Source organism: Sitophilus oryzae, unplaced genomic scaffold (assembly GCF_002938485.1).
Source record: "Sitophilus oryzae breed Bouriz unplaced genomic scaffold, Soryzae_2.0 scaffold_469_pilon_pilon, whole genome shotgun sequence".
Lineage (NCBI taxonomy): Eukaryota > Metazoa > Arthropoda > Insecta > Coleoptera > Curculionidae > Sitophilus > Sitophilus oryzae.
The window spans coordinates 1,285,288-1,573,645 of record NW_022147050.1 but is presented as its reverse complement, the minus strand read 5'-3'; the positions used below and the strand labels follow the sequence as shown (position 1 = coordinate 1,573,645).

The 288,358-nt window shown below is 34.1% G+C and overlaps 1 protein-coding gene and 2 long non-coding RNA genes across 8 annotated transcripts; 1 reads left to right on the top strand and 2 right to left on the bottom strand.

Annotated features, from left to right (window-relative positions):
- Positions 1 to 14,557: 14,557 nt before the first annotated feature.
- Positions 14,558 to 15,596, bottom strand: LOC115886159. Its single transcript, XR_004050847.1, has 3 exons — positions 15,418 to 15,596; positions 15,015 to 15,151; positions 14,558 to 14,662 (listed from the first exon to the last, which is right to left on the bottom strand). It is a non-coding gene; the product is annotated as an uncharacterized LOC115886159 (long non-coding RNA).
- A 107,294-nt stretch (positions 15,597 to 122,890) lies between these two features.
- On the bottom strand, positions 122,891 to 126,422 carry LOC115886149. 3 transcript variants are annotated; one of them, XR_004050844.1, is made up of 5 exons: positions 126,333 to 126,422; positions 124,054 to 124,187; positions 123,883 to 123,985; positions 123,595 to 123,758; positions 122,891 to 123,507 (listed from the first exon to the last, which is right to left on the bottom strand). It is a non-coding gene; the product is annotated as an uncharacterized LOC115886149 (long non-coding RNA). The 3 variants fall into 3 exon arrangements; XR_004050843.1 differs by having other exon boundaries at positions 126,321 to 126,420; XR_004050842.1 differs by lacking the exon at positions 126,333 to 126,422 and having other exon boundaries at positions 124,054 to 124,509.
- A 317-nt stretch (positions 126,423 to 126,739) lies between these two features.
- Positions 126,740 to 278,238, top strand: LOC115886142 (hepatocyte nuclear factor 4-gamma). 4 transcript variants are annotated; one of them, XM_030905216.1, is made up of 10 exons: positions 126,740 to 126,858; positions 179,608 to 179,854; positions 217,038 to 217,132; positions 223,682 to 223,815; positions 230,506 to 230,661; positions 246,408 to 246,528; positions 253,366 to 253,509; positions 263,423 to 263,659; positions 272,267 to 272,461; positions 276,202 to 278,238. In XM_030905216.1, the coding sequence occupies exons 1-10, from the start codon at positions 126,813 to 126,815 to the stop codon at positions 276,303 to 276,305; spliced, it is 1,479 nt and encodes a 492-aa protein (XP_030761076.1). In that variant the 5' UTR covers positions 126,740 to 126,812; the 3' UTR covers positions 276,306 to 278,238. The 4 variants fall into 4 exon arrangements, with proteins under 4 accessions (XP_030761076.1, XP_030761077.1, XP_030761075.1 ...); XM_030905217.1 differs by lacking the exon at positions 126,740 to 126,858 and adding an exon at positions 129,143 to 129,619; XM_030905215.1 differs by lacking the exon at positions 126,740 to 126,858 and adding an exon at positions 145,487 to 145,779 and having other exon boundaries at positions 253,369 to 253,509.
- Positions 278,239 to 288,358: the final 10,120 nt, after the last annotated feature.

The following is a 288,358-nucleotide window of genomic DNA, read 5'->3' as shown; positions in this document are numbered from 1 at the left end:
TTGGTCCCAGTATAATACCTCCCCAGAACATTACAGTTCCTCCTTTATATCTTGATACAGATTTGGCAGCCTGAAGTCTCGCTCATCTTCCTGGGGCTCTGAGAACCCGAATTTGATGGTTACCTGATCTTAGGCCAATTCTGGTTGCATTCGAAAAAAGAACATTTTGCAAATTCTCATTTGTCCAGTTTTGATGTTGAAGGCATCAATTTAGCCGGTCAATTTTATTTTGCCGAGATAACTGTGAGATCCGTAACTCTCTCCTACTGTAAAACCCTCGAGCACAAAGCCTTTTTCTTATGGTTTCAACTGAAACGTTCACACTTGTAGCTGCCACAAGTTGTCTCTGTAGCTCTGGATGAGAAACACTGGGATTTATTCTAACAATTTGGCTCACAAGGCAGTCTTGTTGTTCAGTTGTGACTCTTTGACGACTTTTTATGGGCCTATCCTTGTGTGTTCCTAATTCCAAGTATCTTGCATATCGTCAGTGAAACGTGATAACCTGCTAACTCCATTTTTTTATGTTAATACGTTTTTTATACCACTAGAAAGAGAAAAAAATACTCTATAAGTAGGGAAAGCAAATACATTTTATCCCATTAAAGAAAATTTGCTATTTTAACTCAATAATATCTGCTAACTCCCAGTGATCTATAATAGCCACCGAAATGCTGCTATCACCGTAATTTCCATTACGATCACGCTACAGTAAACACACGGATTCTTACTCGTATGTTTCTTTAGGACAGTGCGTCGATCCAGGGTCGCACTAGGCCAAAGGGGCCCGTGGCAATGTAAGGAGGGGCCCGTGTGGATTTTTTTGCGTATTTTTTCGCCTTACGTTTTGGTCAATTTTTTCCTATTATATACAGGGTGAGTCTTAAATAAGTACAAATATTTTTAGGATATTTTGACCCAAGAAACACGATTATGAGGTTTTTTGCGCAATTTTTTTTTTTGAAAATTTGTATTTTTTTAAAAAAAAAATTGGAGATTATTTTAATTTTTAGTTTAAAAGCATACTTTGTTTGTAATTGCCAACAGGTTAATATTCCTTGTATAATTTACAAGAAAGAGAATCGAGTGATTCTCAAAATTTTAGCAAAAAATTGGAAATTTTAAAAGTGAAATAACTCGGTTGTTTTGCATTTATTTGAAAAAACCGGTAAAGAGAAAATATTATGTTTCTTTTATCGAGATTTACCAGCCTTGAAAATATTTGCACTTATATAAGACTCACCCTGTATAGAAATCAAGGAACTATCCTAATGCAAGGTAAACCAATGCAATGCAAAAGCAAATATTGTTAAGAATAAATAATGAACAATGAAGTTACTCTAATAGTTATATACAGGGTTGTTCACCACATACGACAAGGAGTATTGTAGTTAAACGATGAGATTTTTACAAATTGTAAGTTTTGGGTTCGATGAAGGACTATTAGAGGTACAATTTAAAAATAATTTTACAAGATACAGAGTGTCCCAAATAAGTAAAAAATATCAAAGTTGTATTTTTTCAATGGAACACCCTGTATATTATTACATTTTTAGTTTCTACGATTAAAATAAAGGTAAATTTGATTAAGATTTATTATACTTACCGTTTTTGAAATATTTTCAATTTTGTGAAATTGCAGTAAAAATTTTAAGGCTTCATTTCTCCAAGGGTATCAAAATTTTTGATACTAAATATTTACTGAAGTTTATTTAGTGATCAGTTATTGTGTAGTAATAATAAAAATAATACTACCTTATACAGAGTGTCTAAAAATTTATTTTAAATAATTATTAGCTTCAAACGGCAATAACTTGTTTAATTTAAATGGAACACCCTGTATATTTTACTAGAATCAGATGCACAATTTAATTGTCTATCAAATTATATTAAACCATTTTTTACCTATCTCTTTAAGTTTCCGTAGAAAATGCATTTTCTTGTAATTTAGAACTTATTTATCAATATACCCATGGACTATTGACATTTTAGGTCATTTTTAAAGATGTACCAAATTTTTAAAGAGTACAGATACTAATATTGTCGATATAATTCGTTTATTTCATTAAAAAATAAAAAAAAAACTGTTTAAATATTTGTTAAAGAGGACCAATTAATATGATGCCGTATTCAAACTACATTAACTGACTGTTTGCGTTGATTAATAATAATTGCTCCAAATACTAAAAAACTGAATTTTGTATGGGCATTAGATAGTGTGATAAAAAGTAACACCTTAAAAATGATATTTCATTTTTTAATAAATGCTTATTTATAACAACAAAGACTTTAATTTGATAACTTATTATTATATTGATTTCTGACTCAAAAATCCACATTTATTTATAATAATTTATTAACGAACACAATTAAGTATGTCATTAATTAGTATATGGGCGGAAATAATGGTGTTATATTTAATTAATGGTATAGTCTTTTATAAAGATTTAAATAGTTTTCTTTTTGCATACAAATGGGCTAGTAATATTATCGCTTTACTAAAAACGATAATATTACTAGTCTGTACATTTTGTACATTTGTTGCTTTAAAAACATCTAAAATGTCAGTATTCCATGGGTATATTGATAAATGATGTCTAAATTATAAGAAAATGCATTTTCTACGAAAACTTGAAGGGATAGGTAAAAAATATAGGTATAATACAACTTGATAGACAATTTGATTGTGCATCTGATTCTCGTAAAATATACAGGGCATTCCATTTAAATTAAAGAAGTTATTGCCGTTTGAAGCTAATAATTATTTAAGATAAATTTTTAGGCACTCTGTATAAAGTAGTATTATTTTTATTATTGCAACACAATAACTGATCAATAAATAAACTTCATTAAATATTTAGTATTAAAAACATTGATACCCTTGGAGAAATGAAGCTTTAAAAATTTTACTGCAATTTCACAAAATTGAAAATATTTCAAAAACGGTAAGGTTTAAGTATAATAAAACTTAATCAAATTTACCTTTATTTTAATCGTAGAAATTAAAAATGTAATAATATACAGGGTGTTCCATTTACATTAATTAAAACATTTAAACATTTAAAAAAATACAACTTTGATATTTTTTATTTATTTGGGACACTCTGTATCTTGTAAAAATATTTTTAAATTGTAGCTCTAATAGTCCTTCAACGAACCCCAAACTTACAATTTGTAAAAATCTCATCGTTTAGCTACAATACTCCGTGTCGTATGTGGTGAACAACCCTGTATATAATATGGGGCAAGGGAAAAAATGAAATTCTCTATATATGAGCAATTCATCGGCGTGCCATAAATAGTTTAAATAACCATTACTTACTAGTACAAGAATTTCCATAATTCCTAATCAGTTTAATTTTTTTCAACGTTTTTCCACGTAAATGATACATAATCTTTATAAAAATTAAAAAAATAAGGAGAAAACTAAAAAAAAAAAGATTAAATATTTCTGCCTGAAGGATGCTGGATGCTGGGGTAGGTGCCTATTGGTTGGGAGTATTTAATTTTCGGCCCAAATACTCCTATCCCGGTCCCTACTTTGGTTTTGGAGGAATCCGAAACGTTTCTCTCTTCCATTCCTTTTTATTGCTCAATATTACAGTGATTTTTCTATCAAAGTTGTACATTCTTGGTCTGTCATCTACTGGGAGTTGGAAGCCAACATGCTTGCACCCCACTTTCCTGAAAATCTCTTCTCCAGCTTAGCGATGTCTTCATCGACCCGTTCTTCGTGTTCATCTGAGACTGTTCCTAATTTTTATCAATAATGACTTGTGTTGACTATTTCCATTCTAAATATCTTGAGAACGGTTGCTCGTAGCGATTTTCACTAAGAGACATTTTTTAGATAAAAAGTCACGGAAATGTGCATTTTTCCACACGGTAGTTTTATGCTGGTACGGACGAAATGTTATTACTTTACAAAATAGTTAAAACACATGAAGGTGGCGCACCCTACAATTAGGAGTCACATTGACATCAAAAGCAAATTTCTCATGTCAAACAACTCCCAGATACCAATTTTCATGCAAATATTGACTTTACTTCAGAAATTACTTGGAAAAAATCGAAATATAAATTAAACTTCTACACCCTGTATCTTCAAAACTAAGCATTTTAGAACATACATTTATACAAACTTTTTTTCTTATTTTTATCTGCAGAATATGCAGCCGAAGTTTCCGGAATACAGTTCGGTCCACCCTGTATAAATATCCTAGAAATTATTAAAGGAATTAAACGGTTATTTGTGTTACGTTTACCAGTAACTGTTCCAAATATTTAAGTTAATAAGTAGTAAGTCAGTAATAAATATTATTAGTAATAATAATTCCAGAAAACTAAAGACGCACTTGGTAGAATTTTAGAATTTAGAATGAGTGGAAGGGGGGTTAATCACTTCGACCTTACAGATCCATTGTGTCCCCCTTTCTTGAATCATAACTCATCATACAGTAGAGATGAGCAAAACTGCGATTTTCCAATCGCAGTTGAAACTGCGATTGTGATTTATAAATCGCTGCGACTGTAACCTGCGATTGCGATTTTGATATTTTTAAATTGATACGCTGTAATCTGGGAAGCTCAATCCCAAATTTTCTAATAAAAAACAGAATAAATAGCGGAATAATTTTTTTTTAATAAAAAATTACAAAGAAACTGTTGGGTGTTTCGATGCCATGTACCTTTTAAAATTTGTAGTGCGTGTTTTTTAAGATATTTTTGCTGCACACATATTGCACTTAAAATTTTCATCAATTACCTACCAAAAAAAAAATCCACAAATAACTTAGTTTCCTTTTTTTAAACATTTTTGATTAGAACAGACCGAATAAATTTAAAAGGGAAATTAAAAATACATAAAATGTTCAAAATATTCGAATGTGCTTTTAGACAGTAGGTATACTAACGAAAAATTTATTATAAAAAGGTTGCCGCCAACCTTAATTCAGATATCTTTTTAATTTTCAAATTTTTATTATTAGGTATATTTAATTGTTTTGGCAAACATGGAAACTTTAAGTTGCAAGTGTAGTTTTAAAACAATTGCCATGATAAATGCAATATACTGCTTGTAAAAACAATTTTGTAATTTAATTTTGGTTCGATAAAAACATTTTCGTTATTTTTTATCTGGCTGGTAAATTCACGTCCGAAAAAAATAAAACCCGATCAACATACAAACGAAAATAAAAATAGAACAATTAAATAAAATTACAGTAGGTGTTAAACGAGTTCAATTTTCCGAATAAAAATCTAGTTGTTTATAAAAAAAAAGTTCTATAAAACGTGTGCGCGTTTTTAAAAACAATGCTGTTTATTTAAAAAAATATATAAAAATGCTGATTTTTTTCTCTGTAAATTCAAAACCTCGTTAAAACGTATCTAATTCTCTATTACTTGAAATAATGAACAAAACATCCCTTTATTTAGGGGTGGCATGAAGAATTCTCAGATAACGGTATTGTCGGTAACGAGGGGTTAAATAATCTTTCTTTTTTATATCCGGGGGAGTTTTTTCGTTTAATCAGCAAAATTCATTTATGGGCACCAAGTTCCTGAATTCTGGTGACGTGGAATTCCTCCTACTACTACTACTACTACTACTACTACTACTACTACTACTGCCATTACTCGCTGACGAGTATTTGACACGCATCAGAAGATGGTCACCCAAACGCAAGGCGTTTTCTTTCATGAGCTTTTCGGTGACTGAAAAGCCCGATACGTGCTGCTATCTGTCTACCGCACTCCGGACATTCAAAAATCTCATTGCTTTGTTGCCTCTTTAAATTTTGGTTGTCGCTGTTAACTGAGTTTACAATCCTTCTCCATTCCGTTCTATTGTGAGATACTTCTTCCCACTCATTCGGCTTGTTAATCCCCTTTAAGTTCCTTTAAGTTTTCGTGGTAAATATCTTTGCACCTTTTGCAAGTTCCAACTGTAGCACGGAATGGCTATGGCACAGTGAGGACTGCGACGAAGGTTCCCTTGTGCTACGTTCTTGGCCGACTAGGAGTAGTTTATTACTTCTCTTCCCTAGAAAGGTGGTAGATCTGTGGGTTGTATAAGGATATACCGCCTATACTCGGACGTCAGAGCCTCGTTTGTTTAAACAGGGTGCACCACGTTAAGGTGAGGTTGACTTTTGGGTAAGGTAGGCTATATGTATCGCTTCAATACCCCTTGCACCCCCTATACTAACAATTATGATATATTAAATACAAAAAGAAAGCAAACAAAAACATTTTAAATTTTATGGATATTATAGAACATATTTTTCACATAATTCAGAAAATAATCAAGTGAGCATTATTGTTGGCATTATTATATCCATTGCACAAATCATCTAAAAAACTAACCATATAGCATAAAGAACAGAAAATGTAATTTCCATGGTTCGGACACACAAGTTTGTGCTCTTCTAGGAAGTGGACTTTTCTAGGCCATTTTTGACAATAAACAGAAACGGACTAGAGAAAATTAGTGTGCAATTTGGTGAAGAACACACACCCAGTCTTATATTTACAATATACCTCAGTTATAAAAATACTACTTCTTCTTCTTTTACTTATTTAAAATCTAGTCGATTTGTTAATTTTAAGGTTGCCTCTGTAGGAGTTCTTGGGAGATGACTGCCAACTGTCTTTCCATCTTTTTGGAGGTCTTCCCGCCTATCCCTACCGATGGGTTTCCCTTCAAGACCTATGCGTAGTAGCCTGTTTTTCCATGCGTTTTACGTGTCTTTGTCAACCATTATCTTTTTTTTTGCCTATCCCATCTCAATACGTCCTATATTCCACATTGTTGTCTGACATTTGTGTTTATAATTCTGTCTCTTCTAGTCTTCCCCAGTATGGTTCTTAGGTTCTTCATTTCAGCGACTCTTAACATGCTTTCTATACCATATGTTATTATTAGTATGATATAGGATTTATAAATTTTAATTTCGCTGTCTGTTCGCATGAACAGTTTATCCACACTATTTGTCTCAGACATTCTGACATGGCCATTGCTCTGTTTATCTGGCTTCTCAGATCTTGGATCATTGTAGCATGGCATATAAAAATACTGCTATGGTTCAAAAAAGATAGAAAATGCGAGATGTTTTCATTTCCAAAGAACCTTATTAGCAACCCATCTAACAATTTGTATAAAAAATATTAATATTAATATAATTGTGACAAAAATATAAATCATAAATTTCTGAAATGGATATTTACCGAAATTACTAAAAATTTAATATGAGAAAATACGGACAGGAAACCGGAAAACCACATTTGTAAATTATAATCCTTATTTTACTTAAAACCACTCGGGTATATTTTATTTAGGAAAGCACAACCTCTCGTAGATCAAAATATTGCCTTAACAAGGGGTTAAACTAATAAGATTTCTAAGATACCTGGAGCAAACTTAATATAATTTCATCGGCGGTAGATGTCTTTAATATGGCCAGACAAGATTCTGAGTTGTGCAGGAAAAAAGAACAAACACTAATCTATTGTACTGTAGCGTTTTTTTATAACAACTACCACTGCGAACGGCAGCTTTTCATCGGAGAGCAGTCGTGGATAAGGTATTTCACTGGAAAGAAAACTAATTAATAACAATAAACAAAAGAAATAGATATTGGGCGCCAGGCATGTACAGAGAAAGAAAACACAGTTGTATATTACTTAAAACTAATGGCTATATTTATTCATGATGAATTCTGATGGTAAATAGCATTGTACAATTTTAATAATTATTATAGTGGTTAAATACTATTACAAGGCGTAATCTAATGAAACCTAAAATCTAAATCATATTGTAACTACTAAATCGATATAAATGTTCTTAATAATCTAACCACTAAATATAGTCTGTACGATATTATTTAAAATGTACGTTATTAAGTTAAGACTGAAAACCTGAACCTAAATCTACACTTAGCTGTTCTTGAGGCAATCCTGTTTCGAAGAGTAGCAACGTGAGGTAGGCTCATATCTCTGTACTGTTTCTCGGCTATCCTGTTGGCCAAAACAACAAAAGGGGCCAGAATGAGGACACCATGAATCAATACAGCCGTAGCTACTGACTAGGCGTAGAAATGGGAGCGAAGCAGCATGGGGCTTACGCTGTATCCATACTGGGGCAATATGGGGACACTACCCGTACCTTGGAACACTACTAGGACCTTGGATAATGTCCGTAACTTGGACCATAACCTTGGACCATAACCTTAGACACAGTCCGTCCATAAGATAACGGTACAGGGGAACACTACCCGTACCTTGGATACTACTAGGACCTTGGATAATGCCCGTACCTTGTAAATAGTCCGTACCTTGGATACTCGAATTACTTCCGAGGGCTCACTAAATAATAAAGAACATGTCCTTTCTTCCATGTGACATTCTGGAGGACAAAAGAAAAGGGACGCCAACGTGCCAGCAAAATACAGATACAAGTTAAGTTGGGACATCCAAAACTCTACCCTGTAACTTCGAAATAGCAGCTGATTCAAATTATACAGCAAGATTTTTATAATTGCAGTTTCTCGAAGCAAGGATTTTTTTGACGGTCACAGTCGGACGGTCAAAGCCAAGTGAAATTAAGCACGGAGAGAGTTGACAGAAGCGATGTTGACAGCGCCTCCACAGAACAGTGAAACGATAGCAGGGTTGCCGACTAGAGAACGTAAAAATTACGCGTCAAATAAACTATCCGGCCTGAACGAGAGGGAATCCGGTGATGATAGGCCAGACATCATATATTATATATAAAAAAGACATGTAACGAACTAAAAACGTTACAGTACTTATCGTCCTATTAGTCTAAGAGCTTCTACATGGCTAATTTTTCTTGTGAAGTATCTTTTTGTGTAGCCATTATGAAATAGTCATGTCTGCCAGCGCGATTCCGAGGCGTAAAGCGGGGGCGGCCAATCGAAACGGTGAAATTCTAACACTAAAAATATTATAAGGTACACGAGTTATAATTGCGAAAATAGCTTTTATTTATTAATAAGAAACGGGGAAAATTGTTGGCAGACATTTTTCTCGTCACTAAAATGCCGGCAGACAACGCGAAAGAGGCATAAAATTTTGAAAAAATAATCATGGCATACATGCATGCCGATTGGTGGAATGTCATTTATTTATTTTAAAAGCCATATACAAAAGGGCAGACAAAAAGATCGTGGCTAAATCAGTATAGACAAATCATGTATACCATTATATTATAAATATATTTTTTATGATTTCAATAACAGATACCATACATTTACTAGTTTTTCCGTCTCACTATTCGTATCTGACTCGTCGTACTGCAGATACTCGCTCTCGCAAACGAGTCTTCCACTGAGATTTCATGTATCATGTTTGAATTGATAACGCTTATACAGGGTACGTTTTAAATAAGTGCCAATACTTCTAGGGGTAATATATTTCTATCCAGGAACACGTCTATGAGGTTTTTTTTTCCAAAAAAAAATGTTAAAAATCGTGCATTTTTTTTAATTTTCCTGTTGTTTTTAAATGTTTCCAGATATTTTAGAAAACTTTATAGAACTACCTATTCACCGCAAATTTACCTACGGTATAATTATTTGTTAACATACCATGCTTACGGCTTTATATGTCTATGGTTACGACACTAAAAACATGGATGCAAATACAAAAAAAAAACAGGTGGTTCTCAAAATTATTTAAAAATAAATCAATTTCTTTTTAAATTTTCAAACTTAAATAACTTGGTTATTTTGGACTTGTTTGGAAACTTATGTTTCTTAAAAAATATGTCTCTTTTTCCGAGATCTACCAGCTCTGAAAATATTTGCAGTTATTCAATACTCACCCTGTAGAGTAATATCGGGCTTTTGATAACCGTGTATCGCTGATTGAGCCACGATTTTTTTGTCTTCCCTTTTGCATACGGCTTTTTAAATAAATAAACATGACATTCCACCAATCGGCACGCATGATTTTTTTTGTCAAAATTTCATGCCTGTTTCACGGTGTCTGCCGGCATTTTAGCCACGAGAAAAATGTCTGCTAACAATTTTCTACGTTTCTTAACATTAAATAAAAGCTATTTGGCAACTATAACGCGTGTACCTTATAATATTTTTGGTGTCAAAATTTCACCCTTTTGATTGGCCGCCCCCGTTTTAAGCCACGGGATCGCGCTGGCCGACATGACTATTTCATAATGGCTACACAAAAGAATACTTCACAAGAAAAATTAGCCATGGAAAGATGAGATATTTCCTCTTAAAAAAATGTTCATTAGCAGTTTATGTAAAAACTTAAATATAATATTAATTAAGTGATTCGCTAACTTGACTTCGACAAAAATATGAAACACAAAATTTCGGATATAGGTATATTCATTTCCCGGAATTACCTAAAAATATATATAAGAAAAAACAGAACGGAAACCTCATTATCAAGTTCTAATCCCTTTTTTCCTCAAAACAACGACTGGAGCATCCCTTATTTAGGGAAGGCAGGACGAGCCTCCTGCAGATCAGAATATTGCTGGTAACGAGGGGTTGTTATGATTAACTTTTGGGCGTACCTGGGGTGAACTTAATAGAATGTCAACAGCGACTTTAATGGATGCTTATTGTGACCGGATTAGATTGTTTTCGAACTGGATTATTAAATATTTTGAGAGGGTGTTTTGTTAGATACTAGTTAACAGATGTCGTCCCGTACAAATTTGTTTGACGTCCTATTTTTTCAATTTCTAAAATCTATTGTAAATATGCCAAAAATAATACATACATATTCATTCTATAAAAAGGTTTATTTCTTGAATATTTTTCATAATATTAGAAACAAAGAAACACAATGCAACTGGAAGTTACATCATAAACCACTACTAACTTAATTAACTATAGTCTGATATGAACCGAAACGGATCTGAAGCAACACGATACCAATAAGTGTTCTAAAAACATGGTCGAAATTATTCTGAAAATATATTTTTTATTTTAAGTAAATCTACATTTGCTTCAGTGATTTGCTAAAAAATATAGTAATATTTGTTAGAAAGTGTGTAATTGTAGTAGGCACAAATAAAGTCAAGGTGGAAACTTCAGGAACGCGCCACTGGATATTAAAATATTAGAAGCATAAAATTGGTTGTAGTACTGGCCAATATACTGTTATACGCATGCTCTTAAAAATTTTAATTTTAAAAAAATATAACAGGTATTAGACTTATTTAAAGGTTATTCAGAGAATACAACGGCTATAAACCTATAATAATGTGACAAAAATTAGCTAGATGAAATCTAATGCCCAAAATGCTTCCTTTCCTGTTAACTGAATAGAATGATCGTCTTTTCAAAAGGATCTTTTCATTTTAAAAGGCCATATGTGGAATTCTGCCTCGAAAAGCAGCTAAAATAATTTCTCTCATGTTGTTGACAATAGTTGGTCGAGTTTTGTAAACACTGTCTTTCATATCATATCATATGCATATCACCATAAAAAATCCAGACTAGATAAAATCAGGAACATTGAAGTATTCTATTAATTGGTGAATGCACACTGCATTCACCAACTAAGAGAATCATATCAATTCTTTCTGTTGTAGGATAAGTTTGCGTTTTCGGTAAATTTCTAAGAAATTTTTTTGTTTTAACTGACACAAAATGATAACTAGTTGTTAAAGTTGGACTAATTTGACAGCTATGCTGAAGTAACGTGAGACATAATCACAGCCACCTAGATTTTATCAAATAATAAAGATCTACTTAGATCAAATCATGTAAATGAAAATATCTAGGAAAATCTTTGTTTGAGGGATAGCAACCTTAATTATACGATAAAACGAACTTACCTGAAGTGAAGTTCGATCGTAATTATATGAGGCGTCCAGTCCGAATGTATTATCTTGATTTTTCTATACGTAGTACCGTCCCTGCGTGCACAATTTTAAAGCTATAAGCTAAATTCCCTCCCGATACCAGTCTAGGTGGTCGCGCCGGCCGGCCCTGGCGCGGCGGTCGGTATTCATTTTTCAAAGATTTATTCATTAATTCAAGGGACCATGGGGCAAAACGGGAGGGGTGGGAAGATAATACATTCGGACTGGACGCCTCATATAATTACGATCGAACTTCACTTCAGGTAAGTTCGTTTGATCGTATAATTATATTCGCGTCCAGTCCGAATGTATTATCTTGATTTTTCTATACGTAGATGTTTAAAGAACTGATGGTTGCAAATTAATGAATGTGGTGCAGAAAGCATTTTTTTTTTGAGACAAAAATAGCTGAAATTATAAATATGTTTATTGAATGCAACCAAGATGAAACCAATTTAACGGCCATCAATACATGGATTTATTAAATTGTGACAATTTAACCTATACATATATGCATACTAAGCAGAGACAGAAACCCATAAGATGGCACTTCCATAAAGGATTCTGCCAAAATTGTTCAATTATACTTTATAAACCAGTTAACTCATCGTGTCGATAGAAATCCCTGTCTCAATGTAGAACTGCGTGGATAACTCGACTATAGTGAGGTTTAACCGATATATATATATATATATATATATATATATATATATATATATATATATATATATATATATATATATATATATATATATATATATATATATATATATATATTTTTAAGGTGTTTATAACCCATTGCTTAATATTTAAAAGGCCTTACTTTTTAAGCCTTTAGTAAGAAATTAAGATTCTCAATAATTTATTTTCCAAAATGCTTTAATTACGTCGATGAATTAAACCAGAGTCATCATATATATTAGGTTTCGATCCATACATTGGTATGGATATTGTGGACATTGATATAAAGTAGACACAGATATTGATCTGTGTCAATTTTATATACCAGAAGTTTTATTATTATTTGTATTATTTTTTTGTTGATAATTTTCAGTAACTATGATATGCATATATAATTATATACTGACTAAAAACAAAATGACATCTGTCTCTGATATCTAAGGTTAAACGTGAAACCAATATATGATTTATTATTTTTCATTGCAGTTCACGGCAAGAATTATATAATCTATTTATATACGTAAAACTGCAAGAAAACTATTTCTACTTTATGATTTAATTGATATGTCTATTCTTTCCGAAATTTCTAGATAAGAAAGTAGAACTATTAGGGAACATTTATGGTAAAATTTTAATGCAGTAAACCTTAGACACATCATATCTTACAAAAACCTCTTTCAACGGGAAACCATCCAGATATATTTAAGAAAAAATTCAAAGTCTGCGAAAGTTTACATTAATGTTATTATAATCATCTCTTTCGAAAGTGTATTGTAGAGGAGAAAATATATATTATATACTGTAAGCTGTAAGAAAAAACTTTTTGTTTCGATAATTTGCACAAAGTCTGTCACTTTGTCAAAATGTATAAAGTATTGGCCAAAACACAACACTGCTTTTATAGACCGAAATGGGTAAATATAAACTCTAAATGTAGATGGTGAGTATTCCAACATATCAAAGTCAAAGATTTACATAAACAAATTAGCATTTAACAGCCGTTATCATAAGGACCTCCTTTTGAAATGAGACACAGTTACGTGTTTTTAAGATTTAGAATAAAACTTACATTTCCATTAGAATAGCTTTAGCCAAAAGAGAGAAATTTCTTTAGCCAAAATAGAGAAAAATAGGAGACGTTCTTTTTTTCTCTTTAAATATATATATATTTTTTTTTTTTTTTTATATATACACACACACACTACATATTAGCTATGAAAATCTAGGATATTAGCTATTTTATTATTATATACATATTTGAGTTATTATATTATTAGCTGGTCAGCTAAGTTGATTACCTTTAATGACTTGGAGGTCAACGTTAAGTTGGTTGTCGCCTATTTTATGGTAGGAGGCTGGCAAGGCAGCAAACTGAAGGGTACCTAATGAATTGGCCGCTCGTGCCTCATGTATCACCCCCCCCCTTCTTTTTCAAAGAAGGAAGGTAAAGACATATTCGAATATCTGTCACAAATATCTTCCGAATCCAAAAAACATTCCGTTGTTTGTATGTTTTCCTCTAAGCAAGGTTCAAACGCAAATTTATCCAGAGGTCCTTCTTCCTCATGATTTTCATTTGAAAATCCTTCAGAGGGAAAAATAGTTGATACCTTTCGTACAAGATACCGTCAACCACATTAGGACTATGCGTCCGGTATCTATAACAACCGTCCATATTTGTTCCATGATTATTTATGAATATTTTTCTCTTCCTTTAAAAGAATATTAAGTCTACGACGACTATTGTTAAATTTTATAACCCAGATTTTTTTTTTTTTGATTTCGAGAGAGTTTGATTTCGAAAATATGCTGGACTTCATCTTAACAATTATGACACAGGAGAGGATAGGCGACATGCCATGACTCCTTGGTAAATTAGGGAGCTAAAATATTTTCTCAGATATAAAAGTTGGACCTTGTTCTGTGCTAAAGCCAGATCATTGGCTAAGACTGAATTCGTCTCCCGAAGAAGAATGTATCATGTCGAATGGTCGAAGAGTTCGTCGAAGAGTCGAATGTTCTGTAGTCTCTTTGGATTGCCCTTCCCCCAGCAAACTGCACAAATCGCTAGATTTGGTTATTTTCCTCTTCCTAGTTGCTGACCTTGTGTTCGATCTGTTATGAGATAGTGACACTTAAATAACGACTGTCCTGCTTTTTGAATGTACAGCCTTATAAATATAATGTGTGGGGGAGTTTTCCTGTTGAAATATATTGTTTTTTTTTTTTAGATTTATCACTTGAAATTCTTTTGTGAAATCTACTTCTACGATAACGAGACCGAGAACGTCATTTATAAAGGAATCCCTTTCACACGGAGAAGGGCATTCACTAAAATTAAAAAATTTTGTATCATTGAGACAACAACACTTCGGTTATTATAATATTATCTCGATAGCGAGCTCTGGAATATCTTAAAAAAGGAATCCCTCACACACGGAGTAGAGGATTATCTAAAAGTACTAACCTTTGTCTCGCTATGAAAAGAACACTGGGAGAAGAACAGCCCGTGTTTATACAATATTCCTCATCCCTTTGTTTTCTCCTTTCCTCTAATCCCCACATTTCGGGATGTACTTCTATTTATTTCCATCCAATATTCGTCTAAAAATAAATATTCTAAAAGACTTACATGTAATACGTGTAATTAATTTTTCGATAAGGCTATCGATAACGTATAAATGAAATCCCTCCCACACGGAGATGGGCATTCTCTAAAAGTACGAAATTTTGTCTCACTGGGAGATACAAATATTTGGCACCTAAATATATAAATAATATTCCCTTGAGAGTGAGATCTAAAATCTCATAAAAAAAGAAATCCATTCAGAGATAGGCATTTTCTAAAAGTACAAAATTTTGTTTCATACCTTATTTCATTGCTGGGAGATAAAACACTTCGGCATTTATAGTACTCTGTTGATTGCCAGATCTAGAATCTCATATAATAGGAATCCCTCTCACGAAGAGAAGGGCATTCTCTGTAAGTACGAAACTTTGTCTCACGGAGAGGACAACAGTTCGATATATATATGTTATTCTCATTTTTTCTTTTGTCTAATTCCATTGTTTCCTCCTTGCCTCTAATTTCCATATTTCGAAATTTGCTTTTACTTTAATTATTTCCATTCATTATTTAATTTCCTAAAAATAAGTATTATAAGATACTCACCGGTAATACGTGTAATTAATATCTCGATAGGAGATATCAACAATGACTTATAAAAGGAATCCCTCACACGGAGACGGCCATTCTCGAAAAATGAGAAATTTGACTCCCTGGGTGATACAACACTTCGGCACAACTTCGGTATTTATAATATTCTCTTGATAGAGAGATTTAGAACCTCATACAATAGGAATCCCCCTCAGGAGGAGAAGGGCGTTCTCTATAAATAGGAAACTTTGCGTCACTGGGAAAACAACAGTTCGATATTTATAATATTATTTGATAGCCAGATTTCTAACCTCATATAATAGGAATCCCTTTCACGAGGAGAAGGGCATTCTCTAAATAGGAAACTTTGTCTCACTGGGAGCACAATAGTTCGATATATACGATATTCTTATTGCTTTCTCCATTTGTCTACTTCCATTGTCTCCTCCTTGCCTCTAATTTCTACATTTAGAGATTTGCTTCCACTTCAATTATTTCCGTCCATTATTTAATTACCTGAAAATAAATATTATAAGATACTTACCTGTGATACCTGTAATTTATCTCTCGATAGTGGGATATCAATATTGACTTATAAAAGGAATCTCTCTCATATGGCCATCCTCTAAAAGTACGAAATTTGACTCACTCGGAGATGCAACACTTTGGCATTTATAATATTCTCTTGACTGCGAGATATAGAACCTTATATAAATGAGAATTCCTCTTACAAGGAGAAGGACATTCTTTACACGTACGAACTTTGTCTCACTGAGAGTACAACAGTCCGATATATATAATATTCTTATTGTTTTCTTCTTTTATCTAATTCTAATATTCCGTTATTTACGTCCACTTCGTTTTTCTCTAAAAATAAATATTATACAATACTTATTATTGTTCCTTGTGTTCTACCTAGCTGTAGAACACCGTATATTACATAGTAATATCCAAAATGAGTAGAGAATAAACAAAATGGCTTCATCGATCTACGACGAAGAAATCGGAGAGCTACGATCCGCACTGCACCGTGCACGAAAGACGAATGAATACCGACCGCCGCGCCAGGGCCGGCGCGACTACCTAGACTGGTAGCGGGAGGGAATTTAGCTTATAGCTTTAAAATTGTGCACGCAGGGACGGTACTACGTATAGAAAAATCAAGATAATACATTCGGACTGGACGCGAATATAATAGTAATTTGAAGAGACATTAATTCTCCATTGAATAATGGAGGATTAATATACTGGGTGTTCCATTTAAAATAAAAGAGTATCATGCTTTTAAAGGCGACCAATGTTCAATGTTAATTTTGTCTCACACTGTATAACATTATGGATCAAGTTTTAATTTGATTTAAAGTACAATAGTTAATATAACGACATATTAGACTATATCGGGTAAATTGCAATTTAGCCTTTGTTGTAATTTAAAAATTGTTCTTTATTTCTAGAAAATGTTAAGTACATCAAAAACCTTACATTTTAGTCATATACGTTTCATATAAAACTCACCTTTATTTTTCTCCCAGAATCCGAAAATCAATTAATATATACAGGGTTGTTCACCACATACGACACGGAGTATTGTAGCTAAACGATGAGATTTTTACAAATTGTAAGTTTGGTGTTCGTTGAAGGACTATTAGAGCTACAATTTAAAAATATTTTTACAAGATACAGTGTGTCCCAAATAAATAAAAAATATCAAAGTTGTATTTTTTTAAATGGAACACCCTGTATATTATTACATTTTTAGTTTCTACGATTAAAATAAAGGTAAATTTTATTAAGGTTTATTATACTTTAACCTTACCGTTTTTGAAATATTTTCAATTTCGTGAAATTGCAGTAAAAATTTTAAAGCTTCATTTCTCCAAGGGTATCAATGTTTTTAATACTAAATATTTAATGAAGTTTATTTATTGATCAGTTATTGTGTTGCAATAATAAAAATAATACTACCTTATACAGAGTGTCTAAAAAATTATTTTAAATAATTATTAGCTTTAAACGGCAATAACTTCTATAATTTAAATAGAATGCCCTGTATATTTTAGGAGAATCAGATGCACAATTAAATTGTCTATCAAATTGTATTATACCATTTTTTACCTATCCCTTCAAGTTTTCGTATAAAATGCATTTTCTTATAATTTAGACCTCATTTATCAATATATCAATGGAATATTGACATTTTAGATTGTTTTTAAAGCAACAAATGTACAAAATGTACAGACTAGTAATATTATCGTTTTTAGCAAAACGATAATATTACTAGCCCATTTGTATGCAAAAAGAAAACTATTTAAATCTTTATAAAAGAGTATACCATTAATTAAATATAACACCATTATTTGCGCCCATATACTAATTAATTACATACTTAATTGTGTTCGTTATTAAATTATTATAAATAAATGTGGATTTGAGTCAGAAATCAATATAATAATAAGTTATCAAATTAAAGTCTCTGTAGTTATAAATAAGCATTTATTAAAAAATGAAATATCATTTTTAAGGTGTTACTTTTTATCACACTGTCTAATGCCCATACAAAATTCAGTTTTTTAGTATTTGGAGCAATTATTATTAATCAAAGCAAACAGTCAGTTAATGTAGTTTGAATACTAGAATCATATTAATTGATCCTCTTTAACAAATATTTAAACAGTTTTTTTTTTATTTTTTAATGAAATAAACGAATTATATCGACAATATTAGTATCTGCACTCTTTAAAAATTTGGTACATCTTTAAAAATAATCTAAAATGTCAATAGTCCATGGGTATATTGATAAATAAGTTCTAAATTACAAGAAAATGCATTTTCTATGGAAACTTAAAGAGATAGGTAAAAATGGCATAATATAATTTGATAGACAATTAAATTGTGCATCTGATTTTCGCAAAATATACAGGATGTTCCATTTAAATTAAACAAGTTATTGCCGTTTGAAGCTAATAATTATTTAAAATAAATTTTTAGATACTCTGTATAAGGTAGTGTTATTTTTATTATTGCAACACAATAACTGATCAGTAAATAAACTTCAGTAAATATTTAGTATTAAAAACTTTGATACCCTTGGAGAAATGAAGCCTTAAAATTTTTACTGCAATTTCACAAAATTGAAAATATTTCAAAAACGGTAAGATTTAAGTATAATAAATCTTAATCAAATTTACCTTTATTTTAATCGTAGAAACTAAAAATTTAATAATATACAGGGTGTTCCATTTAAAAAAATACAACATTTTTTACTTTTATACAATATTTTTTACTTATTTGGGACACTCTGTATCTTGTAAAATTATTTTTAAATTGTACCTCTAATAGTCCTTCATCGAACCCAAAACTTACAATTTGTAAAAATCTCATCGTTTAGCTACAATACTCCGTGTCGTATGTGGTGAACAACCCTGTATATAGTGTTCCATTACAAAAAACAAAACTTTGATGTGTAACTTTTTTTGGGGACACCCTATAGAACTCTCTATATTTTTAAAAAGTGCTCTGAATTAACCTACATATGCTCACAAAATTTCATTTCAATACAAACTTTCTATTCTCGTTGGAGCCTTCGCGGCGTATAAGAGGCGCCACCCTGTATATATTGTTTTCACTTTTGCAACTAAATATGTAGTCGGTGGACTAAAAATTGCATGTCAGCGCGTAGGCTTATTGTTTCAAATATTTCCCTTTACAGTATTCAAACTGTTTAGAACCGTAAGTCAGAGAATTCAAAGTGTCTTGTTTTTCAAATAAATATTTTTGTTTAGAAAATATGCGATAATTGTTTTAAGTAGTTTTATATATTTTTTAATAGAAAATAAAAAAAATATATCCAATTGATTTTTGGAAAGTTCAATTTTTTTGGCGAATAATCCTCATAGACGTGTCCCTAGGATCGAAACCCCTAAAAATATTTGCACTTATTGAATTACTCACCCTGCATAACTTGGCAGATGATAATAATTATAAGAGGGCTATGATAAAGCTGACAAGAGGGGATATTATAAGGCTATAAGATGATATTTTTGAAATAATTTTCCTTCTAATTAACACAAGCTTAACACCAACTGTTTGAGCTTAAGATGTGTATTTTAAGTAATTATTGTATCAGATTAGATTTTCGAAGAAAATAAATTATTCTAAAAGTTTGCAGTAAAGCTTTTAGTAAAGCAGGTTTATAACGTTAAAACAGGATTATAACATTAAAATTTTAAAGTTTCCTTTAAAACTTTTAAATTTAATTTTAATAAAGGATGTAGAAGGATTTTCTTTCAGACATTGTTTTGGTGTATAAATAAATAACTTACTACTAATTAACCTAAATCTTCAAAAATCCAATTGACCTTGAATGAATCCTCCTTTAAATATATATATAAAAAAATATAATCAAATCTTAATAAAATCTCTACAAGATATTTGTTCATTAACTTATATTTTTTGTTGCTATAATATAAAAATTCTTATTAAACATTATACTTCTTTACATATACCAGTACGTTACCTATAGAAAGTAATGAGCATTAAATTCTGATATTTACAATAATCTTTGATTAGCAGACACCTAAAAAAAACTTATCTGTATTGTAGACGATGGTTTTTCGCATACATTAGTTACGCCCCGGAATACAGATTTCCTTGTAATAGGGACAGAATTGAAATATTGCACTTTATTATTATGTAGTTTAGTGATGTAAAAATTCTAAGTAATCGTTACAAAGTAACAGTTACTTTACGAGGACTCGAAGTAACGCTTACCATTTGAATTTAGGACTCGTTATTCGTTACTAAGCTAATTAGTTACTTTTGCGCCGGCATTAATCGTAATCCCTGGAAATGCACGAACCGAGGACTCGAAACTCGATACTGAACTATTCCTTACTTCGACTCGCTTCGACGTAGGTCTAGTTGTTATCAATATGTTTATGTTTAAAGTGTTGAGTTGACACCGGCCGGTGTTTTGGATGGCAAATGAGATATATATTAATAGTACATAGTTTTATTTAACGTATCATTATAAAAATATTATACATATTATTAAAAACATATTATTCAGTACTTGAATACCGAGTATTGAAATTATCCTATTAGACCCTTACACTAGAAGAAAGTAGATAAATCCTTATAGGTTAAACCGATCACGCAACAAAGATCGCCACGCACAATAAGTAACGAAGTTCCACGTCAAGCCCAAGTCTTCCAACCTGTACACAAAACAACGATTATAAAGTAACGATACTAAGTACCAAAGTAACGAGTAACTAAAGTAACGAGTCCAAAGTAACGAGTCCTATTTATTATAGTCCTATTTTATTCCTACCAAATATAAGTAGTAGTTACAAGTCCATATAAGTAACTAAAGTTTACATCACTAATGTAGGTACCTTACCGGTCCAACTCTTGACTACAACGCACCTACAACGTCCTGTTTCCGAATAGGGGCGAATGCTAATACGAGAATTCGTCCCCATTCGTACAGGATTTGGCGCAGGAATTTATTGCAGTAGTCCAAAGACTGAGATTTAGAATGTAGAATGAGTAAGAGGGGGGGACCCTAACCAAACCAAATCACTGCGACCTTAAAGATCTATTGTGTCCCCCTAACTTGAGTCATCATATAATCTATAACCCATCATATCCCTGTTGTAGAGGGGACAGGGTATTTCCCATCCTCCTCTGCCAACAGTTCTTCCTCCGAGGGTACACACCCTTCCACTGTTGGAGTTTGGCCCTCCGTGCCGCTCTTCACAGTCGAGGAGCTTGCTTCGGGCTGAGGAACCCGTGAGGTGGAGGCTGGAGGATCTGTCTCCATCTTCTCCACCTCTTTAACTTGGTCTCTCCTTAGACCTGATACCGGTGTTGTTCCGTATCTATAATAGAGGATATGTCCCTCTTCCTCTATTGCCTCCTTCGATTTGAGGTCAATTCCTATTGTGAGGACCTGACCATGACCCTCCTCCCTCGAGTTGATGACTCACCAACTCGATGTCCTTACATTGAAGTTATGACCTTGGATAAGGCTCAGCATGTAGGTGGTGGATAAGGCTCGGCAGAAAGACCGTTATGTCCGCCCCTTTAGGGATGTTTTCTCCCTTCACTGCAACCAGTTCCGGCCCCCATCAATTTTTAAGCTTAGGTTCGATTTCCACCAACCAATTCGCCGATTCTTGAGATACACAATCTATGAGGATCATGCCCACCCGAAAGTGTATCTCCGCAAAACGCAGCTGAGCCACATTGTGTAGATCATTGTGTTGCGATCAGATCGTCACTACTTTATCTAGTATAGCCTCTTCTAGAGACGTTTGCTGGTCGGTGGTTAGAGCAATCTCCGGGAAATCCTTTGGCAGCACCGCCATTTTCACTTGTCCAGCAATAGCGGCAAAGCTGGTGATACGTCCTTCCTTGCCTCCCGGTGTTGGGCGGCTTTCCATCCTGGCTTTTTTCTCACCCTGCCGGAGGTGAAAGGTTCTCGCTCCCTCTCTTGTCCTTTGATGGAGATGAGTTAGGTTGTTTCTTGGTTTCTTTGCTCTCCCCTTTTCGGAGGAGTGTTTTCGCTTTTGCTTCCTCTGGAGCAAGTCCTTCGTGGAGCAGTCGGAGGTATCTCCATGCTTCTGCTCCCGCTAAGACCTACTCTCAGAGGATCGACTAGCCCGCCTGATGGTTGACCCAGGCCGGGTAGACGAAACGGTAGCTTATGTCGCTTATTGGGTCTAGAGGTATAGGCTCCCGACCCTTGCTGGAGAAGGTGGTAGCTTGTGTGCCACTTGTGGAGGATGATCCCAAGCAAGTTTCAGCCGCCCCTCCTGTAATTTCCTTTGAATTTGGTTCCTGGAACTTTCATTTGTAATGTTCCCAGTGTCGCTAGGGGCTTCCCCACAGCTTCACCGGTGGTGTTTTTAATACTAGATCTTATAGTGTTCCCACGAGTCGCTAGGGATAGTCGGTCTACTTCTACAGAGCATGCAGAAGTAAGGAGTAAATACAATGAGGAGTCCTCTATCTAGCCAAGCATCCCTTTGACCTGGTCCCGCCATCGTAGGATTTAGGTTTTTGGTGAGGTTGTCTCCTCTTGGTCCAGGCGTTTAAGCCACACCCTCTACCCGCGAAACATGATCACAGTCAGTAGAGGGTGCCTGGTATGACGGACAGGGGTAGCCCCGTCCGGCATCTTTATATGTCTTGGTGTAATTTACTGGGCACGACACTACAGCCAAGGTCAAGACAATGAGATGCTTCTTAGACGAAGCCAAAATGCAAGAGAAGATTCCTCCAGCACCTGACAAGGAGCTTCCCCACCAACGACAAGGTCTTGCATCTCTTGGGGGGGGGAAGAAGACTGAGATCTACCACAGTCTTGGAAAATACATCACAGTTTTCTAAGCTGAGCTATATGCTATTGCTAGCTATATATTGTGCTACATTACCTGTTTGCAACTGCTGGTAGAACAGTAATACACCCGGAAAACAATAAGAATATTTTCTGATAGTCAAGCCGCGTTGAAAGCACTTGAGGCAACGAAAAGCACGTTTATGACGATTCTTCTTTGTAAGAAGCTACTCAGTATATTAAGGCAAAATGTCGCTAATATGGATACCGGAACATGTCGGCCTAGAGGAAAACGAATGAAACGAATGCTGATTTCCTCGCCAAAATTGGTGCGTGTTCGCCATTCGTGGGCTCAGAACCTACACTTAGCGTTTCAAAAAATCTCGCAAAAGACAGACTCTGTGGATGGGTTAGAGGTGTGACGTTTCGGGACTGAAATGACAGTCCCAGAATGGAAATCCTAGCAGGGCCATCCAAACGTACAACAGAAGAACTCTTAAAGGCTGGTAAGAACGGAGCGCGTACGTTCACTGCAGTATACAAGGAGCCACTGCCGGCTGAGATTACAGCTACAGAGGATAGGACTGGTGGAAGACTTTTTTTTGTCTGATCATCAACTTACGGAAATCGCAAACCGAAATTATTAAATTAAACAGGTTGACTCGTAACTGGACATTAGCCGCCATATTGCGCGTCATCGTGTTGTACCCAACAGCCAGTAGATCTAAGCTTGTTTACTAATAATTTTTTATTGTTTTCCATGTAATAAGTGCATTATAGGACAGTTTTAGTGGACATACTATATTTATTTTAGTTTCAGTGTACTTAATGTATTAATTAACGAACTAGATATTTTTTTTTAAATTTATCAAATTTCTCTTAGAAATAGAGATCATTCCTACCCATAATAGCCTATAATGTTCAGTATTGTTTTTGCGTAGTGATGTTAATAAATTATTTCGACTAGATTTCGATATTTTAACATGGTAAAAAGCTAAATAAAATTTTTTCGAATACAACTATTGCTTAAAAATGTAAAATTTCTGCAAAATTAGAGAAAAATAAATAAAGATTGTATAGAAGAACAATTTAACTTGTATAATTGTTATTACTATTAAACGTTTTGTTAATAGTTATTTTAATCATCCACCTAGCTGACGTAATCGCGCGAACTACCTAATATTATTATTGGTCCAAAGTTACGAGGCAACCTGTTTAATATAATAACCTTGCCCCTATATAGACAGTGATGATAACATTTCAGATGAGGAAATTGTTATGAATCCCTACTCCAAAAGTGAATGACTTTCTTATAACGGGCGGCGCAAAATGGAGCCGAGCGGGCCACATTATTCCACTAAGAATTACGGGAACGAATAATGGAAGCTAAACGCCTGAAATCACGAGAAAAAAAAATACTGAACGACCATTATGAAATAAAATCTGACTAAAACAAGATTTATTTCCCTGCAAGTAACTTAATTTATATTTTGAACAATAGACTATCTCGAACACAACAATCCATTCTCTACATCCTCTTGTATCACAATATCAAGTCGTGTTTTAAAACTTAATTGCCACTGGCTTATATCTTTTATGTGGAATTTACGGGCTGTACATATTTCAAGTACTAGGCAATATTATGTCTATAATGTATGAGCTTACGAGCTGTTCGGTGGAACTGCTGATCTTTTAATGGCAATAGGAAATTTATTTGCTTTTTATGTTCAAGTAAATATATGCTTTACGATAGTATCTTTAATAGTTTTTAGAGATGGGTGGCAGGATTTTAACAAGACAATCCTTAGCAGGTGAAGAAAAGCGTGCCTTTTACAGGAGAATATATGGACAGATCTTTAAGGACATTGTTACCAAATTATAGGTTATAAAAAGAAAAAATGTTTATGTATTACTATATTTAGCAATGCTGTAACAGTCAAATTTCCTCGCAACGACCTCTGTGTGCTAGCTCATAAATTATCGCAAATAACTATTATTTTTGCATCATGTTTACTATAATTTTATTGTTAAATATTATTTTATTTAGTATTTTACCATTATGCAACCGAATATACACCGCGATATTATACTGGCTTCAGCTCCACATTGTCACTGGACCAGCAGTAGGCTTTTTGTCCATCTCTCTATATCTTTGATCATCACTTTTGTCCGTCACTTGCCACTGTCAGATCAAATCAGATGTTTTTGGATTTATTTATCCTTTGTTTTGGTTATTGAAATTTTATAATTATCAGATAAAATTTCGTAGTTAAATTGGTTATTTTTGATGTGGATCGCAGTGTGCAATTCGTTCTTTTAATTGTGGAATTTCTGAGTTTAGTTCGTTCATTGACCGGATATCGAAGATGGCTGTGAAAATAATCTAGAACATCGTTTTTTATTTATGCCTTTTTGTGAGTTTGACTAGTCAAGATATATAGTTCTCTATCTATATCCTGGAGCGAGATTTCCGGTTGAAATCTGATTTTGTGAAGGAAATCGAATCCTTGCATCACTTCTTGTGTACTCCCAGTGTCGTCGTGAAGAACTGGCTGCCGTTTCATGAAGCATTCTCTGTTGGTGAATAGCAGGTCTTCGTAAAGAAGGATTAAAGCTTCCGAAACATATTTGGTCAGAGCCGTGGTTGGATTTTGTTGAATGTGTATGGACCACCGACCAAATTTCCGTCAAGGGATTAAATAGCCGAATTTTCCGACCGATATTCCGATTCCACGTGCCCAAGAAGACCCCGAACAGTTCCAAGGTATGCTATAATTCTTCTGCCTATTCTAAGTCAATGCTCAACTGATTTTTATTCGTATTGTTGACTGCTTTTCGACTTTTCCACGCCCACGTGGTGTAGAAAGATTAGTTGAGTGTTATCTTTTTTAAATCTTATTTGGTTGTTCGTAATTCTAGAGCAAGAAGACCGATCCAGACCGTAAAGCACAGAACAGTCCAGAATTCCATCCATCCTGTTGCCCGTGTAGAGGTACCCGTTGGACATCATAAACCCTCGTTGAGGTAAAGTTCAGATTTGATTAGTCCTTCTTTAATACCTTTATTAACTCCTACACGTTGTGCTAGTCCTTGTTCTATAATTGAGGCACTTTTCTAAGACAACCAATGTTATTTAGGGTTTTTTATGTTCACCTTTTGAAGTCCTACACCTGGCCGGCATCCGTACGTCTGCTGACATCCGTGGGCTCCAGTGACAGCTCCAGCTACACCGAGCTGCTGTGCACCGCCGTAGCCACCCTGTAGCTATACACCGTAGCTCAGCCGGAGGAACTTCCGAGTTGTTTCAAGATTGTACATCCATTAGAGTAAGACTGTTTAGATTTAGATTTGCTATTTATAAACCACCCTGTCTGTATCTCGTATAAGTTAGCTAAGGGGGTTTGACGTCATAGGTTTAGTTCTTATTGATTTACATACTGATTTAACTTACATTTTCAGTCATTTACATTCATTTTTCATTTTCTATTCGTTTTTTTTTATATATCCTATTTAACTTTTAATATTTTAATAAATTGCTTAAATATTTTTAGTAGTATTATTTACAGTCTAGTCTCATAGTTAAGTTAGAGTCACTTAAGTTCAAATAATTATAGGAAGATTTGAAGTTCATGATAGTTGCACTCAACAGTTCGAGGTTAGTGTTGAAGTCTACTTAATAGTAACATCTTTTATGCCGAGTTCACAGAGTATAATCTCGTGGCGCCCTTTTATTAATATCTTTGAACCCCGACCACCCGGCTGTTAAAATTAAAAAGCTAGTGGCCTCTATGCCACTCATTCAGATTAGGTAAACTTTGTGTTTTATTGAACTTCAAATTAGAAAGAGCGTGGCAATGCAAAGAGGCCATCGGTGTAGCATGACATTGGACGTTGCATCAAGGAGCATGCTACTTATAATAGAACCCTAAATTTGTTATGTTACAAGGTGGCGCTTATACAAGAAACGTGGCCCCACTTCAAGTATAATTATAAATAGTGTGAGACTTAAGCACTATAGAGCCTTAAGGCTGATTCATGGTACACCGGGCCGTACCCGAGCCGGGCACGTTCCGTGCAGTAGACACCGGGCCACGTCCGGGCCTTCAATATATGCTACACCGAGTGGACAACGGGGATCATGTCCGTGCCGATTATATTCTAGAAAACAGTGTTGCCGCAGTGGTACATTTGTACCAAATTTGATACTTTTAATTCTATTTGGTACAGTGGTACTACATTTTCAAATCCAGGATAATTTGGTACAATAATGATTTCCCACGCGCACCGAAAATGAATAGATATTTAATAATTATTGTCGTTGATATTGCATTAAACGCGCTTACCGATACCATTCGGAGATAATCCGCATTAATTAACGACGTATTATAAACGTTGTAATGTCCATAGCGTTGCCTATATTAAATAACCCAAAGAAAAAACTTGAAAATTTACTTTTTCTAACATGCTTCTATATTTGCGTTTTTTTTTAATAAAATTTAAGTTTTCCAAGTATTGTGTGTAGTATTAGAATTACTTAGATTTCTTCAACCTATACATACTTATAATTGGATTTTCTGAATTTCTATTTCATGTTTTTCGTCTCGATTTGTGTCTTTCTCCAGGAAGTTTTTTTATGTAGGAATTTATGAAGAAATTCACAGCGACCAAAACGGTTAAAGTCATTTGCAGATGTATTTTGTTGTGCTTTAAAAAATTGTACCAAAGTGGTACATTTTTAGTTTATAATGTGGTACGCGCTAAAAGTTGGGTGCGGCAACACTGCTAGAAAGCAGTCGCTATAGGCCCGTAGACGAACGAAGTATTTAGTAGAGGTGGGCCAGTCTGCGATTTTTGTGGAGCTGCTACGCTCTGCGACTGCTCCAATAAAAGCACTGTGACAAGTAGCAGCGATTTTTCGGAGCAATTAACCTATAAATTAAAAATGTAGTTTTATAGGTTAATTGCTTCGAAAAATCGCACTCGGTGTTCGGCACCGTTCGTTGCATTTACTAAGAAAGTACAGGACTATAGGTGTGATTATGATAGGCAACATCATCGTCTAGTTTTTATTTATTTATATCGTATGATCGAAAAAACGGCGTAGCGATAGCTATGAAATGAAGATTGCTGGCATTTTATATGTAAAATTTATGGGGAATGTTATCGATTGTCATTTCCAAGCCAACTGGACGCCGTTTTTTATTTCGATCAGTAGTGGCGATTTTAACGTCTGTGCAATCGGGGTAAGTCACCGACGGGCCCCAAGCCTCCCGGGCCCTTGCGAACAAGATTCGAACTTTTCCGAACTACGGGCCCCTAGAGCTCTTAAAATCGCGGCTGTACGGTACTATACTGATGTCTTAGTTTGATAGATGTTGCTATATTTTTTTAGTCTATTCAGAAGAATTTGAGTGTTTCTAAGTACCAAGCACTTTGCTATAAATATCTTAAAGAGTCTGTTCATTTTCACAGAGTGGTGGCCCATGGTAAAAACTTAATGTTATATTCAATTCAAAGTCGAAACTGTCAAAAAAATCTTTATTAGTGACCGGTTTCGGCTATTTAGCCATCATCAGACCTTAAAAATAGATATAAATAATAAAACTTATATGAATGTATAAGATCAAATAAAAGATTTAGGATATACAACAAAACACAGATACAAAATTAACTAACAAATAAACATACTAACAAGTTAAAAATTACCTTTGTCAAAAACATCTGTTTGTGATTAATATATAATACATAAATATCTTATTTAGATTCATGAAAGAAAAAGCGAACGCTGCTACGTTTCCCGTTCCCAAACTCCCAACAGCTCCAGTACACAGAATATACTCAATATACTATGCTCCAGTCGACTGCGACCTGCGACGACTGTGACTGGAACAGTCTGACCGGGCGACGGGGCTAGGAGCATTTTCAGAATTTACACTATTGCCTGCTATTGCTCCTATTGCTACTCACGAGCGCAGATGTCCTAAACTTGTAAACTGCTCCGAAATGTCACTGCGATTTTCTTGGAACTGGAGCAGTCACATACTGCGACGTTGGTGGAGCTGTGACAAAGTAGCGGACTGCGATTTCACAACCCACCTCTAGTATTTAGCCCGGGCGACTCATTTATGTTTGCCGCAACGGGGCCGGACCGTAGCGGATCCGAGGAAAAATGTACATCGACATTTCTCGGACGGGGCACGGACGGGTTCCGGCGAAGCTCGGCTTAGCATGAATGCATAGGTATAAATAACACTTGACAATGTTTGGCCGTGCCTTCACAGTCGCACGGCCCCGGCCCGTCACGGTGTACCATGAATCAGCCTTTAACTCGGAAGCGAAACCTGGGTGCCGTACCGCCGGCACACGAGCGCATTAAACAAGTTGCAACAAAGACACTGTGCGGTAATCTTACCGCTACACAATTTATGAGAGTGTTGTTGTGGACTGTATTTTTTGGGTTTACTGGCACCTGTCAACAGCTCGATTATGTCTATTTTCAGCTTGTTTCGATTCTCGTAAATAAATTTATACTGACCACTAATATGAATTTTAGAACTTTTATTAAACAAACAACTTCAACCGGTGACAACAACTTTACACTTAACTTATTATCTAAATAGAGATTAAGAGATAATAGAAATCAATTCCAGCTCAATCGAGTATTAAATTTTAGCTCTTTTGGTGTTTTTGATAAACCGACCCGAAAGGCATAAGAGAGAGAGTAAACGAGAATTATGTTTTTGGGCATCTGCACCTTGCGAGCTAGTCGTGAGAACTGTGTTTTTAGGAAATGTTTAAAGCATAGGGCATTGTGAAGTGGGTACCCTCTTATGACCACCATCTGGAGCGATAAGATGGCATACAACACCCTAAACGCATTTTGTTAAGAAATATTGTATTTTCTGTTTCAAAGATATTTTGGAACAGACACCTTAAACAATTATTTAGAATTAAATGGTACCACCATGTCTCAAACGCATCAGTCCTTGAAAAAGCAGGCTGCGAGAGCGCTGAAGTCATGATTACTAAATCTCGCTTAAGATGGGCTGGCCACGTATGCAGGGTGCAAGAAAACCGCCTACCGAAATCTCTTCTTTACGGTGAACTTGTAGAGGGTAAGAGTAAACCGGGTGGACAACTCAAAAGATACAAGGATGTTTTTCATGAAAACTTAAAGGGGATAAGTATGCAGCATCAGTGTGAGGAAGAAGCGCACAATAGAACGCAATGGAGGAGAATTGTAAACTCAGTTAACAACGGCAACCAAAAATTAAAGAGGCAACAAAGTAATGAGATTTTTGAATGTCCGGAGTGCGGAAGAGAGATAACATCACGTATCGGGCTTTTCAGTCACAGAAAAACTCATGAAAGAAAACGCCTTGCGTAACCATCTTCTGATGCGTGTCAAATACTCGTCAGCGAGTAATGGCAGTAAGTAAGTAATAGAGCCTTACTTTGCATATTACTATAGTGGGTCTACTGGCAGGGCCGGCGGAAGGGAAATATTGAGACCGGGCGAATACACTATCTGGCGCCCCCCCTTTACTAATAGTTATTATAATACTCTCTTTCCGTCAATACTATACTTTAACTACAACTAAGCATATTTATGCTACTTTAACAATAAAGTTTCACTTAAAGATACTTCAAAATTCTTCTGTTCGTTCAGTCTTAGTCTACGGTTGTTGTTTTTTGTTTTTTCTATACCGGGTACGGTCTTGAAATTGACTCACCCCTATAAGTTTTTTTATTTTTTTAATATAATAAAAAACGAAATTTGGTATAAACGTAATAATAAACGTAATATGGTATGTTAATATATGACATAAATTAGGATTGATTGACGTATGGTCACTTCCTGTTTTACCGGAAATTACTACAACTTTTGATTTTCAAATGGCATCCCCGGTATATTTCTAGTACGATAGAAAATGACACTCTGAGTAGAATGACATATCATATATCAAATCGTATTTTAAATATCAATCTCGAGTGCTATGGCTGTGTTAAAACCACTAATTTTTAAACAAGGAGCCTTGGAAAAATGGATTTGATCGTCTAATGTTTTTCGTGTCTTGTCCTGGCCGGTGAATAGATGTCCAAATCGTATTTTTAATCATATGCCAATCAAAATTTCAAATGAAAGAAGGGTGGCTCATTAGCATATTTGGAAAAAACATTTTTTACGAATAAATCTGTACTACAAACTTGGTATTTCGAGTCAAATTGTCGTTATGAACCGCATATTATAATATCAAATAAACCATATGCGAAAATGTCAAAAGTTGACATATGATATGCTATTCTATTCAGAGTGTTATTTTCTATCGTAGTAGAAATATACCGAGGATGTACCGAGGAATTTTTGGTACCCTTATATAAATTTAAGAAAGTAATAAAATCTTTCAATAAAGTCTATTTCTCTACCTTTAAACTCAGCACAAGAATTAATTCTGAAAAGTAATGTATAGAGTGTTGATAATCTATTCTATTATAGCATGCAAATTTAAATATCTTTAAATATCTCAAAAACCAAAGATTTTTAACATATTTAACCCTTATAGTAAATGCCTTTCATCAAAAAATGAAATAAAATACCGGGTGTGCCATAAGAAAAAATGTAACTTTGGTATGGATCTCAGTTCTGAAACAAGCTGTAGATTTCAAAATAATATTAAACTGTGCACATTGCCTCCCCACATACAGAGTGAGTTTCCTACGATGTTCTCTATGGGAAAGAATTGCAGTTTTATGAGGTCATAAATAAGCGCCTTTCAGATTTTTGAAAAAGTTCATGGCTTACTAGATATTTCGAAAAAAACAAATTTTGGCTATTTTAAAAATTGTCCCTAATTCCATTATAATCTATTTTAGACAAAAAGTGTTTAATGAGTTTGTGTTCTCCGATTTTTTCTAAAGCCTGTCATTTTTGACATATGACACAAACATATGTCTTTTTAAATGGAAACCATAGATGGCCATGACTTCATAAAAAGCGCCATTTTTTAAGCTTTTCAGCGATATAAGCTATAATATGTTTCTTTCATAAAATTACTGAGTTATAGCCAATTCTTATCATTCTTGACTAATATCACTTAGTTAGCCATGGAAACAAGTTCAATCGCCGTTGCTCTCAGAAATATGAAATTATCATATTCAATCTTTGCGAATTAAAATAAACAAAAATTGTAAATAAGAGTTTTTCAAATTAAGAAAAGCGTGTAGGATTATTGGTTCAACTTTTCTTGACCATACAGTTTCGAGGATACGTTGACCGGTGAACGTTACTTACGTTTTGTAGAGAAAAGTTTTCAAGACATGTTAGAAAAGTTAAATTTATTAATACTCGCCCGTTAATAGAGTGGTTCCAACATGACTTTCATTATGACACACCAACCCCAATCCCCCCCCCTCCACAAACACACAATGAAAGAAATGTTAAAAATTATTTATATCATAATTATCTAGACTCAGGGATAGAAAGAGGTGGACCAAATTGCATGGGTCTCCTCGGTCACTTGACCTATCCATTTTAGATTTTTTTGTGCGGTATGGTTAACGACAAGGTTCACAGAAGAACTTATGAATTAAGAGAGGCACTCGAAGAGGCGGAACAGGAGAAGTTTAATTAAGTCGACCGGTCGTTCTGTGAGAATAGCTAGAAATTCAGTTTTAAAAAGATGCATTTATGTACTCAAAACAATTGCGGATTTTTTGAAAATTTTCTAAAATAACTTTATAATATAGATTAATAATATATTTTGTCTTTTTATAAGTAATAAATCATAACAAAATTAGAACACCATTGAAAACCGTTCTCTAAAAAAACGTAAATAACTTTCACTGGTCAACGTATCCTCGAAACTGTATAGCCAAAAAAAGTTGAACCAATAATGCTACACGCTTTCTTCATTTGAAAAACTCTTATTTACAATTTTTGTTTATTTTAATTCAAAAAGATTGAATGTGACAATTTCATATTTCTGAGAGCAACGACGATTGAACTTGTTTCCATGGCTAACTAAGTGAAATTAGTCAAGAAAGATAAAAATTGGCTATAACTCAGTAATTTTGTGAAAGAAACATATTATAGCTTATATCGCTGAAAAGCTTAAGAAATGGCGCTTTTTATGAAGTCATGGCCATCTATGGTTTCCATTTAAAAAGACATATGTTTGTGTCATATGTCAAAAATGACAGGCTTTAGAAAAAATCGGAGAGCACAAACTCATTAAACACTTTTTGTCTAAAATAGATTATAATGGAATTAGGGACAATTTTTAAAATAGCAAAAATTTGTTATTTTCGAAATATCTAGTAAGCCATGAACTTTTTCAAAAATCTGAAAGGCGCATATTTATGACCCCACAAAACTGCAATTCTTTCCCCATTTAACCGACTCTCTATCTCCAGTAGTTTCCGAGTTGCCCATAGAGAACATCGTAGGAAACTCACCCTGTATATCCATAAAATGTTTTGTTTCTACATCTTTCCGTTTTCGTATAATGAACCGAGGCGAATGAGGTGCGCCACCCCGTAAAGGTGCGTATTCATTATCCGCACGAACGAACGAACGAACGAACGAACGTACGCTAGTGGTATGGACGGGGACCGCACGATAGGACCGCACGAGAAGACCGCACGCATTTCTTCATTCGCGCGCCAGTTCAAATCGTCAAGATATTGTTATAAACCTGTTTTTTTTTTTGTTTATATACCGTCATTGAATTATCGCTAAGCAAGTTACTATGGAGCAGTGCATAAGAGAGTCGGGCTAGGAATCGAGAGACCGGAGTTCGAATCTCGGCCGGAACATCACTTTTTATTTTTTTAAATACTGTTGTATTCTATAGTTTATTTTTGTAGTATAAGAAAAAGAACTATTTATTCTGTTATTTTTTAATCTCCGTTATTAATATAAATTGATTGTTAGTACAATACCTCATTTAATATAAAATAATATTCTACTTTTTGAAATGTATCGGGCCCTAATTGTACCTAAAAGTAATATATTTATAGTGATTTATATATTATATTTTTAGTGATATACCATATTGTAAACTATTTAATATTTCAGTCGCTTAAAAGTTAATTTGCATTGAATAATTGCCTACCATTAAAGGAAATTTGAGCTATATAACCCTTGATGGGCATATTCTGGGTATGCAAATACTTCCTTTAAATTTTTGGGTGGTTCAACCGATTTATTCTCAAAACCAGAAACATCTACATATAAAAAGAAGCACAGGTCACTAATTATAATAAACTTCACCCTTGGTATTACTTCCACTAATTATAATAAACTTCACCCTTGGAATTACTTCTATCACAATTACAATACGTTCATCTGCATTGGCATTTTCTACTTTTCGATGGGAAACAATAAACTTCCCAACATTTTTTAAATGATGTAACAATTCCTCTTGTGGTTACTTTTCCATAGATATCCTCATCTCTGTCCTCATGTGAATTCAGAGGCAATAAAAATGAAATTATTTACCATAAACATCGCAAACTAAAAACCTAATAAACAATATTATACCGAATATAGAAATAAATTTAGTATTTTTACCTATTATCGTCCAAATCCATGTTAATAGATAATTATTATTTTTAAATATATTTTTGGAACTGCTGGTTTTAGTAATTATTAAATTAAACGAACTAAAAAGTCTTAAAAATAAACAATTCTTAACCATAACCTCAAAAATGCAGATCTCCTGTCAACTTTCTTTATTTTTTATTTATTCCTCATTTTCCTAGTGACGTCACAGGTGGTATGCGCGAACTGAACGAAATTGGAGCCGCTATCGATCATACCGTGTATTCTTTGTACCATGACGTCTAAACGCCTTTGATGTACCGACTCGAAGCGGATGGTCGAGCGCACGAACGAACGAACGGCCGCATGCGTTCGGTCCCCGTCTAAATATACCGCACTTTCATTCGTTCGTTCGTTCGTTCGTTCGTTCGGATAATGAATACGCACCTTAAATCTGAAAGCGCACGCAGGCGAACGCCTTTGATGTACGGACTCGAAGCGGATGGTCGAGCGCACGACCGAACGAACGGCCGCATGCGTTCGGTCCCCGTCTAAATATACCGCACTTTCATTCGTTCGTTCGTTCGTTCGTTCGTTCGTTCGTTCGGATAATGAATACGCACCTTAAATCTGAAAGCGCACGCAGGCGAACGCCTTTGATGTACGGACTCGAAGCGGATGGTCGAGCGCACGAACGAACGAACGGCCGCATGCGTTCGGTCCCCGTCTAAATATACCGCACTTTCATTCGTTCGTTCGTTCGTTCGTTCGTTCGTTCGTTCGGATAATGAATACGCACCTTAAATCTGAAAGCGCACGCAGGCGAACGCCTTTGATGTACGGACTCGAAGCGGATGGTCGAGCGCACGAACGAACGAACGGCCGCATGCGTTCGGTCCCCGTCTAAATATACCGCACTTTCATTCGTTCGTTCGTTCGTTCGTTCGTTCGTTCGTTCGTTCGTTCGTAATGAATACGCACCTTAAATCTGAAAGCGCACGCAGGCGAACGCCTTTGATGTACGGACTCGAAGCGGATGGTCGAGCGCACGACCGAACGAACGGCCGCATGCGTTCGGTCCCCGTCTAAATATACCGCACTTTCATTCGTTCGTTCGTTCGTTCGTTCGTTCGTGCGGATAATGAATACACACCTTAATAAAGTAATTAGAAAATATGTTATAACTTATATTTTATTATACAAATGGTAATCTGTTTCACTTTTATTAAACCGTTATTCGTATATTAATGAAAATTTTATTTGATATTTACATACTTATTTAATATCGGATATAGACAAAAGACTTTATAATATAACGTCTGTAGTAAAATTTCGTTAACTTGTTTACCCGAAATATAAATATCAGATCTTGGAAAGAATCTTTTATAGTGAGCTTAAACTTTAATATTACAAAGCTGTAATAGCAAATAAAAAGGCAAAAAGTCTTTCCTAAAGTGAATTCGAGCTTATATACATTTTATAAATATTGTTTGTAATAGAGCATATTTTGCTCTGGAGAACATAAACTTCCAAATCTTTATAACATATAAAATTTTATTCGTATAAATAAAATGGGTAATTGAATTTCAGCTACTATATTTATAGTTCATTAAAAACCACGAAAAAATAATTATCCATAAAATATGTGCCGCGGCCCCTCATTTCTCAATCTATAATAATTTTTTAACATGTCGCGTTGTTCTTTTAAACAACCAACGCCGTCTATTGAAATTTTTTTTTACAAACTATGACGTTTAAATCTCACTATGCATAACTTGAACAACATTAGAATCACAATGAATTTATCTATTTAGATGTGTTGTGATCAAATTGCATATTTTGGCAGATATTTGCGAAAAACTGATTTTTCGGCCATTTGGGGCCATTTTTCGGCCAAAGCTGGCTGAGCTCGGTGTTGTAATTTTCCCCCTAAAACTACTCCCAAAAAGGTACACAATCCGCCTAAAAAGTCAAGGGCGACGAATTACGCCGAGACTTGGGTTCTTTGTATCTCTATTTATTGGGTCCCTATAAACCAAAACGACTTCGTGTCCCTATAGACCAAACTAAACAATATACTATTAGTCAAAAAGGATTAAAAAAATAAAAGTAGTTGTCTGGGCATTTAATAGTTTATTATCTGAATGTTTGTTTTACTTTGTACAGCAACCAACAGTGAACAAAATATTTTGCATTTTTGAAGTGAAACTTCGTCACGCGCGTTGGGTTAAAAATTCAAGGCCGTGACCCAGGGCCTTGAATGACGGCCATAAGACGTTCGTGACGCATGCGAACTTTTCCTCTCGCTAGTTTCCATTCGGGATAGATCTACCCCTTTTAAAACAATTTAACCCCGTTATCTGGTGATAATCTACCCCGATGAAAAATAAGCTTGTGGCAACACTGGCCCATACAGCACGTCCAAATGAAATTACGTTTCTACAAGGGAGACACATGAGAAACAAAATATGTTAAATTGAACCTAAGTGTTCATCTAGTTCTAACATATACATATGAGATACACGCAGGTTTATATTGATAGAATTGTATGATACAGTGTTTACTAGTTGTATACCGTATGCACTCAAGATTCTAAAAAGTTTTCTGTAACGGAACAAATAATTATTAGAATGATGAAATCTGACGTCGGTATATGAGACATACAATGTATAAGTCATATGTATGTGTGATACTTCGTATCATAGTTGTGCCTATAGTACACACCTTGTAAAAATGTGACGTATACACATAATATAAATATCTATATAGACACTTTGTAATAGTCTACTGTTGTGTCTACATTCTAGCATGAAATGAAGGTGTGCGCACGCGCGGATAGCCTCAGCGTAGATACACCGACCAAGTGTATCTTATGTGTCCTCTCTCCTTCCTCCTTTCTAGGAGTGGTATGTGTTAGCAGCCATTATTGTTTTATCATTCGGAAGCTCTATATAAATGTTCTGTTTGTGTGTAGTTTAAAAGAGATTTGAAGGTAAGCACAAGTTTTTAATTACCTTGTTACACCTTCCTAAGAGTATTATTAATATTAAAGCAGCGACTCTTCCCTTACTCGATACCTAATTTACCAAATTTTGACACCAATGAATGAAAACTCCAAATATTATCGTATAATGATAAAGAGGTTAGCTCTGCAATATAATTGTTTTTAATGGAAAAAATAAAAATCTAAGTGGACCAGAGAAAGAAAGATTTAAACACTTCAAAGAACTTCTTACACTGATATTCGGTAAGTTATTGATGGATCAATATACAAATATGTTTAATATTCAATAATCAGTTTCATATAAAATTTAAGGGTGAGATTGTTAATCTGGAAATAAAATACAACAAAGTCCAACAGAGTGCTCGTTGAATGAGTATGCTAACAAACCAACTGCTTGGAGGGAAAAGAGGAGAAAAAAATGACTAAACGAGGTTCACCAAATCGTGGCGATATACCAGTGTTTACCATTTTAGTATGTTGTTATACTAGGTACTTATATTTTTAATACATTTTGATACAAATTCTGTTCTTTTACAGTGTTTTCTTAGTTCTGGTTTCTGCAGTGTAAATAATTATTATTATTGTGTTATTTGCGCTATTGCGTTTCATGATATAAAGAAATACAAGAATTTTAATTTTTAACCACTTAATCCATTTTATGCAAGAAAAATGGTACATTTAATACAAAACAAAAATGGAACAATTTTAAGGCTACTTCTCTTGAACTTACGATCGAGATACTTTTGGAAAATACAAAGTTTCGCCTTCCTAATTTTCGTTTTAAAAAGATATAATTGGTATCATTGAAAAAATATTTCTTAAAAAGAACGAAAAGTTAGGCATCAAAACTTGTATTATTTCCTAAATTCGTTCATAAGTAGTTTTATCTAGCACAAGATGTATATACGAAGCAAAATACATACGTATACACGCGGTACAAACAGAGTTTAAACGTAATACACAAGCACTGTACCCTTACTTTGTGTAAACGTAAATGCTATACTGTGGCTACATTGTGTGAGGCGGACGTTTAACCTTTGTGCATACGTGTTGAACTACAATGTGTAAACGTAGCATATTTACATCGGGGGAATTGTGTTACCCTGTATCTACATCTAATAATGTAAACACATCGTAAATGTGATTTCATGTGCTGTATGGGGGGTAACGATCTGCACCCAAGAAAATCACTATAATAAACTTGAAACTGTATCAACCTTGATTACATGCATATGTTTATCGAAGAGTTTGTAGCTTCTGAATAACGGTCTAGGTTAAGCATCTAGCTTAAGCTTTTCGCTCATTTAGGCGGCGCGGCGCGTTGTTTTGAGTTAGCACGCTCACTTAAGCAGCGCAGCGAGACTTTTCAGTAGGTATCGAAACGGCAAAATGTCAAGTAGTAGTTCCTCCGATGAAGATTTTTTCATTTTCTTTGCATTGTTACATGCAGAAGAACTCCCCGTGGGGAGTGCGGGGAAGAATACACCCTCGGCATGTTCTGCCTGTCGTAAAAGGCGACTAATAGAACAATAGCAGCGTCTGACCCGGAGCGGGCGGCTACAAATGGGCAGACCGAGCTCATAAAGCCATGGTGAAGGCAACCGGTCTAGGGATGGGACCCAAAAAATCCCAAAATCGAAGGTATGAAATGTCGGAACCTAAAACTAAAATACCCTAGGAGGGTACGGAAAGTAGCCGAGAATCCCTCTCTACCATTTTGGTAGGCTGCCCCACGGATTCTGGGGGGAGGGACAAAATCTATTAGTGGAGCTAAGGGAGGAAAAAAGCAGGATTCTTTACTTCCTGAAGTGTTTCGAAAAGCTCAAAGAAGTTTATCGTTGGGCGTGACGCCTACAGGTAAAAGACGAAGAGAGTCAATGGGGTACGATGAGATGCAAAAATCCCCAAAAAATACAACACATACAACAGGAAAGAATCAACTGAAGTAGCAGTGATAAAAGAGGCTATTGATTGTATCACTAATATTAATAAGGATTTACAAGAAAAGATGGATAAAAACACCAGAAAGGAAATCAAGAACTAGTAAAAAACCTATGTAAATATACGAAGCAGCTAAATAGCAACATTGTGAAGAATTTGCTGGATAGCCTAAGGTACGAGCAAACAGAGAAGTTGGTGTACGACGTTGATGTACAAACGTCGCCCAACAAGAACAGAATTGAAAATCAGATAAATAACCCGCCAAAGAAAACTTGTACCATCAGCACGCCAACAGAACTTGATATGCAAACATTGTTCAATAAGAAAATAATTGAGAAGAATATAAATGGTCCGCCAAAGGAGACTTGCACTATCGGCACGCAAACCGTTGAATCACTAATTAAAATCGAAAAATCAGAGAACTACGCAGAATTTGTTAGTGTACGATATTTAGGGATTTGTATAATATCAGCGTACCTGAGCCCAAACATAACTTTTGACAGCTTTTGCGCATTAATGCTTGAACTGCAAGAGGCCACCTTAGAGCTGAAACAGAAACATCCTCGTACAAAATTACTGATCACTGGAGACTTTAACGCGAAACATGAAGTTTGGGGAGGAAATCGCACTGAAAGAAGAGGCAGGGAAGTACTGGAATGGTGCGAGATCAATATCCTAACCGTACTAAATGACGGAATTTACCCAACCTTGGTCAGAACATCTGGCACATCGTATATTGATATGTCAATAGTATGCGATGGATTATGAATATGCGGGCAAGTCACCAACTATGTCAGCTTACAAAATGGCAAAAATAATTCGCGCAGCATACCATAAAAGTACTCCGACTGTCCGTTGTGACGAAAACTTCCAGATTCCGTACTGGTGGAACGAAGATATCCAAACAAACATTTTAGAAGTAAAAAAAAGAGAAGAAGGTTTCAACGAGAAACAAGAAACGATAATCTTCGCGAGCTCTATAAACGTACCTACAAAGAAGCAAAGCAGGATCTGTCTCAAAAGATCAGAATTGCAAAAATAAGTTCATGGAAAAAACTGTGCGATGACTTACAAGAAAATGTTTACGGTCAAGCATACAAGATAATAAGATCCCAGCTAAAAAAAATGCCACCCAGAGTTCAAATGGACCCAGAAGAAAAAATCAAACAGTTTAAGGCTCTATTTGTATATGAGAGACAAACCTGGACTCAACCAAATAATATACAAACTGTGATAAGAGAATGTAATATTTTTGTGATTCAGATATAATAAATGCTGCCAAAGATATAAAAAAATTAACAAATCTCCGGGCTGTGATAATTTGCCACCAAATGTGATAAAAACGCTAATATTGGACAATGTAGAATATTTTAGAACATTTTTCAATAACTTTCTTCAGAGAAATGAATTCCCTAAAGAATGGAAGAGATCCAAATTAACCCTAATAGAGAAACCCCGGAAGCACCTAAATGATCCACCAAAATATCGTCCGATTTGCCTCTCATTGATGTAATCGGGAAAGTCTATGAGAAACTCATCAATACGCGACTCTTGGAAGAAATTAGGAAGAAACGAAATGGTATGCATCCAAACCAGTATGGATTTGTAAAGGGGAAATCTACCACACATGCAATGAAAAAAATATCGGATATCGTGAAAAGAAAAGCCACTTGGCATAATGCTTTGATTTTAGTCGACGTTAAAAATGCATTTAATTGCGCGTCATGGAAAATAATTATTAAAGAACTTAGAAGATGGGGCATAAGTGGATATTTGGTGAACATAATAAGAAGCTACCTTGATAATACATTTATAGTTCTCAATAGAGAAGATGAAAGAGAGGTATTCGGTGGCGTCCCACAGGGCTCGGTGCTGGGGCCAACTCTGTGGAACATATTCTACGACAGTGTCATGGAGCTTACTGTACCAGGTGGGACAGAGTTGATCTGTTACGTCGATGATCTTGCTGTGATAATAACAAAAAAAACCAAAAGAAACAAAAAAAATAAACGACCTCGACCTAATGCAGACTGTCGATGATACACTAAAAATCATAGCCAGATGGATGCGTGAGCACAGACTCGAAATAGCTGTGGAAAAAACAGAGGCGATTTTACTGAGCCGCAAGAGAAAAGTTGACCATATAAGGCTTAATTTTAAGGATATAATAATAAATCCAGTAAAGCAAGTCAACTATCTTGGATTCCACATAGACCGTGCACTCACGATGGGCCTGCACATCAAGGAGTTGTGTGTCTGAAATCACAACGAACTGCTAAAGCGTTGTCCGCAATACTGCCAAACGTTTGGGGCCCAACACCAGCAAAGAGAAGAGTGTTAGCATATGCGTGCCAGAATATTATTATGTATGGAGCACCTGTGTGGAACGAAGCAACCAATATGCACGTAAATAAAAAAAGACTTGAAGGTGCACAGAGAGTCATGGCTTTGAGGGTCTGCTCGGCGTATCGGACAACTTCAACTGAGGCAGCCTTGGTGATATCGGGTCTGGTGCCCTTACATCTTCTCTCAAGAGAAAGAGAACGACTCTTTCTCAAGGGTGAAGTACAAACCAGGGCAAGCAGAGAGATGGAAAGAAACCGCACAGTGCAGCAGTGGCAGGCAGAATGGGAAGTATCACAAAAAGGAAGATGGACATATAAGCTCATCCCAAATATAAATATGTGGATTAAAAGAAAGCATGGAGAGGTAAACTTCTATCTTACTCAAATATTGAGTGGCCAAGGAAATTTTGGGGATTACCCGTGTAAAATTGGAAAGAGGGAAGTCGCGGAATGCCGATACTGTGCTGAACCCAATGATACTCCAGAACACACAATGTTTGCTTGTCCAAGATGGGAACAGGAAAGATGTGAGGTACGCATGACGATTGGTGGCAACACCTCCGCAGATACCTTCTTAAAATCGGTAACAGAAAGAAGAGAGAACTTTGAAGCCATCTCAAAACTGGCCTAAAATATACTAGAGGCAAAATACAGAGAAAGGCAGGGGTAATGACAACAAAGGAACAGTCCGGCGCTACTTGAAGAGATGCGTCCAGCGGGTCCAGGTAGACGTGGCAGGAGCGAGGGGGTGACGTTAAGTGGGTAGTGTCCTCCAGGCAGCTTAAGGAGAGATTGAGTTCCACACTCCGTACGTAAAGGTATTTTACACCTCCAAAAAAAAAAAAAAGAAAGTTCCTCCGACGAAGATTTTTTCGTTAGATGCATAGTTGCATTGTAACATGCAGAAGAGCAAGGGAAAAAATTAAAAAAGTCTTGTTGGGTACACGAAATTAATAGAAAGAGGAATCGGATTGGGGAATTTCACCATTTATTTGATGATTTAAAGCGTGACTCAAAAAAGTTTTTTAAATACTTCAGGATGTCTGAAGAAAAGTTTTATGAACTTTTAAACTTACTGAAGAATTCCATTACTCGTCAAAATACGAAATTTTGACGGACTGTTACCAGCGAAGAAAGGCAAAAGACACTTGTTCACTAGTTTGATGGAAAAGAAAAACATATGTTTTGACAGGCCAGTTTGCCGAAGTGTTCCGATATGAATTTCGCCACTTCACTGCGCCGTTTGGTTGCTCTGTAGAGGACGCGGGCGGCTACGATTCGCGCTGCTTCGCGTTGGTCAGCGGGTCCCCATTAAAATACATCCAAACTTCTCTGGAGAAAAAAATCGCCCCGCGCCGCCTAAGTGACCGAGAAACTTTATTTGCCAGCCGATAATTAGAACTTAGAGTTAGTAAATCACATTTTCATTGGAGGACACTGTCATATTTATTTCAAACCAATAATCAACTAGAATATTCGTATAATTTAATAAAATTACTGTAAATCACTATACATAATGAATTGTTTGTAATCGAGTTGTAATTTCTGTATTAATTTGGTAATAATCCAGTAAATGATGGAGATAAACAACTGTGATTGATTAAAATTTTATTTTAAGCTCAAACTTTTGTTAACAATATTCTGAGAATTCGAATAATGAACTGAATAATGACAAGACAAGTGACATCTGTCTAAAAAAGTCAGCGATTTAGAGTGACAATGTGGTTATGTAAAATTTAGAGTGACAATTTTGATTATGAATATGAAATACTGGTTGCCTAACGATTAACATTAATTTAAAAATAAATCTCCAACATGAATAACGAACAAAACATTTAAACAAAAACAGACCGGAGACCACACCAAACAAATTGTTGGTTTCATCAAACAGCAAGCGCGATTTTAGGGGAGTAAGGGTAATTAAGGGTAATGGGGGCAATTGCCCCGCCTCCAGACCAATCAAACTTCAAAGAAATAAGTTTTTAACATGTATACGTACGTACGTAGGTCAAATTGGACGCTTTTAAAGGGAAACAACCTTTTCTATAGGTGATACACGAACACTAATATCAAGCTCAATTTTTATCGAAAACATGATGATGAGAACCGCACGTCGATATCTGTTACCGTTTATGAGCTACGGGGTGTTTTTCAAAAATGTGCATTTTTAACAAATCGCTATAACTTTTTTGCTATGGAAAATTTTGTATTTTTGTGAAAATATTTCCCAAGCACCTTTTTACGTAAAATTTAATGGTTTAAGTACTTCTAATTCTTGTCTAGATTATACAGGCAATTTAAAAATAAGAACTTTTATTCTTTCGCAAAGATAAAAATCCATAGGTACTATTACTAGACTATACTAAGTCCGGCGGGCTCGACGGCCAACGGCTCAAATCATATCACCATGATCTCTGGTTAGCTAATCAATTATTCCCGAAATTGGCTGAAAATGTTAGTTGATAACTTCAGCGTTCTGAGGCGATGCCTCGTCTTGCTGAAAAAATATGTTAAAAATATGTGTAAAAAATATGAGTTCCATTAGAGGCAGATCATCAATAAGGGGTCCAAAGCCTACTATTTAAAAGTGGCAAACTTTTAAAAATTCTGTATTTCGAAGGGGATTATAATAAGATATCAAGTGTGCTATATTTTTGGAAAGGTAATTTTAAGTTTTTTTCACTTAATTAAAAATATACAGGGCGTACCAAATAAAAAATAAATTTTTCTGTTTATAACTCTTAAATTATTAATTTAAAAAAAAATACTTAAACCATTAAATTCTACGTAAAAAGGTGCTTTGGAAACGTTTTCATAAAAATAGAAAGTTTTTGAAAAACACCCCGTAACTCCGAAACGGTAATAGATATCGACGTGCGGTTTTCATCATCATGTTTTTGATAAAAATTGAGCTCCAGACAGCGATATTAGTTTTCATCTATCTCCTATAGAAAAGGGTGTTTCCCTTTAAAAGCATCCAATTTGATCCACCCTGTACAAAAAACTTTTTTGCGTGAAACAATTTTTTTACGCGTAAAAAATATATTTTTTAATTTATTACTTTTTCAACATCTTAAACTACACTTTTTCAAACATGTCCTTCAAATCATTCAATTTAATAGCTGTTAGTAAGACGTTCCGCTTTAAATATACGGACGTAGTGCACACACATTTTTGTTATTTAAAATTACCCCGCCTCCCCCTAGAATTTTTTTCTAAAACCGCCCTTGTCAAACAGTAATCTCGCTATTGCACAAACTGCACAATAAAAAACAAAAACATTAACACAGAACTCGCAGACATATATCGTAATAACGGTTTCCTACTTCGCGCCATAAAAGTCCGCATGTGCGCCATTTACCTCTTTATAACACCTTTCTGAACAGCGGCAGAGAAAGACACGCCAAATTGTTACGGCCCTCTTGCAATTCCACTGTATTACAAACCACTACTGAAACAATATCGCTAACTACGTAAAAAAGCACAACCGAGTAATTCCCAGAGAGCCCATACGGTTGTGCGGTGAACAGGATAGGGTTGATGCTCGTACAAATTTTATTAAATCCTAGAAATTAATTTTAAATCTTTTTAAAAATAACAGTTTTTTTAACAATGTTGTTTTTATTAATTTCCTGATAGATTAGATACTAAAAGATCTGCGGTAGAAGCAATTCTGGACTTGCAATCAATCGACTGGCTCGTGAAGGATCTGGCCGCTGAGGGTGCCCTAAGATTAAGGAAATCCAATCTGTAGAACCACACTAACTACGGTCACTCGAGGATAATGTTAGTGATAGGGAAAATCATGGCAAACACGAGTCCACATCTGCTAGACCAGGAAATGAACTATATGCTCACCAAACATGATTCGCATCCCGACAAGAGAACAATGGGAAAGCAACTGAGTAATGAACACTCAAGAGATAGCAGTCTACACAGATGCTTCCGCAACTTTAGGAGGCACAGGTATAGGCATCTTCTCAGAGGAATTAGACATCCGACGATCTTGAAGGCTGTTGGATGGCTGTAATGTTCTACAAGCAGAGGTTTACGCTATAAAGGAAGCGGCTAGTTGTATACGAGAAAAAATTGCTGATGGACCACTAGAGGATATCGTGATATACTCTGGCAGCTTGGGCGCTTTAAAAAGCATCACCATGCAATCAGTAAGATCGAAAACTGTGATGGACTGCCGAGAAGCACTGTCCTGGCTTCTCAAGGCGGGGATACTCTGTGCTGGCTGCCAGGCCACAGCAATGTGGTGGGCAATCAAGAAGTAGAATGCTTCGCCAAAGAGAGGGCCAGGGGAGAGGCTGTGGCAAATGGCCCACAACTTGTGACGATCAACACACTGAAGGAAGCTATAGGAACTACCATCAAGGCCAAGCAGCAAGAGACGAGGCAACACCGTGAGGAAGACTATGACCAGTGGGAGATAGCAAATAGACAAAACAACTACTAGAGCACAAAAAGAACCTAGCATAATTGTAGGTGTCATCACTGGAAACTGCCCCACGGGGGTAATCCTCGTGAGATGAAAGATTTGGAATGACAATACGATATTAATTTAATTCGTTGAATTTAAAGACTTCGATTAGTTAGAAAATTACGCAGTTTTTAAATTCATTGCATTTTCATGCCTCAATTCATCGGATATATGATTTACTTCTGATTGGTGTTCTTTTATATATTCATTTACATAATAATTTCGCTGTTTTACTTATACTCTAAGAGCTAGCAACGTTTTCAAGAGATAATTTTAAGATAGCTGGTTTTGTAATATATCTTTTGCAATGCCCTCATGAACAGAGAGCCAGTATTAGGGAACGCAATCCCGCAAATGCTGGATCCCGCAAATGCGGGATCCCTCTGAGATTCCGCGGGACCAAAGTTGCGGGATTTACCGTGCGGGATCCGCGGGATTGACCCATTACTACTGTGTAACCGAATCGATCTCGATCAGGGTCAAACCGTTTCGTTCCGGGCCGATGCGTCGACGGTCGGAACCCGGGGGATTCCCCTTACGGCTTGGCCATTAAAAATAAGTGAAACAAACAGGCTAGTTGTTAGATTTCTTTCTGGCGTATGTGCGTAAGTGAAGAAAAGAGTTTAACTAGTACCTGTGGAAAATTTCGTCAAATAAACTGCTGGACATATGTAATTATCGGTACAAGCAAAATTTTAGGGTAAATTTAAAGTTGAATAGGTATCTCTTGAACTAAAAATGATTTTGGGATGCGGTTTTGACAAGCTCTTAGATGCATCTATTGTGATTAAGATGCTATGTGGTTTTCGAAAATATATTTAGCGAATTCTCGTATAAGGCTCCGCGCGCACTGCATCGGATCGGACCGACCAGCAAAAGCGACTGCGACCATCGTACATATAGACGGCGCCGGCGTCCACTAAATCATTTCGGCCTGTAGAGGCCAGATTCCTACCTCTACCTATCTAAGATAGTCGAGTCACCGCCTTCGCCGTTTCTCGCCGGACTGGTACCGATTCAGTGCGCGTACACCTTAAAGGGTCTTTTATAAGAGTGTGAAAATTTGGTTAAGAATCTTTTTTACCGCAAATTTACAATTTTTAAAAAATCTAAATTTTTACCAAGTACGACTAATCTGTATTGAAATTAGAAAAAACAATTTGATAGGTTTTTTAATTTTTTGTTTTAAGGAAAATTCGACGCTTTTTTTTAAAATATGCATTAGGCATACGTATGGTCCTAAATGGTATAAAAAGCTTTGGACATTCTGCATATGCCAAAAAATGGTTGATATAGAATGTATCTAAAAGCAAATAACCAACACAAGTTAAAAAAACAACTTCAACATCAGAATAATATTTTTATTTATAAAATAAGTAGGTAAATTATAATAAAATTTAAGTTTATTTAATATTAAATATATTTTTTGAACACCCTGTATACATCGGTCCAAATTTCTGTACAGCTAGTTTAAGATACACGCTCTATCAATATATTGTGGACCTATGCAAAATGTACAATGCCTTTTGTACCATTTAGGACCAAATAAATGTATGACTATTGTTTACAGTCCCGCAATTTTGCGGATCCGCGGGATTGACTGCTTTAATCCCGCGGGTTTGCGGGATTGAGATTTTGGTGCGGGATTGCATTCCCTAGCCGGTATACGTTGCGTTAACTACTGCGCATTCCCCCCATATCTGTATTCAACATTTGTTCACTATTTCGCATCACAAATTCGCCCTGTATTTCAGGAACTAAGGATGCTAAGACAAATCTATGTGTAGCATATTTAGATTCTAAAACACTATTTTAAAGGTGTGTTGATTAAGATTTTTTAATCTTAATCAACAAGACTTGCAGCTAAAATTGCTGTAAATCGATGTCTTTTTCAAGAGTGAATATCACCAATAAAAATAAAGCTATTATGATGAACCAAAAAACAAAATATCGAAAAGAAATACACTTTGTTGGACAATGGAAACTTATAAAATTCAGAAAGAATTGAAATATCAAATAATTCAGCTACAAATTGCTTAAAAATATATGAAAATCTGCCCTCTAGAATATTATTTTTATTGCTTATTAAATTTTAAATTAATGCACTAAAATCTTGAGGTGCTCATTTTTTGTACCGGTTAGAGTATTTAACTTTTTATAAAAAAATTATGTAGAAATAAAGTTTGCTTTGATTTGATTTCTATAATATTATGGCATCATTACACAAAATCTATAAATCAATGATAAGATGTTAATATATCAAATAAAATTTACAATTACTATTCGTAAACAAGTAAACAAGAAGACGGTTAGAATTGGAAAATATAAACCGCACGCATAAACAAGTAGCCAATGTTTTACCAGATCGACGTGCACCAGATAAGAAAGAACTAAGTTATTAGGACGATCGCAAACGAACAGTAAATTTTTACGCAAAAGTCCATTTACGTAAACGATAGGATCTGTTTAACGAATCGTCGTGAGCCGATGTGGAAAATTTATGGATGCCTTGCACACTTGTCCATCGCTGCACGAGACGACACGAACTCGGCAAAATTAATTGTAAGTTCAAAGAATCAAACAAATAAAAGCAGAATGTACGTTGACAAATAGTTTGCAGAGCTAAAGTCGCTTAAAAGGCACGACATTACGATCTAACGTCTTTTAAACTCTACTTTGGTTTGTGTTTATTGAAGTAAATGCACATCCCGTCAAAAACATAAAATCTGAAATATAGCAAGTCTTGGAACGCAGTTCTAGCACAACAAAAAGTTAAGATAGAAAAAGTGAGGTATACCAACAAACGAGTTACTTTAGTTTTAGTCAGTGTCTATGGAAGTAACTATTTAATAACTTTGTTATAATTTGTTATTATTTGTTGAAACTAAAGAAATTTCGGATTTACATTGTCTTTATTTATTTTTGACTAACACGATTCGGTCAGAAGGATTAGTGACCGTTATCAAGTGGAGACTCCGGTCATTGATCCTTCAGATCAGTGATAACGGTCAGTGATCCTTCTGACCGAAACCACAAATTACCTATAACAGATGCGAAAGAACACCGAATTACGCGTTCATAGACAATCCGCATCAATGTATAGTTTGAGTTATTATTTGTTTGGGTGAAAATATATAATCTGCACCAATATGTTATCGAGGCATATAATCTCACAGTTATTTAATAGATTGCTCGTCATATTATATCAGTTCCTAGGAGATTAGGAAAAAAAAGATATTGATAGTATAAAAAATTAATTTATTTAACAAAATTTAATTAAAGATGTGACAGAATAGTTACTTTTCTATTGGTTCTATCGGACTTTTTTTGACTATATAAATCTTTATTTTTTGTAAACTTTAATGCATAAAATATTTTCAATCTAATAAATAATTTAATGATGTAAATAAGAGGAAATTTCTCACATGGGTGGTCAAATTCTATAGTTTTCATTATATCAAACAGCCTCTGAATGTTTTCTTCAGTGCAAAACTCATCAAAATTTAATATAAATAATTTTTCCATTTCCAGTAAATAAAATGAACAAATTTTTCCACTTTCATGATCAAAGGCTTTTAGATGCGTAAATAATTTCGAGTTATCCAGAGATTCGGATTCTTTTGCAAATTTTAGACAAATATCACATTGATGTATTTGAAGACCCTTTTAATTGATGTAGTCAAACATAATTAAAGGCATTTTGAGTTGAAAACATTTCTCAGAGGCTGTTTGATATAATGAAAACTATAGAATTTGACCACCCATGTGAGAAATTTCCTCTTATTTACATCATTAAATGATTTATTAGATTGAAAATATTTGATGTATTAAAGTTTACAAATAAAGATTTATTTTTTACTATTTTGTCACATTTTTAATTAAATTTTGTTAAATAAATTAATTTTTTATACTATAAATATCGTTTTTTTCCTTATAAATAAACACATTTGTATCCCATTTTAAGTAAGATATACAAATTACCAAAACTTAGAAATAACAGTTCAAAAGTTCAACAAAAATCCTACACCCGTTTTTAAAAAGAAACATATAACCACGCACTATGTCATTCCAGCAAGTGAATACGACACAGCATAGGTTTCCGGACTAAACGACTGGTGTATTTACACCACTCAATAGGCGTGTGGGGTTTGCCGATGCAGTCGCTTTCTTTCACATCTGTTGTAGTTAATTTGTGCCAAAACGTTGTGTTAATCAAACATAAATAAAGACAATGGAAGTCCGATTTTTTTTTAGTTTAGATCAAATATATATAAATCAACACATTTAAACTATATCTATAATAATAATAGCTTCCGTATATAGCGTGTACCGCCTTGGGAGTAGCAAGGTACAGCTTGCCATACTAGAGCCGTTCGGTATACAAGGAAGGTAATGTGGCTAGCACTACGCTTCAACCGCCTATTATTACCTCAGGATTGTGAATCCCAAGTACTCATTTAAGGCTGAGTCGACCTAGGTACCCAAACTATTTTTATTTTAATAAAAATAGTCGGCTGATGAAATGCCGGGTGTGGGATTCGAACCCACTACCTTGAGATTGGTAGACGAGAGCCTGTACCTCTACGCCACCGGGCACCTTAACTATATCTAATAAAATAAATAACAAACCAAGACATGAGATTTTGCTACAGGTGTTCGACATATTGAGATATCGACCGTTTTTTGTTATGGACAGACCGGACCGTTTTTGAACATTTTTCGCGCAAGTCATGAACTACAAACATGAAGTACTTCTTTGTCTAGATTATAAGGGTAATTTAAAAATAAGAACCTTTATTCAGGGGTGGATGGGGAAGTGGAAACCGGCCGGGCCCGGGAATAACAGGCAACCGGCCCGAGTCCACAAAAACGAAATGACCATAACGAAGAAACATATTTTATTTATTAGTATACAGGGTGTCCCAGAAATAAGTGGAAGAATTTTAACTGGTAGTATATTTCGGCCTGAGAAACACGCCTATCAGTTTTTTTTTGCGAAAATTTAGAATTTTTTGAAAAAAATTTTGAAAGATTTTTTAGTTTTAAGTTAAAAAACATAATTAATTAATAAGAAAAGATCCAGTGGTTCTCAAAATTTAAGCAAAAAAACATTTTTTGTTTAAATTTTCAAAGTAAAATAACTCGGTTATTTTGGCCTTACTTGAAAAACGGTAAAGAGAAAAAATGTTTCTTTTGACCAAATCTACCCCCCTTAAAATACTTGCACTTATTTCTGGGACACCCTGGGTAAGGGTCATATCAACCCAAGTAACGGTTCAATCTCTTTTGCATCCGATTTTTTTAAAATATTGAAATTGTCTTAATCAAAATTTTTATAAAAATCAATATCGGGTAGGACATCTGAATTTTTACTAGAAAATAGCTTAGTTTCACAGGGTTCTACTGTTTTATTTCCATTATCGATAACGGTAATTTGATCTTGAATCTTGAATATGCTACAATTTTGAATCACGATTTTGAGATTCCTGATTCAGTTCAGCTGGCCCAATCCTCTGTGAAATACATTATTTTTAGTTTTTCAGGTATATACTTTCTTACAGATTGTAGAAAGAAATTCTCTCTTTTCTGGTACCGCAGCAGCCTCGTCATGTACATGTGTTTTAATTTTGGTATAATTCTCATCACGTAACTTTTTCTCGTTTCTACATTTGACATCTTGTATGATAATGCTATGAGTCAAACTAAAAAAACCTAGGCAATACCCAAACAGTGGATATAAATGTGTTCTGAGGTACCTAGATACTATGTTACGGCCTGTAATAAGAATATTTGGATTTTGGAGAAAAAATAATATTTTATTATCTAATCTAGTTTAAACCTCATTTAACTCTTCTCTGCTATCTCACTAATTTTTAGTAAAATTATTCTAGCAAATTTAAACAACAACTTAGACTTAACTTTTAATTCTCAGACTTGGCTTTTAGTCCGTCCCCAATTCAAATCAAGCATAAAGATAGCCATCTTCATGTTTTCTCTATCAACTGCAGAGTACGCGTCAAATTCGCCTACCTTTTTACTCAGAGGAGCTCGAAAAGTATCACCGAGGCCCCCAGTTGTCAAGCTACACTACCGTATTCCCAGTATAACATTTAGATCGAGACTATTTAGATGATATTCACTCTTTTCTGCTGTACGCCCGCCGGAGTCTTGATTAGTTATTAATAAAAGAATAGAGTGGTAAAACTATACAGAATGAGTCTTAAATAAGTGCAAATATTTTCAGGGTGGTATATTTCGATCCTAAGAACACGCCAATGAAGTTTTTTTTGTTGAAAATCGTTTTTTCTTTTAAATTTTCCTGCATACTTTTGAAAAATGTTTAGAACTTCCTGTTCACCGCAAATTTTCCCACGGTATAGTTTCTTAATCTTTGATATTACGACACAAAAAGAGATGCAAATACAGAAAAATTTCGGTGGCAAAATGTTTTAAAAATAAATCAGTTTATTTAAAAAAATTCAAACTTTAATAACTCGGTTATTTTAGACTTATTTCAAACACGATAAAGAGAATATATTATGTTTCTTTTATTCATATCTAAAACCAGCCCTGAAAATAATTGCACAAAGCAACACAAATAAGGTGCACTTATAGACTCACCTTGTATAATAAAACATTTCAAATGGAACAACCAAACAACAGATTATGTTTATTAAAATTGTAAGTGTCTCAGAGAAAGGCATCTCTAACAATAGTTATTTTACAAATTGGTGTTTATGGTTAAAAGCAACTGACGATTATATTGATGCAAATTGATTAGTAAGTCAGTCACTGAGAATCTTACGTAACTTTAGTTAGAAGATTAACCATTTAAATCTGTTTTTATTTAAATATTAATAACTCCGGACTGGATGATCGGAATCCAACAAGTGAGGGCTCGTTTAAAAGAGCGTTTCTTACTCTATATTGTACCATATAAACAATAATAATAAGCGTTTGGACGTAGATGCTAGGGGGCGTTGTCTTACAATTTAACAAACATCGCGCATTTCTTCAATAAAATTAAATACGATAGTATATGTAATTTTAGCTGATAGAGTAATAAAAGCTTAACAAGTCCGCGAAAACCGCATCTTGATATCTTTTTTCAACCCAAAGTTATTAGCAAAATTATAATAATACGAAAATATAAGCCCTTAATTACCTTATTTTTCTAACACGGTATTACTGGCCATTAATTAAAAATTCCATTATGTTATTTTCCATAGCAGTTACGCCCTCTAGCGGCCGTCCTACAAACTTTAAAATAATTTCTAGCAATTTCTCATGGTTTCATTAGTTATAAATATTTTTTTCCGCAAGCTCTCCGACTAATACTTTCCGAGATACAGCCGAGAGCTATTCTTAGTCGGACACCCTGTACATATACTAGTAAAAACTTAAATACTACTTCGAGAAGATGAAACATTTATTAATATTTATATTGGCACGAACGCAATGCTTTTTTGTTCAAACTAATCGTTCTGTTTGTTCCTGTACGTTTAGTTCGTTCTGTTCGTTCGGGCTAAAACGTTCAAGTCTGGACGCGCCTTTATGTGAATGTTTTAAATCTTATTTTGATACTTGAGTTCACTGATACATGAATTTACTCGCCGGTACATCTAACTTGATTACATGTTTACTACGTTAGTGAGTTTACTGGCTTAAAAGCTATCTTTCAGTGTATGTTTTTATGAGTATTTTATTCTAGGTAATTTAGAAAGTGAGTTTAATAGGTACTAAATTTCAGTATGTTTCCAGACAATTAAGGCTGTATTCCGTTGTAAAACTAGGTTAAGTAGGTTAGCAAACTATGGTAAGGATTGGTTCCCGTATATCGGCAAAATAAGGAACAACTCGATAAAGTAGAAATATGAAATACTGACGTTTTCTAAATTTGAAAATTTCATTAATCTTCTTATAGAATTTTTTTTTCTTCCCCTAGGAGATGCAGGACCTTGTCGTTGGTGGGGAAGCTCCTGGTCAGGTGCTGGGAGGAATCCCCCTAGCGCTCTACAACAGGGGTATGATGGGTTATAGACTGTGCGATGACTCAAGGAAGGGGGCACGATAGATCTTTAAGGTCGTAGTGATTAACCCCCCCCCCTCTTACTCATTCTACATTCTATAGAATTTTTATTTCATTCTTGATCAATCATTTCAACCGAGTTTAGTGATGAAAAGTACTGTGTATATGAATAAAGATATAGGTAAGTGCTGTTTAACTTGTCAGAGTTCCAAATTATTTTGCAACAAAAAAGATTGTCATATATTCGAAAAAGGGGCAAACATCAAAATAGTTATTTTTGTATCTAGTGCACGAAGTGCTATTTTGACGATGGATACTAGAATTTTTTAAAGAGGCGTAGCCGAGCCGAGTATTATTATTATGAAAAAAAATCTTCAACAGTGGCCCAGGGATACGTCGAGGATTCTATCAACAATAAAATTCCAATTTCAAATAAAATTTTAGAGTGTCAAATACCGGGATCAAGTACCTCTACATCAAAATTGGATAGTGTCTCAAGTCCTAAAACCCCCATATCTCAAGCAAAATCAGAACTATCTAGTTTGGAATTAAATATTGGTTCGTATACTGGTTATACTATTAATGTTAATATTGTAAATAATAACCGTTGTTAAGGAAACTTAATATTTTATATAAAATTATTTTCTTTTATGTAATTTCTTAGATTAAGATTAATTATTTTAATTTCTTTAAATTTTAAATTGCCGCACTTATACCTGCTTCCTGCAACATTAGTGTACGCATGCCCGAACACTAGGAAGTGTGGCACACAGTCTATTACAAACCGTCGTACGACGAAATTGGTCAGCTAACCGGTACGCGCCGAAAGTCTGAACTTAAAAGTTAAATCCCTTCAAAGACGATTCATGTTAGTGTATGTGTGAAAATTAGCGTTGAGAAGATCAAGATCGAGAAGAGGGCCCTCTGAAGCTGTCTGAGACGACCATTAAAGGTAGGAGCAGGTTTCTCATTTCTCGGTGCGGTTTCTCCTAGCTATTAACGTAATTTACATTGATAAATAAGACCAGTCAAACTAAAATTTAAAATTAATACAGTCCACAACTGCATTTCTCCACATTTTTGGTCCTTCGAGCCGGATTTTATTTTATAATTCTTTTTAATATATCAGTTTTCAATTTTGCGATTTAAAATCCATACATTCCACAGATACCAAGCCTTATAGTTTTTTGGTTCATTTTTTGTACGAGCGCGCAGCGATACAAATACGCACCAATTTACTTGGTCGGGTAAATTCTGAGCGACGTAGAATTGTACTATCGTATTGTACTGTCACAATTGTACTTAGTACATTTTTTTTTATAGTTTCACATTTGTTTATAAACAATATTTTTTACTGATATTAATTCTTGCAGTTTTATCTGAACTCAATTATTATTATTTTAGTTTTAATATTATAATTTCATTTATTCAAAATCAGATATAATATTAAAATATTTTCACTATGTCAGATAAAATTTCTAAGTATGATTTAAAACGAACAACAGCGTTTAACCGTTTAAAAGAAACTTATGACATTGGTGTTGCAATATCTAGTGACAACTCTCAAAAATCGATATTTTTAGCTAGAGTAGAGACTATTGACAAGGTGTATGAAGATTTTATGACTTATCACAATCAAATTATTTCTCTCATATCAGACGAAGATTTTAAAAAATATGATGCTTTACGTATATCAGCTGACAACGCATTCTACGGATCTAAAGCTATAAAATATCAAATTGTAGGTGACAATTCTTTGACAAATAATTCGACCAATGTTTCCACTCCTAAAATTACTGCAAAATTACCGAAAATTACTCTTCCTATATTTGAAGGCGATTTCAAAAGTTGGTCTGGATTTTTTGATCTTTTTAATACTTTAATACATGAAAATTCACAATTGTCAAATGTAGAAAAGTTCCAATATTTACTAACGTCATTGGGTAAAGAACCTCTATCTGTAATTAAAGGACTTCCAGTCACTGAAAATAATTATACAGTTGCTTATACTGCTATTAAAAATCGATATCAAAATAAAAGATTGTTGGCTACTTATCATTATAATGAAATCTGTCAAGCTGGACAGGTCAGAAAAGGAACTTGTACTGAACTTAGAAACCTTTTAAATATTTTTTCCGAAAATATTTCTGCGCTACGCGTTTTGCAATTTCCTGTTACTCATTGGGATTTTCTCTTATTTAATATGTTATTGCAAAAATTAAATGTTTCTATTAGGACTGATTTTGAAGTTCAAAATACTGTCGAAATTCCGACATATTCAGATTTAACACATTTTTTGGAAAATAAATGTAAAGCCTTAGAGTCAGTTCAGTTTACTACTTCATACAATAATGAACATTATAAGGATAAGAGCAAACAATCGTATCAATCCTCTAGTTTTTCATCTAATAAAAAATCTTCAGAAATTAAAACTGGTTATCCAGCCTTTATGACAACAAGTAATAACAATGCCACACCATATCAATCTAATAAGGGGGACAAACTGAAATGTGTACTGTGTTCATCTTCACATGCATTATACAGATGTTTTTCCTTTCTTTCAAAAACACCGCAGGACCGGTTAAACTTTGCTAAACAACACAATTTATGTACAAATTGTTTGTTATCTTCCCATTCTGTACGAAAATGCAATTCTTTTTTAAATGTAAAATTTGTGGATCTCCTCATCACACATTATTGCATCTGGATAAAGCTATAGATAGTTCTTCATCTAATACTCCAGTCAATTCAAATTTCAATCACACTGATGACCGTGCAATCCTAGAGTCAACTCCTGGCCCTTCTGTCAGTGCTATGGCGAGCACGTTATCTACTAAACAATCTACGGTTTTATTATCTACAGCCATTGTCGACATCAAAGATATTCGGGGAAACTTTCAACAAATTCGAATTCTCTTTGACTCCGCTAGCATGGCTAACTTTATTACAGAAAAATGTGTAAATCGTCTTGGATTACCACGTAAACGCTTTTCTATTCCCATTGAAGGACTTAATGGAATGTCAGCGCAAACAAATCAGGGCGTCACACATTGTACGATTAAACCATTAATGATTCTAATCCTCTATTCTCTTTTGATAGTATCATTTTACCGAAAATTTGTTCTGACCAACCTAAGATAAATATAAATCCTTTGTCTTGGACACATATCCAGAATCTTAAATTAGCTGATTATTCATTTCATAAACCAGGTCCTATTGACCTTTTAGTTGGTGCTGAATTGGTACCTCATATTCTACGTTCGGGACGGGTTTTAGGTGAACCGGGTCAACCTGTTGCTTTAGAAACAATTTTCGGATATATTCTTCAAGGTATGGCAGTTTCTGACCATGTACCGTTACATAATTCAACTTTGCTAAGCTGCCATACTTCTATTGAAAGTAACTTAGATATTCAGCTTCAAAAATTTTGGGAAGTTGAGGAAATTCCTAAAATTTCTAGCCTGTCTACTGAGGATGTCCAGTGTGAGGAAATTTATAGATCGCTAACTTATAGAGATCAGTCTGGCAGATTCTGTGTACCTCTTCCGTTTAAAATACCGAATCCATTCTTCCGTAATACATGTTATCAAGCTCGTCGACTATTTACATCACTAGAGTTCCGGCTTGCTAAAAATCCAGAGCTTCGTAAAGCTTACTGTGAGTTTATGCAGGATTATCTCAACAATGGACATATGGTATTGATCCCTCCGGAAGACTATAACTCTCCTACAGCTTACTACATACCTCATCATTCTGTTATAAAAAATGAGATATCTGGACCTAAGCTTAGGGTGGTTTTTAATGCTAGTTTTCGAGACACGAATGGAACATCTCTCAATGATTCTTTATTTATAGGACCTAAGTTACAACAGGATATTGCTTCTATTCTTTTAACTTTTAGATTTCATCTATATGTTTTTATTTGTGACATTAAGCAAATGTATAGACAAATTCTTATTCAACCACAATTTCAAAACTTTCAAAGAATCATATGGCGTTTTTCTTCAGATGAACCAATTCAAGAATACAAACTGCTCACAGTGACATACGGGGTATCGTCTGCTCCATATTTAGCTCTTCGAACACTGCAAGAACTTGCTAATCAGGGAGAGTCTCATTTTCCTTTAGCTGCAAAGGCAATAAAGAAAAATATTTATATAGATGACGCAATTTGTGGTGCAAATGATCTAAAATCTGCTCTAAGTTTGCAACACGAACTTGTTGATCTTATGCGTACTGGGGGGTTCGAATTGAGAAAATGGGCAAGTAATCAACCTGATTTGTTAAGCCATATTCCTCCTTCTGATGTACAAATGTCTTGTAGCTTTGACAAAGAAGAACCTTCGTTCATTAAAGTTTTAGGTCTAAAATGGTGTCCAAAATCTGATGAGTTTACTTATTCTTTTAATCCAGTTGATCGCCAATGTACTAAACGGAATATACTTTCCGAAATTAGTAGAATATATGACCCTATTGGTTTTATTTCCCCAGTTATTCTATTAGCAAAATGTCTTCTACAAAAACTCTGGGAATCTAATATATCTTGGGATGAAACTCCTTCTACAGAAATATTGCAGGTCTGGAATAGGTATAAATCCGAACTATCTCAACTAGCTGGAATTAGAATACCTCGACGTGTTATTTCTGATAATATTTCTTGTATCGAACTGCACGGTTTCTGTGATGCTTCCCAAACTGGTTACGCAGCCGTCATATATTTTCGGACTATCAATGATAGTGGTCAAGTCAGTACCTTTTTGGTCACTGCTAAGTGTAAAGTGGCTCCATTAAAAATTGTTTCATTGCCTCGTCTAGAGCTCTGTGCAGCTGTTTTATTGGCGGATTTGCTTACTTTTGTTACTACTACTTACGCAGATTATCTCTGTTTTAATTCCATATATGCATGGTCTGATTCGACTGTCGTTTTAGCCTGGTTAGCTGCCAGTCCTCATAAATGGAAAACTTTTGTAGCTAACAGAGTAAGTCATATCCAAGGCAAAGTTTCTAACACTTCCTGGCGTTATGTTCCGTCCAGTGACAATCCTGCAGATTGCGCATCTCGTGGTTTAACTGCATCTCAACTCTTAGAACACAAAATTTGGTGGCGCGGTCCAAACTTTCTTCAACATTGCAACCGAGATGTCTGGCCTGCTCAACCTCATTTAGAAATGTGTGAATCTGTCTACAGTGAAGAAAAACAAACATCTCTCCATGTTTCATTAGAAGAAGATATCATATGCGATCTGCTACACAAGTTTTCTTCGATACGTAAAATTCAAAGAATTTTAGCCTATGTTTTAAGATTTTTCCTTAAATCTAAAGATTCACTGCAAAGTAAAACCTCTTTTATTTCATCTTCTGAAATGCGTAAATCATTGATTTATATTATTCGACATGTTCAACGAAAGACCTTTTCAGACATTATAGATAAAATTCTATCAAATGCTTTACTTCCTAAACCTTTTCGGAAACTCGCACCTTTCTTGGACTCGGAAGGTCTTGTCAGGGTGGGTGGCAGACTTAATAATAGCAACTTCACTTACGATGTAAAACACCCTATATTATTGCCTAAATCACACAGACTTACTGATTTGATTATTGAGTGGATTCATCAAGCAAACCTTCACCCAGGTTTAAAGACATTGCACTGTTTAATCCTTCAACAATTTTGGATACTATCTCCACGAAGTTCTATATACAAAATGTTTAAATCGATGTATTCGTTGCTTTCGCTGTAAACCTAAATCATACAATCCTTATATGGCTGATTTACCATCGTTACGTATTTCACAATTGAAAGCATTTTCGTCCATTTGTATTGATTTTGCAGGTCCCTTTTCTCTAACAATGCATCGATACAGAAAAGCCAAGATCTATAAGGGATATGTTTGTGTTTTTGTATGCTCAGCTACCAAAGCAATACATCTTGAAGCTACTTCAGACCTTACTTCTGAGGCTTTTTTGGCCGCTTTTAAGCGTTTTGTTTCGCGTCGTGGCAGATGTTCTTTTACTTCTAGTGATCAAGGTACTAATTTCAAAGGTGCCAGCAACCAAATGCTTCAATTCGCCCAGGTTGCGGCTCAAGTTTTATCCATTACTTGGAAATTTAATCCACCCGGCAGTCCTCACTTTAATGGCCTGGCCGAAGCCGGTGTAAAATCTATGAAATCTCATTTATATCGAACAATCGGCTCTCAGATTTTGACATATGAAGAATTCTCCACTATTCTAACCCAAATTGAAGCAGTGCTGAATTCTCGGCCATTATCGGTTATAAGTGCCGATCCCAATGATTTACAACCATTAACTCCCGGTCACTTTCTGACCTTAGAACCTTTAACAATTGGTTTTCCAGAATCTGATCTGACCTCTATCCCTCTTAATAGATTGTCAAGATGGCAACTAATTCAACGTATGCATACTGATTTTTGGAAACGTTGGTCTCAGGAGTATGTACATTTAATGCAAGAACGGCATAAATGGACCGAACCTACTCCTGAAATAAAACTGAATTCATTAGTTCTGATCAAACATGAAACAAAATCTCCGTTATCTTGGGAATTGGGTAGAGTCATAAAGCTTCATCCCGGAAAAGACAATATTGTTCGTGTAGTTACACTTAAAACTGCACATGGGATATTACAAAGACCAGTTGTCAAAATTTGCCCTTTACCTGGCAACTAATAAGGTAAAATAATTCTTTATACATTTTTTATTCTTAACTTTGCATTATTATTTTTTTTTTTCTTTATCTTATTTTTAAAAACATATGTTTTGGTGGGTGGAATGTTAAGGAAACTTAATATTTTTTATAAAATTATTTTCTTTTATGTAATTTCTTAGATTAAGATTAATTATTTTAATTTCTTTAAATTTTAAATTGCCGCACTTATACCTGCTTCCTGCAACATTAGTGTACGCATGCCCGAACACTAGGAAGTGTGGCACACAGTCTATTACAAACCGTCGTACGACGAAATTGGTCAGCTAACCGGTACGCGCCGAAAGTCTGAACTTAAAAGTTAAATCCCTTCAAAGACGATTCATGTTAGTGTATGTGTGAAAATTAGCGTTGAGAAGATCAAGATCGAGAAGAGGGCCCTCTGAAGCTGTCTGAGACGACCATTAAAGGTAGGAGCAGGTTTCTCATTTCTCGGTGCGGTTTCTCCTAGCTATTAACGTAATTTACATTGATAAAATAAGACCAGTCAAACTAAAATTTAAAATTAATACAGTCCACAACTGCATTTCTGCACAACCGTATCATGGTAACGCAACGTAGGCAAATGAAAAAAGTGTCACTTCGCACATTGCTATCAATTCGCGAACCTTGTCATTTTTTGACGTTTGTAGGAAAAATAAACTTTTATGCTGGTTAATTTGGAATCAATAATGACAAATATTTTTCAAATACCCTGTTCTGTAATAATAAAAATTTTGGAATTTTTTGGAAATGTTTTTAGTTGAAAAATATAATTTCTTGATAATATGGCAACATACGTAGTAGATTAAATTTACAAGAAAGAATATCCAAAAAATTACAGTCGTTCTCAAAATTTAAGCAAAAAAAAATATTTTTTAAGTGAAACTTCTTTACGCGCGATGGCAGTAAAAATTCAAGGCCGTGACACACCACTACATGGCAGTAGTATAGGAAGGAGAAAAACCCATTAACCACGGAAAATTAACCACTACTTGGTTGAATGTTACTTATATTTAACTTAATAAATTTCTTGTAGGGAATAAATTGCGAGAAATCTAAAAATGAGGTCGTAAACTAGTTAATAATAACCTAAATTATGCCTTTGAAAAGTAGCAACGTTGGAGTTTAGTTTAGAGCTGGCATTGTTAAAATCTAGTTACTGATAACCTATTGAGGGCATTAAGACTACAGGGACTTAAAGTAGGTCAAATGTTACTTTATTATAACCTCAAATTTGTCTCGGGGATCAAAGGCATTGTTTGGTTTTCAAGTTAGGTTAAAATTTAGTTGCTAATAACTTTAAATGGGACCTTATTTGGAGGAGTTCAAATTAGGTTGAAAATTTAATTTATTTCGACCTCATAAGTCGCTATTGTGCTTCAAAGGTAAAGTAACTTAGATTTTCGACTTGGAAGAAAGTCAGACATACGGCAGGTTAAAAACTGCCTTTTTTATGGGGGTGATTCCCGTTTAAAATAGTTTTCGATGGATTATTACGTCATAGCACATTACCTTGTTTCTCACTGGTGGGGAATGAAAGAATATTCAATGCGTTTCTTTTTTATTACGGACATAATCTTAAACCTGTCCATTATATGCAATAAAAACAAAAAGTCCTCTATAATAACACTCACAATCATAAAAAACCCAAAACTTTTAAAAATAATAAACAAAGAAAACTAATTTGGTTTTCTAGTTAGTTAGTGTTCTAGTTTAGGCCAGTTCGGTAACTGCATCGGCCAGCAAAAGGATAAAAATTTTACATGTCACGTGACTCTCAATAAAGGTTCTCATTTTAGGACACATCATTACTGTGAAAAGATAATCGGATTGCTCGAAGATGTAATTACCGAACTTAGCATAAAATATCATTGTCAACTGTCACTCAAAGAAAATAAAAGTTTTCTGTTTTACCGGCGATACTCCAACAATGTAATCAAGACTTCGAGAAACGAGCTTCGACCTAATATAGGCCATTTTTTAACTTGCACCTCGAAGGAAAAATACCTTAAGCAAGAAATCTTGACCTTTGAGGTTATTAATTGAAAGAAATCTTAACCTCATAAAAAGAAAGCGGACTTTAAGGTTTTAAAATTATGGAAAACCTAACTTCATAGACGAATAGTTAAAATCAGCATTAGAAGCCATTTTCTTATCCAATTTGTTTTCAAAAAATATATTTTTGTGATATTGTTCTAAACTATTGAGAAAAATAAACAGACGTTTATGAATAATACTACTTACCACAAGTTAAATTAACTAATTAAGAACTTTAAAAGTGTACCAATGAAATTAGCGGAAAAAAAGTTAGGTTAGAACCTGAAAGTAAGGATTTATTCTAAAATCAATTGTTGAAAATACATAAAATTTAAATGGCACATAATTTTTTAGGGCCAATCATATTTATATCTCACAGAAAATTTATCTTGCAAATCCAGTAATCCACTTCTTACCAATAACTTATTTACATTTACTAGGAAGTGCATATATGTAGGTATTTCATCCATATTGGCTTAATGTTCAAACGGCCATGCCAGTTATTACTACACTTGTTTGTCTTCCTAGTTCATTATTGGGAACTTCATTTACATATTAAAAAGAAAAATACTTTACCTTATTCTTTCTCTTTCTTTCCCATGTTAAAATGTAGGTAGTATAAATTAGGACTATTTTTAGTAAAATTTACATCTATTTTACCATGTTATGACCTCAGGTCGGTTATTTGTGACTTCATAGCCCATATTTCATACAAGACATTATAACCTGTTAACCTGTTTTTAACTTTACCAAATTACTTTAGTTTTATTACCCACTTTGGGAATTTTAACGTCAATTCTTGGAAATTTCGACTAATTTCCAGTTGGTTAATAATAGTCTAGGTGGTTAATTTAACGTAATTTTACCTTCAAATGTTTGTTGGGTTGATACTATACCTAGGTACAAATATCGTCTGGTTGTGTGCTAGGATGTAAATTTTCATGCATATTTTCATCGATAGGTTTGTAGCTGAGTTTGTAACAGTCTAGGTAAAGCATTTAGGTCATTTGCTAGCTCAGAATTAGAATTATTAGAGTTAAGCAACTCGCATTCTCATTGGAGGACATTATCATATTTATTTCAAACCAATAATCAACTAGAATATTCGTATAATTTAACAAAATTACTCTAAACCACGATTTGTTGGTTAGGTTCAAATTTCTCTTCTTACATCAATTTAGCGTTAAAATTATTAGGCATTTGCATAAATTTGTGTATTTTGGGTGGTATTCCACAAAATTTGCAGGCAATTGAGGAAACAGAAAATGTCCAAATTACAGAAATAAATTGAAAATAATCGTAAATCAGTAAAACCAGTCATATTAAAATTTAATAGTAAATCAGTCATATTAAAACAACATTATGTGTCACTTTTTTAAACACGTCCTTTAAATCCTTCAATTTAATAGCTGTTAGCAAGAAGTATCACTTCAAATTAGTGATGGGAATACCGGTTCCACATGAGTCGCGTTGCAATAGCGATCGTTCCAGAAAAATAGCGCGATTTTGTAGCCGAGGTTCCGACCAAAGTGTCGCGGTCCTCGCTAAAAATATATCTAACTTATCTATATTTGTAGATTAATGTAACTTTTATCCGCCACTCATTTTCCAAATATCGAGTTTATAATTGTGTATAGCCAATCTATCTCATTTTTAGAAAAACGATGACATTCCTTGTTATAAAAAATGTCTATACCTATGTGGCGGATTCATCTTTCCAAAAAAATCCTTTATGGGTATTTTGCCACTGCACTGCAAAAAAATCTACAATCTACTTTTTTGTAAACACTTCTGCGTTAAACCTAAACGGACGCTGCTTGTCAGAAGTTATGTTTACAGTAATACAAATTTGCCTAACAAAGAACAAAAAATGCTTAACGTTTCGGAAAGTTATCTCTTTCCGTCGTCGGAAGCAAAAAAATACAAAGAATAAAGAAAAAAAAAACTAAACTTAACTTAACAGTAGTGTTTACAAAAAAAATAATTATTTTATTTTGTAGATTTTCTTGCAGTGCAGTGGCGAAATACCCATAAAGGATTTTTTTGGAAAGATTCCTTGTTATTTTCCATCAATTTTCGTTTAAATAAAATCAACGGCTCATATTTATATGTAATGCAATATAATATATTTAATGTTAAAATCAAGAACAAGTCCAACACTGTCAATAAACAATTTTTTTGTTTATTGGCCTAACCTAACCTTAAAAATAGATATAAACAATAAAACTTATATAAATGTATAAAAGCAAATAAAATATTTTTATTTTATTTTATTTGCTTTTGCGTTTCATCTTTCAAACAACGCTATTTTATACCATGCCTAGTACATAACAAAAATCGATATTTAGAAAGTAACGTAGCGACGGGAGCACCAACGTCAATAGTAACCTTAGTAACCGACCAAATCGCGACAGGCAAAACCGAAACCCTAGAAGCGCTCCAGCGACTGCTGGAACGAAGTACGTCGCCGCCGAGGTCGAGCGTCGATAGCCAGTTACAGCAGGGACCAGTTAGTTCTGTTCGCGACAGACGGCTCTAGGAGCGCGACGGCCGGAGCGAAGTTACTTCGCCGCCGAGGTCGAGCGTCGATAAATCAGTTTCCAGTTACTTCTGTTCGCGACAGGCGGTCAGGCGGAACTACGGCTCCAGGAGCGCGACGGCTGGAGCGAACACGCGCGACGCTACGTACAGGGTGGGTCAAATTCGACGCTTTTAAATGCAAACACCCTTTTTTATAGGAGATAGACGAAAACTAATATCGGTGTCTGGAGCTCAATTTTCATCAAAAACATGATGGTGAAAACCGCACATCAATATCTGTTACCGTTTCGGAGTTACGGGGTGTTTTTCGAAAATGTGCATTTTTAACAAATCGCTGTAACTTTTTTGCTATGGAAAATTTTGTATTTCTATAAAAACATTTCCAAAGCACCTTTTTACGTAGAATTTAATGGTTTAAGTATATTTTTTTAAAATTAATAATTTAAGAGTTATCAACAGAAAAATTGATTTTTTATTTGGGACACCCTCTATATTTTTAATTAGCTGAAAAGAATTTAAAATTACCTTTCCAAAAATATAGCACACTTGATATTTTGTTATAATCCCCTTCGAAATACAGAATTTTTAATAGTTCGCCACTTTTAACTAGTAGGCTTTGGACCCCTTATTGATGATATGCCCTTAATGGAACTCAGCCGCCTCTGAACGCTGAAGTTATCAGCAAATTTTTGCAGCCAATTTCAAGAATAATTGAATAGCTAACAAAGATCCCAGCCGTCGAGGCCGTCTGACTTAGTGCCCATGGATCTAATCCTATGGATATATTTGCGGAAGAATAAAGGTTCCTTATTCTTCCGTATAATCTAGACAAGAATTAGAAATACTTAGCAGTTATGAGAGGGTATTTTTCACCCCTACTGAGTTAATGAATTCCGCGAGAAATGTTCAAAAATTGCCCCGTCTGTCCATAACAGAAGACGGTCGTTATGTAATAGGCTTTGGACCCCTTATTGATGATATGCCCTTAATGGAACTCGAAAACATATTTTTCCAGCAAAACGACGCGACGCACCGCCTCAGAACGCTGAAGTTATCAGCAAATTTTTGCAGCCAATTTCAAGAACAATTCAATAGCTAACCAAGATCCCAGCCGTTGGCCGTTGAGGCCGCCTGACTTAGTGCCCATGGATCTAATCCTATGGATATATTTGCGGAAGAATAAAGGATTCTTATTCCTCCGTATAATCTAGACAAGAATTAGAAATACTTAGCTGTTATGAGGGGGTATCTTTCACCCCCATTGAGTTAATGAATTCCGCGAGAAATATTCAAAAATGGCCCCGTCTGTCCATAACAGAAGACGGTCGATATGTCGAACACCTGTAGCAAAATCTCATGTCTTGGTTTGCTATTTATTTTTATAGTTATTAGATATAGTTTAAATGTGTTGATGTTGGTTAAATATATTTTAAATTGTTATAAATTGTTTTTTTGTTATAAATTTTAAATTGTTTTAAATTGTTATAAAATTCTGCATCTCTCATAGCAAATATTATTTTCGTTTTAATTGATGCTCAGAGCTAGAATTTTTTGGCATTAGAGCCGGTGCCGTTCAAAGCCCACTTATTTAAAGCGGGCGAATTTCTATATACTCTATATCCCGAAGAAGAATCGAGCAAAATATCAAGTGTGTTATATTTTTGGAAAGGTAATTTCAAATTCTTTTCAATAAATTAAAGATATACAGGGTGTCCCATATAAAAAGTCAAATTTTCTGTTGATAATTCTTAAATTATTAATTTAAAAAAAAATATACTTAAACCATTAAATTCTACGTAAAAAGGTGCCTTGAAAATGTTTTCATTAAAATACAAAATGTTCCATAGCAAAAAAGTTACAGCGATTTGTTAAAAATGCATATTTTTGAAAAACACCCTGTAACTCCGAAACGGTAACAGATATCGATATGCGGTTTTAACCATTTTGTTTCTGACAAAAATTGAGCTCCAGACACCATATTAGTTTTGGTCTATCTCCTATAGAAAAGGGTGTTTCCATTTAAAAGCGTCGAATTTGACCCACACTGTACATACCAGTGCCAGATACTATTGTTGGCGACCGACGAAATCGCGACGGCTGGAGCTAAACACGTCGCTATGCGATTACTACGGTTCAAGCTAACTTCAAGAGCGATTATAAATAATTTATTTGCAAATTATAAATAATTTATAATTTTGTCGTCATTATGATCGTCGTTCTTCAGTAACAGGTTGAGGAGCGCGACACGACGTCACAAAAAAATACCGCTCCAAAATTGCGTTACTCAAATACCGACACATCACTACTTCAAATATGCGTACATAGTGCGCACACAATTTTTTTTTAATTTTCGAAGTAAAATAATCGATTAATAAGTAAAATAATCGATTTAATCGATTATTTTGGACTTATTTGAAAAACAGTAATGAGAAACATGTTTATTTTCTTCAGGTATACCGGCCCTGAAATATTTGCACTTATTTCAGACTCGCCTTGTATACAATGATTTACCTCAAAAACAAGATAAAAATAACAGTTTAAAAGTTATTTTAACTTTATGTTTGCCAAAAATTACAATAACTCTGTTTTTTTTTAATTATTTTTCAAGATGAATAAAAACTAGTTCCAAAATGACACCCAGTGTACGTCTTAAATAACATCACGTTTTATTCCAATATCCGAAAAGAATCTTCAAATTTTAATGAACTCATTAAAAAAGCAAAAAAAAAGGAAGTTTACAAAGTTGTTTTTCTCATTAAGATTTTGTGTCTGATTCAAAGTAAAGAAAGTGCAGAAGTTTTATGAAGTTTGTGTTTATTTAGAAGCCACTGTAAGTTTCATTGCATTAATTCACTCTCCAGTCGGCGAGGTTCTTTTTCTTTGTGAAACTGCAAAAAAGCCTTAATTTCCTATTGTTCGTACAAAATCATTTCCTTTCGACAAAACTTTAATTAATTTGAATAAAAGTTACTCGAAGCACAGATATAGTGTTATGTAATTACTATTTATCTTTTATTTCAATAAGACCTGGAAATGTAAGAATAGATTAAGAAAACTAAGAACACTTTTATTTGGGTTTAACTTCAAAACATAATTTAAATTATAAACTAATTAATACAGATATATTTTAAATATTTTTAATGGCAAAGTATAGTAATGCATTCAATATTTCATTCAAAAAAAAAACAAAGAGAAATAGTTCGCGCCACTTATGATTTTATTGGGAACAAAATAACATAAAGCTGGGATTAGTCTTAATCGATAGATTTTATAGTCCGATTGAACATACTAAAAGTCCCCATATCTCCCACTAGGGGAACACTGTGAAAATGACGCCGCCATTTTGGAGTTTTGACATTTTTTTCTTAATCTGGTCTTTACTCAAAAAATACTAATTCTTAGAAAAATTATGTAGAGGGAAAATTTTAATACCGATAAAAAAAAATAAATAGAGATACCTCTGACCTTCCTAAGTACGACTCTTATCAAGATATATGTCTTGAAGTACCACTGACATATCGATTTACTACAAATTTTAAAAAAATTAAACTAAAATAACTTGCATAATTTTCCGTTTTGCTCGAGAGGTAAACATTTAGTCAAAATATATCTAAACCGCCTAACAATATTTGCAGTGCTGCCTAGTACTGCCCAAAATGTGGTGTATAACTACTGCCTACAGTTGTTGATCTTTCGATTTTCCATGAAAGCTAATAAAAAATTCGAAGCTAATTAGTTTTTGATCACATTAATTTTTGATCATACACTCGTATATAGGAACAGCGAATCTATCCCGATTTTGAAATAGTCGAGGAAAGAAAACGTCAAAAGACTGGGTTCTTCTGAAGAACACCAGTTAACACGTTTATACATACAAAAAATATAACTAAAAACTAAGGTACCTACATATCTTCCTCAGGCTCGATATCATTCATCGGATTTAATTCGGGGATATTATCGCAAGAGTTTCCTTGGCAAAATCCGCATAAATTTGAGCAAAAAATGCTAGATTTTTTACAGCTGCCTTGCTTTGTGCATGAGGTTTTGCAGTTACAAAAATCATCTTTGAAATCAATTCGGGAGCTACTTCTTGCTCCATTAAAATGGGATAAAGCTCATTATTTGCATCATTCCATCCCCACTCCAATGGATCAGGAGAGTAGCCTAACCATTCTTGTATTTGGTTATAAATTCTGGAATTTTGCGGCATCTGTGGTGGGAGGAAGAGCAGCCAAATTGAAGTTTGTGCTAAGATTTTGTCTAGCGGTTATAGCATTGTATTTTTTAAATCTTAATTCATCTAGTGAAATTATTGAAATTTCTCCGTAAAGAGATACTAAAAAGCGCTCACCAGCTTTCAAGACATCATCCTTAGCAGCATTTGCATGGTAAAATTTAGAAACAGCATTTCTTAGCTCTGGATTCTTCTCTAGAAGTTGAAGAACTTTAATTTTTCCGATATTGTACAAACCACTAACTGTGTCGCAACCACCTGCAGCGTGAATAAAGAGAATGGATTTTAAGATTTTTTAAGAGCCGGCGTCTTTTAGATGGTACCTATGTGTAGTACATTTCAGGAAGATTTTCCGAAAATGGAATATTTTGCATGCTTCATTAGAAACACGGCGTGCTAATAAATAAAAATTTGCATGACACAATATAACTAGTCAAAAGTACACCGCTCGACGACACTACTTGAAGTACTGCTTTGTACTGCCTAAGCACTACCTAGTACACAAATTCCGGCCCTAGTCTGCCTAAGTACCATCAAAGTCCTGCACAAGTATTGCCTAAGTAGAAACTTCCCAGCTATCTACTGTCTAATCGACTGATCAGAAATAATATGTAAGCCACCCGACAGTATACTTGCAGTATTGCCCAAAGTACTGACCAAAAATTTTTACAGCTACTGTCCAAAATTTTTCATCCATCGATCTTGTTACTAGCCTTTTTATAAACAGCAAAATATTTACTTATTTCAGGTTAAAAAAGAAAATTCGCCAAAAATTGTTATGTTGTACCTATCTTGGTAACGGTGCAACCTAAGAACCTCGAAGGTACCTCTAATTATAGAAATTTTATCGGTCTTTTATTTATCTTCCGACATATTTTCTTTAAAAATTAAAAGTTTTTGAATAAATGGCAAATTTAGGAAAAAATGTCAAAAATTCAAGATGGCGGCGCCATTTTGACAATGTTCCCTTTATGGGAGGCATGGGGACTTTTAGTATGTTCACAAGGACCCTTAAAACTATCAATTTAAACTAATCGCAGCTTTATGTTATTTTGTTCCCAATTCGCCCTATAGGAAATTTCTAAGTACCCCGTATTAAAAAGAAAAAAAATCTATTTAAAATATCTAAATATACAGGGTTGTCCACCACATACGACACGGAGTATTGTAGCTAAACGATTAGATTTTTACAAATTGTAAGTTTTGGGTTCGTTGAAGGACTATTAGAGCTACAATTTAAAAATATTTTTACAAGATACAGAGTGTCCCAAATACATAAAAATATCAAAGTTGTATTTTTTAAACGGAACACCCTGTATATTATTACATTTTTAGTTTCTACGATTAAAATAAAGGTAAATTTGATAAAGGTTTATTACTCTTAAACTTTATCGTTTTTGAAATATTTTCAATTTTGTGAAATTGCAGTCAAAATTTTAAGGCTTCATTTCTCGAAGGGTATCAAAGTTTTTAATACTAAATATTTATTGAAGTTTATTTATTGATCAGTTATTGTGTTGCAATAATAAAAATTATACTACCTTATACAGAGTGTCTAAAATTTTATTTTACATAATTACTAGCTTTAAACGGCAATAACTTGTTAAATTTAAATCGAACACCCTGTATATTTTATGAGAATCAGATGCACAATTTAATTGTCTATCAAATTGTATTATACCATTTTTTACCTATAGCTTCAAGTTTCCGTAGAAAATGCATTTTCATGTAATTTTAAATTCATTTATCTATATACCCATGGAATACGGACATTTTAGATTATTTTTAAAGATGTACCAAATTTTTAAAGAGTACAGATACTAATATTGTCGATATAGTTTGTTTATTTCATTAAAAAATAAAAAAACTGTTTAAATATTTGTTAAAGAGGACCAATTAATATAATTCCAGTATTCAAACTACATTAATTGACTGTTTGCGTTGATTAATAATAATTGCTCCAAAAACTAAAAAACTGAATTTTTTATGTGTATTAGACAGTGTGGTAAAAAGTAACACCTTAAAAATGATATTTCCGAGGATATTTCATTTTTTGGCAAATGCTTATTTGTAACAACAGAGACATTCATTTTTATAACTTATTATTATATTGATTTCTGATTCAAATCCACATTTATTTAGAATAATTTATTCACGAATATAATTAAGTATGTAATTAATTAGTATTTGGGCGGAAATAATGGTGGTATATTTAATTAATGGTATACTCTTTTATGAAGATTTAAATGGTTTTCTTTTTGCATACAAATGGGCTAGTAATATTATCATTTTGCTAAAAACGATAATATTACTAGCCTGTACATTTTTTACATTTTTTGCTTTAAAAACAATCTAAAATGTCAATATTCCATGGGTATATTGATAAATGAGGTCTAAATTATAAGAAATTGCATTTTCTACGAAAACTTGAAGGGATAGGTAAAAAGTGGTATAATACAATTTGATAGACAATTAAATTATGCATCTGATTCTCCTAAAATATACAGGGCCTTCCATTTAAATTAAACAAGTTATTGCCGTTTAAAGCTAGTAATTATTTAAAATAAACTTTTAGACACTCCTGTATAAGGTAGTATAATTTTTATTATTGCAACACAATAACTGATCAATGAGCATAAATCCTTCAGTAAATATTTAGTATTAAAAAAAAAATAAAAAAAAATAAATACTTCAGTAAATATTTAGTATTAAAAACTTTGATACGCTTGGAGAAATGAAGCCTTAAAATTTTTACTGCAATTTCACAAAATTGAAAATATTTCAAAAACGGTAAGGTTTAAGTGTGATAAACCTTAATAAAATTTACCTTTATTTCAATCGTAGTATCTAAGAATAGAATAATATACAGGGTGTCCCATTTAACCAAAAAAATACAACTATAGCATTTTTTACTTATTTGGGACACTCTGTATCTTGTAAAATTATTTCTAAATTGTAGCTCTATTAGTCTTTCAACGAACCTAAAACTTACAATTTGTAAAAATCTAATCGTTTAGCTACAATAGTCCGTGTCAAAAACAGGGTGAACAACCCTGTATAATAATTTTTAACAACAGATAAGTCTATTTTGAATGTGGTAGACAATGATTTTGTCAAACCCAAAATCTGGCTTTGATATGTTTATAATCTGGAAAGGTATCATCAACATATCGAAGCGAAATAGTTGGATTCCTTTCTCAATAATCTTAATTCACGATGTAACTAACGGAATAACAATGAATAAAATATTATTTTTCACATCCGTCGAAGAAAAGAAAAACATTAATTCCCGTCTATTATTTGGGATACAGTAGGAAAAATCTGTGGAATGCTAAAGATTCTTCCCTTTGAAATTTTGATTGAAAAAAACATCTGGTATTATGCGTATTACAGTCATAGAAATATATAATTTATTATATACAGGGTGATGGCGCACCTCATTCGCCTCGGTTAAATATACAAAAACGGAAAGATGTAGAAACAAAATATTTTATGGGTATATGTGGGAAGGCAATAAGGGCAGGATGCATAATTTAAAATTATTTTGAAATGTACAGGGTATGTCAGCACTAAGATCCATACCAAAGTTATGTTTTTTTTCTTATGGAACACCCGGTATTTTATTTCATTTTGGGATTCTTGGACATAAAATAAGGCATTTATTATAAGGGTTTAATATGTTTAAAAAATTTGGTTTCTGAGATATTTAAAGACATTTAAATATGCATGCTATAATAAAAACGTTTGTCAACGCCTTGTACAGGGTGGGTCAAATTCGACGCTTTTAAATGGAAACACCCTTTTCTCTCTCGATATCTGTTACCTTTTCGGAGTTACGGGGTATTTTTCAAAAATATACATTTTTAACAAATCGCTGTAACTTTTTTGCTATGGAAAATTTTGTATTTTTATGAAAACATTTCCAAAGCACCTTTTTACGTAGAATTTAATGGTTTAAGTATATATTTTTTTAAACTAATAATTTAAGAATTATCAACAGAAAATTTGACTTTTTATATGGGACACCCTGTATATTTTTAATTTATTGAAAAGAATTTGAAATTACCTTTCCAAAAATATAACACACTTGATATTTTGCTCGATTCTTCTTCGGGATATAGAGTATATAAAAATTCGCCCGCTTTAAATAAGTAGGCTTTGAACGGCACCGGCTGTATTGCAAAAAAATTATAGCTGTGAGCATCAATGCTGTGAGCATCAAAAGCGAAAATAATATTTTCTATGAGAGATGCAGAATTTAGAACAATTTAAAATATATTGAACTAACATCAACACATTTAAACTATATCTAATAACAATAAAAATAAATAGCAAACCAAGATATGAGATTTTGCTACAGGTCTTCGACATATCGACCGTCTTCTGTTATGAACAGACGGGGCAGTTTTTGGATATTTCTCGCGGAATTCATTAATTCATGGGGGTGAAAGATACCCTCTCATAACTGCTAAGTGTTTCTAATTCTTGTCTAGATTATACGGAAGAATAAGGAACCTTTATTCTACAGCAAATATATCTATACTATTAGATCCATGGGCACTAAGTCAGGCGGCCTCGACGGCCTGCGGCTGGGATCTTGGTTAGCTATTCAATTATTCTTGAAATTGGCTGCAAAAATTTGCTGATAACTTCAGCGTTCACAGGCGGTGCGTCGTCTTGCTGGAAAAATATGTTTTCGAGTTCCATTAAGGGCATATCATCAATAAGGGGTCCAAAGCATACTAGTTAAAAGTGGCGAACTTTTAAAAATATATATTTTTGGAAAGGTAATTTTAAATTCTTTTCTGATAATTAAAAATATAGAGGGTGTCCCAAATAAAAAATCAATTTTTCTGTTGATAACTCTTAAAATATTAATTAAAAAAAAATTACACTTAAAACATTAAATTCTACGTAAAAAGGTGCTTTGGAAATGTTTTCATAGAAATACAAAATTTTCAATAGCAAAAAAGTTACAGCGATTTGTAAAAAATGCACATTTTTGAAAAACAACCCGTAACTCCGAAACGCTAACAGTTATTGATGTGGGGTTTTCACCATCATGTTTTTGATAAAAATTGAGCTTCAGACACCGATATTAGTTTTCGTCTATCTTCTATAGAAAAGGGTGTTTCCATTTAAAAGCATCGAATTTGACCCACCCTGTACATTAGTTTTCAGAGTTAATTCTTGTGCTGACTTTCAAGCCAGAGAAATAAAATTTACTAAAAAACTTGATTGCTTCCTTAAATGTATACAGGGGTATCAAAAATTGCTGTTCTATTTTAAATATTTATTTTACATAAAAACTTCATTGTTTCAAATGCAACACTCCTTTTGTGAGTACAATTGCTGGGGGGTTAGCCTGAAGGGTTTATGCTCAAAGATATTCAAATAGGAATTTTCTTGACAAACGTTCATTTGAAAAACTACTTTTCCTAATTCGCAGAGCTGATAGTGTAATATATGAAAAACAAATTAGGCAGGAATCTGTAGTTATGTGGTTGTTTTATAGAAAATCCAATATATCTAAAAGTCATCGTAATATAAATAAAAAAGAATTACTTTATTTTTCTTAATAAAATAATAAATACTTACTTATTAATCTATTGTAGGTAAATTAAATAAAAAGTAAGCTGTTATAAATTTAAATAGTCCATAAACTAATGTCGATTTAACTGTCACTAGCAAATTGCCATGGCGACACCAGCCATCTTGATTGCCATTTTATTGAAAAATCGCTTTTTATTCAAAATCTGAGCTAGATAGGTATACGAAACCCTAATATAGTTTGAACGAGCATTTAAATCTCCTTCGACTTATCTAAAAACTACAGAGTGTTGCATTTGAAATAATAAAGTTTTTATGTAAAATAGATATTTAAAATAGAACAGCAATTTTTGATACCCCTGTGTACATTTAAGGAAGCGGTCAAGTTTTTTAGTAAAGTACAGGGTATTGACAAACCTTATAGCATGCATATTTAAATATCTTTAAATATCTGCAATATACAAAAACCAAAGCATTTAAGCATATTAAACCCTTTATTTGGGAAAGCTAGGCTAGAACCGGAGGAACTAAGCTCCCATCCTATCAAGGACCTGCAAAGTTAGTGCAGGGCACAGGGATAGGAGAATGGGTGCAGATATAGAAAGGGGACAAACACAATAGGCCTCACAGGTCGCAGTGTTTCCGGCAGAGGACTGCCCCTTATTGTGAAAAAAAAAAATTAAACCCTTATAATAAATACCTTATTTTATGCTCAAGAATCCAAAACTGACATAGAATAACGGGTATAAGAAAAAATATAACACTTTGATATAGATCTTAGTTCTGACACACGCTGTATATTTGAAAATAATTTTAAATTATGCAGATTGCCTCTCTAATACCCATAAAAAAAATTGTTTCTACATCTTTCCGTTTTCGTATAATCAACCGAGGCGAATGAGGTGCGCTCGGAGGTGCGCGTCACCCTGTCTTCTTCTTCTTCTTTCTCAGCCTGGTCCATCCAGTGTTGGATATAGGCCTCTTCTAGGTTTTTCTATGCTTCGCGATCTCTAGCCAATCTTATCCATTGTCTTCCCGCCACTGCCCTGACGTCATCGACCCATCTCTTTTTTGGTTGGCCCACACTTCTTGTTGTTCCCCTAGGTCTCCCTAGGATTGCTTTTTGGGGCCATCGGTCTGGATCCTGTCTTGCCACATGTCCTATCCATTGCCACTTCAGACTTGCCACTCTTTTAACGACATCTATTAATTTTGTTTTTTGACGTATGTGGGTATTCTGTATTTTTTCCCTAATGGTGACTCCCAACACGATTCTTTCCATGGCTCTTTGTGCTACTCGTAGTTCTTCTGCTGTTTTTCGGGTAATTGCCATAGTCTCTAAGCCATACGTAAGCACAGGTAGAATGCAGCTGTCGTAAGCCTTTTTCTTTAGGTTCATGGGCACCTTTTTATCCTTGAAAATATCGCTCATATTTCCAAATGCTACCCATGCCAAATAGATCCTGCGTTTGATCTCCGTATTTTGGTTTTCCTTGCCCAGCCTGATTTTATGACCTAAATATATATAATGGTCTACGTTTTCAATAATAACGTTGTCAACGGTAATATTATGGATATTGTTGCTCATTATCTTGGTTTTCTTCAAGTTCATTTTAAGGCCAATTTTCTGGGATTGGTCATTTAGCTCATTTAGTATGGAGTTCAGTTCTTGAATGTCGGTGCTCAGCCAGACAATATCGTCTGCGAACCTCAGATGGCTAAGGTGTACCCCATCGATGTTTAGACCTCTATTTTCCCATTCTAATTTCTTGAAGACATTTTCCAGTGCCAGTGTAAATAACTTGGGAGAGATGGTATCTCCTTGTCTCACGCCCTCGCCGTCACCCTGTATATAAATTAAAAATATATAATTAATTAAATTCATTGATCATATGCAACTTAAAGTCTAAGCTGGGCCTATAATGTATCGATTGAAATTGTTCGATACTGTCGAACGCCATTACAAATTAAACGCGAATTACTTTTTTACTAAAAGAGTTTCCAATCTTTTTTCATTCGAACCTTTTCAACCGAAAACGGTCTAATTCGTCCGGTTTCGCATTTACGAATTTTCTACTGTACTTGCCGACCGCCCTTGTCTCAGTTACGCTTGATATATTGCCGTGCTGCCGTTGACATCTACAAAAGTGCATCTTGTTCTTCTCTTTCGTTTTGTCGCCGACCAGGACTAAAACGTAATTCTGAGGTTGCTTTTTTCATTTTTTTTTCGGTCACCTTTGAAGTGAAAAAGTGTTTCGTTCTTTTGAAGTTGGCACGTCCGTCGGTAACATTCTCCCGGTTAATTTATTTATTTTGTGTCGCTTAATAATAATAGTGAAGTATTTTTTATCAAGGAGAATTTTATTTAATAGTTGTTTTAGTCAGATTTAAAAGGGCATTTTCGTCATAAATACAGAGAATATTGGAATGTGACTACCTAACATTAATATAGGTCGGTCAAGTTTGCCCCCCGTATTAGGGGAAATTCAAAAATAAATATACCACTATTTTGCACAATTTTGCACACCATAAATGATATTTTGCACACTTACCTAAGAGAAGCCAGGGCCGAAAACGGGGGGCAAACTTGACCGATCCCCCCCCCCATTTGTTACGAAATTGACTTATTTCTATGTACATCGATTCGGCTAATTTTGCACAATTTTGCACACCTGTTTTTGAATTTTGCTCACCCTTCTGACTAAAGTTATAAGCGGTTGAAAATTTGAAATTTCCCCCCCATCTGTGACTAAATTAAATTTTGTTTATATCAAACGAATGGGCTAATTTTGCACACCTGTTTTTGAATTTTACACACCATCCTGATTAAAGTTATGAGGGTTGGAAAATTTGCAATTTCCCCCCCATCTGTCACGAAATTGAATTTTGTGTATATCAAACGAATCGGCTAATTTTGCACAGCTATTTTCGAATTTTGCACACTCTCCTGACAAAAGTTATAAGAGTTTGAATATTTGAAATTTGTCCCATTGTGTGTGAAATGCCCAATTTAAAAATACGTAAGTATGAGTCATATTTCGAAAATTATAGATCTCAGCGACGTGAAAAACTGCACGTAACTTAGATTTCACCTTTTCGATAATTTATAGCTTGCATAGAAGAACATTTATGAAACTAAAGATTCTACACACAGATTTGTCCTGGCCCTCTTTCTTCCTGAAATACCTGGCAATTTAAAAATTTTGCATTTTTCGACAACCCTCATTTCTCGGTTATCCTATAACTTATCGAAAAGGTGAAGCCAGTTCCGGACAGTTTTCCACGTCGCTGTGATCTATCATTTTCAAATATGACTCATACTTATGTTTTTTAAATGGGACAATTCACACATAATGGGACAAATTTCAAATATTCAAACCCTTATAACTTTTGTCAGGAGAGTGTGCAAAATTAGAAAATAGCTGTGCAAAATTGTGCAAAATTAGCCGATTCGTTTGATATACACAAAAGTTAATTTCGTAGCAGATGGGAGGCAAATTGCAAATGTTCACACCCTCATAACTTTCGTCGGGAAGGTGTGCAAAATTCTAATATAGGTGTGCAAAATTGTGCAAAATCAGCCGATTCGTTTGATATAAACAAAATTCAATTTCGTAGCAGATGGGAGGGAAATTGCAAATTTTCAAACCCGCATAACTTTAGTCAAGAGAATGTGCAAAATTCTAAAATAGGTGTGTAAAATTGTGCAAAATTAGCCAATTCGTTTGATATAAACAAAATTCAATTTCGTAGCAGATGGGGGGGAAATTGCAAATTTTCAAACCCGCATAACTTTAGTCAGGAGAATGTGCAAAATTCAAAAACAGGTGTGCAAAATTGTGCAAAATTAGCCGATTCGTTTGATATAAACACAATTCAATTTTGTGGCAGATGGGGGGGAAATTTCAAATTTTCAACCCCTTATAACTTTCGTCAGGAGGGTGTGCAAAATTTAAAAATAGGTGTGCAAAATTAGCCGAATCGATGTACATAGAAATAAATCAATTTCGTAACAAATGGGGGGGAACGGTCAAGTTTGCCCCCCGTTTAAAAAACGGCTCTAGTTTCTCTTAGGTAAGTGTGCAAAATATCATTTATGGTGTGCAAAATTGTGCAAAATGTATGCAAAATAGTGGTATATCTCTGTTTGAATTTCCTCTTGTACGGGGGGCAAACTTGACCGACCTCATTAATATAACGGATGGCAACAAAATCGTGAACTGTAAATTACTTTATGGGTCTTTTGTTATATCCACTCTATTTTTCTACGGTCTTTCTTGGGTATTCCCAGCACAATTTCTTTACAATGAGCGTTGTGCGACCTGCAGTTTTCTTATAATGCCCGTTTTAAGAGTCCAGGTTTCGCATGCATAGGCCATGACTAATAATACACATTGGTCGAATGTTTTCTTCTTTAGATAGGGTGGCATTCTAGATTTAAATATGATTGAGATTCTTCGGTTGATTTTTTGTAGTAGAGATCTCGAACTAAGTATTAGTTTTCCCAAACATATGTATTTTTCTACTATTTCCAGTTTGTGTCATTAGAATGTCTTTTCTCTCTACTAGTTCGTTGAACATTACTTTAGTTTTTGCTAAATTCATTTTTTTTTCACTTTATTGCTGGCTGTATTTAGTTCGTTAATTTGTGTTTGCGTTAATTTGTTGACACAGACCTAATAGCCAATAGTTCTTCAGGACTATTGGCTATTAGGATTAGGACTATGTCATCAGCGAATCTTAGGTGGTTAAGATATTCTCCGTATATTTTTAATCCTTTGTTGGTCAGTTTAGTTGACGGAAGATTTCTTCTAGTGTTGCTGTAACCAGATTTGGAGATATTGCGTCTCCTTAGGATATATCTAGTCGACACCTTTCTCAAAGTCTATAATGGCTATGACGTTGGTAGTGGAAGTTCGTATTGTTTTGTTCGGCTGACAGTTTCTTTTAGCCTATGTATGTAATCAATCGTGATGAAGTCGCTTCTAAAGCCTGCTTGTTCTCGTGGTTGTGCAGTGTCTAGCGTGTTTTGTATTCTGTTGTTTATTATTTTTGTGAATATCTTGTAAGTTACGGGTAGTAGGCCTATTGGTATATAGTTTCTGATGTCTACTTTGCTGCCTTTCTTATGAATTATAATTATGTTGGCGCTATTCCAGTCTTGCGGTATATCTTTTATCCTTAGACAGCTGGTGTATATATTTGCTAGGATTTTCCAAGTTCTCCTACCGGCGCCGACGTACTTAAGTATTTCAGCTGTTATTCCGCCTTTCCCTGCTGTGTTTTTCCATTTTTCATATCTTGAAGAGCCTTTTCATCTTCTCCCACGAGAACTTCTGGGGCGTCGTCTTGTAGTAGGGACAGTCTTTCTTGATGTATTTTCTTGATGATATTCTGTTTTTGTCTGTTATTCTGATATTGTTGTGTGTTAATGTGATTACCTCCTTCTTTCCGATCATGAAAAATTTCTTAGCGTTCTTATAACTTTTTCGTTGTGCGATTGCAGTTTGTAAAAGTTTTTCGTTGCAGTTTTTGATATATTCTGCAATCTTCTTTCTTATTGTCTTACATAATTCTGTGTATTCTATTCTGTTGTGAAGTGCTTTATATCGTTTATATCGTTCAGTGAGTCACTGTCGAAATAAAAAAAATTGACAAGCGATAATTTATAAACAATAAGGTATAATACTGGTAATAGGTATAGCAAGCTATACTATGTCTTCACGGTTAGTAAAGAATACAGTTCTTGCTTTATCCACAACGAAGTTACAGAGGTGTCAAAAGTGCCCGGAGTTCCTTAGTGAAATGATGGCACATGGCACGGCTGTGCTCGACTTGGTGGGTTAGGTTCGCATATTTAAAAAAATATATACAGGGTGGTCCGAACAGTATTTCGGAAATTTCGGCAGTATATTCTGCAGATGAAATAAATTAAAAAGCTCGTATAAATGTATGTCCTAAAACGCTTAGTTTCAGAGATACAGGGTGTAGAAATTTCATTTTTGTTTCGATTTTTTCTAAATAATTTCTGAAATAACCTCAATAGTTGGATTGAATGAAATTGGTGTCTGGGAGTTTTTTGACATGAGAAATTTGATTTTGATGTCAATATGACTCCTACTAGTAGAGGGCGCCACCTACGTGTGTTTAAACTGTTTTGAAGCGTAGTAACTTTTTGTCCGTACCTGTATAAAACTACCGAGTGAAAAAATATACATCTCTGTGATTTTTACGTAAAAAATATCTCTTCGTAAAAATAGCTACGAGCAACCGTTCTTAAGATATTTAGAATGGAAATAGTAAATACAAGCCATTATTGACGAAAAATAAACACGTTGAGTAGATAGTTATTTCACTGAAATAATAAATTTGGGAAATTTTTATTTTTTTAAATTAATCATAAATTTTTCTGCAAAAAATGATGATAAAACAGTGTCTGTTGAACATTTGGCACAAAAACATTTCAAATTTATGATTTGAGTCTAATAACTATTTAGTCAACATGTTTAATTTATGTCATGATGACACGTATTGATAATTTCTATTCCAAATATCTCGAAAACCATTACTTGTATCTGTTTTTACCAAGAGACCTTTTCACGTAAAAAATGTCGTAAATGTATATTTTTTTTACTCAGTAGTTTTATACAGATACAGACGAAAAGTTATTACTCTTCAAACCAGTTAAAAAATATGTAGGTGGCGCCCTCTACTAGTAGGAGTCATATTGACATCAAAATCAAATTTCTCATGTCAAAAATCTCCCAGACACCAATTTTCATCCAAATATTGACGTTACTTCAGAATTTATTTAGAAAAAATCGAAATAAAAATGAAACATTTTAGGACATACATTTATGCGAACTTTTTTATTTATTTTTATCTGCAGAATATGCTGTCGAAGTTTCCGGAATACAGTTCGGACCACCTTGTATTTGAAAAGCAAGAGACCTTGAATTTTCTAAATTCCGTTTTTAAATAGTTTGGATACTATAAATGGAAATTCGAAACAATAAACCTACGCGCTGACATTCAATTTTTAGTATGCCAACTATTTAGTTGCACAAGTGAAAACAATAAATTTTTATGGAGCCTATCGGCCCACTATTGATTGCATTTGAGCCCGGCTTCATAAAAACATATTGATTACAAACCTGCAACTGAATAGTCGGCCGACTAAAAATTGCCTGTCAGCGCATAGCCTAAGACTACGTAATGTAATGAAATAGTCGGCGGATCCGCTTCATAAGAATGTATTATTTTCACTTTTACAACTAAATATTCGGTCTACTGAAAATTGCATGCCAGCCCGTAGTTTATTTATCCCAGAAAATTCACAACAGAAAGGCAGAAGAATGTATGGTGGTGGTTCATTTAGAAATAATGTTATAATTAATTTCTATCAAATATGCGATAATTATTTTCTATCAAATATGCGATAATTATTTTGAGTAGTGTATTATAAGTATCGTTTAATATAATAACAGGACAGCTAGATTTTAAAATAATTATACCCATTTAGATAAAGGCATAAAAATTCAGCCTTTCTTCAAGATACATATCACACTTTATATATCACACTATTATTCATAAATACTACCTCGAACTGCATATAGTGTGACCAACGGATCTGTAGCTACGGGGTATCGGCAGGGGAATGCAGTTGTAAACAAAACACGCCCAATTTCATTCATAAAATAGGCATGGGCGTACGGTGTTATATGAAAATAATGTGTATCATAAATATAATACTCAGATTAATATTTTTTTTCAAAAAACTTTATGCTGTTTGAATCGTTACTGTTGAGTTAGCAGATAAACACTAAAAGCTTTTATTAAAAGCTCCCTTAAATATTTTGAATCATTTTATTATTGTGTTGTTAATATAATAGAAGAAATAATTACAGCTGGGGTTGGAACCTTTGGTGTTACACAGCAAAATAAAACACTAAATCAGTACAATACACCAAAACACTTTTAATTTTACACTGGACCACGTTTCGCTAACCATGTCTGCCATCAGCAGATGATCAAGACTGAGTCTTGAGGTATATTTATTTATATATCTGTACTAACTATATTTTTTTCTATAATACATAATTTTAGATATAACTATTTCCAGCAAAAAAAAATCTTGAAAATAGTTAACTTTGGAAGCGCAAACAAAACATAATTTTACTCATCAGTAGATCTGATATTGCCTATTACACCAGATATGGTATCGCTCCGCCAGCAGTTTTTAAAGGTTAGGTCATTGTCTACCCATATGTTACATCCAAATAGATAATACTTGGCTATATTTTCGAATTTCGCGTATATATATTTATATCTCTCTCTGCAATATAATGGGCCGCTCCATTAATATTTATCTGTTATTTTAACATTTACGCCAAAAAAATTCATTTGATTTTAATAACCCCCTAAGCGTTTCCCTGCAAAAGGAAAATTCGATTCTTCCTGCAATTTTTGCAAAAGCTTTCTAATTGTGGGGACGAGTTTGAATTCGAGATAAAATCTATTTATCAAATTCCTGACCACTTCGAAAAAGTCGTTGAGCTTTTCGACAGCAGTCTCACGTGGTCGTTTCTTTCCAGAGAGGATATCATTTTATCGGGGTTAGTTTTCAGCCTTTTTTTTATCTTCTGTGTGAATTTTTTTATAGCCGATACGCTAACTCCGGTATAAAGAAATATCCGCTCAAGTTTACGTTTAAGCGGCAACTCAAGCGAACTCTCTGTAGCTTCTTCATCGCAAACCCTATTATGAACACAAGGAAATACACCAAATGAGATTTCATCCACGTTATTATTAACTTACCTATATAAATTAGCTATTATTTCTCTTGTCTGACTATGTAGCGTCTTACCCTTAACAAATTTATTCGTTTTAAAACACAAATATACGATCAAACTTGATATTAATAATTAAAAACTACGAACGAAAAACATTATAACAAGATAACAAAACAATAAAACACAACTTAACTATCAAATATACTAAAAATATAGGAATAAAGTTTAGGATAACCGGTATAAAATAATGAAATAAAGTAATAATGATCAAAAAAATGACACCGCCACTGGATATTTCAATAGTATTCAATATTCCTACTCTTTTCAGAAGAGACCGTGAAGTTGGGGATAAAGCAAGCGAATAGGAAAGGCGTAAAAGCCATGGCAACCGCGTGGTAACAAATCCTGTGACGTACTCTGGCCAATCATGTTCGACGAATAGGCGGCCATGCGCGGCGATGCCGGTTTGCTAATGATATCGTTGAAAAATCTTCAACTTTCATAATAAGCAGATTATACAGAATGAAAGAAATAAGTTATTAAATAAAACATATCGAACAATATGAACTACGTTAAAATTCCTTAATAATATACGTCAGAATATATGCTAAACACATTATATATAATAAAAATATATTAAATTTATAGTTCATGTCTGGCAATTTTGCAATTTTATAGATAAACGTGGCAATATCGATTTTTTTTTCTCGCATTCCTTCCGTAGCTTCAGATCCGCTGGTCAAACAGTATATCCCGCCGCGTCTCTAATTTACACACTCACTATTTTACTGATTTATCGTCACTTCTTTAGAACACGGTAGACAATAGAGCTGCTTATTCGTTTCGCCGAAGAATAATGGAAGGGAATTTTGAAGAATAGGTCTAAAAGCGCCCACATGGTATTGTACGGTGTTGGGTTACGCGCGTTGTATATCGGAATCCTTTTTATTATTTGCCACCTGACGGGAACGGTTAACACAGATAAAAGGTACAGGCAGGGTCTTTTTCAAAGGGTAGTGTTCGGCTTTATTAAATGGTAGTGGTAAACAGATATAGGAAAATTGTAGGATCCTATCATAAACATAGAATGTAAAGGAATGCCGAGTCTCGCAAAGCAAAATAATTTTTCAATTATAAAAATTTGTTAGATTTCATGTAATTTAGTTTTTATGGTGGGAGTTATAGTTAAAAAATATACCAGTATAAATAAACAAGCATTAAGTAACAAAAAAAATATAACGCAAAATTTACACAGGGTTTCAAGAAAAAAGTTTTAATCATGTGCTGTTGATTCTAACATGGTTAACATTGCCACGCCCTCTCTAATTTGAAGTTCAATAAAACACAAAGTTTACTTAATCTGAATGAGTTGCATAGAGGCCACTAGCTTTTTAATTTTAACAGCCGGGTGGTCGGGGTTCAAAGATATTAATAAAAGGGCGCCGCGAGATTATACTCTATGAACTCGGCAATAAAGATGTAACTATTAAGTAGACTTCAACACTAACCTCGAACTGTTGAGTGCAACTATCATGAACTTCAAATATTACTATAACTCGTTAAACTTAAGTGACTCTAACTTAACTATGAGACTAGACTGCAAATAATACTACTAAAAATATTTAAGCAATTTATTAAAATATTAAAAAGTTATAAAGAAAAGAAATGAATGAAATGTAAATGATTGAAATATATTAAGTCAGAATTTAAACCAATAAAAACTAAATCTATGACGTCATCCCCTTAACTTAAACTAATATGCTCTAAGGGCGGAATACAAATATCAAACTAAATCTAACTAATATCTAAACGATCTTACTCTACAGTGTAATGTCTGAACAAGAACTTGAAAACTACTCGGAAGGTCCTCCGGCTGAGCTTCGGTGTATAGCAATGGGGTAGCTACAGCAGGCTACAGCAGATCGATGTACTGTCACTGGAGCCCGTCAGCAAACGTACAGATACCAGGCAGGTATAGGACTTCAACAGGTGACATAAAAACCCTAAATAACATTGGTTGTCTTAGAAAAGAGCCTCAATTATAGAACAAGGACTAGCACAACGTGTAGGAGTTAATAAAGGTAATAAAGAAGGACTAATCAAATCTGAACTTTACCTCAACGAGGGTTTATGATGTCCAACGGGTACCTCTACACACGGGCAACAGGAACGGATGGAATTCTGGATTGTTCTGTGCTGTACGGTCTGGATCGGTCTTCTTGCTCTACAATTACGAGCAACCAAATAAGATTTAAGAAAGATAACACTCAACTAATCTTTCTACACCACGTGGGCGTGGAAAAGTCGAAAACCAGACAACAATACGAATAAAAATCAGTTGAGCATTGACTTAGAATAGGCAGAAGAATTATAGCATACCTTGGAACTATTCGGGGACTTCTTGGGCACGTGGAATAAGAATATCGGTCGGAAAATTTGGCTATTTTAATCCCATTGCGGAAATTGGTCGGGGATCCATAAAAATCATCAAAATCCAACCACGTCTCTGACCAAATATGTTTCGGAAGCCTTAATCCTTCTTTACGAAGACCTGCTATTCACCAACAGGGAATGCTTCACGAAACGGCAGCCAGTTCTTCGCGACGACACTCTTCAGCCGGGGAGTACGCAAGAAGTGATGCAAGGATTCGATTTCCTTCACAAAATCAGATTTCAACCGGAAATCTCCCTCCAGGATATAGATAGAGAACTATATATCTTGACTAGTCCAACTCACAAAAAGGCATAAATAAAAAATGATGTTTTCTCCTTAGCCATATTCCATATCCGGTCAATGAACGAACTAAACTCAGAAATTCCACAATTAAAACACGCACACTGCGATCCACATCAAAAATAACCAATTTAACTACGAAATTTTATCTGATAATTATAAAATTTCAATAACCAAAACAAAGGATAAATAAATCCAAAAACATCTGATTTGATCTGACAGTGACAAGGGACAAGTGATGACCAAAGATATAGAGATGGACAAAAATTCTAATGCTGGGCGGTATCCAGTGACAATATTCTGTGGCTATATAATATCGCGGTGTATAACGGGTTGCATAATCGTAAAATTTAAATAAAATAATATTTAACCATAAAATTATAGTAAACATGATGCAAAAACAATAGTTATTTGCGATAATTTATGAGCTAGCACACAGAGGTCGTTGCGAGGAAATTTGACTGTTACAACATCTTAAAAAGGGCGACCATCACGGTCTTTCTACAGAGGAGCAAGGGGAAAGATACCACCTACCAGTCGAAAGATACCTACCAACTCCAATGTAAGAACATTGAGTTGGCGAGTCATCAACTCGAGGGAGGAGGGTCATGGTCAGGTCCTCACAATAAGAAGTTACCTCAAATTCAAGGGGTCAATAGAAAACAAGGGATATATCCTCTATTATAGATTCAGGACAACACCGGTATTACGTCTAAAGAGAGACCAAGTTAAAGAGGTGGAGAAAATAGAAACAGATCCTTTAGTTTCCACCTCACGGGTACCTCAGCCGGAGACAATCTCCTCTACTGTGAAGCACACGGAGGGCCAAACCCAAACTGTGGGAGAGTGAAGATTTATTTATTCTTTGGAGGGAGAACATCTGTTGTCAGAGGAGGATGGGAAATAGCCTGTCCCTCCTACAACAGAAAAATCCTCAAGAATCATGGGTTATAGCGTGTATGATGAGTTAAAACTTCAAGAAAGGGGGCACAATAGATCTCTAAGGTCGCACTCATTAACCCCTCTCCCATTCATTCTATATCTACATAGTTAGCAAAACGCGCGTCCAGGGCCCGAATTCTGTAATTTAGAAAACTCTCAATGCTAAACGCTTTTAGACGCTCAGCGTATATGACGTTAATTTTCGCTTATCGCGCACTTAACTACCGATTTGGGTATACTCATCTGACACGCTTAGCGTCTTTACTAACTGCGCTAAGCGATTCGAAAACGGCTACCTTAAAGGATCGTTTTTTGTCGAACTCTCAGTAAAAATAGAAAAAATTGTGATTTTATGTGTTCTCTTGTTCTTTAGTGAAAACTACTTCTTCTTCTATAAATTTCTCAATAAGTAATTGATAATTTACGATTTGACAGCTATAAATATTGTTCAAAACATAGAAAATACTGAGAAGCGTCTTCAACATTTCCTTAGCATAATAAGAATAATGACACATCCGTAGAAAAATAGGTTGACATAACTCAACAATAGCTTATAAAATTCACGTAACATTGATATTTTTCATTGTTTTATCCACATTTGGCTATTAGATAACTAAGAAATTGCGATGCTGCCAATATGTGCTCCATGTGTATCCAGAAAATGATTCGCAAGGCAACAATAATACCAAAATTGACTGCTTGGCATTGCGCTAATCGAATACTTTCGCTTACAGCTTTGAAAGCGTAACGCTTTTATGTCGAAGTTCCCGAATTTGAACCCAGTGCAAAAGTAAAGTGTTTTGGTGTATTGTAATAAATTAATATTTTATTTTGTTGTTGTAACACCAAAGGTTCCAATACTAGTAGTGGGAACTATCGAATAAATAGTATGGAAACATTCGATAGTTGCAATTCATTCGAATAATTCGATAGCTAGTAAGAAAACATTTGTCGAAAACTATTCGAATAAAAATTATCGAATAGATGCGTCAACTGCCTTGAAATATTGCATTCGGCAGCATAAACCATTCAATTCATTTATAAAATTCATTTATTCGTCAGGATCGATTATAATAAAATATAGTTTCCTTCCTAGAAATCCGACAGCGCCAGCGGTCGCGGTCGGTGGCAATGGTATGAAAGAAGCCGGCATCTTTGATTTTTTGCGGAGTCAGATAAGGACACATTATTTTTTTATTGAGGTACTATTTACACAGAAAATACATTATGAAGGGCGCTGTTGCCATATATTGGTATTAGCTGGTATTAGCAAAGAATATTATTCTTTGGCATTAGTTAGTTAGGGATAGTATGTCTATATATTTTGCATTTTTTTTTATTAATATTCTGTTGTTACACTGCAATAATACTTTTTATTTTGGATGTAGGAAAATTATTTTTAATGTTTTTAAGCAAAAACTGGTTTAATAAATAATAATAACAGTAATAATTTGTTATACCTATTTACATCAAAATTTAAAATTATGAAATATAAACATTTCTTTATTAACAACAACAAATTAGAAGTCAAAATTAGTTATATTAGATCCTATTTAAAAATAATATAGTCTCTAATTTTTTTGGCCACGTTGGTTTATTAAATAATAATAATTACGGAACAAATTTGTTATATTAACAACAAATTTTAAAATCATGAAATATAAACATTTATTAATTTTCTAAGCATGCAGTGTAATGGAAGAAGAAAGTATAAATAAAAAATTAGAAATCAAAATTATTTATATTACTTTTTATTACTTCATATTACTATTTAAAAATAATACCTATTTACTTTTACTGGCATTTACTTTAAAAAATAAATTAAATATTTCTTCGCAATAAACTACATGTAAGAGAATTGGCATAAACAAAATACAAATATCGTTAACTTTTTTTTTTAAATTGGCACGTGTAAAACTTTCAATTCAATTTTCTAACCCCAAAATTTGATTTCGATAACCACATTACTTAAATATGATTATTAAGTTCAACTAATTCATATTATTAAAACGTCTAAAATACAAATACGTATTTTTAAAATTAATTGTAAATTCATCTCATTTCTGTTAAAAATTGCTACGTCTCAAAATTTCCCATTAAAAAATAGACCATTTACCATATAAAAGTAAATAATTGAAAGATCGGGCTACGGAAAATTACACAAATTTTCGGAAAAATTTTGACCACCTGCATACGCACACAATCATCAATTTAAAAAAAACACTATTTTAGTACATATTTTAAATATTTTAATAAACGCAAAAATAGCAAAGTATTTAGAAGGCAAAGTTATTAAAATTTGGAAGAACTAATAATAAACCGCTGACGCACATAAAAATCAAACAAATACTAAATATTTCATTTACCAAAAGCATTCGATAGTCGCGGCTCAACGATAACCATTTAGTCGCACGGCGAGGTTGTCACATATGCTTTAGTATACAAATGAATGAATTATTTTATTGAAAAAAAAACATTCGATAGTTGGAATCATTCATTCAGTAACCATTCGATAGTCTAATTCATTCGATAGTTCCCATCGCTAGTTCCAACCCTCAACTGTAAACTTTGTGTTGTGTTGTTTGGTCCAATCATGCCCTACATTGGTGTATAGTTGTATTGGAGAAACTAAACATTTTCTAAATGGGCGACATTTGGAAAACATTAATCAATATAATTTTTATTAGATTGATGCGTAATAGGAACTAGAAAAAATCTACCGATTTCTATACCACAATAATTAAAAAAAAATGTTGGCAGCAAACACAAACAGGCAGCAAACACGACTACTACAAAATGGTTTAGCTCTAACTTGGCAAACCTTTGAGATGCACTCGACTCGATTTTGTCACACTTGTCACTTTCCAGGCGACTTGATTGAAAGGCTCGCAAATACGGTGAATAGCGTTGTCACCGTCACTAACTAGGACTGGTCTGTCGTACGTCACTTTCGTCACAAACAGACGCCCGTCCGGCTAGCGATAAGCGTAATAAATTAATCTAGTCGGCCGGGACCACGGCGAACGTAACATTTGATTTATTTATTTCTTCTTTTGTTTATTGGCGGTCGAGTAAATACATTCCGGTAAGTGGGAGATGAATTGGACGTTATAAATTTATTGGTTTTTGGAGAATAATAGAGCGGTTTATTATAAAATAAATATTATTATACTACGAAATTGTTCCTAAGTTTATATTTTTAGACGGTAAAACACATTGAGAAGCGTTTTATTGGTCAGATAATGTTTAATATGAAGTAAGTATGAATGTCAGTGAGAAATTTGTCTAATTTGTTCAGCTTCTCTAGTCATTCTTTGACCAATATCGAATTGATGGTTACTGAGTTGATCACTTTTAATACATACATACCACATACAAACTGCCATTACTCGCTGACGATTATTTGACACGCATCAGAAGATGGTCGTTTTCTTTCTTGAGCTTTTCTGTGACTGAAAAGCCCGATACGTAATGATATCTGTCTACCGCACTCCGGATCTTCAAAAATCTCATTACTTTGTTGCCTCTTTTCTTTTTGGTTGTCGCTGTTAACTGAGTTTACAATTCTTCTCCATTCCGTTCTATTGTGAGCTGCTTCTTCCCACTCATTCTGCATGTTAACCCCTTTAAGTTTTTGTGGAAAATATTCTTGTACATTTTGACTTGTCCTCCAGGTTCTGCATACGTGATCAGCCCTTCTTAAGCGGGATTTTGTAATCATGCCTTCAATACTGTCGCAGTTAGCTCTTTCTAAGACCGATACGTTTGTGACATGATCGAACCATTTTATTCTTAAGAGTGGTCTAAGATGTCTCTGTTGCTACTTGTTTAATGCGTTCATGTGTCGGCTGTACGGCACCCAGGTTTCGCTTCCATATAACATGGTGGGAATTATTATTGCTCGGCAAACTGCAAGTTTCGTTTTTGTGCTCAAGTCATGATTGTAGAAAACCCTGTCTTTTAATTTCCAGAATGCTCTTGAGGCGCTGCTAATCCTGTGCTGAATTTCAGAGTCGATATTGGCCTTTTCCGAAATCAAACTGCCGAGGTAATTGAATTCCGCTACATATTCCAATAGTTCTCCGATTTTTATAGCAATGTTGTGATCTTCCGGGGGAGTACACATGATTTTAGTTTTATCGATGTTCAAGCTTAAGTCCCAAAGTCTCACTTTTAATGCTGCTTGACTTATCCGATAGTCAAGCAGCATACAGGGTGGCCCATCGAAAACGTTCCGCAAGGCATAACGGCCAGGGTATTTTTTTTTCAAAAAATCCAAAAACACGTCAATTTTGTTTGTGAGGGGGACAACTTTTGTCCCAAAAATGATTGCAAAATCTTCAACCCTCTAAGCGGGGGTGTCATCCCACAACTTTTTTCAAATGGGAAGGGGGTCAAGTGGCGCCGCAATGGAAAGAGCTTTCTATTCTCTATATTTCCCCGCTTCGTTTTTGAAAATCGGTCCAGTCATTTAGAAAATATGAAGGATTGAAATTTGAAAAGTTTATTTAAACATTTATCAGAGTAAATTATAAAGATAAATTCCTTCGACCAATTTGCTGTTTTTTCTTATTATTTTTAGATGTTTACGCATTTTTTCACTTGCCACAAGGTTGATGATCAGGTGCGGTGGATGCTAGATAGCTGTTCTGTGACTTGTGCGTTGAAGTTCTTCTCAATATCGTTAAACTGACTAACTAACCTAACCTAACCTAACCCACAATAGAATTTCCAAAAATACCAGCCCACACGTTCAATTTCTGAGGGTTTTGTGTGTGCACTTCGTGAAAAACCCTGAGGTTGTCCTCAGCCCAGTACCGACAGTTGTGCCGATTAACTACACCGTTCAAAAAGAAAGTACACTAATCCGAAAAAGAGAATCATTAAATAGGAAATTATTATCATTCGCCACTCGTTTCAGTCATAGTTTCACAAAATTGCAAGTGACTATCAAAATCGTCTGCGTTGAGTTCTTGTACCAACTGAATTTTGTACGGGTGGAAGTTGTGTTTTTTTTAATATCCTTTGGACACTTGTACGATTCACGCCGGTCTCATTGGCTAATTTTCTTGTACTCAGCGTACTATCCATGGCAACTTGGCCCAATACGAATACCTCCATAGCTTCATTTACTACAGGCTCTTCGTGAGGTTACAGGTTTAGCGAAATTTTGCTACTAACTCGCGAACAATTTTGCCATAAAGGTGTTTGTCAGGATAGCGTTCGTTGAATATGTGCGCAACCCGATACATTCATTTTTATTAAAACAAAGTTCGATTATTTCCACTTTTTCTGCAAGTGAGTACACCATAATTGTTAAGAAGTTTAACGATATTGAGAAGAACTTCAACGCACAAGTCACAGAACAGCTATCTAGCAAATACCGCACCTGATCGTTCAACCTTGCGGCAAGTGAAAAAATGCGTAATCATCTAGAAATAATAAGAAAAAACCTCAAATTGGTCGAAATAATTTATCCTTATCATTTACTCTGATAAATGCTTAAATAAACTTTTCAAATTTCAATCCTTCATATTTTCTCAATGACTCGACCGATTTTCAAAAGCGAAGCGGGAAAGTATAGAGAATAGAAAGCCCTTTTCATTGCGGTACCACTTGAGCCCCCTTCCCATTTGATTTGGTTTGGTTTGGTTTGGTGATATACAAAGTTGTATATTTTTAATATGGCATACATGGTATGGAGGGGAGGAATTTTTCTTTTGAGGGTATTCCAAGCTCCTGAGCTGACAATTCTCCCAGTACTTTTACACCTCGGCTAACTGATCGGAATCTCATTAAAACTTTAGTTTTTTCAAGTGCATTTTTTCGACCTTCCATAAAGCTTCACTACTTAACAGCCATTTTATCCTATTTTTGGATTAAAACCTTGTCCGCTACTGTCCCGTTGGAATGTCCCTCGAAACTGCTTCCATTCTTGCAGAGGAATAGTGTGTGTTTGTTTAGTTTGTCTCTCCAAAACTTCTGTCTGACCAGACATTAATGTCTGGTATGAGATCATAGTCCATCTATCATGTCTGTCTAGATCTCACTCCTTTTGCCATTTATTCATCAGTATGTTTCCTGCCTCTAGTTTTGATGTCCTCTTGAATCTTTCTCTTCTCTCCTCTACAAGTAGGTAAATAGCCCGGATATGATATTTAATGCTTCAACGGAGACGGTTCTATATGCACTGCAGATCTTGATATTCAATTTACGGTGTATAGCTTTAAATTTTTGCCTTATATATCCTTTTGTTATTGCGAGGTGTCACACTGGTGCGGCGTACAACAACTGAGAGTGTGCTACACAGGCTAGGATTCTTCATTTAGAAGCAATTGGTCCTCTTATATTAGACATCAACATACCCAGTGCGGTCAAAGTTCTTTCCGCCTTTCGTATAACTTGATTTATACGCTCGCCGTGTTTTTTTGATCTCAAGTTTCGTTTGATCAAGTTTCGTCCAGATGCAAGTAAGATCCTTCGCATTACTGGGCCTAGTTGTAATTGTAGGACTACAAGTACCAACATTACGTTTGTTCTTTTTTACTTTTCGCAATTAACAAAATTGTGAGAAGAAAGCAAACTCCGCATAGTTAAAACACATCTCTTAATTAAGTCTAGTATTGGTTTTTAAAAGGATGCAGATGCTTAAGCTTGCGGTATACGGTTTGTATGTTATTTAGTTCCTATTTATTTAGAACTAATTAGTAATATTAAAGAAAAACATGGCACTCTGAAAAGTTTCAGAAAAGCAACGTACAACGTACGAGTATGACATTCATTTGCTAGAATATATTATATACAGATTTCAAATGCACCCTTCTAATGGAATGAAATACTAAACGTACACTTTATTAATTAACAACGCTGGATATAAAGTAAAGCGCTAGTATTGACTTTTGTACCAGAGACATAATTAAATAAGCTACAGCGGAATATTTCAAACTATGTACGGGTTAAATATTGCCGTAAAGCAATTTTATTTCGAAATTCTGACAACGTAATTGTGAAACGACGAATATTAAAATGTGCGGTATGCCACCAGATTATGCATAAATTCGTTAGTAAATATTTACGCAATTCATTACTTTTGATTCATCCCGTTTCAAACTTTTAAGAAAAAATTAAACCAACTGGTCTGAATCAATATTAGTAATCGTTTAATATTCCAAATTTCAGCGAATGACAACGATTATTCAGAATATTCTGCATGAATGATTTGTATGTCATTGGGTCCGTTACAGTAGCCCCCCCCGGTTCTCCAAACTCTTTAATATTTTAGCACTGTATTGCACCCACCTAGCACTACCTAGCACCCTATTTACAGAGCTAGCACCACAACCCCTAGCGAGTTACAGGACATTTTACCGGGGGCTAATGTAACGCTAGCCCCCCTGGTTGAATATTTCCCTAAAACTTTAGCACTGTATTGCACCCACCTAGCACTACCTAGCACCCAACTTACAGAGCTAGCACCACAACCCCTAGCGAGTTACAGGACATTTTTACCGGGCTAATGTAACGCTAGCCCGCCCCCGGTTAAATTTTTCCCTTAAAACTTTAGCACTCTATTGCACCCACCTAGCACTACCTAGCACCCAATTTACAGAGCTAGCACTACACCCCCAGAAGAGTTATAGCATATTTTCACCTGGCGCACAGTGGGGCGGATGGCAATTCTAGTGGGACAAAACATCGGGTCCGTTACAGTAGCCCCCCCGGTTCTCCAAACTCTTTAATATTTTAGCACTGTATTGCACCCACCTAGCACTACCTAGCACCCTACTTACAGAGCTAGCACCACAACCCCTAGCGAGTTACAGGACATTTTTACCGGGAGGGGCTAATGTAACGCTAGCCCACCCCCCTGTTGAATATTTCCCTTAAAACTTTAGCACTGTATTGCACCCACCTAGCACTACCTAGCACCCAATTTACAGAGCTAGCACTACACTCCCAGAAGAGCTATAGCATATTTTCACCTGGCGCACAGTGGGGCGGATGGCAATTCTAGTGGGACAAAACATCGGGTCCGTTACAGTAGCCCCCCCGGTTCTCCAAACTCTTTAATATTTTAGCACTGTATTGCACCCACCTAGCACTACCTAGCACCCTACTTACAGAGCTAGCACCACAACCACTAGCGAGTTACAGGACATTTTTACCTGGAGGGGCTAATGTAACGCTAGCCCACCCCCCTGTTGAATATTTCCCTTAAGACTTTAGCACTGTATTGCACCCACCTAGCACTACCCAGCACCCAATTTACAGAGCTAGCACTACATTCCTAGAAGAGTTATAGCATATTTTCACCTGGCGCACAGTGGGGCGGATGGCAATTCTAGTGGGACCAAACATCTGGTCCGTTACAGTAGCCCCCCCCGGTTCTCCAAACTCTTTAATATTTTAGCACTGTATTGCACCCACCTAGCACTACCTAGCACCCTACTTACAGAGCTAGCACCACAACCCCTAGCGAGTTACAGGACATTTTTACCTGGAGGGGCTAATGTAACGCTAGCCCACCCCCCTGTTGAATATTTCCCTTAAAACTTTAGCACTGTATTGCACCCACCTAGCACTACCTAGCACCCAATTTACAGAGCTAGCACTACATTCCTAGAAGAGTTATAGCATATTTTCACCTGGCGCACAGTGGGGCGGATGGCAATTCTAGTGGGACCAAACATCTGGTCCGTTACAGTAGCCCCCCGGTTCTCTCCAAACTCTTTAATATTTTAGCACTGTATTGCACCCACCTAGCACTACCTAGCACCCTACTTACAGAGCTAGCACCACAACCCCTAGCGAGTTACAGGACATTTTTACCTGGAGGGGCTAATGTAACGCTAGCCCACCCCCCTGTTGAATATTTCCCTTAAAACTTTAGCACTGTATTGCACCCACCTAGCACTACCTAGCACCCTATTTACAGAGCTAGCACCACAACCCCTAGCGAGTTACAGGACATTTTTACCGGGGGGGCTAATGTAACGCTAGCCCCCCCCCTGGTTGAATTTTTCCCTTAAAACTTTAGCACTCTGTTGCACCCACCTAGCACCACCTAGCACCCAATTTACAGAGCTAGCACTACACTCCCAGAAGAGTTATAGCATATTTTCACCTGGCGCACAGTGGGTCGGATGGCAATTCTAGTGGGACAAAACATCGGGTCCGTTACAGTAGCCCCCCCCCGGTTCTCCAAACTCTTTAATATTTTTTAGCACTGTATTGCACCCACCTAGCACTACCTAGCACCCAATTTGCAGAGCTAGCACTACACTCCCAGAAGAGTTATAGCATATTTTCACCTGGCGCACAGTGGGGCGGATGGCAATTCTAGTGGGACAAAACATCAGCGATGTTTGGGACTTTATTATCTCGTAATAAGAGATAATAAAACTAATGTGCCATAAAACTGTTATAATATACATGACACAACCGTACTGTAAACTATTGCCAAATAAATAAAATTATGATATCAGGTGAATCACTTACAAAAAACTCTATTTAACAGTTATTTCTTAATTACTTGGTAATCTTGTTACACCCTGTATATTTTATTTTAAAAAATACTATTTTAGTAAAAAATAAATAAAATAGATGTTTAATTTTAATTTTATATATATATATATATATATATATATATATATATATATATATATATATATATATATATATATATATATATATATATATATATATATATATATATATATATATATATATATATATATATATATATATATATATATATATATATATATATATATATATATATATATATATATAAATAAATAATATTTTCTTGCCTTTAGCTGTGTATTTTTTTTCTAATTTCGAAAAAATCGAAAGTAGAGAAAAAATTAAAAAAAAAAAAAATAAAAAGTAAAAGAAATTGTTTTGCTTGTCGTAAAGGGGGGAACCAAGCTCCACTCCCACAACCGGTTTCTGGGCCTACCCTTCATCAGGTGGGCTGTCCAGGGCTGGTTCTCACCGATACGGCAAGCAAAACTTCTTCTATATCTACAGACGATGTCGTAAAGTGTCGGTGAGATATTAGTGCATCTCCCGTCGAAAGATGGTAAAGAGCGTTTTTCGGCCCGCTCAAATATGAATGAACAATTTCTTACAGCTTTAGTGTATATTAATAAATAATATTTTCTTGCCTTTAGCTGTATTTTTTCTAATTTCGAAAAATGAGAGAAAAAATTAAAAAAAAAATAAAGAAATAAAAAGAAAATTGTTTTGTTTGTCGTCGTAAAGGGGAGACTGGCTCCACTCCCTGGCAACCGGTTTTCTGGGCCTACCCTTCATCAGGTGGGTTGTCCAGGGGCTGGTTCTCACCGATACGGCAAGCAAAACTTCTTTCTATCTACAGACGATGTCGTAAAGTGTCGGTGAGTTTATTATGTTCTCCGGTCAAAAGATGGTAAAGAAGAGCGTTTTCAGGCTCGCTCAAATGATGTAAAGAAACAAAAATTCTTACAGCTTTAGTGTATTTAATAAATAGTGTTTTTCTTAGCCTTTAGCGCTTTTTATATTTTTCTAATTTCGAAAAATCGAAAGTAGAGGTAAAAAAAAAAGTAAAAAGAAAATTGTTTTGCTTACGTAAAGGGGAACCAAGCTCCACTCCCAGCGGGCCGAAAACGCTCTTTACCATCTTTTGACGGAGATGCACTAATATCTCACCGACACTTTACGACATCGTCTGTAGATATAGATGCAGTTTTGCTTGCCGTATCGGTGAGAACCAGCCCCTGACAGCCCACCTGATGAAGGGTAGGCCCAGAAACCGGTTGTGGGAGCGGAGCTTGGTTCCCTTTACGACAAGCAAAAACAATTTTCTTTTTACTTTTTTACTTTTATTTTTTTTTTAATTTTTTCTCTACTTTCGATTTTTTCGAAATTAGAAAAATACACACCTAAAGGCAAGAAAAAATATTATTTATTAATATACACTAAAAAGCTGTAAGAATTTTGTTCTATTTCATATATTTGAGCGGGCTGAAAACGCCTTTTACCATCTTTTGACGGGAGATGCACCAATATCTCACCGACACTTTACGACATCGTCTGTAGATAGAAGAAGTTTTGCTTGCCTTATCGGTGAGAACCAGCCCTGGACAGCCCACCTGATGAAGGGTAGGCCCAGAAACTGGTTGTGGGAGTGGAGCTTGTTCCCCCTTTACGACAAGCAAAACAATTTTCTTTTTACTTTTTTATTTTTTTTTAATTTTTCTCTACTTTCGATTTTTCGAAATTAGAAAAAATACACAGCTAAAGGCAAGAAAATATTTTTATTTATTAATATACACTAAAAGCTGTAAGAATTTTGTTCATTTCATGTATATATATATATATATATATATATATATATATATATATATATATATATATATATATATATATATATATATATATATATATATATATATATATATATATATATATATATAGTAAGGATCTAAGACAATAGTTTAAACTTTTATTAAAGCTTATAAATCATTTAATTTTATTAGAAGTTATAAGAAATTTAAAAAAGGCTTTTGCATGTCATCATGTTTTATTTAACTAGAACATCATGTTTGTCTTGAGGAAAATTGCCGAACTGACTATTGGTGTCATTCATTGATTTTTTGAAATCAGTGCCTTTCGATAGAGTTTCAGAGTTTTCAACAATTATTACAGCAGCATCCCTACTCCCACTAGATCTAAAGCTGATCACAGTACTTGCAAAACCAAATCTTCTTTTGAAAGGTCCTCTATTAACCCTTTAACGAGTCTTTGTTTCGTGTTTATACTAGCCGATTGAAATTAAACTTTTAAGGGTTCACCAGTTCAGCTTAAATTCCCTGTAACTAATAAAATGCCTTCTAGCCACGATTTACTCTATTTGCGAAAATTGCTTAAGGAAAAGCAACTTTTTTTCTATTTTCGATATAAAACAATGGAAAATGATTGCAAATGGGCCTCAACACCTTTCGTTTTATTGTCACTAAGAAAGTTGGGATCCAAAAATTGCATCACGACTTCCCACAAAACGGTCAAACTGGTCTTAGATGTTGATTTTAAAACGCCTTTTTTTTGAGGGCTTCAAAAAATTCTTGGCAGCTAACTTCAACCTAACCTAACCGGTGAATCGGTGAGAGACTCCTAAAAATTATGTTTTTTTTTTCAACAATTTGGCAACGCCCGGTACAAATAAGTATCGGCATGGAAACTACAAATATTCTAGCATCAAAATTGCTTACTACTTTTTGGTAACTATTGGTAACTCAAAAGATCTACATCATTCAATATATCGATATTTGATAAAACAAGTGAAAGTTTGATATCTGCAGAACAAAAGCACGAAATATTTTAACGAATAATATAGGTGTATACTCTGTTTTTTTTCTCAGGTAAGATTCGACAGACGACGACAGAAGAAAAGCAGATGACGTCCCATACCAATCTATTTATTTTACTACTAAAAAAAGTTTCTAATAATTTTTAAGTTAACTATGGATGGGTTTAAATATAAATTCGTATGCGTCGTCACTTGTTGTTTTTAACCAGTTTTATTGGTTTATTTCAAAAATGACAGATCGTATTTCAATTTTATTGGTTTGACGGAACGATGAACGACAAACGGACGCCGATGCGTATGAACTCGCCTTTAGATTTTTGACGTTTGTCAAAGTCTTGCCAAATTATAGGTTATAATCTTGTGACAACTTTTGTCAAATACCCTGCGTTTTGGAAGATGATGCATTTTGATTCGTGTTATTACGAGTGTTTTGTGTCTTTTGAAGTCAAGTGTAGGAAAAATCGAGTGAAAATTAACTGTAGAACCCAGAGCACAGTTTATGGTTAATACTTGCTGCCCAGGGAGAAAGTCTTATACAGATACACCAATAAAGTTACTATCAATAAAGTTCGTATACCATCTCGTCGTAGATAAGTGCATCTCGAATATGGTAGAAGAACCATACTAAACACATACTAAAAACTGGCGTAGCTGAAAAATATCGACATCACACGATAGGTAAATAATGGATTTTAGTACTGCAGAAAAATAATGGCAAAAGGTACTGGTTTAAAAAAATTAAGATTAAAGTTAATTAATCAACCTGTGAGGTATAAAATTTGGTAAGTGTTATTATTAATAAAATAGTTTGTTTTATTTATGTTGTTTTATTTATTCCTTTAATATTACAAATAAATAAATGGAATATTACAAATTTGTATTTGTACATAAGTTATATTGATAAATATAATCATAAATGCGGGAAGTTTCATAAAGCTTGAAAGTAAGAAATAGTTCTTTTTTATATTTTTTGGTATGTGGTGTCTTGTTTTTGTTTGTTTTGTATTAACACATACCGTTTTTTATTAAATATAATAAATCGATTACATTTTTTCAGTTGTATCCTTGTATATGAATTATATAAACAAGGGTTGTATACAGTTTTTTTCACAATATTTTGAAGTTACTTAGTCAAATTTTAAATACATATATTAATTTCCTGCTATGTGTTCCAGTTGTACCAACTTATTTCTTTGTAAAATAAAATAAACTACTTTGAAATTAAAATGACAGACACATCTATCAATGTCAAGGATCTTCTCGTTGGACAGACTATATTATAAAAGTAAATAACATAATTTGGTTTTGGAATAGAATGTATAAGCACTTGTAAATATTTTGTTTTCGTATAACCTCTGCCTTGCTGAGCAGAAAACGACCTTTAGTTGATAAAAATGTATCGAAATACATACAAAGAATATATATAACCAAAAAATAATTGATGGATTTTTTATATCTATTGGAATGCCTACTATTAATTCATCAGTACACATTTTTGGCTTATTTCTAACAAAACGGTTTTGTCCGGCTAGAATTACCGTCCGCACTGTGCGAAGGTGAATATATGCTATAACCACAGACTTAACTATGGCCACAGTCCAAAAATATTCTAATTAAAAAAATTTAGGCGGTGCATTGGCTATAACCACCTATAACTCTTCTGGGGGTGTGGTGCTAGCTCTGTAAGTTAGGTGGCTAGATAGTGCTAGGTGGGTGCAATACAGTGCTAAAGTTTTAATGGAAATAAAAATAAAGCAAAATAATAAATACACTATAACTCTTTTGGGGGTGTGGTGCTAGCTCTGCAAATTGGGTGCTAGGTAGTGCTAGGTGGGTGCAATACAGTGCTAAAATATTAAAGAGTTTGGAGAACCGGGGGGGGCTACTGTAACGGACCCGATGTTTTGTCCCACTAGAATTGCCATCCGCCCCACTGTGCGCCAGGTGAAAATATGCTATAACTCTTCTGGGAGTGTAGTTCTAGCTCTGTAAATTGGGTGCTAGGTAGTGCTAGGTGGGTGCAATACAGTGCTAAAATATTAAAGAGTTTGGAGAACCGGGGGGGGCTACTGTAACGGACCCGATGTTTTGTCCCACTAGAATTGCCATCCGCCCCACTGTCCGCCAGGTGAAAATATGCTATAACTCTTCTGGGAGTGTAGTTCTAGCTCTGTAAATTGGGTGCTAGGTAGTGCTAGGTGGGTGCAATACAGTGCTAAAATATTAAAGAGTTTGGAGAACCGGGGGCTACTGTAACGAACCCAAATATGCTATAACTCTTCTGGGAGTGTAGTGCTAGCTCTGTAAATTGGGTGCTAGGTAGTGCTAGGTGGGTGCAATACAGTGCTAAAATATTAAAGAGTTTGGACAACCGGGGGGGGGCTACTGTAACGGACCCAAATATGCTATAACTCTTCTGGGAGTGTAGTGCTAGCTCTGTAAATTGGGTGCTAGGTAGTGCTAGGTGGGTGCAATACAGTGCTAAAATATTAAAGAGTTTGGACAACCGGGGGGGGCTACTGTAACGGACCCAAATATGCTATAACTCTTCTGGGAGTGTAGTGCTAGCTCTGTAAATTGGGCGGTAGGTAGTGCTAGGTGGGTGCAATAGAGTGCTAAAGTTATAAGGGAAAAATTCAACCGGGGGGGGGCTAGCGTTACATTAGCCCCCCGGTAAAAATGTCCTGTAATTCGCTAGGGGTTGTGGTGCTAGCTCTGTAAATTGGGTGCTAGGTAGTGCTAGGTGGGTGCAATACAGTGCTAAAGTTTTAAGGGAAATATTCAACCGGGGGGGGCTAGCGTTACATTAGCTCCCCCCCGGTAAAAATGTCCTGTAACTCGCTAGGGGTTGTGGTGCTAGCTCTGTAAATAGGGTGCTAGGTAGTGCTAGGTGGGTGCAATACAGTGCTAAAATATTAAAGAATTTGGAGAACCGGGGGGGGCTACTGTAACGGACCCTATGTCATTTATATTTGAATCATATAATTATTATTATCGAATTATTTTAAATTCGTCTGTATTATATCAAATAATAAATATATTAAATATAGTGTACCATATCTAATTTTTTTATTACTTCTCTATTACGGAATGGATTATAGTAATGCAAACTTAACACAATGGACATTAGATTAGAATAATCTAATGTTCATAATAAGAGTATCTATAAACACGTAGAATAGTAGTCGAATTTTTTTGTAAGTTAAAAGAGAACTGAAACTGTTACTCCACAGATATTTGTATCAAAAAAAATGTAGCACTTTTTGCACTTCTTTTATGATAACAGGATGTTGTTGGTTTGGTTTGGCTTGGTTTCGACAATATTTTATCAATAATCGACATTTCGGGGAATTATTATTTCTGTCAATTGTAATTCGGTAATATTTCTTTTGGGGAACTATCTTTTCAGGTCCTCGCAACAGAAACTTTGCCCTCGGCAGAATCTAGGATGAATAGAAGGGAGTTAGTCACCGCGACCTTAGAGTTCTATTGTGGCCCCCTTTCTTGAGTTATAACTTATCATACAGTCTATAACTCATCATACATGGAGATCTTTCTGTTGTATTTAGGGACAGAATATTCCCCATCCTCCTCTAACAGCTGTTCATCCCCCGAGGAGCGGACATCTACCTCCTACGAGGGTATACACCGATCCAAGGTTGAGGTTTAGCCCTCCGTGTCCTTTACAGTTGATGAGCTTGTCTCTGGCTGAGGTATCCTTGAGATGGAGGCTGGAAGATCTGTCTCCATTTTCTCCACCTCTTTAACTTGGTCTCTCCTTAACCTGATACCGGTGTTGTCCCGGTTCTCTAATAGAGGACTTTTTTTTCTCTATTCAGGTCAATTCAAATTCAAAGGATTTGATGACTCGCCAACTCGATGTCCTTACATTGGAGTTCTAGCAAAGCTGCTGATGCACCGCAAGGGTTAGATTAGATTAGAAATAAAATCTAATACGTGGGGGGGGGGCAAGAATACTATGGGTTGTCCCCTGGTGCTTCAAGCCAAGACAACCCCCTCCCCCCAGGGTGCTTGGTATGATGGGTAAGATATTTCCATCCAACATAATTATACGTCTTGGTGCAAATCCCTGACCACGACGCTACATCCAGGAGGGACAAGACAGTGAAATTTTCTCTTTGACCCAGCCGAAGCGCTAGAGGGTATTCCCCTTAGCACCTGGCTCGGAGCTTCCCCACCAACGACTAGGTTTCGCATCTCCTAGAGGAAGTTGCCCACGATAATTAACACCTTTATAATTCCCTTGATACATAAATAGCTATTGATTTGATATTATAGAATTAAAAATTCCGTTAATACAACATGTTTCGACACCTTAGTTTTTTAAATTTTTTAAATAAAAATCTAAACCTCGTCTGTTACAAATGAAACTTACAGAATAGAAAAAAGTTTGACGAATCACATAACAGTGTCCGATAGCTCGAATACGACAAAGAACAATATTTATGGAGCGTAATGGCCGGTTTGGCGGTGCTCGAAATCGGCCAATGTCGTGGAATGAAAAGAATTATAATAAAAGATGAGTTCGTGTCCAGTCCGATAGATACAGTTTTTTGCGGTGTGACCGGACGATGTTTTGCCGTTTTAAAATGTCGAAGGAAACCATTTATTTTCTTGGCATTTTAGTTAATTGAAATGTATATTTTAGGGAAGGAAGTTTGAGCATGAAAAGATGTTCGACATTTTGATAATAAGTTATTGATTTATGTCTAATGTACAGGGTGGGTCAAATTCGACGCTTTTAAATGGAAACACCCTTTTCTATAGGTGATAGACAAAAACTAATATCGGTGTCTGGAGCTCAATTTTTGTCAAAAACATGATGGTGAAGACCGCATATCGATATCTGTAACCGCTTCGGAGTTACGGGGTGTTTTTCAAAAATATGCATTTTTAACAAATCGCTGTAACTTTTTTGCTATGGAAAATTTTGTATTTTTATGAAAACATTTCCAAAGTATTTTTTACGCAGAATTTAATGGTTTAAGTACAATTTTTTTAAAAATTAATAATTTAAGAATTATCAACAGAAAATTTGTTTTTTTTTATAAGGGACACCCTGTATATTTTTAATTTATCGAAAAGAATTTAAAATTACCTTTCCAAAAATATAACACACTTCATATTTTGCTCGATTCCTCTTCGAGATATAGAGTATATAAAAATTCGCCCGCTTTATACTTATTTAAACGGTACCGGCTGTAATGCAAAAAAATTCTAGCTGTGAGCATCAATTAAAAGGAAAATAATATTTGCTATGAGAGATACAGAGTTTTATAACAATTTAAAATATATATAACCAACATCAACACATTTAAACTATATCTAATAACAATAAAAATAAATAGCAAACCAAGACATGAGATTTTGCTACAGGTGTTCGACATATCGACCGTCTTCTGTTATGGACAGACGAGGCAGTTTTAAAACATTTCTCGCGGAATTCATTAACACAGTGGTGGTGAAAGATACCCTCTCATAACTGCTAAGTATTTCTAATTCTTGTGTAGATTATACGGAAGAATAAGGAACCTTTATTCTTCCGCAAATATATCCATAGGATTAGATCCATGGGCACTAAGTCAGGTAACCTCGACGGTCAACGGCTGGGATCTTGGTGAGCTATTCAATTATTCTTGAAATTGGCTGCAAAAATTTGCTGATAACTTCAGCGTTCTTAGGCGGTGCGTCGTCTTGCTGGAAAAATATGTTTTCCAGTTCCATTAAGTGCATATCATCAATAAGGGGTCCAAAGCCTACTAGTTAAAAGTGGCGAACTTTTAAAAATTCTGTATTTTGAAGGGGATTATAACAAAATATCAAGTGTGCTATATTTTTGGAAAGGTAATTTTAAATGCTTTTCAGTTAATTAAAAATATAGAGGGTGTCCCAAATAAAATATCAATTTTTCTGTTGATAACTCTTAAATTACTAATTTTAAAAAAATTATACTTAAGCCATTAAATTCTACGTAAAAAGGTGCTTTGGAAATGTTTTCATAGAAATACAAAATTTTCCATAGCAAAAAAGTTACAGCGATTTGTTAAAAATGCACATTTTTGAAAAAAAAACGTAATTCCGAAACGGTAACAGATATTGATGTGCGGTTTTCACCATCATGTTTTTGATGAAAATTGAGCTCCAGACACCGATATTAGTTGTCGTCTATCTCCTATAGAAAAGGGTGTTTCCATTTAAAAGTGTCGAATTTGACCCACCCTGTACACTCAGATGCAAAAAAAACGCAACGGAAATTTTTTTCGTCAACTTTAAAATATTATATATTTTATACTTTTAGCCCCATTGTCATGATTTTTTTAGCAAGCTGTATATAAATCTATCAAGTCATAAACTCAGTTTTTTATAAACTCTAGTATTTGGCTTATTATACAGGGTAAATTGAAGGGTTGTTTTTTAACTTTAACTTTAAAACAACCTGTGCAATAATTTCGTGAGTAATTTTTCCTAAAACATTGTTTTTCGATCAGAACCCTGTCTCCTGAGACTGTTTTGCAATTTTTTCAACTATCTTTACTTTGTGATCTCATTTTTTAATATCAGGAGGTGGCTTTGGTGACTGTTATCGTAATGTCATATCGATTGATTTAGATCTCCATATTAAAATTTAAAAAACGTTAAAAAGTGACGATACAGGCTTAGCTTTAATAAATATTTGTAACACTAGCAGAACTAAGGATATTTAAAAAAATAGCTGTAATAACTAAGTGTACAAATAAACAAAAAGCTTGGCTAGAATATCTCATTTTTTACGAGAGGGTTTTGGGTTTAAATTCTAAACACTATCTACTTAGTGGTAGGATAGCATGTTGTCAAACTAAAGTGACAATTAAAGCGCTCTTCAATATTCAATACTCTCATATCAAGATTTAATTTGTTAATAATAAACTAAATAAGAAAAGGTAAAAACAATAAAAAATATATACACTTCTAAACTGCCGTAAAGGAATGCATCTAGGAATTTTAACAGCCTACAAAATGAAAGTAAAGTAAATAAAAAATAAGAACATGTTGAATATTTATGTTTATGCACATGAATCTATATCAGCATCCTAACAAAAATCTTACGGTCTTATTACTGCTCGTATAATCTTTCCCAAGACTTGCAATAAACCGTATATATTTAGTATAATAATGGAGACAAAGCCAGTCAACTTGAAAGTGGTATGATTATATGTCGCTGATCTTCTTGGGAAGTTTCTTTATAAACAAATTATTGTATAAAATTATTTACAACGAGCTTGCATAGTCGTTTAGATAAACATCACATTATTCAAAAAAATACATATTATGATTTAGTATCCGTGACGACTTAAAACTTGTGTGTATAAAATGTAATTGTGTAAGTATATACTTTCCGTCCCATTATGTACTAAACATACATAATATATTAATAATTGTACATCAATAAGTCACCAATGCAGAGAGAGAGAGAGTAGAAGAAAATATTAAACGATTGCAATGTGCAACCTATTTTGTTATCTTTGTTCAAAAAACAAGGTTCATAAAGTCACAGAAAAAATGATAACGCAAATATTCAGGGTTTTTTCTAAAAAATCGATAATGCTCAAAGTTAAAACAGCCTCTCTACACTATCGCCGAAATGTTTTACGAAATATTTCTGGAAATATTTCGTGAAACATTTCGCCAAAAAATTCTGGAAATACTTTCAGAAGTAAACTCAAAAATAATAGTCTACATAAAAAACCTTATCATCGGTACATGGCAAATTTTTTGTGTGAAGTATCCTTTTGTGTAGCCATTATAATATAGTCATGTCTGCCAGCGCGATCCCGGTGCTTAAAGCGAGGGCGGCCAATCGAAAGGGTGAAATTTTATTTAGTTATAATTGCTAAAATAGCTTTTATTTATTATTAAGAAACGTGCCGACAGACAACGCGAAAAAGGCATGAAATTTTAAAAATTATTAAAAAATGAAATTTGAAAAATGAAAAACATTATGGCATACATGTATGCCGATTGGTGGAATTGTCAATTTATTGTAAAAGCCGTATTTTAACAGACAAAAAAATCGTGGATGATTCAGCTGCAGACAGTTATCAAAAGCGCGATATTACTCTAGCGCTCTCAGGGAACGCTCGCCGCCTCATCCAGTATAGATAAATCATGTCTACGATTATATAAATAATAATAAATAAATACAGGTTTATAACCTATTTTTTTATTAACAGATATCATATCATAGATTTAGTAAGAACAGATATCACATTAGACATTTTAACCCGATCAAACAATCGGAGGTTGACTACGTACTGTAAAAACCAACTGAAATAGAGAAAGCGACATTGCCACATCTCAAATTTGCGCCTATCTACTCAGTTTGATTTGCAGAAAAGGTGACTTTAAAACCTTTACCGGATATCAATAAATCTCAATTTCTTAATTAAATTAATAGTTTATTTTTAAAGAAGCATGCGTAATAATATGTTATTAACCAGAGGATATATGCGTTACTATTAAAAGGACATGTTTACTGTTTTAATGTGCTGAAACGTCTAGGAACTATTGGCAACGTCGCTGCTAGTCTTCCAGAATGAAATGAGCTGTCCGTCCACCTCCCTCGCGACGGCCTTTGGTCCGTTATAGCGTACTACGTTTAGCTTGCGGTGTGTTTGAAGTCGGAATCAAGAAGAAAGTGAACTTTCAGTGTTTTTTGGTGGTTTTTGTTTTTGTTTAACGTACTTTTGAATCTGCGAATTCAGTATGGTACGACAGTGTCAAGTGTGTGGAAAAATAAGCTCAAATTACGCGAATTTGTCTTTTCACAGGTGGGTATTGTTTTCGTCATTGTACATAGGCGTCCCACAAGGGAGCCTCTCACAATCGAAATAATTTCTAATTATATTTGTAATTAATCTATTAAAACATGAACGTAGTAGCCAGTAATTGAATTATAATTCGTCTCAATGACTACCTAACTGTTGTAGATCATAACAAATTTGAATATAAACTTTGCATTTGAAATTTTATTATAAGCCAGAAAGTGACATTTTTTTCTTAAAATTGCGTCATTTCTGGTCATTATATACGATATTCTAAAGGAATTTTGCTCAACAAATAAACAAAGGTGTTCCTTCTGCCTTGTTTAGACAATTTTTTACCACTGTACAAATACCTCTTCCTAGAGTCATTTGTACGGTGTGTTTACCTTTTTTTTAGAATGGGACGAACTATAAATAATTCTTAGGCTACTAGTTTTATACATACCTATATACAGAGTGACCCAGGCCTCCAAAAAAACTTTTTACCTATTACTACTAGCCGCTCTCGCCATTTTCTGCTTTTATGCCTTTCGTTGAGGGTTACAGCAAAGTCGGCCTGACGATGGAGATAAATATCCGAAACCGGTCGTCGAATGGCTGTTCCCTTCAGTCTGATGAACTTAATGCAGAGAATAAGCATATATGTATCTTGTATTTTGTTTATTTATACATCTGCGTCTACCAAGCCTTGAGCTCCATCTACGGTAACGTAGATGAAGTAAACGTAATTCATTATTATGCGACAGAAATCCCATACTGTAGCACACAGGTTTGATACTTTTAATGAATCAATTTTCAATTTTCTTATTAATATTGATTTTAGGTATAGGAAGTTATTAATAATACAAGATTAAACAACTATTACACAGTACTTCACAGGAAGCTATCGATTGCGAACTAACTAAATCGTTACTAATTACTAAGTTTGAAGTTCTTTTCAAGATCAAAAATGGTAAAACTAAAACCTAAACTATCATTTCAGATTAAACGGGAAGTTCTAAATAATGTTGCCTATTCTAAACAAGAAAATTTTATTTATAAGTTTTATAACATCTCTAATTAAATTTGGACGAAAAGAATATTTCTGTTTGCTGTAGGTAATTTTTTCAGGGAAAATACGAGAAATAAAATGACTTTTAAGTCAAAAAGTCAAAAGGACAAGTTATTCAAAAGGACTGTCCTTTTCAAAAAAGGACAGGTGGCAACCTTAGGTATTTCTGGAGTGGAAATTTAATGGCAAATCTACAACTTTAGTTTGAAAATATGTTCCGGCCACCTATGTTTACAAAAATGTCTAAAATGTGCATTGCCTCCATATTCTGAAAAAAAATTGAAAGAAATGTCACCAACCACAAACCTAATATAGAACTGTTTCGGAAGCCTGAGTCACCCTGTGAATATTCAAAAGTAACTGAAAGTTTATATAGAAGTAACTGAAAGTTTAAATTGAAAATAGACGTTGGAGCGATTTTCGAAAAAACGTTTCAACATAGGTATATGTGGGATATTAATTATATTATATTAGACCTTATAACAAAACTCATCTGTCGAAAAAGTGTTAATGTAGTATATTAAGTAATATGGAGTATAAATTTTACTAATTAATTTACTTTTACTTTACTAATTAAATGCTTTCCAAAAAACGATACGCCACTGGCCATTAGAACAATCGAAATGCTCCTAGTTGCCGGGGTCGGAAATTTTAGACTTCCCTGTCTCTTCTGTCCTTGTTTGACACATTGGAATGTTTGATACACTACCAACGAGTATTTATGAATGAGATGTTCGGTCTATCTTTATAATGTATTTGTATCATATATTTACTATTCTGCCTCACTGTTTGTACTCGCTCTCGCAAACGAGTCTTCCTCTGAGTCGATATCTGCACCGTAAAATTTTTGTAGACTTACATGTATTAGGTTTCAATTAATAACGCGGCGAGCGTTTCCTGAACACGCTTATACAGTGTGAGTCTTAAATAAGTGCAAATACTTTTAAGGGTGATATATTTCAACACCAGGAACACGTCTATGAGTTTTTTTTCACAAAAAAAAGATGTAGAAAATCGTACATTTTTGTTTAAATTTTCCTGTATATTTTAGAATAGTTTTTAGAACTGTCTGTTTACCATAAAATTACCCTGTACGGCTTTACTCTATGGCTAAAAGAATGGTTGCAAATACAGAAAAAACAGGTGGCTTACAAAATTATTTAAAAATAAGTCAATTTCTTTTTAAATTTTCAAATTGGAATAACTCAGTTATTTTGAACTTATTTGGAAGACGGTAAAAAGAAAATATGTTTCTTTTAATCAGATCTACCAGCTCCGAAAATATTTGCTCTTATTCTAGATTCACCCTGTAGCATGACATTCCACCAATCGACATGAATGTATGCAATTATTTTTTTTTGTTAAAATGCCATGCCTCTTTCGCGTTGTCTGTCGGCATTTTAGCCACGAGAAAAATGTCTGTCAACAATTTTACACGTTTCTTATTAATAAATAAAAGCTATTTGGCAATTATAACTCGTGTACCTTATTATATTTTGAGTGTCAAAATGTCACCCTTTCGATTGGCCATCCCCGCTTTAAGCCCCGGGAGCGCGCTAGCAGACATGACTATTTCACTATGGCTACACAGAAGGATACTTCACAAGAAAAATTAGCCATATAGCGATGATAAGGTTTTTTTATGTAGCCAGCTCTCCGTCTATAAAAATTAGTTCCAACGTTTGTCAACGTCCCGATCAATTTCAGGAAACGTGGAAACTAATTTTTATAACACGGTCTTATATTTATCGTACTATTTTGTGAAATAGCATGAAGCAATCAAGGTCAAACGTTGTGGTGGCTTCAGACAAATAAGTAAACATGGAGTACGAATAAATATCATTAATTTGTAATGGACTGTAATACCACTATATTAAACTGATATGAAAAATCAAAAACAGTGCATTAGAGAGTGCAAGTTACCGATGGTAGATTAAATTGGCTATTCCTCTAAGTTTACACAAAAATATTTAGTTTGAATCGTTGTCTAACATTATTAATTACAATATAGTAAAAAATACATGCGTGTCCTCACAAAATGTTTGTCCTCACAAAATGTTTGTGTGTTCTCACAAAATAAAATCACTAGTAATATATCCATTCCTTCCGCCAGCAGATACTGCTGAATTACTGCTTCATTTTCTATAAAATAATAAATACTTACTTATTAACCTAATTGAAAATTAAATAAAAATAACATATTATATAAATTCAAATAAGTCCATAAATAATGCCGATTGAAAATAGCAACTAATGTCACTAGAAAATTGCCATGGCGACACCAGCCACCTTGATTACATTTTAATGAAAAATCGCTTTTTATTCAAAATCTGAGCCAGATAGGTATAGGAAACCCTAATATAGTTTGAAAGAGCATTTAAATCTGCTTCGTCCTATTTAAAAAAATACATAGTGTTGCATTTGAAATAACGAAGTTTTTATGTAAAATATATATTTAAAATAGACCAGCAATTTTTAATACCCCCGTATACATTTAAGGAAGCAATCAAATTTTTTAGTAAAGTTTATATCTCTGGCTTGAAACTCAGAACAAGAATTAATTCTGAAAAGTAATGTACAAGGTGTTAACAATTTTTTTATTATGGCATGCATATTTAAATATCTTTAAATATCTCAGAAACCAAATTTTTTAAACATATTAAACCCTTATAATAAATGCCTTTTTTATGTCTCGTTTTATGTCCAAAAATGCAAAAATGATTCGGTGTTCCCTAAGAAAAAATATAACTTTGGTATAGATCTGAGTTCTGACACACTCTGTACATTTCAAAATAATTCAAAATTATGCACATTGCCTTCCCACATATACCCATAAAGTATTTTGTTTCTACATCTTTCCGTTTTCGTATAATCAACCGAGGCGAATGAGGTGCGCCACCCTGTATATAAAAGTATTTTTTATTGACATCAGATCAATCAATAATTTTCCCAGTCACTCGATATATTGATAGTGTTGCCAGTATTACTCGTCAAGCAATACTACTGTTATATTAATCAATTAAGGCTGCGTAAACAAACATATACAATTTAATATACTAATAAAATTAAATAATAAATATATTGTAATTATATTCCTGCAGATTGAGTGAAAAGTTTTGTTCTTGAATATCTACTCTAGATAATATAAACTCGTGTTCAAATGTTAATCTTATGGAATATATATCAACATAAAACAAGATATAATTAACGACATCCTAACAACAGCTATTTTATAAACTTTAGGTTTGCTTATTTCACTGAGATTTATGAAAAAAGTCCTTTGCCTCGGGTAAAGATACCGCCACCTTTTGGAAATACCTCAAAACGAAACAAAATTGAACGAGACAACAGGAAATGACAAAAAAAATTCCCCCCTCTCCCTCCTCACGAATAGTTTTCAGATGCTTTTAAGAATCAAAAGTAGGTCGAGGCAAACCGAAGTAGGTCAAGACAACTGGAAATAAACAGAAATGCGACCTTGACCTGCTTCGAAGAGTTCTCCGCGTGGTGTAGAGGCTGGTTTAAAACTTTCAAGTTGCCAAATTGCTTAACTTTGCCACTATTTGACCGATCTCGTATATATTTTCTAGTTTCTTAACTTTAATTTGAGACACCCTGTACAACTTTGCAAACATGTATACAAAATCAACATCTATCTTCAATAATATGTGTATAAAATATGGTGAATATCATGTAGCGTTTTTTAAACAACTACCACTGCGAACGGCAGCTTTTCATCGGAGAGCAGTCGTGGATAAGGTATTTCACTAGAGAGAAAATTAATCAATAATAATAAACAAAAGATATATAGACATTGGGCGCCAGGCATGTACAGAGAAAGAAAACACAGTTGTATAATACTTAAAACTAATGACTATATTTATTCTCCCATTTCAATATACTAATATATTAATTTCTCCCATTTCAATATACGTTCAATTTTTTCTTCTTTTGATTTGTTTGCGGAACATGTAATTGGCGAAAACTATGATATTCTGGGACTCTCAGAGACGTGGCTGTCTGGTAACGTGACAGATGGGGCTGTTTTATTAAATGGTTATAACTTAATACGAAATGATCGAAATGGCCGAGGTGGTGGAGTGTGCTTCTATATTAAAAATTCACTAAAATACAAAGTTCTAACGGTTCCCGTAGATGACTCTACGTTGGAGCAGATCTGGGTGAGTGTGAGGGTGGGTAAGTTAAATTTTTGCCTGGGATCGGTGTATCGTCCTCCCGATTCTAATTTGTTGTGCTGTGTAAATAGTTTGGAGAATACTTTGATTGATGTGTTGCCTAAATTTGACTGCGTTTTATTCGGAGGAGATTTAAATGTCAACTATTTGAACAACGACAATAATATTTTACAAAAAATGTTCAACAAATATGGCTTAACACAAATGGTGGATTCGCCAACTAGAGTAACTAATGTTTCTCAGACGTTGCTAGATATTATTGTTTGTTCTCGTCCTAGTTTAATTAATGATGTAAATATTGTAGATATGGATCCAATATCGGATCACTCATTGGTTACTTGTACACTGAAAATTTTTACTAAAATTGACCAAATTAAATATCGTACATATCGTGATTATTCAAATTTTAATTATATCGACTTTATGAATGATTTAGAGATGCGCAATTGGGATCATATATATAGTCTGGACGAAGTTGATAAAATCGTAGAATACCTGAATATTAACATAAACTCAATTTTTGATGATCACGCTCCCATTAAATCATCTAAATTTACCAAAGCTCCTGCTCCGTGGCTTACAGAGAACTTAAAAATGATGATGAAGTTACGAAAGAAAGCCCTTTCAAAATATAAAAAACTTAAAACGGACGCATCCTGGAATTATTATAAAGATTTGCGTAATTTTGTTAGTATGGCAGTGAGAAACGAGAAAAAAGCTTATCTTGTCCATAAATTCAAATGTGATCCCAAGCAGTTCTGGAAGACAATAAGGTGGCTAAATATTAAATCGGTTGCCGACATAAAACCTGAAGAAATCCATAACGACCCTAATCAATTCAATAGGCATTTTACAGAGAATATTCCTGCCACTGATAGAAATGACAAGTTTTTAGACAAAAATTATGTAAATAAGACAATAACACTAAATACTAAAAAATTTACTTTTAAAAATGTAGATTGTACGCTTGTTTCGAAAATAATCTCTAAATTAACTTCTAGTGCTGTTGGCAGTGATGGTATAAACCTAAAAATGATATCTATTATAACGCCCTTTTTAACACCTCATATTGCATTTCTTATTAATAAATGTTTGTCGTTAAATGAATTTCCATCTGCTTGGAAGCAGTCTCAAATAATACCCATTCCCAAGATTTCAAAACCTACTTTAATTTCTCATTTTAGGCCCATCAGTATACTGCCTACACTTTCAAAAATATTAGAAAAAGTAGTCCATGAGCAACTTAGTCTGTTTTTAGCGAAAAACAATATACTTCCAAGTACGCAGTCCGGATTTCGCCCTCATCATAGTACTAATACAGCTCTGCTAGATGTCACTGATAATATTTTCCGAGCATATGATAAACATGAAAACACTTGTTTGGTCTTGCTAGATTATAGCAAAGCATTCGACACTATAGACCATACTATTTTATGCAAAAATTGTCATATTTTGGATTAGATAGTAGCACAGTTAATTTCTTTCAAATTTATTTAGAGAATAGAGAGCAGAAAGTGAATTTTAGTAATGGTAAATCATCAGATACTGTATCAATTACTAGAGGTGTTCCACAGGGCAGTATTCTGGGACCACTATTATTTACAATTTACACTGCAGACTTTTGTAAATGCCTCGAATATTGTACCTCCCATCAATACGCCGATGATTTTCAGTTGTATTTTTCTTTTGAGGAGGTTCGATCTAACAGTGCAGTGGCACTAATTAATTCAGATTTGGCGGAGATATACAAAATTTCTAGTGCACACGGTCTAGTTCTTAATGCAAAAAAAACTCAAATGGTACTGCTTGGGAGGAATAGGAAAAATATTATTGATAATACTAATTTTAAGATCAAAATTAATAATGATATTATAAACAGTACTGACTGTTGTCGTAATCTCGGTTTATATTTGGATGTTGGACTTAGATTTGAAACTCATATTTCTAGATTGCTTCAGTCAAGTTATGGTAAACTCAAACAACTGTATTTGCATAAAGACTATTTAAATTCAGATATTAAACTTAAATTGTGTGATGCGTTGATTCTTTCTTGTCAGTCCTATTGTGACACAGTGTATTGGCCAGCTTTGACTTCAAGTCAAAATTAAGTCTGCAGAAGCTACAAAATTATTGTTTGAAATTCAGCTACGGTATTAGAAAGTACGACCATGTTACACCGCTCTTTGGCATGTCAGGTTGGCTTACTCTGGAGGAACGATATACTGCTCACTTGTCAACTTTGGTATTTAAGATATTGAGTACCGGTCTTCCAACTTATCTTCTTTCGACAAAAGCTTATAAAGGGGTCTGAAGTTCACGGCATGCACACTCGCTATAATAATAAATTAGTAATACCAAAACACTCCACTGCATTATTCCAAAGGTCATTTAGCTACAACGGCGCTAAACTGTTCAATTCGTTACCAGATACTGTAACAAATTCGCCAAGTATAATTAGTTTTAAATATAAATTAAAGGAAGTACTATTTAAAAAATAAAATACATTCTTTTTAAGAAATGGGAGAATCTATTTGCATATAGATGGATAAATATTTTGTTTATATATTTATACATATTTCCTGCGACGGTTAGATGGAGTAGCTATGCTAGATCTCGCCGTCTAAAAATTTATGTAATCATTATTTGTTATTATAACTGACTTAAATAAAGACATTTATTATTATTATTATTATTATAAAACTATTTTAATAGCCAAAGGAATAATTAATATAAGTGTATCTGACAAGAAAAGAAGAATAGAAAGAAACACATACTGCATTATACACAATAAAAAGAATGGGATGCCAATTCAAGTCTTTTTGAATCTGGCAACTGTGCATATTTAGCCGAGCTATAAGGCCGTCGACGAACCGTCGATCCAAAACCGAAAGTTCAAAATTTCTAATTATATTCTGATTATGATATTGTCGCGCCATCTAGTATTCTATTTGTGCAATTTTAGCTCTTTCATTTCGAGTATTTTTCTGTTGCGTAGCTAGATATTCTGTGGTATTACCAATCATAAAAATGCTCAGAGTTGACTTGGAAATGACGATCGGGGCTGTTATTTAAAATTAAAAAAATATATGATTATTGTTATCGGTCGTCATTTTAGAAACAAAGTAACGTCGTTTTTTTTCGATCATACGGTATATTTAAGTGAACTCTGAGTGCAGGGTCGGACTGGGCCAGAGGGGCCCGGGAGACATCGTGAGATGGTGGCATTGTGAGGAGAGACCCGGGGGGAATTTTTTTAGAATACTTTTTTGCCTTACCTTTTGGTCAATTTTTTCGTACTGAGTCATTGTTAGTGTTTGAAATCAGTAAACTACATCAGTAATATTATTAATGCAAAAAATGTTTTGGGGATAACCTCAGAATATTACCGTCACTTTTTTCTGTTTCATTTCTATTTGATAATAAATAATGAACTATTTTACATATTATGGGATTAAAAAGAGGGGGGCCCGCGAAGGCTGGGGCCCGGGTGGCAATCGCCATGACTATATGGCCAGTTCAACCCTGAGTCTGAGCATTTTGGAAAATATTTTATAGATATAAACAAAACATGATAACAATAAATATAATTTCTTACAATTAGATCGATCTTTTTTAAATAATTGTTAGTAACAATAAATCTATTGTGTAATAACAAAAATAAGTATATTTTTGTTCATAAGTTTCTGCAAGTTCAGCTTGTTGAAGTTTCAGGTTTATTTGTGGGCGTTTTATCCAATAAGTGAAAACTTATCTAAAAAATATCTTTTAAAAGATCTGCAAAAACAATTTTGAATTGTTTGTCGCATATAAAAAATACATAATATGCGTGATCAAAGGTCAAGGGTAATTAATGGATAAAATCTAATACATTTTGGTGATTAGATAATTTTAAGACTTCAATTATAAGAATTATTATTTTTTATTTAGAGTATAATTCAATATATATTATACCTACCGTAAAAACATCCGTGATATTTGACAGAATGGACATCGTATTTTAATCTGGTTGATTTCTGGTAAAAAAAGTCTGGGTATTTCGTCACTGAAAAAATTTAAAAAATAAATACCTAAGAGTATTTTTTAAGTGCCACTGCGTTAGAATCCAAACGGAAACCAGCTTGTCGGTGGCTTTTATTTATGTAGTACTTGCTGATTTGATGTTATTTTTACAGAGGTGTCATACAGAGGTGTGCAGTCCATGGAACCAGCACCGCTTCCCTATACGTGGAGACAAAAAAGAACGTTTTTTAATTAATTCATAGTCATTAGTATGAATTTAGATAGTCGGTATCATAACATAGGTTTTCTCTAAAAGACTCCATAAAGAACAAAAATGCGCCTATTAAGCTTGTTATTATTGATTATCACTTGTCGGAAACGAATCGAAACGAAACGAACAGAACGAAAACATTCTGGCTGAAATTCTTTTATTTCAGCCGGAATGTTTTCGTTCCGTACCTTTAAGGTTGTCGCCCACTAGACCGCTGCGCGGCGCGGCGCTGGGAAGAGAATTTTTTCCGGCTGCGAAGGGACTGCGCCCACTATAGCGCGCCTTTGAAACGCGGCAACGCTATTTAGTTATAGTCGAAGTGTTTTTTACTTACTGTAGTTTAGTTTTTACAGCAATGAGTTCAAGTACGGACGAAAGCGTATTTTTTGTGCTCTTCTAACAGAGGAAGGGGAAGAGGGGGTGAGGAAAAGTTTGGACTCATACGATTAACAAAAAAAGAAAGAAGTCTGGAGAATTTTACTATCTTTTTCCAGATTTAATAAAAGACAAGATCATTTTTTTCAGTATTACAAAATATAAAGGAAACATTTTACGCACTCCTCAATTGAGGGTTTTAGAAGCAAAACACCGGGTATCTCTACTCATCATATTTTTTCAGAAGAACAAATTACTAATACTTTTGATAATTCTTATTTATTCTGATGTGTATATTAGCTATGCGGTAAAAAAACCCTGATCTTTTTTATATATTTAGGTAATTAGAATTTAAAAATTGGAGATTGTCACTTTTGTTAAAAAGTGGGGATTGCCGGTTTTGCCTCTACACCCCTCAATTATATTAAATCTTTGATAGAAAGGCATTTCGTCCATCTGTCTCTAGTGAGCGAGGGAAGACTACAAAAAAAATTATCATATTCCTTTATGAAAATCGATTTGCCTAATTTACCTTTAAAAATACAATTCTACCAGTGATACGTATCACTAGTTCCTAGTCAAAAAGCCAACTGAAAAGACTCGAATGCAATTATTTCCCTTGTGAGTACGCCCACTGCAACGCGTCAAAACGCGGGAGACGGAAAAAAATTGCTAGAGAAGTCTTCCGACTTCTTGACGAAAATCCCGCAGCGCGCTTCTGCGCTGCGCGCTCTAATGTGCGTTGGTCCATTTAAATACATGGCAAGCAGACAAAAGAAATTTCCACATGGCGCCGCGCCGCGTCGCGCCGCGTTCTAGTGGGCGACAACCTTTAAGCTCCGCGCGCACTGCATCGGATCGGGCCGGCGAGAAACGGCGAAGGCGATGACTCGACTATCGTAGATAGGTAGAGGTAGGAATCTGGCCTCTACAGACCGAAATGTTTTAGTGGACGCCGGCGCCGTCTATATGTACGATGGTCGCAGTCGCTTTTGCTGGTCGGTCCGATCCGATGCAGTGCGCGCGGAGCCTTAAGGTTGTCGCCCACTAGAACGCGGCGCGGCGCTGCGCTGGGAAGAGATTTTTTTCCGGCTGCGAAGGGACTGCGCCCACTATAGCGCGCTTTTGAAACGCGGAAACGCTATTTAGTTAGTCGAAGTGTTTTTTACTTACTGTAGTTTAGTTTTTAAAGCAATGAGTTCAAGTACGAACGAAAGCGTATTTTTGTGCTCTTCTAACAGAGGAAGAGGAAGAGCAGGTGAAGAAGAAAAGGAAAGTTTGGACTCATAAGATTAACAAAAAAAGAAAGAAGTTTGGAGAATTTTACCATCTTTTTCCTTATTTAATAAAAGACAAAAGCATTTTTTTCAGTACCTATTACAAAATGTAAAGGAAACATTTTACGAACTCCTCAATTAAGGGTTTTAGAAGCATAACACCGGGTATCTCTACTCATCATATTTTTTCAGAAGAGACAAATTACTAATGATGCAATAATGAATCGCTTATAGCTGACGACTTTTGATAATTCTTATTTATTCTGATGTGTATATTAGCCTTGTTTATACAGGGTGTTTCAAAACAAATGCGAAAAATTTTAGGGGGTGATTCCTTGTTCAAAATAAAGGGTAGTTTGTTTTATAAACGTTGGGTCAAAAGTCAACCATTAGGGAGATATCGCGGTACAAAGATGGCGGAAAAATAATGTTTTTATTTTTTATCTTGAAAACGAAAAGATAGACTAATGAAATTTTATGGAAGCATTACTGTTATGAAAACACACTTTCAGGTAATTTTTTACTTTTTAAAATGAGTGGAAAGGGGTTGAAATAAACTACCCCTATCATTCTTGTTAACGAAAATTAAAGAAAAATCTTATCAAACACATGCAAATGCTTTAATTTGGATAGTTTAGTTTGTTTAGACACTTTTTATCTCTTGTGTTTTTGATAAAACTCACCGATTTGAAATTAAAAAATAAAATGTAAAGCATTACATGTCAGGACAAAAAAATTTTTAGATTAAGAATCTAGTGATAATAACGATAATAATAATCATCTAGATAATAACGTATTGCAGTAGAGTAATGTCAAATAAAATAATATTAGGAACATATAAAAAGTAACAGCGGCCGACTAGATTTTTCAGCAGCCCACTAGATTCTTTATCAGAAAATGTTTTTTGTCCTGACATGTAATGCTTTACATTTTATTTTTTAATTTCAAATCGGTGAGTTTTATCAAAAAAATACAAGAGATAAAAAAGTTTCTAAACAAACTAAACTATCCAATTAAAGCATTTTTGTATGTGTTTGATAAGATTTTTCTTTAAATTTCGTTAACAAGAATGATAGGGGTAGGTTATTTCAATCCCTTCCACTCATTTTAAAAAAGTGAAAAAATTACCAGAAAGTGTGTTTTCATAACAGTAATGCTTCCATAAAATGTTATTAGTCTATCTCTTTTCGTTTTCAAGATAAAAAATAAAAACATTATTTTTCCGCCATCTTTGTACCGCGATATCTCCCTAATGGTTGACTTTTGACCCAACGTTTATGAAGCAAACTACCCTTTATTTTGAACAAGGAATCACCCCCTGAAGTTTTTCGCATTTGTTTTGAAACACCCTGTATATTCTTATATTAGTTATGTGATGAAAAAACCCTAATCTTTTTTATATATTTAGGTAATTTGAATTTAAAAATTGGAGATTATCACTTTTCTCCAAAAGTGGAGATTGCCGGTTTTGCTTCTACACCCCTCAATTATATTAAATCTTTGATAGAAAAACATTTCGTCCATCTGTCTTTAGTGAGGGAAAACTAAAAAGATATCATATTCTTTTTTAAAAATCTGTTTGCCTAATTTACCTTTCAAAATGCAATTCTACCATTGTTACGTACCACTAGTTCCTAGTCAAAAAGCCAGTGAAGAGACTCGAGATGCAAAATTATTTCCGTTGTGAGTACGCACACTGCAACGCGCCGAAACGAGGGAGACGGAAAAAAGTTGCTAGAGAAGTCTTCCGACTTCTTGACGGAAATTCCGCGGCGCGCTTCGACGCTGCGCGCTCTAATGTGCGTTGCTCCATTTAAATACATGGCAAGCAGACAAAAGAATTTTCCACATGGCGCCGCGCCGCGTCGCGCCTCGGTCTAGTGGGCGACAACCTTTAGTCTTATCAGAACGTTAACAGATTTAATAGACATACATATCTATTTATCTAACATTTTAAATAATTTTAATATAACTTTAAGTAGTTTGACGCGACAGGGGGTAATATACCCCTGAAATCTTAAACATTTTTTGTTGGTTAGACTACAGTTGGTTACTAGTAAAAAGACAAACTGGTTTTCTCTTGGATTACCTATATTATGCAGTGGTTTTTTACAGAGAAATACCTTTTTAATTTTTCTATTTCAGTGGCGCAATAGATCTTGTTCCAGTTGTGCTAATCACAATTTAAAAATTAAATTAATTAAAGAAAAAATCAATATATAAACGTCCATTGTCAAAAAAAGAATGTACTAGCCTAGCGATAACCAGTAGATATTTTTCCATTTCTCGGTCAACGACCCAGGTACGTCATCATCGTGGTTGATTCCAAAATGTTTTGATTTTTTAGTCTTTTATTTCAGTGGCCAATTCGAAGAAAGTTGCAGGAATAAGTAGATACTTAATTTGATTTTTTTTTGAATATTATAAAACTATAATTAAAAATAAAGTATGTTATAGAATATTATAAAAGACTTAATTACTACTTAAATTACTTACACTAAATAATAAGAATATTATAAAACATTTATTCACATATAAAAATTTCACTTATGCTTTTATGATAAAACATATTTTTGATACTAATAATATAATTTAATGATTAACGATAAAATTTGTTATCTATTAATATTACACAAATTACACTAATGTGTGTATAGTCAGCATTATTAACAAATAATATAATTTGTTTGTCATCTTTAAGGATATTATTGTAATTAATTATTCATAAATTTTTAATAAATATTATTATTAGCGGACACTGTTCTTACTCATGGTATGGGTGACATTTTGTTGTTAAAAGGTTTAAGTTAAAATGTTATTAATTATATAGCATGTCTGAATTTTTTGGGATATTTGAATCTGCAATTTACTACTTATGAAATATTTTTTTTGGTCTTTGTTTGGTGTTTACATTTTGCTTTTAATAAAATGATATCTTAAATTCTGGGGTTATCCCATCTAACGTTGGTTTACTTGAGTTATCTAGCGAGAACTCTCTATAGTATGGATGGGGCAATGTTGCCATCACGGCGTACTCAAAATACCGCTACACGCTGCAAAACGCTACAATCTGAATTTCCCTTAATGGAATTTCCTATAATATAGGAAGTTCCATTAATAATATTTTGTAGTATGTAGCGGTATTATTGTGTAGCTTTTTATTACAATTATTGTAAGTTTGCAAAATCCAGAAGTAGTAGAAAATCATTTCTTTATCCAACCCAGGGATATTTGTTTACTGAAACCGAAGGGGCATTAGCAGCAATACAAGACCAAGTAATTGCAACTATAAGCTATAAGAAGTCCATATTAAAAGAGAACTTACCTGATACATCCTGCCGCATGGGGTGCAAACAGGGGTTTCTACTTGTTTATAAATATCCAGCATATCACTACAGCTTGACACTTCAAGCTACACTCATTTGGCTCTTACAGAATACCGACACAATGAAGTAGCCAAAATTATCCACCAACTGGGTAAAACAAAGCCTAAAGCAATAATTCAAAATGATTCTGCTAATCTTTATTCGGATATGAGCATAATTACAGATAAACTAGTACTCAATAATAGTCCTGATATCATGCTGTTCGAAAAGGATAATAAAGAACTTACCATTATAGACGTGTCAATTCCTGTAGATGACATAGGCAGGGCGTACAAGTAGAAGATAGATAAATATGAGGGTCTAAGCGCTAAGCTGAAACGAGTTTTGAATCTAAAAACCGTAAAAATTTTGCCAAAAATTATTACCTACTGTCAACGGTTTGATACATAAAAACTTACCTGATATTTTAAGGCGTTTGGGAAGATCAGTCCTTGTCCTATTACAAAAAGCAGAAATTCTGGGCACTAGAGCAATTGTGAGACGGTTTCTAGCCAGATGATTTGGAAATGTGGTAGCCTTGGTTAAACCCCGACTAGCGCATATGTTTATTGGTTTGCATGAAATAAGAAAAAAAAATTCTCTTTTATTTTTATGGGCACAAATTCCGCTACCTACAATGATTAACTCCGATAAACGGGGTAAATATCAATGAATTCCGAATATCAAAGTAAGATCGTAACTTTCAAAGTAAAAGATCATACGTTGACCAGCTGCCACCGGCTGTGGTTTGAATGATTTAATCGTCCTAGCATTATAGTTGTTTAGAAATTGTCAGAGTAAATTATATTACACTCAGATGCAAAAAAACGCAACGGAGAAATTTTTGGCCAAATTTAAAGTGTCATGTTTTTGTTATTTTTAGCCCTATTTTCATGATTTTTTTAGCAAACTGTATATTATTATATCAACTTTAATTCTTAAACTAAGTTTTTTTATAAACTTTAGTATTTGGCATATTATACAGGGTTAATCGGGGGATGGTTTTTTTTGGCTCAATTTTCTTTTACTTGAAATCAGTTATGTAAGAAATATTTGTTTATTTAGTATTTGGAAGCCTTTTCGAATATTATGTTATAAAGAATTTTCTGCGGAAATCCACCCTTTTCGAGTTTTTCAACTTTAAAATAGCTGAAATCAGGGCTACTTTCGTTTACTTGAAATCAGTTATGTAAGAAATATTTGTTTATTTAGTATTTTGAAGCCTTTTTGAATAGTATGTCACAAAAAATGTTCTGCGAAAATGCATAATTTTCAGTTTTTCAACTTTAGAATAGCCGAAACCAGTTACATGAAAACACGTTTCTGTTTTTTATTCTAGAATTTTTTTTAACATAGATACGCAAAAATAACTTCTTGCGGAAGTGTACCATTTTCATTTATTGAAAAAATATTGTAAAATATAGCAAGATTTGAAAAGTACTGGGCAATTGGAATTCGTAAACAGAGAGAGAGAGAGAGAGAGAGAGAGAGAGGGGGGGTATTGATTCATAGAGCCAAAAAAACAACAGCCAGGGTTTTTTAGCGCTCAATAATAAGCTTTATTTAATATGAGGATATTTTAAATTATTTTAAGTTAGAAATTAAAGTTTTTTCGTTATGTTGATGCTATCTAAGAATTCCATAACTTTACCAATCTTCGAAATGTTAAAAGGCGCGAAAATATTCTCATAGGTAACAGCATTAAAGAATCTAGACCTATGGGAGGCAACAGGTAAGCATTCAAAAAGAGTGTCTCATTGACATTAAGTTATTGCATAAGGTGCATTTCGGAGGGGGGTCATTTCCGATAATATATGATTTGGTAAGACATGAGTGCCCTGTGAGGGTTCTAACAACTTTATAGAAAGATCCGCGTTCAAGAGAATATATATTTTGATACAGATTTTTTTTTGTGGAAATTTCTGAAATCGACAACGGATGGAGTTCCTTCAATATTCTGTAAGAGCGTTGCCTCGTTAGCCAGTCTGTTTGCTCGGTCATTACCAGCAATGTCAGAGTGTCCAGGAATCCACATAAAGTTAACATTGTAGTTTCTTTCAGTAAGTTTATATACTAGATCTCGAATGCTGCAGGTTAGAGAGTTTTTGGGGTTTAAAGAAACTTTACTGTTGAGGGAACTAAGTGAATCAGATAGTATTAATGCTTCAATCGGTGGCATGCTCCGAATTTGGATAAGAGCCTGATAAATAGCTGTGAGTTCGGCTGTTAAAATGCCAGAGAAATTAGGTAATCTGATTTTTTTATTAGCAACCGGGCTGTAAAAAGCACAGCCAACATCTTGGTCAGATTTCGAGCCATCTGTGTAAAAACAAATATAGTCACGATATTTTTCGTCTAAAATTTGTATTAGACTAGTTTTTTCTTTGTAACAGACGCGTGGTTAGGTTAGGTGTTGTTGATTTGGTTTGTTGTTCTCGGTACGGTATTGATGTCTGAATTACAGTATCTACTAGGTTAAGTTTCTACCTACACAAGAAAAGTGTTTAGAATGTAAAGCCGGAACACGTTTTCATGTAACAGTTATTGTTCAGTTATTGTAAAGCCGGAAAAATGAGAATGATGCATTTCCTCACAGAAATTTTTATGATTTTGTGTTTGGGGAGGCTTCTATATACTGGATGTTTTGTTGATTTTTTATAAGCGATTTCAAGTAAAAAAAACTTACCCTATTATTTACCTATTGCCACTGAGTACTCTGAATTATACGTCCTGGTTCCATTTTTTATGATTTCGGATAAAAAAACTATAATGCATTGCCATACAGTAGTACTCTTAATTTCTATCATACAAGACATTAAGCCGGTGCGATTTGTAACAATTTTTAATTTGATAGGTGCACGTCGCCGACGAATAATAACTAGTTCCAGGCATGACCGAGCAAAATTTCAACCGTTTCCACTAAAACCAAGTGAGTACGACCACGCTAGGTACCACACACCGACGCTCATCGCGACAGTAGTACCATCGATACTACTAAGCCGGGTACGCGCCTCCATTTCGACAATTTTTTCGAGTGCGTGTGTAAGTTTTTTTAATATATTTTGAAAATAGTCACTCTGACCCCGGTAGACTTTGGCATATCCGACCACTGCTGGTGGTACTTTTGGACTTTTGAGCAGAGGCACCGAACGTCGGGGGGTTTAGGAACCACTGTATAATGTATTGCGACTACGTAATTATGGACATCTCGGATATAAGTCAAGGTAAAAGAAAGAAAAATATTATATCGAAAAGTATTTTTGCTAAAAAAGGTATATTTTTTTTCAAATTAAAAGATATATTTTTATAGCATCTCATTATTTTATTGTTATGAATGAATTGTATTGTCCAAGAGTGGGTACATTCCTTTGGAAACATTCCACCGCGATCGCAAGGGCTTACTTAGCTTATATACAAATTTTACCTTCAACCAAACTTTTCAATATACCTTTCATCCTTGAAAAAATATTGTAAAATATAGTAAAAAGTTGTTTTGCAGCAAAAATATGCTCATCAGACCTGGGAGACATATACATATAGGTATATGTCTCCCAGGTCTGATGAGTATATTTTTGCTGCAAAACAACTTTTTACACTAACCTTTTTCGATAGAAATATTACAGTTCTTCGTAACTATTTTGACAAAACATAAACAGAATTATTTGATATACGGATGAATTTAAAATACCTAACAAAGATTTGAGCAATTATCTCTCTGTGTGATATCCAATCCATTTCTTTAACTAGATCGAATATGTGGACTTTCATAAACTTATAACCCAACTTTCAGTTATAGTATATAGGGTGATTCCTGTAAGTCGGTCATGCTTTCGAGGAATGATAGGGGACGTCGAAATATTAATTTTGATATAGCACACTATGGGTCGGTAATGCCTCTTACAATGAATACAGGGTGTTAAAGTTTTTGAAAAATTAAAGATATTCTTTAATAGTTTTTTAACAGTTGAAGGTATCGTTATAAAATTTTATTATAGGAATCTACCTAACAGAGACACTTTAAATGTAAAAAGAAGAGGTTTTAGTATCAACCAGTGGCGTAGATGTGATACGCATCGGGTAATTTTTTCAAAAAAAAATAGTACGCCACTAATAAAAATAAAAATTTCGGAGTTTTTTTATTTACTCGGTTTATTTTCAAGAAAAAATGTCTCTTGCAACTTTCTTCTATCTAACACCATTTTGTCACAATTTAAAAATAAATATTTTTTTAATGAGAACCTTAAATATGTGAATTATTATAACTACCTTAAAACTACGAATTTTATTATTAACAATAAAAAAAATTCTAGTTTAAATTTATAATTTTTTAAAAATTTATTTAGAGCTAATAGTAAAAAGTACTAAAGTTACCCAAGATGAAGGGAGCTAACGATGCACATGTGTTTCTGCCCTCTAGTTATAATAATTCGCTGTATTTAAGATTCTCATTAAAAATTTATTTATTTTTAAATTGTGACAAAATGGTGTTAGATAGGAGAAAGTTGCAAGAGACATTTTTTCTTGGAAATAAACCGAGTAAATAAAAAAACTCCGAAATTTTTATTTTTATCAGTGGCGTACTATTTTTTTTTTGAAAAAATTACCCGATGCGTATCACATCTACGCCACTGGTTGAAACTAAAACCTCTTCTTTTTACATTTAAAGTGTCTCTGTTAGGTAGATTCCTATAATGAAATTTTATAACGATACCTTCAACTGTTAAAAAACTATTAAAGAATATCTTAAATTTTTCAAAAACTTTAACACCCTGTATCTTGCGTAAGAGGCATTTCCAGCCCATAGTGTGCTATATCAAAATTAATATTTCGACGTCCCCTATCATTCGTCGAAAGCATGACCGACTTACAGGAATCATCCTGCATAGTTTGTTTCTGCCAATTTTACACATATTTTATTTTTATCTCGAAAACTATTAGAGATTGTTATTGGATAGTGTATTAGAAAAATTATGAGAAATAAGAGTAGGTAGGTAGATTCTAAAAATGTAATAATATACCAGGTGATTTAGTTCTATTTCTCACTATTTTACCTCTGTATGTTCCGTAAAAATTATATATTGTTACTCTAACTTTTATCTAAGTCAAAAAAACATATTTTTATATAAAATCCTTTAATTAAACTCGTCTTAATATTCTTTCTAGAATCCAAAAACCAAGTAATGTATTTCAGTTTAAAAATATTCAACTTTGATAATAATAATAAATAACGCTTTATTGTACAAAAAGCCAAAATAGCTTCATCGACAAAGCATTTACAAAACAAACAAAAGCACAAAAAATATACAAATAATAAAAAATATCATACAATACAAATAATACAATTCAAAAAAAATTATGTCATTAAAATGACTGCATTAATACATGGACATTGCAGAACACAAAAAAGGCGTATCAATAAAATTTTACAATAGGAAACAATGTAGGATACAATGTACAGATATAAAGCTAAATATATACCTTAATACATTAGCTCCAAAAAATTCATTCTGTCACAAATTGCCGTTCTCCTTGGAAAGTTCTAATAGTATGAGAGATGCCACTCTGTAGAGACAATAACATTTATTAAATTATTCCACAGAGACGTCTTATTCAATGGAGAAGATGCTGGGGGAACTCCTGTTGCTTCTCAGCGAGAGAGTCCAATAAAAATAATATTGTTGTCGACACACACAAAACCTCGTGTGTTTCGTTCACTTACGTACATACGTACAGTCGGTCATTCAAAGTCCATTCGATAGGTCGTGTTGTTGTTGCCGTGAGTTTTGAATTGTCGACGGAGCGATTTTTTCAACACTCTAATTCGGTAAAAGTGCGATTTTTACGTTTCTTAACGCGATCGCTGTTGCACAGGGTCAGTTTGGTTTGGTTTGGCAAATTTTGGCGAAGTGCGAGTGTAAGGTCGAAAAATCGTGGAAGTAACCGTTGAAAGTAAGAAGGGGGCTGTCAAAATGGGTCTCTTTGAAGGTACGACTTTTTATTAGAGGGAATCGACGTATTTTAGCTTTTTATACTTATTTTATTGTCTTAATTGATCTTTAGATTATTTGTTTTGCCTTTTATATGGTATTTTAGGATATAAATAGTTTCGCAGAAATATCATTATTTTTTATACAAGACAGACTGTAAAATCCAATTAAAAACATGAAATTCTAACTAAACGTATTAAACTTAAAAAAAGAAGAATGCTATGGAAGAAATTACATTGCAGGTATAGAATCAGCAATACCCAATAAGCCAGACGAAATTAAAAATAAATTAAGATGCGAGAACTAATATTTATTACGAATAATGTGAAAAAAAATTAAATCCAAACCCATAGAATTAAATACAACACAAAAAACGTATACAAAAATCTTAATAAATCAAAGGTATCTTTGAAAAATTGCCCACAAATAGTAATTTGTACTCAGGGCTAATAAATCAAATAAAACAGTTGAGATTTTTAATGCAAAAAATGATATAAAAATGTCATAAATGCTAAATGATGATTGAACAATTTATAAAAAACTAAAAAATAGTCCCACCAATATATATCAAAATAAAAACAATACATATGTAAAAAACTTTTAACTGAAAATAATATTACTGAACAAGAATATAAACATTTAACAATTTTTAATTCAGTCTCGAAAAATATACGGTATGCCAAAAATTCATAAAAACCACTTTCAGTATTCAATAATTTGTTTTATATTACGTTTATACTTTTTTTTACTCAATTGAATAATAATAATGGCCCCTCTACAGGTTGGGTGACGTTGGCCAATGCATGTGCCAATACGCTGACCAGTGCGTTGGGTCAACGTGTAGCGGCAAGCATTAGCGACCAATCCGTTTGTTGTGTTCACATCAAAGGGAGTTGGTATTCGCGCACCTTGGTTGGTGATATTTTGCTGTGTGTATACAGGGTGTCTCAATATTCCCAGGACGCAGGATATAGAACTACTACTTTTTTATATCAAAATAAGTTCATTGAACACAATTTACCTCTATACAAAAATGCTTCGTTTGCTCGTTAGATGGCATCAATGTTTAAAAAAATAAACACATTTTTTAGATATTTTAAGAACCGATATTCCGATTTGAACTAGATTTGGTATATCTATGTTTTGCTAAGTATTCTAACATTTGACCATCACAAAAAATTAAAAAAAGTACGGAAAGGGTGAGAACTACCCCCCTATTTAAATAATTTTAATAAAAATATTTTGCAATTCTACCGACGATTATATTTGATAGTATTTACGACGATAGTATTTACTACATTTTTCTATCTCTTGTAAAAAAACTATATCGCATAATTTTTGAGAAAAAAAATTGGAAAAAATGGAGAATTTTTTTCCAAAGCAGGCATACAAAATAAGCGTATTTTTTACATACGTATTTTTTACCCCCTATACAAAAGTGCTTCGTTCCTCCGTAGAGGGCATCAATAAAAAATAAACCCATACGTTAATTAATGTAAAATGTATGAAGCTTATAGATATCATTTGTGATTGAAGCTAATATAAAATTCCATATTTTTGCCAAATAGATTATTAAGACATACCTACTAGATATTATGCGTCTTTCAAAAAGTATGCGTGGTGGCAGGTTCTTAAAATAGACAAAAATGTAATAAATACTAAATACTACTTATAGCAGGGTCATTCTACGAAAAAAAATTGACACAAAAGTTCAGTTCAAAAAATTTTTGTACTAAAATTATGTAGGGATGGGGTTAGTTCACCCTTTCCGTACTTTTTAATAGTAAAATATTAGAGCACTTAGCAAAACATAGAAACACATAAATCTAGTTCAAATCGGAATATGGGTTCTTAAAATATCTTAAAAAATGTATTTCTTTTCAAAGTTTGATGTCCTCTGACTGATAAATGAAGCACGTCTTATAGAGGGAAATTGTGTCCAACTAAGAAGCCAAAGACCTACCCTAATTTTATTCGAATAGAAGCACTAACTTATTTTTTTAAATTTTGTTAGACATAGATATCTTACGTCAAATCATTGTGCAAATTTTTATGGCATAAGCTCCGAATTTTATTTTTTTCAAGCTTTTGTTGTATATGTATATTTGTTGTACTAAACAATATAGTTACGTTACCATAGCAACAAACGCTATCTTTAATTCGATGTTTAAAATATATTACATTCGTATTATTTATTAATAAACCGTATTACATTCATGTTTTAGTTGCATTTTATCCCCTTAAACGGCCTACACACGTAACGATTTATCGTACTGCGCGTTGAACTGCATATCGTAAAGAAAAATCGTACGGCTTGCAGTACAGCCATTTTTTGTACACACGATGCAAAACATTGTACTGCCGCAGTTCAGATTATTCACTATTCGTCGAGAAGGACTACCGTTATGTCAAGAATTTCGAAGAAGAAAGCTGCCGTGCTTGTAGCTGCGGTATTGCTGATAGATGAAGATGATGAACAAAAGGAAATCAAAAAGCGAAAATGGTGTAAAAAGTGTTTGATGGAGAGAAAAAAATATTCAAAAAAAAATAAAAAATAAACAAAATTTCATAACTGGAATTTCTTTTCATTTTATTTGGATATTCTTTTGATTTCAAATCCCATAGGCATCTATTTTCTCTATATAAATCAATAAAGTCTTCCCAGAACGACTTATTTTTTAAATCCATAATGTTGATTAAACCAAAAATAAATAAAAATTATATCGTAACTTCGCGTTGAGGCAGGGGATACACTCCACACGTTCAGACTTGCGTTCAAACTAGCGATGGGAACTATCGAATGAATTAGACTATCGAATGGTTACTGAATGAATGATTTCAACTATCGAATGGTTTCATTCGAATAAAATCATTCATTCATTTGTATACTAAAGCATATGTGACAACCTCGCCGTGCGACTAAATGGTTATCGTTAAGCCACGACTATCGAATGCTTTAGATAAATGAAATTTAGTATTCGTTTGATTTTTGTCTGCGTCGCGGTCGGTGCATTATTAGTTCTTCCAAATTTTTATAACTTGCCTTCTAAATACTGTGCTATTTTTGCGTTTATTAAAATATTTAAAATACTAAAGTAGTAGTGTTTTTTTTTAATTGACGATTGTGTACGTGTGCAGGTGGTCAAAATTTTTCCGAAAATTTGTGTGATTTTCCGATCTTTCAATTATTTAATTTTATACGGTATATGGTCTATTTTTTAATGGGAAATTTTGAGAAGTAACAATTTTTAAGAGAGATGAGGTGAACTTACAATTAATTTTAAAAATACATATGTATTTGTATTTTAGATGTTTTAGTAATATGAATTAGTTGAACTTAATAATCATATTTAAGTAATGTGGTAATGTGGTTAAGTAAATGGTTATCGAACTCAAATTTTGGGATGAGAAAATTAAATTGATTGATTAAAGTTTAATTAAAAAATTAAAAAAAAATTTTAAAAAAAAGTTAACGATATTTGTATTTTGTTTATGCTAATTCTCTTACATGTAGATTTTTGCGAAGAAATATTTCATTTATTTTTTAAAGTAAATGCCAGTAAAACCAAATATTATTTTTAAATACTAATACAAAGTAATAAACATATATAATTTTGATTTCTAATTTTTTATTTATATTTTTCTTCTATTACACTGCATGCTTAGAAAATTAATAAATGTTTATATTTCATGATGTTAAAATTTGTTGTTAATATAACAAATTAGTTCTGTAATTATTATTATTTAATAAACCAACGTTGCCAAAAAATTTAGAGACTATATTATTTTTAAATAGGATCTAATATAAATAATTTTAACTACTAATTTGTTGTTTATATTTTGCTACTACTTAAAAAAATGTTTATATTAAATGATTTTCAATTTTGGTGTTAATAGGTATAACAAATTATTACTGTTATTATTATTTATTAAACCAGTTTTGCCTAAAAACATTAAAAATCATTTTCCTACATCCAAAATAAAAAGTATTATTGCAGTGTAACAACCGAATATTAATAAAAAAAATGCAAAATATATGGTCATACTATCCCTAACTAACTATAATACCAAAGAATAATATTCTTTGCTAATACCAACTAATACGAATATACGGCAACAGCGCCGTTCATAATGTATTTTCTGTGTAAATACTTGCACCTCAATAAAAAAAATAATGTGTCCTTATCTTTATCTGACTCAAAATCAAAGATGCCGGCTTTTTTCATACCATTGCCACCGACCGCCGACCGCTGTCGGGTTTTTAGGAAAGAAACCTACGTCGCCGGGCGACAACTAAAATCCAGTTTATATTTTATTATAATCGATCCTGACGAATAAATGAATTTTACAAATGAATGAATTTTATAAATGAATGGTTTTTGCTGCCGAATTAATATATTTCAAGGCAGATGACGCATCTATTCGATATTTTTATTCGAATAGTTTTCGACGAATGTTTTCTTATTAGCTATCGAATTAGCTTTTGTGATCTTTATCTGACTCAAAATCAAAGATGCCGGCTTTTTTCATACCATTGCCACCGACCGCCGACCGCTGTCGGGTTTTTAGGAAAGAAACCTACGTCGCCGGGCGACAACTAAAATCCAGTTTATATTTTATTATAATCGATCCTGACGAATAAATGAATTTTACAAATGAATGAATTTTATAAATGAATGGTTTTTGCTGCCGAATTAATATATTTCAAGGCAGATGACGCATCTATTCGATATTTTTATTCGAATAGTTTTCGACGAATGTTTTCTTATTAGCTATCGAATTATTCGAATGAATTGTAACTATCGAATGTTTCGATAGTATTCATTCGATAGTTCCCACTACTAGTTCAAACCCCACCCCAGACATGACCCGTTGATACGATATTTTACGGAAGCGATTTTATATATTTTACGGAAGCGATTATTAAACGATTTGAGGACTGCATACTGCAAACCATCCAATTTTCCTACACACGCTACGATTTATCGTTAATGCGGCAGTTTCGATGGATATCGTACTGTATGCAGTACGATAAATCGTTACGTGTGTAGGCCGTATTAAGGAAATTATTGCGTTGATGTTTGAAAATGTTCCCTAAAACACTTATATAATAAATATTATTTTAGATTTATCTATAGTAAATAAGATCGCCATTGGGCGAAAAAAAAAAGAATAATTTGAATATACTTACCATACTGCTCTAGTACTGTTTTGTACTTACCACACTCGCTAGTGTCCAACTTTCACTGAAGTACTCAATTACCTGCAACATAACACTAAAACTGTCTCCCCCAGAAGTAATGTCGAAAGGTAGTTCCTTGGGGAGGTACTCAAAGCGGTTTGTGGAGGTTTTTTTTAGTCGGAAAGGTACCACAACCACCCCGACAGTACCATAAGTTGTAGAATCTGGTAACGATTCCCTCTAAGAACATAGCCGAAGTATGACAGGTTTCGGAATTTAACTGTTGTCAAAAGTTCACGAACTGCATATGCCCTGTTTAAAGACTGCTTCATTTCTTTGCATAATCACCCATGGTATTATATTCTTGGCATTCGATAGTTAAGTATTTGTATTTCACATAAAAAAAATTCTATCGATTCTCGATTTTTCATTTTAAGTAATTTTAAGTAGAATACTGCGTAAAATTGAAATAAAGATGTATCATATTGATGGTAACAAAGATAATGATTATTTGAATGATATATAATGGCATTATAATGATTATTTATAGTATAGTATTATAATTATGAGAGAAAATTTGTATTTTTAAGTGATTTTAAATGGCTACGTAGAGTCTCGAATATGGTTTCTTTTTATTTTATAACCTATAATTTATTCAAATTTAAAAAAAAATATCCCGTTGATTATATATTTTTGGGAGTTAATTAATTTCTTTAGTCTATACAGGTAGGCAATTTAAAATTAGCATTCGGGAATATACTAAATATTATCGGGTAGATCCTCAAATACATGGATTGTTCAGAAGTCAATCAGTATGGGTCAATCAACAAGTGCAACTGATTTTTTCTCGTCTGCGCCTTTCTTCATATTAATAAGTCGCAAACGAAAAAGAGACATACACATTGGGCCTAATGAATAAAAATATAGCAATTGCTAAAAGCAATTGCTGATTAGCAAAAGCAAAAGCCCAAAAAGCAAAAGCTTTAAGAACAAGCAATTGCTTAAAATTCCTAAGAATAAAAATATTAAGCATTTGCTAGGCATTCCGGGGTAGTGTAAGCAATTGCTGTGTCGACTTGTCAAGAGGTATTTTATTTTGTTTACATTGCGGTATCTCTATTCGTTATTCACTTGTATGTACAAACGTGTTTACTAGGTTTTTTTAGGTGTTGACAAAAATATAATAAAAGAAAAGGCATTTCAGACTCAGCGAAAAAAATCAGCAACATGAAAGGAGAAGTAAAAAAATTGGCGCCGGGAGGCACGTATAGCCGACCATACTAAAATATGTTAATATCTCGAAAACTGCGACTTTGATTGATTTTGATGTTATTACAAATTTTATTGCAAATATTATTCCTAATCTTAATTTGAAAACCGCGTTTCGCTAGCTACTGTAATTTTGGAGTTACGATTTTTTTAAATTTTTAACCCCCTCCCATACCCCCTTACCAACCCCCCACCCCCACCAAAAACTAATGGCCAGATTCTCGGGTGCCACAGTACTTTTGTGCCAAATTTGGTTAAAATCGGTTCAGCGGTTTTTGAGTTATCGTGTTACAGACGGCAGACGGACAGAAGGACAGACAGACAGACAGACACCATGAAAATATTTTATATTTTGGTCATTTATGACCCAAATAACTCATTTTGAGTGAAATTAAAAAAACTTTTTTTTTGCCGATCTTACAGCCTACCATACCTATTTGGTATGGTCGGCTAAAAAGAAATATGATGTAAATATCCTAATAGCCTAAATGGCCTCAATAAGTTCGGCACAATTTTTGTGAAATTTTATCCATATGTTTGCCTTACTTACAATTTTATTCATAACGTGTGTATATGTTTTGGAGTCACTGGTTTGATGAACACCAATTTCTTCACCAACTGCATTTTGAAAACTTGGGTCCGCCACGACACGAAGAAAAAATGTTATTTTGTCTAAAACATTTAAAGCTCCGCCATGTGTTTCAAAACTTTCTTCTAGGAAATAGTTTGCAAGCCATTCTACATTTTCATGGCTAAAACGGTATAATTTTCGATAATCTTCTTCTACACATTCCTTGCGTACTTTGTAGAGTTTTACTTAACGATTCAAAAACTCTGCCATTTTACGATGGAAATCGGACAAATGTCACAACAAAATTAATTCAAGCAAATGTATAACGATAGTATAGTGCATGCTTGAAAATTTACCAGCTATGCTTGTGTCGCAAAAGCAATTGCCAGCTTTATTCATATTTTATTAAGGAAATACTTAACATTTCTAAGCAAAACCTTTTGCTTTCAGCTTTTCCGTTGATTTGAAGCAATTACTACAAGGTCAAGTAATTGCTTAACATTTTATTCATTTCCCTTTAAGCATTTGCTAAGATTTTCAAGAAAAAGCAATTGCTACATTTTTATTCATCAGGCCCATTGCCTTTAATTTTTCTAAATCTTGTTTTTTAAACCTCCTTATCTCAATGCAATTGTTGATTGACTTGCACTTATTGACTTCTGAACCTTCCACATAGCGGTTTGGAGGGCGAACCAAAAACGAGGAATTTTTGACTCACCTCTCCTCACGGCTTGACGGCCTAACCTAGCGTAACATCTCCAATTTTTTTTCCTAATATAAACTTTGTTTTAGTTTAAATCACCTGTGGGCAATTTAGTATAGAAATCTAGTAGAATTACATTTATATGTAATGTGTTTGCCTGTCCTCTTACACATCGCGGTTCTTTTACACAAAAATTCTGTATGGGTTCGAACTTCGAACGCCTGGCATTTCTTGCGCACATTTCTTGCATTTCTTCTTCTTCTACCCAATAACTTATATTGACTTCCTTTTATCGGAATAATTTCCACTGTACTACCCAGTATTCTAGTTATCTTATATATATTTCAATGCCTGCATCATTAGCAAATGTTAGCATAACCATTGTATTTAATAAGAGTGGGTCCTAGGTGGGATCCTCAACTCTCGCTGCGAGGGCCTATTGTGGCTCAGTTTCTACAAGGTCTTTAATGGAAAAAGAGTGTTAAAGTTCACCCTCAAGACCCACCCTTTTAACATGGGCTGTTATGTCCGATGGTGATATATCTCCTCGGTCTGATAGGTCTAGCGTGGTTTTGCCAAACACCTCAAACCTGGTACTGCTCCCAGCGGGGCAGGTACATATAACGTGCTTCATTGTTTTGTCACCTTCCATACAGAGTCAGCATTCTGCGTCTTCCACCAGTCCCATCCACTGTAGGTGTGATCACAGCCGGCCAGTGGCCCATGTATACTGCATTGAGCGTACGCGCTCCATTCCTGTCAGCTTTTAAGAGTTCTACTGGTCTGCGTTTGGATGGCCCTGCTATGATTTTCTTGGCGTATTCCATTCCGGGACTGTCCAGTCCCGAAACGTCGCACCTCTAACCCATTCACAAAGTCTGCCCCTTGCGAGATTTTTTGGAACGCTCTAGCTGTTCGGGGCCCACAAATGGTGAACCTGCACCTGCTTTGGCGAGGGAATCAGCACGTTCGTTTCCCTCTAGGCTGACATGTCCCGGTATCCATATTAACGGCACTTTGTTCCTATCTCCTAATATATTGGGTAATTTTTTACAATGAAGAATCGTCATAGACGTGCTTTTCGTTGTCACAATTGCTTTCAGCGCGGCTTGACTATCCGAAAATATGCTTATAGTTTTCCCGGTGTTTTGCCGAACAACTGCTGGTGGAACTACCAGCAGTTGTACACATGTTTCAATAGCGTATAGCTCAGTTTAGAAAACTGTGGTGTATTTTCCAAGATTGTCGTTAGCATAACCATATTAAGAGGTGTCGTATCTTACCATTTCAGTTTTCTATCAACTGCTGTAAGCCTTTCACCTACCGAATTTTTTTTAATAATTTCTGGATTGTAGGATTTATGCAGATTTTTTGCTATAACCCTTATTGGTTTGGTTTGTTTATTTTCGTATGTATAATAGGTTATACCCGAATACCCACATTATCCAACATTCTTGGTTAGGTTAGGTTAGGTTAAAGTAAAATGTTTTCTTCGTTAATTCTTGTTATTAATAGATTATCTATTTCTTCATATGAGTTTACGTCATGTAACATGATGGTGAAGGAGCTTTCTCTTTTATATGTGTTTTTTCTTGTGATATGGGTGGAGTTTCTTTTTCGGGTGTAGTATTCATTTTGCGCCTCTTGTTTTTATGTTTGTTTTACCCTAATCCACTCCGTTTCTTTAGCAATCTCTTCTTCATCTGTGTCGTATTCCTTTTGAGAAAGTGGAGAAGTTGCTCTTGATGGTCCTGGTGTAATTATTGTCCTTGTTTTTACACTGATAGGTATTGATATTTGTCTTTGTGATATAGTCTTTAAGTTCATCAATCTGTTTTTGCAAATCTACAACTGATCTTTCCAGTCGATTATTTTTATTATTAGACCTGCAACTGTTGACCTACAGAGTTCCATCCGTTAACAGCATATTGCCATTGTGCATACAACTGCTCTTCTCTTTAACTTCGTTGATAATTTTCTTGAAACAGTGCTTAATTTTGTTGTTTGAGTACTCATTCGGTGTAGGTAAAAATATGTTCCGAGATCATTCCTCTAATTTCTTATTTTGTCTACTTTGTATGGCAAAATTATTAAGTTTGCAGATATCGGTGTTTATAAGTAATTTTGAAAATTATTTTAACATCCTTTGAACCAAAAAATATAAAAAGATCTCAAATAGACAACATGGAAGCCAATGTTCCCTCTGCAATCCTCCAATATGTATTTGAGATTTTTCTTCTGTTACTTTTTGTCTAAGAGATATTCCCGATTGCTACTTTTAAAATTACCACCCGGTACCTACCCATTACTAAACTATATTTTACGGCAAATATTGAGTATCTAATGTGCTAATATGTTCTAATCTAGTCTTTTGGCAGCATTTTTGTAGTTTACAATTTTAAAGTCATTAATACTTACTTTTTAGACATAAGAAACAGAATTTTCGTACATAAATATCAAAATATATAAAAGCTGAGAGTCAGACTCTGATCAATTGGTGAAAAGAGATAATAATAACCTACAAGATAGATGCAAATACATCGTAAACAAACTTTTTGTGAGTTGGCCCCAGGCCATCATTTTTGTCGTGGAACTGTTGGGTAATCTTTGGCGTCATTTGACCATCAAAGAAGGAAAATTTTAATCGAATAAACAAGGTCGAATACCGGTAGAAAATTATTGAAATTTATATTTAACTAAACGAGCCGCGCACCCATCGTCCAGTACAATACATTGCAGTTTCGTTTACTTAAACTGTTTTTGTCGTTCATTTACGTTATACTGTTTTAATTCCTTAACATAGTTCCTTTAATTCTAGTTCCTTAGTTTCTTAATCCTCCTAACATAGTTCTCACTAAACATAGTTCCTGTAGTAATTGTCACTTGTTACATTGTTACATATAATGGTCAACAGACCCTAGACTAGACATTCAGTAGTAATTTTATAAAACTACAAATTTAGTCACAATTCCGCATCGCCAGACAGCGCAAAACACATTCAAGTACAGAATTCTAATTTATATATGAAGATGTGTGTGTTTGTGTGTGACATGCCAGCCTCTATATTGACCAGGCCCTAGACACTCAATAGTAATCTTATGGGACTACAAATTTAGTTTCTTCCGCATCGCCAGACGGCGCAAAAGACATGAAAGTACAGGTTTCTAATTTATATACGAAGATGACATGACAGCTGCTATATTTACTATCATCTATGGTCTAGTTTTGATCTAGTTGTCAAAATGTTGGTGATCCGTCAAGTTATTTTTAAATCATTTTTAAATAATTATTAATTCAGATATTCCTGATTTTCCGGAAAGGTCGGTGATTTGTGTTTATAGTTTGTGTTTTTATTAGTTTGTGCATTTTGATATTTACAGTCGATCACCATTTTCGTGTTAGATACTCAACTTTTTTATTAAAAACATTTTTTTAAACATCTTAGGAATAATATATTTATGAACAAAATAAAAAAATGTTTAATCATAAATAAGTAAGTACATAGTTGGTAAAATAGTATTTTTAGTAACAGTAAATTAGTAGTCTATAATATTTTTACTATATTATAATTTATTTGTTAAATCAAGAAAAAATAGGCGCTATGTGCTCTATTGTTGGTGTTTAAAATGTACCTATGTATTCGTAATTTTATTTTTTGTTTTGAATATGTTACACTTCTAATGATTTAATAAAACATAAGATATAGTAAACAAGCCTATATTTTTTATATTTTACAAGGAATAATTTTGTGCTTTAATAACGTGACCGTTTTAGTTAGCGTTAATAAATAACGGAACGCTAAAATTCTGTCATGCCAAAACTCTCCATTAGTTTCTTCCGAATCACCAGGTGGCTCTAAATGAAGGACTTATTTGTTTTATATCAGTGTCGAATCTATCTCTAGTACGTGACAATAGTCTATGATATTGACTGCCGTCCAGTTGTCAAAATGTTGGTGATCCGTCAGTTTGAATAATTTTAATCATTATTTAAATAATTATTAATTCAGATTTTCCTGATTTGCCGGAAAGTGGTTTGTGTTTATAGTTTCTGTTTTTCGTGTATTTTGGTGTTTATGGCGATCATCATTTTCGTATTATAGGTATAAAATAAATAGGCTTTGGGCCTTAAGCTGAACATCGGCAAAACTAAAATCATGTGCACTCCCCCAGAAGATCACAACAATGCTATAAAAATCGGAGAAGAACTATTCGAATATGTGGCGGAATTCAATTACCTTGGCAGTTTGATTTCGGAAAAGGCCAATATTGACTCTGAAATTCAGCACAGGATTAGTAGCGCCTCAAGAGCATTCTGGAAATTAAAAGACAGGGTTTTCTACAATCATGACTTGAGTACAAAAACAAAACTTGCAGTATACCGAGCAATTATAATCCCCACCATGATATATGGGAGCGAAACCTGGGTGCCTTACCGCCGACACATGAACGCATTGAACAAGTTGCAACAGAGACACCTTAGACAACTCTTAAGAGTCCGGTGGTTCCATCATGTCTCAAACGTATCGGTCCTTGAAAAATTTAACTGCGAGAGTATTGAAGTCATGGTCACAAAATCCCGCTTAAGATGGGCTGGTCACGTATGCAGAATGCAAGAAAACCGCATACCAAAATCTCTGCTTTACGGTGAGCTTGTGGACGGTAAGAGGAGGCCGGGTGGACAACTGAAAAGATACAAGGACATTTTCCACGAAAATTTAAAGGGAATTAACATGCAGAATGAGTGGGAAAAAGCAGCTCACAAGAGAACTCAATGGAGAAGGGTTGTAAACTCAGTTAACAGCGGCAACCAAAAAGTAGAGAGGCAACAAAGCAATGAGATTTTTGAATGTCCGGAGTGCGGTAGGCAGATAACATCACGTATCGGGCTTTTCAGTCACAGAAAAGCTCATGAAAGAAAACGCCTTACGTGACCATTTTCTTTATGTGTGTCGAATACTCGTCAGCGAGTAACGGCTGTATGTATGTATATGTATTATAGGTATATGTTACGGTTAAAGTCCGATGTTCGGTTAATGTCGGCATTAACCGGATATCGGACTTTAACCGTAACATATACACTAAACTGTTAAAAAGACATTTTAGAAATAATATTAAATTTATGAACGAAATGAATAGTTTGATCATAAATAAGTAAGTACAGAGTTGGTAATATATGTAATATGTATAGTATTTTTGGCAACAGTTAATTAGTAGTCTAAAATATTTTTACTTTATTATAATTTATTTATTGTTAAATCAAAAAAATAGGCGCTATGTTTTCTATTGTTATGTTTAAAATGTATGCATTCATAATTTTATTTTAGTTTTGTAGTAACGTTTTTTGTTCATTGTAATAATGTAATAAAACATAAAATGTAGTAAAAAAAATGTATATTTATTATTTTATATTTTACAAGGAATACTTTTACTCTTGAATAACGTTATCTTTTTAGTTAGCGTTATAAGGAACGCTAAAATTATGTTATGTCAAATCTCTCTAGTTTCTTTCGGACCACCAAACGTTCAATCTGGTCATGTAGTTTTGCTTTTTTACAGTGTGGATGTTTGGGTTTTAGCTGGATTTTCATTTTTGAAGTAAAAAGTCGGTGGTTAGTGCCACATTCGGTATCTACTCTGGCTTTTGTAAGACTGACATCTTTTAGATGCGTCCTTCGAAAGATTACGTGGTCCAATTGGTGCCAATGGCCTGATCTGAGATGTTTCCAGGTACCTTTAAACTTCTCCTTCAACCTGAACCACGTATTGGTGATGTAAAGATTATACTCTGTGCATGTTGTTAATAAGCGTTCACCATTGCTATTTACGCTTCCTATTCCATGTTTTCCCAATACGTCAGGCCATATTTCCTGTATTTGTTGATACGGGCATTAAAGTCACCTAGCAAAATGTTTCTATAACTACTACTAAATTCGTTCGTGCTTCGGAATTTGTTGGAGTGCATTTTGCAGAGCGTGGTAAAATTTATCCTTATCCTCAATTTTAGCGTCTAGGGTAGGAGCGTAGGCACTTATGATGTTGACGTAAGTTTTGTCTGATAAGGGTCATAAGACGTCCGGAGACACCAATAGGTACTTCTGTTAATTTGGTGGCGATTTCGGTTTTGATTGCAATGCCTACGCCATGAGTTCTCCTGTGTATTGCGGGGTGACCCTTCCAAAAGAAGGTGTAATGCTCCTCAGTGAGACTACCTTCATCCGCAAAGCGGGTTTCGTTAAGAGCGTCAACATCTATATTTAGTCGGTGGAGTTCCTGTGTCCTGTGAGACCAGTACGAGTTTGTCCTGGTCCTGGAGTTTGTCCTGTTCAGTAGAGTGCGGACGTTTCACGCCGCAAACCTGAAACATTGACGATGCTTAGTTCTCCGATGATACACTCGAGTAGGCATGCCCTCCCGGAGATCCGATCGAGGGGGTATTTTACCCCCGGATGATGATTTCGTCCTACTCGAATGTTCCATCTTTGATGAGTGTTAGCTCGTAAAAGGTTCAAGTGTGACGGTTACGCTGCCGCACAGTTTGGCTGCAACTGTAGCACGGGATGGCTATAGCACAGTGAGGACTGCGACGATAGTTCCCTTGTGCTACGCTCCCGGCCGGTTAGGAGTAGTTTACTACTCCTCTTCCACAGAAAGGTGGTAGGTCTGAGGGTTGTATAATGATATACCGCCTATACTCGGGCGTCAGAGGACTGTCACTGGCTAAGAATGGAATGATGGAAACCGGTTCATCGGTTAAACCGATTAAGAAAAAAACCGGTTATTATTGGCAAATAAACCGGTTCTTTAGAAAACCGGTTAACTTTTCCCATCCCTAGTCAGAGGCTCATTTGTTTAAACAGGGTGCACCACATGAAGGTGAGGTTGCCTTTTGGGTGAGCTAGGCTATGTGTATATATCGCTAGGCTTATTATATCGCAGTACCCCTTGCTCCCCAAACTATAACTATATATAACTTTCCTAATGAGGTAAGACCTTTGGGTAAGACCAAAATGCTTAAAATGTCTGTATTTGAAATATTTCGTTTTTTAAAAAGATTTAAGTCATGTAGTGTTGTTTAAAAAATCTGGAAATCGATAGCCATACATTAGTTACTTCTACAGACATCTGAACAATTACAGACACCTGCATTTATTTACTAAACTTCCTACCGCCTAACAGTAAAGTGAAGTGAAGTTTTTTGGTCAGTCTTGGTGGTACAGATGTGAGCTTCTTAGAGTATTTTGTGTTTTAAATGATGTTTGTTTAAACTATATTATTTTTCACTGTGTGTATCATGGGCTTGTGTGTCGGGTCTCTTTTAACTTTTGTCAGCAAAGTTGTTTATTATTAATTTTATAGCTTTAAATTTTGGGTTTGGGGTTTCGGATTTATTAATAGAGATACAAAGATGCGATTTTCACATCACTGTACTACTTTTTTTTGTACTACTTTTTAGAAAGTTCATAACAAGAAAAATAAAATAAGATAATAATATACGGGATGTTTCATTTAAAAAAAAACATAAGTTTGAGTCATATTTCGAAAATGACAGCACTCAGTGAAAAACTAGTTACGCCACTGGATTCTTAGTGAAAAACTCAACGGAATTCAGTTTTCATCTTTACGTTAAGTTATATCTATATCTCGGTTATCTAAGCGAGTACGAGGGGAGTCGAAAAGTGCAAAATTTTCAAATTCGCCCTGTATTTTAGGAACTAAGCCTGTTAGGGCAAATCTATTTGTAGCATCTTTAGTTTCATAAAAAAGTGGAACAGTAATGTGAAAATTGCATCTTTGTATCTCTACCTATAAACAACTATAAACGCCATAAAACGAAGAAACCCTATAAAACACACGAAAATGGGACACCCTTATATATAATAAAAGATTGTTGTAAGTTGACTAAAATGTAGACGAAAAATTGTAATACCCTAATAATAATCTTTTCATTTTATCTCATTTATCAACTATTAGAAAATCCCTTAAATATTTTGAACAGCTATTTTTATTTTGAGATATCGTAGGTTACAGGTACCTATAGATATCTTATATTCTTATCGTCCTTAAGTCCTTATCTTTCCATATTGTTTATGCGATAATGGAGACTATATTTCGATACTTTTAGTCGTCATTTTCATGTTACAGTTTAGAATAAGCAATGGCTGAACCGGGTTGTGTAGAACATATGCCAGTATATTTTAAAGTCAATCAACTTGTTTTTCTTTAATTTTTTAGTTTTTTTTCAATTTTTAACAATATATTTGAGGGTTTAAAGACACTTCGTGCAGTGATTAGTTCGATAATTGAAATATATGTTGTTCGTGCCGGGTTAACATATTTGGTGTAGTTTTCGTTTTGAAAATTAGTTGGACAATGACTATGTATTTTCCTACAGCTTATCATCTTATGGATACGGCGCCAAAATATGTTTTTGGTGAGTTTTAAAACATTACGGATTACGGGACGTTGTTGCAGTCACCCTAAATTGTTTAACACCACTTAGCAGCATTAGAAATTTCGGAAAATTACGATAATTTGATTTGAGATTTTTACATAAAAACACACTTTCAAAGAAGTAAATCAGACTCGGCTTATTTTCAATTCTTAAAACTCCTCTAAATTACTCCTGAAATTGCGGAGAAGAGCGTTGGAGCAGTTTTTTTGGCTACTTTCGGTTGTTTCCTGTTGTCTCGCTCAATATCGTTTTTTTACTTTTTTCGCCCTGTTTTTTTTTTTTTAGAACTGTTTCCGCACATCAGTGTCGGTTTTTACACCCAAACGAAAGCACTTTTTGGTAACATTTGGGCTCTGCGGTGGAGCACTAAATTCACCTATTTTATTAATAAATACATACCTAGCCTTCAATATTAGTGTATATAAGTTATTTGTGTCACCAAAAAACAATATTTTGTTACATAAATTATCTGTAATACTTAAAAATATAAACCTTGATATTAAGGATATATTAAATCAATCGGCAAAACGGCCATCTTTGTTTACAATTTTTCGTACCATGTTGCCGATATGTTTTCATTTTCCTTTAAGATTTTTATTTTATTTAAACTCTAGAAATTATCAAAATACCATTTTTAAATAAACAATTACTAACACAGTAGTTGTTATATTCAATCGTTTACTTAATTAACTAAGTTATAATATAATTAATACTATCAAATATAAAAATATATTGATTTTATTCAGATTAGTGAATCATTGGTTGCATATGATATTCATAAAATAAATATAATTGTACTAGAAGGGTACTAGCAAAGAATAATAGGTATTAAGATATTCTTGGGTACTAGGGTACTAGTAAGAATATAGGTATACAGTATGTCCCCGGATTGTCTTTACAAGAGGAAAAACATTTTTATTATTGATATTTTGAAAAAAATGCATTCTTCATAAAAAATGTTTGCTTGTTCTAAAATGGTTAATCCCGTTTATACTTTTCCAAATTTCCATACCGTTTTAGAGCAAAGGAAGCAAAGAAAAACATGAAAATATTGTTGAATCTTTTCCTAAGTTGAAGTCCTAAAAATCAAAACGCGTTTCTATGGTATATAAAATATAAAAATAAAAAAATTCTAACAAAATAATAATTTAATATTCTAGTCTAATATTTTCATGTTTTTCTTAATTTTCTCTAGAAGTTTCAGATCTCTATCTCACCCGAAAGTGGTCGTACCGCAGAACCCAAATAGAGTAAACGACAAAATTAAAACTTAAGTTAGAAGCCTCAAATTTGGTATGGAGACTCCAGGAGGGTCTCTGATACTACCCTAGAAGTTTCAGACCTTTATCTCACCCGGAAGTGGTCGTACCGCAGAGCCCAAATAGAGTAAACGTCAAATATAAAACTTAAGCTAGAAGCCTCAAATTTGGTATGGAGACTCCAGGAGGGTCTCTGATACTACCCTACAAGTTTCAGACCTCTATCTCACCCGGAAGTGGTCGTACCGCAGAGCCCAAATAGAGTAAACGTCAAATATAAAACTTAAGCTAGAAGCCTCAAATTTGGTATGGATACTCCAGGATGGTCTCTGATACTACCCTAAGAGTTTCAGATCTCTATCTCACCCGGAAGTGGTCGTACCGCAGAACCAAAATAGAGTGAACGTCAAATATAAAACTTAAGCTAGAAGCCTCAAATTTGGTATGGAGACTCCAGGATGGTCTCTGATACTACCCTAAGAGTTTCAGATCTCTATCTCACCCGGAAGTGGTCGTACCGCAGAGCCCAAATAGAGTAAACGTCAAATATAAAACTTAAGCTAGAAGCCTCAAATTTGGTATGGAGACTTCAGGATGGCCTCTGATACTACCCTACAAGTTTCAGACCTCTATCTCACCCGGAAGTGGTCGTACCGCAGAGGCCAAATAGGGTAAACGACAAAATTAAAACTTAAGTTAGAAGCCTCAAATTTGGTATGGAGACTCCAGGAGGGTCTCTGATACTACCCTAGAAGTTTCAGACCTGAATATCACCCGGAAGTGGTCGTACCGCAGAACCCAAATAGAGTAAACGTCAAATATAAAACTTAAGCTAGACGCTTTAAATTTGGTATGGAGACTCCAGGAGGGTCTCTGATACTACCCTAGAGGTTTCAGACCTGAATCGCACCCGGAAGTGGTCGTACCGCAGAACCAAAATAGAGTGAACGTCAAATATAAAACTTAAGCTAGAAGCCTCAAATTTGGTATGGAGACTCCAGGATGGTCTCTGATACTACCCTAAGAGTTTCAGATCTCTATCTCACCCGGAAGTGGTCGTACCGCAGAGCCCAAATAGAGTAAACGTCAAATATAAAACTTAAGCTAGAAGCCTCAAATTTGGTATGGAGACTCCAGGATGGTCTCTGATACTACCCTAGAAGTTTCAGACCTCTATCTCACCCGGAAGTGGTCGTACCGCAGAGCCCAAATAGTAAGTAACGACGAAATTAAAACTTTAGCTAGAAGCCTGAAATTTGTAGGGTAGTATTTATGACCCTCCTGGAGTCTCCATACCAAATTTGAGGCTACTAGCTTAAGTTTTAATTTTGTCGTTTACTCTATTTGGCCTCTGCGGTACGACCACTTCCGGGTGAGATAGAGGTCTGAAACTTGTAGGGTAGTATCAGAGGCCATCCTGAAGTCTCCATACCAAATTTGAGGCTTCTAGCTTCTTATATTTGACGTTTACTCTATTTGGGCTCTGCGGTGTGACCACTCCGGGTGAGATAGAGGTCTGAAACTTGTAGGGTAGTATCAGACCCTCCTGGAGTCTCCATACTAAATTTGAGGCTTCTAGCTTAAGTTTTATATTTGACGTTTACTCTATTTGGGCTCTGCGGTACGACCACTTCCGGGTGAGATAGAGGTCGGAAACTTCTAGGGTAGTATCAAAGACCCTTCTGGAGCCTCCATACCAAATTTAAAGCGTCTAGCTTAAGTTTTATATTTGACATTTACTCTATTTGGGCTCTGCGGTACGACCACTTCCGGGTGAGATAGACGTCTGAAACTTGTAGGGTAGTATCAGAGGCCATCCTGAAGTCTCCATACCAAATTTGAGGCTTCTAGCTTAAGTTTTATATTTGACGTTTACTCTATTTGGGCTCTGCGGTACGACCACTTCCGGGTGAGATAGAGGTCTGAAACTTGTAAGGTAGTATCAGAGACCCTCCTGGAGTCTCCATACTAAATTTGAGGCTTCTAGCTTAAGTTTTATATTTGACGTTTACTCTATTTGGGCTCTGCGGTACGACCACTTCCGGGTGAGATAGAGGTCGGAAACTTCTAGGGTAGTATCAAAGACCCTCCTGGAGCCTCCATACCAAATTTAAAGCGTCTAGCTTAAGTTTTATATTTGACATTTACTCTATTTGGGCTCTGCGGTACGACCACTTCCGGGTGAGATAGACGTCTGAAACTTCTAGGGTAGTATCAGAGACTCTCCTGGAGTCTCCACACCAAATTTCAGAATTATAGTTTAAGTTTTAATTTTCTCGATTACTCTAATTGGGCTATGCGGTACAACGAAAAGAAATCTATAAAATATGCGTGACAAATAATTTTTGTCTTATTATAGAGAATATAATATATAGGGTGGTCCGATCTGTATTCCGGAAACTTTGGCAGCATATTTTGCAGATAAAAATAAGTAAAAATCTTCGTAAAAATGTATCTACTAAAATGCTTAGTTCGGAGACACAGGGTGTAGAAGTTTCATTTTTATTTCGAATTTTTTCCAAATAATTTGTGAAGTAACGTCAAAGTTTAAATGAAAATTGGTATCTGGAAGTTTTTTGATATGAGGAATTTGATAATTTTGGTAAAAAATCGAAATAAAAATGAAACTTCTACACCCTGAACTCCCGAAAGTAAGCTTCTTAGGACATACTATACATTTATACGAACTTTTTTACTTAGTTTTATCTGCAGAATATGCTGCCGACGTTTCCGGACTATAGTTTGGACCATCCTGTATATATAGAAATTTAATTAACTGCTAATGTCATTATTATTGTTTATTATAATTAAAAATGGCGAATAATCTTTTTTTTACATTACAAATATTGTTTTCCAATTTATATTATAATACTACCCTATGATCGAAAAAAAACGGCGCCGGCGTCCAGTTGGCTGCGAAATGACGATCGATGACATTTCCCATATAAATTTATATATAAAATGACAGCGATCTTCATTTCATAGCCATCGCTGACGCCGTTTTTTTTCGATCATACGGTATATATTTCTAGAGATTCAAATGTACCAGCTCTCTAATTAAAAATATCTTCAAATACCCCAACTCTTTAATTGTTAAACAACTCAATACCAATAGATTTTTTACAATGAATTATCGATTATTCTCTTTCTAAATATTATAGGCAACCCAACTTTTCCTTCTTCAATAATATTTATTAAATATGTTATTAACATATTATAGTTATAAATAAATTAAATGATAACAAAAAAATAATATTACCAAGGGTTTAATAAAATCGTTAGGAAAAAGGTAGTATAAATTAAAAACAAAACCGGCAACATTGCACCATAATTTCTGTGTCAGAATCGGCGACAGTTGAAATATTTGAAGGCCGTTCATGTTTATTATGTGTTTATTTGATAATTATTACCATATTAAATATATTTTTTAAACAAAATATTGTTTATTTGGTACAGAAACAAATTATAATAACTTATATACACTAATATTGAAGCCTAGGTATGTATTTATTAATAAAATATGTGAATTTAGTGTTCCACCGCAGAGCCCAAATGTTACCCACTTTTTTTCATAAATCTCAGAGAAATAAGTAAACTTAAACGTTTCTAAAATATCTATTACAATGATATTTCTTTAATTACATCTCGGTTATGTACATATACAGGGTGTTTCAAAAAACATGTGCCATCTCTGGTGGGGAGAGGGGAGAGTCCCCGCGTAAAAATAAATTTTACCATTAGTTTTATTATTACTGTTAATCCAACCTGCAGGAATTTTAAATAAAAATATAATAGTATTTAAGATAATTACATTTTAAGGGTTGCTTTAGACTTGGATCAAGGCAAATTAATAAAATTGCGTTTATCTAATCAAGGCGGCCGAAATCGACAAAATATCAAGAGACAATTTTTAATCGGTATTAAACTGCTCACATTATTTCGCTAACAAGAGAAAAAAAATCAGTTACGTACCTACATGTTTTTTTTTAGAAAAAAATATTCCAGTGATAACTCATATATGCACGTCCCTGGTGATTATGTAGACCCTTTTTTTGTTTAAAATATGTGACATTTATAGGACCCTCAAAATTTCATTCGAAACGCTAAAAGTAGAAAGTAGAAGAAAATTATAATAAATCGAAAAAATAATAAGACTTTAACACCCTGTAGCTGCGAAAGAAAGCAGAATCGGACCTATGTTGATATGAAAAATAAATCTTATTTTTACGTGAGGAATCTCCCCACGGGAGATGGCACATGTTTTTTGAAACACCCTGAATATTCCACAAGATTAACATTTGAAGACGTTTATAATATGTCTAGCAGATATTTAAGAACAAAACTTTTCACCGAATCAGCAGGAATATAATTACAATATTTTATTATTTAATTTTATTATAATTAATAATATATAAAATTATATATTATATATGTTATGATTGTCTACGGCCTTAATTTATAAATATAACTGTAGTATTCCTTGATGTGCAACACTGATGTTGAGCTTGATGCGTCAACAAAAGTATGGTTTACGGGCATTTTTTAAAAGCAATGTTCTCTTATTGTTTTCAAGAGAAATCTCTACAAATTAAATTTTTATTAGCACCCAGCAGGTTTAATATAAATTCATTCAAAAATAATAAATATAGACGATTTTTTAAATAGTTTTGTGTATATTTTCTTCAGGGGAATATCGCATAAGCCAATTAAAGTCGGATCGCGAGCTAGTCATTGTTGTTCTACAGTTTTACGATTGTAAGTTTTGGAAATACATTTTTTTACTAAATTAATAATAATAGGCAAGTATTAAGACTAAATATTCTTCTGTAACCTTAGAGGAATAGCCAATTTAATCTACCACCGGTATCTGTTTGTTAAAGGCACTGTTTTTGATTTTTAATATCAGTTTAATATAATTGTATTACATTACACTCCATTACAAACTAATGATATGTATTCATACTCCATGTTCACTTATTTTTCTAAAGCCACAACAAAGTTTGATATTGATTCCTTCGCGAAAAAATCGAAAAGTTTCTAGAAACATTTCGCAAGACAATTCCAATAATAATAAAAAAATAATCAATCACGGCTTGTCTCGTGCAATTTCGCTCTGTTTCTGTGTTTGCGGCCGAGTTTAGCCGAGATTCTCCGCAACATAAGAAAAGAACTGAGTTTACTTCTCAAAGTATTTCGACAAATGCTTGGAGAAATGTGTCACGAAATATTTCCATGAATATTTTGCTAAACATTTCGAAAATAGCATAGAGGCCGTTTTAAACTACTGAGATTATATACTAGCGCAAGGCAATGCATGGCCCGTGTCCGAGTTGGATCCAGTCAGAAGCGTTAGGACGTCAACATTGGTACGGGTCATATATTGTGGAAAATTCCATACTTAGGGTTGCTAAATATGTTATTACTATTTGCTAGCCACTGCCGGCTGAGATCACTCTTACAGAGGATGGGACTGGTGGAAGACACCGAATGCCGACTCTGTATGGAAGATGACGAAACAATGAAGCATGTTATGTGTACCTGCCCCGCTGGGAGCAGGACCAGGTTTGAGGAGTTTGGCAAAACCACGCTAGACCTATCAGACCTAGGAAATGTAAGATCACCCTCGGACATAACAGCCTATGTTAAAAGGTTGGGTCTTGAGGGGAGGGTGAACTTTAATATTATTTTTTTATTAAAAAACTTGTAGAAACTAAGCCACAATCACAATAGGCCCGTGGTGGAGTACGAATACTGTTTGCTATAAAAAAACGACTTCTTTAAATTTACTTTAACTCTTCTTTTTACAAGGGTTATACAATACCTAACAAGAATACATATGATCGAACGATCCAACTGATAGGAATTTTCCGTTATTTTGTGTGTTTTTTCTTGTTGCATTTTAGAAATGGAGTTAACAGAGCAGCAAATTAAGGCTGTAAAAATACACAAAATTTTATATGATTTATTCGATCCAAGTTACAAAAATAATAGAATTAAAAATAAAAAGTTTGAGACAAAATTGGAGTTGCAATTGGATTAGATAGTGCATATGTATACATTTTTATTGTTTAAGTTTAAATATTGTAGGTAAATATTTAAGAATGTTTTTTTTTTCGGTATACATAATTCACATTTTTAATTTGTACCTATGTACATATACCTACAGGATAGCGCACTACATATAGGTACGGCGGTGAACGTGAACGCGTTGGTGTGTGCTAGAATGATCGCTCATGTTATTGCTGCCTTGATCGTGATCGTGATCGCGGCCGTGATCGCACCAGTGTGTGTGTAGCTTATAACGGGTGCGTCTCAAAAGTGGCTCACCCCTATAACTTTTTTATTTTTTCAGACAAAAAAAATTGAGATTTGGTATGTTAGTATATGAGATAAATTAGGATTGATTGACATATTCAATTGTTTTTGGTCACTTCCTGTTTCACCGGAAATGACTATAACTTTTGATTTTTAAATGACACCCTCGGTATTTTTTTACTTTATTCGATAGAAAAAGACATTCTGAATAGAATGACATATCATATATATCTACTTTTGACATTTTCGCTTAATAAAAAATTGTATTTTAAAATTCAATCTAGAGTGCCATGGCTATGTTAAAAACACTAATTCTGAGTGAAGGAGCCTCGGAAATTTTTTTTTGATTTGATCGTCTAATTTTAGTGTCTTGTCCAGGCCAGTTAGAAAATGATCAAATCGTATTTTTAATCATATCTCAACTTTTTCAAATGGAACGAGGGTGGCTCATTAGCATATTTGGAAAATGCATTTTTTTTACGAATAATTTGATACCACACACTTGGTATTTTGAGTCAAATTGTCGTTATGAACCGGATGTTACAATTTCAAATAAACCATTTGCAAAATGTCAAAAGTTGACATATGGTATGTCATTCTATTCAGAGAGTTATTTTCTATCGAATAAAGTAAAAAAATACCGAAGGTGTCATTTAAAAATCAAAACTTGTAGTCATTTCCGGTAAAACAGGAAGTGGCCCAAAACAATTGAATGCGTCAGTCAATCCTAATTTATGTCATATACTAACATACCAAATCTCATTTTTTTAACTGAAAAAATAAAAAAGTTATAGGGGGTGAGCCACTTTTGAGACGCATCCGGTATATTGATGTTATATTTGTTATTTGTATGCTATGGCGCTTCTCTGTGTTAAAGAATCTTTCGAAATATATTCAGATTAATCATAAGTAATAGTTCATCTTTTCTCATCAATGTCATTTAAGTACCTAATCTCACAAGCATAATACTTTTTTAATGATTCATTTTGCGGTTTGTCATAAATTTAGCTCACATTGTGATAAGTACGTCTAATAAATCCATCCTGTCTTTCTAAAGAACCACAAAAGGAACTGACTAATGTAAAACTAATATTTTGAGAATTAACTTTTATGATAGCAAAATATAAGCCAGATAAGTAAATTACTTATCTCCCAAGTCGCCAAGTCGGACACAGCCGCACCATCCTTTTCTCGAAGCAACTAACGGCACTTTTGACCCCCTGTAACTTCGTTGTGGATAGAGCAAGAACATTAATTTTTACTAATCATGAGGACATACTATAGCTGGCTAGATGGCCAATATACAACTTAATGGGCGAATTCATGACAAGGCTGATTTGATTTCCTCTTACGTCTCAAGTGCTGTACGGAGACACCAATCGTTCTACGACTAACGCTTAAAACACTTACTTTCCCTAATTCGGCCGGCGAATGCATATATGTAGAAAACGGTGTGGAACTGAAAAAAATGCCAAGTCTGGCAACGCAATTTTTTCACTACAAAAAGTTGTGAGATCTCATGTAAAACTAAGTCAGATTATTTTATTTGGTTTCTCTTTAAGCACCTATTCAACAATTTTGTTATAAAATTGTTAGTATCAGTATTAGACATCTTTATTTCTGTAATAATTATAATGACTTGGCAATTGAAAGCCACAGTGTTTCCCTATAAAATGTATAATATCTGTAATGCGTTTGGCGAAAATATTTTTGTATGAAAAATCCGCGTTTATGTATAAACAACAGAAATAAAAATTCTTTTATAGGTACTGAATATGTCGTATGATCGAAAAAATCTTTTAGTTGACTTGGAAATTACGATTATTGACATTTACTATAATATTTTACATAACAACAACAACAAATAACGCTTTATTGTGCAAAAAGCCAAAATAGCTTCATCGACAAAGCATTTAAAACAAACAAAAGCATAAAAAAATATACAAATAATAAAAAATATACAAATATTAGTTATTTCAATATATGAAATATACAGCGATCCAGCCAACTCTGACGCCGTTCTTTGTTTAATTATATAATATTATATTAAATTGTTTAATGATAAAAGTTCGTATTATTAGCGTACTATACCCATAATCCGTAAATCTACGGATTAATCAGTAGTTCTGGCAACACTGTCTCCGGCAACTACTCACTCTGTAGACTGAAAGCAGAACTACGGTACAGTATTCTTTATGCGTTGCGCTGTAAACGACGGCTGTATCAGCGCCCAGCGGCGCAGAGCCGGCAGAGCTAATCTAAATATCGGACAGGCTGACGGTAACGCCAGCTACATCTCGGACAGGTTTTGTGCCACGAACTCGTCCATAAAATTGCGCATCTTCTTATTTCTTCAATCAACGATATTAGTAATTATACCTCATAATTACATCTCAATTGCCCACGGTATTATGCATACTTATAGAAGAATAATCTACCATTTCGATTACTAAGTAAATTTAAACAATTCCAGTAAGAATAAAGTTTATTAATTAGTAGAATATCGTATCGTGGGAATTGCCAAGTCATTATAATTATTACAGAAATAAAGATGTCTAATACTGATACTAACAATTTTATAACAAAATTGTTGAATAGGTGCTTAAAGAGAAACCAAATAAAATAATCTGACTTAGTTTTACATGAGATCTCACAACTTTTTGTAGTGAAAAAATTGCGTTGCCAGACTTGGCATTTTTTTAAATTCTATCAAACCCAAAGTCAATACCGTAGAATAAATGTGATATACAGGGTTGATTTTATGTATGGAAACGGTATAATTAGGTAAAATATAGGAGGTACCACAAAAATTTAAATATAAAAGTTATAGGGTTTATAAATATCTATTAGCGGGTAATAAATTTAAGTATATACAGGGTCGGTCATAAAGTCGTGGCACAGCAAAGTTTATTTTTTTTAAATGGGACCTCCTGTATATTATTGCATATTTTGGTTCTTCCTTCAGTTCTAGGCAAAAATCGAAATACACGCAATGTACCTCATACCAACCGTTTCCGAGTTATTGACTTTTGAAAATATCACTTAAAAATTTGATTTAATTAATTTCGATATCTTCAGTTTTATTTAACGATGCCATTTTGCTGAAACTGTGATACTTAATAAAAGTTGACATTAGTTCTCCAGTTCGCATTTATAGATATATAATAAAGTGAGAGTATAGCAAGTCAGGAAATTACAAAATGTTCGTTTAACATTTCTATTCTTCTATTTATGTACATTGTGTATTACGACTACAACAACATCGTAAAAAATCCAGGCATATCGAAATTAATTAAATGGAATTGTTTAAGTGATATTTTCAAAAGTGAATAATTTGGAAACAGTTGCTTTGAGCCCTTTTAGGTACATTGTGTGTATTTCGATTTATACGAATTGAAGGAACAATTGAAATATGTAATAATATACAGGGAGTTCTATTTTAAAAAATCAAACTTTGATGTGCCATGACTTTATGAACGATCATGTATATTTAAATGTATTACTCGCTAATAGATATTTAAAAATCCTATAACTTTTGCATTTAACTTTTCGCGGTACCTCCTATATTTTACCTAATAATCGACCGTTTCCATATATAAAAGCGACCCTGTATATTATCTATTAAATACTGTTTTTTCGGTTTTTTAAATAATTAAAATTATAGTGTGGTCCGAATTGTATCCGGGAAACTTCGGCAGTATATTTTGCAGAGAAAAATACGTAAAAAGTAAATAAATTTATGTCCTAAAATACTTCGCTTAGGAGATACAGACTCAAGAAATTTGATTTTTATTCAGATTTTTTTTTCAAACTATCTTCTGATCTAATCCGACATTTGAACGAAAATTGGTGTCTTGGTGTTTTTTGACATGAGAAATTTGATTGAGATGTTAATGAGTCCTACTTGCAAGGGACGCCACCTACATGTTTTTTAACTGTTTTGAAAAGTAATAACTTTTTGTCTATACGTATAAAATTACTGAATGAAAAAATATACATTCCCGTCATTTTTTATGTTAAAAAGGTTTCTCGGTAAAAATCGCTACGAGCAACCGTTCTCAAGATATTTGGAAACATATTGCTGACTACATAGTCATTTCCAATTTTCATCTAAATATCGACTATTGTTCAAAAATTATTTGGAAAAAAAAACGAAATAAAAATGAAACTTTTACATCCTGTATTTCCGAAATGAAGCATTTTAGGACACACATGACTTGTATACCAACAATTTTACTTATTTTTATATGCAGAATATATAGCCGAAGTTTCCCGAATACACTTCGGAATACCCTGTATAATAAATAATATTGAGTACGATGCTTCCCGTTTCTTGACGGAGGTATACATATAAATAAATTGTTTAATATGTAGGAAGATTTGGTAGTGCGTTAACTGATTGGGTTAGAGGGGACACATATCCATATTGTTATTTATAACTGTCTCAATTGACGGTAAACTGTTTATACCGCTTTTATTTTGCTACCAAGTGAGATGCAGCAATACAGTCACATGTATTTTATATAAAAATGTATTTAGCACAATTAAATTTATGGACCAGCTATGTCGATACACTGGTTCCCGCTTCACAGAAGTTAAACGAGAATATACCAAGCAAGATTTTGAAACTAACTTTTATACAAAATGTTTATGATCCAAGTATTCATACCCAACAACAGAACAACATATTATTTTTTTAAAAAATCTTGTCCAATTGACGTTTCCTTCTTATATGTTAATAAAGAACATAGTGTAAACAGGTTTTAATTGATTTTTAAATATTGTATTTAAGCGTCTTTAATTTTATGTGAAACGCCTTATTTACATAATTCGTTGCGTAACGTCTGTTGGTCGTTTTTAGTGAACTATTTATTTGATGAACATTTTACTGATCCGTAGTTTATTGCACGTTTACAATTACTTGTTATTTGTTCCTCAACGTGTATAATTACGATAAATTGCATTTTAGAGGTTGTCATAACTAGTATTTGTCTTTCGTAGCTATGTATATTTTTACTTAAAAAAACTTTAAAAATTTTATTTTTAAAATTTAAGGAATAGTGAAATCTTGTAGTTAATATGCTTATTTTTAGGTATACAGAGTGACCCAGCTTATATATCAAGTTTATGGATTGAGTTTTTCATTCCAATTTTTTTGTAAAATATAATAGTAATAAAAGACTTTATTCTGTAAAAAATACAAATTAAATAAGTTATAGATTCAATAACATTTCTCAATAATTACTGTTCGATAGCAGGCGAAGTCTATACTCTGGTTTTTTTTTTCTCAGGTAAGATTTCGACAGACGATGACAGAAAAAAAAGCAGATGACGTCCATACCAATCCATTTATTTAAGTACAAAAAGTTTGTAATATTTTTCAAGTTAACTTTGGATGGGTTTATATATCAATCCGTTATGCGTCGTCTTGTTGTTTTTAACCAGTTTTATTGGTTTATTTAAAAAATGACAGATTATATTTCATACTATTAATGGTTTAATGGAACGACGAACGACAAACGGACGCCGCAGCGTATGAACTGGACTTAAGATTTTTGAAACTTGTCAAGCTCTTGCAAAATTATAGGTTATAATTTTATGTCAAATTATGTCAAATAGAAATTATAAATATTTTGCATTTTGGACTGTGTTATTACGTGTGTTTCGTGTTTTTTAAAATTAAGTGGAAGAAAACTCAAAGGGGAAATTAAGTGTTGTCCCAGACCATATAGTTTACAGTTAATATTCGGTGCCCACAGATTATGGCCACAGAGTTGTATGAGCCATAAATAAAGTTTGTATACTATCTTGTATATGATACCAAAAACTGGAGTATCTGTAAAATAGCAGCAAACGATAGGTAAATAATAATTATATTGATAATTGTAACAATAAATGCAGGAAGTTGCTTGAGCTTGAAACACGGCTTGAAAGCAGGAAATCTTTTTTATATCTTTTTTGGTATATAGTGTTTTTTTTTTAAATACACCCTTGCTTGTTTTGTATTAACACATACTGTAATTGATTTTAATAAAATAACTCGATTAGATTTTTTCAATTTTATACTGTTTTTTTTCACAATATTTTGAAGTAATAACTTGTCACTCAAAGTTTAAATATATAATTTTCTGCTATGCGTTCCAATTGTACCAACTTATTTCTTTGTAAAATAAAATAAACTACTTTGAAAATAAAATGACAGACACATCTATCACTGTCAAGGATCTTGACTTTGGACAGACTATAGCAGAGAAGATATGCAGGCCTTTGTTTGATAATAGATTTGTAGGGTGGTTTATTATAGGTTTTTTTAGCTCAGTGGATTTGCCATTAAAAATACCAATTCCAAAAATATCATAATATCACATTCGTATCACTTTGTATCAGTATATTTTTAAGTTAAATGTTATGTATTACCTGTTATTTTATGCACCCATATTTTAATACAAGTTTGACAAAGGAAATGTACGTTTTGTGGTAAGTTTTATTTATATTTTTTTTACACAGTTGTAGTTTATTGATAATATCGTATTGTAGGCTTTGAAAAAGGTTAAAACTGGACCGGAACGTTAGTTATGTAATAAACACTTCCTAAACCCAGAAAAAGTTTAATATTGACCAAAAGCCAAGAACCCTTTAAATAAAAAATATATTAGTTTGGCCAAAGAAAAGTTAATTAAAAAAATTAAAAAAAAAATATCACATTCTATACTTAGTAGTATTTGAAATATGACCACTTTAAAACTAAATTTGCCACAAAGCTTCCTCAAAATTACAATTAGAAATTTCTGATTTCTTTTCACCAGAAGTACTGTATAATAGAAGCTTCTTCAAAATTCTGCCTACTAAAATTGGCAATATTGGTTAATACATGTACATATATGAAACGTCTCATATAAGAATGCACACTACAGATATTTAAATTAGAGAAAAGTTGGGCCTTACTAACCTTCCGTTATTCGAAATCTAAAAAATCCAATTACTTCCGAAGATTTTAGGTAAAAACCGGATTTTCCAGATTTCTTTTTTATTTCTTTCTGACTTTATTTGAAAAGAGATTGTAACGAGAAAATACTTGACTGTAATGATATTTGTCTGTAATTTTAGTACTAAAGTAGTTTATAGTTATTAGCTTTATTTTTTTAAACCATTTTTATTAAGATTAACGTTTCGGTTCTAATTTGAACCTTTTTCAAAATAAATCATCATCAACCAGCCACTAGAGTCCACTGCTGAACGTAGGTCTCCCTCATGGCCCCCATGGGGCCTACGCCCCCCCCCCGTATCCGCCACTGCTTGTAAGCAGTTGTTTTTCTATTTGATATTGGTTAATATATTCCACCGCCAATTACTAGGTTTGTCATCACTTGGGTTTTTGTGATGTTGATTTTTAGTCCTATTTGTTCAGAGGTTGCAATTTTTGTAACACTTCTTGGGCTTTATTTACGCTGTCGGATATCAAGACAATGTCACCAGTAAGTCGCAGGTGATTCAAGTTTCTGCCATTTATATTTATGCCTAAATCATTCCATTCTATATTTCCACTTGTATTGGAGCAAACTATTCAATAATTTTGTAATTTTGCACCTTTCGCGCCTTGGCGAACACCTTTTTCTGTGGAAGTTGTTAATATCTTCTTAAAGCTTAACACAAGCAGTACTGTAGCCTACTCATGTATATCTTTATTCATTGTGATGTACCGATGATATATAGGAGAGTCAACTAGAACTTTTAATATTTTTTGGTATCAAATGCCTTTTCCTAATCGACGAACACCAAAACTAACGGCTTATTGTATTCGACTGATTTCTCAATTAGGTCATGATCATAATCACAGGTCATTGAAGATGATCATGATCACCTTCAAAATGAATAATTATCCAAAATTTAATTACTCTACTATATAAATAATACTAGCTGGCCCGGCTAACTTCGTACCGCCTAGAGCACACACCCGCAAAATGGGAGCCGGTGCCGAACTTAAGCGCTTGCACACACACCGGCAAAATAGGAGCCGGAGCCGGCGCCATTGCACGCATTCCAACAGTTGTGTTTATTTCTATTATATTTGCCGGTTTACGACTATTTTTTTATTTTGCCGGTATCTGTGAAAGCACTCTTTTTAAAATAGTCGAAATTTGTTTTTTTCGAAATATCTCGTAAGCCATATACTGTTTCAAAAACCTCAAAGGCGCATATTTTTGATCTCACAAACCTGCAATTTTTTTCCTATTTAACCGACTCTCTATCTTCAGTAGATTCCGAGATACCCATAGAGAACATCGTAGGAAACTCACCCTGTAAAGTGGTTCACCCCCTATAACTTTTTTATTTTTTCAGATAAAAAAAAATGGCACTCCCGGTATATTTCTACTTTATTCGATAGTAACTGACACTCTGAATAGAATGACATATCATACGACAACTTTTGACATTTTCACTTAAATAAATCGTATTTTGAATTTCAATCTAGAGTGCCATGATAACTAATGGCTGTGTTAAAAATACTAATTTTTAATTAAAGAGCCTTGGAATAATAGTCGTCTAATGTTTTTCGTGTTTTATCCTGACCGGTTAAAAGATGCCCAGATCGTATTTTTAATCATATCTCAATGTTTTCAAATGGAACAAGGGTGGCTCATTAGCATATTTGGAAAAGCATTTTTTACGAATAATTGGGTAGCACACACTTGGTATTTCGAGTCAAATTGTCGTTATGAACCGCATGTTATAATTTCAAATAAACCGTATGTGAAAATGTCAGAAGTTGACATTATTTAATTCAGAGTGTTATTTTCTATCGAAGAAAGTTAAAAAAATACGGAGGGTGCTATTTAAAACTCAAAAGTTGTAGTCATTTCCAGTGAAACCGGACGTGACCGAAAATAATTGAATACGTCAATCAATCCTAATTTATGTCATATACTAACATACCAAATTTCGTATTTTTACCAGTAAAAAAAAATTAAAAAGTTATACGGGTGAGCCACTTTTGAGACGAAACTGGTATAGTTAAAATAACCATTGTACTTTTAATTAAATTAGAACTTCACCCGAAAAGTTATACAGGGTGAGACAAAATGAATATTGAACATTAGTCACTTTTAAAAGCTAGCTCTTTGGTACCCAATATATTATTCCGATATTTAATGATGAATTAATGTCTTCAAAATACTATTAAGTTGCCTACCCCTAAAACAAATATTTTCCTAGATATTTTCATTTTAATAATTTATTGTTAGTAGATCTTTATTATTTGACAAAGTCTAGGTGGCTGTGGTACCAGTTTTAGGCCAGACGTTACTACATAGCTATCCAATTAGTTGAACTTTAAGAACTAGTTATCATTTTGTGTCAGTTAAAAGGAAAACAAATCTCAGAAATTTAGATAGATTAGATATACTCGTAATTCTATTAATTCGTGAATGCAGTGCGCATTCAGCAATTAATATAATACCTAAATGTTCCTGGTTTATCTGGATTTTTTTGGTGATATGTTAAAGACAGTGTTTACAAAACTCGATCAACTACTGCCAACAATATGGGAGAAAGGATTGTGGCTCCTTTCGAAGTATAGCACCACATACCGTCCCTGCAAAGGCAAAACCTCGTAACTTCAATTTCGTCGATTTTTGTGTTTATTACTTATGTAAATGTTTTATGGCGCACAAGAGCATAAACCCCATTTCTCAATATTTCGTTTATAACTCTAAACGGCCAAGGCCAGCATTCTTCATCGCTACCGATCGCTATTTAGTTACAGAGTTCTACCCCTGGTGACTGGGGTTTCTAATGTGTGTAGAATTTTTTGTGAATAAGTGTATAATTTGTGCAAATACAAAATAATCTCTAAATAATATTAATATCTTATACAATATATTCTGATTATCAGCGAATTTTATTTAAATCGTTGTATACAACACTCGCACACTTCTATCACGAGTAAACACCAGATATTTCGATAAAAACAATTCCTGGACTTTGGTTGGAGATGTCGGTGATTCCGAGAAATACGCCGCGTTTGATTTGGAACTAACATTTTTGTCGTAATTGTTTTAATAAATCACTATATTAACAATTCTGAACCGAGTAAACATGATAATATTTATTTCTTAGACGAAACAACTATTCCTCATTATCTAATAAACAAATGTAACCTTTATCTTCATCTTTAGAAACATTTTTTTTTATTTGTATGCATTTTTAATGTATAATATTTTATTCTATTTATATGATTGCCCAAAAAGTAAAATTTTATCGTTGCACCATTGCCAAAACTTCGCAAACATCATTGCTTTTTTCATTGCAGGGTGGTATATGCAAGGAAGCAGGGTTCTTTAATCTTCCCCACAGCACTATTACAGTGCAAGGTTGGAAAAGAAATGTTGTCACAACTTTGTAACATTTCACAATATTATTGAAATGTTGAAGAAAGTAATAATTTGAGATGTTTTAGCAATATTGTTAATTTTACGTACTTATGTTAATCTTACGTACCAACAATATTGGTAAAATAATGTATCAATATTTCACAACTTATTATCGATTAAATTTATGAAACGATTTTTGCTTGCGAATATTAGCAATTTTGTGCAGTTTTAAGTAAGTATTTGTTTATATTTAACTTACTTTTAAGAAGAAAATTAATTTCTGCTGCTACACCGTTAGAACTTTCCGCTACTGTTGACAACACTGATACTAAGAAAGGATGATTTGTCTCGTACAAATCCGTTCTGGACTATTCACCCGTGGATATGTCCGGCTCGCTGCCCGTGCTGGCTAAGTTTTTTTTACACAAATGAAGAAAGAAATTAAAGATAAAGGATTATACTATATCTGTATAGTAGCACATTTTAGACAACTTCTTTATTTTTAAGATTTTGATGGTCAAACATCAACAAAATATTCCTTATGTTTGGACTAAATTTTCTCAATAAAGACATAATTTAAAATTTCATTACAATACGGAAATAGATTGAAGTTTTGTGATTACAGTGATATATAATTTATATGGTTTTGTAACAAATTGTTTGCTATTTTATGGCAAATGCTGAAGCTCTGCAAACTTAAATCAAAGTACATGTGTTTGGAATTTTCGGTGTGGCTTAATACAACAGGATCGGGCTAAGCCTTAGGCAGATTTCTGAAATATAATATATATTTCCTTCGGCCACACACCCGCTTTACCAGACCCCGAGAGCGACCCGAACAGTACAGCGTAATAGACTCTTAATGGAATTCCAAAAAAATATTTTTCCAGTAAGACGAGGCACCGACTCAGAACGCTGAAGTTATCAGCAAATTTTTGCAGCCAATTTAGAGAATAATTATTCTCGAAATTGATTCTATTCAATCAATTGAATAGCTAAACAAGATTCCAGCCGTTGGCCATCGAGGCCGCCGAGATTAATTCTTATAGATTTTTACCTTTGTGAAAGAATAAAGGGTTTTATTTTTAAGTAATCCCCCGTATAATCTAGACAAGAATTAGAAGTAGTTAGCGGTTATGCGAGGATATATTTTTTCATCCCCACTGAGTTAATGAATTCCGCGAGAAATGTTCCAAAACGGTCCTGTCTGTTCATAACAGAAGACATGTCGAAGATATGTAGGAAAATCTTCTTCGTCTTGGTTTGCTATTAATTTTTATCGTTATTAGATATAGTGAGATATAGTTTCACAGGTAAATTTTTTTTGCATTACAGCCGGCGCAGTCCTATACTTATTCAGAGTGGGCGAATTTTTAAGAACTTTATATCTCGAAGAGGAATCGAGCAAAATATCAAGTATGCTATATTTTTGGAAAGGTCATTTTAAATCCTTTTCAATGAATTAAAAATATACAGGGTGTCCCATATAAAAAATAAAATTTTCTGTTGATAATTCTTAAATTATTAATTTTAAGAAAATTATACTTAACTATTAAATTCTACGTAAAAAGATAGTTTGAAAATGTTTTGATAAAAATACAAAATTTTCCATAGCAAAAAAGTTACAGCGATTTGTTAAAAATGCACATTTTTTAAAAACACCCTGTAACTCCGAAACGGTAACAGATATCGATGTGCGGTTTTCCATAATGTTTTTGATGAAAATTGAGCTCCCTCAAAATGCTCCCTACATTCATTATTATTATATAAATATAAGGGAATAGGGAATTTTCTATAGAAAAGGGTGTTTCCCTTTAAAAGCGTCCAGTTTGACCCACCCTGTACAGTTTATTATAAATGACACTTTTTATTGTTGCCACTTTTTATGCTTACCAATTTACAAACCTTAAAACGGCTTTATAGTACAGTGAAGGATATTCTCCAACATTGTAATGTCGATATATTATGTATATGTATGTATAGATTTATAAATGCAAGTTGCGACCTTTGTCCATAAATTCCGAGAAAATCCACATAAATATAAATAATTTCTCTAATTACGCCATTTTTCTTGCTGTATACTTATAAGAATAATAGTTTGTATGAAGTTCCTTATCAGTTTAATTGTCTTTTGTTCGATGACGCCATTTGAGAACAACATTCAAGCTTCTGTCGATAAATACCGATAAGACGGAATGCCATTTCGTAATTTTATGTCCATTTCTTGGCTTTTTCTCGGAACATCCTCGAGCCGGAGCCAAAGTTCGAATCACGAATATAAAAAACTCGGTTTGTGTGAGGTTCAAGTTAACGTCTCCTTTCTGCTGCAATGGCTAAACTGGACGGGACCTACTTTGTTTACGCGGAATCCGAACCGCGGTCCTCGGCCATATTATGGTCTCGGCCATATTATGGTCAATGGCCTACCGACTTAGGAAGTGTCTAAATTAACTCTTACTCACGAGATACCCGATCTCATACGGCCTTGAACCGGCGTGAATGAGCAGTGTGTATCAATAGATTTTACACTTTTCCCTTGGACAACAGCACGATGCAAAGTTTCGAACCGGTCACCCGTCCATCCACTAGCATCGCCTTCCGTCGCTTAACTTCGGTGTTCTAATGGGAACCGGTGTTTCGACGTAGCTTGGCCGTTGCCCAAAAACTCGGTTTAATCGTATAATTTTCTTTTATTGCTGGAATCTGGAATATCACATATTTATGAAATACTGGGTGAATACGAAATTGTTAAACCAGGCTCCATTGAACAAAAAAAAACAATATGATAAAAACGTTTACGCTTAAACGAACTTTGACAACACTTTGGCAGAAGAATGTTTTTTTTTATCGGAAATTACATTAGAACATTTTTAAATATCAAAGTCTAAGCCCTCTTAATAATAATTTGCTTTAGCCATGTATCGAAAAAAATCGAATTATTGAACGAAAATTTGAATTTCAAAATTCATTATTACCAAAAAACGAAAAAAAAAATCAAAATTATAATACAAAGGCATACAGGTCAGAAATCAGTTCAGTACTCGAAAAAAAACTATTAAAACGTACTTGAATATACGTAATATGTAAATATAATAATAATGAATGTAGATGTTTATTTAGGTCGATTCTATGATAAAAATAACACATTCATTTGAAGTATGCCTATATATACTACAAATGAATGTGTTATTTTTTAATGAATGTGTTAAAGAGAGTGAATGTGTTATTTTCAAATAAATGTGTTAAAGAAAATAAAGTCAATTGTCAATTCAAATCTAAAACAGTTTATTTGGGTTTATAAAGAATTAAGTTGGTACAATTGAAATGCAAAGCGGGACAATAGATTTAACATTTCAGTGACGAATGATTACTTATTACTAATATTATAGATAGGTATGATCTGAAAAAAAATTGGTGCCGAGAGGCACGTATAGCCGACCATACTAAAATATGTTAATAAAAAGTTGGTAGGCAGTTCTTTTAGTTTCAATTATCTCAAAAACTGCGACTTTGACTGATTTTGATATTATTACAAATTTTGTTGCAAATATTATTCCTAATCTTAAATTGAAAACCGCGTTTCGCTAGCTATTGTAATTTTGGAGTTACAATTTTTTTAAAATTTTCACCCTCTCCTAACCTAACCTAACCTAACCTAACCTAACCTAACCTAACCTAACCCCCTTACCAAAAACTAATGGCCAGATTCTCGGGTACCACAGTATTTTTGTGCCAAAATTGGCTAAAATCGGTTTAGCGGTTTTTGAGTTATCGTGTTACAGAAAGACGGACAGACAGACACCATGAAAATATTTTGTATTTAGGTCATTTATGACCCAAATAACTAATTTTGAGTGAAATTTAAAAACCTTTTTTTTTGCCGATCTTAATAGCCTACCACACCTGTTGGTATGGTCGGCTAAAAAATCTGTAAACCTATATAACTGAAAAAATTGGCATGAGCTCTTTTTAATTTATTTACAAAATACATAGCCTAACGTGTAGTCTAACGCGTGTTATTAAGAAAAATATAAACAAATATTAGGTATTAAAGGTGAGGGGGCAAAAAGTGGGTATTACGATAAACCTGTAAATTCATATTGCAAATGTACAATTTTTTTCTGAGAATTACAAAATCAAATATCCTTTTTATGACTAGAAATTTAATATTATGATAGATATGATAAATCTACCATTTCGATTATTAAGTAAATCTAAACAGTGCCATTAGAATAAAGTTTTTTAATTAGTAGAAAATATCATATCGTGCAATTGCCAAGTCATTACAGAAATAAAGATGACTAATTGTGATACTAACAATTTATAACAAAATTGTTGAATAGGTGCTTAAAGAGAAACAAGATAAAATATAATAAAATATACTGACTTGGTTTTAGATCTCAAACCTTTTTATAGTGGAAGAATTGTGTTGCGAGACTTGTTTTTGATGGGATAAATTTTACAAAATATTTTTATATTTATTTTGTATTATACATTTACCATTTTTAGTAATTTTACTTTATAATCGTACTAGCGTGTTCCAGCGACTTCGTTCGCGTCAAATTAATAATTTGTAATGGTGATGATAAAGCAAAGCAAGAATTTCCATTAACATACAAACTGGATAAAATTTTCTCACATTTATGTCAGCATGAGAAAAAACAATATGGCGATATTATTATATAACTTGGTAATGTAGGGATGCAGGCATGTAGGCAAGCAGTTTAAGCAGAATCGTGGTTAAGAAATTACTCAACTTTTTGGAACACCCTGTATGATTTTTTAAAAAATGTCAAAATATGTAAAAAAACCAAATAAATTATGCTTGTCTAAGCGTTTTCCCGAAAGACTAACCGTTTTGAAATAACAAATATCGTAATATTTTGGGGCGTTTTCACCCTCTTGGAATTTGAGATTCGAGAAACCCCTCCTTATCGAACCCTACACCCCACAGTCAATCCGTTTGCCAAAAATCAGCTTTAAACGTCGAGCAGTTTAAGCAGAATCGTGATTACTCAATGGTCATATTTTATGAAACACCCTGTATAAATTTATAAAAAATCTTAAAATATGTAAAAAACAAAATAAAAAATACGTGTTTAAGAGTTTCTCCGGAAAACTCACCGGTTTTTAAATAAAAAATATTTTAATATTTGAGGGATAGTTTCACCCCCTTAGAATTCGAGTTTCGAAAAATCCCTTCTTATTGAACATCTACACCCTAAAGTCAATCTGTTTTCCAAATATCAGATTTTTACGTCAAGCGCTTTAAGCAGGATCTTGATTAATCAATGACCAGATTTTTTGAAACACCCTGTATACATTTTTAAAAAATCTTAAAATATGTAAAAAAACAAAATAAAATATTCGTGTTTAAGCGTTTTTTCGGAAACTTGTCCATTTTTTAAATAAAAAATATTGTAATATTTGAGGGGTGGTTTCACCCCCTTGGAACTGGAATTTCGAAAAATCCCTTCTTATCGAACCTCTATACCCTAGAATCAACCTGTATGCCAAAATTGAGCTTCTTACGTTGTGTGGTTTGAGCAAGATCGTGATTAATCAGTATGTCAGTCACTTAAGGATTTTATATATTAGTATAGATATTCGCAAAAAGTTGAATTTTACTTGAAAATACACATCTCATAATTTTAATTGTAAAAGTTTTGTAAAATCAGATTAATTTCTATCTGTGACTGTGACGTCGTTTTCACTGGATCTGGATCACACAGAGTACGCCGGAATTAAAGTTTGTCTCTATACCAATCGATATAAATAATTCTAGTGTTTCCATTTCTTATAATTAACCGCAATTAGATGATTTTAAGGTCGACAACTACGTAATTACGATTCGAATAATTAGTGTAATAGATGAGTAGCAGAGAAAGGGGACGGGCGTTCTAGGGGATATTAAATAATTATTATGTTATTGAAAAACAAACATACGTACTGGGTGACAAGGACATCTTTGTAACTGTCATTTAATTAATGTTTCGACTCTTGGAGCTGATACACTTACTGAAAAAAAAACTGGGGTTTTCGCCAAGTTCTGCTAAGAAATAAAAAAAGTTGTTTTTTTGTAAAATGCCTCTGCGTAGAATCCAAACGGAAACCAGCTTGTCGGTGGCTTTTTACTCATCAAACACAAATTTTGTGGTGTCAAGTAGTTACCCCAGAAGTGAGTTCTCGCCTAAACCCTGATAACAAACCTGCTGGTTTCGATCTACTACGTCGTGTCTGAAAAGCCGCTAATAAGATACGTTCAAACCACGGAATATGTAGAGACTCGCTTCATAAATGGAAAAAGATCGCTGATCCATTGTGCAGCTGCGGCAGGGGGAACCAGACCATCCGCTACATAGTGCAGGATTGCGAGATGACGGCTTATCGCACTGGCACAGTAAATGACTTGCTTGCTCTTCCTCAGACAGCAGTCGACAGGATTGATTCTATGAGTGTAAATATTTGATATACATACTTTTTTACATTCTGTTCGTCCTTACATTGTTGTATTTGTACTTTTCTGATGTTTTGTTTTATATTGTATTGTTTTTATTCCATGTGTACGAGCCATACGATAAATAATAATAATAATACTCATCAAACAAATCTGTCCAATCAAAAAAGGTATTTCTACCCATCACCGTCGTCAGAAGGAGGAATCAAAAAGAAAAAGAATAATGCAAGAGAACATTCTCGCGTCGTGCTCATGGTCATGCTGTTGTTCTATAATCCAGTTTCAGTTAGAACATACGCTTGGAAGTTGTATTTAAGTGTGTGCAGATATCAGCACTTTTCAAGATAAATCTATAAGATTTTTCTTTAAAAATCAACAAATCACTTTAAATACTTTATTTTTGATAAATATACAAATGTTGGCCACAAAAATATGGCGTATTCAAGATGGCCGACTGATGCTTTTGCAAGATGGCGATTTGATGCAAAAGATAAAAATTAATACACAAATTCAAGTGAAGAAGTAGGTATAGTTATTCAAATTACACATCATCGTATGGCGGGGTTCCTCCAGTCTCAGTTGCTATCCTATTCTGTCCCAGCATTCAACTTGCTTCAAATTCTGCTTTATAGGTATGTCTTGTTTGGTCTGGCTTTTTTCCTTCTTTTCTTTGGCACATCTTCCAAGGCATTTTTGGCCATCGTTGGTCATCTATCCATACATGTCCGTACCAAATTAATTCGCTTTATGACTGTTCTCTTTCTCTTATTGTATACTTTCGTACATACTACAGTCTTGATAGCGACTGACATGAGCTTCGAATATAATCCATTTCGACTGCTTGTAGTGATGAGCAAATGCAAGACCAAGACTCCCTTGGACTTGATCTTGCAGTCAAATAGTAGTCTTGGTATTGCAGGGTCCTAGACCCTGCAATACCTGAGGAAAAGGAGGTAGGTATGATCTTTCTAAACTGTATAGTGAATTGCCAGTTCATATAGAAGCCTCATATATAAACTGTTTTAAATTATATGCCCGTCAATGGTTTTTCGATTTCAAAAGTTTTTTTCAAAAGTTCACAATTTCATTGACATATTATTGTGATATATGCCATATCATCGAAAAAAAACTGCGTCGAAGACAGCTGCGGAATGACAATCTATGGTAATTTTAGCGAAGGCAAGACCATAAGAGTCTCGCATGCTGGTGTTGGTGTTGCATCAGTCTTGCACTGGTCAGTCTTGGTCTTGGTCTTGCAGATAAACACTTAATCTTGCTTTTTCTGCATTCATCTTTTTATCTCAAATTACCATACAACTATGCTTGCTTACTTTTAAATAACAACTTGTCGCAATATTTGCTTCTATTTATTTCAACAATTCAGTATAACAACAAGTCTGTCAAGTTGCCATGTCAGTTTGTAAAAACATGTTTTCTTATCAAATCTAACTGCTGTGCTGTCTAAATATTTTATTAAGATCATCTTTTGTTAAGATAAGTACAAATGTGTCTACTATTTCTTTCATTAGGATAAACAAACGGCGCCAAGACCCTCCGACTTTGATGAACTTCTAATAACCTAGAAATTCTAAACAACAATCATTCTATGTTTGTTTAAACTGTTGTATACTTGTTTTATTATAATACTATTTAGTATTTTTTCCTCCATGGAAGGATCCTATTTCAGTTAATATGGTCTTTGTAAATTAAAAAAATCTGAAACATCCAGATATCTTTACAAAACTAGTCTAATACAAGTTTTAGACGAAAAATATCGTGACTATATTTGTTTTTACACAGATGGCTCGAAATCTGACCAAGGTGTTGGCTGTGATCAGATTACCTAATTTCTCTGGCATTTTAACAGCCGAACTCACAGCTATTTATCAGGCTCTTATCCAAATTTGGAGCATGCCACCGATTGAAGCATTAATACTATCTGATTCACTTAGTTCCCTCAACAGTATTGCTTCTTTAAACCCCAAAAACTCTCTGACCTGCAGCATTCGAGATCTAGTATATAAACTTACTGAAAGAAACTACAACGTTAACTTTATGTGGATTCCTGGACACTCTGATATTGCTGGTAAAGACCGAGCAGACAAACTTGCTAACGAGGCAACGCTCTTACAGAATATTGAAGGAACTCCATCCGTTGTCGATTTCAGAAATTTCCACAAAAAAGTGTTCTTCAGTATATGTACTTCAAAATGAATGGGACATCCTCGAGGGAACTAATAAACTTAGATCACACATGCCACTTCTTCATCTATATCAAAATATATATTCTCTTGAACGCGGATCTTTCTGTAAAGTTGTTAGAACCCTCACAGGACTCTCATATCTTACCAAATCATATATTATCAGAAATAAACCCCCTCCGAAATGCACCTTATGCAACAACTTAATGTCAGAGAGACACACATTCTTTTTGAATGTTTACCTGTTGCCTCTCATAGGTCTAGATTCTTTAATGCTGTTACCTATGAGAATATTTTCGCGTCTTTTAATATTTCGAAGAAAATATATGGAATATTCGAAGAAAATAAAGTTATGGAATTCTTAGACAGCATCAACATAACGAAAAAACTTTAATTTCTAACTTAAAATAATTTAAATAACCTCATATTAAATAAAGCTTATTATTGAGCGCTAAAAAAACCCTCGCTGTTGACGCGCTCTATAAATCAATACCTCTCTCTCTCTCTCTAGTATTTTTTTTTTGTGGATTTTTCTTAATAAATTTGTACACTTTTAGAATTTACATTGCAAATACCGGTTTTGCGAAAAATGTTAAAAATATGATAAATTTAAAATAACGGTAAGCCCAAAAAGTTAGTTTGAGAAAAAAATCGAATATGTAGAAAATTTTGTGTACTTTTTCGAAATATTATTTACGAAATTTATAGTTTCGAAGGTATAAAAAAATCCTTTTATTTCTCATTTGGCATTCGTCACGAAATTTTATTGCCAAACATCAAATTCGGATTTACCGTCACTTCTTTCAGTGCCTTGCTCTATACAGAGCGTTGGCGACCCTTCGCATGTACTTGTGACTTGTGATATGTATGATCAGTGTTCACGAGCACACGGGACCTACAGTTTATCGCCGAATCGGAATGGCATTATTTGGGAGGCTGTAGTAGGCTATTCCAAGTGGCGGCTCGCTGGTCGCTGTATTTAGATAGATTAAATTAATTAATTTATTTAAATATTTTGATTGCGACTGTACTGACTGGGGATCGAATCCACTAAAAAATAATGAAAAGAACCTCTTAAAAGTGCGTCAAAATAAAATGCTAATATTGTAGAACGATTTTGTTGTCATCCGGTATATGACCTCACGTGTGTGAGGTCGATAAAAGCGAAAAATAATTTATTATATTGGCAATTTTAATGATGCGACTTAATGTAAAATAGCCTTAATATATCTCAAGGTAATGAAGGAGGGGGGGGGGATAATTAACTTAATTTGTTATTTTTTCTTGGTATAGTTATTGAAAGTCTCTTTAAATGCATATGTTATACGGTAATTAGTATAAGGTGAACTTGGAAAATTCATTAATAGTTAAACAATTATGAACGATGGAAGTTAAATAAACTAATAATTAACTTTTTTGAAAAATGATTTCCAAAAAATAATTAACAATTCAAAAGATATAATAAAACTAAAAGAAAATAATTCCTTTAGATATATGTATGTACTTTTTATCCGAAGTTTTTATAAAATTTATATGGATTTCAATATACACGTAAGGCGTTGTTTCATGAATGGTTTATACCAGGATTCGCCATTGATGCATTTAGCTAATTCAATTTTAAACTGTCAAAGTTTGGTTGGGCATAAAACTTTGAGATTGCAGTGTAATGTAAGGTATTTTTATTGTATATTTATTGCAATATTATGTCCATGTAATATTTTTTTAACTTTGTTAATAATTTAATGATTATTCTACTAAATACATTCTTAATCTATCAGAATCATTATATCAGTCATCCAGAATGCATAGGCTATTTTTGTGGTAGGATATTTTTATTAACTTTATTAATAAATTAATCTAGAATCTAAAATTGTTATTACTAGTTATACCCACCGCCTATTCAGCACAGCCAGTCAACTCACGATTATTTAAATGGAACACTGCGTGGGTGGGACTAAAATTAAGAAAACATTTTTTTTTTCGAAATTCAAATTGGGCTATTTTGAAAAAATTGTGACTGGACAACCAGTCACAATAGTAGTCACAAGACTATATTGTCAAATATAGTCACAAGACTATATTGTAAAATGTTTTCTTAAGTCATAACGAGTTATAACTCATCATACAGTCTCAGGGCTTTGACAAAAGCCAATATCTGAGACGGGTATCTACAGAGGGTAGTTCTCCATCTCCAATATCAATAGCACCAAATTTTATGGCACGAACGGTTGTCGTCTCGGCGCACTCAGCGATGAGGTGTTCTGGCGTTTCCCCATTTCCCCACAGAATCTGCATTCGCCGTTGCTTCTCATCTTCAATCTACAGAGGTGTTCGTTGAGGAGACAGTGTTCTGTTAGAAGCCCCGTGACAATCCGAAATCTTTGATTTTTCTCGGTCTGGTTGTCAATATGTTCTATGACAAAAATTACTTTAAAAAAATTAGCGGGCCCCTTGGGGCTCAAGAAATAAATTCTTAAAATTTACTAATAGTACAGTCAATCTGGCATCAGAAAAGATCTCCCATCAAATTACCCCCGCTCTCATACTTTGCCAGTCTAAGTGGTCCACTGGAAAAGCTTACGAATTTGAAATGAAATGAAAATTCGAATCCCCCCACCCCACCGTTCTTGAAAAACCCCAAAAAAAATTGTATTCGATTTTCTAGCTGAACCGTAGGTCCCACAGACACAATTTTATGGAACAAACTAGAAGAGAATTAAATTATCTGCATATTCAACTCTAAGTAACCAACCTCTATCTATTTATCAATATATGCTCAGACAGTCAGGCGGCACTTGGGGCGCTTGTGAACCCAAAGGTATCGTCGAGACTCGTCTGGGAATGCCTGGGTGAACTGGGAGCTCTGGCACGAAGGAACAGAATTAAGTTATTCTGGGTGGCGGGCCACAGCGGCATCCAAGGCAACTAAAAAGTCGATGAGCTAGCTAGGCAGGGATCATCGGCATCCTATCTTGGTCCAGTACTGGGAATACCCAAATGTATGGCCCGTAGTGCACTAAAACTCTGGATCAAGGAAAAGCACAATGTCCACTGGAGAAACAGACAGGGGCACAGGCACAGCAAGGCTTTTATCCAAGGACCTAGCTCTAAAACCGAAAAAGAACTGGTAATGCTTAGCAGGAATAAAGTGCGTATTACAACAGGCCTCTTGACAGGACACATGGCTATCAAGTGTTATCTGAACAAGCTCAACCTGTACCAAGGAAGTCTTTGCTGCAGACTCTGCGATAAAGATCCTGACACAGCGGAGCACATAATATGTCATTGCGAGGCTCTGGATCGCAAGCGACACTCTTTATTTGGGACAGCTAGGCTAGAACCGGAGGAACTATGCTCCCATCCTATCAAGGACCTGCATAAGCTAGTGCAGGGCACAGGGATAGGAGAATGGGTGCAGATATAGAAGGGGGACAAACACAATAGGCCTCACAGGTCGCAGTGTTTCCGGCAGAGGACGGCCCATTTTTTCATAACATTTCATGTTATGAAAAAAAAACAAACCTCTAAAACCTACGGGGACATAGTTAGAGGGCGCCAAAGTCACTCAAATGCAGTTTTTTGTATTTTTCAGAGTGAAACCTTTTTTTTTGTCAAACCTTTTTTTCGCAAAGTTTTTAAAAATAAAGAGCATAAAAAAACCTATCAAATTGATGTGTAACTTTTTTTACGTTGTTCTGTTTGCGAGATATATCGCATTGATTCTCAGAATGTGTATGCAACTTTCATGAAAGCAATGACGGTCGATAGGGTCACTGTTTAAAGAATGCAGCGAGGGGTGTCTCACTATTGGAATTACATGTATATACATTTTCTTGGCAGTCGCTGGCAGTCATTGGCAGTCTTACGGCAGTCGCTTATAATAATTACATGGCAGTCATGTATCTTCTTCGCAGTCATTGGCAGTCGCTTGCCAGTAAGACGATATTTTGGCAGTACATGTACATTTTTTACCCAAGTGAGACACCCCTCGGAATGCAGTAGGTTACTGCAAGTTACCTTCGCTGATTACCATGTTCACTCGAACTGGAGGATCGTTATAGCATTCTCTGATCGTTTTGAGATTTTTTAGGTACACTCTGAAGGTAGCATTTTTGAGAAACTCTAAAAAAAAAGAAAAAAAAATTGGATTCTAGTTTATAGCGTTTTTTAAACAACTACCACTGCGAACGGCAGCTTTTCATCGGAGAGCAGTCGTGGATAAGGTATTTCACTGGAAAGAAAACTAATTAATAACAATAAACAAAAAAAATAGATATTGGGCGCCAGGCATGTACAGAGAAAGAAAACACAGTTGTCTTTGATGGTAAATAACATTGTAAAATCTTAATAAATGTAGTGGTTATAATGTCGAAGAAAGTTATGTTACTAAAATAATAAAATAGTACTAAATATGTTCAATGAAAAAGACTATAGAAAAATACAATATAGATTAGGCTATAGAAGATGTATAAAAGATAGCATTACTTTAATTAATTTGTTAAATTTTTATATGATATTAAATCTGAGATGTTTCAACCCGTAGATTCTAGAATCGGTTCGGATATTCATTTGTCAAAATGACGCAAGAATATATACAGAAAGTAATACTATTACAAAACGTAATGTTCGCAAAGAAACTAAGATCTAAATAATATTTTAAGTATATACCAATCGTCATAAGTAAAACATAAAAACTAGAACTTAAATCCAAACTTAGCTGATTGTTCTTGAGGCAATCCTGCTTCAAACAGTAACAGCGTGAGGTGGGACTCTCTCTGTACTGTCTCTCGGCCAATGCAACAAAAGGGGCCAGGATGAGGACACCATGAACTAATACAGCTGTAACTATTGACTAGGGTTAAAAACAGCAGCAAAGCAGCATGGAGCTTACGCTACATCCATACTGTGGCAATCTATACATGAGATAAACTATGTCGTACATGGGACACCTGTCCATACGAAATCTGTACATAGGAACACTACTAGGACCTTGGATAACGCCCGTACCTTGGACACAGTCCGTACCTTGGACAACGTCCGTTAACTTGGACACAGTCCGTACCTTGGACCCTAAAAATATGAAACTCGTGTTTAAAACCTACCAAGGTGTAATAAACACAAAAAACCTACCTCGAAATACTTCCGAGGACTTAATAATAAACAAAGAAACTGTCCTTTCTTCCATTTAACATTCTGGACAACAAAAGAAAACCAATGTGCAAGCAAACACCAAATACGAGTTAAGGTTGAGGCTAATCCAAAACTCTACCCTGAAAATATGCAGTAATAATATCGAATCTAAAAAGGATAATATCTCATCTTTACCTGTAGCTTCGAAATAGCAGCTGATTCAGATTTTGCAGCAAGATTTAAATTACCATTTCTAAAAGCTGGGGTACAACAGAGCGGCAAAAAAAAGTGAGGTTAAGCGCGGAGAGCGGAGCGATGCTGACAGCGCCTCCACAGAAGCAGTGAAACGATAACAGGGTTGTTGACTAGAGAACGTAAAAATTACGCCAAGCGCGTCAAATAAATTATCCGGCCTGAGTGATACGGAATCCGGTGACGATACGCCAGACATCATATATATCATATATACAAAGACATGTAACGAACGAAAAACGTTACAAGTTTCTGGCTAAACAGGGCTAAACAGAAAATTTTTATTTCCAAGTTACAGAAGAATACTAACTAGAAGAATTAGGAAAAACAATTTTTTTTTCGATATTGACATTGACACAACATTTTTTTTAATTTCTAACTGAAAGTCTGCTTGATTATGATTGACCGGTGTTAAATTCTGTGTTAAAAAATATCCCTTATCGTCAATTTTTTGTTAATTAGGTTAAGTACTTGTGTTTGTAATTGTAATTGCAGTGTATAGTTATTTTAATTTTATATCTAAGGCATTTTTGAGCGACACATCCTGTATAATATTTTTTTCAAGGCGCTTGTCTCTCAAATTTATCAACTTTTATTTTGTATCTCTTTATTTTTAGAAACATTCGCAATACTTAACCACAAACTAAACCAGTCAGACATTAACGGTTAATTTGTTTTCTAATTATATTCGGGTAAATAAAACGAAACAAAATCCCAAAAAGAAATGGTAAATATTAAATCATGAAGTCATTCGTCTATACCTCCTTGTTAACGAAAACCCTTATCTGATGCGTTGAACAAGTTAATATTATTGTTAAAATTATTGTTATTGATAAAAGATTTAGATAATCACATCCTTAATGAGATTGGCTATAACTCAGTAATTTTTTGATAAAAACATATAGCTTTGGTTGGCTTAAAAAATGGCGCTTTTTATGAAGTCGTGGCCAACTATGGTTTCCACTTAAAAAAACATATGTTTGTGTCATATGTCAAAAATGACAGGCTTTAGAAAATAACGGAGAACATAATCCCATGGATGTGATTATCTACAACTTTTTCTGAAAAGTTTTTGTCTAAAATAGATTATAATGGAACTAGGGACAATTTTTAAAATAGCCGAATTTTTTTTTTCGAAATATCTAGTAAGCCATGAACTTTTTCAAAAATCTAAAGGGCGCATATTTATGAAAAAACTGCAGTTCGTTCTTCTTTCCCCATTTAACCGACTCTCTATCTCCAGTAGTTTCCGAGATACCTATCGTAGAAAACTCACCCTGTATAAATATAACCATCAGATTTACACTTGAGGTGAAACCATATTTCATTAAATTCAGAAAATACAGCAAGGTAAGTTGTTGTAGTTAAGGCATTTTTCCTGTACCCGGCTCTATATTGTATATGTCATACATTCTTTATCTAAAGAATGTATGTCGGGTTTGAATCATCTGATTACAGAATCATGTGAATATGCAGCGAGGTTTGATAATTAATTTTAACAAATGACAATGAACTAATAAAGAAAATTATCGAATATATATATAATGGTTTTGCAATTTTTTTCTTTATTTCTGAGATATAAATATGTTTTTTAATATACCTAGGCCTTTTCTTCTCTTTAGTATATCAGTATTTCCTTATTAAAAATGGGTAATTGTATCCGTGCTTCTTCCAAAATAAAAACACATGTTTATAAAATTTCGACATATTAAAAATATATAACAATTTTTTTTAAAGATTTTTATTGCCGAATAAAGAATTGATCAGGAAATCATGTAAACCGCTTTTTGTAGAAACTAATGTTACTTTTTTTCTCTTTGCAGCAGACTCAGACTCGCCCATGTCTGGTAGTGCGGGCGTTTCGACGGGGAGCGCAGGAACTAATGGAGCTCTAACAGCTACACTCTCCCATGCAGGAACGGGGGGAGTACCCAGCGCAGCTCTGGGCCAACAGCACTGTGCCATCTGCGGGGACAGAGCCACAGGCAAGCACTACGGGGCTGCGTCATGCGATGGCTGCAAGGGGTTTTTCAGGAGAAGCGTGAGGAAGAATCATCTGTATACTTGCAGGTCAGTTTACCTCATTAATTTACTAACTATTAGGTTTGGCTTATTGGTGTAATGTTACACACTTTTAAAAATTGTTCAAACCTGTGAACAATGGCGAGAACCAATCACGCAATTGTTACGAATGTCATTGATGGTGCCATATTGATTGGTGATTGGTAACGAATTAACTTTATTTATTTACTTTCAAAAAATATACGATAGTAACACGTTTTCAGGGTTTGAAAGTTAGGTGTTATGGAATTGTTCAATTGTGAATTTTTTATAATAAGTTTCAGGCCGTTTATATTCTTATTTCTTAAAATTAAATGGAAAAAACTCCATGATGTAAGTAGCATTGTAGAGGATTAATTTACATTCTTAAATTAAACCTCCATAATATTAAGATGCATATCATATTATCAAGCGAAACCTTGGGTCGGCGTTAACATGTCTGGTAGTGAATTGCTATGGCGATCTAGTAAGTCGGAGAGAGCAAAAATATGAGGTATTACAAAAGCAAAAGCAAAAATATGATTGTATACAGGGTGGCGCACCTCATTCGCATGGGGCCCGGCCCCCCTCCCCTAATATCTATAGATTGGGTTAAATATTACGCTTTTTGGGTTAAAAATGGCACCTTAAAAAGCATATTCTACATTACTTTTTATTTGGGCCCTTCCTAAAATAAATTTCTGTATCCGCCCCTGCCTTGTACATTACTTTTCAGAATTAAATATTGTGTTTTTATTTACTAAAAAATTTGATTGCTTCCTAAAATATATACAGATGTATCAAAAATTGCTGGTCTATTTTAAATATTTATTTTACATAAAAACTTGGTTATTTCAAATACAATACTATGTTTTTTAATAAGTCGAACCTGATTTAAATGCTCTTTCAAACTATATTAGTGTTTCCTATATCTATCTGGCTCAGATTTTGAATAAAAAACGATTTTTCAGTAAAATGGCAATCAAGACGGCTGGTGTCGCCATGGCAATTTGCTAGTGACAGTGGTAACAGTAGCTATTTTTAAAATCGACATTAGTTTATGAACTTTATTTAAATTTATAACAGTTTACTTTTATTTAATTTACCTACAATAGTTTAATAAGTAAGTATTTATTATTTTATCAATAAACTTAAAAAAGTAGTTCATTGTTTTCTAATACGTTGACTTACGAGATACACAATCTATGAGGATCATACCCACCCGAAAGTGTATTCCCGCAAAACGCAGCTTACCCACATTTATAGATCGTTGTGTTGCGATCCGATCGCCATTACTTCGTCCAGTATAGCCTCTTCTAGAGACGTTTGCTGGTCGGTGGTCAGAGCAACCTCTTGGTAATCCTTTGGCAGCACCGCCATTGTCCAGCAATAGCGGCAAAGCTGGTGATACGTCCCTGCTTGCCTCCCGGTGTTGGACGGCTTTCCACCCTGGCTTTTTTCTCTCCCTGCCGGAGAAGAGGTGAGAGGTTCTCGCTCCCTCTCTTGCCCTTTCATGGAGATGAGTCAGGTTGTTTCTTGGTTTCTTTACTCTCCCCTTTTCGGAGGAGTGTTTTCGCTTTTGCTTCCTCTGGAGCAAGTCCTTCGTGGAACAATCGGAGGTATCTCCGTGCTTCTGCCCCGCTAAGACCTACTCTCAGAGGATCGTCTAGCCCGCCTGTTTGACCCAGGCCGGGTAGACGAAACAGTAGCTTATGTCGCTTATTGGGTCTAGAGGTAGGCTCCCGACCCTTGCTGGAGAAGATGGTAGCTTGTGTGCCACTTGTGGAGGATGATCCCAAGCAAGTGTCAGCCGCCCCTCCTTTAGTTTCCTTTAGATTTGGTCCCTTGAAACTTTCATTTGTTCCTTGAAACTTTCAATGTTTCCAGTGTCGCTAGGGGGCTTCCCCACAGCTTTACCGGTGGTGTTTTTAATACTAGATCTCATAGTGTTTCCACGAGTCGCTAGAGATAGTCGGTCCACTTCTACAGAACGCGCATGCAGAAGTAAGGGGTAAATACAATGGGGTGCCCCCTGATGCCCCAAGGTTGAGGCCAGTAATGGCTAGTCCTCTATCTTACCCACGCATTCCTTTGACCTGGTCCCGTCATCGTAGGATTTAGGTTTTTGTTAAGGTTGTCTCCTCTTGATCCAGGCGATTAAGCCAAGATCACCCCACACCCTCTACTCGCGAAACATGACCACAGTCAGTAAAGTGTGCCTGGTATGATGGACAGGGGTAGCCCCGTCCGGCATCGTTATATGTCTTGGTGCAATTGCCTGGCCACGACACTACAGCCAGGGACAAGACAATGAGATGCTTCTTAGACCGAGCTAAAGTGCTAGAGGAGATTCCTCCAGCACCTGACAAAGAGCTTCCCCACCAACGACAAAGTCTTGCACCTCTAGGGGAAGAAAAAATTGTCGATTTTGAAAATAGCTACTAAGTTTAAGATTTTATAAGATTTTAAGATTTTATAACTCTTAAAATTATATCTATTTACTGCTTACTGTTCTGCAATTGTCTATGCATGTTCTATTTGTAATTTTAATGACTTAAATTTTTTTGAATTGTATGATTTGTATTGTGTATTTTTTGTTGTTTGTATATTTTTTTGTACTTTTGTTTTGTGAGTGCTTTGTCGATGAAACTGTTTTGGCTTTTTGCACAATAAAGCGTTGTTTGTTTGTTTGTTAGTGTCACTAGAAAATTGCCATGGCGACACCAGCCATCTTCATTACAATTTTATTGAAAAATCGCTTTTTACTCAAAATCTGAGCTAGATAGGTATAGGAAACCCTAATATAGTTTGAAAGAGCATTTAAATCTGCTTCGATCTTTAAAAAAAAACATAGTGTTGTATTTGTAAATAACGAAGTTTTTATGTAAAATAAATATTTAAAATAGACCAGGATTGTTTTATACTTCTGTCTACATTTCAGAAAGCAATCAAATTTTTTAGTAAAGTTTATTTCTCTGGCTTGAAAGTCAGCACAAGAACAAACAAGAATGAATTCTGAAAAGTAATGTATGTACAATGTGTTGACAAACTTTTTTATGTTAGCATGTATATTTAAATATCTTTAAATATCTCAAAAACCAAAGCTGTAGAACAAGAACCATCCATATTCAGAGATGAAGTCATAACAGCACAGAAGGTTGAAACATATAAATCACTAGGAGAAGGCGACATTGGCGATAATTTTATGCAGCAAAGAGGAATTAATTTTACTCTTCATTCTTTAGTTTTTGTTGAATTATCACAAGGTATATCACAGCCACCTAGATTTTATGAAATAATAAAGATCTACTGACGCAAAATCATAAAGATGGAAATATCCTCGGAAATATGTAGGAAAAGCATTTTTTTTAGAAGTGACCAATGTTCAATATTAATTTTGTTTCGCCCTGTATAACTGTTCGGGTCAAATTTTAATTTGGTTTAACGTACAACGGTTATTTTAACTAAATATCAGGCTATACAGGGTAAATTACAATTTATGTACCTGTTATTGAAATTTAAAGTTTATCTTCATTTTCACAAAAGGTGAAATATGTCAAAAAGCTCACAAGTTAGACATATTCTTCTTTAATGAAACTGTCTAAACTTTCTTTTGCCTAGAATCCGCTAATCAATTAATCTGTAGTAAAATGCTTTCAATTAACCGATATAAGCTCTTAAAATTTCAGTTTACTACCGTTCTTATTGGAGCGTCCGCGTCTTATCAGAGACGCTATGCATATATTAATTTTATCGGAGATACAGTGTTTCCTCATAACGTAGTCCATAAAGATACGTGGAAATCGCCAGATTGGTATACAATAAACCAAACTGACCACTTTTTATTTAGCCGGAGATGGAGGAATTCACTTTTTGATTTAAGCGTGTACCTCTGTACGTGACATAAACAGTGAACACCATCTAATTGCCCAAACACATCTCAAAATTGCAAGCATTCTGGAAACACAATGGCTAAAACGTAAATTCGATCTTCGGGTGACTTGCTTCTCCTAATATTCAAAACCAAATAGCAAACACATTACAAACCATATAACAGATAGAAGAAATAACCATCGACAATTCAACTGTAACTAAGTATAGAGGACAAATATAATAACAGAAGATAGCCGAAGAAATCCTCGGGTCGCAGAGACACATTATGAAGCCATGAATCTTAGATGGCACATGGGAGAAGATTAAAGAAAGAATAGAAATTAAACAAAAAATTCTACAAGGAGGCCACATCGCACAAATAACAGCACTAGAGGAACAATATCGCACAATGAACAAGGCAGCGAAGAGATAAACACCTGTGAACAGAAGAACTTGCACAAAAAGCTCAAATGGCAGCTGAAATAAATAATTCTAGGACACTTAAAGCTTGTCAATAAAAACATTAATAGGGAATGTTCCATAGTGAAAGATAAAAAAGGAATCCATTCTAATAGTGACCCCAAAAGATATTTTTATGGAGCCCAACAGAGAACAAATGAGATTGATGAGGTAGCAACAGGCAGCGCTACACAGAACGAATGAAATTAAAGAGGTAGCTACAGAGAACTGCAGATCTAGAATCTAGAACACGTGCTTCATCGATACAAGAAATTAAGCAAGCAATATCCTCCTCCTCCTAGGTGCCTTTTCTGTTGAGGTTGGCGATTAATATGACATATGACTCTCTGTCCAGAGCTTGGTGAATAAGGGTGTTTCCGTCGGTGTGGTCTATGCTACGTTTTCCATCGATTTTTCCTTCTATTATGAGCTGTATTTCTTCATATTCTAAATGCCGCATTATTATATCCAAGGTAGGAAGTTTTTTTGATTTTAATTATGCCTGTTAGGTGTGCACGGGTTTTAATTCTGTTTAAAACTTCACAGTTTGTTGTTCTGGAGGTCCAACTTATCCTCAGCATCCTATGATACATCCACATTTCAAAAACAATATCGCAGCTTAAAATTTGCAAAGCGGCAGATCCTCGTAATATCCCCGCGGAACTATTTAAGATTCACCTAGAAAGTAGTTGCACAGTTACTAGAGACAACAATAAAAAAATCGCTTGGGAAACAGAACAAATCCCGTGGAAAGAAGGTCTTATTGTAAAACTACCCAAGAAGGGCGACTTATCTCAGTGTAAGAACGTACGATGCATTACCTTACTTAACACCGTTAACAAGATAATTGCTACAGTCATCCAAAGAATATCAGATGCCCTTGAACAGACTTTGAGACAAGAATTCGGACGTTAAAATGAGAAGTTTGAAAATGAGAAGCCAAAATTTGATGTAAAAGTTCGAAAATAACCGTTAGAGGGGCACGTGTTGAACCTCTATGGCTCTGAAATACACAACTTCTTATGGCAGGAATAAATATTTTGTTATAAATTTTAGAGTGAAGATAACTTCACTCTATAATTTATAACAAATATATTTAAATATTAATTTAGGCATATTTTTACAAGATTTAGCTTTTAGAAACGTGTTTTTTTTTTAAATTGAGCAATGAGAGTGGCTACAACTGTGAATACAAAATCTTAAATTCGAGTTTGAAAAGTTAGTTAGTTTATATACGACGAAGACTTCGATAGACGAAATCAACACAACTATCACTGTTTGCAGGGAACGTACCGCTGGCGCTGGGGAGACTATACAATGTTTCCTGTTAGTAAATTACAGTGTCAAGCTGTATTAGTATAACACTAAACAAATATATTATAAGAATCTCTTTTTTAATTATTATAGTAAATTTCCTAATATTTTTTCGCTGTCTGGTAATTACGACTGAGGCCAATTTAACTTGTTTTTTACATAATAATTAATCGGCTCCTTACCTTGAGACATAAAAAATACAATTATAACATTACTAATTAGGTACTATTAATTCGTTTAAATGACGAAATAAATAGCACGCGCATATTGTGAGATCAAAATTTTAAACACTTGTACATTTTTTTCTATAAACGAAAATGTTCTGCTCTATTTTAAATTGACATAATGAGGAAGATGCATATATTTTATTTTTTGCCAGAAACTGTTCAATTTATTACAATAAATATGTGTAAATGCAAAAAAAAGCTTTTTTCTTGAAAGCAGTACCACAATTTTATAAAACGGGCCATTAAAATACTATGGATAACGCAAACGACGCCCCGCGAATTGAAACGATATTCTATTGGTCTGACGTCACCCGCCGTTCTCGTCGACGCGCGATGGCTAGCAGCAGCCAGACGTGTCCCGTTTATGTACGTATTTAGGTGGCGTACTAAGACATTTTTGTTGCTTTTAGCGTTGATTGAAGGAGCTTTTTATGCTTTTTTGTGCAGTTATTATTTGTATGTGTTTTATTGTAGTTATTATTTGTTTTGTTTCTGAGAATTTTTTAAGTAATGGCAGATTCCGGGTTTGTAAAAGCACAATCAGATAACTTGCCAAAAGTCGATGCTTTTATATTGGCTGCTTTTATAAATACAAATTCCCAATTTATTGGTGCTGAATTACGAGGAAAAAAACAGAGAGGTATGTAACATTTATTCTTTGTAGTACTGAGGCATATTTAAGTATAAGTAGGTACCTACTGTTACGAACTTTTATATAGTTATAAATATTAATGTTATAATGGCCTTGTAACATTTATTCTTTGTAGTACTGAGGCATATTTAAGTATAAGTAGGTACCTACTGTTACGAACTTTTATATAGTTATAAATATTAATGTTATAAACTTATTTTTCAGATCAGGTAGGGAGACGTATGGAGATAATGCTGTTGGTTATGTAGAAGTGAAAAGGGACAAAAATATTTGTTTAGTACGTGGAAAAATAACTCCAGAGCATAGCGTGAAAAAGAAAGTTTTTTTTATATATATTGACACCCCCTTACCCTTGTTATTTTTAAAGATTGTTTTTTTACGAAATTATAGGAAATAAATTGTTTATCAGTAATGAAAACATTATACAAGGTGTCCCATAAGCAAACGCCAAAATTAAGTTACTTTTTTAAGTGAAACACCCTATATATTTTTGAATTCTTCGGAAATTCGGAATTTCTAGATATTCTAGATATATTTCATGTATAATATCCTATACCTATCTTCAAATGTTTACGAAACATTGACAGTTGAAAAGCGAAAAATACCTACAATTTTCTGGACCACCTTTTTTGAGACACCCTGTATAACTAGAATTAATTTTAAAAGAGAGTATATTAAAAACCATGCAACTTTTTTATTTAATGTTTTCTTCTAAAACTTGCATTTAAGGCTGTATGTGGGTGTCAAAATATGTATAATGAATAACCCTGTACACATTCAGATTTCATATACCTATGTAAGACAATATAAATGAATATATGAACTTACATCAAAATGATCTTCACAACAATAAATCGTAAAAATAGAGGATAATTTAACGTTTTTCTTTTCATCTCTTCTCATGGCCTTGGACCATTTTTTTCTGTTTTCGCTCATCCATTACTATTTATAAATATCACTAATTACTAATTATGTATTAATTAACACAAATAACTAAAATTTTGACTCGGATTCAATACCGTTTAAAAGCAAACTGTGTAAAATAAACACGCGTCTGGCTCCACTCAACCAGAAGAACGGCGGGTGACGTCACAGCGGCAAGGCGCGGTAGAGAGCGTTTGCCCGGCCGCATATTTGTATGTATCGGACGCAAAACACTATACCATTTCGTTCGGGTCTTGCCGAAGCGCAATTCGTATGTAAGAGATGTATTAGAACTCAGAGCAAGAATTAACTCTGAAAAGTAACGTACATGGTGTTGACAACCTTTTTTATTACAGCATGCATATTTAAATATCTTTAAATATCTCAAAAATCAAAGCATTTAAACATATTAAACCCTTAGAATAAAAGCCTTATTTTATGCACAAGAATCCAAAAATTAAATGTAATACCGGGTGTTCCATAAGAAAAAATATAACTTTGGTATGGATCTTAGTTCTGACACACCCTGTACATTTGTAAAATAATTTTAAATTAAGCACCTTGCCTCTCTTAATTAATCCGAGTCATAAATTTGTTGTTTCTACATCTCTTCATTTTCGTATAATCAACCGAGGCGAATGAGGTGCGCCACCCTGTAAATCGTATGGTCGAAAAAAATGTCGTCCAGTTGGCTTGGAAATACGGTCGATGACATATAATTTTACCTTAGAATTTTACATATAAAATTACAGCGATCTTCATTTCATAGCCCTCGCTGACGACTTTTTTCGATCATATTGTACCTATTGTGATTACACACACTTTATTGTTACACACATTAATTTTATTGATTTAGGATAGTTCTAATTTAAAACAAGGAGCTAAAGAAAGAGCTTTATTTGCAAATAAATAACATAGAATAATAATTAAATATTATCATTACTTTCTTGACTTTTTACCTCTAAGTCCCACGTTTCGTTCTACTATATTTGATATTTCAGTTATAAAATAAACCAAAGAATCAATCTTTTCCCTTTGTACATAATATTTAGGAACATCCTGTACATAAAACATTGTATACAAGTTATAAAATCAGAGATTCGGCAATTATTATTTTGTAGAATTCCAAATAAGAAATCAATTGTACATTTTTAAATCAGCAGATTCTCCACGATTGAAACATTCGTTGTGCCACTGGAGAAATATATATATAGGTGTCCACTAGCTGACATGGAAAGAGAAAAGAAAAATCTATGAAACGTATGAAACTTACCACTTTACCGCGTAAAAAGCTAACCTAAAAATTTGGTCTACCTACCTCCACTTCTTGTTTTGCTTTCATTGTCATTTGAAAGTATTATTATTAACCAACTTCCAATCATACATCTCGGGAAATCAATCGTGTCTTATTTCACTCATATTAATTTACTATAATGGAATAGATTGTTTAATCGTATCGGTATTTATAAAAGCGCATACAATTTTAAAAATATCGAGCTAATGTTTTATTTTGCATGCTAAGGAAGTATGTGGGAGACGTGTTAAGGTTGTCGCCCACTAGACCGCGGCGCGACGCGGCGCGGCGCCATGTGGAAATTTCTTTTGTCTGCTTGCCATGTATTTAAATGGACCAACGCACATTAGAGCGCGCAGCGCAGAAGCGCGCCGCGGAATTTCCGTCAAGAAGTCGGAAGACTTCTCTAGCAACTTTTTTCCGTCTCCCGCGTTTTGACGCGTTGCAGTGTGCGTACTCACAAGGGAAATAATTTTGCATTCGAGTCTTTTCAGTTGGCTTTTTGACTAGGAACTAGTGATACGTATCACTGGTAGAATTGTATTTTTAAAGGTAAATTAGGCAAATCGATTTTCATAAAGGAATATGACAATTTTTTATTTATAGTCTTCCCTCACTAGAGACAGATGGACGAAATGCCTTTCTATCAAAGATTTAATATAATTGAGGGGTGTAGAGGCAAAACCGGCAATCTCCACTTTTAACAAAAGTGACAATCTCCAATTTTTAAATTCTAATTACCTAAATATATAAAAAGATCAGGGTTTTTTCACCACATAACTAATATACACATCAGAATAAATAAGAATTATCAAAAGTATTAGTAATTTGTCTCTTCTGAAAAAATATGATGAGTAGAGATACTCAGTGTTTTGCTTCTAAAACCCTCAATTGAGGACTGCGTAAAATGTTTCCTTTATATTTTGTAATACTGAAAAAAATGATCTTGTCTTTTATTAAATCTGGAAAAAGATGGTAAAATTCTCCAAACTTCTTTCTTTTTTTGTTAATCGTATGAGTCCAAACTTTTTTTCTCACCCCCTCTTCCTCTTCCTCTGTTAGAAGAGCACAAAAAATACGCTTTCGTCCGTACTTGAACTCATTGCTTTAAAAACTAAACTACAGTAAGTAAAAAACACTTCGACTATATCTAAATAGCGTTGCCGCGTTTCAAAAGCGCGCTATAGTGGGCGCAGTTCCTTCGCAGCCGGAAAAAATTCTCTTCCCAGTGCCGCGCCGCGCAGCGGTCTAGTGGGCGACAACCTTTAGACGTTTTTGTTCTAATATATCTCTTACATACAAGATTCAGTTCGGAAACACCCGATCGTATTGGCATAGTCTTTTGCATCCGCTACATACAAATATGCTGCCCGGCCATTTAAATTACCAATATTTAATTATTTTATATTAGAGGCATTTCTTAACCGATATCAACGATTTTTTTTTGTTCAATTTGTAATTATATGAACTATTTTTTAAAACCATTATTTAAAAACATGCATTTTCCTCATTATTATAACGTTAGGACTGGTTAGGGTACCATTCTCAAAAAACGCTTTGGGAAAACTAAATAACCTTGTTGTTTTTCCAGTTTTTTTTTAAATTTTCCTAAAATTTTTAGTGATGGGAAAAACCGATTAATTTCAATAACGAGTACTCGAGTATCAAGCGATTGCAATAACCGAGTGATCACTCAAGCGAAATATCGCTCGTATTTAAAAATACGTTTTTTTGTCCGTCGCATGTTGTAAGTACTCGTTAACGCCAAGCGCCAAGCGGTAAGCTGCGTGCGCAGGGCACATATTCTTTCGGTAATGAACGGCAAGTAGTAAGCGACGAGCGATTTGCCTGATCGCCTGATTTAGTTTATTTCGAAGCATTGTCGATGTAAATCGTAAAATTTTCTCCCTCAGATACGTAACGGATAAATATACCGGGTGCGTCTCAAAAGTGGCTCACCCCTATAACTTTTTTATTTTTTCAGATAAAACAACGAGATTTGGTATGTTATAGTATATGACATAAATTAGGATTGATTGACATAATCAGTTGTTTTTCAATTTCTGCAACTTTTGATTTTTAAATCGCACCCTCGGTATTTTTTTACTTTATGCGGTAGAAAATGACATTCTGAATAGAATGACATATCACATGTCAACTTTTGACATTTTCGCATATATGGTTTATTTGAAATTGTAACATGCCGTTCATAACGACAATTTGACTCGAAGTACCAAGTATGTGGTATCAAATTATTCGTAAAAAAATTCTTTTTCGAAATATGCTAATGAGCCACCCTCGTTCCATTTGAAAAAAATTGAGATATGATCAAAAATACGATTCGGGCATCTTTTAACCCGCCACGGCAAGACACTAAAAACATTAGGCGATCAAATCTATTTTTCCAAGGCTCCTTCATTAAAAATTAGTGTTTTTAACACAGCCATGGCACTCTAGATTGAAATTTAAAATACAGTTTGTTTTTAAGCGAATATGCCAAAAGTTGACATATGATACGTCATTCTATTTAGAATGTCATTTTCTATCGAATAAAATAAAAAAATACCGAAGGTACCATTTAAAAATCAAAAGTTGTAGTCATTTCCGGTGAAACAGGAAGTGACAGAAAACAATTGAATACGTCAATCAATCCTAATTTATGTCATATACTAACACACCAAATCTCATTTTTTATCTAAAAAAAATAAAAAAGTAATAGGGGTGAACCACTGTTGAGGCGCACCCGGTATATACGGCGTATAAATTTGCTACCTGTAATGTATATAAGAAAATTCGCTCGGCTTTTTATCGAGTATGTCACATTAAAATCGGATTTCCATTTATTTCATTCTAGGATCGCTTGCGTTCGTCGCATGGTACTCGTCACTTGCATCGCTCGTTCATAATCGAGCGATGTCGGTTATTTCAATAATCGAGTACTCGAGCGAAAATTCGCTCGAGTACACCCATCACTAAAAATTTTAGAAGTAATTGAGGATGAGAGATAAAAATAATTACCACTGTGGCCACTTTTTCTTCTCAACCACACGGCAAGGTTAATTTTCCAATCTGATGTTGACTACCATCAACTTTTTTACGATTCAATGCCCTTTAGAACTATAAAATGAATTATGAGGAGATAAAAATCATATCAAATCATTGGATCACTAACAAACTCATTAATAATAATAATAATTAATCTTCCTTTATTTCAAATCCTGGGGTCATGCAGAAGCGTCCCCGTCACAACCCTGGGTACTGGCTAAAACCAGTAGCTGATTCTGCAACCACCAACTCAGTGTCTATCTATCTAGCTAGGAAGTAAAATGTCAAGTAAGAGAGATACCAATCGGTCCTCATTAGGACCAGCACTGATCATCATTTCCTGAAATGTGGAAGGACTATCTACCCCGAAGTAGACTATGCTGGCGGAGATATGCAGGAGGTATGAGTGCCACGTACTATGCCTACAAGAAACACACAAATGCCCTACAGACCCTAGACCTCATATATCGGGTATGACCCTGATAACCGAACGACCACACGAGCAATATGGCAGCGCAGTTTTTACCAGGAAAGATATGGCGTTGGGAAGTTCGTTTAAGTCAGATGCCAATAACATCGAGACACTTACTGTCGTTTTCGAAAATCTCGCAGTCACGTCCTTCTATAAACCTGCAGCATCACCTTTTAATACCCAGAGTTTGGTTGCCCATGATATCTCCCAACCCAAATGAAGGGTTATTATTGGAGACGTTTTTTACATAGTATGGTGTGGGGCTACGGCGAGACAAATACAGACGGAGAGAGGGTCGAGTCATTTATGGAGAGTATCCCAATGTCTTTAATCCATGATGCCAAGCTTCCGGCATCTTTCAACAGCGGAAGATGGCGGCGAGGTTACAACCCCGACCTAATCTTTGTCAGCCATAACATCAAACAACACTGTGTAAAAAAGGTTCTGGAACCTATTCCACGTTCTCAACACAGGCCCGTTATGCTCCAAATTAGAGCTGTAATCGAACCAAAAATCGTTCCATTCCGCAGACGCTTCAACTTTAAGAAAGCGAGTTGGGAAGGTTTCAGGGAGGAATTGGATGGTATTGTTCAAACTATCGAGCCAATATCTGATAATTATGACACCTTTATAGAGAACATAAAAACCATTTCTAGAAAGCACATCCCGCGTGGATGCCGAACTCAATAGATTCCGGGTTTGGACCGGAATCAGAGTAAGCTCTACGACGAATACACGGATTCGTATATGCGCGATCCTTTCGCAGAGGAAACTATAAACTTGGGTAATAGACTGTCGGAAGAGATTTCTATAAGTCGTCGTCAAAATTGGCAGACTCTTATCACCAATATCGATATGAAACACGCTAGCCGATAGGCATGGAAAACACTAAGAATGGTGAACAACGACTCAAAGGCTCCCAAAGAGATACCAAGCGTAAGTGCGAATCAGATAGCCCACCAACTCATTGTGAACGGTAAGTCAAATGGGAAAAAACACTCCGCTTTACTAGAATAGAACAGGAAAATAACAAGTTCAGCCAACCTTTCGCAATAATTGAACTAAATGTAGTTAAATAAAGCGCTAAATCATCACAATACACCAAAACACTTTTACTTTTGCAGTGTAAAAATAAAAGTATTGTTACGGGCGAGAATTAAGGGGCTCAGTTCATTAAGGTGAGTTAATGTATCAGGACTGTGGGCACTCACCTTTATTCCCGTTCTGGACTCGTACCTGTTGATTTTTTGCTTGAACAAAACACTTGAGGATAGCGCGCGCTTGGAGGTGTACACTGTGTACTCGGCCGATCTTGTCTCTCTCTCGTCACGCTGCGTATTCGACTACGGCTACGTACCCACTAAGGTTTTTCGGGTAAAGGATGGGAGGAAGGGATAGAATCCAACATACCGCCCACCAAAATGAAATATTTTCCATTTTCGTTTGAGAATAGTAAAGTAAAAAAAAAAAAAGTGAAAAATGCGTTATGTTTAAAAGAAAGTAAGAGTGAAATTTATGAAGTTAAATTTAGAGGAAATTTAGAAAAATGCATTATTGGGGTTAATGCATGAGTGTAATTTAATTAAATATTAAGAGAGTTTACATTTGTTATAGAGTAGAGAAAAGTAATTAAATAAGAGATGTTAATTATGTTTATAATGAGATTATGTTTTTTTTGCGATTATGTTTTTTTGCGATTATGTTTTTTTTTTAGAGTAAATTTTAATTATGAGATTTGCAGTAAGGCAGTGGGCATATCTTTGTCACTGGTCTTTTAAGAATGCCTTTTGCTGTTTTTAAAGTAACCACGCGTGTAACACGATCATGGCCCGGGTGAATCTCTAAGACTCTTCCAATGCTCCATTTGAGCGGAATAAGATTATCATCCTTTATTAAAACAACCGAGTTTATTTCTATTGGAATAGTAGAGTCATTCCATTTAGCTCTTTGTAAAAGTGTTTGAAGGTATTCTTTAGACCATCGGCTCCAAAAGCTTTGGTGCAACCGTGATATCAACTGCCAGCGAGAGAGATGATTTAATTTTATCCCGGAAAGATCATCTTCCGGAGGGGCGTTTAACGGCTCTAGGGTTAAAAAATGTCCTGGAGTAAGAACTGACAAGTCATTAGGATAAGAGCTTTGTGGACACAATGGACGAGAATTAAGCACTGCTTCTATTTGAACCAGTAGCGTATAAAATTCCTCATACGTGAGCAATTGATCACCAATAACCCTTTTAATGTGAGTTTTTACAGACTTTATTCCTGCTTCCCACAGGCCACCAAAATGAGGCGCGCTTGGAGGATTGAAGCGCCAGGAAATTTGTTCTTGCTCAGCGGCGGATTTTAGCATATTAATCAGTTCTCTAGAAGCTCCAACAAAGTTCGTGCCACAATCGGAATAAATATGATTGCAGCGACCTCTACGAGAAATGAATCGACGCAGTGCACCCAGAAAAGCCTCGGAGGAAAGGTCGGAAACCAGTTCTAAGTGCAAAGCTTTCGTGGCCATGCACACAAATAAGCAAATATAGGCTTTACAGGACTTAGCACCTCGTGCACGATATCTTAATAAAGAGAATGGACCACCATAGTCGCATCCAACTTCAGAGAAAGGTTTTACTTGAGAAAGTCTTACAGCAGGAATATCTCCCATAATAGGAGGCTGAGGCATTACTGGATTAGCGCGAAAGCATTGAGGACATTTAAAGAGAACACTACGAATTGTTTTTCTAGCAGAAACAATCCAGTATTGTTGAGCGAGAATATAGTGAAGAGTTTGGGGACCGGGATGCAAATAGAGTTTATGAGTATATTCTATGAGTAGAGTAGCAAATTTATGATTATTGGGTAAGAGTGCGGGATGTTTTTGAGAGAAATTTAGAGAAGCATTGCGCAAGCGACCACCAACTCTAAGAATTCCATTGGTGTCGAGAAGGGGGTCAATTTTCGTAAGTATTTAGGTAGAGATTTGCAATTATTTATTAAGAGAATTTCCCTAGCATAATATTGTGATTGAACACATTTAATAATACATTCTAGAGTTTCATTTATTTCAAATTTCGAGAGAGGAGAGGTTTTACGAGATTTAGAATGTCGAGTATTATAGAGAAAGCGTCTGCAAAACGTGACAATATTTATAATTTTAGAGAAAGAAGAGAACTTTTCAAAGAGAGTATCAAACAATGAGGGCTGTGAAGTACATGTCAATATAACTTTTCGTTGTTCTTCTTCAATTTCAGGGAAAGTAAAAATTGATTGCGGCCAATAAGATTCCGGTTGGCTTAGCCATGGAGGTCCCGCCCACCATAAGGCATTGTCGAGTAACTCGCTAGGTTGAAGACCACGAGAACCTGGATCAGCGGGGTTGTCTTTGGAGACTACATGACGCCAACAAGAAGGAGGTAATTTCTCTTGAATTTGGGAAACTCGATTGCTTACAAAGGTGTTCCACTTATATGGTTCACTTTTAAGCCAATGCAAAACAACCATCGAGTCGGACCATGCAATCGTACTAACATTAGTAAGTTTATTAGAAAGAGAAGTTCTAACGAAATCAATTAACCTGGTCAGAAGTAAGGCTGCACAGAGTTCCAGTCTTGGAATTGAGATTTTTTGAGTGGAGCTACTTTGCCTTTAGCGCAGACAAAATTTGTTTTTTACAGAGTTATCTGGAAGAATTATCCTAAAATAAATTACTGCACAATAGCCTTTTTCACTAGCATCACAAAAACCATGTACTTCCAGGGATAAATATTTGAGAGTGAGAAAATATCGAGGAACTTTGAGAGAGAAAATACAAGGTAATTCTTGAACGAGTTGATGCCAAGATGTAGCAATGTTATTGGGAGCAGGATCATCCCAATTTATACCTAACTTCCACAAATCTTGTATAATCAGTTTTAGGTGAAGAGTGAGAGGAACTAACATGCCACAAGGATCGAATATGCTTGCGAGTTGTGAAAGAATATTGCGTTTGTTACAGATTTTGTTTGTCAAGGACAACGCTGGTGAATCAAAGAAAAATTCATCTGTAGAGGGATTCCAGTTTAGTCCTAGAACTTTAGAGGAAGAAAGAGAATTTATATTTAAAGAGAGAGAAGAATCCATTTTGCATTCATTTGGAGATAACTGAGAAAGAAAATCTGAGCTATTCGAAGTCCATTTTCTAAGTTCAAAACCGCTGTGTTCCAGTATAGAAATGAGATCGCGTTGAATTTTTATAGCAAGAGAAAGAGAATCGCAACCAGATATAATATCATCGACATACGTATCCATATCTAAAATCTTTGATGCTTCGGGATATTTTACTAAATTTTCTAAAGCAATTTGTTTTATAACTCGAATGGCTAAAAATGGGCTACAGCTTAAACCAAAAGTAACGCGAGTAAGTTTGTATTCTTGAATGGGCTCATTAGCGTTAAATCGCCATAAAATTTTGAGGTATTCAGTATGATTTTCATTAACAAGAATTTGACAAAACATTTGTTTAATATCGCTAGCAAATACAATCAAATGAGATCTAAATCGAAGTAAAATAGATAAAATATCTGACTGTAATTTTGGCCCAGTTAAGAGAGTGTCATTCAAAGATTTATTTGTGTAATCTCGAGCGGAAGCATCAAAGACAACTCTAAGTTTGGTCGTGAGACTATCTGGTCGGATTACGCAATGATGAGGCAGATAATAAGAATAAGCGTTGGGAGAAGGATTTTGCACGGCAATCATATATTGAGAATCTAAATATTCGCGCATGTAATTAGAATATTGAGAATAAAGTTGAGGGTTTCGAAGCAATCGTTTTTCGAGCGAGAAAAATCTACGAAGGGCGACATCTCTAGAACCTTCAAAGATCGGTTCCAAAGTTTTAAATGGTAAAGATACTTTATAACGTCCAGAAAGAGTGCGTGAAAATGTTTTACAAAAGTGTTCTTCGGCAAGCTTTTCATCTGAAGAAAGCGTCGAGGATTGTGGAACGTCCTCTAACTCCCAGAATCTTTGAAGTGATTGATCCAAGGAAGCATAAGAGGTAAGAAAGTATGAGTTTACAGAGAGTGAAACACTAGATGTTTTAACTCTTCCTGTAATTATCCATCCAAATATAGTTTCTAAAGCGACGGGTTGATCTGGATCTGAGAGGAGTTTGTTTCCTGTTATCAAGAAACCATAAATATCTGCACCCAAAAGTATATCTACGGGTTTAGAGAGGTGAAAGTTGGGATCAGCTAAGGGCAATTGAGAAAACTTTGAGAACTGTTCAACGGGAAGAGAATTAATCGGTAAATTATCACTAATTTCGTTTAATATAATAAACTCCAAGGAGTAGATCGGATCAGACTTTCCAATAGGTTTAATGTTGCATCTAACACCGTGAGAACCTTTGGAAATATTTTTCCCGATGCCACACAATTGGATGGGGAGGAAAAATTTAGATAAACCTAATTTATTAAAACAAGATTTTGAAATAAAGTGACTTTCACTTCCACTGTCAATTACAGCGCGTATTACATGAAAATTACCCCACGCATCTTGAACATTGATTAATGCTGTAGAAAGAAGAGCTTTATTCTTATGTTTTGCAAATAAATTTGTAGATACAACTTCTGAGATAGAGCTGCTTGCTTGCAGAACTGGAAGAGTTTGCGATGAAGTGGATGGAGGAACGTTTACAGGAGTTGTTATTTGACCTTCGAAATGTAAAAGCGAATGATGTTTTTTGCCACAAGTTCGGCATGAGGAACGAGAATTACAACTCTTAGAAGAATGTCTAGTGCCGAGACAGTTTGAGCACCAACTTCGGGATTTAATTAAATCATATCTCTGTTTTGGAGTAAAAGCAATAAAATCTGGACAGTTATAAATAAAATGATCCTTGTTACAAACTTGACAAGTTAAATTTTGTTTCAACTGAGTGTTGACAACAAAGGAAGAGGTAGGTTTATTTTTATAACTTTTTTGTGAATACTTCGTTTTAGTTTTGTCATAATTACTATTTTTATTAAAATGAGAAAACGATTTAGTTAGAGAGATTGTATCTTTAGCTGAACATTGTTTTTCTAAAAATTCAATGAGTGTATCGTATGATTTGAGGTATAGCATATCTTGTGATAAAACAGAGCCACATTCCAGTTCAAAATTAGTTTGCAAAATTTCTGGAAGTCTATCATAAATCATATTAAATAGCACAAAACTCCAGCTCTCTGTGGGAAAACCCAAGTTATTTAAAATTGTAATATTACGAGTATAAATATCAATCATATTTCTTAGAGCTTCATGATTATTTTCGTTAGAGATGGGCTTAATATTTTCTAGAGCCTGCCAGTGAGCTTTTGCAATCAAACGTTTCTTATCGTACTTATTTTTTAAGGCTTGATATGCTATATTATAATTTTGATTGGCAAGTGGAGTACTAGATACCAAAGCTAAAGGAGGACCTCGTAAGAAACTCACTAGATAGTTGTATTTCGATATATCACTAAGAGACGAGTTACAGTGTATAAGAGAATCAAACATATCGATAAATGTTTGCCAATGTTTAAATTCACCATCAAAATGGGGTACCTCAATTTTAGGAAGTTTTACGAACATTGAGCAGTAGTGTTTTGTAATTGTGTTGTATCCAGCTCCGATTTCGTTTGCGGAAATAAATTTGTGAATAATGCTTCAATGTGAAAATAATAATCATTAAATTCAGTTTGAATTTTGACATGAGGATCAATATCGCCATTATCCTGTGCGGAAACTAATAAAATTATATTATTATGAATCTTATCAAAAGTTTTATAAATATCTTCTAAGTGTTTTGCTCTACATCTAAAGTTAGGGTGAAAATTCGGATCTTCAAGAGCTTGATCAGCGGATTTTTTAAGTTCTTTAATTTTAGTAAGTTCTACAGAGCGTTGAGCTATAAGAGTTTTTAATTTGCGAGCGTCTGCAGACATAGCGAAAATGAGTATAATAATTAATTAGAGCGTAAGAGAGAAATGGAATGCTATAATGTGAGAAAATAAAATATAGAATATAATAATTAACTGAGAGAGAGAGAGAGAGAGAGAGAATGATATATTCTACAATAAAATATTATATGAGAAAATAATTATTATATTTTTACCTTATAAGGTGAGAAAATAAAATATTATAGAATATAATAATTAACTGAGAGAGAGAGAGAGAGAGAGAGAGAGAGAGAGAATGATATATTCTACAATAGAATATTATATGAGAAAATAATTATTATATTTTTACCTTATAAGGTGAGAAAATAAAATATTATAGAATATAATAATTAACTGAGAGAGAGAGAGAGAGAGAGAGAGAGAATGATATATTCTACAATAGAATATTATATGAGAAAATAATTATTATATTTTTACCTTATAAGGTGAGAAAATAAATATTATAGAATATAATAATTAACTGAGAAAGAGAGAGAGAGAGAGAGAGAGAGAGAGAGAGAGAGAGAGAGAGAGAGAGAGTAATTAATTAAGAGAATAAGAGAGAAATAGAATAATTAACTGAGAGAGTGTATGTGCGTGTGTGTGTGAGAGAGAGAGAGTAAGAATGATATATTCTACAATAAAATATGATATGAGAAAATAATTATTATTTTTACTAAGGTATTCGTATTAATTGAGTGTATTTATTAATTAAAAATTAAATTATTAAGAGAGAACAGACTAGAGTTGAGACTAAATGCGTATCGATAAATTTGAGCGTAAAAAGATATATCCGGACCAGTATCGCGAAACAGCGCTAGATATCGCTTTTTAACACCGGTACGGCAATTTAAAAATCGATCGGTCGGTGGCAAATTCCTGGCCAGTGGAACCAGTGACAAAAATGTACTACCTTTTTTTACTGCGTTAAAGAGAAGATAAATATAGATTTTGTTCGAGAATTTATTTTATTGAATATATTTAAAATAATATATTACAAAAATATTAATGATATTTAGATAATTTTGAGAAATTAATTATGATAATCAATTTATGAGTATAAGTAAAATATGTACGTGGTTCAGAAAGGGATCTGCGGCGGAAGGACCAATGTTACGGGCGAGAATTAAGGGGCTCAGTTCATTAAGGTGAGTTAATGTATCAGGACTGTGGGCACTCACCTTTATTCCCGTTCTGGACTCGTACCTGTTGATTTTTTGCTTGAACAAAACACTTGAGGATAGCGCGCGCTTGGAGGTGTACACTGTGTACTCGGCCGATCTTGTCTCTCTCTCGTCACGCTGCGTATTCGACTACGGCTACGTACCCACTAAGGTTTTTCGGGTAAAGGATGGGAGGAAGGGATAGAATCCAACAAGTATTTTGGTGTATTGTGGTGATTTAGCGTTTTATTTTGCTGTGTAACACCAAAGGTTCCCCTCAACTGTAATCTAAATGCAGTTATCAACGAATTAAAATTATCAGCTAATACCGGAGCAAGCGGGATTCAGACCGGGAAAGACCTGCACCGCTTAAGTTCTGAACCTCACACTACACATTGAGAATGGCTTTCAAACAAAAATGGCTTCCGGAGCTGTCTTTGTTGTCATATCGTCAGCATATCGTTGTCATATCGTCAGCATATGACACAGTAAATCACAACCGTCTGATATATACGATTTATCAAATGACGAAAGACTATCAACTTGTACAAGTCATCCGCACCTTGCTTTCTAGCAGACGTTTTTTTGTCGAATTGGGTGGCGATCGAAGCCGCTGGAGGATTCAAAAGAATGACTTACCACAAGGGAGTGTTTTGGCTCCAACTCTTGTCAATATCTATACCAATGACCAGCCGCTGAGTCAACACATCAGAAACTTCATTTACGCAGGTGATTTACCAATAGTTAGCCAAGATAAGGATTTCTGTAAAATTGAAGATAATTTAACATTACACCTGACCGCGCTAAACATCAGTGGCAAAATATGTCTTTTTGCGGACGACACTAGCTTCACTTGGAGCAACAAGGACATCACGGCACTTCATAGGATTATATCAAATGACTTAATCACCATTAAATCTTGGTGCGATTCGAACCTCCTGAGTCTCAACATTTCTAAAACTAAAGCTTTGTCGTATAAAAACTCGCTGCAGCCTTTTGTACTTAACAACACCTCTATTGACGTCGTAAAATCTGTAAAATTCTTAGGGCTTGTTGTGGACAATTCTCTGAAATGGGACACACATATCGAAGCTTTGTCGAAAAAATTGAGCTTTTTGGCTGTTTTGCATTAATGTCTGTTTCTAAGGAGCTTAACTTGTCAGTGGCTAGAACTGTTTATTATGCACTTTGTGAGTCGCACCTCAGGTATGCCCTTCCATTCTGGGGTACGTATTGTGCGACTCAGTTTGACCGCATTTTCAAGCTCCAGAAAAGAGCTATTCGATATTCACTGGGACTAAACAGCAGAGCTCATTGCCGGGACTTTTTTAAAGAATTAAAAATATTGACTCTTCCTTCCTTATTTATATTTGAATCCGTTTGCCTAATACGTAAACACGTATCAGCTTGTCAAGAATGGCCATCTCACACTTATCCACCCAGGAACGCGGAGCAAGATCTTTATCTACCTACCCCACGCTCAGAGTTAGTTAAAAGTTCAATATTATACAACTCGAAAAAAATGCACAATCACCTGCCATTTGAAATAAAATCCATAACATCGTTTTTTTCATTTCGCAAAGCATTGAACTCTTATGTACTAGACAAGGCTTTCTACGCCGTAAATGAATTATATTTTGAAAATCGAATTTGATCTTGTAAACACTGATCTAATGTTTGCTATTGCTATATGTATTTACTAATGACATCGAAATAAATTTATTTAGAGGTCGTTGATATTTACTATAAACTAAATATTTTTAATATTATTTTTATTTTTTTGTTCTTTGACATTGTAAACATTTATAAATGTTTATTTTAAACAATAAGACAATATTATTTGTATAATGTTTTATATTATCTTTTGTTTGTTTGTTTGGGTACCTGGTTTTTTACTTTGTTTGTTTAGTTTACCTTTGTCTACAAATTGAAAAATTTTTTGACAATAAAGGCATTTATTTTATTTATAACCCAGTATTACAGAGATAATAGCCTCAAACCAAACGCCTCGAAGACTGTCAACAGCTTGTTCCATCTAAATAATAGGGAAGCTAACAGAGCAATAAATGTTAATTCTGTAAGAGCGAGTAAGAAAAATATAATATATATTTTTTTTTGTTTATATAGCATAATATATGAATGGTGTTAATATCAATTTAATATTAATATACAAAAGAAGCTAAACTCACCTTAGATGCCGGGACATTTGTGTAATGCTCTCACTCTATGATCACGCAATTTGCAATCTATAAAAATAAAATATACTTGAGCATCACTGGAAAACGCACATGATCACATCACCATAATCGAGTATATAAAATAGTTAAATATTTTTGTTGTTCCGTAGCTAAGCGACAAGGCGTCTGTCCCACACACAAAAGGGATGGCCACAAAGCGACATAGCATAATGTTGTTGTTCCGCAGCTAAGCGACAAGGCGTCTGTCCCACACGCAAAAGGGATGGCCACAAAGCGACATAGCTTAATGTTGTTCTTTCGTAGCTAAGGCCACAAGGCGTCTGTCCCATAAAAAGGGATGGCCACAAGGCGACATAGCATAATGTTGTTGTTTCGTAGCTAAGGCCACAAGGCGTCTGTCCCATAAAAAGGGATGGCCACAAGGCGACATAGCATAATGTTGTTCTTTCGTAGCTAAGGCCACAAGGCGTCTGTCCCATAAAAAGGGATGGCCACAAGGCGACATAGCATAATGTTGTTGTTTCGTAGCTAAGGCCACAAGGCGTCTGTCCCATAAAAAGGGATGGCCACAAGGCGACATAGCATAATGTTGTTGTTCCGTAGCTAAGCGACAAGGCGTCTGTCCCACACGCAAAAGGGATGGCCACAAAGCGACATAGCTTAATGTTGTTGTTCCGTAGCTAAGCGACAAGGCGTCTGTCCCACACGCAAAAGGGATGGCCACAAAGCGACATAGCATAATGTTGTTGTTCCGCAGCTAAGCGACAAGGCGTCTGTCCCACACACAAAAGGGATGGCCACAAAGCGACATAGCTCAATGTTGTTGTTAAACAATTTGGGTCATACGTAAAAATATAAAACACTCCAAAATAATAATACTAAACACCATTTGATAATTTGCCAGGTATTATAAATCACACCCAATAAATATTACTAAAATACTCTTTGATAAATAGCTGTCCATTACGTATCTATAATAAATAACACTAAAACACTCTTTGATAAACATCTATCTTTTAACTAAACTATATTAAAATGCCCTTTGATAAATACTTGTCTACTATAAAACACACACACACACAAAAGTAATACTAAAATACCCTTCTCTATCTATTACTAAAGCTCAACAACTGTTAACTAAATAATATTAAACTACTCTCATACAAATCCCAGTAATGCCCGTGAGTGAACAAAATACACTCACATAACACTAAAACACTCTTTGATAAACATCTGTCTTTCAACTAAACAATATTAAAATGCCCTTTAATAAATACTTGTCTACTATAAAACACACACACACAAAAGTAATACTAAAATACCCTTCTCTATCTACTACTAAAGCTCAGTGATAACTGTTAACTAAATAATATTAAACTACTCTCATACAAATCCCAGTAATGCCCGTGAGTGAACAAAATACACTCACCTGTATAATACTTCATTCCTTCTATTCAGTCCCAGAAATATTTTCCACACAATTATAATCTGAATTTAATATTTTTTGATAAATGGCGACGTCAGTCTAAATAATCATCAACAATGCAAACCGCATCGTCCAGGAAACGACATTTTATACATGCGGTCAAGAAAAGTCAATTAGAGATTCAAATAAAATATTATTTCTTAAAATAACACAATTTAATATAAACAATTTTTAACGGTAAACAAGACTCTTACAGTCGGCCATCCTGCTAGAAGCTCGTCCCGAGCTTGCCTAATCGGATTTCATTAGGATTACGCCTAATATCGCCTAATTATCGGATAAATACGCCTAAATATCGGATAATACTAAATCTCCATATTTACCATATCTTTCACTAGCAGCTGAATCTGAAACTTCTCCACATGTTTTCCAGTGTCTCACTGCCACCGTTCGTTTAATTAACTTTACGTTTGTTTCAATAAGTGGACTCAATATCCACCATGTACCTATCATGTGACAATTCGGATTTTATTACCATTGGTCCGCTGCAGACGGAAAGTAATCTACGGCTGATATGACTGTTGGTGCTGTTTGATATGACTGAGGGGTGCAAGGGGTATTGAAGCGATACATATAGCCTAGCTTACCCAAAAGTCAACCTCACCTTCACGTGGTGCACCCTGTTTACACAAACGAGGCTCTGACGTCCGAGTATAGGCGGTATAACCTTATACAACCCTCAGACCTACCATCTTCTGGGGAAAAGGAGTAATAAAATACACCTAGCCGGCCGAGAACGTAGCACAAGGGAACTATCGTCGCAGTCCTCACTGTGCCATAGCCATCCCGTGCTACAGTTGCAGCCAAAACTGTGCGGCAGCGTAACCGCCACAGTTAAACCTTTTCACGCAGCTTACACACAGCAATGATGGAACATTCGAGTGGGACAAAATTATCGTCCGGAGGTAAAATACCCCCTCAATCGGATCTCCGGGAGGGGGTGCCTACTCGAGCGTATCATCGGAGAAACAAAAACATCAATGTTTCACGTTCGCGGCGTGGAACGTCCGCACTCTACTGGACAAGATAAATTCAAATCGACCAGAGAGAAGAACAGCACTGGTCTCACAGGAACTCCACCGATTAAATATAGATGTTGCCGCTCTAAGCGAAACACGCTTTGCAGATGAAGGTAGTCTCACTGAGGAGCATTACACCTTCTTTTGGAAAGGTCATCCCGCAACACACAGGAGAATTCATGGTGTAGGCATTGCGATCAAAAAACGAAATCGCCACCAAGTTAACAGAAGTACCTATTGGTGTCTCCGAACGTCTTATGACCCTAAGGTACCCCATATCAGACAAAACTTACGTCAACATCATTAGTGCCTACGCTCCACCCTTGACGCTAAAATTGAAGATAAGGATAAATTTTACCAAGCTTTACAAAATGCCCTTCAACGAATTCCAAAGCACGAACGAATCATCTTGCTAGGTGACTTTAATGCCCGTGTAGGCAAACAACAGGAAATATGGCCTGACGTATTGGGAAAACATGGAATGGGAAACGCAAATAGCAATGGTGAACGCTTATTAACAACATGCGCAGAGTATAATCTTTGCATCACCAATACGTGGTTCATGTTGAAGGACAAGTTTAAAGGTACCTGGAAACATCCTAGATCAGGCCACTGGCATCAATTGGACCACATAATCGTTCGAAGGACGCATCTAAAAGATGTTAGGCTCACAAAAGCTAGAGTAGATGCCGAATGCGGCACTGACCACCGACTTTTAATTTCAAAAAATGAAAATCCAGTTAAAACCCAAACATCCACGCTGTAAAAAGCAAAAACAACATGACCAGATTGAACGTACGGGGTCTAGAAAACAACAATACCGCCGACGCCCTCCGGGAAGCCATCAAAGAATCACTTCCACCGATAACTTCAATCTCAGTATTGGAAGCTGAACAAGGCTGGACACAATTAAGGGATGCGATTCATAAAACCAGCGAAGCAGTACTGGGAAAGTCGAACAAAAAGAAACAACCAGACTGGTTTGACGAAAATCAACCGCATATACAGGCTTTGTTGGAACAAAAGCATAGAGCATATCAAGCCGTCACTGCAAATCCACATAATCCAAGACTGGTAGACAACTTTAAAGCAGCCAACAACACGCTTCGAAGAGAACTGCGCCAAGTAAAGGATAACTGGTGGTCACAAAAAGCGAATCAGATTCAAGAGTACGCCACGCATCACGATTATCGTAAATTCTTCGAGGCTGTAAAAGAAGTATACGGCCCAACTAAGAAGGTAAGCTGCCCAATCATGGCTCAAAATGGCGAACTTCTAAAGAGGAAGAACAAATTAGAAATCGCTGGAAAGAACATTACAGCCATATCCTTAACCAAGAAAACAACCCCAATATGGAAGCATTAAACACAATACCTCAGTATAACAGCCTCGATGTATTAGACATCCCAATAACAGAACAAGAAATAAAGACCTCCATAAAACAGCTTAAAAACAACAAATCAGCTGGCTGTGACGATATTCCGGCGGAAATCTATAAGTGTGCAAGTAAAGAACTTATTGGTCATCTTAAGGCTCTCTTTGATGTCGTATGGGAAAGCGGAGAGGTACCTCAGGATTTTCGCAATGCGAATATAGTGAATATATTTAAGAACAAAGGAAGTGCATCAGACTGCGGAAATTACCGGGGAATTTCGCTATTGGCTATCGGCGGAAAAATTCTTGCAAAAATAATGTCAAACCGCCTGCACCCACATATAGAAAAAATTCTTCCAGAATCGCAAAACGGGTTTTCGTACCAACCGCGGCACCGTCGATTCCATATTTTCCATCCGTCAACTACAGGAAAAAGTAAAAAAGAGCAGCAGTCTAAACTTTATGTTGCATTCATCGATCTAACAAAGCCTTCGACTCTGTGAACAGAGATGCGCTTTGGGCAATTATGGAAAAGTTCGATTACCCAACAAATTTCTTACAGTGTGTAAAAGCCTCCATAACAACAACAAGTCAAGAGTGTCACATCATGGATCACTGAGCGACCCATTCCTAACAAATACAGGAGTTAGGCAGGGATGTGTCTTAGCGCCTCTCCTATTCAACATATTCATGGCAGCGCTCTCCATTATAGTGGACAGCAAACTGCAGGAGAGAGGATTGGGCATTAGATACAGATATGACGGCGGTCTGTTCAACATAAAAAGACTCAGGGCCAAAAAAACACGTACAAAATTTATCACAGAACTTCAATACGCTGACGACTGCGCTCTAGTTGCAAACACGGTACAACAATTACAAGAAATGTTGAACACATATACCTGGGCATACGAGGCTTTGGGCCTTAAGCTGAACATCGGCAAAACTAAAATCATGTGCACTCCCCGGAAGATCACAACAATGCTATAAAAATCGGAGAAGAACTATTCGAATATGTGGCGGAATTCAATTACCTTGGCAGTTTGATTTCGGAAAAGGCCAATATTGACTCTGAAATTCAGCACAGGATTAGTAGCGCCTCAAGAGCATTCTGGAAATTAAAAGACAGGGTTTTCTACAATCATGACTTGAGTACAAAAACAAAACTTGCAGTATACCGAGCAATTATAATCCCCACCATGATATATGGGAGCGAAACCTGGGTGCCTTACCGCCGACACATGAACGCATTGAACAAGTTGCAACAGAGACACCTTAGACAACTCTTAAGAGTCCGGTGGTTCCATCATGTCTCAAACGTATCGGTCCTTGAAAAATCTAACTGCGAGAGTATTGAAGTCATGGTCACAAAATCCCGCTTAAGATGGGCTGGTCACGTATGCAGAATGCAAGAAAACCGCATACCAAAATCTCTGCTTTACGGTGAGCTTGTGGACGGAAAGAGGAGGCCGGGTGGACAACTGAAAAGATACAAGGACATTTTCCACGAAAATTTAAAGGGAATTAACATGCAGAATGAGTGGGAAAAAGCAGCTCACAATAGAACTCAATGGAGAAGGGTTGTAAACTCAGTTAACAGCGGCAACCAAAAAGTAGAGAGGCAACAAAGCAATGAGATTTTTGAATGTCCGGAGTGCGGTAGGCAGATAACATCACGTATCGGGCTTTTCAGTCACAGAAAAGCTCATGAAAGAAAACGCCTTGCGTGACCATTTTCTTTATGTGTGTCGAATACTCGTCAGCGAGTAACGGCTGTATGTATATGTATGTATGTATGGTGCTGTTTTCTTGATAAGCACCAAATCACCTATCTTGGGCTGTCTTGCTTCTTTACGAGTTTTATCAAAGTAAACTGTCTGTTTGCTTTCAGTCAGCTCAGTTATTCTGCTTGTTCTTTCTCTTTCAAGTAAAAGATTATCTACTACCCGAGGTATTCATGTAACTGTATAAACCAAACACTAATCGGTTGTTTGTCTTTGATGATTTGATTTGATTTGATTAATTCCATTTAATATAAATACAATGGTACTTAGATTATAGGATCTCCACGAAGAATATATACAGAAAACAAGAACAATTTTAAGATTTAAAATTACACAAAGACAAATATAAAACAAATATACCTGAATTTATACACAAACAAAACAATTTCAATTCAAGAATTATTATTATATATCTGCCGATAAGCCTTGAGTTTTGAGGTCCTGGAAGAATTCGTTTAGCGTGTAGTAGCTCTTTGATATAGAGAATTTATTTAAATTAATATTTTTTTTTTTTGTTTAAGTTCAGAGGTTCAGAGTGATATCTATGCACGAATTCACTTGAAGTTTTTCCGGTGTTTTTATTTGGCATATTGTTTATGGCACTTTCTTGATGTTGGTGTCCTTTAGAGTTGAGATCATTTAGAGTTCCTTTAGAGTTGAGATCATCAGTGAATTGTGGATTGTGTAATTGTAATGTTCAATTTGACTATTAGCTCTACACGTTGCCACCGCTAATTTGTATGGATGTATCCGCTTGTTACAGCGTCCTTCGTCTGTTGTCCCAATATCTCCTGATAGTATAGGTTCCTTTCCGACATGTCTCGTCGAATCCTTGATTCCAGGAAGGTTTAGGTCAGCCTGGTTTACGTTTGTTTCTAGGTGTCTACTGCAATACTTGCTTTGGTATTCTGTCGTCAGCCATTCGTTGTACCTACATGTGGCCGTACCACTGTAGTTGTTTTTCTTGTATATCTTTACAATGTTACCATCCACCTTCATTTTTTTTCATGTATTCTCTCGTTCCTAATTCTGTTTAAACGAGAGATTCGGGCTGATCTTCACCAGAAGTCCATTTCGGTAGACAACAACTTCTTTTTGTGTTTTTTTTGCTTAACAGCCATACTCCAAAGTCATATAACATTGCGCTTTTCAGAATCGCGTTATAGATCAGTTTTTTTTTTCTGTGATCCGAGATATTTTTAAATTAAAGCACCAACGCTACTTTCACAGGTATACTTGCTCGTTCTTGACAATAAGCACTGAACATTTTAGATGTGAAAACAGATCAGTGATAATCCGAATAGGTCGTTCAAATAAAGCAGATATGTCATCCAAAAATATCAACACTTTACTCGTCTTTGTTGTACTGACGGCTTTCATGAAAATAAACTTAGTAAAGGCATCTATGGCGTTAAATAATTATGATTCTTCTTTCTGCTTTTCGGATAAAGTCCGAAGTAATCAAGATGGACGGTATGCATTGGAAGTTCTTTCTTCTGTTGGTCGTTTTCTTTATTCAAGCACAGTCTACAGCACTTAATGTATTTCCCACATTAGCTTTCATCCGGGGAAACCAATAATACTTAGTAAGTTTTTTTAGCAGCTAAGTGGTTCAAATCATCGTGAGAAGTTCGAACTACACGAAATCACATTTTTTTGCAGAACTACCCATTGTAGTATTCTGGTTTTAGTTCTGTAGACTTGTCCTTCACGTATGGGATAGTCCTTGTAGATTCTCCTAGCATGCTCAGTATCCAGCAGTTCTGATAGTAACTTGCTCACTTGGTGATATTGGCACTGCATGACTGATCGCGAAGTTATTTTCTGTACATTATTTATTCCAGGAGAAGAACTAGCTTTAGACAAGAAAGTTGTATCATCTTTTATTACACGAACGCTCCGTTGTCAGGTAAATATCCATCGATCTTTAAATGCCATCGATTTGTAGTTCGAAATTGGTAGTATCCAAAAATTCAACTCTGCCATCACGATGTCCTTTCAATACACAACATCGAGATATATGTATAGGTAAAGTCATAGGATTTGCTTCACTCTTCTATATAGTGTTACATGTTTCTAAATCTATGTATGCTTTCGACGTTCGGCCATATACTTTTACTAGTCTGTAATATTTTTGACTGGTTTTGACTATCAGGTCGTACCGAATCTCTTCTGTCTCGTGACAAATTTTGAAAAATTTCCAAATTATTTCATATTCTGACTTTCTCTTGTTGTTTGAACTCTTTTCTAGCCACATTCATACGTCTTTTCTTTGGTCTATCTGCCATCAGTTAAGTCGTAGTTAAGTAATTAAGTTGTAGTCGAAGTAAGTTGGCCGCTATTTCTGTCGCCCGTACAAATTAAATACATCACTATAACTGTAATTTTATTAATAATAATATTACATATTTATTTATCCACAAATAATGATCTAATAACATAATTTGGACATGTCAGATATCTTAAATAAATACAAACTTATAATAAAAATATGTATAAACTGAAAATACGCAAAAATATATAATACATAGACCTGAAAAGCTCAGATCCCACTTCTGAATTGTAAGAGCGAGTAAGAAAAATATAATATTTTTTTTTTGTTTATATAGCATAATATATGAATGGTGTTAATATCAATTTAATATTCAAACAACATAAACAAAAGAAGCTAAACTCACCTTAGATGCCGGGACATTTGTGTAATGCTCTCACTCTATGATCACGCAATTTGCAATCTATAAAAATAAAATATACTTGAGCATCACTGGAAAACGCACATGATCACATCACCATAATCGAGTATATAAAATAGTTAAATATTTTTGTTGTTCCGTAGCTAAGCGACAAGGCGTCTGTCCCACACACAAAAGGGATGGCCACAAAGCGACATAGCATAATGTTTCTGTTCCGCAGCTAAGCGACAAGGCGTCTGTCCCACACGCAAAAGGGATGGCCACAAAGCGACATAGCTTAATGTTGTTCTTTCGTAGCTAAGGCCACAAGGCGTCTATCCCATAAAAAGGGATGGCCACAAGGCGACATAGCATAATGTTGTTGTTTCGTAGCTAAGGCCACAAGGCGTCTGTCCCATAAAAAGGGATGGCCACAAGGCGACATAGCATAATGTTGTTCTTTCGTAGCTAAGGCCACAAGGCGTCTGTCCCATAAAAAGGGATGGCCACAAGGCGACATAGCATAATGTTGTTGTTCCGTAGCTAAGCGACAAGGCGTCTGTCCCACACGCAAAAGGGATGGCCACAAAGCGACATAGCATAATGTTGTTGTTCCGTAGCTAAGCGACAAGGCGTCTGTCCCACACGCAAAAGGGATGGCCACAAAGCGACATAGCTTAATGTTGTTGTTCCGTAGCTAAGCGACAAGGCGTCTGTCCCACACGCAAAAGGGATGGCCACAAAGCGACATAGCATAATGTTGTTGTTCCGCAGCTAAGCGACAAGGCGTCTGTCCCACACACAAAAGGGATGGCCACAAAGCGACATAGCTCAATGTTGTTGTTAAACAATTTGGGTCATACGTAAAAATATAAAACACTCCAAAATAATAATACTAAACACCATTTGATAATTTGCCAGGTATTATAAATCACACCCAATAAATATTACTAAAATACTCTTTGATAAATAGCTGTCCATTACGTATCTATAATAAATAACACTAAAACACTCTTTGATAAACATCTATCTTTTAACTAAACTATATTAAAATGCCCTTTGATAAATACTTGTCTACTATAAAACACACACACACAAAAGTAATACTAAAATACCCTTCTCTATCTATTACTAAAGCTCAACAACTGTTAACTAAATAATATTAAACTACTCTCATACAAATCCCAGTAATGCCCGTGAGTGAACAAAATACACTCACATAACACTAAAACACTCTTTGATAAACATCTGTCTTTCAACTAAACAATATTAAAATGCCCTTTAATAAATACTTGTCTACTATAAAAACACACACACACAAAAAGTAATACTAAAATACCTTCTCTATCTACTACTAAAGCTCAGTGATAACTGTTAACTAAATAATATTAAACTACTCTCATACAATCCCAGTAATGCCCGTGAGTGAACAAAATACACTCACCTGTATAATACTTCATTCCTTCTATTCAGTCCCAGAAATATTTTCCACACAATTATAATCTGAATTTAATATTTTTTGATAAATGGCGACGTCAGTCTAAATAATCATCAACAATGCAAACCGCATCGTCCAGGAAACGACATTTTATACATGCGGTCAAGAAAAGTCAATTAGAGATTCAAATAAAATATTATTTCTTAAAATAACACAATTTAATATAAACAATTTTTAACGGAAAACAAGACTCTTACAATTGGAACGACCAGCAACTCATATTTTGCCCACGGCCAACTTATTTAGGTGTCACATTAGACCTCACCCTGTCATTTAAACATCATGTCGAGAAGACTAGGTCCAAGATCTCTACAAGGAATAACTTGTTGAGAAAGCTGGCAAGCTCCACCTGGGAGGCTAATCCACAACACTATGAACTACTGCTCTTGCACTCTGTTATTCTGTTGCCGAATATGCCGCCCCAGTTTGGGAACGTTCCTGCCATGCCAAAAAGATAGACTCGATACTGAACCAATCGTGCCGTCTAATCACCGGATGCCTAAAACCCACATCGGCCCAACAGTTACACCTCCTCAGCGGGATAGCTCCACCCCACATAAGAAGACAAGTTTTCAGCATGAAAGAGAAACAGCAAGCTCTTTCCGATACCCGGCACCCGCTCTTCGGACAACACGCCGCTAGACCCAGGTTGAAATCCCGCAAAAAGCTTTCTTTCTGCCGTCCAGCCACTTGATAGCAGCACGGCATCCACTAAGAAACTGGAGTTGTGGTCAGCAACTTCAACAACTCCAAATGAATTTGTGCTAAGGCCAAAAGAGAGCCTACCACCTGGTGCGGAACAGGCATGGCCGGTGTGGAGAAGTCTGAACCGTTTGCGTAGTCCAGTTGACAGATGCAAGACAAACATGAACCAGTGGGGCTACCTTGACGGACCTGTATCCTGTGAATGCGGAGAGGAACAAAATATGAGGCATCCTCTCATATGCCCAAATCTCCCAAACATATGCTATCAGAGTGATCTCGCGGAGGGAAATACCAACGCTCTGGAGTGTGCCAAGTACTGGATATCCTGTATATAACTGATGTGTGCATATACTATACATATTTTTGTAGTTTGTCTAATTCTGTACAAGTATTGTTCCTATTTATGTTGATTGTTTGACTATGTTTTTTTTTTAAATGTATGATGTGCCTTTTTTATTAATTTAGCCGTTTTGTATATTTTATATATATTTTTGTGTTTCTTGATTTTTTTATATATACTGAGTTGGACACGTGTAAATAAATAAATTTCAAATCCTGTACAGGGTAGGTCAAACTGGACACTTTTAATGGTTAAAACACCCTTTTCTATAGAAGATAGTTGAAAACTAATATCGGTGTCTGGAGCTCAATTTTTATCAAAAATATGATGAGAAAAACCGCACATCGATATCTGTTAACGTTGAGTTACCGGGGTTTTTTCAAAAATGTACATTTTTAAAAAATCGCTGTAACTTCTTTGTTGGATGGATTTTTTTTTAATTTTTTATGAAAACGTTTCCAAAGCACCTTTTTACGTAAAATTTAATGGTGTAAACATATTTTTTTTAAATTAATAATCTAAGAATTATCAATAGAAAAATTGATTTTTTATTTAGGACACTCTGTATATTTTTAATTCATTGAAAAGAACTTAAAATTACATTTCCAAAAATATAGCACACTTGATATTTTGTTTAACTCCCCTTCAAAACACAGAGTTTTTAGAAGTGCACCACTTTTAACTAGATGGCTCCGAGGATCCCTTATTGATGATCTGTAGACCGCTAGTTAGTCACTGTTCTTTATTTTTTTACTATATTGTAATATTAGACAATGATTAAAACTAAATATTCTTGTGGAACCTTCGAGGAATAGCCAATTTAATTTACCATCGGTAATAACCGTTTTCATATCAGTTTTTCCATGTTTACTTATTTTTCTGAAGCCAAAACAACGTTTGACCTGGATTGCTTCGTGCTATTTCACAAAATAGTACGATAATAAAAATTAGTTCCCACGTTTCCTGAAATTGATCGAGACGCGCCGTGATTGATTGTTTGTTTTTTATTGTTAATATGGGGGTCTCGATCTATTTCAGGAAACGAGGAAACTAATTTTTATAACAAGGGCTTATATTTATCGTACTATTTCCAGAAATGTTTTGCGAAATATTTCGGGGATAGTGTAGCGGCTGTTTTGGAAATAGATACCCATAACTTCATATCGTTATAAAGGGTTAAACACCAGCATTTTTTTTAAGTTTATAGCCAACTGTTATTTCCATTTAAAAAATTATATTTTTTATTATTTCCGACAAGAAGAGCAAGTATAGAAAAAAACTGACTACGCCACTGAATTGTGATTACAAAAGTGCCTTAAGAACGTTTTTACAGAAAAAATTTATTGGCAATTTTCAAAATGGTAAAAAATTCAAAAAGGTCCCGTTTCTCAGTTTTCAATGAAAATATCAACAGGCGGGTTATTTCATTAAACGTGTCTCAGAAATCGAGCCCATGATATCTATGTCGGTTTTGCTTTATCTAGTCAGGAAATAGGTTTCTCTGTTAAAACAGAACATTTTTGACCACCCAATTGGATTCAGCATAAAATTCTGTTTATACTATTTTGTACACTATTTTTATTTGAAACACCGTGCCGTGTTGTCATGCTATTTCTTATTTACTAAAACTTTTGTTAAAAATAGTATATCCGAAAAGTGGTTAAAACAAGGTTAAAACTTGAAGTGAATTTAACTTTATTAATACTTAGCTAAATTTTCCTAAACCCCATGGATAACAAAAGATATGTTTATGGCGTGGTCATATTATATATACTGCAATATTTAAAATGGTTTATCTCAATTGTTTTAAATGCAATACCCTTATATTATTGTTCTAATAGATACAGCATTAATATACCGGGTGCGTCTCAAAAGTGGCTCACCCTTATAATTTTTTTATTTTTTCAGATAAAAAACGAGATTTTGTATGCTAGTATATGACATAAATTAGGATTGATTGACGTATTCAATTGTTTTTGGTCACTTCCTGTTTTGCCGAAAATTACTATAACATTTGATTTTTAAATGGCATCCTACGTATTTTGTTACTTTATTCGGTAGAAAATGACATTCTGAATATATTGCCTAACCAAACCAAACCAAACACACATATCACATGTCAACTTTTGGCATTTTCGAATATGGTTTATTTAAAAAAAAACAACGCTTTATTGTACAAAAAGCCAAAACAGCTTCATCGACAAAGCATTCACAAAACAAAAAAGCACAAAAACAAATATACAAATAATAAAAAAAATGTCATACAATACAAATCAATTCAAAAAAATTTACGTCATAAAATTACAAATAAAACATATATGGACATTCCAGAACACAGGCGTATCTAGAAAATTTTACAAAAGGAAAGCTGCAAATGGATAAAATCATGTTATATATCATAAAATCAAGAGTTATAAAATATTAAATATTAAATACTAGACCTTTAGCCAGTGTGTGAGATGATCAAAATTTTAAAATTCAAAATTGTTGTCATGATTAAACATCAACAAAAAAGTCGTTTAACGCATATAAGGCTCTCTCCAGTAAGTATGATTTCAGAGCTTTGCAAAATGCGGGAAAGAATGAAAGTGACTTGATATTCGAAGGCAAATGATTGTACATTTTCTTGGCATTGTACAGTATTGAGCACTTAACTAGTTCTGAGCTCGGGGTTGACAGGCAAATATCGTGCTCCGCATTCCTAAGTGGATAGTTGTGAGAAGGCCTTTCCGAAATAGAGAATATGTGCTTGCGGATTAAGCAAACGGATTCAAAATTGAATAAGGAAGGAAGAGTCAGTATTTTGAAATTTTTAAAGAAATTCTGGCAGTGAGTTCTACTGTTTAGTCCCAATAAGTATCAAAGTTTAAATTGCGACATGCGAATCATAACGACAATTTGACTCGAAATACCAAGTGTGTGGTACGAAATTATTCGCAAAAAACTTATTTTTCCAAATATGTGATAAAAAGCAAATTGAGATATTATTAAAAATACGATTTAAACATTTTTTAACTGGCCAGGACAAGACACTAAAAACATTAAATAATCAAATCTATTTTTCCAAGGCTCTTTGATTAAAAATTAGTCTTTTTAACACAGCCATGGTACTCTAGATTAAAATTTAAAATACAATTTTGTTTTAAGCGAAAATGTCAAATGTTGACATATGATATGTCATTCGATTCAGAGTGTCATTTTCTATCGAAAAAGTATAAAAATGTCGTGCCATTTAAAAATCAAAAGTTGTAGTCATTTCCGGTGAAACAGGAAGTCGCCGAAAAGAATTGAATACGTCAGTCAATCCTAATTTATGTCATATACTAACATACCAAATCTCGTTTTTTTATCTGAAAAAATCAAAAAGTTATAGGGGTGAGCCACTTTTGAGACGCACCCGGTATAAGCATTTTTAAATTTTTAACGGTTTCGCAGATATTTGTGGTATTATATTAGATATGGCTCTTTCAATAGTAAAATATAGGGCAAACGATCATGAGGTGGCTTTGATAAAAATGTATATTTTAATAGTTATATTTTTATCTTTCGAGGCGGAGACAAATCCAACAAATCAAAGATCATTAAAATCGGTCCAGCCGTTCTTGAGTTATAATACACCATTTATAACCTCACTTTGTTTTATATTTATAGGTAAAAGATTTATAAGATTACATATTAATATTTGTTGGTCTATTTTGTTTTCCGTACAAATTAGAAATATTGTTTTCATTGAACAAGTTGCATATTATTACATAATTCTAAATTGGCTTTTTATTATTTCAGATTTAACCGAAATTGTGTGGTGGATAAAGACAAAAGGAACCAGTGTCGATATTGCAGACTTCGGAAATGCTTTAAGGCTGGAATGAAAAAAGAAGGTAGAACCTTATATGTTTTAGCTATAGAGTAATAAACTGTAGATTATTTTCGCCATATGGGTAGAGACTAAAGTTTCTAAATTGAATAAAAATAATTTAGTAATTAGTGACATGCAGTGCAAATCAAAGCAGGGCAAAAGTTGGCAAAATCATAAAATAAACATAGTATGAGTAGTTAATTAAATAATAATTATTATATTTATTTTTACCTCAAATTAAGTGCAAAATTCTCAGATTTCGCATCACTGCGCAGGACAGCGGTTGACCTGCATCGCCGACCTGGACATAGTAAATCCCATGTAAATTTAAAAATGATGAATAAGTTTTTCCCATTTTATTTTACAGAAAAATGTACTTGAAACGTTTTAAAGGATTCCTTAAAATGAAGCAAATTGTTCATTTTGAATGGTTTACACGAATTCCTTTTTGAGTTATGAGAGATACAAAAATACTAAATTTGGCGAAAATTAAATATAATCCGGTTCTGATCAAACAAACATACCAATCACAAGTTATGTCACAATATGACAAATCTATTATGACTTCTATGAGATCTTTCAAAAATATTCTGTTATATTCTCTATGAAAAGTTACAAAAAGTACACTGTAAACATACGAGAATCTTTTAAAAACCCAATATATTTCATTGATAAGTAAACCCTCTGCCTCAAAAGAAAATGTATTTATTAAACACTAAACAAATCACAAAATTATGTACTTGTTAATAATTAAAAAATAGATAAAATTTTCCTTACGTACACCCCCGTCCAATTATTCCTTGGTGTTCGTAATATTTAAATGACCTGTGTTGGAATATTCTCCTCTTATATTATTTATAGTTTTCAATAACTGGTTTGGCATATTTGGAAAATGTACAGAGAATACCTTTACAGTCTGTAGACTTTTTCCTAAATTTATTTTTATTTATTCGTGTCAGAAGCATCATCAAGATTACATTTCATATACATATAATATCACATACAACAACAATAACAACAATAATTACATATAATAATAATAATAATAATAAGTAAAATTGCAAACATAAAAGTTATACATGAAACCACAGTACATTAAAACATAGATATAAAACAAACATAGCATGTATAAACATCATTTGAGACGGGAAACTAAACATGTTTTGCCCAGAAGCGGGCGACGTCAATTGCGTTCGACTTTGCTGCCATAAGGTCCTCTATAGTGCACTTGGCGGGGCACAGTGGGCAAGTATACATATGTTGGGTGGTTTGTAGTGCTCCACATTCGCAGAGGTTGGAGTCCACATGCTAGCCCCACTTGAGAGTGTCTCTCGATCTCACTGTGCCCATACGCAGTCTGTTAAGAGCTCTCCAAGTTTCCCAGTTTTCGTCGCTTCCTGGTGCCAATTGTTCCTTCGGCTCCATCCAATGTTGATTTGAGGTCTTCTCCCAAAGGTCCACATTGGTTCTAGGTTCCTCGTAGTCTTCTGTCGATCGCAGGAAGCTATGCCTTGATTTCAATCGCTGATGAGCGGGTTGGATGCCGTGGAGTAGGTGGCGTTCAGTTGCTGCTGCTTTGGATCGTTCTTTGAGTGCAGCTGCCTCTCTACGGATGGCAGGAGGGGCGATGCCAGCTAGATGGTGGATCTTGTCCAGGGGTGTTGGCTTTAAGCATCCGGTGATGATTCTGCTTGTCTCATTGAGGGCGACATCAACTTGTTTTGCGTGCGCTGATCTATACCAAACCGGGCATGCATACTCGCCGGTAGAGTGACAGAGCGAGTGCTGACGTTTTTAGAACCTTAGGTTGGGCTCCCCAGTTAGAACTTGTCAGCTTGCGGATTATATTATTTCTTCCGCTCACTTTAAGTTTTGTATTGAGGCAGTGTCGCTTGAATGTTAATGCCCTATCCAGTGTTACGCCCAGGTATTTCGGGTTAGGGCAGTGCTCCAATGGTACTCCCTTCCATTCGATCTGTAGTTTTCTGCCGGCCTGCTTATTCTTAAGATGGAAGGCACATACCTGCGTTTTTGTTGGATTTGGCTTTAACTGGTTATGTCGGTAGTACAAATCCAATTGTGCTAGGGCCGCACTCAGACGTTGTTCTACCTCTTCGAATGTTTTCCCCTGTGATGTAATTGCCCTATCGTCTGCGTATATATAGCTTTTTGTGCCTTCAGGGAGGGGTTGGTCGTTGGTATAGATATTGAAGAGTAGTGGTGCCAGCACGCTTCCCTGTGGAAGACCATTTCTCTGGTTTCGCCACCTACTTCGTTTTCCCTGAAACTCCACCAGAAATCTCCGGTTTTGGAGCAGGTTCCTGATGATGTTTGTAAGATTAATATCTTTGGTTGTATGATATATCTTCTGCATCAGGAGTCGGAGATTGATGGTGTCATATGCTGCTGTGAGGTCGATGAAAATGGCACCCGTTATATATCCCCCTTGGAAACCGTCTTCGATGTGCTGAGTTAGATTGGGCACTTGTGCCGTACAACTTTTTTCAGGGCGAAATCCAGCCTGCTGCGGTATGAGAATCCGATCCACAGCAAGTGAAAGGCGGTTATATAATAATCTTTCAAAGATTTTATACCTGTGGCACAGCAGCGATATCGGACGGTAGCTCTTTGTGTCATTAGATTCTTTGCCTGGTTTGAGGACCGCTATGATCTTGGCTTTTCTCCAGATACTAGGGAGTTTGCACTGTTGTAGGCAGACATTGAACATGTCCAATAGCCACTGTTTTGCTTTTGGTCCGAAATGCTTGATCTGCTCAGTGAGGATGTCGTCTGGACCAGCGGCCTTCCGAGGTTTGCATTTCTTTATGGCGATGTTCAGCTCTTCCATGGTAAAGGGAGTGGACAGATTGGACTTTTCTTCACCCTCTATTCGGTTGATACTGGTTGCTTTCTTGGGGGGCATTTGGTCTTGCTTGCCATTTTTTACGAGCTGAGTGGCTATTTGATCTGCTGTTACATTGGCATGAGCTCTTGACAGAGTTGGGTCATTGTTTAAACGCTTTAATAGTCTCCACGCTTTGTTACTGCTTACGCTCATATCAAGCTCCTCCATCAACTTGATCCAACTCTCTCTCTTGGCCTCGAATATAGAGGTGATTAGTTGTTTGCCCGCCTCTATCGTGTCTTCCCCCAGGGGGTTGGCTTCAAAATGGGTTAGATATTTTTGTAGTTGGGCTTTTGTCGCTGTTGTTAGGCCTTTGATAGAATGAGTGTTGCACCCTCTAGGGATAGAGAGTCGTGAACATTTTTTAACGATGTCCACAAAGCTATCATAGGAGCTCGGGACGAGCGCAAGTGTGTCCGCAGCGTTATCCAATAGTTTCTGAAATTTGGTCCAGTTGGCTTTTTGGAAGTTGTATCTGCGCCTGAAAGGGATGCTATGTGGTCGAGACATAGCCATAACCTGACACATAATTGGCCGGTGTTGTGTATTTGGGATGGGTGGGCAAACTCCCTTGACGCATTGAAGATTTATCCGATTGCTCACAAACACCAAGTCTGGATTATAGGGAAGAGGCTGTTAATTTATTATCGTGCAAGAGAGTTAGGTTGCTTGCATCTGCCCACTGAATCACGGCCTCCCCATTCCTGTCGTCGTCAGGGTAACCCCATAGGCTGCTGTGGCTATTGAAGTCTCCCACCACGAAACGTTCTTGTCTGCGTCGAGTGGACAGAATTCGTTGGCCCTAATTTCAGTGTTTGGTGGCTTATACATAGAGGTAATAGTGCAGTTGTGCAGTTCTACTCTTAATATATCTATGTCATTTTCCTCAGCCATATCAGTGGACCGGACGAGTACGTCGGGCTTAATGAAGATTGCGCTTCCGTATTGTCTATGAGGCCTCTCGACAGCAAGTCGCGTGCCTTGGATTGTGGGTCTCTTTTGATAACTATCTCTGTGGGTCTCTTGAATGCATAGGACATCACAGTTATATTGCTGGCATAGGTCTTGTAGTAGCCCTTCCTTACATGCGGATAAACCCTCGATGTTTACAGAGATAATAGTCATCTTTGGGCCTGAGAAGGTCCTTTGTGGTGAGTAGTACATTTTTCAATGCAAAATGAGGGGAAAACTAATCGTATTCCGCTTTTTCGCTTTTGATGCTTCTGGAGTGAAAGGATCAGCCAGCTGAAGCTGTTGCCCAGGAGGAAACTATTCTTTTTTTCTTCAGTTGTGTTATTCATATTTACAAATTATATTTTGCACGTATAAAATCAATATGACATTAAAAAAAATTATTCCCTTTAAAATTATTTTTGCCAACAATAAAGTCAATTTGACATTAAAAGATTGAATTTGAAGGTGGCATGTTTGTTATTCTAATCAGGACCGTATTATTTTTTTGATTAAGTTAGTATTTTTGTATCTATCATAACTCAAGGACCAATTCGTCCCAATCATGCAAAATGAACATGCTTCATTTTAAGGAGTTCTTTAAAAAGTTCCAAATACATTTTTTTGTAAAATAAAGTGGGGAAAACTTATTCATCATTTTTAAAATTTACATGGGATTTCATATGTCCAGGTCGGCGATGCAACAGACTGTAGAGTAAATCACAAAAGTGTGAATGGCTTTTTAGCCCTATTAAATTATTAAATATTCGCCCATTTAATTATTAAATAAAGACATTTTTTTCAAGTTACACGGTAAGTAAATCTATTTGTCGGCCCCAAGGGGCAAGACAATAGTTTTTAGCTTTCTTCTCAAGTTTAATACTTTTCTCATTATGTTTATGTTGCGAGGATAACTGATGATGATTTTTCCAGTTGATCCAATCACTATAGGAACCACTGACACCTTATCTACTCCCCAGACTTCTCTCATATCCTGTGCTAATAAGGTATACTTGTCGATCTTTTCTTGATGTTTTCGGTTGACATTTGTCGAGGCAGGGACAGCGATATCAATAAGATATATTTCTTTTTTGAGTTTGTCCAGCAGACATATGTCTGGTCGGTTGTGCTGCACTGTCCGATCTGTTAATATTTCTCTATCCCAGTATAATTTACATGCATCATTCTCTAGGACGTTCATTGGGACATAATTATAATATGGAATACGCTCGTTAATGCATTTATACTTCAAACCAAGTTCTGTATGTATTATTTTTGCTACGTTGTTATGTCTGTCGGTATATTCTCTTGAAGCTAGCTTGTACAACTACTAATAATGTGTTCTATATTTTCGTTTCCTTCTCCGCACATGCCGCATACAGTCGTTTTAATTGTGGGGTCCTTTATTATATATTTTAGGTATGATCTTGTGGCTATTACTTGGTCTTGAATTGCACACATAAATCCCTCTGTCTCTGGGAAAATTGTTCCGTGTGTCAGCCATGCTACTGAAGCTGGCTTATGGATGCTTTTCCTTGCCACTTGCTTTTTTGCAGGGTTATTGTGTAACCAGCATCTATATTCATATATTTATCACTAAGATTCAGAGGCGTCAATTTTTTGTCTGTTTTACTTATCATAGATGCTTGATGTTGATGCTATCGTGTGGAAGTACGTTCGTAGGTTTTTAATTTGTTTCTCATATTGTAGTCGCAGATCCATGACGCCTCGCCCCCCTATATCTCTTGGAAGATGGAAACGTTCTATACATGCTTTTGGATGATGGGATCGATATTTTGTATAAGTGGTTCTAACAGACCTGTTTAGTTCGTCCAGTTCTGGTATGGGTCCATTTAATGATTCCAAAGCTATATGTTACCGTTGGCATTACAAATGTGTTTGTAGCTTGGACTTTATTGCTTGCACAGAGCTGGGTCTTAAATAAATAAAGACATTATTATTATTATTGCTATTATGAAACCAATCCGCCTTCGCTAAAATTATATGGAGTGCTTTATGGGAAATTTTATGGAGAATTGTGCGAATATTTGTTGCTATTTGAATAACTTGTACATAACATACCCAAATAATAGTTATCGTTCTACCTAAAAACATGGCTTGATTTATCCATTGACCAAATGTTTATTTTAAACAAGACAATATAGTGATTTTTATTCGCCCTGTACAAAAAAATATCTTATATCCCAAAAAAATTATATAAGAAAACAATCTGTGAATGTGAATTTTACAGTTAATGATATTTTCGCGTCTAGGCTATGGTGTTTTATGAGGTGATTTTTTCACAATTAAATTGCCCGCGTTTTTTTCATTTTCTGGGACTGTTGAACTTAGGTTGACTGAAACAGAGACTCGCACGGTATATCAACATTGCAAGATATATCAAGAAATATGTCGTATCTATCCAAATGTTAGTGCACTGTGAAGTGGGCAGGTATCAGCTAATATAATATAAAATTTATATAGGAATGGAGGAAATTTAGGACATTCTGACTATAAATTTTGACATACTATATGAAATATAAGGATCGCTGTGCCATTCATGGTTTAGTCAGTCAGTTTATATCTAAATTGCAAATAATTATATATAAAACTGCAAATTGCTACTTTTATTTAACAGTTTCTTACTCTACAGCATATAGCTTGAGCCTTGCAATTGATTATTCTTTATTAATTTTCTTATTCCTATTGTTTCAGCCGTTCAAAATGAAAGAGATAGGATAAGTTGTCGGAGACCCAGCTACGAAGAAAATAATCAAAACAACGGACTGTCTGTCAGTTCCTTGTTAAACGCCGAGATGTTATCGAGACAAGTTGGAGCAGCACTCGAAGTGAGTACTCTCGGCATCACTGCATTAAAAAGTATTTTTAATTTAAAATGATAAAGTGTAATCTTAGATTTAAATATACTAATAGATACCTACAGCACGCCACTGCTGTAGCATGGGAGGTTTTGTGCGCATAATAAACACAGCTTTTGTTGACAAAACCAGCTTTGTTTACTGAAAGCTGTACAGAGTACTTTTTAATTCATTCTATGGAGTCATCCAGACCATAGTCCAGTAGTCTGTTTTTAACAAAGATTGATCTACGTTGATCGATTATGTTTTGGACAGGTTTGTTTCGTAGGTCTGGATATTTTTCTAAGACTTCTCTATGTAGTTCTTTGGAGAAAGGTATCTTAGCTATTTCAAGTCAGGTTATTCTATAATAGCAGCGCACTATAAAAGCGTTAGTATCATCTAACCACATAGTGCGTTGCCTTTGTCTGCCCTGTGATGTCGTGGATTTGGTATAACCTCGACAGCATTTTCATCCTGGGTGACCACAATTGGTCGGTTGTTGTGCATGGTCCAATTCTGCAGTTTCATCTGTGTGATCTCGTTGACCCTTTTCGTTGCTAATGGTCAGTGCAGGCCTATCCTCCCGACGACGACGGTTCCGACCTGGGTCCTACTGCCCCGGCTCGCCATTTTCATTGCATTTTGTGAGTATCATCAAATCTCCAATTTTTGTTGGTTTGTGCGTTTTATATCTAAGTGTCAGGTTTTGGGAAAGATGATAATAGGAAATAAGAAGGATAAAGTTTAAGGTTAATGATATTTTGGGAAAGAGGAGAGAAAGATGGGATGTTAGGTTGGTTAGGTCAGCGGACAGCTGGTGCTACCGACTGTACCGTTTACGCATTACGATAGCAGGTAAGTGCACTGCTGGCTACAGTACCTTCACATGACTAGACATTTTTAGGCTTGGCCCTTTTGGGCAGACATGGCCAGACATTCTATTATTGTTTTTCTAGACGTCATCATCATCATCAACCAGCCCTTTGCGTCCACTGCTGGACATAGGCCTCCCCCATTTGCGCCCACTGTTGCCTATTTTGTGCGCTCTGGATCCAGTTATTGGTGATCCTTTTTATGTCGTCAGTCCATCGTGTTGGTGGTCTTCCCTGGTTTCTTTTGTCAGCTCTCGGTCTCCATTCGAGAGTGTTTTGGTCCACCTACCATCGGTCACTCGAGCCACATGTCCAGCCCACTTCCACTTGAGTGTAGCGATTCGTGACACAACGTCGATGACGCCTGTTCTCGCACGTATATCCTCGTTGCTTATATGATCCCGCAAAGACACTCCAAGCATTGATCTTTCCATTCGTCGCTGTGCCACTCTGAGCCTCTTAGCAGATGCGATGGTCAGTGTCAAGGTCTCAGCTCCATACGTCATAACCGGTAGTACACATTGGTTGAAAACCTTTCGTTTTAGGCAGATTGGCTGGTCGCCCTTAAACACATCTTTTAACTTTCCATAGGCGGCCCAAGACAGGGTTATACGTCTCTTCAGTTCGCATGTCTGATTGTCTCTTGTGATCTGTATCTCGTGTCCCAGGTAGTTATACCTATCCACAAGCTCCACCTCACTGTCACCCACAACAATATTTCCACTGGGAACCAGGTTGGTCATGAATTTGGTTTTTGAGAAGTTGATCTTCAGACCAACCCCGATACACACCTCCCGCAATTCTCGGAGCATCACTTCAGTATCCCTTAGGTTGTCGGATAATAAAACAATGTCATCAGCAAAACGCAAATTTGTGAGGTTCTTGCCATCAATCATCAGTCCCTTCCCCTCCCAGTCGAGTTTTTTAAAGGCACTCTCCAAAACGGCGGTAAATAATTTCGGTGATATAGTATCTCCTTGACGAACGCCCCTGCCTATCGGTATGGTTTTAGTGTTCTCGTGTAGTTTTACCGTCATCGAGGCGTTTTTATAGATATTGTAAATAAGCCTTGTGTATCTATAGTCCACCCGACATTCTTGCAAGGACCTTATCACTGCATCCATTTCTACTGTATCGAAAGCTTTCTGGAAATCGACAAAAGCAAGTACAAGCGGCCTGTTGTATTCAATGGATTTTTCTATTATAATTTTAATACTCTGGAGATGGTCATTGGTTCCGAACCCTGCACGGAAACCCGCTTGCTCTATCGGTTGGTAAAAATCCAATTTCTTCTCGAGTCGTGTTGTTATTATCCTCGTAAACAGTTTATAAAGGTGGCTAAGCAGACTTATCGGTCTATAGTTTTCTAGATCTGCTATGTCCCCCTTTTTGTGAAGTAGTATTACTACAGCATTGTACCACTTCCCAGGCAGAGTACCATCAAAAAGGCAAAGGTTGAAAAGATCCACAATCTTCTGAAGCAAACATTCACCACCAATCTTAATTGCATCTGCGACCACACAATCCTCGCCGGGAGATTTATTATTCTTGGTGTTCCTTAAGGCTAGTTCCATTTCTTCAAGTGTGATATCTGGTAGTGTTTCTGACCCTTGATTTACGATGCCCTTTGTCCATGTCAATATCTCTGGTTCGACTTCTGAATCCTGTGTCCCTTCCCCCCGACTTCGGTACAGCAGTCTATAAAAGTCCTCAACTATCTTTAAGATCTCCTCCCTGTTGGTCGTGATATATCCCTGATGGTCTCTGATTTTTGTTATTCCAGCTGTTCCGCTTTGAAGACTCTTTCGTAGCACTTTCATGCTTTTGTTATTTTCTATTGTCCGTCGAATCTCGTTTTGATTAAATGTTCTGAGGTCGCGCCTAATGGCCTTTGATATCTGTTTGTTTATATCTCTTAATTCGTCGACAGTAGTCAGCTGTTCACTTCTCATGGCCCGTCTTTTATCCATAAGTCTCTTGGTAGATTTACTGAGTTTTCTTCTCTTTGTGTCTTGGGGCAGTACCTGTTTTGACTCTCTAACAACGCATTTGTGATGTTTTCGTTTAAACCGTCAATACTGTTCTCCTGCGTGTAATCCTGTAGCTGTTCTGTGATACAGCGCTGGAAACCTTCTAAATCTGCCGGCTTTGTCCATGATCTACTACCAGCCTTTTTAATCATTTTAAGGCGTTCTTTTCCTGTGTTAAGTTCAATTCTGGCTCGCACTAGTCGATGGTCGCTTCCTGTGGTTAGTTTATTCAACACCGTCAGGTCTTTAACTATATGCCTTTTATCGGTAATGATGAAGTCTATTTCATTCTTAGTTCGCCCGTCCGGGCTTTTCCATGTCCATTTTCTAGCAGACCTTTTTTGAAAGAAACTATTCATTTGAAACAAGTTGTTTTGCAGTAAGAAACCGAGCAGTGTTTCCCCACGCTCATTTCTGTCCCCCAGACCGAAACCCCCCAGTGAAGTCTCCGTAGGATCGGACTTTCTTCCCATTTTGGCATTAAAGTCTCCGCACAAAATAGTAAAGTGTGTTCGTTCGTCTTTAAGAGCAAAATCCACATCGTCATAGAATATATCCACCTCTTCATCGGGATGATCGGTGGTCGGTGCGTAGACCTGAATGATCTTGATTTCATATCTGGTGTTGAGCCTGAGAACCAGATATACAACCCTGTTTGAGATTTTCTTGAGAGACACGATGTTTTGCCTATGTCGTTTGTGTATTAGAAAGCCGGTTCCACCAAAAGAGCTACTCTCGTCCCCCACGAAGTAGAAGCTGTGTCCGGATTTCAAGTTAACTAAGTGTTCGCCACGCCTTCTGATTTCGCAGAGGCCAACCACATCCCACTTGATGTGATCGAGTTCATATTCGAGTTCTGTCAATCGTTCTTCTGACAACAGCGATCGTGCATTGTATGTGGCAACATACATCGTAGAGTTTGTCTTTCACTTCGCCAAATGTTTGTCCCCCACAGAATCCGTGGGACAGACTGATTTAACATCAATGCGAGATTCCGAATTTTTATTTCTACTCGCCTGGGGTAATCTTGTTTTTACAGTTGGCATGTTCATAGGGGGTATTTAGCCATTAAACACCACGTTGGCAAGACGTCTTGGTGAGTATGTGATTCAGCCGCCCATTCTGGGTCAGACGCTATTTGCAGCCGCTCATTCTGAGTCAGACGCTGCGATTTCGCCATATCTGGCTACTCTCACTTAGTTTAGCCCGCAGGTGGATGCGGTTTACCGGGGTGTGGCACGTGGAGCCATAAAGTGAGAGCTGGGTGTCCTCTGAGGACTAGTCATCGCCGACCACTCAACGATCAGATCGCTGAGTGCCACCGTCCTTGATGAAAAGTACTACCTCTCCAGCACAACCCCATACACCCCCTTTATAGACGTACGGCCCATTATATAAATTAAATGATAAGTACTATTATAAGTAGTTATAGTAATCAAAGTAATCATATGGTTATGTTACGGTTAAAGTCCGATGTTCGGTTAATGTCGACATTAACAGGTTAATGTTTGGGTTTGGTTATGTTTTTGGTTGTTTTATTTTGTGTTATTCTCGAGATTAACCGGGTAATGTCGATATTAACCGAATATCGGACCTTAACCGTAACAGTTATAAATACGTTACTCGTTACCAGAAAACATTCCCCTTTAGAATTTCATCTGTCGTGTTGAAAGATGAAATGAAAGTAAATAAAGCGCCTCTCGTATTTGTTTGCATACTAAACATTTCAATTAATAGCTGTATTTTTAATATATTTTTAAAACTTTTATTATTTTAACTATAAAGTAATATATTACATTTAAATGGAATATATTACATAACAATTATGTCAATTACAGGCTTGTTTTCTAACATTCTTTAAATAAAACGAACTATATATTTTATATAAATAATACTATACTATAAATTTCCGGGTGCGACGAGCGAATATACCGGGTGCGTCTCAAAAGTAGCTCACCCCTATTTATTTTTTTTTAGATAAAAAACGAGATTTGGTATGTTAGTATATGACATAAATTAGAATTGATTCCCGTATTCAATTGTTTTCGGCCACTTCCTGTTTCACCGGAAATGACTACAACTTTTGATTTTTAAATGGCACCCTCGGTATTTTTTACTTTATTGGATCAAAGGTTGAATACGTCAATTAATCCTAGTTTATGTCATATACTAACATAACCAAATCTCGTTTTTTATCTGAAAAAATAAAAAAGTTATAGGGGTGAGCCACTTTCGAGAGGCACCCGGTATGTATATTTGTTGTAGATATAAAAAAAGCAAAATATAAAATGGATAAACGCTTACTTACATTACAATAAAACTGCCACTTTTAGTCTTGCAATACAAACGCAACATTTCGTTTTCACAAATAAAAATATCCGACTCTCTAAAACTTTGCTAAAAGTATTGAAACTTCCATGGCTGAAAACGAAAACTAAAAAATATAACATCATTTTTTTGGTTTGAACCATATCAAAATTGCCCTATAATTTTTTTCTTTTTGAAGTAATATAAAATATAATAGAATTGTCTAATTACTAATAATAAAATAGAAAACAAATTTCTTGCAGTATAGGTATATAATAAAATTATATAAGGATTCTTGCCACTTAACTGCTGATATAGAAATTTAATTCTACGCTGTGTTTGTCATAATGTGGATCAAGCTGCTCTCACTACCGGTTTCGGAGCCCTACTCCATCATCAGGTGAACTTGGGCAGATCCACAAAATGACAACCACAGCGCAGAGATAGTTAATTCCGACTTGTAGAAAAGTGTCGGTTAGATATTAAGTCCCGACCGGGAGACAGCGGCCGCGAACAGAGACAGGTTTTAGACAACACAACACAGCTTTTTAAGTTTTTAATGCCACTTTTTCACAAGTATCACGGGTTTGAGTAAATAAAATTTAAATTAAACTTACAAGATACCAATAATTACCTTGAGAATGGACGATTTAAACACTTTTCGGCATTTTTTCAATGAGGGCGGTTTAAATTTTCAAAGATTTTATAATTTTTGAAGATTCTGACTTTGACAAGAGAAAAGTATTTCTGTTGTTGTTTGGCGGTTGTTCTTAGCAACATTATAGCAACGGCTATAGCAGCGCCAGATTACGTACAACGGTCGCGACCCAAATCAATTATTTTGACGGGCTTTCCAATCTAAATTTATTTCCTTTATCTATGAATTAACTTTTTGTTACGAAGATGTCATTTTAGACAGCAACTGACATATCAATATGTCATAATCTTTTAATTTTAAATGTGTACGTTACATAATTTAAATTAATATAAAGCGACTTTATACGAAGAAAGCATTTATACATTAACATAATAAAACAAAATCTAATAATATAGTTTGAAAATTTAACTAAAATTAAAAAAAGTTAAGCACGACCCCTTGTGTAAATGCAATACCTTGTGCAAATACCCTAGAAACTATTATTCGACTATTATGTTTTCATAGAATTCGAATTTGATTACATTTTTACAATACAATACTATACATATTAGGTATACGTATAAGTACGACCCATGACGACAAATGATAAATACCTACTATGAGTAGTAATAGTAATCAAAGTACGTAATCGTATGGTTTTAAATTCGTTTAAAATTTAGATTTGTTATGACGTTTTCCTCTACATGTTCTAAAATTAATTATGCAACGGTTGATGGCACATCCGCCTAATTGTTGATAAAAATCTTCGTCATATTGAACAAAAATATAGAATTTGGTAATAATATGTTTTATTTGTTGTATTTTTTTGCAGCAAATTGGTTCGAACCCTGTTAATGATTATGACCTGTCGGGAAGGCAGCAGGCTAGCCTAAACGACGTATGTGATTCGATGAAACAGCAACTACTGATTCTAGTTGAATGGGCTAAATACATTCCAGCTTTTACAGAGCTACAATTGGACGACCAAGTAAGAATACTTCCCAGTTACTTTGGGTTTATTTTTTAATGTAGAATTTTCTTCACTTTTTTACTAGACCTGCAAGTTAAGACTTAAGTAATTATCAAAATGTAAATATACAGGGTGGTCCGAATTGTATTCGGGAAACTTTGGCAACATATTCTACAGAGAAAAATAAGTTAATAAACATGTGTCCTAAAATGCTTAGATTCGGAGATACAAGGTGTAGAAGTTTCATTTTTATTTCGATTTTTTTCAAATAATTTCTGCGCTAACGTCGATATTTGGCTGAACATTATGTCTGGAGTTTTTTGGCATGAGACATTTGATTTTGATGTCAATATGATTCTTACTTTTAGAGGGCACATATTTTTAAGGGGTTTGGTTTGGTTTTATTTGGTATACAACTACTGAGTAAAAAATGTACAATGTAATTTCCGCAGTTTTTTAAGTAAAAAAGGTAACTTGGCAAAAATCACTACCGAGTAAAGTTTGATTTTCATGCATCCGTTATCCGACGATACGATGGTACGATATTAATTTTATTGGTTGAATTTAAAGACTTCGATTGGTTAGAAACTGTTAACCAATCGAAGCCTTTAAATTCAACCAATAAAATTAATATCGTATCAACGTATCGTCGGCCAACGGATGCATGAAAATCAAACTTAATGGTTCTTGAGATATTTAGAATCGAAATAATCAATATATTTATGTCATCATTGACACAAATTAAATATGTTGACTAGATAGTTATTAAACTGAAATAAAAAATGAAATAATATAGCTGCACTCAGATGCAAAAAACACAACGGAGAAATTTTTGGGCAAATTTAAAGTGTTATATTTTTGTTATTTTTGGCTCTATTTTCATGAATTTTTAGCAAGCTGTATATAATTATATCAACTTTAATTCGTAAACTCAGCTTTTTATAAACTTTAGTATTTCGCATATTATACAGGGTTAATCGAGGAGTTGTTTTTTTTACCTTCACTTTAAAACACCCTGTGCAATAATTTCGTCTGTAAATTTTCCTAAAAAATAATTTTACGGTTAGAACCATGACTCCTGAACAATTTGTTTTTTGATTCATGTTTAAGAGCGAAATGAACTGATAACGATCAATTTGCGATTTTTTTAATTATCATTACTTTTTGTTGTAATTTTTTAATATGACGAGATGGTTTTAGTGACTATTGTCGTAACGTCATATTACACTGCATTGGGTACTCTATACTAAATGTAACGTTAACGGAGATCCAAAAAACAAAATGCTCAGGAGACATGGTTCTAACCGTAAAACTTTTTTTTAGGAAAATTTACACACGAAATTATTACACAGGTTGTTTTAAAGTTAGGGTACAAAACAGCACCTCGATTAACCCTGTATAATATGTCGAATACTAAAGTTCATAAATAACTGAGTTTACGAATAAAAGATGATATTAATTATAATCCTCACTGGGATCTCGAAATGTAGAAGAGATATGCGGTCGTTTAAATAAAGGCAAAGTTGCGCATTCTGAACAAAAACCATCCTTAAAAGTTCAAAAATTCCGAATAAATATTATTATTTTACTTTTTTACAATTCTTTGGAAAAAGTCCAATTTTCATGCTTCTACTTTAAAATCAAATAAATTTTGCATTGTTAATTTTACAGCTTGCTAAAAAATTCATGAAAATAGGGCTAAAAATAACAAAAATATAGAACTTTAAAAATTTGACCAAAAATTTCTCCGTAGTTATGTGATCATTCCCGTGAGAACCGGCGCATCATCACTCTGATCCCAGGAATAGATATTACAATTCAGCAAGATCGTGGGAAACGTAGATTACATTTTAAATCATATTGTATTAATAAATAATTCCTTGTTCTGTTGTCGTACTGTACAGTAGCTTCTAAGTTTTTGAAAATAAATAAATTTTTAAAAACGAACTTCTGCCGTCGAACGATTTAAGTGGCGCAGTCGGTAGGATTACACGGTAGTGCTTTCTTTAAAAATTCGACTGTATATCGAGAGAATCTTACTCGGGTTTTCAAATCCGCCAGTGTGATCCGAAAAGAACCTAGACGAAGAAGAAGACGCAGCAGCAATCATTACTAGCAAGGGGTCGGAAAGGGACTGGAAAAATCTAAGGTTAGTGCCATTTCCTTTTACCCTATTGATCCTCTCTCTAAGGCCGTCAATAGGAATAGTTAGGGCAAATTAGATTTAGTTCAGCCTATAGAAGGCAAAAACAAGTAGAAATAAGAAAAGAGAAAACAAAACGAAAGCTATTTCAGAGAAAATAGAAAGTAAAATAAACTAATAAAAAAAAATTAATCAATAAACTGAATTAATTTTTACGCCAGGAAAAATATTATCAAAGACGCAAGTTTGAATTAGAGCTATAATTTCAAAATATTTTCAAAGATTTAATTCATAAAATTTTGAATCAAAGTCGCAAGTTTGAATTAAAATTCATTGAAAAGAATATTGTTTAATGTTATGAGAACAATAAAATTAAACATTATTTTAATAATTGTTTTTGAAGACGGGAGAGTAGTAATCATTGACGGAGAATACGAACAAACATTCTAAAAAGAATTTTTACTTTTTTGAATAAACTTTTGTTTTTCTGAAAAAAGAAAAATTTACTTTTAATATATAAACAATTTAAGTGACACAGAGTAATAATTATTTTTAACAACTCTATTATTTTTAACATCTAAATAATTCAAGTGACAAACGATACAATGCGAGGTGACGCAGAAAAATTATTAAAGAAATTTTATGTCAGAGATAGATAAACTTGTAGAATCATTTAAAACTCTTAAATTCAATTTAGAAAGAACAAGAAAAATGCCTAATGAAAATCAAGGTCAAATTGCTATCGATTGGCATCTATTTAAATCAAGGTTAGACAATATCAAATCTTTTGACGGTGATAGCAATACACTAAATAAATTTATTTTAAAATGTACAAAACTTGTAGACACATATTCTGCATTAAGAAACGCCGAATTAGACTCACACATATTTGACTGTTTACAAGAAAAGCTAACGGGCAAAGCGGAATTTATGGTCGGAAATCGATCAGAAATTAGAACATGGAACGCAATGAAAAACGTCTTGTTACAATGTTTTTCAGACAGACGAAATACCGATTGTTTAGTACAAGAGCTCACACGAGCCAAACCACAAAAAAATGAACATCTTTTACAATTTGGAAATCGTTTACAATTACTTCGTAGCAACGTAGCGCAACGAATAAGTAATGACACATTTAAATGAAAACGAAAAACTATGTCATATAAGCTATTATGAAAAAACAGCATTAAACACCCTTATAGCCGGATGTACCGAAATTTTAAAAAATAATATGCATCTAAAAAATTTAGAATCGCTAGAAGATGCAATGGCTTATGTGGTAGAGTTTGAGAATTTTGAATCTCTTTATGGACATTTAAATCATTCTCAAAATAATCATTTTAACAAACAACAAAATTTCAATCAACCGAATTTTAATCAACCCAATTTTAATCAACCAAATTTTAACAACCCAAATAATCAACTTAATAATTTTAATCTCCAAAATAAATATCAATGGCCATCACAACCAATTAACTTTCAAACGAGACCTCAACAACCTAAAAGATACCCAACTAATTTAGAAGTCTTTGGACCACCCCAAAACCAAAATGTCTTCAAACCAAAACCAATACCACCTAGTCAAATGACAAAGCCTACACCTATGTCAATAAGTGTAAAAAACGGTAACGGTTGTTCTAAACAACAACCGATACAACAACCTTTCAGAAATAATTTTAATTATTTCCATAATCCAAACCCCAATCAAAAACCAGATTTCATTTTTGAGGAACTTCATAATAATGAATATGAAGAAGAAACTTCTTATTCGTATTATAACCCAGATTATAACGAACAGTATCAATCTCGTTATGAGTATCAGTACATCGATCCAGAATCGTATAATGAATCTTATAATCAAAATCAAATCCAAGATGACACTGAATTTTACGAGCAAAATCAAAATTTTTCACAAAATTATGACACCAAAAATATTGCCGAAAATCAAAATTTTGGAATACCAGGCCCAACAAAATCCCAAACTTGATAGAAATTAATATCACATCAAGTAATTCATTACCGTGTATCGAAATATTAAATCCAAATAATTTAATCGACACCGGTAGTTCAAGATCTATATTTAAATAATATTTAATTTATATTTAGATCTTTTTTAAAGAAAAGCATATTTTAATAATAGGTTACTTAGTTGTCCTATTGCTCGCTCACATGCTGCATTTGTGATATTTAAGATCTTACTAGCACTAAAAGACTTGTACCTTACATTTAGTTAATTATTTATACGTTGTTTAGTTATAGGAGAAATCTTTGTAAACTGTAATAGTTTGTTGGTTTAATAAAGATTTGTTCTAAAAAGAAAAGAATATTAAGACCAAGCATTGCCGAGAAATATTATCCTCAATGCATATATCGCGAGAATAATGCAATTAAAACCGCCGTGGGAAGAAAAAACACTCACTTTCAAGCGAGAATCCCTGCTTTCTCAGAATTAAGAACTAACTACAAAATAGACTTTATTTTTCTTGAATTCCACGAATTTTTCGACGGTGTAATCGGAATGAAAGATTTAATAAATCTGAAAACATTTATTGATTTAACAAATAGCAAATTAAGAGGACCAATTTTCGAAATTCCTCTAAAGTATCGAAAAACACAAAAAAAATAATTTTTATGCAAACGAAAATTTAAAAGAAAATTTTACCAAAACTGACGCTTTTTCGGAAAATTCTATTAACTGTAACGCAGTAGAAACCGAATCTATTGATAACAACTTAGGAGACAGCGACGAAATTATTAGAGATTTTATTATAAATGACCAAAACTTAGCTAATTTAGCCCCAGAACCTTTTATCGAAGATTTACCACGAAAAATAAATATAATTTCGGATATACAAATAAAACCACCTACAAGTCAAGTTATAAGTCAGCCAGATCTACCTGAAAGAAGAAATCTACCTGAAAAAAGAGATTTACCTGAAAGAACAGATCCGCCTGACAAGTCAACAAGTCAAGTTATAAGTGAACCTTTAGATCAAACTGAAAGAAGAGATCTACCTGAAAGAACAGATCTACCTGAAAGAACAGATCCACCTGACAAAATAGTCATAGAACCACCTACAAGACCTGAAACGGACTTAGAAACTGTTCATTCATCAGCGGAAAACCCATTGTTCGATATGCCTATTACAGAGCGACCCATAAATACATATAAAAATCAAGTAGTCATAACTCACGGAGAGATAAACGATTTTAATATAATAAGAGAGAAACTATTCACTAACAACAGAATGTACGTAACTATACCAAGTAGAGTACCTATTCCCTTTATAATTAAATTCTTTAAAGACTACCTATCCCCAAATCAATTATACGCGATCTATTTTAGACACGAAAATTTGTCAAGAATATTTTCAGTAACAGCGCAAACGTATTTTAAAAACGCTTCATTTAAATTACTACATTGTACTAACATGCTAGAAGATATACAGGGTGAAAACGACCAAAAAGAAAAAATTGAAATTTACCATACAACGAAGACATGCCACCGAGGTATTAATGAGACAAGAATGGCTCTTAGTAGAAGATTTTACTGGCCAAGAATGTCAGATGACGTCACAGATTACATAAACAACTGTGAGGTATGTCAAAAGAACAAATATGATCGAAGCCCACCTGTCATCAAGTTTAACTTAACGCCAACAGCATCAAGACCCTTCGAGCATATACATGTAGATACTTTTAAGATCAACCACAATATGTATTTAACAATCATTCAAAGATCAAAGATTCATTCTCCAGATACGGTCAAGCATATCCTTTACAGAGTATAACTGGAACAAAGGTAGTAGAAAACTTATATACATTTATAACGCACCATGGATTACCTCTTAAAATCACTTCAGATCAAGGCACAGAGTTCAAGAATAAGGACTTAGAAGATTTTTGTAAATTGTACAAAATAGAGTTACACTTTACAACTCCTAAAAACAGCAACTCTAACTCACCTGTGGAACGCTTCCATTCATCAATAATAGAAAGTTATCGTTGTTTGAAAGACGAAAAAGATGATCTATCCAGTCAACAACTAATTAAGAGAGCAGTTATGGGATATAATAACTCTATCCACACTGTTACCAAATTCACGCCATTTGAGGTTATTACAGGTCATATTAGAAATGTAAATCCTTTCGATCTAAATGATAATGCTATCATTTCATCCTATGTACAATCTCATAAAGAAACATCTAATAAGTTATACGAAAAACTCAGAGAAGTGAGCGAATAACTAAAAGAAAATATAATCACCAAAAGAAATGAAAATCGAACCGAACCACCAGATTTTCAATCTCAAAATACAGCCTATATACAAACTAAAGTACGTGCAAAAGATAAATCAAAATTTAAACCAATTCAAATAATCGATCAGACCGATATAAAGTTAAAAACCGAAAAAACAAATTATCATAAAGCAAGCGCAAGAAAACCCAAAATTAATAAACGAAAATCTTTTCAGGGAACCAATAAAGTCGAAGATGCTGACATTGCCGTTCCTAGTACTTCTGCTCACCAGTCTAACAATTGAGACAGACATACAAATTACCAAATTGGAAAACCCTATCCTTCCAATAAATTTGGGTAATGCAAAACTTATATATAATCACCATACTTTCTTACACTACGTAGATTTAAAAAAAATTATAATTAAGCTAAATAATATAGAAAAATATTTCTTAGTTCTTAAAAATCATTTAAATTTTAATAATATTACTAACAGCATTTCCTATCACAGTTTAGCTGAAAACCTACTTCTTAGAACGGAGTCTTTAATAAAAATTACGTCAGAGAAATTAAATAACCTACACCCACATATTCGCAAAGAAAGAGCTTTATTAAATATAGTAGGAAAAGCGAACAAATGGTTATTTGGATCTTTAGATTCAGACGACGGAGAACGTTATAATAATGCAATATCTGTGCTACAAACAAATTAAAAAAGTATCAATAAAGAACTCAAATTACAAATATCGCTTTCCAAAGATTTAATTGTCAATTATAATAAGACCATATCAATATTAAGTAAAAATCAAGAAACATTTCAAACAAGTTTAAGCTTATTTCAAAAATCAGTACAAGACATTATCAATAATGTACAAGATTATTTATCACTACAAGGGATAATTACGCAATTAAACTTAGACTGCCAAAATCTAATAATATTCTTAGATAATTTGGAAGACGCTATTACATTTGCCAAAGTAAACGCACTTCATAATAGTATACTTCCGAGTTTTGAATTAATCAATATGTTAAAATATCTATCGAACATCTATGAAAAATCGAACATTCCTAATTTTAGAAATACACTTTAGTATTATCAATTTCTTGGAACAGATGTTAAATTTATCGATAATAGGATTATATTTACTATACATATTCCTATATTGAGGGCAGAAACCTTATCCTTCTATCATATCTACCCTATTATCCAAAGTCACACCCTATTCATTCCAAGATACCCCTATTTGGCACTAGGCGAAAGAAGAAAACAATTTTCAACTGAAGCCTGTCCAGTCATCGAAGACGTCTACTTTTGTTTAGAAGAATTCCATCCCGATGACCAATGCGTAATCGAACTATTAGAAACCAATCAGATCAATAATTGTCCAACTATGAAGATCAACATTGAATATCCTATATCAGAACATATCATTCAAGAACTTGTTTTGATATTGCCCAGCAAGATCAAGCTAATCGCCAAGTGTGAAACCGATCATCAATTCCAAATCAATGAATCGATATTGGTGAAGATACCTGTCAACTGTGAAATTGAAGTCAATCAGAATAAATTCTTCAATGATGTGAAAATTCAAGATGGAAAACCTTTGATCTTACCCGAAATTAAATTAACTGGTATCAATACCACTAAAACTGTAATTTTACCTAAGATAACTAAAATCAATTTTGATCAAATCTGTAAGTTAAAAGATATGGCAAATCAATTGATTCCACCAATTGAATTAACAACAAATAATCAAACTTCAATAGTAAATATTTTAATCAGTATTTGCTTTATATTAATAATTCTCTTAATAATTATAAGAAGAAAGAAAATTGCATTATTTTGGAGATCAATCATCAATAAATCGAAGAAAAAGAAGATTGGTCCAAATTCGAAAACCACGTCCGTTATTTTCGAATCTTAAGGAGGGAGGAGTTATGCGACCATTCCCGTGAGAACCGGCGCATCTTCACTCTGATCCCAGGAATAGACATTGCAATTCAGCAAGATCGTGGGAAACGTAGTTTACATTTTAAATCATATTGTATGAATAAATCATTCCTTGTTCTGTTGTCGTACTGTACACTAGCTTCTAAGTTTTTGAAAATAAATAAATTTTTAAAAACGAACTTCTGCCGTCGAACGATTTAAGTCCTTTGCGTTTTTTGCATCTGAGTGTATAATATGATAGGAAAAAAATATGATTAAATGATTATTCATAAATTGAAAAAAAAAAATGATTACCTAGCTGACCCGGTAAACGTTGTTTTGCCATATAAATATTTTTATGGAACAACAGTAATTTTTATATAGTCGAGTAAAAACACCGAAAAAAGTCGCTTCCTTCTCGAAAAAATTTTTTTGAAGGTATAACCACATAAACTCTTTATGAAATGATCGGTTAGGGCTTTGTGCATGTGAAATGACTAATTACGACCTTTTTAGGGGGTCAGACATTTTTTATCCCGGAAAATGTCAAAAATCTGTATAATGTACAAAAATGTATAAGCATGTTTTTTTACCTTTCCTACGCAATAACTCCTAAACTAATCAACTTATTCACATACTCTTTTTTTTAATCGACTAAGAACACATAGGCGGTGAAAGCTGAAGTAATTAAAGTTCCATAGTGAGTGTATTTTTTTTTGGAAAATGGATTAAACTTCAAACATTAATTTTTGGTTTGGTTTGGTTAGTATATATTTTTATAGTTATTCTGATTTAAAGTTATCATTATCCCTTGCGCGCGCTGTAGTTAAACGCCGCGCTATACCGCCCTGCATCACGTCGTACGGCGTGCTAGATGTGGCATTAATTTATGTTTTAGAGTAAAAAAAAATCAAAATTTAAGTGAGGATGCAGTCAATAATCTTCACAGACAGAGTCACTGTTTGATCGAGCTCGAAATAACAATGTAAAAATTAAAATTTTTAAAAAATCTTTTTGTTTGTGTTTAAAAGAAAAGTAGTATCGTTGGATATGTATTTTAATATTTTATAAAGGAAATGTCCTTGTAGTCCAATGTTATACGATGCTAGTTTTTAAGGCCTTTTTGTGCAAAGGATGTTTTTTTGCTAATTGACTCAGTCAAACTGTCCTGATAATGGGAATAAAATTCTCGAAAGCTTGACAAATTTGAAAAAGTAGTTTTATTAGCCTATGTGGTGATTATTGACTCATCCTCACTTAAATTTTGAGTTTTTTTCATAACTTAGTCAGTCACGACTAACCTGCTATTTTTAGAGTAAATGTAGAAAATTCTTTTTAAATAATTATTTAATATGTGAGTAGCACGTATATAGGTGTCGATTTAATATTATGACATATTTTTGCAATATTTTTTTTATAAAAACATGAAGTTTGCATCTGATTGAAACTCTTTTAATAAACTACGAATTTCTTCTTTTAATATAGGTGTTATTATTTGTGTTTTCTGATTTTGCTCTTCATTCCACTTAGTGGCACTTAGGTACATAAAGATTTAAACAAAAGCCTAAAAAGAGCATTGGCAATTAAAGTCCTCGAATAGCCCTGGAATATTATTTTTCATCTTACATCATTTTACAAGTATTTTCGACGTAATTATCTGTTTCCGTAAAAATGGTAAAAAGGCCTCCATCTCCAAAAATGTACCCAATACGGACAAAAAAGCCAGATTAAGGATTCCGCCTAGCATAAATGTTAATTTCTCATGTAATAATTTAGGATTATTCCGTAATATTTTGCGAGCTTTTAAATAAATGACCTAGTGTGCTATTATATAAATATGGTTTTGCTTTAAAGTTTGAGCTAAATATACTAATCTTACCATCGAAGTATATATTATGGTATCACATTTGGTAGGTGGATTGTTTATAAATGGCAAGTATAATATTTTGAAAACAAAAATTTCGTTGTCAACTAAAGTGTTGTTAAAATCAACCCAGTTTAAAAAAGTTTCTTCGTACTAACACTGCGAATAATTTGACATGCTAGATTCTTTTTTAGATTTTTCTCTTCTTCGAATCTTCTTTTTAGATTCTTTTCTATCCAACGTTATAGATTTTAATGAAGGATGTTAGGCTAGATATTATTTATTTGATCTCTAACTATAACAAAGTATTCTTACAAAGCCTAATAAGCATGGAACATTGTTAAAATTGAATTAACTTAAGCTTATAACTTACATTATATGACTATAATTGAATAAAAAGATAATACATATGTGTGTATAGGTATTGCATTTTATTAAATAAGATTACTACTTATGAGAATATTAAATAAATATTTACTAAAAATAAATATACTTTCAATTAAAACGCATAAAAATTAAATTAACTTTAACATAGAATTATAAATTAAAGTACTTGTGATATATGCTGTAAATGCTATCTATAACACAAAAACTATAATTATTTTAAAAAAGCACCCAAGAAAATAGCACAACATTTCCCAAACAATAAAAGCGGGAAGAGATATAAAAAATGGTTATCTAAGTCAGCGAAAAATTCATCCAATGTATAGTATGCTTTCTTAATTAAAAATGTCGTTAATTTAGTTTTCATTTTTTTGGGGATTATATAAACAAACGTTGTGGTATTTAGGATTCTGAATTCTGATGACTCGTGTACTTGGCAAGTACGCCAATATTTGCGTACTTGACAAGTATACTATCTTTGTAAACAACATATTTTGCAACAAGCTTGGTGCTCACGCTACGCGGCGAGTGATAAATAATTGCGCAAGATAACCACTCGCACCACATGGCAAGTATATCCAAATAACAAATGTTTGTACAAGTACATGAGTCGTCAGAGTCCACCGTAATAAAAATAAACTTTAATATATAATAATAGAAATGTACGATTTTTGATGGTCATAAACGGTTATAAACTTTAATAAATACATATCTATTTTTTTATTAAATAATTCAATCATTTTTTGATTTCCATTTTTTTGTGTCTCACGCATTAAAGGTTTAAGGTAAATAAGAATAATTAATATTATTCTGGTTTATGAGAAATTATTCAGCCCTATTGGCAAAAGAAATACTGACTGGAATTTTAGCGAACATATCAATTTTATTAATTAATCATATCAATGAATTCATTAAAAAAACTTAGGAAAATAGTTTACAACATACGATACCTGTTGTTTGTCTAGATGTTAATTTGTGATGTTTGTCCTTTTTTCCTATTTTATCACATATCAAAAACATTAATATAATATCAAAACCGTTCTATTTAAGTAGTTTTCTATTTGTTAATATAATATATTAATAATTGTTAATATAATATATTAACAATTATTAATTAATATTGACATCATGTTGACATTTTGACAAAATGTTGGTGATCCGTCAAGTTATTTTTAAATCATTATTTTGATCATTATTTAAATAATCATTAATTCAGATAGGTATTCCTGATTTATCGGAAAGTTCGGTGATTTCAGTGATTTGTGTTTATAGTTTGTGTTTTTATTAGTTTGTGCATTCTGATATTTAGAGTCGATCATCATTTTCGTGTTAGATACTAAACTTTTTTATTAAAGTCATTCTGACATTTTAGAAAGTATAAATTTATGAACCAAATAAAAAAAATAGTTTAATCATAAATAAGTAATTACATAGTTGGTAATATATAGTATTTTTTGTAACAGTTAATTAGTAGTCTATAATATTTTTGCTATATATAATTTATTTGTTAAATCAAAAAATAGGCGCTATGTGCTCTATTGTTGGTGTTTAAAATGCATGTATATATTTTAATTTTGTTTAGTTATGTTACACTTCTAATGATCTAATAAAACATAAAATGGCAACAAAAAAGTCTATATTTATTAGTTTATATTTTACAAGGAGTAATTTTGAGCATGAATAACGTTACCGTGTTAGTTAGCGTTAATAAGTAATAAGGAACGCTAAAATTATGTTATGCCAAAACTCTCCATTAGTTTCTTCCGGATCACCAGGTGGCTCTAAATGACGGACCCATTTGTTTTATATCAGTGTCCAATCTATCTCTAGTACATGACATTAGTCTATGGTTATCGCTTAGGAAAGGTAAAAAAACATGATTATAGATGTTTGACAGATTTTTGACATTTTCCGGGATAAAAAATTTCTGACCCCTCCAAAAAGGTCGTAATTAGTCATTTCGCAAGCACAAAGCCCTAACTGATAAATAAAACAACAAACATTATAATAATAAAACTATCTAGATCTATAACAATTAAGGCAACCTATTTTACAATTAATTAACAATCTTAAAGGAAGGGAAACTATCTTGGTTTATACTATGTAACACGTGTTAACACTTACTGTTTGTTCCTTCGGAAACATATGCATTTGGGCATCTTTTTGGTAATTCTTACAGCCAGTAACACAACACTTAAAAACCATTGTCTACATTTAAAAAAAATGAAAAAACACAAGGACAGAGCCGTATACAAATCAAAAAAAAAATTTAAAACACGATCTACGGATAACGGGCAAAATAAAATATAAATTGACAACTGTTGACAGATTAAATTTTACATTTGACGGTAAAAACAGGTAAAAATATAAATTTTGTAAAATTTTGTTATTCCAGTTTAAAATTCCACTTATTTATAATTCTCCACTCACTACATTTTATCGAAAACACTTATTTAAAGAAAGACTGCGAAAAGAATTTACTTTATTATTTATTTTTTGTTATGGTTATAATAATATAAACATTGATTAAGATGGAAGAAACTAAAAAGGTATGAACCAATTAGACATAATCATTATTAGGTACTTCATTTTTTTACAGTCTAATTTCATTTTTTTTTATTTTGTAGTATGAAAGTTCAATGTTTTGACTGCAAACTGGTAATGTTGGAAAATTTTCAAAACCATCGAGAATCGAAATCCTTTAGAAATTCTGTGGTAGTTTCGATTTTTTTTATCGTTAATTCTCATTTATTACACTAAATTGTGATATGCTCCTTGCTGTTTTCACTTTTTAAATATTTCACATGTTCCAGTTCTTCTATGTATTTTATTTTTGTTGTTTTTCTTATTAATAAATATACAGCAATAGATCGTCTTCTATGCCAAAAATAAGTAGCTTCGTCCTATACACAAAAAAATATAGTTATAAAAATAAACGTATGTATATGCTATCACGGCGCAGCACAGTGTTACGGTCCATGGACAAAAATACGAAAATCCAAATTTAAATTCGAATTTAAAAAATGTGTTATTTTAGCAGTAAAATATCCGTACTTATTAAATCAAAGCAAAATTACCAGTAATGCCTACAGGTCACAAAAATTTGTTTATATTTCTATAATAAAATTACTCAATATAGCATTAAGTGTTGAACGTTTTTCGCTGTCACTTTAGTAGCAGATTGTTTCTTTAATAGCATTTATATAAGTTTTATTTTGCTATGTTTGCTGTTAGTGAAGGTAAGTGTATTAATTATTATTATAAATAAAGTATCAAACTTTAAGTAAGCTTTAAAAAAAACGTAAAAAACGCATCGAACAGATTTTGTATATAAATAGCCTTATATTTGGACATTATAAATCTGTGCTCCGTTGCTGCTACTAACATGCACTTTTTGACGCAATACACCTTGTATCTAGAAAACGAAGCAAGTTAGAACAAACGATTGTATGAAATATTTTTCTTAGTGTTCTCGTGAATACGCCCGCTTAAAATCTGTGTACGTATTTTGAATCAGACTGTATTTTTTTTGGTTTTATATTAGTTTTATTTATGTTAATATTATTTTTGTAATTCTTAAGTTTCATTTAAAATTTATTCATTGCAATATTAATAAATATGTTTATTTATTTATATTTTGTGCCAAAATGAATTAAAAAGACTGATTTGAAGACTCTAGGATTTTTGTCCCAAAATGACCATTTTCGCAACACTGTGCACCGTGACGAAAAACTGGAGACAAAAATAAAATTCTTTACTCAAATAATATTTTCAACATGTGTTTAAAGACACAAATATCCCTAGAATTCATTGCGAATTTCGTTATTATATGAACTATGTAAATAAAAGACGCTTTTATTTTGAGATATTCGCAGTTCGCAATTCGCGTGTATATATGAACCTATCTTTATATGGCATACCTTGTAACAGTTTTTTGGGACAAAACCAGTCTATGAAACCTAGTCGCATTAGCACAGAGGTGAGGTCTGAGAGACCTGTTTTTTGGTCATTGTAATTAGTGCTTGCAACTTTTTTATATCTAATATTATTTTTGTTTTGTCAAATATAGACCTAAACATAACCTCTGTAGGATTTATACTGATAAATTAAAGCCAGATATGGTAAATCTTTATTATGAAATATTGTAAAAATCCCAAATTTTTACATACTTAAACATTTTTATAAGCTAAAGGCAAATATTTATTTAGGTAACTATATATTTAAAAAAATATCATTATTTAAGCATAAGGCAACACAAAAAAATAATTTTATATGATAAATATTTAAAAACAAAAAAAAGGGCAATTTACAATTTGAGGATTATGAAGAACATATTTTAAATACATGTCTTGAACATTCAAGGCAAATGGACCTTTTACAAGCATAACAGAAGTATGCCGTCTTTCTGTGTCGTCAGATGGGCACGTGGAACAAGGTTTTCTTTTTTTAAGATTTCCTTCTTCTTCATCATCATTAACCTGAAATTCTTCATTCGCTTTCAATACACGCCTTATGTATGCCCTAACTTCCCAGGAGACCCGTGGATCTGTGCATTACATCACCACAGCGAACTGAGGCAGATGTTCCCCGTAAAGAATCCATATTTGTACCAAAAAATGCAACATTTCATGCAATTGGCAAATATTTTAAATATACAATTTGTTACACTTACACAGACGGCAGGTCTCTCGGACCGCGTTCAAGTTTTAAATGGGTATAACAATAGCACTACTAAAAACAATATAATAACCTGTCGGCTGTCGAGGTGTTACTGAGGAAAGGAAAGGTAGATCACACCGTGCCGCTGAAAGGGCGCACGGGTGGGTGTATATAAAAAGTTGCAACATGCTAAAGGTCTGACAGACCGCAACTCTGTGGTTAAGGGTTAATGTGCGTTTTATTGTCAAACGTGTACGTAACCTAACCTATATTTTGAGAGGCTCATTCAAAAATTAAATTAGAAAAGCTTCAGATTAAATCCATTTATTTTTCATCTCATTAAGAAATTAATCATATTATTTACTTGTTCGTTTGTTTTGCCGCTGATGATAAACAGCAGATAAATATTTGAATTTCTTAAATTTATTGCCAATAACCAAATGAGCAAAATCAGAATAGCCAACTATTTCAATCAACTATTTTGGATCGCTTTGTACATAACTTGTGGTTGTAGGATCATCATTCTATCTTTTTTTTCTTTACAGGTTGCTTTGTTAAGGGCACACGCAGGGGAACATTTGTTACTAGGCTTAGCCAGGAGATCGATGCATCTGAAAGACGTTTTACTGTTAGGGAACAACTGTATAATTACCAAACACACGGCTAGTAAGTAATTATTAATTAGATTGCGTATTATATTCAGCGTTTTATTTAAATTCCTAGCCAAATTTCAATAGGCTAGGTATTTAAATAAAGATTTTGAGTGATTCTGTCACGAAAATTTTATATAGACATGTCCAAAAATGTTTCCTTCCAATGTTTCAATATCCTCAAACCCTCGATTATAAATAAACCTAGATATGCAGTTTCAATTAATTGTATCTGTTAGTTTCGGTCTCTATTAGAGACTCTCTAGAGGGCGAAGGCATTTTCACCGTCCCCGTATTCCCCTGCGCTACGATTTTGTATTTTTAGAAAAAGTTAGATTTCTTACAATCTAATTGGTCGATTACTAATAATAGATTCATTATTCCGAATGATTCCGATGTATGTTAACGGGTTAGTTTTAACTTTCTTCTTTTAATAAGTTTAGATTATTAACAGAAGAGTATCTAGAAAAAAAGTTCAAGCTGAATATTAATAATAAATAAGAGTTATAATAATAAGAGTTATGTCAAAAATCCTAGCATTCCATTACTACAAAAAGAATATTTCTGTTGCATAATTAAGAAAATGGTGACTGTTGTTAACCTAACCTCACACGACACTTCGTAATGTCTAATAATACAAATTCGGAAAAATTCTTGGACCAATATGGATTTTTCAGGCATATATTGCCCTCATAGAGCCAGAAGCCGTAGAACTATCAAAAATAGTAGGACTGGTAAGTACTGTAATCTATTGTAGCAAAAATTACTACAATTTTTTTTCATATAAATCTATGTATGTTTTAGATCGTATTAACGTCTTTTAATCTCAATTATGTTCTGTTTTAGAGCGAACACTATTGCCATCAGCATAGAATCAGTGACCTAAAAGTTAGGTTAGTGCATAGAATATCAAAATATTAATGCATCCAGGGGTAGAACTCTGTAACTAAATAGCGATCGGTAGCGATGAAGAATACTGACCTTGGCCATAGAAACTAAACGGAAAGCGACAGTATTCTTCATCGCTACCAATCGCTATTTAGTTACAGAGTTCCACCCCAGATCGATTAGGTTACTGTTACACTATCAAATTTCTTTGTCAAAGATCTTTTATAAAAGATATTTGATGAAAAATTTGATAGTGTTAAATACAATATTTAATAAAATCAGACATATTACACTATCAAATTCTTCATAAAATATAATTTAAATAAAATCTTTAACAAAGACATTTTATAGTGTAATAGCCGCCTCTTAAGGGTAACAATCTGACCTCGCTCTCTGAATTTGATAATAACTGGGGAACTTTTCTAACCGACTTCGAATTACAGCTAGTTTTAAAATAAATTTTAATATATGGAGTGAACCAAAATAAAACACTAGTTTGCCACAATACACCAAAACTGTTAATGAATAATAATAAATAACTATCTTTACATTTATTAATTTTGACGCTCTCATATGCATCTAATTGCCTGTAATTTGATACCTGTTTAATTAGTTCAGCAACGCAAGATTTATCCGGTCTGCCATATCTTATCTGAGCTATATATTCTTTAAATCTAGTTAATATTGATCTTCTAGTTTACCCAACATTTTTATTTCTGATGCTGATTCTGATATTTACAATCTTTACATGAAATTTCATAAATACCCCACCTTTCCTTTCCAGTGGATGTGTTTTATCTGTAGTTGTATAATAATTGTTGTAATTTATTATTAGCACTATACACAAGTTTAAACAGGTCTCAAATTACAGACAATTAGATGCATATGAGTGCGTCAAAATTAATAAATATAAAGATAGTATGAACATAAGACAATGGTCCAATTTCTTCCAGTTCTCTGTCCCTACCTGTCCCTACTGCTCTAGTTTTGATAATTAATTGTTACGCTCGGTTGGTTTTAACTTCTTTGGCTAGTTCTTCGCCACGCCTACTCGGTGCCAACTGAGTGGGAATATAAAGGCTCATTTTGTAGACATTAGTTTAGTTTTAATTATGATTATTATTAGTTTCCAGTAGTTAATACGCATAAAAAAAATCGTGGGTGTTTGGGAGGCTCGAAAGGAAACAATTATGTTTTTGCGCCGTTTCGCGACTCGCGACGTTTCACTTCTAATCAATTATGTTTTGGCGGTTGGAATTGCCATGAATGTTTGTAGGCATATGAATTAATATATTTATGTTTTGGGTAAGTGACTAGTTAATTTTATTTTGTTATTTTTTTAAAAAACTGCTTCTCCTAGAGTGCCTGAAATAGCGACAATAAAGTCGCGAAACGTCGCAAAAACATAATTGTTTCCTTTCAAGCCTTCCCAAACACCCACGATTTTTTTTTCTTTGGTTTTAATCATCTGCTGATGATGCGAACATGGATAGCGAAACGTGCATCCAGAGCAAAAGTAAAAGCGCTGTATTGTGGTAAATTAGTGCTTTATTGTGCTGTTTTGTAGGTTCCAACCTCCAACTGTAATAGAGAATTAGGCTTTCTCCTTTGAACTTCGCAATTATATACTTAAACTCTCGGATTCTTATGTTTTTGAAAAACACCAACTTGTTACTAAAATGAATAAAAAACCTACTGTTAATTTTTTCCACTTAATTTTTCCTGCACTGAATGTTTAATACCTAATAAGCACAAGACTACATATAAAGAGTCTCAAAGTCGCTATCAGACGAAGTCATGTTACATTGAGCCTGAAAAAGCCTTTGAAAATAAAACGCTGATTTTGTTTAGCAAATTCGACTTCTTCGACAAATAGAGATCTTTTAAGAGACTAACTGCTACTTGTAATATCCAAGGGAGGCTTCATAGTATTTATCAGTGCAAAAAATATATATATTTATTATAAATTAATTTTCTACTATATATTAAATTTAGTTGTAATAAAAGTTTATAATACAGAAATAGATTTCTCATGTGATCTAAACTAAGTCATGATTAACTTCATAAGTTAATATTTCCTGAAACGTCTTTTAATTTTACCCACCAATCATATGCAATAATTTTGGACATATGTGTAGGTATATCAAGTTCAGCATCTATGTTTGTTTTTAATACACTACTAAAAACAATTATCGCATATTATTTAAATAAAAGTAATTATTACATATTTCTAAATGAAGCATGCATTTTTCTGCCTTTCTCTTGTGAGTTTTTTTTAGGATAATTCTAACGTGACATGTAATTTCTAGTCGGCCTACTATTTAGTTGCAAAACTGAAAACAATACATTCTTATGGAGCCGATCGGCCCAATATTTGATTGCATTGCGTAGCCTTAAGCTATACACTGACAGGCAATTTTTAATCGGCCGATTATTTAGTTGCATATTTGTAATCAATATATCCTTATGGAGCCGCGCTTACATGCAATCGGCCGATCGGTTCCATAAGTATGTATTGTTTTGACTTTTGCAATTAAATAGTCGGCCGACTAAAAATTACAAGTCAACAAACGCGTAGGCTTATTGTTTTGGATTTCCCTTCACAGTATCCAAACTATTTAAAACCGTAAGTTAGGGAATTCAAAGTGTCTTCTTTTTCAAATTAATATTTTTTTTTAGAAAATATGCGATAATTAATTGTTTTAAGTAGTTTTTTTGGTATTGTATTACAATACCGGGTTTACCTCGTCTTATTGCTGGAAGCAATAATAAATTTTATCAACTACGTATTGACAGGGCAATAAAATACTATTTTGTAAAGTCAATAAATTAATTTTATTTACCCAACAATTGTTTTTGTAATTACGACTGCATTTTTAAGGCAAATATGAAAAGAAAAAGTAATTCTATTCTGGAGATGTTCAAGGATATATAAAATAATTTATTCTATTGTTAAATAAATAAAATGAAATTGTGTTTAAAGTATGAATTAGATATGAAACTAACCGAAATATGTTGATGAGAAAACCCATAAAAAATTACTTTATGGAGAAAAAATATCTAACAATTGTTTCAGTGGCGGCTCGTGATCCGTGTGACTGGGTAGGCGACAAAATTTTAAGTTGCCTAACCTAAAGTTGAAGAGCTGTGAAAAGATCTTTTTAGATTGAAAGTAAGGCCAAGTGGCGATAAACGTTTATTTTTCATGGAATCTCTACTATAAATTTTAATGCATTTCAAAAATGAAAAATATCCCTCAACTCAAGTACCTCCTTGTAAATGGCGTAGTAACAAACAAAACAAACAATTTGAAAGACTCTGGAAATATATTTCCAGGATTATTCTCCTTAAATTATTTTATGCTCGAAATTATCACATTTATTATTAATACCTGCAATTTATTCATTAATTTATGTTGGTCAATAACATTTTTTGTTTGTTAAATCACTATTAAATGCGTTGGAAGTTGGAAGTGTATCAATATAACAAGTTTGTTAAATGAGATGTTAAATGCTTTGGAAATTTTATAGGATTCTTTAAATTTCGGATCCGGAAGAGATAAATAAAAATAATTGAGACATACGAGTACCTATCTGCAAACCTTATTTCTAAATGTATAACAATGTTGTCTAATATTTCGTAAAATAAAATTCGCAAAGATATTTGACTTAGCCGCTTTTATTAACATATCGAATTGAAACAGCACAGAGACTTTTCTGTAATATCTGTTGTATTGTCTTCTTGCACCGAATAAAATAACGCGCTTTTTTATTTCGGATTCTTATATTTCTGTGGCGTGTTCTGAAATACAACCGGTTATATCATTTTTAATAATTTCGAACAAGCCCGAAAAATGTTTCCAATTTGCTTTAAACGTTTTTTGAATTTTCGTATAAAAGTTTAAAATGCTACGTATAATGAATCATATAAAATATCCCCTTAACGAAATGCGATATATCTCCTTATGAAATATCCGGAATATCCCCTTAATATCAAAGCCTACCGAGCCTCCACGACTTCATGCGAAGGCGACCGGAGATTTCGCCTAAGCCCTGCCTTAATATGATACAACTCCAACTTACGTCGCGTCGCTACCGCATGATGAGTTAGACAGAGACAGAATACTGCCGTACGTTGTGCATCGACTCTGATAGTAGGCGATATAGAAATCGCCGAACAAAGGCACTCCAACGGTCAAAATTATTTTGTTTTCTAACGCAGCGGCACAGTCAGCGGTCAGCGTACGCCAGCGGTAGTGAATATGTTAATATACAAGACCACAAATATTAAAATAATATTGATTATTAAAACACACTTCCGTGTATTAACCGTATTTTTATGTATTGACAACAATAATAGTCAATAATGTAATATAATAAATCGCTTAAATTCTGCCAAAATCTTAGTACCTTGCCTACCCTGACGAGCCGCCACTGAATTGTTTTTATTATTATAATGCAACCTTTGAAATAAAAATGAGTCTTCTATCAAAAGTTGTTCTTATACAGGGTGTTCCTTAATGACATGCTAATATTGAAGGGAACGATTCTTGGTCATATTCTAAGAAAAAAACTTCAGATAATGTTCTAAATTCTAAACATCTTGACTTTTGAAATAAGGTTGGTAAAATTTTCTGAAAAATAACGTGTATTCAACTCCGTTATTATTATGGATCTTAATAAACCCTAATTATATCTTAATGAACCACCACATCAGATTTTTAGGATTTGACCCTGAAATAAAATTACTTTAATTTTTTAAAGCAAAAACTATGCATCGAACTTGACTCAGACTTTTTAGATACGGAATTATTCGATTCTCGTTACAATGTTTTTCGTTGTGACAGAAAATATCAGCAACTCGGTTGCTATCGGGGTGGTGGGGCTCTGTTAGCTGTTATATGAATGATTTTTCTGTTTCATTGGTCCCTATCTAGGGGCATCCGATAAATAGTAAAAATTACGATTAGCAGTTCTTTTCATATCATTGTTACTTTTCTTAACATAAAATTGCTAACGTTCGCAAGAAAAAACTGTTTCATTAATAGATAAGTAAATATTAAAAAATAATTTTTATATTTACTCTGCGATAAATAAAATTGTTTTTTATTGCGAATATTATCGATTTTTTGCTATTTTATTTTAGCAATAAGTCAGTTAATAAGTTATAACGAACTAGAAAGTTTAATGGGTAATAAGTTTTGAAATATAGATACAACATATTTTTACTAATTTGTATTGACGTAAAATTAACAATATTGCTAAAACATCTCAAATAACCTTGCATCAACATTTCTTTTTTAACCTTGCACTGCAATGTTTTTGGGCGGAAGATCGAGCTACCCTGCGTCCTTGCATATACCTCCCTACAATGAAAAAAGCAATGTTACACCTTGCTTTGCGAAGTTTTGGCAATGTTGCAGCAATAAAATTCTAGCTTTACTCTTTCAACGTCAACATTTTCTTCGCTATATCTTTTTCAACATTATTATTCTTTTTAAACTCGATAACTATATACTTAATTCAACTCATATTATCGTATCGATTTTGGTAGACATAAGAATTACATATGTTATCTATGTCTGTTTATGTTATATATTAAGTTATAGTATTAAAATTTCTGTTCAATCGAATATTGATTTAAACTATAAGAAATTACGTATTAGCCAGCCATTTAAGGTATGGCATTTCATTGTTCTTTGTTTTTTTTTGCTTCTAACGACACGCGACTTGAGAAGATATACTTCCTGAAACGAGAAACATTTTTTGTCGACTTTTTGTTTTGCTACTAAATTGGTCTACTAAATTGGTACACTGACAAATTGGTCTCCGTTGTATCAACGCCCAGTGGTGTTTACAAAAAATAACTTTTTTATTTGTAGATTTTCTTCTAGTGGCGAAAAATCCAGAATATTTTCTTGAAATACAATGTTCATTTGAAAATAATTGGTTTTGTTTGTTTCCAGCAGCTCCTGACCGCAGCCCTGCAGATTTTAACATATCCAGAATAGGAAGTCGAATCATAGACGAACTAGTCAAACCTATGACCGATGTTCAAATTGACGATACTGAATTTGCATGTGTGAAAGCAATTGTGTTTTTTGATCCTAGTAAGTACATACCTAAACAAATGAATAATTTAGCAAAAATTTAGTTAAATGGCATAATATACATATTCCACAGAACACAGAAAGTGTAGATGAATGCCGGAAGGGGTGCCTTTGACACCTCTACTCCTCCCTTCAGAATAGAAAATACCCTATGGAAAATTACTACACAGGGTCCTGCAATAGTGCGTCGGGCATCTGTAGGTCCTATAATAAAAATATAGGAATTTTATTGCAGACCTAAAGCCGAGGATAACGCCTAAAGCCGAGAATAAAGCCTGGCGAATGTTACCATTCGTTACAAGTTATTTTGAAATTGTACTATAAATAATAGCTTCATAATCATCAGTAAATTTAGTATTTTTTTTTGTAAGAACCATTTTCCCCTATCTGCTAAAATAAAGTGGTGGGGGAAGGTTAGATCTTTTTTTATTTCAATGTTAATAACTTCGGACTGGATAATCGGAATCGAACAAACGAGAGCTCATTTAAAAGAGCGTTTCTTATATAAATAATAATAAATAAATAAATAAATAAATGCCTTTATTGTCAAAAAATTTTTCAATTTGTAGACAAAGGTAAACTAACAAACAAAGTAAAAAAACAAGGTACACAAATAAACAAACAAAAGATAATACAAAACATTATACAAATAATATTGTCAGTCTTATTGTTAAAATAAACATTTATAAATGTTTACAATGTCAAAGAACAAAAAAATAAAAATAATATTCAAAAATATTTAGCTAGTTTATAGTAAAATATCAATGACCTCTAAATAAATTCATTTCGATGTCATTAGTAAATATAGCAATAGCAAACATTAGACCAGTGTTTACAAGATCAAATTCGATTTTCAAAATATAATTCATTTACGGCGTAGAAAGCCTTGTCTAGTACATAAGAGTTCAATGCTTTGCGAAATGAAAAAAAACGATGTCATGATTTCAAATGGCAGGTGATTGTGCATTTTTTTCGAGTTGTATAATATTGAACTTTTAACTAACTCTGAGCGTGGGGTAGGTAGATAAAGATCTTGCTCCGCGTTCCTGAGTGGATAAGTGTGAGATGGCCTTTCTTGAGAAAGCTAATGTATGTATCCATGTCTACGTATTAGGCAAACGAATTCAAATATAAATAAGGAAGAGTCAATATTTTTAATTCTTTAAAAAAGTCCCGGCAATGAGTTCTGCTGTTTAGTCCCAGTGAATATCGAACAGCTCTCTTCTGGAGCTTGAAAATGCGGTCAAATTTAGTGGCACAACACGTACCCCAGAATGGAAGGGCATACCTGAGGTGCGACTCAAAAAGTGCATAATAAACAGTTCTAACCACTGACAAGTTAAGCTCCTTAGAAACAGACCTTAATGCAAAACAGGCAGAGCTCAATTTGTTCGACAAAGCTTCGATATGTGTGTCCCATTTCAGAGAATTGTCCACAACAAGCCCTAAGAATTTTACAGATTTTACGACGTCAATGGTGGTGTTGTTAAGTACAAAAGGCTGCAGCGAGTTTTTATACGACAAAGCTTTAGTTTTAGAAATGTTGAGACTCAGGAGGTTCGAATCGCACCAAGATTTAATGGTGATTAAGTCATTTGATATAATCCTATGAAGTGCCGTGATGTCCTTGTTGCTCCAAGTGAAGCTAGTGTCGTCCGCAAAAACATATTTTTGCCACTAATGTTTATGTTAGCAATGTCGTTAATAAAAAGAAGAAACAAAATAGGGCCTAGTACTGAGCCTTGTGGTACTCCACATTCTATTGGCTTGCTAGAAGACAACGTGATATCCACCCTCACAAGTTGACTTCTGTTGCTCAGATACGACTTAAACCATTCGAGACATGATCCCCTGAACCCATAGTGCTGGAGTTTATTAATTAGGATCTTATGATTTACACAATCGAACGCCTTAGAAAAATCACAGAAAATTGTTGCTGCAGAATGATGGTTGTTTAGGCTGGAGTAAACTTTATTAAGGAGGGAAAACATAGCGTCATTTGTGGACTTGTTGCTTAGAAATCCAAATTGATATTTACTAAGTATTTTGTACTTAAACAGAAAAGACACCAGCCTTCTTTTAACCAACCTTTCTATGATCTTAGATAGCGTATGAAGGAGTGCAATTGGGCGATAGTTAGAAGCTTCATCTTTGTCTCCTCCTTTATGCAGAGGAATGATTATTGCCGTCTTAAGACATTTTGGAAAAATACCATTTTGGAACGACATGTTTATTAAAGTTGTTAGGTGATTCAGAGTGCTTTCTGGCAGATTCGAAAACATTTTTAAAGTTAGCCCGTCGGTCCCAGAAGAGGATTTATTTTTGATGGTATTAATTGTACTGCAAAGCTCTTCTAAAACTACGGGCGAAAAAAAGAAACTGTGTAAGTTTACATTATCATTAGAGAGATAAGAAAGTGGATCATGAGGAGGACATATGGTATTAGTTAAGTTTTTCGCTACATTTACAAAGTAATCGTTAAGGTTCTCAGGTGAGTTAGAGATATTGCTAGACGAAGAAAAGCTTTGTTTCTCAATTCATTCACAATAGACCATGTTTCTTTAGCAACATTACCATAATTGACTATTCTCCTATTATAATAAAGGTCCTTAGCGGCACTTATAGTCTTATGATAAATTTTTCTGTATAGTTTTACGTATTTGTGGAAGAAGAGACTGTCTGAGAATTTTTTAAGTGAGATAATGAACGCATGTTTTTAGAAGATATGCGTAGACCTTTAGTGATCCAAGGTTTATTATGCTTATTTTTTATAGGCCTAAGAGGAAAGGATTTAAACGCTAGACTGGTTAATGTTTTTACGAAAATAGAAAATTCGGTGTCGGCATCATAAGAGCTAGTATCCCAGTTGGTTATTTTACATAAGTGTCTGAACTTTTGAGTATTCTTTTCAGAAAAAATACGGCATGATTTACGAGGGGCATTTTTGATTTTGGACTTTATCGAAAATTCAGTTAAAACTGCTTCATGATTAGAGAGACCCGAGCTAAAGACGTTGCAGGTGATGGAGTTAGGATCAAAAGATGACACAACATAGTCTATAGTACTAGAACTGGTATTGGATATTCTGGTAGGTGAGCCTACATGCATGGCTATTCCAAAAGAATCAAAAATGGACTGAAGAAACTCCTGAGCAGCACATACACTAAGAAAGTCAATATTAAGATCACCACACAAAATTAATTTGCTTTTTAAGGGCAGGGACTCAAGCAAGCTTAGTAGATTATGACAGAATAATTGCACGTCAGAGTCAGGTGTTCTATAAATACAAATAATGTAAAGGTCATAAGCATTATGGTGGACAATGGAAAATTCGAATACTTTTTCAGATAACAAATCATTGTACCTAGTTACCTCGGAAAAGTCGTTGTTTAAAGACATTATCATAGTACCTCCATGAGAAAAATTTGTTCTATTAAATCTAGCCACTGTGGTATAATTTTTAACAAACACAGGCTCATCAAAATTTAACCAGTGCTCAATTATGGCAATGATATCTGGAAATTCATGTTCTTCTAGTAAGATATAATTCATCTGTTTTATGTCTTAAGGACTGAATATTAATAAGGAAAGACCAAGCTTGCTATCGCTTAACTTTTCAGAGGGTGCTTGATCCTCTGTTCGCGTCAATTCAACTAAAAATGTTTACTCTAATTTGGGGAGCCACTGGAATAATATGTGCAATGACTTTCTCTAATCTTTTGAAGTCGTAGAAGGCTCTCCGCAGAAAAGAATGTCCTGAAAGCTGAAAGATCTGCATCAACTTCAGTTGAACCAATACCATAGGCGTTGTGGAAGCGGTAGTACAACTTACGCAAGGAGTCCAGGTCACTAGGTAGCCCTTCTGATGCAAGCATCAATTTGATGCTGGTACTAGTGTGTCCTTCAAAACACACACTGGATGGTTGGTCGTGAAGATAGGCAAGGAATAACCTAAGAGATTTCAAAATGGAGGGGTCCCTCAACCTGGCCAACACGTAACGTCCATTTACCGCATCTGAGTCCTGAGACAGCCGTGCTATAGGTGGAGTCATCGGGTCCATAACTACCAAACCATCTCTCTTCGTACTTCCCTGCACAATAATTTCTGGATTTTCCATCGCCAGGGACTTGCAAGCAGCTATAGCCTCCCTCTCAGAACCAATCTTAATAGTTCTTACCTCCCTTGGGATAGTTGCCAGTGGTGGGTCAAGTAGGTGAGGTAGCTTGCGGTTCTCAATGATGTTTATTTTGAGATTTTGAGCAGGTTCAGCCGAAGAAGTTAGCGAAGCTTGGTTTAAGGAAGTTGAGGTTGAATCTATTATGGTTCCCGGCGGCCACATATTTTTGTCCTTAAGCTGCACTAAGTGACACCTCTTTTGCACTCCAATTTTGAAATCGGAATGGGAACTGTCCTTGTTTTTCAGCATTAGAAAGCATCTGATGAAATCGGTGGTTCCTAGTTTTTCTTTACATACATACATACATACATACATACAGCCGTTACTCGCTGACGAGTATTCGACACACATAAAGAAAATGGTCACGCAAGGCGTTTTCTTTCATGAGCTTTTCTGTGACTGAAAAGCCCGATACGTGATGTTATCTGCCTACCGCACTCCGGACATTCAAAAATCTCATTGCTTTGTTGCCTCTCTACTTTTTGGTTGCCGCTGTTAACTGAGTTTACAACCCTTCTCCATTGAGTTCTATTGTGAGCTGCTTTTTCCCACTCATTCTGCATGTTAATTCCCTTTAAATTTTCGTGGAAAATGTCCTTGTATCTTTTCAGTTGTCCACCCGGCCTCCTCTTACCGTCCACAAGCTCACCGTAAAGCAGAGATTTTGGTATGCGGTTTTCTTGCATTCTGCATACGTGACCAGCCCATCTTAAGCGGGATTTTGTGACCATGACTTCAATACTCTCGCAGTTAGATTTTTCAAGGACCGATACGTTTGAGACATGATGGAACCACCGGACTCTTAAGAGTTGTCTAAGGTGTCTCTGTTGCAACTTGTTCAATGCGTTCATGTGTCGGCGGTAAGGCACCCAGGTTTCGCTCCCATATATCATGGTGGGGATTATAATTGCTCGGTATACTGCAAGTTTTGTTTTTGTACTCAAGTCATGATTGTAGAAAACCCTGTCTTTTAATTTCCAGAATGCTCTTGAGGCGCTACTAATCCTGTGCTGAATTTCAGAGTCAATATTGGCCTTTTCCGAAATCAAACTGCCAAGGTAATTGAATTCCGCCACATATTCGAATAGTTCTTCTCCGATTTTTATAGCATTGTTGTGATCTTCCGGGGGAGTGCACATGATTTTAGTTTTGCCGATGTTCAGCTTAAGGCCCAAAGCCTCGTATGCCCAGGTATATGTGTTCAACATTTCTTGTAATTGTTGTACCGTGTTTGCAACTAGAGCGCAGTCGTCAGCGTATTGAAGTTCTGTGATAAATTTTGTACGTGTTTTTGCCCTGAGTCTTTTTATGTTGAACAGACCGCCGTCATATCTGTATCTAATGCCCAATCCTCTCTCCTGCAGTTTGCTGTCCACTATAATGGAGAGCGCTGCCATGAATATGTTGAATAGGAGAGGCGCTAAGACACATCCCTGCCTAACTCCTGTATTTGTTAGGAATGGGTCGCTCAGTGATCCATGATGTGACACTCTTGACTTGTTGTTGTTATGGAGGCTTTTACACACTGTAAGAAATTTGTTGGGTACTCCGAACTTTTCCATAATTGCCCAAAGCGCATCTCTGTTCACAGAGTCGAAGGCGAAAGTGTTAGATCGATGAATGCAACATAAAGTTTAGACTGCTGCTCTTTTACTTTTTCCTGTAGTTGACGGATGGAAAATATGGAATCGACTGTGCCGCGGTTGGTACGAAAACCCGTTTGCGATTCTGGAAGAATTTTTCTATATGTGGGTGCAGGCGGTTTGACATTATTTTTGCAAGAATTTTTCCGCCGATAGCCAATAGCGAAATTCCCCGGTAATTTCCGCAGTCTGATGCACTTCCTTTGTTCTTAAATATATTCACTATATTCGCATTGCGAAAATCCTGAGGTACCTCTCCGCTTTCCCATACGACATCAAAGAGAGCCTTAAGATGACCAATAAGTTCTTTACTTGCACACTTATAGATTTCCGCCGGAATATCGTCACAGCCAGCTGATTTGTTGTTTTTAAGCTGTTTTATGGAGGTCTTTATTTCTTGTTCTGTTATTGGGATGTCTAATACATCGAGGCTGTTATACTGAGGTATTGTGTTTAATGCTTCCATATTGGGGTTGTTTTCTTGGTTAAGGATATGGCTGTAATGTTCTTTCCAGCGATTTCTAATTTGTTCTTCCTCTTTTAGAGTTCGCCATTTTGAGCCATGATTGGGCAGCTTACCTTCTTAGTTGGGCCGTATACTTCTTTTACAGCCTCGAAGAATTTACGATAATCGTGATGCGTGGCGTACTCTTGAATCTGATTCGCTTTTTGTGACCACCAGTTATCCTTTACTTGGCGCAGTTCTCTTCGAAGCGCGTTGTTGGCTGCTTTAAAGTTGTCTACCAGTCTTGGATTATGTGGATTTGCAGTGACGGCTTGATATGCTCTATGCTTTTGTTCCAACAAAGCCTGTATATGCGGTTGATTTTCGTCAAACCAGTCTGGTTGTTTCTTTTTGTTCGACTTTCCCAGTACTGCTTCGCTGGTTTTATGAATCGCATCCCTTAATTGTGTCCAGCCTTGTTCAGCTTCCAATACTGAGATTGAAGTTATCGGTGGAAGTGATTCTTTGATGGCTTCCCGGAGGGCGTCGGCGGTATTGTTGTTTTCTAGACCCCGTACGTTCAATCTGGTCATGTTGTTTTGCGTGGATGTTTGGGTTTTAACTGGATTTTCATTTTTGAAATTAAAAGTCGGTGGTCAGTGCCGCATTCGGCATCTACTCTAGCTTTTGTGAGCCTAACATCTTTTAGATGCGTCCTTCGAACGATTATGTGGTCCAATTGATGCCAGTGGCCTGATCTAGGATGTTTCCAGGTACCTTTAAACTTGTCCTTCAACATGAACCACGTATTGGTGATGCAAAGATTATACTCTGCGCATGTTGTTAATAAGCGTTCACCATTGCTATTTGCGTTTCCCATTCCATGTTTTCCCAATACGTCAGGCCATATTTCCTGTACACGGGCATTAAAGTCACCTAGCAAGATGATTCGTTCGTGCTTTGGAATTCGTTGAAGGGCATTTTGTAAAGCTTGGTAAAATTTATCCTTATCTTCAATTTTAGCGTCAAGGGTGGGAGCGTAGGCACTAATGATGTTGACGTAAGTTTTGTCTGATATGGGGTACCTTAGGGTCATAAGACGTTCGGAGACACCAATAGGTACTTCTGTTAACTTGGTGGCGATTTCGTTTTTGATCGCAATGCCTACACCATGAATTCTCCTGTGTGTTGCGGGATGGCCTTTCCAAAAGAAGGTGTAATGCTCCTCAGTGAGACTACCTTCATCTGCAAAGCGTGTTTCGCTTAGAGCGGCAACATCTATATTTAATCGGTGGAGTTCCTGTGAGACCAGTGCTGTTCTTCTCTCTGGTCGATTTGAATTTGTCTTGTCCAGTAGAGTGCGGACGTTCCACGCCGCGAACGTGAAACATTGATGTTTTTTGTTTCTCCGATGATACGCTCGAGTAGGCACCCCCTCCCGGAGATCCGATTGAGGGGGTATTTTACCTCCGGACGATAATTTTGTCCCACTCGAATGTTCCATCATTGCTGTGTGTAAGCTGCGTGAAAAGGTTTAACTGTGGCGGTTACGCTGCCGCACAGTTTTGGCTGCAACTGTAGCACGGGATGGCTATGGCACAGTGAGGACTGCGACGATAGTTCCCTTGTGCTACGTTCTCGGCCGGCTAGGTGTATTTTATTACTCCTTTTCCCCAGAAGATGGTAGGTCTGAGGGTTGTATAAGGTTATACCGCCTATACTCGGACGTCAGAGCCTCGTTTGTGTAAACAGGGTGCACCACGTGAAGGTGAGGTTGACTTTTGGGTAAGCTAGGCTGTATGTATCGCTTCAATACCCCTTGCACCCCAGTATTTTTACCCCCAATACAATACACCCCTTCAATACCCCTTGCACCCCAGAGTTTTTCTTTAACATAGTGCGCAAGTTGATTCGCTGTGTAAGGAGGTGGAATTCTGTACACCACCACATAATTCCAGTCTTCTCTTATGGCGGCCTTAGGAGGTTGCGATGACACTATTTCGGGTGAAACTATTTTTTTGGCGAATCTATAAAAGCTGTACTATTTTGGTGATCTATAGGGCCCGTCTGCGTTGAAATGGATTTTTTCCGCTGCATATTATGATTTATACAGGTCTTATCCCTTTTAACAAGCTTTTCCAATGTGAGCGACATTTGTTTAACGCTCTGCCTAAGGTCAGCCATTTCCTTCGCCATTTCTTCCTTAGATGGGTCATGAATTTGGACTTTAACAGACCCATCATGGTTGTCCATTAAAATTGATGACAAATTGAAGGTGTCTTGCTTTATCTCATTTATTGACTTAAATAAGGATTCTTCTGTGGTATCTGATATCCTGGATATGTCGTCAATTTTCTTGAGCAAAATTTTCCACTTGGAATCGTGGTCACTCAGCATGTCATACATTTCAGTTATGACTGGAAAAATGTCAATATTTTTTTAAACAGAATCCTAGTGCTTCGATGGTTTCTGGTTGGACCTAGCATTCTTGAAGCTGTGTAATTCTATCATGAACATATTTTAATGTAGGGGAATCGCAGACAGTGCAGAAAAATCTAACATTGTGGTACTTTTGTTGACATAGCACCTTTGTTGTTGCCTTATCCAGTCCTGTACAGGTCATACAAAAACTTCTTCGACACTCTCCACTACAGCGAACCTTATAACTGTCCTTTTGGATTTTTTGACAAGAATCGCACTTAAATTCAGCCATAATAATGTAAATGATTAATAATATTAAAAATCGATGACAGCTGAATAAAATGCGGACGTATAAACAAGCTAAAACTCACGCACAGCGGAAACAAGTATGCCGAAAAATTATCAATTAATGTTGCAAAAAACTAACACAAGTAAACAAAGTCAAGTTTAAACGAACAGTGAACTTTGAATTAATTTCGGGTCAGGAACAAAAACAAATTAAAACAAAACAAACGTTCAATAACCGGCAGACAAAACGCACGAACGGTAACACAACCTTCTCGTACGACTGCTAAACTGTTATTGTTTATCTTACTCTATATTATACAACATAAACAATGAAAATAAGCTTTTAAACGTAGACGCTAGGTGGCGCTGTCTTACAAATTAACAAACATTACGTGTTTTTTCAAAAAAATTAAATGCGATTATATAATGTAATTTTATAAAGTAGAGTAATAAAAGCTTAAAAAGTCAGCGAAAACCGCACTTCAGAAAATCCAAAATTTACTGAAGACTATGAAGCTATTATTTATAGCAACACTAACCCTAGGCAAAATTTTGTAAAAATTGTATTTTCTTATTTTCCATCGCCGTTGCGCCCTCTAGCGGCCGTTCTAGAACTTGAAAATAATTTCCAGCAATTTCTCATTGCCCCTTTAGTTATAAATATTTTTTTCCGTTTGCCCTACAGCTAATACTTTCCGACATACAGCCGAGAGCTATTCTTAGTTGGACATCCTCTACTTATGTTTTTTAGACAGGCAAAAATTAACTGCGTCCAGCGTCACTTAATTTTACCTACATATATTCATAATAATAAAAAATCCGAATTAATGCAGATTTCTTGCGGGCACACTATATTTTTACATATATATGTATGTTTCTACATATGCTTAATTTTTTCAATATCAGTCGAAAATTAAGAGCCACATTCATTTTTCTAGACGCAAAGGGCCTAAGCGAACCGGCGAGGATCAAACAGCTGCGCTACCAAATCCAGATCAACCTGGAGGACTACATCAGCGACAGACAGTACGACAGCAGAGGACGTTTCGGCGAGCTCCTCCTCACCTTGCCCCCTCTCCAATCGATCACGTGGCAAATGATCGAGCAAATCCAATTCGCCAAACTGTTCGGCGTGGCCCATATCGACAATCTACTCCAGGAAATGCTCTTAGGAGGTAAACCTCTATTGCCTGACTAAATATACCTACGTATTTATACTCCCATTCCGTACTCCAAATGGTTGTTTATTGTTTGTATTTTTATTTAGATTTTATTGGTTGTTATATTGTCAATTATATATTTTAGATAATATATATCGTAGATATTTATTTTTTTTTCTTTTAATTTTCCTTTATATTTTATTGTTTTATTATTTTGCTTTCAAGTATATATATTTTGGTGTTATTAAATAAAATAGTTCTCGCCATATATTGATATTTTTGTAATCTTCAGTTTTAAAAAATCATGAAAGACTGAAAATAACAAAAAATATTATGTCTGCTTGCTGTTATGGGGACATCAACCACACTCGTTACCGGTTTCGGGGCCTACGTCTACACCATTATCAGACGAGCTCTCCGGGCTGACTTTCCCAAAACGGCAAACAAACAAATAACTGACTATATAAACTGACGATTTATTAAGTTATTAGACACAGATCTAATGCGCCAGTAAGGAAGTAGTAGATGGAAGCATTTGTCAGGCGGCTTTAATAAATATAAATAAAGGGTGAAAAAATTCTCTGTCTGTTTTCACCTTTTATATCTACTGGAGCTAGAGAGTTGATCAAATGGGGAAAGAATTGTAGTTTTGAGGTGTGAGTGCGTTGATTGAGGTGCAATATATCCACCTTTCGGATTTTTTAAATTGTTTATGGCTTACTTTTTATTTATTTCGAAAAAAAATCGGCTATTTTAAAAATGCTCCTTAATTCCATTTAATCTATTTTAGACAAAAGTTTTAGATAATAATAAACAGAAAAAGAAGGTGCCCGGTGGCGTAGAGATACAGGCTCTCGTCTACCAATCTCAAGGTGGGGGTTCGATTCCCTCACCCGGCATTTCATCAGCCGACTATTTTTATTAAAATAAAAATAGTTTGGGTACCTACTAGGTACCCGACCTACCTAGGTACTACCTAGGTCGACTCAGCCTTAAATGAGTACTTGGGATTCACAATCCTGAGGTAATAATAGGCGGTTGAAGCGTAGTGCTAGCCACATTACCTTCCTTGTAAAAAACTAATATCACTACACACATTTTAAGTTATTTTAACAAATGTTCAAAAAGTCCGCCATTGTTTTGAGTGTAAAGTGCATCTTTTAAAAACTGAATTACAGGCTTTTCTCGCAGAACGACCGGTCGAGATTATTAAACATCCCCTACAGCTTCTTACCCCCGAGTGCTCCCCTTGATTCATAAGTTCTCTTGAAAATCTTGTTTTTAACCATACCAGATAAAAATATCTAAAACGGATAAGTCAGGTAACCAAGGAGGCCCATGCAATTGGTCCACGTCTTCCTATTCATGAGTTTGCATAATTATGATCTAAATAATTTTTAACATTTCTAATATGAATATATGATATAATGAAAGTCATGATGGAACGACTTTATTTATGCGCGAGTCGCTAAATTTAAATTTTCTAACATGTCCCGAAAACCGTTCTCTAAAAAGCGTAATTACGTTCACCGGTTAAGGTATCCTCGAAAAGATATGGTCCAAGAAGAGTTGAACCAATAATCTACACGCTTTACTTCATTCGAAAAATGCACATATTTACAATTTAGTTGCTTCTCGATAAAATATTTTTGTATGGATGTGACAGTTAGACATCTCTGATAGGCTAACTAAGTGAAATTGTTTAAAAAAAGATAAGATCAGCGATAATTCATTAATTTTTCGAAAAAAAAATAGTTTATATCGCTGAAAAGTTTTAAAAATGGCGCTTTTTATGAAGTCATGGCCACCTATGGTTTCCATTTAAAAAAAAGTATGTGTCATATATGTCGAAATTGATAGGTTTAAAAAAAACGGACAACACAATCTTATTAGCGAAATGTTATCTATAATTTTTATCTGAAAACTTTTTGTCTAAAATAGATTATAATGGAATAAAGGGGCATTTTTAAAATATCCAATTTTTTTTCGAAATATCGCTTTCTTTTTCAAAAATTCAAAAGACGCATATATTTGGCTTGGCAAAAGTGTAATTCTTTACCGATTTGACCGACTCTCTAGCTCAAGTAGTTTATAAGATAAGCATAGAGAACATTGTAGAAAACTCACCCTGTAAATATATACATATAGGATGACACAGGCTTCCGAAAAAGCTCTATATTAGGTTTTTGGCTTGTGATTTTCATTTCAATTTTTTACATAATATACATATACTATTATACAGTACATACATCCTATTGAAAAATTTTAAAATTTAATTTTTATTGGAATTTAGCATTTTGAGAGGGGTTTGGATAAGCAGTAAATTTAGATTAAAAACGGTTATATTTTAAAAAACCCTCGGTATAGTATATGACATAGTATTTTTAGAATGGAAATTTAATGGTACCTAAATCCATAAAGCTAAAAATATATACCCCGCTGGCAAGCGAACCTTTAGGTCGGCGTTTACATGTATAGGAGTGAGTCGTTATGGCAATCTAGTAAGTCGGAGTGAGAAAAAATACGAAGTATTTATTACATAACTACTTAATCTGACGCTAGATTCCATGCGCTTGGGAAAATATTCGCCTTCTGTCTTTATTCAGTACATTTTATTTTACCAAGCGTGTTGACCATACTCTTCGTACACATGTAAATCGCCACCCAAGACTGCAGAAATGCCGACCCTTAGTATAGTATTCCATTTAAAAATATATAAATTTAGTTTGAAATTTTGTTTGAATCACCCTGTATGTTGGCCAAAATAGTTTTAAAATACGCGTTTTTACAGGGTGACCCACATTGAGACACCCTGTGTATATACACAGGTTGTCCCAATATTTCCTGGACTGCTGCGTATTTTTGGAAGCAAAATAAATTCATTCGGTACAATTTACCTCTACACAAAATGTTTCGTTTTTCCACTAGAGGACATCAAACTTTAAAAAATAAACACATTTTAAACAAACATATATTTTAAGCACCGCTATTCCAATTTGAGTGAGATTTGTTGTGCTTATGTTTCCTTAAGTGTTTTAATATTTAACTTTCAAAAAATCTAGAAAAAGTACGAGAAGGGTCAAAACTCTCCCCACCCCTACATAAATTTTGGTATAAATATTTTACAACTCCAGCGACATATTTTTTTTCGTAAAATTGTCCTTCTAGTATTTACTAGAATTTTTGTCTTAAGCAAAAAACGCCACCGTGCATACTTTTTGCGGATTTTTTTTCCTAATCTGTCTTTCAAAAAATGTTTCATGCCCCATTATGCAATGAAAGCGCATAAAATCTGTTATGCGCTAATAATCTAGTTGGCGAAATATAGAATCTTATGTTAGTATCACAAATGATATTTGACAATAAGCTTCATAAATTTTAAATTAATTAATGATCTGGTTTATGTTTTATCTATGCCCTCTAACGGACAAACGATACGTGTTATTTTATGACCACGGAATATTGGAACACCCTGTATATTTGGTCTGCTTTGGAAATAAAATTCTCCATTTTTTTAAGCTATACAATGGTTCTACAAGAGACGAAAAATGTAAATACTAGGAGGGCCATTTTACGAATAAAATAAAAACAGTGGTGGGTGGAGTTGGACTATATTTATACTAAAATTTATGTAGGGTTGGAGGTATTTTCACCCTTCCCGTACGATTTTCTTGATTTTTGTGAAAGTCAAATGTTAAAGCGCTTAACAAAACATAGACGCCCCAAATTTCATTTTCCCAAACTCACCTGATGATGGGGTACGGCCACGAAACCGGTAGTGAGAGCAGGTTGTTCCCCTTTATGACGAACACAGTGTAGAATTAATTTCAATTTAGCACTTCAAAGCAAGAATACTTATATAATTTTATTATATACCTATAACTGCAAGAAATAGTTTTCCGTTTATATTTTAGGCTAGCCGAAAAAAGCCTTTTATTTTACTACCGATGGTTGCACCTCGGTGGTACGAAAGTACGACCATTGCATGCAGGCCGCTATCTCGTCATGCGGTAATGCGGATGCATTTAATCGTCATGCGGGTGCATTTAATATCTTACCGCTGTTTTCCGACAACTCGGATTTACGTACTCTGCGCTGTTTGTCATTTTGTGGAATCAGCCCAAGCTCACCTGATGATGGGGTAGGGCCCCGAAACCGGTAGTGAGAGCAGGTTGTTTCCTATTATGACGAACACAGTGTAGAATTAATTTCAATTTAGCACTTCAAAGCAAGAATAATGTATGTCCCCGGGTTGTCTTTACAAGAGGAGACACTTTTTTATTTATGACTATTGACATTTTGAGCACAATGCGTTCTTTATAAAAATGTTTGCTTGTTCTAAAATGGTTAATCCCGTTTATACTTTTCCAAATTTTCATACCGTTTTTGAGAAAATTAGAAAAAAACACGAAAATATGGTTGGATTTTTTCCAAGACCTAAAAATCAAAACGCGTTTCTCTGGTAATATAATTTCGTTTTCATTATTTGATTTTTATTGACGGAATTTTAATATTTTTTGTTGTTTTAAAATGTTAAAGAAACACAAAATTTATTTAGTTCAATGCTATAGAAAGGGTGATAATAATTATCGGAAAACGTGATACTTTTTTTTAACAGCAGCAAAAATATGACGTTGACCAAAATCAAAATCACATCAAAATTAATAATAACCATCTCTCAAAGAATGGAATCTAAATTATATTAGCATACAAACCCTGTTTGATTTTTAAGACATTCAGCCATATTTTCGTGTTTTTTTCTAATTTACTCTAAAACGGTATGGAAATTTGAAAAATATAAGCGGTATTAAATAAATGTTTTACAACGAGCAAAATTTTTTTCAGAATGCATTTTTCTCAAAATGCCAATAATAAAAAGTTTGTCATTTTGTAAAGACAATCCGGGGATATATTGTATACCTATAACTACAAGAAATATTTTTCCATTTATATTTTAGGCTAGCCGGAAAAAACCTTTTATTATAAAGTACGTCTCGCCATGCGTGTCTTAATATCTTACCGCTTTTTCTGACAACTCGGATTAACATACTTTGAGCTGTGTTTGTCATCTTGTGGAATTAACCGAAGCTCATCTGATGATGGAGTAGGGGAATAGGACTCCGGAACTGGTTGTGAGAGCAGGTTGTTTTCCCCATTATAACGAACACAGTGTGTATATTACGAGTAGCAGTTTAAGGCAGGAATTCTTATATAATTTATTCTACGCTCAGATACAAAAAAAAACCGGAAAAAATTTTGGTGAAGTTTAAAATGTTATATTTTTTTAATTCAAGCCCTATTTTCTTGTTATTTTTTGGCAAACTGTATATATACCGGGTGCGTCTCAAAAGTGGCTCACCTCTATAACTTTTTTATGTTTTTTGTTAAAAAAACGGGATTTGGTATGTAAGTATATGACATAAATTAGAATTGATTGACGTATTCAATTGTTTTCGGTCACTTCCGGTTTCACCGGAAATGACAACTTTTGATTTTTAAATGGCACCCCCGGTATTTTTTTACTTTAGTCGATAGAAAATGTCACTCTGAATAGAATGACATATCATATTTCAACTTTTGACATCTTCGCATATGGTTTATTTGAAATTATAATTTGCGGTTCGTAACGAAAATTTGATTTGAAATACCAAGTGTGTGGTATGAAATTATTCGTAAAAAAATGCTTTTTCCAAATATGCTAATGAGCCACCGTCGTTCCATTTGAAAAAATTGAGATATGATTAAAAATACGATTTGAGCATTTTCTAACTAGCCAGGATAAGACACTAAAAACATTAGACGATCAAATCTATTTTTCCAAGGCTCCTTGATGAAGAATTAGTGTTTTTAACATAGCCATGGCACTCTAGATTGAATTTTAAAATACCATTTTTTATTAAGCGAGAATATCAAAAGTTGACATACGATATGTCATTCTATTCAGAATGTCATTTTCTATCGAATAAAGTAAAAAAATACCGAGGGTCCCGTTTAAAAATCAAAAGTTGTAGTCATTTCCGGTGAAACAGGAAGTGACCAAAAACAGTTGAATACACCAATCAATCCTAATTTATGTCATATACTAAGATACCAAATCTCGTTTTTAATCTGAAAAAATAAAAAAGTTATAGGGGTGAGCCACTTTTGAGACGCACCCGGTATATAAATATATCTATTTTAATTAACCAGTTAATTAGTAAACTCAGTTTATTATAAACTTTAATATTTTACTTATTATACAGGATTAATCGAAAAGTTGTTTTTAACACTATCTTTAAAACACCCTGTGCAATAATTTCGTGAGCAAATTTTCTTAAAACATAATTTTTCGGTCACACAAAATTAATTATCTTAAATTAATTTATTATCCTGGTTAATTTTTTAGTGCAAAATGAACTATCATAAACATGTTGCAATTTTTTCAATTATCGTTACTTTTTGATGTTATTCATAATGACGAAGTGGCTTTGGTGATTATTGTTGTGTACGATTCAATATGGTTCTTAATGTCGAAGATTGTGCAAAAATCATTGATCTTGTGGAAGATGGCCGAAATTATAAATATTCGCTTGAGTCCTTGAAGAATGAGAAAACTGTAATGTTAGGAATTAATAAATTAAAAGCTTATTTTAAATTCACAAATCTGACTGTTTAGTGCTCAGGAGACATGGTTCTGATCGAAGAATAACGTTTTAGGAAAATTTGCTCACGAAATTATTGCACAGGGTGTTTTAAAGTTAAGGTAAAAACAACCAATAACCAAATACTAAAGTTTATAAAAAAACTGAGTTTATGAATAATTAAAGTTATATATACAGTTTGCTAAAAAAATCATGAAAATTGGGCTAAAAGTAAAAAAAAACACTTTAAACTTGACGAAAAAATTTTCTGTTCCGTTTTTTCCGCATCTGAGTGTATTTTCGAAAAAATAAAAAAGTAAAAATGATAAATTATTTTGTTTGTCGTTAAGGAGGAAACCAACCTCCACTCTCACGACCGGTTTCTGAGCCTACCATTTATCAGGTGGACTTCCAGGGACGGGTTCCCATTAACAACGTCTTTCAACAATGTAGATAAGTATCGATGAGATATTAAACATCTCCCGTCAAAATAGGCAGAAAAATTATCTTTACCATCTTTTGCCGGGAGATTTTTTAATATCTTAATGATACTTTTCTACATCTTCAAATGATATTGTTAAAATTTTATTTATTTAATTAATATTGTCCTGTCTGACATGATATGTTTTATTACAGGATCCACAGTTCAAATGATAAAGTCTCGATTTATTGTTGGAGTTTTACAATTTTCAATTAATTTTCTTAAACTATTGTCTGATTTAAAGACTCTGTTTATGAGATATCTATTATAAATATATAAAATTTACTTATTTTTAATTAATTAAAAAAATGTTTTGTATAAGGTTGTCTATGCTGTAATAATTTAACATTATCTTATCATATTACTATTTGATCATAACTAGTCACGATGACTGATATTATTTTTAGTAGTTTAGTTAGCTAATAAGTTAGTATCTACTTCAGGTTAAATAAAAAAAGAACAGCTACAAAATCGATTTTGGGTATACCTAGCTTTTAAAAGAGAGCACATTTATGTACTAACCTGTTGTATTTCTGTACTATGTTTACTTATTTCTCTTGGGCTAATTAAAAAAAGGGGGAGTACACATTTTATTTTACGGCCAATCAGAACAACGTTTAAAACAAACTAGTTTAATTAAATATTTTATTCATTTAATCAATGACTAAAGAATACGAGGAAATGTAACGCCCTATACGGGCTGCAGTACATATAGATGCCATTTTTTTGGAAGTAACGAATGAGTCGTCAGCGACAATTTTACCGGTTTTTAAAAGTTTGTGTGTAGTGAAATTTGTATAAACTTTATTATAATGGTGATTAGTTGTTCAGCTTTCAAATGTAAAAGCCGCAGCGATAAGAAAGAGCCAGGAGTTACGTTTCATAGGTAAATAAACAGCTCACACAACCTTTTTAGCTTTTTTTCTTGAAATCGATAATTATTTTGCTGATATTATATGTACTTGATATGTGCTATACGTCGACACTAGTTTTGTACCTTTTGTTAACATTTTTATACGTTTTTTCGTAATTAATTAGTATGACACCACCTCATACACTATAGGCAAGGCATAGTCAAAACATCAATAAAAAATAAATATCTCTTCAAGCAGCTATGTTAAGAAAAATATGTGCCACTGCACTGTGTGGAAGTATGGTAACAATTTGGTCTCGGGTGTTATTAGTCCTTATATTCTTTAGTCGTTGCATTATTTAATCTTTAATTTTTGGTTATATTTTTTTTACCGAAAAAACATAGTATCAAGGTCAAAGTTTTCATCGGTCCACTATTGATTTGAAATACCTCAGTTACATATAAAAGAGTTTGAACGTTTCATAAATTTATAGTTATATTGTAGTAACACTGGCAGAACTTCTGAACTTGGGCCACAAGGTATTTAAAAAATATATATTATAATGGACCTCCTGACATTCCTTAATTTTTACATCACCAAAATACTAAAAGTATAAAAAGCAACGAGGTTATAAAATAACACTATTTATCATAATATCTTTTTCTAGGTGGAATTGATAATAGTCCAACTTTGGTTGTACCTCCAAACCAAGAACCTACATCCCCCACGCAACCCATGAACGGGTACCACGGGGCCACTAGCGACTCTACTGACAGTCCTGTGACGTCACCAACCACCACCCCTAGCAGTCCTGCTGACGAGTTGATCAATGGAGGAGGCGTGGCAAGTCCCCTAGCTACAGGTACTTTATTCTTTGCTTACTGTGAGTTATCATACATTAATTACCTTGCTGGTTTTGATTTTACGCTGAATTGAATAAATGCTAATAGTTATGAAAACTTTAATTGGTTTTATGCAATGTGTATAAATCTGGAAAGGCATTATGTCAGAATACAGGGTGTCCCAGGCAGAATACAGGGTGTCCCAGACTGAGCGTGCATTAGAAGTTTCTAGAGAACCACAATATCTAGATCGGAGATTTTTTGCACATCATTGTTTTACAATGAGATCTATCGATTAAAAATATTTTCAATATGGCGGCAATTCCGGAAATACCGGAAGTTGACAGCAACCTTCTTATTTTCAATGGGTGCCCCCATTTTTTATTACATACTTAAATTATCTGTAGTTTCTATGAATACTGATGTTAAACACTCTATACCTACCATTAACTGTTTTTGAGAAAAAAAATATTTAAAATTTTTGGATGAAAAAAATTACCTGTCAAAAAAAATTGTATAGCCTAATATATTTTTAAATAAATCTAAAAGTCAAACTTAGTGATTATCACAGCCACTATGACATAAAGAGAAGTCATGTGGCTATCTATTTCAAAAATTAAATTATTTAAATGTTATATAATAATGGCGGTAGCTGTCATGGAATTGGGCGATTAAAAAATTATCATAAATATTTTTTTTTCAAATGGAAACCCACTTTTTTTCTTGATTTTATCTAGCTTGACATTATTATCCTTTGACATTAAGTGTCAGAAATCTGTCACAACATCTGTTAGAAAACGAATTATTTAAATTTCCTATATTATAAATACTGCCTGTATTTATAAAAATATATCTCGTATTTTCGCTCTTTGTCTTTAGTGATATCTAATAGTTGATATTATCTATAATATTCCGTACGATCGAAAAAAAAAACAGCGCAAAGTTGACTCGGAAATGATACTGCTTTTTGAACAAAGCGTCACAATATGAAATAGCCAGTTCTATTGTTTTACATCACTTGCCGTTTAAAGTCATAGGCTACTGGTTAAAATCAAGGAAAATATACGTTTCAAAACTAAACGATTTATTTTACGTATAGGAACATGTATAGTCAAAAAGTAACGAAAAGCTTTTTCACTAGTGAAATAAAAAAAGTGGGTTTCCATTTGAAAAAAATGACTTATGATAATTTTTAAATCGCTAAATTCTATGACAGCTGCGGCCATTATTATATGACATTCGATCAATTTAATTTTTGAAATAGATAGCCACATGTTTTCTCTTTATGGCACAGTGGCTGTGGTAATCACTAAATTTGACTTTCAGGCTATACACATATTTTTGACAGGCAGTTTTCTTCATTTAAAAATTTTAAATATTTTTTTCTCAAAAACGGTCAATGTTAGATAGTGTTTAATATCAAAATTCATAAAATTTTACAGAGAATTTAAGTATGTAATAAAAAATGGGGGCACCCATTTAACATAAGAAATTTGCTGTCAACTTCCGGTATTTCCGGAAGTGCCGCCATATTGAAAATATTTTTAATCGATAGATCCCGTTGTGAAACTATGATGTGCAAAAAATCTCCGAGCTAGATGTTGTAGTTCTCCAGAAACTTCTAATGCACGCTCAGCCTGGGACACCCTGTATAAGCAATGTATGAAGCATGTATATAGGTATATACCGGGTGGTGCATCGTGGTTGGAAACTTAGGAAATCCCATGTAAATTTTGAACTGTTCAAATATAGGCTATTGATTTTATAGCAAAGTCGTAAATAAATTTTTCAAAGGTCTACGTTTGGTAAACAAACATGCCAGATTTTAACAATTTTGGACAAGCCGATTTTGAGTAATTTGAGAAAAACTACTTTACTAAAACTGAACAGGTACAATCAAACACCAGTCAAAAACCGACATACCTTAAGTTGTCAACGTCATTTTCAAACGTAAATTAATTTTAATATTTATTGCTAATAATGATTTATTGTTATACACTTAAAGAAAAAGTGAGCATGATAAAATAATTGTACTACGCGGGAAATAGCTTAGACAGTAGGCCTGTTCGTTTTTTTTCGAAATAGCTTAGACAGGTTTCCTGTTATTATCGATTCTGAATCGTCCTAGAACTCTCCAGCGCATGCGCAAATGAAATAATGTCTTCATATTTCCTTCTGCGCATACGCATCACAATTCTAGGATGGTTCAGAATCGGTAATAACAGGAAAACGAAAAAAGCTAGTGTATCCATAGATAAATGAAATAAGTTTAGATTGGAAAGTGCCCATAAGGACAATGTAAACACTATTTGGCGCTATTCTTGCAACGGTCGCGACCCAAAACTTTTGAAAATTTCGGAGCGGTTCGGCTTTTTCCGGAATTATATCGCCAAATATTGTTTATTCAAATCTATTATTATTTTCGTTTAATTTTATAAATAAAATACAGTGTGTTGCATACAAGAAACTTTATTTTATATAAGGACGCATGTATGAAATACCTATGAAACATTGGACGTTATGCCACGATCCACGATGGTTTTTGCAGTTCACAGTTCACAGCACAGCTTTTTAAGTTTTTAATACCACTTTTTCACAATTATCACCGATTGGAGTAAATAAAACTTGAATTTAACTCACAAGATAGCAATAATTACTTTGAAAATGGACGCTATAAACACTTTTCGGAATTTCTTTAATGAGAGCGGTTTAGATTTTGAAAGATTATTATGATTTTTGAAGATTCTGACTTTGACAAGAGAAAATTAGTTCTGTTTTTGTTTGACCGTTGTTCTTAGCGACCGCTATAGCAGCGCCAGATCTAAATTTTTTACGGGCTTTCCAATCTAAACTTGTTGCATTTATCTATGAGTGTATCTGACGGTTAAATTTCCCTGAATATTAAAATGAAATTACTTTTGACAATGACAAAATCATAATTTGTAAACATAAGTATGACATGTTATGTCGGTTTTTAACTAGTGTTTGATTGTTACCTGTTTGGTTTTAATATAAAAATAGATGCAATCTTTCTTAAATTACTCAAAATCGGCTGGTTCAAAATTGCTCAAATTTGGCATGTATATTTATCATACATAAACCTTTAAGAAATCTACTACGACTTCGCTGTAAAATCAATAGGAGAGCCAATATTTCAAGAGTTCAAAATTGGCATGGGATTTCCTATGTTTCCAAAGAACATGCACCACCCAGTATATAAAACAGGATCGAGGGTTAGTCGTGACCGACTAAGTTGAGAAAAACTCCTAAAAATAGTGAGGTGAGGATGCAGTCAATAATCACTACATAGACTAATAAAACTACTTTTCAATTGGTTAAGCTTTAAAATATGTTCCCATCAGGACAGTTTAATCAGTTAAAATTAACAAAACAACATCCTTTGCACAAAAAGGCTTTACAAATTAGTAGCACTGGATATTGGTCATCACAAAGATATTTCTGGATAAAAATGTTCAACGTACATATACCGTATGATCGAGAAAAAAAACGGCGTCCAGATGGCTCGAAAATGACGATCGGTAACATTTCCCATACAATTTTATATATACAATGACAGCAATCTTCATTTCATAGCCATCGCTGACGCCCTTTTTTTTTCGATCATATGGTACATTTAAGTACAATTTTTAAAAAATTCTCAAAAAGAAATTGCTACATTGTAGTTGAGAGCTCTATTAAACAGTAACTGAGTTACTCAGTTTACTCATTATTTTTTAATAATTCTTAGTTTTCATTGCAGCGACATCTAGTGTTTTAATAATGAGGGACATGGGCGAATTAGAAGAACCTTACAGAATGGCTTTTAAACCAGAACCAATCAAAGAGGAACAGCATGGATTTTGAATACAAATTAAAAACAGGAACCTTAAAAACTAGACATTTTAGTTATTACTGATATTACTGCGATGGACGTATATTTAAAAAAATATATAATTTTCTTCCTTTTGAAGAAAACCTGTTTTAAGGTATCAAATATCTAAACCTGTCGAAAATATGGTGCTAAATGAAATTGAATAGATATTTTAAAGATATTGAGGCAAAACGAGATTACCTTAAAAAGCAGAAAGAACTGATTTTAATCTACCTTAATTGGTGCTATAGTGATAACAAATCAAATTTTAATATTACTAGAATTCAAGAACTGAAATTTATATTCTTATAACTAAATACCTTCTGTATACAGTGGCGTGCATATAGTGTAGGCAAAAAAGGCGTTACCTACCACAGACAAAATTATAAAACTTTTTTTTTCATATCATTACATTATAACTCAGTACTAATCTTAATCTTACTTTCTATTCTAGAGATTTTGTCTGTGAATAACTAAGATACCAAATAAGATTTAAATCATTTTCGACTACTGTCGATAACGCTTAATTCGCGTAAGGGGAGGCGGATTGATTTACTTTATATTGTCTTTAATGGGATATTCAAGGCTGCCTCTTTGCGAATCCTCCAGAAGGCCAATGTGTAGGTAAGATATAGAATAAGGAAGTATCGCGTGATTTAATTTCGTCGGCGTTGACCGTTGTCCTGCGCAGTGTTGCCAAATCTTAATTGTTTTCCCTAATTTAGTGTAAAAAATAATTATTAGATTGATTACTTAATGAATTACTAATGCCATTCTTATTTTATTATTTTACCAATTTTTGCCTGCCCTACTTGATTTGCACTGCACGCCACTGTCTGTATATTACTTTATTCCCAAAGGAAACAATTTTAAACATTTAATTTTCTTCCCTTATAATTAAATTTTTACAAGTTAACTAATTTTCTCCTATCCAAATTAGACTCTCGAGTGCTGATAAAATTTTATATTTCTAATATTCTTTACATTTCATAAATTTATTTCGATATTTTTACAAATACAGTCTAACCTCTTTAATTGGAACACACGTTAATCGGGATATTCAATAATCGGAACATCCCAATTGTGATGTAATAGTCGCAGTCGGAACGATACCTCTATAATAGGAACGTTACTCTAAAGACTTTGTTAAAAGACGTCATTTACGTAGCACGGTGTCTTCTTGCACGTCTTTCACTTTCATCCCTCTTTGAGTAACAAGTTTTTCAATTTGAATGTGTAAATCAGTTGATTCGTGAATCAGTACTTTCATTAAAACGAAAACATTTTAACGTTGTAAATTAAAAAGCTAAAGCATGTCAAAAATTATTCGTAAAATGGAGATTTTCGTGTATTCCAAGTGCTCAAGGATGCCTTCAAAGGTTTAATAAAAAAAATAACGTTCAATAACAATGTCTAAACAATGAACAACAGCTCAATAAATAATGTCTAAACCTTTAGGGGGGTAAACCAAGGGCATCACAGTATATGATTCCGAAGTATCATATTTTTTACTAAAAGAGCTTCGTAGGCAAGGTGCATTACACAAGAACATAAACAGGGAATTACAAGATTTTTTAAAAATTCTTCAACTAAATATCAGTCCAAAACAATGACGTGTATTTTTCTCTGTACAAAAGTTGGACGTTTACTTTTGATTTTTATTATTTTTACAAGAGAGTATTTTATATTTGTAGAAAACAGTTTGGCGCTATTTTTAATGTATATATTGCTTAATCGGAACGATGTGTTAATCGGAATAGGTTGTTACAATTAGGTATTCTGATTAAAGAGGTTGCACTTATTACAGCGCTTTCAGATGGAGCGGACCGTCCGGTCCGTGATGTTTTTTCAAGATAGCCCTTGGACCAACTCCGTCGGACGGAGCATACGCGACCATGTGAAATTGTTCATATAAACTCATGGTACTTGCTCGAAGTCGCGGACGCTCCACTCCATCTGAAAGCGCTGTTATAGTCTTATCATTGTAAAAAATAATATATTTACAAAATAAACAGTTAAATTATTTCCATTACGTGGTTCTATTTAAAGAAAATAGATATAAAACAATGGACCACAAATTATTTCAAAGAATATTACTAAAAGATGGATGATAGCAACATGACAAGATATTTTAACAAGTTTTTTTTAAAAAATGAAACATTTCAAGAATGTTTTAGTGGCTGTGATGTATGAATGTATATATATTTTATAAACTCCCCATTGATCCTTGAGGATCAACTGTATAAAGGGACATACAGTATATCCCCGGATCTCTTTACAAGACAATTAACAAATTTCATTATTAGCGTTTTGAGAAAATGCCATTTTGATCAAATTTTTATAATTTTAAAATATAAAAAAGCTTTTGATAATTTCGGAGCGATTCGACTTTTCCCAGAACTGTGTTGGCAAAGATTTTTTATTCAAATTTATTATTACTTTCTTTTATTTCATAAAGGGAAACAAGTGTGTTACACACAAAAAAACTTTATTTTATAAGAACGTATATAAAATCCCTAAAATATATTTAAACATTTTAAAAATTAACCATTTGGTTAATCCCATTTGTACTTTACATTTATACACTACTACTAACTACATTAGTACTACTTAATCTACATTTATACAAATTTCCATGCCGTTTTAGATAAAAATAAAAAATATATGAAAATATAGTTAAATTTTCCTAGTCCTAAAAATCAAAATGCGTTTCTATGGTAATATAATTTCGTTATGGTAAATAATTTCGTTTTCATTCTTTGATATATGCTTAGATCTTATAAACTTCGTGGATAAGTAAATTTGCTTCATATTTGTTCAAGCCACATCAGTGACAATCTACTATCTGATTGTTATTGTCTTGATACAGTCTGTATTTTGTGTATGTCAATTATTCGAAATAAATTAAAAATTTAGCCCGGGAATCTTGATAACAAAAATTGAAAATATAGAAATATAATAAGAAAAAATAATAGTTATTCGGATATTAAGTATTTATTTGGGTAATATTTACTAGTATATTAATTATTTTATATAACTATCTGGTACCAAATAAACTTTTAGTTACGTCGAGGGCGCGATTGTTTTATTCGTTCTTGACAACCATGGATATATTCGGCGCCACGGCCGGGCTGACTAAATGGAATTTAACTGTGCTGCAAAAAATGTCATATTTATTTACTGATATTTTGCAAATACATTCTAAATGTATTTGGATATTTTGATTCATTTTGGCAGTTTAGTCTTATTATGGGTTTTTGGTGTAAGTGAATTGTGTTGTGATATTTTAAGCTTAAAATATTTTATTAGCAAACCTTGTAATCGAAAATTGTTCTGTTTAGAATCACTTTTTAGCGCCACGCACTTAGATTATTTCGAACGGGAATGCGATAATAATGGCCTTTATGTACCTCAAGTGCTATTAAGGAGATGAGTTTTGTTGATGTAAATAATAAATGTTTACATGTTTATAATTAATTCATTTTTGTTTCCTGAAATATTTTGATTGAAGAAAAATAGGTAAAAGTCCACATCGCTGTGCCGGTCAAGCTAAATCGCATGACTAAAAGTTTATTTGATATACCTAAGTATAAAAGAAAACATTTTCAGAGGTAAATTACCTAATAATGTTTTCCTATTCCGGACAGGTCCACATATTATACATTTATTAGCCATTTTAGCTTTTTTCGTTTTCCTGTTATTACCGATTCGTCCTAGAACTCTGCAGCGCATGCGCAAATGAAATAATGTCTTCATATTTCCTTCTGCGCATACGCATCACAGTTTTAGGACGGTTCAAAATCGGTAATAACAGGAAAACGAAAAAAAGCTAATGTCTATTTATCCACTAAATACACTACAAAAATAAACTTGCAAAAAGAACACGAATCTATAATATCGTCAGAAATCCAAACGAACTCTTAACACCACGGGCTAAACAATATACCATAAATAAATGAAACAAGTTTAGATTGGAAAGTGCCCATAAGGATAATGTAAATACTATTTTGGCTCTGTTGTTGCAGCGGACGCGATCGAAAGCTTTTGATAATTTCGGAGCTATTCGACTTTTTCCAGAATTATGTTGCCAAATATTTTTTATTCAAATTTATTATTACTTTCTTTTATTTCATAAATAGAAACCAGTGTGTTACATACAAAGAACTTTTTTTAATATAAGAACGTATATGAAATCAGGCAGTAGTGTGAATTAGAAAAATAATTACCGTAAAACCTATAATGTTGGGTCATAGTTAAAAACTCATATTCCCAGGTTTAACAACATTAATTCAAGATTGGAAAATATGTAGATCACTTTTTGGAAATCAATCTTTTATACCGCAATGGTTTTTTGCACTTCACATAGGAGTTTTAAAGTTTTTCATACTTTTCCAAAATTATCACGGGTTTATGTAAATAAAATTTAAATTAAACTCACAAGATCGCAATAACTTTGAAAAAAAAACGCTTTAAACACTTTTTGGTATTATTTCAACAAGAGCAGTTTAAATTTTTGAAAATTTTTTAATGTTTGAAACCTTTGACAAGAAAAAATACTTTCTGTTTTTGTCAACGGTTGTTCTTAGTAACCGCTATCAGCGCCCTACAGCATACCCGGTACAAAACAATTATAAGTTTTGGCGGGAAGCCGAGGATTCCAATCTAAATTTATTTCCCTTCTCTATGCAGTGACGTAATACATGACATTAATTAATTATTAAATTATATTGTTTTTATTTAATATAAAAAGTATATTCAAATAAAATAACAATTATATTTTTTTTCAAAATAATTATTACACATATCAGTTATATCTTGATTAACTATTTTTAATGGTCCATACTTTAAGTAATTTGCCAACGCAGCGAAAAACCGCTCCAAGTTGACATTCACAGCCAATATTGACCGAGAGAAGGATAGGCTTATACGATTATCTTGTTCTAGAAAGAAATAAGTAGGATAATGCATGCTAGTCACAGAAACAAAGTTGTGTATAATAAACTTATGGCATAGCTTTATCAACAAAGTTTATAAGATCTAAGGATAGATGGTATATTTTTTAGACACACGATTATTATTAATTTTGATTAACGTCATATGTTTTCTGCTGTTAACACATCGCTCCTATAACTAGTATCAGTCTTTCCGTAAAATTAAACTAAATAAATTTTGTGCCTCTTAAGATTTTAATACAGCAATAAATATGACGTTAATCAAAATTAATAATAACCATCTATCAAGGAATGCAAATGAAATGATTTACCATGAAAAAATGCATTTTTCTTAAAATGCTAACAAAAATATTTTCCTCTTCTAAAGACGATCTGGGGACATACTGCATACACTGTCTTCGAGAATATCTTTGATTGATATAACCAAACTTAGAACTTTGAAATACTGGTGGATTAAATTTTAATAAAGATACGTATCCGGATAAAATGTTTGATTTAAAATAATTAATTCGACATCTACCTTCCGTTGCATTATAAACAGAACTAATAAACACTTAAAATAGTTTGAGCCACTTAGTACCTATTTGACATTAATACTGTTAAATAGGTTACTGTTCTCAAAGTGGTATCTCATGATAAGAGAGTATGTAGTAGTAGTGGTATCTAAATCAAAGATAAAAACGAATGCCACACCACTATAATTTGTTTATGAGTGACCGGTTTCGGCTATTCAGCCAACACCAAACCTTTGACCAATCGATGCTCGTTTGAGTTAAGCTTGGCGCTCACTTGTTGGAAACGTAACAACACGAATAGAACGGAAGAAATTCCGGTCGAAATAAAAGCATACATTTCAAGTTAGGCGCGCTCGCTAAACCGAACGGAATCCGTTCGAGCGACAGGCCCTATACTTTTTCTATATTATTATTGATCTATACATTAATCGATATTAATGTATAAATAGCATTAGTCAAACGAACACCAATTTGATAAAGGTCTGATGATGATTGAATAGCCGAAACCGCTCACTAATAAACAAATTATAGTGGTTTGACATTGGTTTTTATTTCTTATATTTAATTTTGATTAACACTGTTGTAAATTTCCTTCTTTTAAGTGTATTTTTGTACTTTTTTTAAGATGTGCACTACATTAGCCGCTATATTCTTGTCAGTTTGAAGTGAAATTCTGAAATATTAAAAAATGTTATGGAAATTTTTCGCAGCACTGAATCGTCCTGTATATTACTCTACTTCTCTGTATTTCTCTACTATTCATATTAATGATTTTAAAAATGCACAAGGCTTTGTCACAACAAACACACATCATGTCTATTCTAAACAATTTCATGTGTTTGTATTTTTAACTACTACTTTATCTTTTGCGACAGTGACCAATCTCTCTATATCTCCCCACCCCTTCGCTCAAAGCTTCTTAAAACGAATTCAACATCAACCGAAGTTATTCTCAAAGATATACACAATATTTCTTTACATTTACATTTTTTGCTCAAACGTCAGCCAAACTTAAAACTTATATATATTTTACTAGTACATTTATGGGGATCTAGGAAAATTGCCCAAAAATAAAATTACCCGAAAACATAGTTGCCCGAAAAGAATTATCACCTAAGTGCAATTGACAGAAATAAGAATTCCCCGAAATCTCTATTTTTTGTAAAATCCAAACAAAACCAAACATATTGAAGAAAATATTGTTTTTTTTTGGGGCAATCTTCGTTTCGGTGATTTGCTTTCGATCCATTTTCCTTCGGCCATTTGTTTTCGGGCAATTTTCCGGATACGCATTTATGGATAAAATTAAACCTTAGAATAGGATTGATTATTTTTTCTTTATGGTTAGCTAGAAAACGGTGACTGTCTATATTAAAAATTAATTTTTATACATTGTGTGCTTAATGAAATAGGAATAAGTTAAACGCATAGACTTAAAACAAAATATTGACTAAGCACATTTCATTCATAAATAGCCGACAAAAGCGATCTATTATTGTTTTAGTTTCTAACGAGTACGACATGGGCGATTGATAGGTTGTCTGTCGTTTTGGTCTCTTGGATACGAAAATTGCAACACTGTTTTTCGCTTTTCAGTGCACCTGAATTCTCCGCATTATGATGCGGATGGGTCTATGGGCGGATAAATTTTTATTTTAATAAAGTTATTGTTCAATTAAAAATATATCGTATTTGAACTTTTTATAGTTTATTAAGATTTAGTACAGGTTTCTTAAAAACTTAGAAGGCCAAAATCTAAAATAATAATATAAATTAAAATACATATTATAGAAGCAATTTTAATCGAAATTCTTTAATTTTTGAAATCGATGATATATCTAAGAATTTATTGATTTTACTCAAACGCTTACAATCCTAATATTAATATATATATATATATATATATATATATATATATATATATATATATATATATATATATATATATATATATATATATATATATATATATATATATATATATATAATAGAATCGGTTAATATAATATTTTTTTGGTAATAGTGATGGATTGATATGTAAATTATAAGTATAGTATAATACAGAGTAAAATAAGTATAATATATGTAAATAACATTCTTTAGCTCAAAAAAATGTTACATTAGCACTGAGTGAAATAAAACAAAAGAAATCCAAACAATTTCTAAAATTGCTTTTATATAAGTAAAAAAATAAATATGGTCATCCAAGTACAAAAATGAATTATGGACGAGAACAATAGGTACCTAATAAAATTTATTATTTAATAATAATAAGATTACTTTAGATAATTTATTTAGTAGCATTATCATTTTTTTTCGACTCTTTCTGGATTGTTTATATGGGTATAATTTATTATATAATACCTTAAAAATTCTTGTTTCATAATGTAATATCATTTTGAAATATTTGCATCTTATTTTATATTCTGGAGATGGTTTTAGACTAAACCGAGACATATTTTTAATAAAAAAAAAACACTGATGCCCTATAAAATAATTTATTATGTATAATAACGGGATTACATTATGATTTTATTTTAGGAATCTTTATGTAACAGACAAATATTCATCGGCTCAACCCAGAACTACACGTTTTCAAAAATGAATGTTTGGTAGCGTTTAGAGGTAAATAGTGTAGTCTATATTTTATTTTAAGTCTATGGTTAAACCACTAAGTTTTGTTTTAAAATTATATCTGTTTTGAATTGCAGGTAAAATATTGTACAAGGTGTTCGCGTATATTTTAGCCAATAGTTATCTCCGTAGATAGAAGTTTAAATATTGGTTTGAATTATGAAAAGTTTTAAGATTTTTTTAATCACCACATTCTAATTTTTGAATCAACAAAAACCATTAGAATGTGAAATTTTGACATAAGTTAATAGAATGCTTTGTATCTGATTCTTCAGTTGAGTATCCTTTTTTTTCTAACTTCAAAAATATAAAGTTTGCTGATATTTTCATGAGTGGTTTTAGCGACATTGAAACAAAATATTTGACATATTTTTTACATTTACTGAATAAATAAAAAAAAAACTTATTTTACGATAATAATTGAAAATGTTTTGAATATTAGTCTTGCTAATTTCATGGCTGCCTGAAAAAAGTTTATACCCTAAAGCCCCATACTCACACTTCGCTCCTTCCTCGCCTTACTTCCTCGCGTTCCTTCGTCCCTTCGCTTCCTTCCTTCGTCCATTCGATGCTTGGAAATTAGTCAGTTATGCAACAACACACCACAAAATATTTTTAATATAGCAGCTACATATTTAATACGAAATATCTAGTAACCTCTAAAATTTTTAAAAACTCCGAAAGGCCCATAATTTTTATTTTATAAAACTGCAATTCTTTGTCGTGTCAAAAATAAAAATTGAATTTTAATAATATATTTTTTTTAATAAATCCGAATATTTCAGCTTTCTAAAATACTTATTTTCATAAACGGGGTAAAAATGCATTATTTAACTTTATTACATAGTCGGCCGGTTTAAATTAGGTAATCAAAACAATCAACTGATTTATTCGACGTAAAATGTTGGTTATTGGCATGTTATTTAAAAGCAGCACAAGTTCAGTTTCCGTGTAGTTTATCAAAATATCACGATGCAAAGCAAAATTATCTGGTAAAATTAAGTTAAATAAAATAAGAGCCGTTTAGCAGTTTAGCAGTACCTAAATAAATAAATATAAAGTATATTATAATTTTCGAAAGCTCTCGTTAATGAAAGATTAACAAGGCAAATAAAATAAAAAATAATATATAGAGTGTCCTGTTTAAAAAAAAAGAACATAAGTTTGAGTCATTTTTCGAAATAGACAGCTCCCAACGAAGAACCACTTTCGTCACTGCCATTCTACCTGAAAAACGAGACACGGGTGGTGGGTAAGTACTCAATAGGTAGAACAAAACAAAAAATCAGGGTATCCGGTATATACCTGTAGATTTAGATGAACATCCTAATTTTAATAAAAGGAGTTTCCGACGACGGCATAGTAAATACCCGGTATAATGCCGGGAATAGAAATATACCAATATATAATATCTACAATATATATAAGAAATATTGCAGATATACTCGTATTTCTGACATTACTGGTATTATATCGGGTATTTACTATTCGGTCGTTGGAAATACCTTTTATAAAATTAGACTGTTCATCTAAATGTACAGGTATATACCGGATACCCTGATTTTTTGTTTTGTTCTACCTATTGAGTACTTACCCACCAACACACGAAAATGGGACATCCTGTACAGACGTACTGCCAAATCAAAAAATCAACTACGAATGAAATCCAAGATCGATTTAAATATTTTAATATTTTTTTGTGTTCGTGATAATTCCTTTGCTACTTCCTCCAAAAACCGACAATACGTGGAAGGAGCGTTTCGAGGAAGTAAACGGACTAAGTAGCGTTTTGACGAAGGAGGAAGGAACACACAGTCGCATAAAATCGACATTTTCCCATAGTAAATATATGATTTTTCGACGAAGGGACGCGAGGAAGGAACGAAGTGAAGTAGCGAAGTGTGAGTATGGGGCTTAATGAACTTTGTATGTTTTTTAAACTTTTTTGGATACTACTTATTATATGCTCTCTTAAAATTTCAAAACGAAATATTTTGGTGTTTTAGCGATATAAGACCTTAAAGTTTGTAACGCCGAGACGAGGCTACGCCCACTCGTGACGTAGTTCCACCGCTCGTGCCTTGCCATCAATCAGTGCACAACGGCATAAGTACTTTGATTTAACGTGATTTGTGGTTTTGTCGTTATTAAAGCTAATTTGTTGGTTTATTATCATAAAAAGAATTTGGTAGGAGAAGGGTTACATAAAATTGGTTTGGATAAACTCCCAGAACTGAACTTTTTCAAGATTATGGATAATTTTAATAAAAATAAGTAATTTATTAGGTCAGAAGTGAAGAGAATAAAGCTACAAAAATATAAGTAAACTTTTTAATTTCTATTCTATTTTCTATTATTTAAATACTTACCTATTTCGTAAAGCAGTGGCGACTCGAGAGAGTAAAAAAACGGTTACTTACCTGATATGGAAGTAGGTACCCTTTAGGTCCCGCCTCTGATAACAAACGAGAATGTGTACTTTTGTTTAAATTTCTGAGATTAAGAACTTTTTACAAATTTTCTTACAATAATAATGAATGAGTTTTAAAGATCTTCTGAACAAAATGCTGATGGCAACCGATCTTAGACACATGATTGCGAGATGCGGGAATGGGCGAAGGGCATAGACGTGGATATTCGTACATTGAGGCTACGAAAGACAATTAATAAAAAAAAAGGCTAATAAATTCAATGTCTTAAATATTGCCTATGTTATATCATTTAATAAAATCAGCCAAAGATCTTCAAATACTGGTAATTAATTTTAGACCTATGGGCAAAGGTAAATACGATATTTTACGATAAATTTCATCTTCAAATTTTGTGTTTTGTGTGTTTTGGATTAACACTATAACCTAATGTAAATAAGCCTGATAAACTCAAAAAACCCATAAGAATTGAGCTAGCATGTCTTATTATTATTATTTCTTCTAACCTCAAAAAACCTACCACAAGTCATGATTTTTGAAAATCACCGATCTTAACCAAAACCGGTATAGGTGGGCTTTTTGGGTCGCTAACCCATATACGTATAAATAAATATATTCAGCCCAATCTCTAAAAAGTGATGCCCAAACGGTGAAAGAGAAATATGGAATTCTACATAAGTCTATTTCACCCGGATATTCATTTAATTGCGTATGCCTTACTTGAAGAAATTTTCATTGGTCAATATTTTTAAAGGAAAGTGCAGAGGGGAAGTGGTTGACTGACATTTCACCTTACCTTCAATTTTATTTACATTTTTATCATAACACATTATCATGGAGTTGGAAAAATTCAAAAAATAGTTCGAAACAATAAACTAAACAAAATCAACAATCAATCCGTGTTTGGCGCAATCGCAGTTCAATCGATATCCGGGTGAAATAGACTTATGCAGCATTAATATGGAGCTGAGTTATGTTGTTGTTTGTGTAATATTGAGGTGAGTTATGTGTTTGAGTGCATACGGGGTTAGGTTTAGTTGTGAAATAGGGAACTCCGAGTATATTTATTTATGTGTATGCGCTGATCATAAATCTGACGTCGGATTGGCAGAATTCAAAATAGCGGGTCCAATATGGCCGATGCTAATTTCAAAGATCTTAACCAAAACCGGCATAGGGTTTTTTTTTGGGTTGCTGATCATGAATCTGATGTCGGATTCATGATGTCGGAAAAAAGACGGATCCGAACAAAATTATTATATGGGAGTTTTTTAGATCGCTGATCGCAAATCTGTAGTCAAATGGGTCATTGATCGCGAATCTGACGTCGGATTGGCAAAATTCAACAAATTCATGGCAGATCCCATATGGCGGACCTCAAGAATAGCCTACCCTGTGGGCGCGGGACCGATTCGAATGGGACTCACACCGTTTTTGAGGTCGGCCCTACGGAATTCGCCATCTTGAATTTTGCCAATCCGACGTCAGATTCGCGATCAATGGCCCATTTGACTTC

Coding starts and splice junctions, on each gene's coding strand:
- LOC115886142 (XM_030905214.1), top strand. CDS start 145,719: ATGACTATGTATTTTCCTACAGCTTATCATCTTATGGATACGGCGCCA. Junction 217,133..223,681: donor GGCTGGAATGAAAAAAGAAG/GTAGAACCTTAT, acceptor CTATTGTTTCAG/CCGTTCAAAATGAAAGAGAT. Junction 230,662..246,407: donor AGCTACAATTGGACGACCAA/GTAAGAATACTT, acceptor TTTTCTTTACAG/GTTGCTTTGTTAAGGGCACA.